This window comes from Battus philenor, unplaced genomic scaffold (assembly GCF_028537555.1).
Source record: "Battus philenor isolate CCGP_79_NKW_IND1 unplaced genomic scaffold, ilBatPhil1.0.hap1 SCAF_29, whole genome shotgun sequence".
In the NCBI taxonomy this organism is placed as follows: Eukaryota; Metazoa; Arthropoda; class Insecta; order Lepidoptera; family Papilionidae; genus Battus; species Battus philenor.
In genome coordinates this window covers 2,210,611-2,439,129 of record NW_027181692.1, presented here as the reverse complement: position 1 = coordinate 2,439,129, position 228,519 = coordinate 2,210,611, and the positions used below count along the sequence as shown (strand labels likewise).

At 35.1% G+C, this 228,519-nt stretch overlaps 12 protein-coding genes and 1 non-coding gene across 13 annotated transcripts; 6 read left to right on the top strand and 7 right to left on the bottom strand.

Annotated features, from left to right (window-relative positions):
* Positions 1–23,494: 23,494 nt before the first annotated feature.
* Positions 23,495–39,551, bottom strand: LOC137926436 (lysine-specific demethylase 4C-like). The gene is made up of 6 exons (XM_068770034.1): positions 36,599–39,551; positions 31,183–31,321; positions 27,602–27,726; positions 26,271–26,415; positions 25,488–25,592; positions 23,495–23,835 (listed from the first exon to the last, which is right to left on the bottom strand). The coding sequence occupies exons 1-6, from the start codon at positions 39,208–39,210 to the stop codon at positions 23,710–23,712; spliced, it is 3,252 nt and encodes a 1,083-aa protein (XP_068626135.1). The 5' UTR covers positions 39,211–39,551; the 3' UTR covers positions 23,495–23,709.
* Positions 39,552–41,739: 2,188 nt separating this feature from the next.
* Positions 41,740–90,054, top strand: Brr2 (U5 small nuclear ribonucleoprotein l(3)72Ab). The gene is made up of 41 exons (XM_068769728.1): positions 41,740–41,888; positions 46,017–46,180; positions 47,582–47,780; positions 48,804–49,043; positions 50,611–50,724; positions 51,351–51,482; positions 52,810–52,927; positions 53,298–53,428; positions 54,719–54,908; positions 56,227–56,360; positions 56,715–56,912; positions 57,118–57,262; positions 58,574–58,710; positions 59,965–60,071; positions 60,633–60,750; positions 61,040–61,137; positions 62,160–62,322; positions 62,603–62,780; positions 63,536–63,697; positions 65,512–65,647; positions 66,168–66,399; positions 68,132–68,309; positions 69,905–70,011; positions 71,235–71,459; positions 72,783–72,964; positions 73,793–73,973; positions 74,548–74,757; positions 75,654–75,754; positions 76,754–76,884; positions 77,918–78,057; positions 79,297–79,533; positions 80,135–80,316; positions 81,646–81,817; positions 82,214–82,374; positions 83,154–83,305; positions 84,409–84,541; positions 85,644–85,803; positions 87,008–87,184; positions 88,171–88,305; positions 89,106–89,213; positions 89,686–90,054. Exons 1-41 carry the CDS (start codon positions 41,844–41,846, stop codon positions 89,926–89,928), a joined length of 6,456 nt encoding a protein of 2,151 aa, XP_068625829.1. The 5' UTR covers positions 41,740–41,843; the 3' UTR covers positions 89,929–90,054.
* A 10,253-nt stretch (positions 90,055–100,307) lies between these two features.
* Positions 100,308–114,801, bottom strand: LOC137926171 (trypsin-1-like). Its single transcript, XM_068769732.1, has 10 exons — positions 114,720–114,801; positions 113,858–113,955; positions 112,327–112,418; positions 111,461–111,537; positions 110,089–110,237; positions 109,512–109,624; positions 108,557–108,703; positions 106,402–106,528; positions 100,910–101,041; positions 100,308–100,508 (listed from the first exon to the last, which is right to left on the bottom strand). The coding sequence occupies exons 1-10, from the start codon at positions 114,787–114,789 to the stop codon at positions 100,341–100,343; spliced, it is 1,173 nt and encodes a 390-aa protein (XP_068625833.1). The 5' UTR covers positions 114,790–114,801; the 3' UTR covers positions 100,308–100,340.
* A 5,093-nt stretch (positions 114,802–119,894) lies between these two features.
* On the bottom strand, positions 119,895–127,886 carry Fer2LCH (Ferritin 2 light chain homologue). The gene is made up of 5 exons (XM_068769722.1): positions 127,668–127,886; positions 123,518–123,636; positions 122,090–122,323; positions 121,093–121,277; positions 119,895–120,346 (listed from the first exon to the last, which is right to left on the bottom strand). The coding sequence occupies exons 2-5, from the start codon at positions 123,630–123,632 to the stop codon at positions 120,182–120,184; spliced, it is 699 nt and encodes a 232-aa protein (XP_068625823.1). The 5' UTR covers positions 123,633–123,636; positions 127,668–127,886; the 3' UTR covers positions 119,895–120,181.
* Positions 127,887–128,225: 339 nt separating this feature from the next.
* Positions 128,226–139,567, top strand: Fer1HCH (Ferritin 1 heavy chain homologue). The gene is made up of 5 exons (XM_068769723.1): positions 128,226–128,754; positions 137,889–138,031; positions 138,148–138,282; positions 138,533–138,667; positions 138,976–139,567. The coding sequence occupies exons 1-5, from the start codon at positions 128,688–128,690 to the stop codon at positions 139,129–139,131; spliced, it is 636 nt and encodes a 211-aa protein (XP_068625824.1). The 5' UTR covers positions 128,226–128,687; the 3' UTR covers positions 139,132–139,567.
* A 3,582-nt stretch (positions 139,568–143,149) lies between these two features.
* Positions 143,150–143,221, top strand: TRNAP-CGG (transfer RNA proline (anticodon CGG)). The gene has a single exon. It is a non-coding gene; the product is annotated as a tRNA-Pro (tRNA).
* A 7,702-nt stretch (positions 143,222–150,923) lies between these two features.
* LOC137926434 (zinc finger protein 11-like) lies at positions 150,924–167,130 on the bottom strand. The gene is made up of 11 exons (XM_068770033.1): positions 166,864–167,130; positions 166,122–166,257; positions 165,209–165,274; positions 162,606–162,695; positions 162,060–162,125; positions 160,438–161,652; positions 158,378–158,550; positions 155,775–155,910; positions 154,171–154,260; positions 153,741–153,803; positions 150,924–152,663 (listed from the first exon to the last, which is right to left on the bottom strand). The coding sequence occupies exons 1-11, from the start codon at positions 167,026–167,028 to the stop codon at positions 151,435–151,437; spliced, it is 3,429 nt and encodes a 1,142-aa protein (XP_068626134.1). The 5' UTR covers positions 167,029–167,130; the 3' UTR covers positions 150,924–151,434.
* A 5,140-nt stretch (positions 167,131–172,270) lies between these two features.
* LOC137926433 (zinc finger protein 557-like) lies at positions 172,271–182,778 on the bottom strand. Its single transcript, XM_068770032.1, has 7 exons — positions 182,569–182,778; positions 180,906–181,041; positions 179,401–179,466; positions 178,333–178,395; positions 176,968–177,054; positions 173,991–174,053; positions 172,271–173,308 (listed from the first exon to the last, which is right to left on the bottom strand). Exons 1-7 carry the CDS (start codon positions 182,731–182,733, stop codon positions 172,365–172,367), a joined length of 1,524 nt encoding a protein of 507 aa, XP_068626133.1. The 5' UTR covers positions 182,734–182,778; the 3' UTR covers positions 172,271–172,364.
* A 3,575-nt stretch (positions 182,779–186,353) lies between these two features.
* On the bottom strand, positions 186,354–195,753 carry LOC137926157 (zinc finger protein 480-like). The gene is made up of 5 exons (XM_068769711.1): positions 195,485–195,753; positions 193,452–193,593; positions 192,013–192,150; positions 189,133–189,354; positions 186,354–188,337 (listed from the first exon to the last, which is right to left on the bottom strand). The coding sequence occupies exons 1-5, from the start codon at positions 195,638–195,640 to the stop codon at positions 187,220–187,222; spliced, it is 1,776 nt and encodes a 591-aa protein (XP_068625812.1). The 5' UTR covers positions 195,641–195,753; the 3' UTR covers positions 186,354–187,219.
* A 1,487-nt stretch (positions 195,754–197,240) lies between these two features.
* LOC137926161 (uncharacterized) lies at positions 197,241–198,549 on the top strand. Its single transcript, XM_068769720.1, has one exon. The coding sequence runs from the start codon at positions 197,401–197,403 to the stop codon at positions 198,301–198,303; it is 903 nt and encodes a 300-aa protein (XP_068625821.1). The 5' UTR covers positions 197,241–197,400; the 3' UTR covers positions 198,304–198,549.
* A 2,426-nt stretch (positions 198,550–200,975) lies between these two features.
* Positions 200,976–217,462, top strand: LOC137926432 (zinc finger protein 11-like). Its single transcript, XM_068770031.1, has 10 exons — positions 200,976–201,172; positions 201,893–202,028; positions 204,576–204,716; positions 205,991–206,227; positions 207,191–208,218; positions 213,296–213,443; positions 214,106–214,249; positions 214,331–214,495; positions 215,503–215,793; positions 216,606–217,462. Exons 1-10 carry the CDS (start codon positions 201,020–201,022, stop codon positions 217,460–217,462), a joined length of 3,300 nt encoding a protein of 1,099 aa, XP_068626132.1. The 5' UTR covers positions 200,976–201,019.
* Positions 217,463–220,368: 2,906 nt separating this feature from the next.
* LOC137926166 (uncharacterized) lies at positions 220,369–222,744 on the bottom strand. Its single transcript, XM_068769726.1, has 2 exons — positions 222,408–222,744; positions 220,369–220,641 (listed from the first exon to the last, which is right to left on the bottom strand). The coding sequence occupies exons 1-2, from the start codon at positions 222,725–222,727 to the stop codon at positions 220,434–220,436; spliced, it is 528 nt and encodes a 175-aa protein (XP_068625827.1). The 5' UTR covers positions 222,728–222,744; the 3' UTR covers positions 220,369–220,433.
* A 319-nt stretch (positions 222,745–223,063) lies between these two features.
* On the top strand, positions 223,064–227,481 carry LOC137926431 (zinc finger protein 559-like). Its single transcript, XM_068770030.1, has 5 exons — positions 223,064–223,243; positions 224,073–224,211; positions 224,287–224,367; positions 225,290–225,550; positions 226,499–227,481. Exons 1-5 carry the CDS (start codon positions 223,085–223,087, stop codon positions 227,479–227,481), a joined length of 1,623 nt encoding a protein of 540 aa, XP_068626131.1. The 5' UTR covers positions 223,064–223,084.
* The last annotated feature ends 1,038 nt before the right edge of the window (positions 227,482–228,519 follow it).

Genomic DNA, 228,519 nt, shown 5'->3' with positions numbered 1-228,519 from the left:
TAACTGTTAACTTTGCCGTCGTAACAAGAAAGTTTTGTTCATATTCCAACAAGCTATTTTATAAGTAGGTATAGCTTACAGTATGGTATTAGCTACGGCCTTTCTTATGACGGCAGAATAACACTCATTGTTTTTATGACTGTAGCACATCTCTGTTACGTAACTAAGCGGCGAGCCACGATAATTCTTGTTTCGTCTTGTGTTTTAAGTTTTATGGACAGCGAAAAGTCTTGAATTTCTGTTTCGTTGTCTAGACCTCGTTTCAGGGAGCGCCGCGGCGCCCGTGTGTATTGCACACCCTGCACTATAGGTTAAGCCCTGTTTAAACAATGAGAATGAAAGAAAATGTGAAGGAAGGAAGAAGATAGAATGCCAAATATTGTGACGTAAAATGAAAAATAAATAGTACTATACTGAAAATCTAAGAAATTAAAGTCTGTGTCCCAAAAAATGATAGAAGGAAGGAGTAAAAAAATGTGTTCTCTAGACCTGAGTTCCGCAAACTTTTTTGTGTCGTAGACCCCTTGCCATTTTTTCCGTGTTGGGTAGACCCCCTACTTACCTGATATTGATTTCCTGTAAATTTCTAACTGTAGTGAAGTTTAGTGTATGTTTAAAATGTATTACGACCGCAAAGTGAATACCAACATCCTACAACTTAAACAATTTTATAAGCATATATAATATTTTTTTTTACTTCATAGGTACTTTTATAAATAATGTAAATGTTTTAAAATTATAAGATAGTATGATGTAAGTAAATGGGTACTATCAGTGTATGTGTTGAGATCCACTATCGTGGACCCCGATTTTCATTTTATGGAACCCCAAATTTTTTTTCGCTGAAGTAGACCCCTTGCAGGTTGTCATAGACCCCTAGGGGTCGATATAGACCACTTTGGGAATCACTGCTCTAGACACAAATGTGTTTCATACCTTACACTGATGCTTGTGTTAATAAAGAATTAGCCCGCTCCAAAAACAACTCGGATGAGTTATTTCTATTTTTAGTGACATATTTTACAATATCTTTAATATTGTTACAAAGCACGAGTTACAGAACCCTCTAAACAATAAACACAGAACCCTCGGATCAAGAAGTGCCGTAAACACGCGTGACTTTGAAGTTATTTATAGAGTTTTGTGTATGGTTCTCGGAAATTTTAACCGAGTGCTATCTCGAACTTACTACAACCTTCTCCGTAGTATAAATAGGTGTACTCCCCATGACGACAGTTCAGTGTTGTTTTTCGAGTTATAAGATTAATATCTACGATTAGTGATACAAAGTGGCATTTTGCGTGTTATTTTGACAGTGATTTCTTGAGCGATTTGACAGCGAAGTTTAGACTAAGAGAAAGTACACTTTGTGTTAAAGTAGGGTGACCATCTGATTTGTGAATAACGGACTCCTTGTGAACCAGTGGTGTTTCATTTCGAGTCATAACCTACAGTACGTAACAATACTGTATCACAATTCCTTCAAGGTTTATTATTACTTACATAATCCTTCACACTATAATGCGAATTATACATATTTTCGTTTAATGAACTTGTTAAATTTAATACATTATAACTCAAAGACATTACATCTGAGTGTATTGTATTAATACCATATATAGTTGACCACAAAAGACATTTTATGAAGCGTAGAGAAAGGTATAAGAAAATTATATTTTTTTGTAATATATTTGATGTTATTGTCTACTTTGGATCAGTCGTAAGAACTAATTCCGGAAGTTCCCAAACTGATTGAAACTTGAATCAGATTGAATTCATAAGGTATGCTTCCACTTAAATCCACGGAGTTTCAAACTCGCCGTGATTTAAAAAGACCGTGGGCTTTTCAACATGATTTAACTACAAAATTTGAGCCTTTGTCGCCTTATCCTTTATACTTATATCCTTCATGTACATCCTTTTTAAATCCTTTGTTAATATTTAGAAAATCTGTATATAAAGTAAGAGCTGTTTATTTGCGGGGTAAATATCCATAAATATGCCGCGCATACAGAACCCGCGAATACGGAACGATAGTTAATATGGCATTATAGGCGATACGTTTCTAGGTGACAAAATAAAAAGCATAAAAAAATCAATTTAATTGAAGTTTTTGAATATTTTGATTAACTATCTCAAGGTTTAAACAATAGCTTGAAGAAATTCGTAATTTTCTCTTATTTGTTTTTAAAAGCTCCTTCAATTTTGCTTCTTAAAATTAAGACTGCGTTCCATAAACGGAACAATGTTCGTAAAGAAATCGGAAAGCTCATTTGCCGTTTTTAAACCTTCGCTAAGATTTTTCAAATAATATATTTATATATGTATACGTATACATGTACATGTGTGTATGTATCTATATATCTTTGTTCTTACAGCTGCTGCAGTCCGTTGATGAGGATATAAGCATAAGCGGAGAGCATAAGACACCATCACGACAGGTGAGGTTCACCATGAATAGTATAGTTGAGGAACTGTATTCTTTAAATGCTAATTTTATAACTTTTTTTTCGAATAACCTGTTATCCTTTTTTTTAAATATTTAACGGTTTTTTGAATCTAATTTCGAGGGAAAATTTATTTCAAAGCAGGACTCTTTGATAGGAACTCTTGGATAGGAAAAGAAGAATAAACAATGGCAGATTTGTGAGAAGGAAAAAAAGGTACTTTATTTGACTGCCGTAGATATGTCTCATGGTTTGATAAGTATGGGGTTAAGAAGGAAGGCATCTTATTCTTCACTGCTAAGGATTGTGATCAATTTTTAAAGTTCGCGAACAATGTAACATTTGTGCTGGTTTAGCCGATGCACGTTGATTCGGCTACTGTGATATCGATCGTGGATGGAATCATCGCAAGGTGTTTCGGTCTCGTGGCCCCTGTCCAACTCAACCGGTGATCAAAAGTTATCACCGTTTTTCTTAGATATGAGACTCGAAAATTCGCTTGTTCATATTATAGTGAAAGGGTGATGTCAAGACAGAAGGGTTATTAACCCTTATACCATTCTTAAGGACTCTATAATAATTAAAAATAAAAGCCTTATTTATGAATTTTAGTTATACAAAGACTCGTGTCCGCTTTCGAATTGTCCCACTGTGAGGCGTGGGCTCCACGTTAGGTAACACTGCTTTAGAAGGAGTCGACTAAAAGATAATTAATTAAAATGATTATTAGTTGTAAATAATGAGATTTTGATAGTGTAGTGATTAAATATTGTAGAAACTCTACTAGATGAACAGACGACATAGGCGAGGTCACGGGAACTATCTGTCATCGTGGGATTTACCGGCAGATACGATGAAGATGATCTGTTATTTGAATTGGAATATCTTGATGGTGATCATCTCGGTTTCCAGTCTCTCCGTGTCTGATTAATAAAGGTACCCCGTTAGTTGGACAACATCGTCAAGGTCCTGGGAAGCCTCTGCGGGTGATATAATGATGACGAGATTGAATTATTTGAGGAAACATCTAGACTGTTTGAATTTCGAATATCCTTGTAATGCACTTCTGCGTCATATGATAGAAGTAAACCTGCACAGGTCTCACCAAACCCAGTTCCGGTGTCAGCGTCACCACACACCAGAGCCTCGTTCGCGTCCCGTGCATCGCCTGAACCAAGGAACGGGGACATCTTCACCGCCAGACAAGATGAACAGGAGAAGCTCCTCAAGTGAGCTGATGATCGCTTTCAATACAGCAATATTGATATTTTGCGGCGTATATACGTAATCATTGTCCGCCGGTTTCCGGGGTTAATAAAATTGTATTTAGAAAAATAAACATATGCATATATTTAAAATGTAATAACTAAATGTTTATATTGAATTGGGTGCATGGAGGCAAACCAAAACCACCCATAGTAATCTACTTGAAGTTTATAATGAAAACTAATTTATATTTACAGATATAGCTAATTAAAAGGCACATTTTCGATATTGTATAGTTTATCTGTGACCATATTGTAAAAGATTATATATTCTACATACAAAAATTTACTTAACGTCAGTACATTGTGTTTTTAAATTTGGAATCTTTTTAATTTACATATAATATACTTGCCGTCTCTCTCCCACTTCCTCTAAAATATATACATGATAATGATGAAATCTAATTATCATTCAATGGAATGCTTAACAGAACTCTTATTGTCAATCTTTTTTTATTTATTTTTATATTTTACTCTACTCTGTTTCGCAAGGTATTATAGTTGTGTAAATGATGTAGGAAGAAATTCCACAACAACACATTTCTTAAAAAATTTAACAATACAGATTGTCGTACAGTACCCGGCGATTAATATTTCACTTCGACCTTTGGAAAGAGACGATCGGTTAATTTCGGCTTCGTAGAGCACCATCGTGATATGAGCGTTGTCTCTGTCGCACGAAATACAACGAAACGTCACATAGGTAGTGTGGGACAGAGATAGTGCTCTACGAAGCCGAATTTACCAGATAGTCTCTTTCCAAAGGTCGATGTGCAATATTCATCGCCGGGTACTGTATATATACTTTATCTGACATCATTGCCTAGGATTATATAAGTGATGTACTTTGAAAATATGCATTTTATTAAATAACATAGAATTTTGTTAAATCCGTTATTATATGACCTCTTACCTAAAAGATACATGCCTACCAGATTTTGTCTGTCTGAGATGGTCAATACATAGGTAAAAATTCCATAAATACGATAAAGAAAATGTGCCTTTTAATTAGTTATATCTGTTATATATATATATATATATATGTATGTATATATATATATACACATATATAAAATTTGACCTTTAAGATACACAGAAGGTAATTATTTTTAAACACAATAGTTATACACAGTATGATGCTCCCAACTGAGATGACAAGGAAATAAATTTTCAAAGTAAGTAAACCATTATTGCTAAATATATATAAATATATAATCAAATTTCATACTATACATAGTGTATAATAAATATCACCACAGATAACTTACGAAGTACATTAAAAGAAGTACATTCAGTCGTCCATTATTGTTGCTAGCAACACCATTGAATTTAAATGTTGCCACGTGTATAATTTATTGTTAATTGTGTACTTAAAAAGAGTTTCTTTGTCTCTGTCGCTCGTATGCGAAATGAAACATTTAGAAAGAGACGCACTGTTATTTAGGTCTAGTTTGCACTTAAAATAAGATACAGGCACGCTCCTATATCTACCTAAAAATTGCTAGAGAAAATTCATATGAAATTTTGTTTTACGTTTAATTGGTTAGTGCATTTTTTAATATTTTTACTAACAATTTGATTATATGTTTTAAGTATTACTTTTCAGTATTAAAACATCGCAAATAATAATGGATGTCACAAAAAAATATTACCCGCCAAATTAGGGTTTTCCCGCCAATTCTAATGTCAAAGTTATGTTGGAAAATGTGTTACGGTGCTTTTTATTGTTTCATTATATAATGCAATTAATTATTGTCATTAATAAGATATTTCAGCTTTCTTCAGTTTGTAAATGACATTTATGTGTTCTGGCCAGGGTTCGGCAAACATATCCGAAATATTGATTAAATATGCAATTTATTTTTAACTGGAATTAAAAATAATTTGTCCAAATTGTGTAAAGTACCCGGCGATAAATATTGCACATCGACCTTTGGAAAGAGACAATCGGCTAATTTCGGCTTCGTAGAGCGTTATCTCTGTCGCACGAAATACAACGACTGAGATAATGTCACATAGGTAGTGTGATGTATTCCAATGTTTGTAAAAGACGCCATTTATAAACTTTATCTTGAACGATGCTCTAAGGGTAAATACCCTTAAATTTAAAGCAATGGTCTATTTAAAACATTTAAAAAAATCATTTCTCTGGTGCCAGGAATAAATAGGCCATAGCTATATATATAAAACATGAAGGTAATTTATTTAAAATATTAATATATGCCATATTCAAACAGATTAAAATATCGTTGGAAAGAGGGACTTTTTACGTCTTGGGTACCGTTCAATCATATATATATATATATTCATTAATCTGAAGAATGTTCAAAAGATAACACTGAAATGTCCATTGGAAGCAAGGGTACTTTAAAATGACATGTCTCATGTGCATACAAAAAATACCTATATGTTATATATTAATTTGTTTAATGCGAACGAAATATTAAAAATAGAAAAAAATTTTAAAAAACGTGGTAATGCAAAAAAAAAACATTTTTTATATCGTGTGCCTCGGTTTGCCAACCCCTGGTCTATTTATAACACTTCTAGTCCCTATATATGGTTTTATTGTAAACACACTTGGTGATATGCAACGGCCTATAAAATTCAAATAAATTCTGATAGTTATATAAAAAAAACATACAACGACAATAATAATGGAGATATCCTCAAGTTGATAAATCCTTCCATGTTTTGGCTTCATTGTTAAATATTATATAATATATTAAACTAACATACAAGCTATATGTTTATGTACTTAACTTTAAACATGATTCAAATGTCAAACTTTACAAAGTAAGCGGTTATATACAAACATACGTATTGTTTGTGCTCTTGAGAGACATGTTCCATCTCATTTAATGAATTACAACTCCCCCCTTTATTCTCTTGCGTGGTTGGTGGAATTTCGAAAAATTCGTTATTAGCTGACCTTTTCTTGACGTAAGTATTGTTAGCAAATTTCAAGTCTCAAATCCATATGGTTCCAAAGATATCGTGATGAATCCGTTGATACGTAGAAATCACTCATAAACATGTTTTTTTCTTGGTGATGAAAGATGAAGCAAAGAAATGATCATCAATCATTACAGCCGATTAGATGCCTACTGCTTGTCTGTCTTAACAACAATTGCAAAAATAAACAAAGAGATTAACAAAAAAATTGAATGAAATTCGTAAAAACATAAATATACTTGACAGACAATTTATAAACCAGCATGGCGTCGTATTAGCCGGCTAAATATAAAAACAGCTGTCTACCTGATTACCCCGCTATAGTGTCGTGCTTTTTAATTTAGTCACGTAACATTCTCCATTGGTGTTTAATTTGTGGTCCTTGGATATTTAGGTTATATATAATACATCAAATTTGACATTTGAGTGTTGTTTACATTTAGTACATAAAACTGTGAAGTAAGTACACCATTTCATCAATTAAAATGGGTACTCGTGTGGATATTTTTTGTAAATAAACACCAATTAATAATACGCCCTTCAAAATGTTTTCTTTCATCATGCTATTAGCCGATAGAACCATCTCCAAGGCATAGTTCTTCACCAGAGATCGCAACGATGACCCATGATCTTGACTATCTCATGGGTCCACTTCTTGGAGGGTCTACCAATACCGCATCCACCAGTTTGTTATAATAATAATTTCGTTACCACCTCATATCTTTCATTACTTCCATGTGTAATAATTCACTGTAATACCCTACTATAACACGGTATATTAGTTCCGCGTTATATAAAAACTACCTTCTATAACGCCATTTCTATGACCCCCTACAAGTCGTGTACATTTTTCCAATTGTTTTACTATTTTAAGTTATCTATACTTAAATTTAAGTCTATTTTTATCGTCGTAACTACAGGTTTCTTTGCTACAGCTGGTGCTATTTTTAACCATTACATAGCTGATACAAAATATAGATTTTTTTTGTTGAAATAATTTTTCTTAATTGAAAAATTTAATTTAAAAAAAATTAATCTCCGTTTACTATGTGTAATGATGGTTCTTCAATAAAAACAGTGAATGGAAAATCATTTCAACTGTCAGACGTCACCTGCCTTGTATAGCCCCCCCCCCCCCCTATGATTTCAAAAAGACTATATCCAGTTTTTTTTTGTAATAAAGCATAATTTAACTCCATAAGAATAATATGTATACGTATACGAAATAGATTTTGAATTATGGATGGTTAAAAGTTTCACAAAACATTAATATACGTGGAAATTTCCGCGTTGTATGAAGACAAAAGGCATATATACGAAATACGTAAACCGTGTTATAGCAGTAATTAAAATAACAGCGGTTGGTTAATTGTAAAAAAATAATTTGTCATTTACTTTATCTGTCAAATTTCCCGCCATTATAACTGTAGAACAGATTATATATGGAACAAAAAATATCCGTGCGATGCACCTGGTTTCTCGCTTTGTATATCTGCAAAGTGATTGTGTCAAATTTTTAATGAATTGACATTGAGTCTATTATTAAATTGAACTCTTAACCCTGCTAGACGCTCGACTGGTTTTATCCGTTTTATTTTTAAAAAAATGTAAATATTTTGCCGCCATTTTTATTTTTTGCATTGAAATGAACAGTCGCCCGTCTATTAGGGTTAAGTAAAATATATGATATATTGTAATCATTGAAATATGTGTAACATTTAAAAAAAAACTTGTTTTTTTTTATTATCAACTTAGGATCATTTAGTGCTTGTGTACATGAAACGAATGATTTATATATAAGGCATTCTTCAACTACAAGCGTTCCAAATGCTTCCTTATTTGTGATATGCTTATGGTCGCTTTTACCATATCTTTAACTCAGTATTTAGATCAATTCAGTCCCAAGATATTATCACCTAAAACATCCCTCACATTATATTAGAATTTAAATAGCAATTTCTGTTATTCTAAACTTCACCAGTAAATTTATTATCTTTTTCAAAGAAGCTAAAGAGCTAAAGTATGTATCTGTCAATGTCAATAAATACCGCCAAAATGTCATATGTCAATTTGAATTGAAATTAAATTAATTTTTTTTTTGTAATTTTTGTTAACAAAAAAAAGTAAATGGGAACGTTTTTAAAATACGTCTGCATTGAAGGGAGACGGAGTTGTTTAGTGTAACAAGGGTTGAGACGGTGAGACGAGATGGTCTGAGGAAAAGTGACCATCACCGATACTTCGCTGATGATATTAGATCATCATCATATCCACCTAACAGGGGACAACTTCGCTACGTCCACCGGCTTGTGGTCGCAATTCGATATTTAAAAGACTGGCCATTTGAATAATAAATAATATATTTAATTCTAATTAAATTCGATTATAGTTAAATAATTAAGATGTTTGTATGTTTATCCGTAATCTTTATGAGGTTAGCTTTTGTTGACGTAATATTACCGAGTGAAAAACAAGCCCGGGAGGAATTTAGAGAATTGAAATTTCATTTGACATATTTTATGAATGGCGGTATATTTTATTATGTCATAATTACTGTTACATATGTCATATATATTTAATACCATAGATAAAATAAACATAACAATAATACTTTAAAAATATTTAACCACCACAAAGATATTGATATTTGATCTGATAATACTTTTTTAAACATGATGTCATACGTTTTAATGGTTACAATATGATCCTTACGTGAAATGAAGTGAGATGAAAGCCTTAATGAGAATAAGTCACTAAGTCTTATGCCTGACTGCGGACTTTCATAACACTGTATTACCAGCACTATATTCCTCACAGACACAATGGCAACACTGCAATTATTGAATCATACACAGGTCTTTTTTGTCATTTTTTTTAGAATATTCATCCATTCCTTTGCCTCGTGTTTTAAAAAAATCAAAGTATTACTTTTTATTTTTAAAAACAAAATGTCTAATTTGACTTACAAAAAATATTCCAAAATTTTTGAAGTGTACCAAAATTGATTTTTTTGTTCAGTTTATATGTAAATTATTATTTTTTTAATTTTCATTTCGGTTGTTCCCGTATATCATATTTATTCATAAAATATGCGCATGATGATCTTATCAATTTAAATCTATAGGCACTGTTTGACTAAGAATGTTTCTTTAAAAATATATTATTTAATTTATAAATAATCATTCCGAAGATTATGTAAAAAAACAACACATTTTATTTTGCATTGGTTAGTGAAATTCTATTCTTATTATTTAGTAATTTTTACAAGTTTTTGTTTTTATGAATTTAAATGTATTATCATTTTCAAAATGGCGGCTGAAGTACGCATCTGTCATTGTCAAACACTACCGATTAATATAATAACTAAATAATACAAGTATAATACAAGTTTCTCAATCTTGTTTATTTTCTTTAATCTCAAATTTTTATATATTGATTTAAAAGATCGTAATAACTTCACGTATTCACTGAAACACCTTAAAAAACTAGTTATAACCAAATAGGATGTCTTGTCATGAGTACAGTGTTGTGAGTGCGAAAAAAAGTCCGCCGTCAGGCATTTAGTGTAGATATATTGTGATACGTACTTAGATCTGATTGTTTGTTGTTTAAGGTATAATTAAAAGGATTTTATATGAGAAACGACGTATTGGAACTCGTGCGCATCGTGGCAGCGCCGCATGCAATCATATCTGACATCTGTCAGTTTGACAACAGATGTCATTATGACATTTCTGTATTTTTACAAAGACTGTCAACTGATGTCTAATTTTTTTCAATCATTTTGGAAACATGTATGTTAAAATATAACTAATTAATGTTTTCGTTCCGTTGCTACGATGTTCAAGAGTTCCGAATTGCCATGGTAACAATACAAAACCGTGAGTTGGATTATATGCATAATTATGTCAAATATATTAATTTATATAAAGACCCCATATTCGGTTCGTAATTGTCTAAAATATATATTTTTGCAATAATGCTAAACATGTTTAAAATATTTCTTAAATCTGTTAATTCTCGCTAAAATGTGGACTGATAGTTCGAACACCTTTGCCTCTTTTGTATTGTGACCATGGCACCACAGATTATATAGGGCTGCATTTAGTTTTAGCGCGAATTATATGTGTTTTTGTTTTTATTTATTATGGAATCGATGTAGAATTGTAAGTGTAATAATAATGTATTGTCTGTTTTATTTGATGATTATTAAATTATTGTGCGCTTGGCATATGGGTTGTTTCATTTTGTGCCCTTAATTACAGAATTTTAAAATGGTAAGTGGGATTTCTCTAGGAAAGTAACCGTCATGGCCAAGTCGACTGGCAATTGTGCGCAGGCGCGCAGAACTGTTGGTCGCTTATGCTAGTGCAGCGAAGAGCTTCCACCCTCAAAGTGGGCAGATAACCTCTAGGGTTATAGAAAGACGATAGGTTCAATCCGCTTCGGGTCCTAGTGGTAGGATGGGGGAGGTTTGTCCAGCTGTGGGTATCCTACGCCTGAAATAATCGCGGTACAAAAATTATTTGACAGATTATGACAATATATTTTGACATTAATGTAAAACAATATCGTCGTTTTAAATGTAACATTTATTCTCTATAAAACACTACAGATTACATTTTATTGCACATTTATTAAAATATTGCATGATTTTAATTAATTATAAATGTAATTACTTATAATATCTTACATTAAGGATATAAATGTATTCAATTAATTTTTTAATATTTCAAATAGCTTTAGATTAGACGTTTATGTTGCATCTTTTGTACACAGGTTGATTGTTTATAGATATTAAAGATTTACAGGGATGAATGTATATACCAGGGGTGGCCAAACTGCGGCTCTTTGAACGATTATTTTTGGCTCCGATTTACTGTCAAACTATTTTAATATTTAAATTTATATAACCCATGTCAGCTGCGAGGAAATCGAAACAAATTATTGGTGTGTATTCCACCATAAAATTAGTGAAATCAAAACACCGATCATAAGTAACTATCCGGCATCTTAAGTATTATTGGCAGTGCTGTCATATACGTGTGCCATTATATCTAACTTGCATACACATATTTTGTACTTTTGTTTAAATAATTTCAATAAACATAATTTTTGTAAAGAATAACATTCTTTTGCGTATTTTAATTGCGACTCGAAAAAAATTTCAAATTTCTTAAAATGGCTCGCACTCTCAAAGAGCTTGGTCACCCCTGATATACCTCACCAAAGTGATCACTCGGACATATGTTACAATAATTACATTTACTATTGGAATTGGAACGCGACAGTACAAAGACAGACAGACAGACAAGACATTCTGGCAATACAAAGTCACCACGGACACATAGCAAACAATAATTATTGTTTAATGTGCAGCAATCCGAGTTGTGAAAATACTATTTGTTACCATATTACCATCCCATTTTTGCATTCACAAATTTAAAACTTTTACGCATTTAACCAATATCCCTGTTAATAATAAACCTTAATGATTTTAAGGAATAAGCAAAAAGTTTTTAATGATATTTATTATGATGCAAATATTTACAGTGCAAATTAAAATTCTACAGACACATTTTACGCAAAGTTGATTTAAAATTTAAGCAAAAAACCTGTATATAAGAAATATTGCTGAAATATCTTTTCATAGAGCTCTATCAAGCTGTTAAAAATATGTTTATAATTCACTTAAACGATATACAGTATGTATATATACATAGTATGGATGTTATATATTATCTTTATAGTTATATAAGAGATAATCTAAGAGAAACGATAGCCTCTTTTTTAAAAAAAATTACTACGAATTTGTCGATTTAATATCAAAAGGTGGCAAGCTAGAAGTGTAACAGCGAAATTTCTATGTAACGCGCAGAAAGATGAATCTGGCCGGTAAGGTGGCCACCCTAAACTTAAGGTCATCAGCCCCGAGAACTGTACAAAACGATGGACCCCACTCATTGAATACATGAAATACTAAGACATATTAGATTCGTACAAGATATTAATGCCATCAAAAACCAAGTACCAAATATCTTTTGTCACTATTCTGATTATTATTTTTAATACTTGAATGAATAACTTAAATGCTTTACTTTTTACTTATATATACACTATATATTGTCTAAAGATTAAGTTTAAGATAATTTTAATTAACTTACTAATTACTTAAACTAATATAACATGGATTTTCGCGGAATTACTACGGAAATATATTGCGAGACATATAAACACACCAGGGGTGGCCAAACTGCGGATCATTAAACGAATATTTTTGGCTCCGATTGATTGTCGAATTGTTTCAATATTTAAATTTATATAACCCATGTCAGCTCTTGGGAAATCGAAACAAATTACTGTTGTGAATAAATATTATAATTATTCCACCATAAAATCCAAACACAGATCATAATTAACTAACCGGCGTCTTAAGTATTATCAGGAGTGCTGTCATATACGTGCGCAATTATACCTTCAATACACATGTTTAGTAGTTTTGTTTAAATAATTTCAATAAAGATGATTTTTGTAAAAAAAATATTCTTTTCCGTGTTTTAAATGCGTATTTAATTCCGGCTCACGAAAAATTTAAAAAAATGGTTCGCACCATCAAAGAGCTTGGCCACCCCCGTAATACACTATATTGTATTACACAAGAGTATTATATTATTAATCTGTGTAAATACGGGGTTTTTCGACGTGAGCTTTGTTTGCATCTGTATAAATATCATTGACATATGTTATAGTATGTACATAAAAATTAATGTAGATTAAAAACGTAATCTGTAGAATAAAACTAAAACGCTATATTTGAAGATTGACGTTCAGTATAAGATTTTATAACAAAACTACCAAGCGACGCGATAAAAGAAAATGAACACAGGCTCTGACAGAAGGCATTTTACTAAATATCAGAGTGTGGTCAAAATAACGTCGTTTAATAAAATAATTTAAGATTAAAAAATAATAATTTTAAGAAAACAAAGTTCTTGTTATAAAAACCTTTTCTTTCAAAAATACTTCTTAAAGATTTCTTACGTCTTAAAGTGTTTATCTTCTTAACAACATTAAATATCAAACACAAAACAAAGGTGCATAAAGATCTAAGATAACACATTCCTAAATAAAACCATTAGTTATTAATTAAAACGGCTAAAATTCAAATTTGCTTACAATCCAATAATTATTAAAGTGCAGATATTTGTAAGGTAACACAATCTTAGTCTTAAATTAAAACATTCTTCATTTTTAATCTATAGTCGGGCCAAATGACAGCTGTCATTTGACGAAAAATGGTGGCTTAACCCTTAATAGCCTAGAGTTTCAATTTTGATACCAATCTTTTAAACCGAATGTTCACATTACTATTAGTTTTTTTATAGGTTGGCTGTACGTATTTTACTGTTGTATAATATTCTTTCCAACGAAATTTAAAAAAAAATCTATTTTTCCCTTCATCTAGACCCTCCAGCAAACACAGTAATATTAAAAAAAATGACTTTCGTAAATCAGGCCACTAAGGGTTAAACGTCTTTAATTTTTAACTATTATTCTTTACTTTTTGCTTTACTAAAATCTTTATATATAAAATAGAGCAACAGTTCTAGCTTTACGACAACACGTTGTCGAAATGTAGTCGAACTACAATAACTGTTGTCTAACTGACAGCTGTCATTTGATGCAAGATGGCGGCAAAAATGTCTGGCATTCTTAATGTTTTTTTATATAACTGTATTGTATTTATTACAGTAATTTAATAAATATCCTAAAATACATAGGCGGAGAGTTCTCCATGGGTTGGCGTAGTTTTATCTCCAGTGCGGGTCGCAAGCGTGCGCGCTGGTGCCCGCCACGCCCGGGTCGCAGGCGCAGGGCCGCTCGGGCTCGTAGCAGCAGTAGGGCGAGGCCCGCGCGCCCGGGGACTCCGCCGCCGGGAGAGGCTGGCGCTACGGTGGCGTCATGCTGCCGCCGTACTCGGGGGACGCGCCGCGACCTGACCCAAACACTCCATTTATTTACTTACAAAAATAAATAGAGTGAACCTGTGTTTGTATCTATATATTATAAATTATAGTTACGTTGACCGCCATCAGGGAGGCAAAAGCTTTTTTCGTAAATCATTACCTTTCTTCCTCGTCACCATCAGGTAGGCCAATAGACTCTTACTGCAGGGCCCAGGCCTCCCACAATGATCGGTAGCGCTATCCGCATCCAGCGTATTCCAGCGACCACTATGCCGTCGGTCCACCAGTGGGAAACTCTTCCACGCCGCGTCAATTGGCTCCCGACCGTGGGTTGCGAGCATTTCTTCGAGCTTCATCTGTTAATTCTTCTGCGCTCTTCAATTCTAACTCGACCACACAGAGGAACTCTGGTGACTCTCTGGGTGACCTGGAGCTTCTTATAAGGCACCTCAAGCCACCACATCTCGGATTCCTATGTCAGACTTACACAATCTCTAGTTTTTTTATATACTCTTTTTTTTTTCTCTCTCAAATAAATGAGATGGAACTTAATCCATCTTGAGGAAGCAAAAACACTTCGTAAATAATTCACTGTTGTATTATTAATTTATTAAAGTTTGGATATAAGCTGGCATAATTATCGCCAGAGCTGTATACATATGTAATAGTCATACATATCTAATTTTGTACTTTGTAATATGCACGTAAAATAAATTGATTTATTGCTGTTGACGCGCCTATTTGAAATTAATGAACTTTTACTTTTAATTTTAATATAAAAACGAATACATTTTAACTTGGATAAATACAAATCCATGTGATAAAAAGTTATGAACACCGGATATTAAAGATTAACCTTTTTTTATTTAAACTCATTATTTATTTTTGTACAATTAGTTTTTTTTTTAATCGATAAACATGTTAATGCTTAACGGCCATATATTTCAGTAAAACAACAAGTAACGAACTTAGCATAAATTACAGATACAAGTGTTGCTGGAACTCATACAGCCACTTCTTCCTGCCCAACTCTTTCCTCCACTTCGAGAATGGGGGGAAAAACCCCTTCATATTTTTGTAACAGAGATACATACCTTCCTATTATCCCTCTCTCTGTCATCCTTCACAATTTCTAACATTCACTCTCACTCACTCTGTGTTCGGCACTAATCGGTGTAACATAACTCCTGAAGATGCCCCGTGGAGGTGTGAAACACGTGTTTAGTGATTTAACGGTGGCAGTTGTGTAATTCGCATTGTTTGCCGCATGCACATTTATCAGCGGGCTGGCGGGCGGTGCACTTTATTGCACGACTACCACTGCATGTGCGGAAGTGGCTAAATATTGGTCAGTTTCTTACTTAGGATGGATTTCCGCAAAATAACGCCTGATTCCATTAAATATTTCTAACATTATCACTGCCTTCATTTATACACCTTGCTTCTAAAGCGAAGTTTAGAGTAAGTGTAAAATAGATAGAGAAATGATCCAATGGTTGCTAGGTGTGAGGATCTGGACCAGCTCACCTCGGCCTCTGCCGCGGCCCCGGCCTCTGCCCCGCCCGCGGCCGCGTCACCTGCGCCCGTCGCCCAGCCCCACCAGGTCTGGCACACGCACCACGCAGCACCAGGCAACACCACGCAGTCACAAGAGAAAAAAGAAAACATATTTTAACACCCTACAACACGTGTGCTTCTAAAATTCCGATGAATTTAAAAAAAAACATAGAATTCATAATAAAATACCCAAACTTCTAACATATAATGCATATAAATAAATAATTCACAATATATACTATCATTGTGTAAACTTAAACCGTAAATATAGAAAGTTGTATTGTTTTCGAATACACAATACTGTTACAGAGCACGAGTTACAAAACCCTCTAAATAATAAACACGGAACCCGCGTAAGTTGCGTGACCTTTAAGTTATTTATAGATTTTTGTGTACAGTTCTCGGTAATTTTAACCGAGTACTATCGTGAACTTACTACAACTTCTTCCGTAATATAAATAGATGTACTCCCCTTGACGACAGTTCAGTGTTGTTTTTCGAGTTATAATAAGATTAAAATCTACGATCAGTGATACAAAGTGACTATTTGGTAAATTATTTAAACAGTAATTTCTTATGTGATTTGGAAGCGAAGTTTGGACTAAGCGAAAGTACGAGTATATTTTGTGTTATAGTAGGGTGACCATCTGATTTGTGAATAAAGGACTATTTATGAACAAACGGTGTTTCATTTCGAGTCAGCCACCCACAGTACGTAACAATACCATGTATTATGACCGTCTATCCGTTCCGCTGAGTTTCTTTTACTTTTTTTTCTCAAGCCTCAGGCACTTCAAGAAGAAATGTAATGCATCGTATTTTGTGTTAATAATTTATAAACATTGTGTGTGTGTATTTGTAGTGTGAAATAAGTGTTACTATTAGCTTAAATAAAATATAAATTTTAAATGAATCTTACCTATATTGGTGGCAGTCTTTTCCAGGTAGGCCAGAGGCCCTTGGAGGGCGGCGCCCGCGTACCCTCCGCGCCCTCCCGCCAGGAACATGCCCTGCGCCAGGCTGTTCTGCATCTGAAGACAAACATAAACCTATGGAGGTTGCTACTTATTAAAGGTTTAGTACGTATCGAAAAATTTTCTTATACATATGTATATATGTATAAATGTATATACATATATATGTATACGTGTATATATATATATACACTAGACGTCCTCTACCCACTTTCCGAACTTGATGACAAAAGTTTCAGAAAATTGAGGGGTCAATACCCTTGCGAGTGGAATTTCATAAAATCCGTTCTTAGGTTAGCTAAAGGCACGGCATCGGTAACGAGGAAATTTTCTCCAGACGCCGTATCGGCCGATCGTGTGCTTCGATATGTATCTAATACAAATTTTCACGGGGCACGGGAGATTCTTCGCGTACCTGTATAGGTTCAAACTGAAGGAGAGTCCCTCGTGCATCAGGTGATCAGGTGCACCCGGGCGTGGACCGTGGTGCACCTGATTACCTGATCATCCTGTATTTCGCGCGGTAAGAGCAGAATACTAGTCTGAGTTAACAGAGAGAATAGAGGACGAATACATCGAGAGAGGAGTTTTGCCAGACCTTTTTGGAATTTTTCAAAAAGCTTATAGACAAAACAATAAAAAGCAAATAACTTTTATGTATTTCCTAAGAAAAATAATAATACAAATCATATACAACGGCGATGAAATAGGTGTGATATAAGAAATGTTAACAATATAGATAGTAAGAAAATAAACAGGAATTAATAATAAATACTTAAAAATAAGGAATGTTAACGATAAACCAGTATACATGCGCAATCCTATTTAATTTATAAACAATAAGGAAAGAAACCAAATTGACTCAAATTTTTCAAATTCAAAATTTTGATTTGCAAAATCTTTGCTACAGACCAAGAAAGAAATCCACGATCATAAATTAATCTTTAATAATATTGTCCTACTTAGAAAGCAGACTTCTTCGATTCTTTTTTTCTTATCCAAGATGTTCTTTTTTTTTTCAATAAATTCTCCCTCGTAATTATAGTAAAGATAGTGTTATTTATTCAAAAAGAGAATATTGCCCAAAAATGTTTACATGTATGTAGTACTTAAATATATAAATATATTTAAGTACATGTGTTGTGCTTACAATGTATATATAATATACAGGATGATTAATACATGTAAAAGGGGTGAAAGTATAGATCATTCACTGTCAATTAATATATAGTACACTCTATTCAACTTGACGGTTTCAGAAATAATAAACAATGTAATGATAATACAGTAAGAAAAAGAGTTTTCAGAATTCGTATTACTACATATAACTACTATATAAAAGGTTGTCAAATATCTCCCTTCCGCCTTTTTATCTTTTGAATTTCGCGGCTATGTACAAAGCGCTACAGAGCTCGTATCTGGCAATACTATACATAATTTGAAAGGTCTTGACATAACCTAAAAAACGACGCTATGCATGATTAGTTTGGATATTGCGTTCAACAGTTATAGACGTGTAAACATGGAGTTCACTAACGCCGAAATTCGCGCTATTTTAAAGTTTTCCTTCGTTAAAGGCAAATCCGCTAGAGAAACGTTCCGTGAGATTAATGGTGTTTTGGGGGATGGTACTCTATCACTTCGAATCGCGGAGGAATGGTTACGACGATTCAGAGCCGGCGGAAGACCTGTGACGACAAATACCGATCAAATCATGGACTACATCGAGCTAGACCGGCATGTGGCATCTCGTGACATCGCCCAGGAGATGGGAGTTAGTCACCACACCATTTTAAACCATCTGCAGAAGGCTGGATACAAAAAAAAGCTTGATGTTTGGGTGCCGCATGATTTGACGCAAAAAAACCTTCTGGACTGAATCAACGCCTGCGATATGCTGCTGAAACGGAACGAACTCGACCCATTCATGAAGCGGATGGTGACTGGCGACGAAAAATGGATCACATACGACAATATCAAGCGAAAACGGTCGTGGTCGAAGGCCGGTGAATCGTCCCAAACAGTGGCCAAGCCGGGATTGACGGCCAGGAAGGTTTTGCTGTGTGTTTGGTGGGATTGGAAGGGAATCATCCACTATGACCTGCTCCCATATGGCCAGACGCTTAATTCTACCATCTACTGCGAACAACTGGACCGCTTGAAGCAGGCGATCGACCAGAAGCGTCCAGAATTGGTCAACAGGAAGGGTGTAGTGTTCCACCAGGACAACGCCAGACCACACACTTCGTTGATGACTCGTCAGAAGCTACGGGAGCTCGAATGGGAGGTTTTATCACATCCACCATATAGCCCGGACATAGCGCCAAGTGATTACCACCTGTTCCTGTCCATGGCGAACGCCCTTGGTGGTGTAAAGTTGAACTCAAAAGAGGTTTGTGAAAAGTGGCTGTCCGAGTTTTTCGCAAATAAGGAGGGGGGCTTCTACGAGGGAGGTATTATGAAGTTGCCGTCTAGATGGAAACAGATTATCGAACAAAAGGGCGCATATTTGAACTAAATCCGATCACTGTAACACTTTTTATAAAGCATTGAATAAAGAGCAAAAAAGCGGAAGGGAGATATTTGACAACCTGTTATAATGTTTGCCGCATGCTCATTTATCAGCGGGCTGGCGGGCGGTGCACTTTGTTGCACGACTACCACTGCATGTGCGGAAGTGGCTAAATATTGGTCCTTTTCTTACTTAGGATGGACTTCCGCAAAATAACGCCGGATTCCATTAAATATGTATTTAATTTATATGTATATATATATAAATTCGTACCTAATGTCAAATTTACATAGGGACTTTGATTTCTTTAACAATTTATTAAGATTTTTATTTCTTTATAAACTTTTATTTACGAACCTTCCTTACATCACCTTTCATTATTCACTATTACGTTACATTTCTTTTTAATATATCACTTGTTACTGTTTTGAAGTAGTAAGAATATATGGCGGCTATCACCATCTCCCATCAGGAGGATAATTCTGCCGCTCTCTTTTTTCCTTCACAGCTGTATCTCACACTCTTGTCTCTGCCTAAATACGGGCCTCATTATTCTATTGTTTAATTACTATTTATTTTTATTAAAATGGCTTCTCAACATAGACATGTTACAGTGCAACGAATTGAACCGTCATTAACACAAACCTGATTGATTCTGTTCAATTGATTGAATCATTCCTATTTATTTTTAAATGATCTGTTACATACTGATCAGTGCGGCTTTAATAGATTGCGAATCCCAAGTCATTTATTAAAAATTTTCCTTAAAATATTTTGTTTTCGAAAAAAAAACCCAATTATTTTTTTCATTATAGCTTTTGTGGTCTTTTTCGTAATATCTCCGTAAAAGGCCTTATTATATCATTTCACAGATAGAGTAGGTCTCTTTAAACATTGAATTATCAGCTGGTAAACAAATATTCAATGAAGCCTTCAAGATCACATAGACAGCATATTCGCTGTGAGATCGAATTGGTAAAGGGTTAGCGTCTTATTAAAAGACGTTTGTAACACTTTATCAATTTATTTAACACACGAACAAATTTTTATTAGCGCTTGAGTGCGAGCAAAAGGAACGTGCATTCGTCGTAGGACTCTGGGGCGCAATGTGCTCTGCGACCGAGTGAAAGCGGGCAATAGAACAAAGGCGCAAAAGAAACAAAAGAAACAAAAGTAACAAAAGGTCTGCGCCCGCGTCACCGGTGCGTGCATGTGCCCGCTGCACTAATTCGGCACACTAAGTTCGCCCGTCGGCTACGCTCGCCCACAAAATCTTACACCTATTATTCATTCAGACATCACATCAGTATATATACGACTCCCACATTGGAAATGGGTAGATCTGCAGAAGAACCAAGATCATCGATTCAATTCGAAGACTTGCTCGTCTTGCTCTCGAAGTGGCAGTGACTGACATCGCTCATGCAACTGACGGCAGTCAAGGTCAAAAGGCCACTCAAGAAAGTGCCAACCACGTGCCAGTAGATGTTGTGCAGGTAGACCCCAAAGTGGACTGACGATATAGTCAAAGTCGCAGCGCGAGGACAGGTTGGTACTCCTGACTTTATCACGTTCCGTGCCGCGGCAATTTTTGAAGATTTTCCATTGAGGCCGCGTGGGGCGTATACGACCCACAATTTAAAAATTAAAAAAAGTCGTTTAAGGCGTATGATTTACACTTTTTCAATATTGCAAAACAATAATTAGAGGAGTGAAGTCTTAAATTTAAATATGCATTACGTACGCGCATGCGTGATGTGAAGTTATCTATATTCGACCCAACAATTTCTATTTTAAGATTCCTTTGTGTTTCAATAAGAACTGCAAATGGCCTGAACGGAAAGTGCAGCGGGGTTCCAAATGACATATCTTTTGACACTTACCTATAAATCCTCATTCAAAACTTAATACCAATATAAAATACTCGAAAACAAATTCTTTTACTTACATTTATCAGCATAACACTAACACTCAAGCACACAATCTAGTAAAAAAACAAAAAACTGTGCGTTGAAAATAAATAAAACAACAGACTAAACTTAAAACATGTGTATTTCCTTGATAAATTGTGCTCCTAAAACAAAATTAAGTGTGCTGAACTACTAAAAAACAATGTTCACAGACTAAAATTAATTCATCTACGGAGTTTCCATAAACATTTTCTAATAAAAAAATATTTATTTTTTTATCTGTAAATACTCTATAATATAGTTAAAGTACAAAAATGAAATTTATTTAACAATATTTTACAAATTATATCTACATAGGTCGGTCGGAATATTCTATATTTTTATTTTACATTTTATATCACATTTCAATAAAGTACGTATATATATTTTATCTCTTTATTATGTATATATGCTTCTTAATATTATAATTAAAAACAATTCAGTCGATGCTAATATTTTTGCATTACAAAGATGTCCGACACGACTGTCAATGTCAATTTAAACGAGCTGTCAAAAAACGCGGGAAAAGAAGCGTCTAATGAAAAAAAGCTACAAATTAAAAAATTAACTGCTGATATAAAAACTATAAGCTAAGCTTAAATCTATACTATAAATAAAAAAAAATAATTTATTACTTCCCATCGATCGTCTAAACTGGAAATTAAAACACAAAAAAATATTTTTTTAATAAATCCTTTTGAAAAAACGATCCATTTTTTATTTATAATCTTCTTTTGTCCACTATTTCTTAATTCAAATTTAATAAAAAAATTCCTATAATTTTATTAAAAATGGAATGTTGTTGTATTTATTCGCGCGGGCAGAAATTATTGTAGACAATACGGTGACCACAATTTCAAATAATTCTAATCGGGACCATTTGTCGTAAAATATTATTTCGTTAATAATTATTAATTTAATCTATATTCATAACTTTTATTTAGTTATAATATAAAGACAATTATCACTAATTTTTGTTCAAAATAATAATTAAATGAAGGTCGTTGATTGTAAAGCACAAATTTAGCAAATCATAAACAAGGTTAATTTTTGAAGAATATTATCATCTTAAACATTACTTATTTTAATTTAAATTAAAATAAAACTAAAAATTAGATCAGAATAAATTTAAATTTTGGATGTACATCGTTGACAAAAAAGAAAAGTTATATAAAGATAGGGTGACCATAATATTAACAGGATGTTAAATATATAATATTTACATCAAAAATTTATATCCAAATATAAAGTCTAACAAAATTGGAAGATTCAGAGAAAGTATTTAAATTTAGAATGACGCTAGTAATGTAGCTAGGAACAATTTTGATTCGTTATTGGAAAGCAATCTCAATGATTTTTATTTTTTAGTACGTTTCTTTTGTAATTATTTTTAACTTGTTTATCATCATTTAAACTATAAAACATCGATTGGTAGACATAAGCCTCCTCCATAGATTTCTAATACGACTGCTTGAAAACAGTTTACATTCAGCGTCTCTTGGCGACTTGAATAAGGTCGTCTTGTCCACCTTGTGGGTAGACGTTCTACGCTGCGTTTGTGAGTGCCTGGTCTTTTACTCCAGAACCTTAAAGCCCCAGTGGCCAATCCACATGTATATACCTTTATTTTTTAATTGTCTTAGTATCACTGAGATGTATAGTATAATTTACATTTTTTAATATACGACATAGTTAAGGTTGAGGGAAGTCGCGGGCGATCCCTGACCGGAAGATACCGCGGTCCCCAGTTTTGCGCAGCGGGCGACCACCGGGGCGGGGGGGGGGGGGTATTAGTGGGTAGGAATCCCACATACCCCTGTCCTCCCCCCAGAGACAGGGCATCTTGAATACCGGTAGATTTCCCCCGCCGAAACAAAAAAAAAGGCGCGGGATATGATAGCGTAAGAGCGTTCTTCGTGGCAATTTTTGGGAGACACCTATGCCTTGTTGTTGGCGCGTATCGGCTGATATCAGGACTATATTGTTGTGGGAGCTGAAATAACTGTTGATGGAAAAAACGTGGCGAGAGAGTAGTTATAGACAGTCGATGGGAGGTAAGGCTTTGGCCCCGGGATGTCCGGGGTTACCGTCGCTGGGCGGCGGCGGGGTATGCAGGCGGGTGAGGGGGCCGCGGTACCTGCTGCTGCTGGAGCGCCTGCTGCTGCAGAGCCGCCTGCTGGGCCGCAGCGGCCGCTGCCATCTGCTGGGCCTGACCGAACAGAAAATCTATGTTGACATAATTCATCTAATCGTGAAATTCCATTGATAATAAATTACAGCTCCATTTTTAGTTTCCATTGACATCAAATATTTGACCTCCAGCGACAGGCATTCTAATAATCTCTGTGTGTTTATATAAGTAAATAAAAGTTTTATTTACACTATTTCAATCGTAATTTTTTCATATTTTTTCTCTACAAGGTGTGATTGATCATAGAACTTTTAAAAGTTTGTGAATATATACCTCATTTATTGTCAATTGGTTTCAGAAATAATTAACAACGTAATGATTATATAATAAGAAAAACAGTTTTTATAATTCGCATTACTGCATATTAAAATTATTTTTTGTTTACCATCTGCCTGTGGCATTTCAATTTCAAAAATAAACTAAAGTATCACCCGTAATGAGGACTCAATGGAGCGTGCGGTGGTGATAAGGCAAGCGATCTCCTAGAAATTCTACAACAAGGTAGACAAACTTTGTCAAAACTGTCACTAATAAGTAAGTAAATAAATACTCTCACTCCGCCAGAGAAGTAGCTGAATGGCGACGCATAAAGAACAGCAGGGGCACCAGAGACAAGAGTAGAAAAATGAGACGAAAGATTTCAAGTTGATTATACATGGTGGTTAGAAATAGGTGTGAAAAATTTGCTCACAAATGAGCCATACATTCACCCCTTTAACCATTTTCTTGATAATGTAACTGTAGAGATACATCAGAATTAAAAAAAATAGTGGCATCAATTTTGAACGCAAAGTAATCATCTGTATGTGAATGTTTAGGTAATTTCTTAATTTTCGAACGCTTGTTCAGTTTTTTCTGTTGGCATCCTCGGGTCTTAAAAGTCAAGCGGTATGGATATTAATGTAATATTAAAAAAAAATCTGCCAATATAAGGGTTAAAGCTTTTTACACCTGTAACCAATAATACTATATAAAACAGGGGTACGCAACCTTTTTTATCAACGGGCCAATTTAAATTTTAATTTTTTTGTCGGACCGATCATAAAGTAAAACTTAATAATAATTTACAAATCATTTTTATAAACATTAGAATAAGAAATATACACAAATTTAAATTCAAAAATAAAAATAATCAAAATAAGAACGGAAAAATAAACACACCTGAAAATTTTAAACGGAAATTTGGCAACGTTATTTTGATTGGATCGCATATACGTACGCAGCTTACTAATCGTGTTTTAGTTTTGATCGTTGCTCATTATTTACTAATTGTTTCGATTTAGCATTTACCGCCATTTTATTAGGGGGGACAGGAAAGTAATTTCGTTTTCTAAAGTTAAATTCACACGACTACATTTTTAACAAGTTTTTATTGCTATTCAACAATATATTCACCTTTGTTATCAACAACCTTTTGCCATCTAGAACACAAATGTTCAACGCTGGAACGATAACAAATCAATCTGTTTTTCTGTAAAATATATCGACAGAAACGACATTACTTTGCGGTCGCTCTAAAATTATAGTTAATTATATAACAATATATTGATGAGAGAAAGTCGACATAATAAATTTAATTTTAAAAATGCTTGACTGGTCACATAAACATGTTAATCGAACCGCGTGTTGCTCACCCCTGGAATAGAGGATATCAAATGGTTTCATCATACCTGCACACTCTGTTGCACGGCGCAGGTTTGCTGCATTGGTGATGCAGCTTGCTGCAGAGGTGCTTGGGAGGCTTGCTGCTGACATTTGTTGTACACGGTGTGACCCTATGCAGAATATTGATAGCAATAAGCAAAATTAAAATCGCTCTGAAATAATTCATCATTTTTTAAATCCGAGACATTTTCTTACCGAACTTCAAAATATGGAACAAACACATAAATTTAAATTCAATTTTTTTCTATCTTGTCAAACATCGATATATTACATGGTTCAATCTTTTTTTTTAAAGAAAAAGATTAAAAAAAAAACTTTCGGTCGCGGGAAGACGAATAAGATCCAAATCTAACAAGGAATGTAGACGAGAATTATGAAGAATGAAAGGAAAAAGATAAATAAAAAATATAAATACAGAAAAAAGTGTTCAACCCGACATTGTGGGGGTAGGGGGGGTATAAGAATTGTAGGAGTGGTCGTGGTACTGTAGCTTCTTGTTCTTCGGTTGTATCTTGTTCGTCGATTGCTTCTTGTTCGTCGGTTGCTTCTTGATCTTCAGTTGCTTCTTCCTGTCTTGACCGCACCTCCGCTAGCCCTTATAATGAGCGCGGAGACTCTCAACAGCGCGATGCAGATTTTCGTTGCGTCTACTGTGGCGCCATCTGTCATGTATCTGTTTCACTGCCGCCGCCGCGATGCGATTGACGGTCACGTGGGTAAGAGCTTGGTGTTTGATTGGCGCGCGATATGCACGCCACAGAATAAAGGTAATGAAAAATAAGTGAAACCTGCAGGTCAGCGAGAAGGCTATGCCACTGTGTGACTTTGTCGTAATGCCTCCTCAGCAACTCGTCCTTGCGTTGCAGCTCGCATTTCAAATCGTTGTTATCCTCTTTAACCAGGAGTTCAGGCTTCATTGCTGACAGTAAGAACCTGGCAACATATTTTTAAAAATTAAAATTTACACTTTTTAATTAATTTATCTTTAATCTCTCCACACACAGTAGAGACTTTTCAAAACTTACTCAGACACTATTCTCGATTCGAATCCAAAAGACTTAACCTCGTGACACTTTGCAAAAACCTTGATATACCAATGTTCAACATACCGGACGACCTCAAGAAATAATCTAGTGTACTTTGATGAACTTCTAATATATTAAAAATATAACGCAGAAATGAATACAGAATTTAGTAATAGTCAAAAATTATATCGCCGCTTTATCGAATAAAATGACAATTATTTTTTATTTTTATGTGGGGGGGGGGGGTTATGCCCCCACTATTGGGGGACCATTCGTACCCAAGCTGGCGGGGGGGGGGGTTGATCGACACTATTGGGGGCCTTTCGTACCCCAAGCTTATTTTTGGGATAGGGACTTTTATTTTCTTTTAATAATTTTTTACTTAATATTTTCATTTTCGCGCTTTCTTTCATGCATCTTAGATTCTACTGTACTTTATCTTTCTTTCCACTTTTCTTCTACCTTTCTCTTTTAATCACATATCTTTCATTCCTCACCACATTCTTCAATATCACATTTATTAGTCTTTTATTATTTTTTACACATTTTACTGGTACTGTAAATTAGAATTAATTAAAAATTTATATGTCATCATCCCTAATGCAAAATAAGTGCAATGCAATTTTTAAGGCAGAAACCATCGCGTTGACAACACGAGATCTTATTATCACCATCGTCTTCATCATAGAAAATCACCAAAAAGGGTTTGAATATACTGTCATGTGACCTAACCACGTATGACATTTGATATGGACAGAGTCATAATATATGTCATAGTCCACCAACAGGATGAAAAGACGACTTTGTTGTCCATCATTAGGGACCACTTTCTCCATCTCTCTGGTAGCAATTGAATCCCCCGTCGGAAAAACGACTCATCTTTCCATCCATGAATCCAGCCATTTTTCGGCTTGATTCATGGATTGACACTGTGGTAAACTCTATTCTACTATAATTTGAAGTTACATATTGCACTACTTTGGTGATTTGTTACCGTACGAAATTCCAGGCACAGAGCGCCGCAACGCCATCTTTCAAAAAACAGCGAGAACTTATTCAAGGTCCTAATACGAATATATAGTAACAAACATTACCTCTTTTGCAAGAAAAAGGCTTCCAGCTGTCGGGCGTGGTCTATGAACCTCTCCACTTCCACCTTTACTTCTTCTTTCTCCACGCACGGAGAAAACTCCTGCTTCGTGAGCACGTTCAGACATGCCTGCAGACAGAACTAGAATAAGTAACCCACTTCTTCTTCAGCCTTAACACATCCATCAGTAGGACGAATATGTATATATATGGGTATATATATATATATATATATATATATACATTAACACGTTGAACGCCACGGCGGACACCATGTGACCGACAGCATACTGTCCCCTGGGGCCACACCATCTAATCGAAAATCGTCAAAAAATCGCCAAGGTGTTTTTTTGCAAATATTGTCAGTAAAACCCTTAAAAATAATGGGCGACTTACGAAAACAGCGATTTACCCATTATTTTTCTGCGGGGCCGCGCGGGTCACATGCCTTGGTAAAAACAGTCGAAACACTGACCATTGGCTCCCTAGAGGCTTCTGAAGTGTTCGAGGGCATGCGGACACATGGTGCCCGACGCGGCCTCTTGGACCCAACATGATGGCAGTCACATGGTGTCCGTCGCGGCCCACTGAACTAAACATGGTTTTTAGTCTGGCGTTCAACATATACGCTAACATATATGCTATGTATATATATACATATACATATATATATATATATATATATATATATATATATATATATATATATACATAGCAGAATGATTTTGCAAACGTTAAGGACGCAGTCACCCATTATCTGTAAATTTGGTAATCGTATATAATTAATGAACAAAGCGTGAATTATTTAATATTGTACTCCAGGAAACGAACCCGCGACCTAAGATCAAAAGCCTTAGTACTTACCACTGGGCTACTGCACGTAAATCATTTGCGGTCTATTAACATATGGTTACACGTTATCAAAAATCAATTGACTCAGATATACTAATGTAATCATTATATAGTAAGGTAAGGCGTTTCCATAATTCAGATTACCATATATTAAAATTTATAGCCACGTACTGTGGGTTCTGACTCGAAATGAAACACCGCTGGTTCACAAGGAGTCCTTTATTCACAAATCAGATGGTCACCATACTTCAACACGTATACTTCCTTCAAGTCCAAACTGCTTCTAAATTGCTCAAGAAATCACTGTCCAAATAACTTGCCAAATAGTCACTTTGTATCATTGATGATCTTAATCTTATAACTCGAAAAACAACACTGAACTGTCAACATGGGGAGTACACCTAATTATACTAATAAGGTTCTAGTAAGTTCGAGATAGTACTCGGTTAGAATTTCCGAGAACCGTACACAAAAATCTCTAAATAACTTCAAGGTCACGCCTGTTTACGGCACTTCTTGATCCTAGGGTTCCGTTTTTATTATTTAGATCAGTGATTCCCAAAGTGGTCTATATAGACCCCTAGGGGTCTATGACAACCTGCAAGGGGTCTACGTCAGCAAAAAAAATTTGGGGGTCCATGAAATGAAAATGAGGGTCCACGATAGTAGATCTCAACATACACTGATAGTACCTATTTACTTACATCATACTATCTTATAATATCAAAACATTTACATTATTTATAAAAGTATCTATGAAGAAAAAAAGAAACAGACTGGACATCATTAGCCGTGGAGATTTAAGATTAACCCTTACAAAATTGACGCCAAATGTTGATAATTTATAATTAAAGCATCAGGTTCATCCTTCTCACTAAAAATATTGACTTATTACTTATGTTATTTTATTTATAGTTTATGTTTATTTAATGTTACGTATATTTTACATAATAAATACAAAATTTTATTTTGAGTTGTTTTAATTCAATTAATAAATGTATAAATTAACATGTGTTTTTACTTTAAGTTTATAACACTAAACTTCACTACAGTTAGAAATTTACAGGAAATCAATATCAGGTAAGTAGGGGGTCTACCCAACACGGAAATACATGGCAAGGGGTCTACAACACAAAAAAGTTTGGGGAACTCTGATTTAGATGGTTCTGTAACTCGTGCTATGTAAGAGTATTATGGCATACTATATATCATTGCAGTTTAAACTGCCGAAAGTAATTGACAATTCGCATTAAAAAAATAAAAAAATAATATGACATATTTCAGTGATCATTTCATACAGATTTTAGAAGATGTATTACGTCATCATCAGCGGCCTATCGAAAAGGGGAATTCCACAGAAATATAATTCTTTATATACATCGGGCTGAAGAGAACCCGCTACAATACTTCGACTTGTGAATGGCTGACGATTTTAATTGGTTGAATATTGTTTTCATAGTTTCATCTAATATATAAAATTCTCGTGTCACGGTGTTCGAACTTGAACTCCTCCGAAACGGCTTGACCGATTTTTACCACATTTTATATGCGTATTCAGTATGTCTGAGAATCGGCTACTATCTATTTTCCATACCCCTAAGTGATAAGGGTGGTCCACCCCTAAATTTTATTTTTAATTTTTTTTTAAATTTTTTTGGTTTTTATTTTATTATGATACAGCATACAAAAATACATACTAACCTAAATTTTCACCCCTTTACGATCAACCCTTATCTTACATTTGTTAATTAAAAACTTTAATTTTTTTTGCAAAACAATGTTTGCGGGATCAGCTAGTATCGTTATAAATATTGGCTAAACTTGAATGAATATACAACACCACAACACCTGATTTTAAGGGGCCGTCCGCTATCTAACCGCCAACAGCATGGGCGAACCTAGGTTGGATCCGGATCCATCCTTGGTTCGCCTGTGGTACACGCTGCCTTCCCAAGCCGCTTACACATCATCAACACTACACAGCTCTACTCGGGTAGAGCGGTTTACTACGTGCGAAAGTCATCACCCAACTGGTACGCCCGTCCAGCTTTGTTTGTTCTTCAGTTTTTAAGTTCACAGACCCTTCCGCCCCATGAACTCATCTCTGGTGGTGCTGTAAAAGCCCTCGGACTAACAGCAACAACACCAACCGAGAATAAATAAGAATAAGTACAGAAACGCATGCGTTCCGGTTTTGTTTTGTTTTTAACCCTTTCGATACTGCAGTACAATAGTGTGTCAGGACTAAAATTGAAATTATATTTAATTCTTACTTCAGGCGTGTGTATGTTCTTATTTATGCCAATTGGTAATAAATATATAATTTTCACTAAGATTTTTCTATAAGAAAATTTGAAATTCTATATGGGATTATATGCACCATTGGTCTAGTAGAAGTGTAAATTTCTGTCCCATAAGTCTTTAAAATGTAAGCTTTATTAAAATAGAACTGACACTTACCTCAAATTTAAATGAATTCACTACCAATTAATTGTTTTATTTATGAAATGTGAGCACGAGTACACTCCTTCGAACTTTTTATCGAACTAACGAATCCGACTGAGGTGCAAGTCGGAACTTGATTAGTTGTTCAATTAGTTGGGAGTGTAAAGACTAAATTGGGACCATTCAAACCAAACTGCTTATAAATTTGACGTAGCCGTCTCTCATCACAATTCAGTGGGACGTTATGTCCCAACAGTCCATATGTTTGATGGGACATATATATACCTACAGTATCGTAAGGGGTAAGTTCTTGGACCCTTCCACGTCGTGAACTCAACTCCGATGAAGCTGTAAAAGCCTTCAGGCTAACAGCATCGACATAATAAACACAATTCTTCACTTTAGAAGTCTTCACGTTATCTGGAATCCTATTGTAAAATCGAATATATTGTTATATTCGACAAAATTGAATTAAAATTAAAGGATTAATAAATTTGTTTTATTCTAAATTATTTCTTACTTCCAAAAGTGTTGCTATAAAAAATGTATAGCAAGGTCGCTTTCTTAAGTTATATTCACACGACTACATTTCTAACAAGTTTTTATTTCTAATAAACAATATATTTACTTTCGTTATCAACAGCCTTCTGCCGTCTAGTATACAAAATCAATGCCGGAGCGGTAGAAATCAATCGGTTTTTCTGTAAAATACGACAGATACGACATTACTTTCCAGTCTCCCTTATAGATTATATATTAAGTACACCAATTTTTTACTCCGGACTGTCAGTACTGTTTTAATGGCATTTGCAGATTCCGCAGGTTTTTTTTTTTGTGGTCCCTGTTTTTGTGGCATTTTGTTGACACCCTATGCGTGTGGGCAAGGACGTTACAATTTATGTAAATATTTTTTTTTTATGTAAATACCCTTTTATCCTTCACAAAATCTTACTTTTACTTACATATGTTTCACATGCATCACGTTTATTCCTTCGTCACATTCTGAGGTTATAATTGTTCATCACGGGTTTATAACAGTATTTTGACTTGTCTATTTACATTATTTATTAATTTTTATTTCTGCTGTACGCCATATTACATTTGCCCGACCTTTTTCTCTACTCTAAAGTTTTATTTCTGTTAACAGCAAGGGTTCTGGTATGAAATCTGGTATCAAACATTTTATTCGGCCCCATTAATTTTTCAATTTGACACCCCTGACACATAACATCGAACATTTTTCCATAAATAAATGTTATTAATAATCAAAGCGGTCAACCACCTTCAACTTGTAAAACGAATGAGAATGGAATACACCGGCCATTTTTAAATAATCTATACACATTATCACAAATTTAAATACACACCAACAACTGTTTGAGATCAGATATTTAAATAACAAAAATATCACATAAATTTCAATACTTACACATAACATTGTTCATTTTCATTTCAGCTTGTTTATTATTTCGAGCCACCATTTCTAACAATACATTGAATTAAAACAAAACGGTGTTGCCATCTACAATTTAAATTTACCAAAAATATTATTTAAAAAGAACACTATTTATTTATATAAAATAATTCAACTTAAACCATACAATGAAACATAATTTTATTAAATATAAAATTTAAATACACACCGACACAATTTTTATTATTTAAAAAAGGACAAAACTAAATATTTCACCCGCGCAATCCTGTTTATTTATCAGTTTCACACGTTTCATAGGATTTTTTCAATAATAAAAAAACATTTTTATAATAACAGGATTGCTTGATTCTTTGTAGTCGTAATTTCAGCCTACTACAAGGTCTCCATCAAAGATATTTATAGTTAGATATACCATAATCGCCTCGCTTGGGTACGAATCATACTCTGGATATTTATTTGTGAGCAGTGGCGATAATCCTATACAACTAACGTACCTAAGATATCCCGAGAATCGAACCCGCAATCAAAGGAGTAATATGTATCCCATTTGTCAGCAACAAACCTTCACACCTATTTTTAATATCTAAATAAGGTGATACACAGATTGATAAGAGGTACATTAATTTATTTTATCTGTTGGAATGCGACAGACCAATAACTTCTATCAGTGCAAAACCTGCAGGTACAGATAATAAACAATAATTCATTTTAATATGTAGTAATGAGAATTTTACTGTATTATTATAACGTTGTTTAGTTTCTGAAGCCATTGATTTTTGAATTCATTCACCCCTTTTAAGTTTTCACATCTACTTCCAATTACAGTGTACATACATCCATATGGACGACCTCAAATTATGACCTTATGAAATTACCCATAATTGTTTTTAGACGGTTATTCATCATCGTATAATAAAACTGACAGATCACCAAAACTTTAGGGAGTTTTAATTAAGCTTGCAACACTAAATCATTCATTTCATCGTCGGCCATCGTGTGATATTAAAAGAGATTTTATTTTTAATACTTTTTAATAAATATTCTTTTCAACAACATTGTATTAATCAATTCTATCAACATTTACTTATTATTTACTTAAATACAATTAATTTCGTCAAAATATAGGTACATGCGATGACAGTACTATTGCTTGAATTTAAGATCACTTAAAAATAATGAAATCTTATAAATTACATTTGTGATTTTTAATGAGTCTTATAAAACGTGTTTATTGCAATATTAAACCAATTATTAAATATTACACAAATATCGTAAACGTATTTTGTTTTTTTCTTAAATCATAAGGCAAGAGAAAGGCATATTGAATTACGCACATAATAATAAATAAAATGCAAATGAAAACTTATTTAATTTGAACTAGTCAATATCTATTCTAAAATATAATAATTTATATTTAAAATATTATTCACAATTTTCACACAACATCTATTATTAAAGGTAAAAAGTGTCTGACTTTTGGAAAATTTAATTAAGATGCTTTATTATAGAGTAAAAATCCCCAAAAGAGGTTAATATTGAATATTTTCCAGGGGTGTAGTTAAATGTAAAACTGAATGTTAAATAGGTCAAAAATAAATTTTAATTAACTCAAGTATACACTTGGAAAGTTTCAACGTACCGTACATGTGGTTTTTTTAACATATTCTTGAGTATTTTTAGGTAATTCTAACGAAAATTTTTTTTTTATATTAATATTTGTTAAACGTTGATGAAAAAATGATGTCAAGTTTGACTCAAACCAACGGCCATGTTTTTAACTTGGTTATTATTTTAAAGCAGAAGAAAATTGTTGTAATGATAGATATTTTAAGTGAAATTTCATTTTGGACAAGATTTTTGTTCAAAATAGGTTGTGTATTCTTGTTATAGATCGTTCAATATAATTTATATTTACATAGCAACGAATCTAAATTAAAATTAATAAAAGTCGGGCTAAAAAGATTCTAAAAATAATGAAAATAATGTAACCACTTTTTATAAAATTAAATCAGTCATTTTAATAAGTTACTTTTTGTTTACATTTAAATCACTCAACACGTTGAACTTAAGATAAAAATAATAAGTTGTAATATTTTTTAATAGTTATGTAATTAAAAAATACAGATAAAATACTTTATTTCTTCATCAAATAGTTTCCAAAGCAAGACATTTAAATCAACAAATTAATGACTTATTTCAATATGCATCAAAATATTTGATTTGTGGTCGAATAATCGGATGAATGACGTAAATTTTGACAAAATAATTACCCAGGGAATTTTTTTTTAAATTAACCTTTTCCTCGACACAGGTGTTTTCTACAAGCCAGCACATTAAATATGAGTAAAATTCATCCGAATATTCAATCTATGAGTAAAATACATGTCGCCCATTTTATTAGCGCCTCGAATAACCTTCTCCAGTGAAATTTAAACAATTTATGATGTAAACAGCTTATTATTTTATTGACTTTTAGGTTAGGAAAGTAATAGTTCAAAATATCTTAATCTCATAAAATAAGTAAACAATATATTATCGGGTAGATATCGTCGATATTTATTTTCGTACCATCGTTGTGCGAAATTTGCTCCTACGTCAACCAATTCAATAATATTAATTTTAAAATCCTTTATTTATTTAATGGCAATGACAATATCACCATTTCACTATTACGTCACATAAACTAAAAAGGATGCTTTTCACTAAATAAAAATAAAATTATTCAATCTAATACATTTTGGTTAAAATAAAAACTGCTCCACGGAAATATTATTAAAAAATTAGACTAAATAATAATTATGATTTGATATGTCAAACACTATAAAAAAAAACTTTTTTTTCAGTGTTTAAAATAGTACGGCATTGTGTACCGAAAAATGTAAAATCAATTTACAAATATAAATAATTTAAACGCCACACGAGTTTTAATTGCGAAAAAAAATGGTGCGAAATTAAAAAGGAATCCAACGTGATTGACTTTCGCTTTAAAATTGATTAGCGTGTTTTAGTAATTATAACTACATAATTTTAAGAACGATATTCTTTTAAGCATGATAAATTAGTGTAATAGAATTGTTTTTGTCCAAATTAAAATGTCAATAAAAAAAGATAATTTTGAGGTTAATATGGAATAAATTTAAATTAACAATTGTTGAGCTTTTTTATATATTTGTACCATGTTTTGGGAGCAGACTCTCTCATGGCATTTGCACACGCGTTCTCTGGTTCGAGGCGGCAGGGTGCAGAGGGCAGCCAGCCCTCGAGGTCTACTAGGGAAGTCTTGGCCATATACCACTATTTCACAGAATTGGAGGCCGCCGAGATCTTAAATCGCTTCGGCGGAAGCTCCTTGGAGTGATGACTAGGCCCAAAGTCTGACTCAAGTAATTTTGTACACAAGATATAAAGTTAAAACTCAAAAATATACTTTTTTTATTTCGTTTAATCTATAAGATACGTCACAACTGATATACACGAATCCAAAGATTTCAAAATAAAACCTTCCATATAATTTGTTAGAACTTCTATTATACTTAACACAATTAAATTACTTATTGAAATAATAAAAAAGCCCTTTTAAAGCCTTTGTTTAGACAACTTATATAAATTCTTTAGTCACTTTAAAAAATAATTTCTGTTTTTAAGGAATACTATAACATACTTCGTCAAGTCATTTACTTTTCAGGTAAGGAGAGAAAAGTTATAAATGAGCGACATGTATATTCAAGAAATAACTTATGTTATCAAGTCAGAAAACATAATTACCACAAAATTCTTATAATCCCCATTTATTATTAAAATAAAGAAACTATTCTAAATTTGAACTGTTTTATTTTTAAACGTGGCTGGAGTGTACCAGGTTTTCAAATTAAAATAATATATTTACAACTGCAAGTTAGAAATTTCTTTTAATGTCAATATATTAAATTTAGAGAATTATTATTTGGAAGAGGAATTATTATTTACAGCCCCCTCCATCTAAATAAATCCAGTCATTTTGATAACTTTAATGAATTTACTGACCTTTAAAATCAAATACAATTTGTATTAGAAATCTAATGCTAAAAAACACTACAAATGAATAGCTAAAATGGACAATAAAATATCTGTATGAGCTTAAACAAGAACTAAGCTTTTTTATCAGAATATCAAATTTTTGATTGCCAAACAGGCTACCGTGGAACATAGATTTCAACTTAACATTGTGTGCTCAAAATGTTACACAAATTATTAAAAAATACTGTAAAATTACTTATTTTTTTAAGAAAACCAATGTGTTTGGTATGGACCTCTATTAGGATCTACATTGGTATTGCCATACATTGGTTGCACATTTTGCAGAGGTGTGTGTTGAACAGGGTGATCAGTGTTGCATTGATGTCTCCGCTCAGGGACCCTCTCCATGGAAACATTGCACTCAGGTACTATAGGCACTGGCCTGGGCCCTGAATTTGTTCTAAAATCTAAGGGGGTTTCTATAAAAATGTTATCATTATATTGACATTTAGGAATAGGCCATTCTGTTTTCTCCAGTTTCGGTGGTACAGGTCTGAATGGTATGCTGGCTGGTTCTGTGTATTTGATTTTAGGAGATCTCTTTTTGGGTATGTGTGGTAGTGGTGTAATATCAGGTTTGGACTGTTTAGTGACCATGAATTTATGGAATTCTCCTTGGAAGGCACTGGGGTTTTTGTTGATAGGTGTCACAAGGGCTGGAACACGGTGGTTGGGATCAATTCGTAGACTAGGATAAAACTCTTGCTGTAGATGAGTTGATTTTGGTGGCGCCTGGTTTGACTTTAAGCTTGAAACTGATGTGTTAGTTGCAAGTTTTTCTAGTTTAACCTCAGTTTTAATTATTTTTGCATCAAAATCTAAACTATGTATTGCTGACTGACTAGGTACAAATGTCTCAGGTGGATTAGTGTATTCTACGACTACTTTCTTTTTGGGTGTACGAGGCTTTCTTGGTTTCTTCTCAGGTTTCTCCTCTGGTGAGACTTCCTTTTTCACTTTTGGCTCCAGTTTGGTTTCTTTCTTGGTCTTTTCTTTTTTTGGTTTTTCTTTCTCTTCTTTTTCTTCTTTGATGGATGATTTACGTTTTTTAGTTTCTTTCTTTTCATTTGATGGACTCTCGAGGATTGAGATATCCAATGTATTATTCAAAAGTGGATCAGAGTCAAGTATAGGTTTTTCTTCAACAATGGGAATTTCATCTGTTTCATGTGGTGGGGATTCCCAGTTTGAAATCAATGCTGCCATGTCTTCCAGTTGCTCTTCTGAAAATTTCTTAGTTTTAACTTTCCGTCTAGGCGGTTTATTCACTTGAGATCTCTTTTCATCATTTCTCTCTTTCGTTTCTTTTCTTGTGCTGTCTTTTCTTTTCTTCCTTGGTTTAGTTGGCTTTTTCACAGTTGGGTCTTCATAATCAGAATCTTTGTCAGAGTCCATATATCCTACATCAGGTAACTGAGCTTCCGATGGATCCATTTCATCTCCTTTTAGCCAAATATCTTCCAGAACATCAAGCTGTGTGTCATTAGGTGATAATGGCATCATTGGTCTTTTCATTGACGTCATCATATCAAGATCCCCTTCAGCCATGGTCATTTCATCATCATCCATAACATCATGTCCTAGAATTGAAACAGCAATAGCACCTTCTGAAATGCTCTTGCTTGCCATAGCACGTTTAAGGTGCAGGGGGTGTCTTTTCTTCTTCTTTTGACCTTCAACTTCTGCCTCTATAAATGACTCTGGGAGCTCTGTGTTGTTCTTATTGCAGAGTATATCTTGGCCAGAAGGGTGGGGTGCAGGCATCATCTTTTCTGGTTGTTCCGGATGACAGCCAATGTCCTCACCTTTGAGCCACAGCTCATAACGATCCGGTTGAAATCTCTTTACAAATGTGTCCATAGAAATTTTCACCATATCATTGCTGCAAGTGCACTGAAGTGCTCTTTTACCATATTCTACCCATCTGGGTGCAGCAAAATTTGTAGACTCTGCACAATTAAAGCCATGGTTGAAGCCAGCATGGTAACCATAGGGAAATGTAATCATAATTTCGCCAGCCTTTTGTGTCACCTTGTTGACTGGAACGGAATACTGTTTCAAGATTTGAGGAGATATTAATGTCATTTTATGACGGAGGAATGCCTGGCAAGTTTTAGCTGATGTGGGGAAAAATCCAGAGGCGATTCTCTCGAATCTCTTCCCGTGCTCCGGTGGGATGGCATACCATGTCTTCGGTTCTCCAAAATGCAAGTAATTAATAGAATACAAGTCCATATCTTCGGTGTGCCATGCGAAGGTCGTCTTCCACATGCCGAAGTAGAGGTATGCCGTGTTAACACCGTCTATTTCTATCCCGTAATCAGAATTGACGAAGTCAAGGATAGTACCGAGGTGGTTAATATTCCATTCCTTTACATCAGGATCCGTGATACTGCCATTTACATCAGCACCATATATAGGCGCTACGTATGTCACATTTTTCCAGTATTTCCTTTCCAAGTCGTCATAGTTTATATGCCGAGGGGTGCAGTACTTTGCGGAGTTAGCCATGACCGCAAACTGTTTCACAGTCATGGATTTCTTCTGTATATTAATTTGTTGAAACAAACCTTGTTTGCCGGTCACCACTTGGCAGATGGGTGATGGTATTGTGATGTTCAGCTCGTCCAAGTCGTAGCCCTTCTTCCTTGGAACCCATTCCGGAGGTGGTATTACTTTCGCGAGACCAGCTTTATGCGCTCCCTTAGATTCCATATATTGAACGTATTTATTAAAGTCTTTAAACTCTTCCCATGTGGGACGGAATACTTGAATAGAAACTCCGCTCCCGCACGCACTAGAAGTATCATCCCCGGCTTCGGACATTATTGTTTTTAATAACAAATTCACCTATAATCAACAATATTTCATCATGTGAAAATCACTACCGCAGACGATGTATCGGTGCTACATAGTATGAGACAATTCTATGCTGTTAAACATTAATGGCGTAATGTTTCTATACGTTAATTACATAAAACACACGCGGTATACGTATAATAATTAGTCGAAAACATTATCAGTAAAATGGCCGACATGAATGAGATGCGCTTGCAACAAAAATCTCTAGGCGCCGTCGAAGTCGCATAAGCGGAATTGGGTCACGTACTCACTTCATCCGAATCGTTTTAGTGTTTAACATTCGGGTTTAACTTATGAAGCTTCGACTGCACTACGGCAACACTGATCGCACGCTGTAAAATTTATGTTGGTACTGCTGTTTTGACAGCTGAGTGAATAAATAGTATTTATAAGGTTATGTTAAAATATTTTTCCTCGAGATTTTCAGCGCAAACTATGATGGCTATATAATTACCTGGAAGGATTCTTCGAACTCTTCAACTAAGTTACCGCTACCGTTGGACGGGGCCGCCATTATTTGTTACAATTATTCAATACACTTGTACCTCTCTGACACTTGTTATTCACAATGTCATTCTACTAGCAAAGATGCCGGCATGTAGATGTGTGAGTCTGCTGGCGGCAGCGTATGTACACATACGTCATTTACACACACATACATAATTATAACAGAGATACACATACCGATTTCCGTCTCATTTCAATAATCAATACTTCAGGGGTACCACTCATTCCTAAAATAGTTGAAGTTCGTATTTTTCGTAACCACATTTAGTTAAAAATAAGTTTTTTCTAAAAAAAAACACCCCGGCTTATGTCTAAAAAGTTCAATGTCTTTATTTCTTTTATTACAAAATGCAAGTAAAATATAAATTTATCTTCTTTAAAATTAAAACTTTATTGAATCTTAAAATTGCGTATTCTTTACCGAGACCCCGTTCAATGATACTAAATGCAACACGATTATTTTTTCAGTTTCTATCGGAAAATACTATATTACTTTTTAAGACAAGGTAAAGGCAGACAAGAATTGATAAAAAGGATAAGGTAAATTGTTCAATCAGAATAATGCGGAATCCTGTACTGATATTATCAAAAGTTTTAATAGCTCAAACAGGTTTGCGTGGTATTACCACACCCTCGATATTGTCTAGATTTAGCACTTTTGCACTATAATTTACATTATGAAGAACTAGAATAATATTTAATAGTTCTGAACAGAACTATTTTTCATTTTTATTAAGAACTAGGGTCCTTTTATTAATTTTAAAACCCGAGTATTTTGCGGACGGCAAAAAAATACTTATACTATATTAATTAAAAAATCAATAGAAATTAACCAATAACCAACTTAATGAGATTAAAATAAATAAACTTATATATTGGGCATTTTATACCAAATTTCTTTAATGGATAATTAAATAAATACGAAAATGATGTAATCCGTTATTTTTTTTTATATATAAAATGAGAGTATATTTAAACAAAAGTTTTGTAGACAAATACCAAGAGTATTTGTCTACAAAACTTTAAGCATCAACTTTTCGCAACTTTTCGCAGCAAATGCATTCTTCTTGTTAAAGCGCCGACAAGATTACATTATTAAAGTCGTCGTCAAACTAATCTCTGGTATGAATACCGGGGATTTTGACTAAATACTATTTCATATGAAAAGACTGCTATTTAAATAAAAAAAGGTGCATTGTGTTGCATTAAAGTGCGGGGATGTTGCTAGGAATAATGTTTTAAACATTTTTGTGCAACCTTTCACGTTTATACTTTTTGTACATAGCTAATACAGATTAGGCGATGATGATACGTAAAACAGTTTTTAGTTGAAATAACATTTGTTATTGTGTAACATCGTACTGATGTAATAATACTCACAGCTGATTCGGTGTGAATGAACTGAATTGTAAACCAACCCACGTGACTAATGTAAACCTTGAAATATAAAATCATTTGATGCTGACTCAATTTGCTTACAATATAATGCATGAAATCATTAATACATTCAATTATTGCACTGTGTAAATATTTGTTTGTATATTTGAGGTAAATATTTTTAATTCTGTATATTTTTTACCCGATATTCTCTTTATAAAATCCTACTTTGGTTATTGTATGATATCATTTGTAACTGTGACTTCAATTTATAAATTTATTTTTAATTAAAAGTTGAAAGAAATTTTGGCATTAAAAAATATTTTTGTTTTTAGTATTACTCAAAAAAATATTACTACTTAAATCACTTAAATTTTCGTTATGTTATTGCATCAACACAAAGCAGTTTTCTTAAAAAAATGAATTTAAAATAAGTTTTATGTAGAAGAAAATCACAACGTTTTTTTATAAAAATAAAATATTATTAAATTTAAACATTTTTTTTAAATTTTGTACTTTTGTTCATGTTTTTATTATTTATATAGTCTGCCTAAGTTTACCAAAATATTAAAAATGGCTTCAGCGGCGACAGTAACCTCACTTTATTGACGTTAGGTTTCCGCGTATTTTTGTTTTGCAGATAATTTATAAGAAAATCATAGTATAGAAAGTGAATAAACATTATATATAAGTGAATATTAAGTTAGAATATAATGGCGGACGCGGCTGCTAGACAGTTGCAATATGAATACAAAGCTGTAAGTATTTTCATATTATATTTCGTTTATTTCATCCTCTTGTGAAATTGCGTCTTCATTTTCATTTATTGGTTTCAAAGGAATAGTTCAAACTATAAAATGAATTAGACCATATTTAAGTTGTGTAAGCATCTTTAATTAGATTTTTTAATTGAGTTTTTAAACTATTCTAAGTAGATATTGGTGGTTATTTATGTATTTATTAATTGGCACTGTTAGGCACCCTCTGAACTAAACTATAAAATTATGCCTAGCTTTGGTATTATATCAGAGTCTGTGGCGTCCATCTAACTGTTTAACATTCTCCTAGGCTCCCTAAGAGCTGAATGGTCTTGAATTAGTAACAAACACTAAGTTGGGGAAAGTCTTTTCAAATCCGTATTAACTGGCAATAGTACGATGCTTTGTGCTAGAAAACGGCTGGAATTAATAGAAGCGGTGTTATTTTTCATCATGACAACAAACCAACCTTATTCACAACTCATCAATAATTGTTTGACTGGAAGGTGATAATGCATTTGCTATATAGCACTGGCTGTGCATTTTCAGAGTTCAATCTTTTGTGATCTCTTCAGAAATATCTAAGCAGTGTTGTGTTGCACTTCTTGCATTTTTTTTTAAATTGTTAGAATCAAAATTTATATGGTTGTTATATGTTAATAAACATTGTAAAAATTTGTGTCCAATTTTTTTTTAAAAAGTGCAATGGAATTTTCCCTCAACCTATCGAATGATATAATGGGCCCGGCCACAGTTACCAAGAGTTCCCTTAGTTAAAAAAATACATTTGTTGAGGATATAAAGATGATTTTCCAGAGTCCATCTAGGTATGACTAATGTCATATGTTAGTAAACTCAGGCGTGTGTTACCAATTTCGGACATTTAACTTATTGTGCTTAAGCTTTCGAAAAAAAAAACTAGTTGTTTACGTCTCAATAAGGTAGCTAAGGTTATAAGGTTTTTGGAATAGAGATCATGGACCTGCAAGACAACCTTGTTAAGTTTGTTGGCAGATGTTGGATGCTTGCTGCTTATAACTGGTTCTATTGGAAATCTACGGTGGAGACTTATGTCCAAAAGTTGATGTGCTTTGACTGAAATAACATTGACGTCCAGGAACAGTGTCATATTTAGGAATACCTTGTCTATAGAAATTATTGAGATTAACCATTTTGAAACGGCCACAAGTGAATGTGCACAGCTGCCTCTTACCTGCTGCGACACTGAGCCTGTCTTGCTCTATAACACACTTGTGATAACAGTGTTTTATATTGCAAGCTGATACAGATATGCATTATGTTCACCTAATCTAATATATAAAATTCTCGTGTCACGGTGTTCGAACTTGAACTCCTCTGAAACGGCTTGACTGATTTTTACCAAATTTAATATGCATATTCAGTAGGTCTGAGAATCGGCTACTATCTATTTTCTATACCCCTAAGTGATAAAGATTGTTCACACTTAAATTTTTTTTTTTTAACGAAATTTTTTGTTTTTATTTTTTTATGATACAGCATACAAGAATACATACAACCATAAATTTTCACCCCTCTAAGATCAACCCTTATTTTTTATTTGTAAATTAAAATATCAATTTTTTTTGCAAAACAACGTTTGCGGGATCAGCTAGTGTTATTATAATAAACAGTAACTGCAAAGACAGGTTAAAATTTCTTGGTTCAGGACAGGCTGTGTTTGATTTGGCCGCTATCATGCACCATATCATAGTAGTTAAAAGACGTGGTAGTTTGAATATCTTATTGTATTTGTGTATCTTAAATTAAGTGAAATTGGTTGAGGATAATATAGCTGCCAATGTTAGTTAAAAATTGTTATGAAATAGTGGCATTCAAATGAATCGATTGTATTTTATGCAATAGACAACAACATGATTGCAGATAATGTTAATATTAAATTGTTTAAAACTGGATAGATGATAGGAAATAGGGAGAAGTTAAAGAAATTTTTAATAGCTCCTATGTCTATTTCTCTAACATACATGAACCATTTAGCAGAGGTGGCCAACCAGCGGTTCATGAGCACATGCAGCTCTGTAAAGAATTATTTGTGGCTCTCGATTAATGTACTCTAGCTTTCTTTTAATTTTTGTCATTATATCTGGAAAAATATTGTGAAAATCAAACACTGGCCATTATTAACAAATCAGTGTCAGGAAGAATTACTGATAGTTGCTATCACTAATAACACTAAATTTTAAAAAACTATCATAAAAATTAAATTAATTAATTTGTTTAATATTTAAATTCAATAAACCTATTTTGTACTACTTGGAATGTTTTCAATTAATGTTAATTCTTTTATTTTGCACTACTTTTTTGTGTATATAGTTAAAACATATCTAATTGTAACATGAGAATTTTTTTTTCAAAAATGGCCTTTAACCGCTGTCAGCTCTGCCACTTCTGTCTCCTATAGCTTTACTTACTAACGCCTTAGGGTACATAGTCTTGCATTTGCATTGTCTTTGTAGAAGTAGGTGCTGTTAGCCCTAAGGCTTTTACAGCTTCATCTAAAATGAGTTCACGGAGCGGAATGATCTGTGAACTCAACTTACAAACTAGAAAAACAAAGCTGGTTGGGCACCTACCAGTTGCACAGTGACGTTCACACATAGCAGTCTCTATGCGAGTAGAGCTTTGAAGGGATGTGTTACTAATGTGTGCTTGGGGCTTAAGACCACAGTCTACAGAGTTAGGGTGTGAACAGTTTTTATGAACTTTATTATTTTTCATATTTTAAGAATTATCAAACATTAATTGACAACAAATTAATTGACAAAAAAATTTCATCTTTTAGAGATGGGAAAAATGTATCTCTAAAAAGAAAAGTGTGATTTATATGTGTTATTTTATGGTTTGCGGTCTTGGCATATATCACTCTTATATCTTTACAACTTTAGCTCAGTGCGGTTCAGAGAGAGAATAAGGCAGCTAAGACTAAATATATATCCTTTATATCTTTGGCTATTTTAGCTCAAACTTAGAACTCAGTAAGGCAGTAAAAACCTGTAAAATCTTCCTATTAAGCATTTTATGTCTTTGTCATGAAGCATAAAAAAGCTAAATGTAGTTTACATTTTTAATACAAACATGCAATAGCAATTTGTCTCTCTCTTTTACATGTAAATGGTTATGTGAGCCCATCTCTTCCCCTCTAACTCTGAACTAGCCATAACTCATCACACAAATAGACTCTTAATTACAAAGATATAGAGATACAATTGCAACACACGTGCTAGAGATTGATTATATCTTTTGCAAAGATATGTATCTTTCCTGTCTTTAGTTCGTAAGTTAGTAGTTTTAGTAGTTCGTACTTTTAAATCTTTAACACCTCACTGCCTTTAGTAAGTGTAAATTGGTGAAATCTATTCTTAGTAATTTTTAACATACCTATAAAAAATTCTGGCCAACTCTTATGTTTCTTAATGCTATTTACATTAAAATAAGATTTTCTATATGAATGTCATGTCAACAATTTGGACTCCACCACCTCACTGTCAGAATGTGCAACGCCTAAAGTAAATTTTACACATGTATAAGTAAAACCTTAAACTGCTTAAAACTACTGCTAAGATATTAAATGATATATTTTTTATTCTATAATATCATTGTAAGTGTTCCATGCTCTATTATTTTATATTGTGTTATTTAAAACTAATTTAATTTTGAATTATTTGTAGTTTCATTTATTATTATACAGAGTGATTGTTTATATATGTGAAAGCTTTTATGGGATGTATAGCTCATTTGCCATCAGTAAATGTCAAAAATTTAAATAATCTGATTTTCATACACTATGAAAATTGTTTTGAAAATTTAGATTAAATATTAAAATCAATTTTTGTTTACTATATGTCTCTGCAGATTTTTTAATGTTAGGTGTTATTGGCTTGTTTTATTCCAATATAAATATATCATATTTCAGAGCGATCACATAATACAGGATGATTGAAAATAATGTTGCAAATATTAAGCTTATTTCTCATTTGTAACATCTGTAAGCAATCATCCTGTGTAGAAAGCCCCTTACAATATGCAAGCCCCTTACAATACATATAAATTGTGCAGTGTTATATAAAACTCTTCTTTTCTTAATTTCAGAACTCAAATCTTGTGCTACAAGCTGACGTCAGGCTCATAGAGCGTCGTGGACGTGATGAGGCTACAGGAGAGGTTCTGTCCTTGTCAGGGAAGCTTGGAGGAACAAGGATGGGTGATCGTGCACAGAGGACGAAACCTGATAAGGCAGAAGAAAGAAAGGCTAAGTAAGTAACACTTCCATTCTTTTTATTTTTACCTTCTCTAATGTAAGCAGGCACAGTTGGTTTGTTAGTTTAGTTTCACTGTCTCAATTTGTAATCAGATCAAACCAGAAATGAGGAGATTCTCAGGAACTTGGCTAAAGTTCACCTTCATATTGAGGATTTGCTCATCTGAAATGGTAGTGGTCGAGGCATATCGCTCTTGTAACCAATGGTTGTCGAATGGTAACCATTTGCCAGTAGACATGGTGTGGGTATGCCCCCACAAGATGGACCGACGACATGACGACGACACAAGTTCACAGGAAGTCAAATGTGGGCAACGCAAACGCACCATGGTCATCTTTGCCTCGCAGTGGGTATCAATTGAATATGATGATAAAAGTGATATATCTAATTTTATTTTTTTATATATGCAGCTATTTTGAAATGGGTTAAAACTGTTTTGAGTTCAATGAGTTAAAATTTTCAACTGTCCAGAAACATTTTAGGTATTAAAATGATGATGTTAGTCCATTTTTTTAAAATGTTGTCCGTTTTATCTGTATTTGGGTGATCAAAGCGTTTTTATTCTGAATGGACCTATTTTTGGGACCTTTCGTTCAACCCCCATGCCTCCTCAATGACTTCATTTTTTTGTGTAATATCCTTGACAATCTTGTAAGATGTAATGAAGTGAGGCGATGTATGGAATGCAATGTATTGCTTTCCATACATCGCCTCACTTCCTTCGCCTTATCTCCAGTGTTCTTTTTTTATTTAAATTTACTCATTTGCAGGATCTTTTCATTGTGCTAAATAATTTTTTCACATTACTATTCTTCACAATTTCTTTCATTTAAGAGTTCTACAATTTTATGTATATTATTTTTGTCATTTGTTCAACAATTTTGAATTCTTATTTATTTTCTTACTATCTGTATCACAGGGTGACCAGAGTTAGGTGCATCTTTGACATTAAATTTCCCAAATTTGTGAATGCTTGCACTAACTTTGTGCTACTCTTACTAAGACTGCATAAGAGTCCATAAGCGTCAAAATTTTTTTGACAGCTTGCATTCCAAATTTATCTTTCTTTAATTTTAATTTAAGATGCATCAAATTACTTCAATAGTTTTAGTATTAACTCATATTAAAAAAAAAGTAATGAAAAGTGACTCAAAAAAACATTATACCAACTTATTTGCTATAATAATATTAGATTTGATGTATTTGAAAACTAGCACTGTAATGTAGTCTTTCATTTCGAGTTGCCACTATTTTAAGACCAACGGTCAGAAGCTACAGAGGAGGCCTGAAAAGCTAGGTCCAGTCGAGGATGTAGCCTTCCAAAGTATCATGTTGCAGGTGACATTATAATAATATTGTAATCAACTTTTTAATGGACTAATTTTCAATCACCAGACGTCAGAAACGTGATGAAGCTTCATACGAGCTGTCAAAGTCCAAGACGGCCAGGGCAGCATGGGCTGATGATACTCCAGGCGTATTATACCGACCGCGTGCTCAACACACTAGGCACGCATACGAGCTGATGCTGTCGTTCATGCAGAGCGCGCTCGGAGATCAGCCCCGGGATGTTCTTTGTGGAGCTTGTGATGAAGTGAGTAATATTTTTTTTGTATACTACCTGGTTAGTATGGACCTCTGTAAGGCAATCATTAACTTGATGATGAACCTATGTATAACTACTAGATTAGGATATCAATGATATTACCAGCTTGTAGGTTTTAGCAATGAATTTAGTAAAAGTAGTGGTTGCTTGCTTAGGATCAAAGTCATATAGAGAGCAATGGACAAAGCTATGCTTGGAGTTTCGTTGTGAGATTCAATCATAAACAAGGAGATCCACAACAGAACCAAGGTCACCGGGATAGGTATAAGAATTGCTCGTCTGTATTGCAGTGGGTAGGATTGTTGTTGTGGTCAAAAGGTGTTAGAGTAGTGACCACGAGGAAGATGCGGTCTGTGTAGATGCCCACTAGGTGGGCCGAGGACATGGGGTCGCGGGAAGTTGCTGATTGCGGGCAGCGCAAGACCAGTGATCGTGGTGATCTTCGAAGTTCTCTTCCTTGCACTGGGTGCGAAAATAAAAAGATTGGACGAGTGCAAACTTGGAAATATGACATACAAACGTCAGCATCAAAAGAGTTATTAATTTTTCAAATAATATATATATATATATATCGAGCGATATGATCTTGAGCGATATGATATGAGCTTGAGCGATATATATATATATATATATATATCGCTCAAGAAATCGCTGTTCAAATAACTTCAAATAGTCACTTTGTATCACTGATTGTAGATCTTAATCTTATAACTCATAAAACAACACTGAACTGTCGTCATGGGGAGTACACTTGTTAATACTACGGATAAGGTTCTAATAAGTTCAAGATAGTACTCGGATAGAATTTTCGAGAATCGTACACAAAAATTTATAAATAATTTCAAGGTCACCCATGTTCACGGCACTTCCAGGGTTCTGTATTTATTGTATAGAGGGTTCTGTAACTTGTGCTTTGCAACAATAATAAGAATAAGTTATTACAAGGAGTCACCACTAAATTCTCAGGGATTTTATATTCTTTCTAACATGTAACATTATACAATTTTTCAGGTGTTAGTCGTGCTGAAAAACGACAAGTTAAAAGACCCAGAGAAGAAGAAAGAGATTGAATTGTTACTTGGTAACATAGCCGATGAGAGATTTGCTTTGCTTGTTAACTTGGGAAAGAAGATTACAGATTTCAACATCAGTTCGGCTACAGAGGGAAATACAGAAATAGATGAAACTTACGGTATCAATGTTCAGTTTGAGGAGTCATCGGAGGAAGATGATGAAGATGCTTACGGAGAGGTATTTATCTCTTTAACTGTTATTTTCCGGTTTAACTGTTATTTTCAGTTTTATTATCAGGTGATGACTTGACTTTAGTGAAAGAGTAGACAAAATTCCAATAAACGAGCAACTTGTTCTATTACGAAATACAGATGTGTTTACATGAGTGCTTAATGTCAGTCTATTTAGATGCATTCTCTTGCTGTGGTCAATGGTTCCGATCTATTTGATAATTTAGATTCCAGGGTTGTTTACGCCGTGATAAATATATTTATAATTTTTATAATTATGAATACATTTACTTTTTCGCATTCATATTTCACACTCGAAATTTATTAAATAACTATATAGATGTCAGTTTGTCCTTTTCCATATATTCCTATCCTTTTCCTTCTTCTTCTTGAAGTGCCTCTCCAACTAGTGGAGGTTGGCTATCAGCTTCCTGCTCTCTTCCTTATTTTTGGTTCTGCGTAATAGCTCAGCAGCGCTGGCGATTCCGGTCCACTCTCTAATGTTACGAAGCCACCAACTTTCCAACCTTCCTTTTACCAGCGACCTTTCCCATCATGATAAGTTGAAGGAGATTGTATCGTTGGTGTCGAAGAACGTGTCCCAAGTAAGCGATTTTCCTACTCACGTTTAAAAACGCCGAGTGAACAAGCTGTGCTGTGAAGTGGCAATACTGACGCTTAAGTTAAAAACTGTGACAAAACTTTCTTCCGCCTACCATTATTGTTTCGACCTTGTTATTAACCGCATCCGCGCCGCGTGCGTGTTTACTGTGCAACAGACAATTAAAGCTACAACGAGGATCAAGATTCGCGCCGCTCTCAGGACTCTGAGGACCAGAATTAATACTCATATGGTCAGTTTCTCGGCCCTTGGATTCATATCTTACTACAGTAATACCCTGCTTTACGCGACCCCGTTATACGCGATTTCACTATAACGCTAATTGTAAATTTCGCGCTCAAATGCCTCGAATTACGCGAAAGAGTGCGTATAAATATAATGTAGTCATCAACTTCTCTATGGTGTCTTGACCATCTGTCAAACAATTAAAAACAGTGTTGGGTGTTATGAACGTATTTTATAAGAACGTAAACAAAACGTTACCCAAAAGGCAATAGATGTATTTTTCCGTAAAAAAAAATAAGAGTATGTATTGCATAAAGTGTTCCTAGAATTAAAGTGATTGATTAAAATGATTTGTATTTTTTTGTAATAATTTTTGACTATGTTTAATCATAAACCTCGTTATACGCGAATTTCAGTTTACGCGATTTTTTTTGGAACGTATCCCTCGCGTAAAGCGGGGTATTACTGTATTCTATTTCCTGTTGTCACAAACTGACACTGCATAATATTTCATACAGCGTAATTTGCACAACCACAATACAGTAAATACAGTCCACTTATACCGCGAAAGATATTTATTACCCCGCAATCGACCAAGGGTAGTTTATTGTAAAACTGTATGCACAGTTACCTACAAAATTACTACTTATTTTATGACTCAAAGTAAACAGACGGGTATAAGATTTCTCAATTACTCATAATACAAGCATATAACTTCTTTTTTTAGGTCCGAGATGAAGAGAAAGAAGATGGTGAAGGCTCCGAGAATGAGCAAGGGAAAGAAAGCAGTGCAGAAGATGACAGTGACACAGAAGGAAAGAAGAATGCAATACATGCTAATGTAAGTGTCTAACCAATTGTCTCTCACTTCAGGTTACATTGGAAAGCTCATAATATGTCATGGAGAGAGCTATGCCCGGGATCTCTTTACGAAATCGAATCTGACATAGCTCAGGTGATTTGCAAATTGCAAGTGATGGGCAGGTCACATACCCTGGTGAACATATGGCTGAGGACTTAAAGTTCTGGAATGGAGATCACAGAGACATATTTTAACATTCACAAGGTGGACAGCCTTGCTGAAGCATCATCTATCTGCTTCTATTGAAAATCCGTAGTAAAGCCTATATCCAGTCGTGGACATATAAATTTATATTTATAATAAAAAAATGTATAATTTAAAAAATAAAAAAGTTTTCTAACATATATCCAATACAAGAAAATTGTGCAGAAGCTTTCTAATCACATTGTATACTGTAACAAGTCGCTATGTTAGTAATTCGTCACAATTTTTTTCAGTTTAGTATGTTACATTTTATTGTAAATTGATGGGAGAAAGCAATAACATAAATTAAATTTTAAAAATGCTTACTGAGCCTCTAAATATGTTAGAAGTACCTCATGTTGCTCATTCCTGATACAGCCTATAACTTTTGAGATTGAGTTTAATATTAAAAATTTGTTTAGTTAAGTGAAGAACAAACACAGAAGCGTCGTGATGCTGCACTGCATCCAATGGATATCGACGCGTACTGGTTGCAGAGGCGCCTGTCCAGACATTTCCCAGACGCCATGCTGTCACAGGCAAAATCCAGCGAGGTGAGATGGTTCAAGCTGATATGTGAAGTAGTGTAACCATAGTTTCCCATCATGCTAAACCCAGTTATCTGGGGACAGTGACATCAAAATAGGGACAATCGGTACATTTTGATTTTTAATATATTAGGGGGACCAATGGCAGACGATGGCGCAAGATAGAGGAAAGTGGAAGTCTCTCGCTTCGGAGGCCAAGACCCACTTTGGGTCACTGAGCTAGCGGAGTAGTAGTAGGGGGACCAGAGAGTAATGTCGTTTCTGTTGACATATTTTACAAAAAAAACCGATTGATTTGTTACCACTCCACCATTGAAAATTTGTATACTAGATGGCAAAAGGTTGTTGATAACGAAGGTGAATATATTGTTGATTAGAAATAAAAACTTAAAAATGTAGTCATGTGAATTTAACTTAAGAAAGCGACATTACTTTCCGTTCCCCCTACGACTATACGACCACCACAAGTTAAGATCACACTATATAGAAAGAAAGAAAGAAGATTTATTGTTGGTTTAGCTTAAAATTAGAACTTGGCTACATACAGTACGGCTTGATCCGTAACAAAGTGATGATTTTCACAAAGGGACCCAGTTATTTGATTAATATATTTTTATGGCCGGTCCCTACTGCCGTTATTGATAAAACAAATGTAACAAATAGTTGGCAACATTACATTAAGAATATTAATATAATAATAAATATTAAACCAGCGATATGATAAACTTTTTAAATGATTCATGAAAATGTCCGTGATTCATAATGAAAAGCTAATTTCTTGGACCTCCTATGGAAGCTGTACATAGAATATATACACTAATCCAGGGGTGTCAAACCCAAAACCCAAAATGTAGCTTAATAAACAATGCTAAACTTTAGGCGAGCTCCAAAAAAACCTAAGTTTTATATAAAGAAATGCAAATTTCGACTAGTACACTGTAATAAATGTATATAAAAGAAAATTATTCTACACATCTTGATACTAGACTTATCTTCTCTTATACAAACTTTCCTATTCCAGAGAATGAGCCATAGGATATATCACTTGGTCGCATATGTCCCCTGCTCTTTATTACAGTTGAAGTTTTTTTAAGATAATTATAAAAATTGTTGTATTTTTATAAACACAATATCCAATGTATATCAACTTTTAAAGAAACTCTTTCTTTTCTTTCATTTTTATAATTATCTTTAAAAAACTTGAAGAAGAGGATATACAACAGAGTTAGGTTGTATTCAATATCCATTGGGGCTAAAACCTTCGATAATAAAAGAAAAATGAAAAATGGTTCTAAATTGACCTTTCATTAATAAATTCTATTTACCTATTTAGGTGCTGAAAGCATTGGCAGAAGCTGCTGATGACCGGGATCTGGAGAACAGGCTGGTATTGCTCCTGGGTTATGACTGCTTCGATTTCGTCAAACTTCTCAACAAATATAGATATACAAGTGAGTTCTATATTGTTTTTTATATGTCTAAATTATGTCAATGATTTCTTTATGAGATTGAATAAAACCAAAAAAATTAACAGAGATATCCCAGGAGATCGGCAAGTTGAAGTGGAAATGAGACCACATAGTATCCACCAGTGGCCACTAGGGTCTTTAGGTTCTGGTTCTGGACATCCACATGTTGGATGCAGACTCTATCCAACGGATTTTATTGAAAATCTGTGGGGAAGGTCTATGTTCAGCAGCGGATGATGAAAGTTAAGTAATGATGATGAAATATTTCAGATGAGATAGGAGGCATACTGAAGTAGCGTGCTAATTTTAAATTTACTAATTTAATTAATTATGAAATAATTATCTTTTTCAGTTTTATACTGCACGAAGTTGGCATCGTCCCAATCGGAGAGCGAAAGGGCCAGCATCAGGGAGGAAATGTCCAAGCAGCCTCACTTGCAGAAGATCCTGGCACAGCTGGACACTGGAAAGGGTGATGAGGAAGTAAAATAACTTTATGTTATAAATTAAGCAGAGTCGTTTTTCTTAAATTTTCTAGGATTTTTATTGAAATGTGCAATATTTATTGCACTGTGCATATGTCTCTACCATACAATAATTTTAATTATACCTATCGTTTCATCCGTTGAACCGTATTTGTGAATCGATCTAGACTATATTCGATTGTTGCTGCACACTGTTGGCCGTTTTGGCTTTAACAGTTTCTTCAGACTCAGGGCTCGCGGATCCGAAATTCGCGAGCTAATAAACTAAAAAAAAATTTACGTCTTTTGCATCGGCTGATGTATTGTATTGGCAAATTGTTATCTACTCGGTTTTCGGAGAATCGTGTGATTCTTTCCTCCGAAGACATTTTAACTGAATAGATATCAGATCTGCGAGAGGATCGGTTGGAGACGCCGGTCCGTGCTGCACGGACAGTGTCTCTATATGCAACTACCCGTGTCGTAAAATAGTGGGAGTTAATATACAACTAGCGCCATCTATTGGCGAGGAAGTTACATCATTTCGACATGTATAAAAAATATTCGCCAAATGTTTATTTTTAATCTTGAGAACGGGTTGGTTAATTTATTCACAAAAAAAAGACGTTTGATGTGGAGATGAAAATTGGAAACATTGTGAGAAAGCAGTATAATCGACATTTTTTAACTATTGTGTATCAAAACACCGGCAGGTCTTGGGTGAGACGCCGTGCCACTTCAAAACCGAGGAATCTACAAATGCCATACTACACGCCCTTAGCCTTTCTAAAATTCTTAGACCACCCTATGTAACATTCTTAATTATTTATTTTTAATTTGCATTTAATTTCTTTTTCGAATTGCCCCCCCTCTCCCAAAAGTCAAATTACCACTTGCGGGGCGTGGGCCTCACGTTGGGAAACATTGATTTGTTTAATGGAATCAGGCGTTAGCTCGCGGAAGTCCATCCTAAGTAAGAAAAGGACCAATATTTAGCCACTGCCGCACATGCAGTGGTACACAGAGTCTCTGTGTTTGGCACTAATCGGTGTAACATAACTCCTGAAGATGCCCCATGGAGGGGTGAAACACGTGTTGAGTAATTTGGTGGTGGCGGTTGTGTGATTCGCATTGTTTGTCGCATGCGCATTTATCAGCGGGCTGGCGGGCGGTGCATTTCATTGCACGACTACCACTGCATGTGCGGAAGTGGCTAAATATTGGTCCTTTTCTTACTTAACAATGATTTGGTTCATTGAAGACCTATGATACTAATGAGCTCCATTTGAAATATTTTTGTTACACGCAGATGGCGCAGCAGTCGGAGGTGCCTCGCAAACGTCAGAAGACTGAAGCAGAAGTTAATGAAGGTGCTGGTCAGGTGACAGGTGCTCGGAAGGTTCTAGCGCTGGAGGAGCTGGTGTTCGCAGCCGGTTCTCACTTCATGGCGAACAAGCGATGCCAGCTGCCACCTGGATCCTTCAGAAAACAGAGGAAAGGTCTGTGATACTCCTGTAGCAATTACCATTGCTTTTTGTTTGGGCGCTTCTAGGTTAGTTAATGTTAAATGATGTTAGATGTACACTCTTTCCAATCAAACCTATAGGAAATCTATAGGGTCCTTGCTAGGCTGTGGTCGACGCTCCTAAACCCAAGGTCCTAATAGCCATCTGTTCCATCTATTGATCCACTGCCATTTCAACTTGCTTATGTACTGAGCTATATCGGTTTCATTCATCAATGGATTTTGTCCTACCATGGGGTCTCATCGGGAAATCCTGAATTTAACCCGTTCCTTGGCTCATGAGAAACGTGCGATCATGTTTCTCCACCATAGGTTGTCACTATTGTATGACACATAGAACAAATACTTTTGTTTGGTATTGACGGATTTTGGATATTATGTTTCTCATAGTTAGGAACATCAAATTCATTATTAAAAAATTTTGGGATTTCGGAATACATATATATGTTCGATTGGTTGTTTGTTTAATTTCAGTTTTATTAGAGAGTCTTTTCGGTATCAACTGGTTTAAGAAACCAAGTGATATTTTGTCGGTATTGGCTTCAGTCTAATCCAGAGGTTGCTAAGCTTCTTGATAGCTCGAGCCATTGTTCGAAATTTCAAATTTTTCGCGAGCCGCAATTTAATACGCATTTACAGAACCCGACTATAAATAATGCACATCGACCTTTGGAAAGAGACAATCGACTAATTTCGGCTTCGTAGAGCGATATCTCTGTCGCACGAAATATAACGACTGACATAATGTCATATAGGCAGTATGGACAGAGATAGTGCTCTTCGAAGCCGAAATTAGTCGTTTGTTTCTTTCCAAAGGTCGATGTGCAATATTTATTGCCGGGTACTGTAAAACACGACATCGAAACTTGAGGATACCTTTTCTGACTAAAAATCAACCCAATTTTAATAGTTTTTTTTTTTCAATTGGTTTTGCTAATTTTAGAGTTAAGTTTCAATTACTTAGTGTGTAGTTTTTTAAAAAAAAAAGAATAATAAATTTATATAATTTTTACGTGTTATTTCTGGTTACAAAAAAGTTAAATATATTTCGATTTATTTATTGGTAGAGTTATATTATATTTGATTTTTTTTCTTTATTCAACTTTCTTTTTTAAAAGTTGTATTTTCTTAACCCATGGTTTACTATAGAAAATCTTAAATACAAACAAGTGACGTATTGGTTTTTACCCTAAATGGACAGAGAAAGAGGGAGATGTAATATTCTGTCAATTTTCTCCTAATCAATATTTTTAATAAGGTAATTATTAAATTGTATTATTTTTCATCATCAGGTTATGAAGAAGTCCACGTGCCGGCCTTAAAACCTAAACCGTTTGAAGAAGACGAAGTCCTGGTGTCTATAGAGAAGTTGCCAAAATACGTACAGCCTGCGTTTGAAGGCTTTAAGAATTTGAATAGGATTCAGGTGAGTTTTATGGTTGATTGGAGATATGTAATATGCTGACAATGATAATGTAATGTCTCTGAATTTATCATCATCAAGGCCCTCCCCCGTTTTGATTATCTTTTCCGTTCACCTAATGAGGGGCCTAACCATGCCGGGTGTACCATCTCGTGGTCCTGTCACTGCCCCAACAGTCATCAGATGTTTCACTGACACTTCAGACAGAATCCTTTAGATTACATTGGTGATCTTTGATCATCATATTTATTATTCCTGAAACTATAAATTTTTGTATAGGGTGTATGATACGTTGATTGGTAGCAAATGAGCCATAAAATCATCCTGTATAAGTGAATTAACCGGTTATTTTTTCAGAGTCGCATATCGAAGGCAGCGTTGGATTCAGACGAGAACCTGCTGGTGTGTGCTCCAACTGGTGCCGGAAAGACCAACGTAGCTCTCCTCTGTATCCTACGTGAGGTCGGCAAGCACGTGAACGACGACGGCACCGTAAACGTGAACGATTTCAAGATGATCTATGTTGCACCCATGCGATCTTTGGTGCAGGAAATGGTGAGTCACTACATCATTATATTTCCATAATTGATCATTATATCATCACAGATGATAAAGCAAACTTATTTGCCCAACTCTTCGCGAAAAATTCCCATTTAGATGCGGATGATGCGATACCTCTTAGCCTACAAGTCACTAGTTTTGATGCATAGTCATATTTTGAAATTGCAAGTGGTATAAAATAATTGTCTCCATTCATCAGGTCGGTAATTTCACGAAGCGTCTGTCCGCGTACAACATGAAGGTATCCGAGCTGACGGGAGACCATCAGCTCACCAGAGAACAGATCGACGCCACGCAGCTGATCGTCTGCACTCCTGAGAAGTGGGATATCATCACCAGAAAAGGTGGGAAACTTTATCATTCATTCGTTCTGTATGAAATAGTGTATTTGTTGGAAATTGATTATTGTAAGGTAGATGCATATAAAAATCATCGTGACTCTTGGTCATTTGAACATTCAAGAAATAGCGTGAGAAAATTCATTACTAGCACTATATTCGCAATTCGAAGTTACAGCGTTCTGAATTCAATTTCAAACTCAAAATATCTTTATTTAAGTAGACATTGACATACACTATTGAATCGTAGATTATTTTAACATTATAAGCAGTATGTTACTTCCAGATCGGAATGCTCATCTGCTAAGAGCTGGTCAGAAACTCAAGAATTGCTCTTTCTAAATAAAATTTAATGTTTGATGTATTCATTATAATACCAATCATGTAAGTGGGTAAACTAAATGAAGTTGCACACATGTTAATCAACAAAAAACTATGATAATGCTATTATAAGATTTATTTAATAATATAGTTTAAATTTTAGATTTAAAATATACAGTATATTATTATATGTCATAGTTCGTATAGTTAATATATCTGAGTTCTGTAGGTTCGGGCGCTGAACGACGGTGCTAGTACTTTCATATTAATAAAGAAGAATAGACAAAGGCACGACTTACACACACTTATATTACTTATATATTTGACTACACCGGTATACATACATAAGTGCGTGTGCGTGAATGTATATATATATATATATATATATATATATATATATATTTTCTCTCTCTTCGATTTCGTAACAGTTGTGTTTTTACGTGGGAGGGTAGTTAGCCCTCCGCACAACCCTGGGTAGACCCAGGTATCGCTGGATTGATCGCGTTGAGGCAGACTTGCGCGAATTGAATGTCAACCAATGGCAGACGATGGCGCAAGATAGAAGAAAGTGGAAGTCTCTCGCTTCGGAGGCCAAGACCCACTTTCACCCACCTCACTGAGCTAGCGGAGTAGTAGTAGTAATATATATATATTGCGTGTAGATATATATATAAGTAGCATGTATATTCTTTCAGCTGTCTTAATTCTGTACATGTCACTTAAAGAAAAACCACTACGTAAATATACAAACTAAGTACTAAGTAAATATACAAAATTGAACATGCTGTGAATCGAGTGTTTTCTGAAAATCGTCATCAATATATTTGGATTAATGGGAGTCAGTTTGATTTTCTTATTGATTTATATGAGGTAGCTCTTAAATTTTCTGTATATAATAATCCCCAGACTCATATACCCTTTTATATGACTAGACAAGTGCCATCTATCGTCACCATCTGTAGTCACAGCATTGTAATATATAATAACTTGTTTCAGGTGGCGAGCGTTCGTTTACTAACCTGGTCCGTCTGATCATAATCGACGAGGTTCACTTACTGCATGACGAGCGAGGGCCTGTGTTGGAGGCGCTGGTGGCAAGGACACTGCGCACCGTGGAGCATACGCAGGAGGAGGTGATCATCCACTATTCACTACTTGGAATTTAGCAGCTTCCATCGCCAATCCACCATCTTTTGTCTCTGTCTCTGTGGGAGGCACATGTGCTATAGTGAGCATGTATCACCTGTCATGATGATGGTGAAGAAAATTATCCCGATCTATCCAAAGGTTGCATATATGAAATAATAAATACATGTAACAATGTCTTGATAACAATGCATATAAACATATTAATCTAACAAAAAGCCTGTAGGTTCTTCGGCCTGATTTACCATTGGCTCCAAGTCATTAATAACAGATGATACTAAAGTATGGAAATATTTATATAATTAGTTGTCAACAGACTATGGAGATATCTTATTGACAACTAATTCTTATATATATACATCATAAATGTCAAAGTACAGTGACATTTGGCGCCATTTCTTAAAATTAAGGCGCGTTCACATTATGACATTCTTTTTGCGCAACCTATCATTGCACTTTGTTTAATAACTGCAACTTATCTAATAATTATTATTTCACATATAATACCTATATTTGCAATATTCTTTGGACAGCCTTAAATATACCTTGACGTTGGTCGCCATTTGGATGAATTTCTAAGTGTTGCCACATATTTTTCCAAAGTGCCTATAAGCACAATAAATTTATTTTGATAATAATTTTTGTATTTTATTATCTTCATCATTTAAAAATAGAGCCAAGTATATTGATGATTTGCGAAAACCTTAGGCAGGGGATTCGATTTAATTAGTTTTTATTGAATTATGTAACCTTGCACATACAGACGGATTTATTTGATCATGCATATACATTTAAAATGTGTACCTATGTGACGTCATCGTTGCTACAAACTTGGTAGTTTTAAGTGTTGCCAATTATAAAACACTTTTTTTAAAAAAACTACAAATCTTTACCTTATTTGTACTTCTTCCACGTGGTGGCGTTAAAATATGAGTACAATTAAAAGTAGAACTAGAACTTGTATTTCATGAATATGTACATATATAACTAAGATATCCATTGCTGAATATAGGTTTCCCCCATAGTTTCGATCTTAATAATGTTGTCTGTATATCTTGTGGGTGAATGTCCTTATCTGGGCTTTGTCGATCCGTGGTCTCCACTCCAGGACCTTAAGGTCCCAGCGGCTATATTCTCTGAGAGTTGTGTCTATCCACTGTCACTTCAACGTGTCAATTCTAATTCTATCTGATACAGAAAATCCGAGAATACACTAATGTTAAATATGATGTGTGTTTTAGGTTCGTCTCGTGGGTCTGTCTGCCACTCTGCCCAATTACACGGACGTGGCTGCATTCCTCCGCGTGCGACCGGAGAAGGGACTCTTCTACTTCGATAACTCTTTCAGGTGAGACACATTCTTATATAGAATATTCTAGAAGCTCTGCTTATTAAAATTTCAGTACATATTTAAGCTTTTTATTCACATATTTTTTAGGACATATCCTGTCAATTACATGGTTTTGTTTGATTGACAACGGTCTACATCTGAAATATCTTCATTATTAATGTTTTTATGGCCTCCGTTTTTCGGGGGCCCCTCACACGTTTATTTCAATGTCGGAAAGGGAATTCTATATTTTTGATAAATTTTTCATGTGTGCTTTATTTTCGCTCTCTTCCAGTCTTCACATAATCGTTCATTCACTCTTCTAACATATATCACATAATCAATCATTCTCATTCATTTTAAAGTTCCTTTTTTGCATCGCCTTTCATCCTCTCCTCAATTATCGCAGTCTATTCTTATTTTATTAGAGTTAAGTTATTTATTTATATTACAAATGTATATTTATCACAGTTTATAGTTTATTTCAATGTTTTTATTTACATTTTAATTTTATTACTTTATTCTGTTACTCATTATTAATGTCAAATATCGTTGAAATAAACTTGTTAAATCCACCAGACCGGTCGCCCTAGAACAGCAATACATCGGTGTGACGGAGAAGAAGGCGCTGAAGAGGTTCCAGGTGATGAACGATATTGTTTATGAGAAGACTATGGAGCATGCCGGCAGGAACCAGGTAATTCCTCGTTCAAACTACTAATCCAGGCATTAACATTGCTATGAGAACTAATAAATAGAAGAAAAAGCAGTAGAGTAATTGTATAGAATTCTTCAGTTCACAAACAAGTTTCCAGAAGATGGGCCACCATAATCCTACTTTTATTCTCTATTCTATTTCAATTCTTCTATTAAAACTATATGTACATATTAAATTTTATATTCAACTTTGGACACATAATTCTGCCACTAGACATCATGTATACATGTAAAACCACTTAAAACTAAGTGTAGATATATTCTTCCAGATCTTGGTGTTCGTGCACTCGCGCAAAGAGACCGGCAAGACAGCTCGCGCCATCCGCGACATGTGCTTGGAGAAGGACACCTTGGGACAGTTCCTCAGGTCAGTGCAATGTTGACAAGCTTAATGATGTTATTAAAAATAAATTGAAATTCAAAATGTCTTTATTCAAGTAGATATTTACAAGCAGTAATAAGCTACCATTCGCTACTACCTCGGAACTCTGATCTACGACCAACAGTAGGCTACGAACTAAACAGTTGCTATTTTTAAAAAAAATATAACACTAGATTTACGGATATTGATTAAATACCTATTTTTACTGAAGTGTATCAATTTGATTCGAGAAAAATGAAGGTTTTTGCAAAGAAAAAATTAAAAAAACAACATATTTTACAAATAATTATAATGGGTTTTGAAACACATTTTCTGCAGACACTGCAACTGCACTGTTCACACGTGATGTATGAATTGAATTGATGACAGAAGTAGTAATGTAGTGGAGTTGGGAAAACAAGTGGCAATGACTTTCACATAGAAATATTGTATGTTAGGAATTCCAAACGTGGAGAGAATCAAATCATATACTACTTGACTGTTGTATATGCTTGGTGGGACCATCAGATTTCATGTTGGCTCAAAACCATAAAAATAGGTATACCACATTCGATAATTTGAAATGAAGGAATGAACTTTTATATATATTTAATTACTTAAGCAAAAAAAGTAAATTAAAAAGTAATATTACAATTTATATATACATACACATATATATACATAAATATGTACATACATATGTGCGTGTATGTATGTGTATATATATATATATACATATAAATATATATATTAATGTTCCGAAATATATCTTAAACCTTCAGTTTTTACAATATGTATTATAACATATTTATTATAAGTATGTATGTTTATGTACATATGTATGTATGTTTTGTACACGTTAACTACCCATTATTTATACCTCTACTATTATCATACTATAGTTGTCTGTAAGAGATTGCCTCATGTGAGAGCGTCCATTGTACTTTTTGTTTATGAAACTATTTAAATGTATCCTAACGTGTGCAATAAAGAATATTAAATAAAGTATGGCCTGTTTACTTCACCAGGGAAGGTTCAGCGAGCGTGGAGGTACTGCGGACAGAGGCAGAACAAGTGAAGAATCCAGAGCTTCGTGAGCTTCTGCCGTACGGTTTCGCCATTCATCACGCCGGCATGAGCAGAGTGGACAGGACTCTAGTGGAAGACCTGTTCGCTGATCGCCATATACAGGTATCATCATCATTGTAATGCCTTCTTCGAGGAGACTTGTGCAGCCCGCACCGAGCGACTTCTTGCGACCTTGACTATGACGTTGGTCCACCTCGAGAACAGAAGTAACTAAAATAGCTCAGTGGCTAATACCACACTGCGATCTCCACCCTGCCTGCCAAGCGTGGCAGTTATGGTATATCCCCTTATAGTTTTTTTGGTTAAGGCTTTATTCTTACAGTAGCCTTTAGTTTTAAAGAATGTCATACATAAAAATAATTTAAATTAAATACATGCGTAGGTTCTGGTGTCGACGGCGACGTTGGCGTGGGGCGTGAACCTCCCAGCTCATACTGTGATCGTGAAGGGCACCCAAGTGTACTCGCCTGACAAGGGCAGGTGGAGCGAGCTGGGTGCGCTGGACGTGCTGCAGATGTTGGGCAGAGCCGGTCGTCCCCAGTACGACACTAAAGGAGAGGGTAAGTGCCTGTTTATATCTTAAGTGGTAATGGGCTGACCACATACTTCGCAGAACAGATGGAACTTTAAGGTTTTAGAGTAGAAACCAGGGACAGACAAGCTCAGAAAACGTCCACCTTCAAGGTAGACAGGTAATTTTTTTAAGGTTGTAAGACTGGATACAAGCCGCTTCCAACAGGTCATGTTGGTATTAAGGAGGAGGTAAATATCTAGTAGTGGATGTACTATGGCTTAAATGGTGATGATGTTGACATTTCCATCATCACCAGATTTAAGGAGGTACAGAGCAGATCGTGCATAACTTAGATCTCTTTAAAGTAACGAAGTTAACATAAGCCATTAGCTTAGATATATAATACGATTATTGGTTAAAGTGGGCTTGCCGTAAGTGTCAATGTTGGGCATGGTGCCCTATTCCTCATATATGTTTATTACTCGTCATACCTGGTGATTTACAAAATGATAGTATAGTTTTTTTTCTAATGATATAATGCTGATCTTCCAAGTTAAAAGGGGACAAGTGAAAAAGTCAGACTCCACATGCATTAATACGTGAATTAAAAATGTAGCAATAATGTTGATATTACAGCAGATGTCCCCTAGTGTCATAAGGTTCTGGAATAGATACCGCAGACCAGCAAACACAGTGTACGGCATTCTTCCCCTGGGATATATGACGTTGTTAAGGATGATACTGAGTTCCCCATGGGGGAAGCCTAGCCCATCGGGAGTTGTAATAAACTGTTGTGTTCAGGTATCCTTATCACGAACCACTCGGAACTGCAGTACTACCTATCGCTGCTGAACCAGCAGCTGCCGATCGAGTCGCAGCTGGTGAGCAAGTTGCCCGACATGCTCAACGCGGAGATAGTCCTCGGATCAGTGCAGAGTCTCCGTGACGCGGTCACGTGGCTGGGTGAGTTCATTCTCTTCTCTTACTTCTATGAACATGGTAGCAGTGATTCCGAAAATATCCCCATCCATCGCGAACCTGTTCGGTCTCTCCGTAGATAACAAGGCATTTTATTACGTTGTTTTTTGCATAAATTGGACAAAGTATTTAAAAATAGGATAATCAATATATGACAATAAGAGTTTTTAGATACTGATGGTGCTCAAAGAGGAGAATGGCGGCAACGTTCTTCTCCAAACATCACCTTTCCATTATCACTTTTATGTACGAGGGTCAAACTGAAAGTTCTTAGAAAATCAAAAACTAAGCATTCTAGCAAGTTATTAGTTTTATTATAACTTTTCAAAATAGCGTCCATTTACATCAATACATCGCTGCATTCGATGGAACCATTGAGAAAAGCACCTTGCCCACTCGGCCTTAGGGGTCTCTTCGACGGCGTTTTGAAACGCAGCCACTGCTTCTTCGGCGTCCATAAAATGTTTTCCTCGAAGTTTTTCTTTTATTTTCGGGAATAAATAAAAATCGCAGGGTGCGAGGTCGGGGCTATACGGCGGGTGACCCAGTAATTCCACGTCTGAGGTCGCCAAATAGTCGATCGTTTGCCTGGCGGTGTGCGACGAGGCATTGTCGTGATGAAGGAGGATCCTGCTGCGAGGTCGTTTCTCTCGAACTTTTTCCAAGACAAGTGGCAAACAGTTGTTAGTGTACCACTCTGCATTAACCGTTTTCTGATCCTCTAAGACAACTGTCGCGTAATGACCTGTCTTTCCGAAGAACGAGGCCACCATCTTTTTTCCAACACTTCGACCTCTCTTCACTTTAGTTGGCAACTCTTCGGAAGGAAACACCCACTGAGCAGACTGTCTTTTGGTTTCCGGATCATAACAGTAAATCCAGCTTTCGTCACCCGTTAGTATGTCGAACACAGCATTTGAGTCACCTCCGTTAAATTTTTGGATCATTTCTCGGCACCAATCAACACGGCGGAGTTTTTGAGCCTCGGTCAAATTATGCGGTATCCAGCGGGCACAAAGCTTCCTGACCGCTAAATGTTCATGGAGGATTTTGTGCACTTGACTCTTACCTATGCCTAGACTTGTCCGAATCTGCTGATAGGTCACTCTTTTGTCAGTCTCTATCATACGCCGCACAACACTGATATTGTCTTCAGTCGTCGCTGTAGAAGGCCGTCCCTCACGCAAATCATCGGTGAGATTAGTTCGACCACGTTTGAATTCATTAAACCAGTTGTAAACTGTGGCACGAGATGGGGCTTCATCGTGAAAAGCCAATCGAAGTCTATCATAACTTTCTTGTTGACTTATATGACATCGAAAGTCATAAAAAATCATTGCACGAAAATTTTCTCGGCTTAAAATTCTGACGTGCACAGACAATTTTCAATTTGCCGCCAAATCGTAAAACAAATGACAAATGAATGAAATGTATACTCAATATTATTGGTAAAGAGTTCTATTTTCAAAATTTAAACTTATTTTTTTAATATAATGCTTTTAAGTTGCCAGTTCTAAAAACTTTCAGTTTGGCCCTCGTAAAAGATACATTGTAAAATTCTACAATTAGTATGTAATATTGCTTAGTTGTTTATTTTTATGTTTTTCCACGTTTCTTCGTGTTTTCTATTTACTCTTGTAATCGGGGAATCTTTGAACTCCCCCCTTTCCCCCTAGCTGTTCTTTGTTTGAACGGAAAAGAAACAAAAAAAATCATGTAAAATAATCCAAAACAAAAGTACAGTCAGCACATAAATAGGCGTTGAGTATATAAAATGTTTTAATTTTCATCGTGATCAGGATACACGTACCTGTATGTCCGGATGCTCAGAGCGCCCTCGTTGTACGGCATCTCTCCGGACAAGCTGCAAGAAGACAATCTGCTGGAACTGCACCGCGCTGACCTCATCCATACAGCTGCATCACTTCTTGACAAGTTCGTATATGTGTTCTACGTTTGAAAATTCTTTTTTTTTTTTTGTTAATATGCATCTTTCATGTTCTGGTTGCTTAAAGTATCAATTGTTTTGAATTATATTTATATTATTTATATTTGCAAGTGTCATTGAAAAATTTTGATGGCAATCAAAAATAAATAAAATAAAAATTGCACAGGCATTTGCAACCTACCAATTAGCGTTTATGTAGTCACATAATATTCCCATGCTGAAATCTTTCAAAGAGCCATGACTTCCAGGGCCGGAGTAATCTTCTTCTTCCTTCCCTTTTCCCTTTATTTGGGATCGGGTCTCCTTATCAATTTGCGCCAGGCCACTCTATCCTGGGTTGTCTCTGCATCAAGTTGAAGGGTTTCCAGTTCCTTTCTGAGATTAGACCTCCACGTAGCTTTTGGACGCCCTCTCCCTCTTGGGAATTCTGGGAGGCTTAAGACAGTTTTACCACGTGGTCATCTGGTTTTCGTTGGGCCGGAGTAATAATTTAAATATTCTTTCCAGGGCCGGTTTAATAAAATACGAGCGCAAGTCCGGCCACTTCCAGCCGACGGAGCTGGGCCGGATCGCATCGCATTACTACTGCACCTACGAGACCATGCAGGCGTACAACCAGCTGCTGAAGCCGACCCTGGGTGAAATCGAGCTGTTCCGTGTGTTTTCGCTCTCCGCCGAATTCAAGCACATTGCGGTCAGGGACGAGGAGAAGCTGGAGCTACATAAGCTAATGGAACGGGTGAGTTGACAATAATAGGTGAACTCATTTCATCATCTCGTTTAACACACTACGGAATCATGACAAGCTCTTTCTGTACCATCCTATCTTTTACATCAATAGAGAATCCAGTTATTGACTTGACTTCACCAGACCATCTCTTCTTTCATTTATGAAGATGTCGGTATCGAACTTCCTTCAAGGAATTGATAAAAAGCTCTTTCATAACATCCCATGGTTGGCTTTTTTCAAAGCCTTAGTAATAGAATTCAGTTATTGATTGTACTTAATCAGACTAGGGAGTAAATGATCGTCCACGTGATGTTTTACCGTCTACGTTCTCTACAACCAATAGTTGGTGGAAAATTTTTGGTTGTCCGAAATATGATATAGATCGCTCGTTAATATCATGTTGAGGTATTTTCATGACATAGACATAGTAATGACCCTATGAAATATAACAAAATAATATTTATTTACCACTAGCGTCATCTAGTGTCTTAGTTGTGAACTAACGATGTATGTAAGAAAAGGACCAATATTTAGCCACGTCCGCACATGCAGTGGTAGTCGGGCTGGCGGGCGGTGCATTTCATTGCACGACTACCACTGCATGTGCGGAAGTGGCTAAATATTGGTCCTTTTCTTACTTAGGATGAACTTCCGCGAAGTAACGCCTGATCCCATTAAATAACGATGTATGTATAATCTGTAATAAAAGTACTTAGTTGATTGCAAACTGTCTATAGCGTTTTAATTAATTGTTTATAATTTTAATAAATCAATAAATCATGTAAAAATGCGGATAAAGCGGGATAAAGGAAGCGGAGAAGAAGGTAAATTAAAAAAACAACACTCAGTACGTTCACTACTGGGCATAGGTCTCCCCCTAGATTTACAATTAGACTGGTTGGAAACGGTCTTATCACACTAAATACCGTAAAAAATATATAAGACATACACCTGGGACTGCATGTTATGAAATAAACTTGTATGTTCTGAAATCATAATAACATTATTTGTGAAACAATTTTTGTGAAACTTTCAGAAATTGAACAATAAGATCATTCTAGTTATTATAGGAAAATAGTTTTTTTTTTATAAATATCGTAATTTATTTACCTTAAGAAATACATTTATTCGAAATTTTTAGTAATTGTAATTATCACTTTATGTATTATTAAAAAAATGTTTTATAATAATAACTAAAGAATTTTAATTAAAAATGGATTTCATCAAAATTTAGATTACTTTTTTTAAAGATTGTTTGTCTTTTAGTGCGACGAACGCGAGTCATATATATATATATATATATATATATATATATATATATATCTATATATATATACTTTATTATACACCACAATACCATACACACAATTTCACATACTTAACGATACAAAAAAAAAAAAAGAAAACTGAATACAAAAAAATGACAATTTCGGATGTATAGTATAAAACCACATTAAATTATAATAAATATATTATTTTTTATATTTTCATTTCTTTACTAAAGACATTGTGTAGAAAACACGGGTTATATATATAATATAATGTAACAGTTTGAACGCGAAACACCAAAAAACTCGTGAGCGATTATTAATTAATGTGTTGACAAGTCGATTGCCCATTACCACTTGGCATTACTATAAATTATATACGCATTATATTCTTTCTTTTAAGGATATCATTTTTTATTCTGTTAGAGAAATCCCGTATATATCCTATATATTATTATGTTGTTGGTTCACAGGTGCCAATCCCGATAAAGGAGAGTATAGAAGAGCCTTCAGCCAAGATCAACGTGCTGCTGCAGGCGTACATCTCGCAGCTGAAGCTTGAGGGATTCGCGCTGATGGCCGACATGGTGTACGTCACTCAGTCGGCTTGCAGACTCCTCAGGGCTATCTTCGAAATTGTGCTGCACAGAGGTATGTATCTTTTCAATATTGTGCACTAGGCACAGGTTGGTACAATGCGATTAAAATAAGAATAGGACGGGCTCTCGGCTAACTTCACTCATATAAGTACGGTCAGCATTAAATATATGAAATAAATAAATAATAATAATTGTTTTTGTTGATTGTTTAATTTGTTCTACAATGAGCAAAAGAGGTAGTGTTTTAAATCGGCGAGCTCGAGAGATTATCAGCAATGTTGATAAGTACTTCGAGGAAGAGAAAAAACGTGCCATTATGTTGTTGGACCAGTTAAAACAAGTAAGAATTGTACCAGGGCCAGATGGCAATATTCATATATCGCGTGATGTATTTGCAAGTTTCATTAAACATTTGGAAACTGCTTCGAAGGTAACCGAGCGAGTGACTTTAGCCACTGGTATTATTTTTTAACATTGCTTTATTTGCACACTATACCAAGTTCCCGTTGTGACGTCACAACATGGCGCTAGGCCGGTCCTATTCTTATTTTAATCGCATTGTACAGTAAAACCTAATCGAAATTAGTTTTTAAAAAAGGTTTTATTTATTTTTTACTGTTAAACACGTAATATACTAAAGAAGCATACTTTAGAAATCGTTTTACGTGAATGTAACTAGGACATCAATGCATGTGATAGATAGACTGGTAACATGGAACTGTTTTATCATATTTTCGTTTGCCTCGAGAGAGACCATCTCTTATACCATATGAATTTTTTTTTAATCATTTTCTTGATAATGTATCTGTAGAGATACATCAGAATTAAAAAAAATGTGGCATCAATTTTGAACGCAAAGTAATCATTTGTATGTGAATGTTTAGGTAATTTCTTAATTTTCGAACGCTTGTTCAGTTTTTTCTGTTGGCATCCTTGGGTCTTAAAAGTCAAGTGGTATGAATAATATTGTAATGATAAAAAAAATCTGCCAAGTTAAGGGTTAACATTTATTGTCTATGGTGTTTAAATAAGTGTACGCAAATACCTTTAATTTTAGTATAAAACTAAGAAAAGTAAGGTCTAAGATATCTTGTGGAACATTGTTAAATATGGATATGCTCAGACCGATTAAGGATTTGTTAACTTTTTAAAGTCCAAATACAGGTGTTACAAGTCTATTTTTTTATATATATCCCACAAACGTTGTTTTGCACAAAAAAATTGATATTTTAATTTACAAATAAAAAATAAGGGTTGATCGTAGACGGGTGAAAATTTATGGTTGTATGTATTCTTGTACGCTGTATCATAAAAAAATAAAAACAAAAAATTTCGTTAAAAAAATAAAAAAAAAATTTTAAGTGTGAACAACCTTTATCACTTAGGGGTATAGAAAATAGATAGTAGCCGATTCTCAGACCTACTGAATACGCATATTAAATTTGGTTAAAATCAGTCAAGCCGTTTCAGAGGAGTTCAAGTTCGAACACCGTGACACGAGAATTTTATATATTAGATATCATGTGTCTGTCACCATTTTTAATTATAGATTTGACTTTAATAATATCGAAATGATATAATTGGTAATTATCATAGTGTGCTAGAGTGCTAGATGAAATGATGTTTCACTATGCAATATATTGACAGGATGGGCGCAGTTGGTGGACAAGACGCTCGCGCTCTGCAAGATGGTGGACCGTCGTATGTGGCAGTCAATGTCGCCGCTCAGGCAGTTCAGGAAAATGCCGGAAGAGGTAAATATATGCAAAAAAATAATTCATAAATTATGTATCTTAATGGCCCCAACTCGATAACACGATAGATAAGTTCCTTGGAAAAGCTTTTTAAAAAATCGTTTAAAAATATCTTTTGAAAATCGTGTAAAAAAAAATGAAATAAATAAATATATACTGTGCAATGAAAATTAAATCTACAAGTACAAAAGATATAAAAGTACATATTAAAATCTACAGAAATAAAATTGAGAGTGTTTGTTTGTAATATTTACCAGTTTTTACTACATGCAAATGAATGTATACAGTACATATACCAAAAATTACATTTGCTTACATTTTTGTCTGTCTGTTTATTCCAGAAACTCGATAGTTACTCTTTTAACATGAATTTTATAATTTGTGTTATATATTATATATTTGTCAGGTAAAAAGCTTGGAACCTTATCCAAGGCATGTTTAAATCCTTTATTATCTGTACAAATAAATAAAATTGGAGTATCAATGTGTTTGTATATACATACATAAAATGTACATACCAAAATAACATTGTTTTAAATTTTTATCTGTCTGTTTGTTCCGGCTAATCTTCGAAATGGCTAGATCGATTTTGACGGGACTTATACTGGCAAGTAGCTGATGTAATAAAGAGTAACTATGGCTACTTCTATGTTAGAAAAATTATTGATTGAAAAAAAAGTCAATTTTTATTTCTATGCTGATGAAGTCACGTGCACAGCTAGTTTAATATAAAAATAAAGCCGGAGGTAGACCAGTGTTTCCTCAACCTTTTTTGTACCATGCTTCACTTATCCTTTCTAAAATTCTTACAACCTCCTATGTAACATACTAAATTTTATTATTATAGCGAGGAGTTTAAACTCGTGTCGAGTCCATTTAGGTGTTTAATGGAATCAGGCGTTACCTTGCGGAAGTCCATCCTAAGTAAGAAAAGGACCAATATTTAGCCACTTCCGCACATGCAGTGGGGCGGTATAACTCCTGAAGATGCCCCGTGGAGGGGTGAAACAAGTGTTGAGTAATTTGGCGGTGGCGGTTGTGTAATTCGCATTGTTTGCCGCATACGCATTTATCAGCGGGCTGGCGGGCGGTGCACTTTGCTGCACGACTAACACTGCATGTGCGGAAATGGCTAAATATTGGTCCTTATTATATGACACATAATACCTTCATGAATAAGTTTTTTTTTGCTTAGTATGAATTTAAGAATATCTTTCTTACAGGTGATCAAGAAGCTAGAGAAGAAGAATTTCCCGTGGGAGAAGTTGTATGAGCTGGGACCGAATGAGATAGGCGAGCTGGTCCGAGCTCCGAAGCTGGGCAAGATGATCCACAAGTACGTCCACCAGTTTCCAAGGCTGGAGCTGGCTACGCACATCCAGCCCATCACCAGGTCAACCCTCAGAGTCGAGCTCACCATCACGCCTGATTTTCAATGGGACGAGAAGGTTTGTTTTAGACATTGATATTTTTTATATATTACTAGCTGATCCCGCAAACGTTGCTTTGCAAAAAAAAAATAAAGTTTTTAATTAACAAATAAAAAATAAGGGTTTGATCGTAGAGGGGTGAAAATTTAGGGTTGTATGTATATTTGTATGCTGTATCATAAAAAAATAAAAACAAAAAATTTGTATAAAAAATAGAATAAAAAATTTAGGGGTGAACCACCCTTATCACTTAGGAGTATGAAAAATAGATAGTAGCCGATTCTCAGACCTACTGAATACGCATGTAAAATTTGGTAAAAATCGGTCAAGCCGTTTCGAAGGAGTTCAAGTTCGAACACCGTAACACGAGAATTTTATATATTAGATTATTTATATCTATGTTTATCTAGAAATATTGAACTGCTTAAACTGTTTATTTACTATTCAAGAGGTATTGGCCAAGTTCCTCCTATTATTGGTTGAATCTAGATTTTAAAATGTTCACTACACATGCACAGGCCAAAGGGTTTTTATATTGAATGTATCAAGTTACAGAAATTTCATTCATTTTTAGTAATTTACCAAACAACAAACAGCATACACCGAAACCTCTTGAATGTTTTTATCTCAACCCTAATTCTTTTGACTTAAGTTCTGACTTATTGTGTTAAATGCATAGCATTCTGGTAACAATAAATATTTAAATACATAAAAGTTATTCCTTTTTTATTTATTTTTTTTACCAAGTGGATATTGTAATTTGTTTGTCATTCAAATGCGCGGATTAAGGGCGAAAAGCAATTGTGTGAGTTACATTTTACGTTTTGATTAAAATTTGCAATTAAAAAAATTGCAATCAAAAATAATTCTATCATATATAAACAATATAATTGCAATGTTAAAAAATATTTGAGTATGGTATCATCAATATCTGCCATATTAAATTCAAAATATCTTCATACAAATAGGCATTTACTCGTATTATTAAATCATCGATTATTTTAACATTAGAAGAACAATTTCCGGCGATAAATATTGCACATCGACCTTTGGAAAGAGACAATCGGCTAATTTCGGCTTCGTAGAGCTTTATCTCTGTCGCACACTACATATGTGACGTTTTGTCAGTCGTGCGACAGGCAGTGCTCTACGAAGCCGAAATGAGCCGATTATTTCTTTCCAAAGGTCGATGTACAATATTTATCGCCGGGTAGTGTAGTGCGCTATTACCTGCTCAGCTGCTCTGGTGAAAAAAGCTGGTCAGAAACTGCTACATAACAATTAATCTTTTAATTGAAACATGCGAATTGTTATCACAAAAACAAAATGTTTTATCTCCAGATCCACGGGCAGTCGGAGGCGTTCTGGGTGCTGGTTGAAGACGTGGACTCGGAGGTGGTACTGCACCACGAGTATTTCCTGCTGAAGCAGAAATACTGCCGCGACGAGCAACATGTGAAGCTCTTCGTGCCGGTGTTCGAGCCTCTCCCGCCGCAATACTTCCTCAGGGTCGTCTCCGACAGGTGAGAGGGAGTTGAGGGGAGAGTGAGATAGAAGTTCATTTTTACTCCCATCAGCATTGCGGTCATGTTTTCCTCTATTATATTCATACCAGGCGTCCCGCACTGCTTTTTGTGTGAATGATGTCAAAAAAATATTCTGAACAAATTTAATATATACTGGGTGATTATTAATAGGTTACAAAACTTTTATTATGTCGAAGCTATTCATACATAGCTCCTGAATGCTGTATGCAAAACTTATGGGAACCCGTAGATGTAATTATTTATAAATAACAAAACATGCACAGGGTGATTTTTTATAATTATATTGATAGTATTTACACGCATTTTTAATCACCTTGTATAAAGTGATCACACACACAATATGTTACATAATTTTTCCTATTTAAATGTGATAAGCTCAACTTCTGGCAGAACAAAATATGCAAGGAGGAATAGTAAACAAGAATTAATTTTAATACACAGTTATAAGAAATATGATGTTTTTTCTCGCAATGTTATCATAACAATTTTTATTATTTCTGACAGCAAATGAGCTATGTCTTCACATATTGTTAAGATTTAACACCTATATCCTATCACCCTTTACAAGAGCTATGGTTTAAAAACTATTATTTCCTTTTAATTAACGCCCCCTCTCGCAAGGGATGCCCCCTCATTTGGTAAAATCCGTTCTTAGCTTAACTTTACTTGGTAAAAAGGATATTTGTAACGGAGCTTCAAGCCCCTGATCCTCATGGTTCCAGAGATATCCTGATGAGTCACTGCATACGTGGAAATCTCTTAAATAATTTAGTTCGTTACAATTTCTGTTTCAAACGTTTCCAGGTGGATAGCAGCCGAAACACAGCTGCCGGTGTCGTTCCGCCATTTAATCCTGCCCGAGAAGAACCTTCCGCCAACGGAACTCCTCGACTTGCAGCCTCTACCCGTGTCGGCCCTACGGAACCCTAAATACGAAGCCCTGTACAACGAGACCTTCCCGCAGTTCAATCCAGTTCAGACGCAGGTTAGTATAGCTCTACCAAAGTGGAATGGATCTAGTTTTTGTGATATAATATTGCCAGGGTTGTAGCTGAAAGTGTGGTGAGACAATGAAGTGGAGGGGGAGGGGTGGTAAGAGATCTGAAATTTCTATCCCAATATTTGGACCCCTATTTGGTAATTCGACATTTTTTATTATTTTATTTATTTTTTCACATTGTTTTATTTGTATACTGTTCTTTCGTTCTATCCAATCTTTCATTCATCGTCTCTCGTTCTACAGTTCATCTAGTTTTCGTTCTTTTTCATGCTTAATTTTCTTTTTCTGTATTGCTTCTCTACCTTTACCTTGTTCCAAATATCACAGATACAAATATATTATCATTTATATTTATATCATTTTTAACTTATTGTGTTACTATACTATTTTATATATTTCTGCCACGGGTTAAAACATTTTATCAATTATAATATTTTTTACGGACAGCCATTGTGGTGACCGAAAGGATCTCGAGTGGCAACCACTTGCCGGTAGATGGCGTCATCTTGTCGACTTTCGAAAAAGCCCAAGCTTTATTGTGTAATGATCATGTGTGCAGGTGTTCAACGCCGTGTACAACTCGGACGATAACGTGTTCGTGGGCGCTCCGTCTGGATCCGGGAAGTCTGTGGTGGCAGAGCTGGCACTGCTGCGACTGCTGAGCAGCAACGCGGCTGGTCGAGCTGTATACCTGCTGCCGAAGGACGCGTTGGCAGACATCGTGTTCGCAGACTGGTACCACAAGTTCGGCACCAAGTTCAATCTTAAGGTGAGAGCGTGTGATGGGGCTGGGTAGAATTGTGTTTTGGTGTTGAAATAACTTGCTGTTGCATCTTGAAAAATAGACGCGGCGTGAGTAGGCTTCAGGGACCTTAGACTTTGTTTATCTATACTCGACAATAAGTTTTTAGCTTCCAAGTACGACGCGGTCATGTCGATGTAGACCAGCTGACTCTCGCCCGTTTCGCTTGACTCGCACTTTCGTACCAACACACGTACAGACACACACGCACACACGCATATATTTATATATATATGTATATATGCACATGTATATTCAGTGTTTAATAGGTATAAATCTGTGATTTGATCCCTAAATTTCAGAATATTAACTATAAAATTTCTGGTACATTGATATAAAGATTTACTCCATTAAGTCAGTCAGGATAAGCATCAATTTTAATTCCAAGATAAGTAATAGTCCATGAATGAATTACATTTGTTGAATTTGATTATTTATAGGTACAACAATTCGATTATCTATATCTAAAAGACGAAATTTTTTTGGGTCTGACATATTGAATTATACAAGATTTTTTTATTATTTGAATTACATAAGAAACAAATACAATATTATTAAAATCAGAATATTTGTTTCTTCAGTATCATTGATGTCCGAAGGATTATATATATATATATATATATATACACACGTAATTAATTTGTACATTATTGCATACAATTCATTTACTTACTGCGTAATGAATTTGAAATTACTCAAGCTATGTATAGAAGTGACCTTTTACTATTATGATTTAATTTATAACAAACCTTTTTAAAATTTACTTTGACATTCCTACGTTTTAAAAAGAAAACTTTATACATCATTTGTATAAAAAAGAATGCTAAGAATAAATAAATAATTTAAACAATATGTTGTTACAGGTTGTCCAGCTGACCGGGGAGACTGCCACTGACCATAAACTACTGAACAAGGGGCAGATTATCATAACCACTGCGGAGAAATGGGACGTGCTGTCCAGGAGGTAAGGCATATATATAACTTAGGCCTCTCCTGAAGATATCCGAGGATATATCTTATAATCGCCACACTTGGGAGGTATGTTGGCGATGCAGTGTGGTACAATGGCACGCAGAGAACACTGCTTCTTGTCCTTTGTAAATATATTTTAAGGCAATCCTATAAAATTAATACACAGAGTGAATTATTTAAGATTGTATTCCGGGAACCGAACTGATTGCAAGTAAAGATCACCTCAATGACCGATGATGAAGTTATACTACTTCCTGCAACCTCTACTATGTCATTAGTCCATCTAGAGAGAGAGAGAATTATCATTGTTCTAGTGAACCTAACTATCCGTGCTTTCGAATAGTTTGATGTTTCCCAACGTGGGACTTACACCCCACAGTGGGGCACGTGGGTTAAAAGGGGCAATTCAAAAATGAACTCTTCAAGAGTTTAACCCTTTCAATTTGATATAAAAATAATATATATATGTTATAAAGGGGAGTAAAAGGATTTTTACATTGGTCATGGTACGATAAAGACTGGGTAACACTAGTCCAAATTGTCTTAAAACCAAACCCAACATTAGTGACCAACGACCGAGGAAACCTTGTGGATTCAGAAAGTTTTAAACTGTACAGCCTCTATATGAACTTAAATGTAAGTTGACCGCTGGTTCTAATCATAACCTATCGGAGAAGAACCTGGTAAGAAACTCTGAAGGAGTTTTTTTTGTTCTTAATTGAATGTTTTCATGGCCAATTTCTCGAAGCCTCCATGTTGGCCTAGAATGTTTTGGAACAGGGACTTTAATTTCATTAGTTATCCAGTCTTGTTTTTCTTCTCATTTGCTTTCATTTACATACCTTTCATCCATCGCCACGTTTCTTTTAATATTACATATTGTATTCATTTTATTACATTTCATTATCTATATTTTTTTAAATTTTCATTAGATTTTTCTTTAAAAGCATCTATTTATAATTCAAATTTCATAACTTAATGTTGGGTGCAGGTGGAAGGTGAGGAAGAGCGTCCAGAACGTGTCGTTGTTGATCGTGGATGCTCTGCAGCTTCTTGGCGGTGAGGAGGGTCCGGTGCTGGAGGTGGTTTGCTCCAGGATGCGGTACATCTCATCACAGATTGGTATTTATATTTTTGAATCGCTTTTTATTGTTTTTTTTTTTTTCGAAACAAGCATTATACAAAAGTTGAGTTGAGATTTAATACAACATACATTAAAATATATATTTATATACTTACTACCCACTGTCAAGTTCGGAATGTTGATTTTATCGAGAAGTAAGAATAGAAATTCAATAGTGTTACTCTTTTACAATTTTTTATTACATTAGGAGGACCGGAAGGTAATGTCGTTTCTGTCCACATATTTTACAGAAAAGTCCTAGTCCTTCTCAATCTCTTTCATTCTCTCGTCTAATTTCTTATACAATATCTTTCGTTCCTTTTATACATCGCTTTACCCCCTTCCACTTTGATATAATCCATATTTGTATATAAAACATGAAGTAATTACAGGCAAAATTTGTTATATTGTCTGAGCGAGTAGGTACTTTAATATTGTCTGTGGGCAATATCACATTTAACCTATTTCTACTACTGTCCTTTCTTTGTTTAACACTCATTTTTTTAGACTAAGTTTATTATTTAATAATAATTATATTTGTCACTTAATACAGTGTGATTCATTATAAGTATAAAAGCTTTAAAGAATGAATGTGGAAAATATTTGTAAGCATAAAGCTATTTTCAATCAACCTGTATGAAGTAATCAATCTAAAATAAATTGCATTTATTCATTATTTCTATTAAAATGCTATAAGTCAATAACTTTAAGGAGTGTAGAATTTTAATAATTGTTTACAATCTGTATCTTTTATATCGGGACGAAAAGTTCTGGAAAGGCAACCACGAGTTGGTAAATGCTGGTATATCCCCACTAGGTGAACCAATGAGACAATAAGTCGCTGAATACGGGCAGGACAAGATCTGTCATTGTGGCAATCTGTGGAGAGAGACTTATGCCCAGCATTGGGCGTCTATAGGCTTATATAAATGAACGTATGAATGTTAGTCTTCCATATAAATAAATAATTATTACTCACTCTCGCGTTCTCTACTTCTCTTCTGTTCTCATATAATATTTACCATGTTACAGGGCGTCCAATCCGCATCGTGGCGCTGTCGCTGCCCCTGGCGGACGCTCGCGACGTGTCCCAGTGGTTGGGCTGCAATTCCAACGCTTCCTTCAACTTCCACCCCAGCGTGCGACCGCTACCCCTCGAGCTCCACATACAGGTATCAGAAATGTCGCAAAAGCAAAAGTGTATATATATATGTGGGAACGGAACGTAAGAGTAAAGGAAGTGAGCGATTGATTGATGAATGAATGAAGAGTAGGAATGAATGATGGCATTCTCGGGCTAGATGGCGATGGGCCGGTTTGCTTCAACTATGTAAGAGGTGAAAAATTAAAGTGTATAAAAAATATTTACATCTATTATTCGCCTGTGTGATTCACTCCCACATATATATATTTATAAACAGTATGTATATCACAAATAATACAGTATTTTTTAAAATATTGCACCTATTTAAATTAATCGTTTGTATTGGTCCTAATATTCACTAAATTCAGCTAAGCATATAACAATAATGATTTAAATTATATCAACTTAAATAAACCGGTCGTAATATATATAGTATGTAATAAATATATATATATGTATATATATAATGAGTGAGCTATAATTAAGTTCATTTTCAAAAATTATTAAAAAAATACCTGTTATAATTTGACGAATACATATACGTGTGTGAAAGAAACGAAGTGGGCGGGGCACAGAAATTTTCTTCAATTCAGACCACGAGCACCAGGTGGACTGATATGACATTGTCAAGTTCACCGTAAGAGCGGTAATAGTTGCAATTTTTGAGGGAGTGTTATGCCTTGTTGGGAACGTGTTTCAGCTGACGTGTTGATGAAAATCCTTGATTTTTTATATTTTGTAAGTCGCTGGTGAACTATAAATCATCACGAATAATTCAGCTAGTGTAGAGTTCCCAAAACTTTTTTGTATCGTAGACCCCTTGCCATGTTTTTCCGTGTTGGGTAGACCCCCTACTTATCTGATATTGATTTCCTGCAAATTTCTAACAGTAGTGAAGCTTAGTGTTAAAAACTTAAAGTAAAAACACATGTTAATTTATACATTTATTAATTGAATTTAAGTTAAAACTACTTAAAATAAAAATTTTGTATCTGTTATGTAAAATATACCTAACATATTAATAATTTTTACTTCATAGGTACTTTTATTAATAATATTAATAATGTAAATGTTTTGATATTATAAGATAGTATGATGTAAGTAAACAGGTACTATCAGTGTATATGTTGAGATCCAATATCGTGGAGCCCCATTTTCATTTCATGGACCTCCAAATTTTTTTTTCGCTGACGTAGACCCCTAGGGGTCGATAAGGACCACTTTGGGAATCACTGTGCTAATGTATAAATTGATATTGCGTTTCCAGGGCTTCAATATCTCTCACGCGGCGTCCAGGCTGGCGGCGATGACGAAGCCGATATACAACGCCATCTCGCGGTTCGCTGGGACACGACCGTGCGCGGTGTTCGTGCCGTCGCGCCGCCACGCGCGCCTCCTGGCTGCCGACCTGCTGGCGCTGGCTGCCGCGGCTGCGCGTCCAGCTCGCTTCCTGCGCGCGAGACACGACCTGGTCAAACCGTTCCTCGATCGCGTTAAGGATAAGGTATGTCATCATTATATTATCATTTTGTTATTGAAGCTATTCTCTGCTTAACATATTACTAAATTTTTTTATACCAATTCTCACTAACAAACATTTTTTTCAGAATTAAATAAGTAACTAGTCATAACATAATTTTGGAATTATATCAGTTTTTAATATTTTTTAGCGATCAGGTCAAATGAAATAAACCAGAGAATCGATACCCAGTATTTTTTTACTTCGAAAACTCAATTCGTAGCTGAAAGTCACTCGTAATGTAAATTTCTATAGTTCGATTTAATGTTCACATGTTTTTGTCGAGTTTTGGGAACATGGTAGGAATGCACCCACAGAGGGTTTTTTCACAACCAACTACATTTTAAAGGTCATTTATTAGAAAAGCCATCTGGTAACCTCTGGTATAAATGGACTACCAATGAATACAAATGGGCACTGAGAAACCAAAAGCATACAAAGCTTTATATAATTATATATATAAGTATTTGTATAAGTATATTATATATTTGTGTTGGTGATAGACAAATATTGAGTCTTATAGGTAGGTATAAACAACCAAGGGCGTCCACGATCAAACCTCTAGTTTAAAGGAATACGGTTGCAGATGCTGAAAGAGACGCTCTCTGCGGGTGTGGCGTATTTACACGAGGGTGTGGAGGCAGGAGACAGACGGCTGGTGCAGCAACTGCTGGAGTCGGGCGCTGTGCAGCTGTGTGTGGTTGCAGCAGAACTGGCGTGGGCCTTCGCTGCTCACGTTCACACCGTCATCGTGGCCGACACTCACGTGTGAGTGACACTCATTTATAACTGTCGGCAAGCTTTCGAATCTGAAAGTTTTTAAAGGATTTTGTTTTATTCTTATTTACAGTGTCAATTATCTTTTGATACCAGTCAAAAACTGGAACTAGTTCTTCGTCATTGCTTATCGACTCAAAGGTGGTGGAAAAGTTCCACAAATTTACGTACCTAGGGATTGTCGAAGACAACCTCGGAGCACGAACCCATATGTAAATCACGTAAATTGTCTAGGAGAACTAATCTCAGAATTTTCCGATCCAAAATCAAAACCGCGTGTGAGACGTGGAAGGTTACAAAGACATCAGAACTTGACTCTATGTCTTCTTTAACGGCCTCCGCTGAATTCTCGGTATTTACTGGTACGTGTAAATCACCAACTAAACACATCAATGGCCGAAAATGATGCTGGTTATGCCAAACGCTCCAAAGAGGGACTTCCCACCATATACCGTGACAAGCTCTAAACTTGAATTCCCAAGGAAAGAGAAAACGTGGTTTTACTAAGCAGTCTTCGTGGCGGGCGATAGTTGTAGAAGCGAAGCTAATAGTAAAGACATGGCCCGAATTAAACACGAGGCCCAAGACCTACCTCTGCTCCACCTGGCGTGCATAGGAACTGAAGTCAAGGTCAAAAATTCACAAATACTTTTGTACACAAGTATAATACTATCAAATATCTTTTAACACGTGTCAAATACTGCCAAATAGATTTAATATCGGTAAACGTGCACCCTTATACAGAATGTGTGACCTCCAAAATTCACATATTAGTGATATTGATATATTCTCGTGCTCTCTCGTATCTTTTAAAAGACTTTCGTTCGAAATTATTGAGTACACAAAATACAATTTAAACCATAATATAAATATATAAACAAACATAATATAAGTATATAAACCATAATCTTTGATCCCTGTTTAGTAATGTTTTTATTTGTTTTGTCATTGTTTGACTATAGATCATTAAATGTTCTTAGTGAGATAGTTATAAGAAAAAAATTGTAACTAATTTTATATTTCTAAGTTTCTAAGTTTGTACTTTCTTACAGCCTTTTGTTACTGTTTATCTCCAATAAAGTAAATAAATAAATAAATAAATAGTCAATTTAAACTCGCCAAATATCTTCTTACACAAGTCAAACACTGTCAAATATATTTTTAGACAATTTAAACATGCCAACCTTCATTGAATACTGATACAGTGTAGTACTTATTAGTACAGCCAAATATTTATTAACACAAGCCTTGTGCCAAACATCTAACGATCTGTGCAGACACTGCCAAATAACCTGAAATTCTTCCTAACACAATACGCAGGTACAACGGAAAGCTGCATTCATACGAGCAGTATCCCATCACGACGGTGCTGCAGATGCTGGGGCGAGCGTGCCGCCCCCTGGAGGACGACAGGGCTGTCGCTGTCCTCATGTGCGCAGCGCACCACAAGACGTTCTTCAGCAAGCTTCTCAACGACTGCCTGCCTCTAGAGGTATGTAGTGGCAACCCTAATAATTGCTTACTTCCAAGTGATGGCGTCACTATGATACATGTTGGTTATAGGTAAAAGAGTTTTAAAGGTATTTGGCAGCAAAAGGCTTAGTTTTTATACCCGACTCTTTAATTACAACATAGAGATAAGTTTCTTAGAAAAGCAAGCAAAAATATGCGTAAGAAAAATCGTATAGAATTAAAAAAAAATTCTTAAAATAAGTAATAATCGAATCTGTATTAAAGCTTATAAATGTAAAATAAAAGTAATTATATTGATTATAAATAAAAATTTAAATTTGGAATATAAATCAATTACGCAACTATTCATTGTTACTTGATAACAAGCGTGCACAATGCAAGAGATGCCCATCACTAAAGTGTTTCCCGTTTTCAGAGTCACCTGGACCATAGACTACACGACCACATGAACGCGGAGATAGTGACGAAGACCATAGAGAACAAACAGGATGCCGTTGACTACCTGACCTGGACTTTCCTCTACCGCCGGCTGACCCAGAACCCCAACTACTACAACTTGCAGGGTGTCACTCACAGGTAACAGATTGCTGTCTATAAGAATGACGCGGTAACCCTTAATAGCCTGATTAACGAAAGTGATTTTTTTTTAATATTACCGTGTTTGCTTGAGGGTCTAAATGCAGGGAAAAATAGATTTTTTTTTTTAATTTCGTTGGAAAGAATATTATACAAAAGTAAAATTCGTACAGTCAACCTATAAAAAAAACTAATAATAATGTGAACATTCGATTAAAAGATTGGTATCAAAATTGAAACTCTAGGCTATTAAGGATTAAGATAAAAGATAAAATTTATTTAATCAACATTGGATCTCTTACAGGACTCTTTTTAATCTATTTTATTTTTGACTTTCCTCTGCTTCGCAAGATGTTATAGTTGTAAAGAAGAAGCAGGAAGAAACTACAAAAACATCTTTTAAAAAAAATATATTTAACCATACCGATTTATTTCACGGGTTTGATTCCTGCAAAAGAGTCTTATATAATTCACGTTTTGTGATTTATTGCCACTGCTCACGAACAATTTCCAGAGGATTGACAGCAGCATCCCTTGTGTACAATAATACCACACTGCGATCGCCAACCCGCCTGCCAAGCGTGGCGATTATAGTATATCTTCTATGTCTTGCAGTGGGCGTTTGTTTTTTTTTATTTTTGTTTCTTGTATTCATAATGTGTCTCTCAATATTTTTATTGTAAAATTTTTAATTATGTAGCATTAATAGTGTTATTAATAGTTGGTGGGTGGATTCTTTAAACATGTATCCAGTGTGATGATGAACTTTACTCTTGCAGGCACCTGTCTGATCATCTCTCGGAACTGGTGGAGACCACACTGTCAGAGCTGGAGCAATCCAAGTGCATCGCCATTGAAGACGAGATGGACGTACGACCTCTCAACTTGGGCATGATAGCCTCGTACTATTATATCAACTACACAACGATAGGTTAGTTTTACATTATACATAATCTTTTGTAATGCTATAGAAATTTTAAATTATTTAAAAAACATACTAATCATAAAATAAAAGGGTGTTTGGCACTAATCGGTGTAACATAACTCCCGAAGATGCCCCGTGGAGAGGTGAAACACGAGTTGAGTAATTTGGCCGTGACGTTTATGTGATTCGCATTGTTTGCCGCATATGCATTTATCAGCGGGCTGGCGGGCGGTGCATTTAATTGCACGACTACCACTGCATGTGCGGAAGTGGCTAAATATTGGTCCTTTTCTTACTTATTTAATTTGGATTTTCAAAAAAATATACAGAAATTAAAAATAAGAATATGAAAACGATTACCAATATATGACATTGTGACAGCAATTAAAAAATCACTTGATTAAAAAAAATACAGCAATAATAATTTATCCAGAGTTCATATCAAAAATGAGGAGATTCGAAGAAAATTAACAATAGATGTCCCAGCTGATTGGTAGGCTGCAGTGATAGCGATCAAGCATCCTTTGGGAGGAGGCCTATGTCCAGCTGTGGGCGTCTTACAGCATGATCTTGATGATGAACTAATGATGATTGACTTAACAGATGGTAGTTGGGCCCTCAAGGTTTTGAAGACCACTGATCGACAAGTTGACCACAGTACGTCCATTCACAAGACGGATAGGAACTGTGGAATTGGACAGATTATTCCAGACTTATGCTGTTGTTGTATATAAAATTATCCGAAAACTGTTGAATTGGTGCTGTTGTACTGTTGTGATCACAACAGACAGAAATGTCATCGTCTGAACCGATTTATCGACTGCCCATGTTAAACTATAGCGCGTTTCGAACAACTGCTTGCGCCATCTATCAGTGACGTCTAAAATAATATATATATATGAGTATGTATATATATATATTTATACTAAAATTAATATATATACCAAACTTTGATATAAAGACCCAGCGACCTTCTATGAGTTATGTGGGCAGTCGACTTAGCTGGTCGTTGAAAGATAGATACAAACCGCTTTCAACCTATAGCTGTAATAGTGATAATAATAACGCCATGTATGTGTCATAATGTTTTCAAATGTGTTGTCTTTCAGAATTGTTCAGCCTGTCGTTGACCAGTAAGACCAAGATCCGGGGGCTGTTGGAGATAATCTCGTCGGCGGCGGAGTACTCGGACCTGTGCATCCGGCATCGCGAGGAGAACATCATCAAAGCGCTCGCGTCTAAGTAAGGGTTTTTTAAAAAATAACTTTGCGACTAAAAATATTATTTGATCCTTACGTAGTTCCAGTTCGTACTGTCTTCCGTATTTGTTGATTATTAGATAGAATGTACAATACATTAATTGACAGCAAATGAGCATTCACTCCTTTAAAACTTTTACACCCATAACCAATCATCCTGTATATATAGATAAACCAAAAACTAGAAACATAGCCTGCTATAGTCAATAAATTTTAAACGACATTATGATTAAAAACGTGTGTGTGTATGTAATTTAAATTCATAGATATATAAATATAAGTCTGTACTGTCGTCGTTTCTACCCATAGACGCCTTCTACAAGACATAGGCGTCTTCCAAAGATATCTATGGGCGATATACCATAATCGCCACACTAGGCAAGCGGTTTGGCGATTGCAGTGTGGTATTATGGTACGCAGGGGACGCTGCTGCCCATACTCTGGAAACTTCTTTGTGAACTGTGACCATCCTATGTAATTAATGCACAAATTGAACCCGCGACCTATGATCGCAAATCCTAGTCTAGTCCTCTAGGCGAAAAAGAAACTAGGAAAGAATTCCTCGCTTGTTGCAAGAAAATAGTTAAAAACGTTATACAAAAAAATAAAAATCCAAATATACAATAAGAAATGTGATAAAATAAAACTCAAATGTGATATATAATGTATTATAAAAAATAAGTAAAAATGTAAAATAAAAATGTAAAATGAAAAAATTTAAAAAGAAAAGAGGAAAGAATGATAGATGAACAGAGCAAAAGGGTAAGAAAGTAGAAATGTAGCATGAAAGATAGATAACAGACCGAAAGAGAAAGTAAAATATGAAAGAAGAGAAAGAAAATAAAATATCATGTGAAAAATTTAATTGCAAATAAAGTCCCTGTCCCACCATAAATAGGGGTACGAGAGGCCCCCAATAGCGGGGGTCTTTAAGAAAAAAAAATCCTAGTCCTCTACCGCTAAGCTACCATCTCTCAATAATGTATGTATGTATATATGCAACTTATTTTCTGATGTATGCGATAAACAATATTAAATTAAAAAATAAATGTATGTGAACTAAATTAATGTTTGTTTATATACAGGGTGCCCCATAAACCAGCTGCAGGTGGCGCTAGTGGAGCTGGTGGCGTTGTTCGATACAACGACCCCCATGTGAAGGCACACGTTCTGCTACAGGCGCATCTGTCGCGTATGCAGCTGCCAGCTGAGCTGCAAGCTGATACCGCCATCGTGCTCACCAAGGTAACATCAGCTCTAGCAATTACATATAAATATATATATATATACTTCATTTACTTCACACCACAATAATACTGTAGTTAATATAATAATAAATAATATTCTTTTCAATCCGCTCACTCTCACATTTCAAATGAAGGTTTAAATTTTTTTTTGAGAGGTCTTCGATATCATCAGAAAATCTGATTTTAAAAATGACAACCACACAGACCGTTCGACTGTGGAATGATTTACTGCTGAATATAAGACGTGCTAACTCTAATAACTATTTACTAGACCTATGATTATTTATCTGTTAATTCATTTCTTTTTGTTTCTTTATTCTTTCTGAGGCAAGTGCGATGCAAGTTAGTTTGAAGTTTTTATTTATTATTGTATTATGTTTATATGTATTACCTTGTTTCACCTATATACACTTTTTTTATACCTACATTCATTTGTAATTTTGTAATGTTCGTATGCATTTAACATTGCAACACCGAGTCAATTTGTATAAAAGAATGTTAATGTACACATTTGACATTTGGACATAGGCCTGCCCTATAGATTTATTTCTTCTATAAGAACTGTTTGGAAGCTACCCGCATCCAGTGTCTAAAGATGACCTTGACCAGATTACCTGTCCATCTTGACCTGACCTTCCTGTGTTTGTGCCAGTCCATGGTATCCACTCCAGTCCTTTAGCCCTGCCAGCTTGTTGATCCGATGAGGTAGTATTCTTTGATTAACCCCCCTTGTGCTTTAACGAGTCTGGCTCGTGATGAAATTTTTTCCACAAACATATAACCAGCCAGGCTCATGATGAAAATTTTTCCACAAACATATAACCAGCCAGGCCCGTGATGAAAATTTTTCCACAAACATATAACCAGCCCGGCTAGTGATGAAATTTTTTCCACAAACATATAACCAGCCAGGCTCGTGTTGAAATTTTTTCCACAAACATATAACCAGCCAGGCCCGTGATGTAAATTTTTCCACAAACATATAACGAGCCAGGCCCGTGATGAAAATTTTTCCACAAACATATAACCAGCCTGGCCCGAGATGAAAATTTTTTTATAAATTCTATTATATTTCGGCTCATATATCATATACCTTTCTCCGTGCATCAGTCTGATTTGTTTGAAACGCGTTACACTTGGGGACCCGAGTTTCGTCGAGCCAAATGATAAGATAAGAAGTTAAGCTTTATATTTCATTACAGGCGATACGATTGATCCAGGCGTGCGTGGACGTAGTGTCCAGCAGTGGGTGGCTCTCCCCCGGCGTTGCTGCCATGGAGCTGGCACAAATGGTGACCCAGGCCATGTGGGCTAAGGACTCGTATCTGCGCCAGCTGCCACACTTCACCAATGAGATGGTGCAGCGTTGCTCCGAGAAGGTATTTTTCAGTTCATTAATTACTATACATAGTAAGTGATAAGACCGTCTCTTGTACCTTTTTATGAATAGTTTCCTTTTTTTTTCTTGTTATTTTCCATTGTGTACAAAAAAGTGTAAATATTTTTATAATTTTATAGATGTAAAAGCCTTAAAGCCTTATGATATAGTCCATCAGCAAAAGGCTATCACACAAAGTGATAACTCTAGAAAACGTTACATTAATTCATATTTTCTTTCAACATATATACATGCTTGCATATGTATATAATAACTATGCTGAATAGAAATAGAAAGATATATGGACAAATTAGTGGATGTATAGTTCATTGGTCAACAAAAATGCTTTAAAGTTTTTATAAGCATTTCGAATCACCCTATATAAAGTGATCGTTCGGAAATATGTTAAATTAATATATTTCTTCTATTGGAGATGAAATGTGTAGAGACATAGTAAACAATAATTAATTTTAATACATAGTAATACGAATTTTAAAAACTATTTTTCTTTCTGTATCTTTATGATATTATTTCTGAAGGCATTATTTTTTAAATAAGCTATATGTTAACCTCCTTCAAACATTTTACACCTATAACCAATCAATGCAGGTGAATATATTTAATGCAGACCACTTTAAAACACATTTTTGTAAGCAAACAAAAGAGATGGACGATTATATAGATAGTCAATAATTGTAAAGATGTGTTTAAATGCGACAAATTGTTTTAATAGAGGTGTAAGTTACGTTTTTTTATAAATATCTCTCTTCCTGCTCCTTTCCCTTCTTAATCACTCTATCTATCTCTTTTTCTCATCTTAGAAATAGGATAGTATATGGAATATCGTTTTTAGCTTTTTTTTATGGATTTCGTTATTGGGTATCTCTGCTTCCATATCTGGTTTAGAATAGGGCTCTTTTTATCTGTACTAATTTTTATTTCGTCTCTAGCTTGTATTCAATATTTACTTATTCTTGGCTTCATCAGGGCGTGGAGACAGTGTTCGACGTAATGGAGCTGGAAGATAACGCGCGGGCGAAGCTGTTGCAGCTGTCGCCGGCGGAGATGGCAGACGTCGCGCGCTTCTGCAACCGTTACCCCAACGTCGAACTCACCTACGAGGTAACCCATGATCTTTGACCCTGGGAACCACAACTTGCTTGTCTTTGTGGGCAACTGTGTACCGTATTATAATACACTCCCGTGTAATGTCTTTAAATTTTCTTGTATATACATTTATTTTAAAGTGTAAAAGATTTTAAGTGATAATAAAGCTTGAGAATGGATTTCTCTTGTATTGTATTAAGGATAATGAGTATGTGGACATAAAAATAAAAGGAGGAGTTGTTGGCTCTTATAAGACCAGAGTTCATTTTGAACACTCGAATCTTCACGTGGAAATAGGAGATGGGTGCTTAGTCTGATTCAAGTTTCAATTCAATTGGGATCTTTCATATTTACATGAAATCATTTTATATTAAGTTGGTAACGCGCCATCTATCGAGAAAAACTAACGACGAACTCAATGGGAATTTGTAATTTTTTTTTGATCATTTAAAAATAGAACAATTTATAAAATATCTTTATCGTGAAGATACTTAGAAATAGAGTAATGTATCTTTTGACATGGCCTGTGTTTAATTAATTTAATGCATTGATCTGGGAATAGATAAAGCACTTAAAGAGCCTAATACTGAATACTGCTAGATTATTATATATATTTCTCAGATCAGGTCGATAGAGGACACTTTTCGTCTTAAATTGACTATATTGTACGATAGAGTCTTTAAAATTATTTTTTAATGACCTAAAATGAACCTTCAATACAAAGAAACATATTATTACTACATGAAGTGAAGGTTCCCAACAATCACCCACAATAAAATGGTTAAACCGATACTCATCAGCTCGTGTGTTTTCAGGTGAAGAACGAGCGTAAGCTGCGAGTGGGCAAGCCGATCGTGGTGGAGGTGTCGCTGGAGCGTGAGGACGAGATCGTTGGTCCGGTCATCGCACCTTTCTTCCCACAGGTGGGCTCACGACTCTTAAATTTTTTTCCTATCCAGTTTTTAATGTCGGCCCGCTTTTAATTTTTAATTAAACGTGAGTAATATAGGTATTGAAATTTCTGAAATTATTAAGTCAAAATCGATTTTCCAAGGGTCGATAAATTAGATTTAGTTTTGGGGGTTGACGACATTAAGAAACCATCATCATGACGGCCGATACACGCTCATTGCAAGGCATGGAACCTCCCAAAGATCACCACGTGTCCAGTGTGTTGCCGCGACCATGACCGTGTTTCGGTTTTTTTTTTTACTCTCTCTTATTTCTCACTTAATGGTGGTGGCCACTCGAGAACAAACAATTCTTCGAGCAACGTCAGTGACCTTAGTTTTTTATTTAAAATTCAGTTATTAGTTAGTATCGTAATTAGTACTGTTTTGTATATATAATCCTTTCGATCGCACCAAAATACTTGACATGGAGTTGCGATTGCAGAAACGCGAGGAAGGCTGGTGGGTGGTGGTGGGCGAGCCGAAGAGCAACAGCCTGCTGTCCATCAAGCGCGTGTCGCTGGGCCGCGCCGCGCGCCTTCGCCTCGACTTCGTCAGCGGAGCCCCCGGGCGCCACGCCTACACGCTCTACTTCATGTCGGACTCCTACCTCGGCGCCGACCAGGAGTACAAGTTCACCGTCGACGTGGATGACGCACCAGCTACTGACTCCAGTGATTCCGAGTAGATTCTCTCACCTACCCCTATGCCTCCCCGTCAATGTTACCCTTCAAGATCTTCGCCCCTCAAGACCTATCCATCTCTCAAAAACCTTGCCCCTTTTTAGAGATACGCGGAACTTAAAGGTATCATTCCCCTACGAGTTTCTTTCAAAATATTTTCAAAGAACGCGAAAATACTTCTCCTTAACCCCTATATCCCTTCCTACTTTCCTTCCCCAAGACCTGACCTTTCTGATACACCTATTCCTCTGTCAAAGACATTTCCAACACCCAAGGACCAATTTATCTTCCAAAGACCTTAATCATTTTCAGAGGATTGCTCCCTCACAGAGGTTTATCCCTCTTAAGATCTTATTTCTATGTCAAGAAAGAACCTTTCCTCTCACTAAAGATCTATCAACATTCCAATAACCAAAATTCCAATAAATAAAGGTAGTTATTGGAATGTTGATTCTTCCTCCCTAAGTACCCCACTCCCAAACCTCATGCTCCCAAATACTTCTCCATTAGATTTATAAAAGAGCGTCTACCAATTCTCTTAAAGGAAACGACCCCGCAAGCCAACTGTCGCAATGGATTTTTATAAATAAATAAATAGATGTAAGATGAATACAGGTGTTTTAATTTACCATATCCAACCAAAAACCCGATTTATTTTGGTTTGTAGCAATGAGTGATATTTTGATTTTTACATGGCCATTAGTTATTAAAGCATTAACATTATTTATTTAATTACCAAAAAAAAAATATTATAGATCAAACAGCAATACAATGAACTTCTTCATCTAATCTTTGTTTTTATTTGTCGTTGTTAATATTTAACTGCCCAAGTCTGAATTCTACACGAAAGTTATAAGGTTTATAAAAGAAACGTTAAGAACAAACATAACATAAAACTTTGGCGATCAAAAAATAATTATTTTGGAAAATGTCTCTGATCTTATAAACAATAAACCAGTCTCTTCAATAGAAATGACCACTAAAGCAATTTAAACAAACTTTGGATAGTACAGTACAATATATGTAAAGAATAGTTGTTTTAAAAACGAATAGAATAATTCATACAACTAACAGTAATTCATACAATGAAGGGAATAATTCATACAGCGATCAGAATAATTCATAGAACGTACAGAATATTTCATAGAACGTACTGAATAATTCATACAACGTTCAGAATAATTCATACAACTAACAGAATAATTCATACATCGTCAGAATAATTCATACAGCGAACAGAATAATTCATACAACGTACAAAATAATTGAAATAACGTACAGAATAATTCATACAATGAACGGAATAATTCATACAACTCACGGAATACAGTACAAACGTACAGAATAATTCGTACAATGAACGGAATATTTCAGGCAACTCACAGAATAACTCTTAAGTACTTTTATAAAAAGTAAAAATTTTAGTAAAAAGTACTTTTTTAAAAAGTATTGAAAACCACGAACCAATATACACATATGAAGCATTAATCACTTGCCTTCCCGTATTTGCAATTGCAAGAACAGAGTGGGCTAGAGTTAGGAGGAAACAAAGTGATGGCGTCGTCGCCTCCATAATGGGAGACAGAGTGTCGCCATTTGAATTGATACCGAAAAATTATAAAAGGGGCGATAAGTAAAAATGCTACGTAAGTTAGGTAAGAATAAGGATAATATATAAAAATTGTTAATTTGAATAAAGAAAATAAATGAATAACTTAAGTGTAGGAGTCCTGAATTAAATATCAAAATTGAAACAGTACTGTGATATACCAAAAGTTTGTGGCGAAGGAAGAGAGGCGAGATATGAAAAGAATGTAAATAAATGGTGAGAAAATGTGAGAAATTGAAGTAGAAGAGTACTAGAGATTGTGAAGAATGGAAGAGAAGAGTGATAATAAAACAAACTAAAAATATATACAAAAAAGTCCCTATCCTCAATATGATAGGGGTATCAAAGTCCCTAAAACAGTCACACAAGGTGGAACGACGTGCTCATTAAAGTTGTTCAATTAGTTCTATAGGAAATCTATGAAGGAGACATATTTACAATAGTTCTAAATTCAAAATATCTTTATTCTAGTAAACATTTACATGCGCATTTGTATCGTCGAATATTTTAACTTTATAAGTAATGAGCTGGCCTAAAAAAAACCGTGGGTATGGATGCAAGACGTGGAAGGTCACCAAAGATATCTCGCGTCGGCTCCAAGTCTTCGACGTCTTCTCGGTATATACTGGCCCTAAAAGTCTCCAACGTAGATCTCTGGAAACGCTGCGATGAAGCAGATCAAACGCCGCAAGTGGAACTGGATAGGCCACACGCTTCGAAGGGACCCTGAACACATACCGTGGCAAGCCCTAAAATGGAAATCCTCAAGGAATTTTTCTCCAACGTAGATCTCTGGAAACACTGCGGCAAGATGCCGATCGACCAGCAGATGAAACGCCGCAAATGGAATTGAATAGGCCACACGCTCCGAAGGGACTCTGATCACATACGCCCTAAAATGGAATCCTCAAAAAAAGCGAAGACGTGGCCGCCCAAAGCAAAGCTAGCGGACGATCAGTGCAGAAGTGAGGGCAGTTGGAATGACGTGGAGCGAAGTAAAGCGCGAGGCTCAAGACCGCTCGGGATGGCGACGTACTGTGGACGCCCTTTGCCCCATCTTGCGGACATAGGAATAAATGATAAGTTACCACCGGCTGCGAACGCTGACCTGCTAACAGGCAGCCAATAATTCAATAGTTGCTCTTTTTAAATCAAATTTAACAATGTTTGATATACAATATAACATCTACCTTGTAAATAAGTCAACAAAACAAGCTACATAATGGAGGTTGTGATTTACATAAGTATTTACATTTTTTTATTTTATTCGTTTATACAAGTAGACTGGTTACAAGTTGTAACGTTGCATACTAGCGGTTCAATATGTGTTAATTGAAATTTTAACAAAAAAATATGAATGCAGGAAATGTCTCATAATTTGTAATACAGTAAAAAATATTTGAACACTTGGTGGGGCACGATACATCTCAAGTGGCGTGGGATCGTGGAAGCGTGCTGTCGGCTCAGCGGACCTTTGTTTTATAACAAACATTCCAATGCGCCCGCGCGCCAGCCTCAGTAGTTTACATCCATTGCCCGGGAGAAGGACCCTGGCCTCGGTCACGTTCACTAGCTGGGTGACGTCTCACGCACCGACGCTCAATCTTTGTGTCGGTTGCGTTCACAAGCTATCTGACATCTCACGCGCCGGGGCTAATTCGAATTTACGTTATAAGTTCTTGTTTCGGTTCTTCAACTACATTCACGGAGCATCTTTAAATTCACGCCACAATCTTTATACTGCCTATTAGGGTGCAAGTTTCATTATTATAATAACTGTCGGTCATTGAGGTTGACTCTATTCGTACCTCGCACCGGCACGAACATATCCTGTCTATTGCAGGCGCTCTTCGTTTCAACCTGCTGCCGCTGACCAGTCCTGGGAGATCGCGCGACTGCTTACCACCATCATCAGGGGAGTACCGACCTGCGGTGTTAAATCAGACTAGGCCTTCTGCGCTACCCTTGTAATTGTAGATATTTTTTTCTTTTACTACAAAGTATATAAAGTTTTAAAGTGTTTAACGTATTACCTATTTGTCAGCAAAACGCTTTCAAGCTTTTTTAGCTATTGGCAATGAATCTATTCAAAATGATCACTAATTTATACATTTAAACAAAATAATTCAAATACTTAGTCTGGCCATAAATACTGTTACAATTAAAAATTAACAAAACATTATTTTTGAATTTGGAATCTGTCATTGTTATATGACAGTTCATTGCGTTCTCTCATTTACGCGCCAATATATTGTAAAATGTTTTGTGATATTAAAACGGAGTGAGGTGATAAAGAGAAAAAAAACAAATCGCTGTAGTTGCGTTACATAAAGTGGGTGTGATGCCAGATGCAATTTTCAAACCCTGGCTATTGGTAAGTACAATGAAAGCTTATCTGTTTGTGATAGAAAAATATCTGGTCGATAGCACCCAAAACCATGTTGTATATTGTAAAAAGTGATTTAAGATTCGCAGCCTATATGGAACGCACTGATCAATTAAAACAGAATAGAGGAATAAAATTAAAACAACTATTTAAGTGGTATGCAAAGTGAGACACATATCACAGATAAATTTTGTTAATATATGAGAATTTTTTCACTATTCACATCACCACTTTGGGAATCACTGATCTACACATTCACTCCCTTTAAAGCTTTTACGCCCATAATCGATCACCCTGTATAAATACCACACCAAAAACTGTTCGTCACCATCACAGATGCGACGACGCGTAAAACGTGTTATCACGCACGTTCGTGATATCGAAATTCGGGTTCAAATAAAAAATATATCATTATCCACTTATCGTTTATTGTCATATATTTATCTAATGATTGTTTATTTATTAAATTTTAATTTATTTATTTTTAAATGGCGGATGTGTAGTCAAGAATGTTTAATAATATTTTATGTATCATATGATGTTCTTTATTCTGTGATAGCCCAGCAATAAAGGACGTGATGATGTTCGATTTGCGGAATAAAATCTTAGATAATTTACACTTTGTGCATTAATTATATAGTATTGCCACTGCTCATAAATAAGTTTCTAGATGGACAGCAGCGTCCTCTGCGTATTGTGGTATTATGGTATACCACACTGTAATCGCCAACCTGCCTGTTAAACGTGGCGATTATGGTATATATCCCCATAGATATATTTATGGAGGCCATATACCCCCACTATAACGCATACTTGTATTGGCTGAAACGTCAATGATATTATTTCTATTGCTATACAAATCTCTATTTTTATAATTAATTTTCATATTAGCGTAAGTAATATATCTATATACACAGATAAAATACAAGTCTGCAATGGTTTTTCAAAGTAAAACTCGTTATTTATAAAAACATTTATTTTTAATTTTTTTTTTATTTATCAGGTTGTTTGTTTTAGAGATGAACGCTTCCAATGATCTGATATCTCATTCAATGATAAAAGTTCAATTCAGAGTGAATCTAGTTTTGGTCTTTTCAAACGGAACACACCTTCAGAAATCTTGCCAAGATGTTTTTGACATTCCAATCTTTGTTTATAGGCCTTGTAGGACTTTTCAATTACGTTTGGTTACATTCGGCATTACCGAATATTAGTGGACGTTAGTGGGGGATTGTGAGATAGAATTAGGGAGAAAAATCACCAGCGACACCATCACTTCCATTATGAAAGATGGTGGATCTTGTCGCATCTTCTTGCGATGTTATAAAAAGGTAATAAAAAAATAAGGAGATAATACAAGTAAGAAATAAAATAAGGTAAAATAATTGTGTACAAAAGCCATTATTTATTAAAGTATTAAATAATAGACGAAAATGTAAAATAAAAATGGAAAATAAAATTCTAAAATATGAAAATTGCAAGAAATGTGGCGAAGGATGGGAGGCGATGATAAACTTTATGTATTTGCAAGCCGTGATAGTAATAGATAGTGTGAAGGAAGAGAGAAAAAAGAATAGAAGAAATTGTGATGGATAAAAGATAAAGAATGCTAATAAAATAATTATGAAAAATATATTTTAAAAGAAAAATCCCTGTCATAGAATAAGATAGTCGCTACGAGAGGCCACGCAAACGGGGCCATAAAACAAATATTCTTGGATTTTTGTATTTCTTACGTACTATATATCGCTGACTATGGTTTTCTGGACTTTGTTCTGGAAGCGCTGGAGAATTTCAATTGCGTGGCTTACATAATCTCAGAGCTATCGTATGCCTAAACCGGCTTTTAATATATTTATAGATCAGTACGCTATTTTCCAATTTTAGAAGGTACTGCCTATCTACCAGCCAGTACATTATCTTTTATTTATCCAAATATAAAAATGATCACAACATCCAACTATAATAATTTGTAAAATACGTGCCCTTGGTTGTATTGCATTGTATTGTATTGTTTCGTGAGATGTTTGTGCTGTTAGCCTTAAGGCTTTTACGGCTTCTTCGGATAAGTGTTCACGGAGCGGAAGGGTCCGTGGACTGTACTGCCATTGCATTTTGCCATTGCCATTGGTAGTGACCCCTCCAGTACCTTCCACTGTCTTAAGTACGCAGGGGCATGTTGTCAATAAATTTATTAAAGTTTTTCTCTGAGTTCTTTCAATTATCATCGTCTTTTATCCTTCTCATTATCTTCTACACATCCTGCTTTCATTCGCCGCATTCTCTTCCATTCTTTTACATACTTTTATTTTCCATTCTTACATCACCTTCCTCACTTCGCCTTCACCTCCAGAGTACTATATTAACATTATTAGTTTACTATTTAATGGAATCAAGCGTTATTTTGCGAAATTCCACCCTAAGTAAGTGTTTTAACGGTGGTGGTTGTGTAATTTTCATTGTTTGCCGCATGCACTTTGTTGCACGACTACCACTGCATGTGCGGAAGTGGCTAAATATTGGTCCTTTTCTTAAATATATGTTTACGTTTTATTTTTATTCAATTACACACGTTTATTAAAATATTTTACATCTTATTTTTTAAATTTACATTTTTTTTCTTTTTCTTCTTGTGGGGCTGTTACGGGTTTTTCGATCACAGGGCTCCAGATAAAAATTAAATTTCTCTCACTACTTGTTCTGCCAGTTCCCATGCGATGCTTTGATGTTATATGGAGGGTTTGTGACTCGGACACACTGTTTCTTTGTACCTCCGAGTGGAGTTGGGAGGAGCTGTCTTCGTTCAGTAACTGTTGCAGTCGTTTTGGCTGCTTCTGTAGGTCTTTATGTTAAAGTTTCCTTCTATCTGGAAGACCTCTTGACCTTGACTCATTTCGGTAGACTCCCTGCTTTGACAGGCGACCCTTGATCCCTTTTAGTGTCTTTTTTATGGCCCCCGCTATTGGGAGCCTCTCGTACCCCCTATCTGGTGTGGGACAGGGACTTTTGTTTTCATTTATTTAATTTTTCACAATCTTCTTTTATTTTCGCTCTCTTCATTTATGCATCCTATGTTCTTTCATTTCCCTTTTAGTTTCGGTGTGGCGTGCAAGGATTTATTATTGTCATTGATAAACTGTTGCTATATCACCCGTCCAGTCACGTCGCTTTGACTTTGATTTATGGGAGAACCTGTGTAAAAAGGTTGGGTCAAAAATTCAATATAGTTTTATAAATAAGTTCTTGCAACCAAAGCTTCAAGAGCTCAATGAGTACATCTTCATGACTTTATTTCAGCACGGGGCTACGTTTCACATATCTAATGCCATCATGTACGTCGTAGGAGAAATGTTCCTAAGACAAATCGATGTCAAAGGAGTGACTTTGAATGGACTGCACGAAGTCTAGATTTGTCGCCTTCTGTTTTATTTTTATTGGACACATCTCAAGAGCAGAATCTTTTGTAACATAAAAATGACGGCAGTTCCAAAAGCGACGAGCTGATGATTTTAAAAATCTTTAGTGTCGTTTAAAAGTATGTTTTGAAGGCTGTGAAGAACACTGACGATATAATTTTTAACTGATTAATTACCTTCTCTCCTTTATTTAGCCACTTCCGCACATGCAGTGGTAGTCGTGCAATAAAATGCACCGCCCGCCAGCCCGCTGATAAATGCGCATGCGGCAAACAATGCAAATCACACAACCGCCACCACCAAATCACTCAACACGTGTTTCGCCCCTCCACGGGGCATCTTCAGGAGCTATGTTACACCGTATTAGTGCCAAACACCCGAGGTTTGGCCATTTCGGGCGCCTTTATTTCGGAATGCTAAACAGTTATTATCGACGCGTGACAGCTCAGGCCGAGGTCCCCTGGTGGAGGTCCTCGAGGTTAGTCACTCCAGAGCGTTCACCAAAGGCATCTAAGAACTTGACGGAAAAGAGGCTTCCCCGGAAGGTTGAGCTTCGCAACTTTAAGAGATGTTAAGCTAGGAGCACTCTACGCCCTGGCAGCAGAACATAAAAGAATGCCATTTAGGCAGCTGTAAGAGTCCATGAAAAAAATCGTCTATCACGTTCACTGCGGGCCCAATTTTGAAGAACTTTCAGCTGGTGCGGCTGAGGTCGAATCAGCCTCAAGCTGAACTTCCTAGTAGTGCGGTTGAGGCCTTTTCTGCCTCATGTTTCAATCATTTTTTTTTACAATATTGAGTCAATGCTTCGCAGACATAAAGAAAGCTATATTTGTCTTTGTCATACCTCATACGGTTGAGTGTAAACAGCGGCCGCGCTAGAGAGAAAACACGAGTTTTACGCGCCGCACCAGTGCAAAGTTTACCATGAGGCTGAATCGGCCTCAAGCCGCAGTGAACGTGCTATATATATTTAAGCACAACAATTTTTTTTTATGTGAACTTTATTATGTCTTTTTCGTATAAATAAAATAAATATGTTTGAAAATTCGTCTTGACAGATAAAAGAAGATATTTCTTACCGTATCGGTCACGTATTGCGACGCGTTGTGTATCATGTAGGCGTTATCTGTTCATACGTACTAGATCTCTGGCAATCTACACCAGAGTTGCCCAAACTTTTTTGTGTCTTAGACCCCTTGCCATGTTTTTCCGTGTTGGGTAGACCCCCTACTTACCTGATATTGATTTCCTGTAAATTTCTAACTGTAGTGAAGTTTAGTGTTAAAAACATAAAGTAAAAACACATGTTAATTTACCTATTTATTAATTGAATTTAAATAAAATTTTGTATCTGTTATGTAAAATATACGTAACATTAAATAAACACATTTTTTGCTTCATAGGTACTTTTATAAATAATGTAAATGTTTTGATATTATAAGATAGCATGATGTAAATAGGTATTATCAATGTATGTGTTGAGATCCGCTATCGTGGAACCCCATTTTTTGGACCATTTTCATGGACCCCCAAATTTTTTTTTCGTTGACGTCCATGACATCCTGCAAGGGGTCTACCCTTACAGGTTGTCATGGACCCCTAGGGGTCTATAGACCACTTTGGGAATCACTGATCTACACTAATAATAGAGAATAGAAACGTAATGCCTTAGAAATATGCTATTGCAGAGGTGGTCAATTTGCGGTTCGCAAACCATATGCGAGTTAAAAGGATTATTTGAGACTTGATAAATTCCGAGTACATTTCAAAATTATCTTTTTATCCTTACCTTTTTCCAGTAACATAATTTAATAACCTTTTAAAACAAATAATTTGACGCTTAAACTTCGTCTTAAAAAGATTAACAAATCCTTCTGAGTGTACATAAATATAATAAAGTTACACAAGATATCTTTCACCTTTCTTTTCTTAGTTTTAAATCTAAAATATTCAAAAAATGATTTAAAAGATTTTTGTTGATCGAAATGTGTTGAACTTGGTTTATTGACTCACATGATTGATATTATAATGTACACATGATATTGTGTTAAATTTCATTTAAAAAGAGTTTTTTCTTAGCAGAACAGCATTTCGAGCCAGTTGTAGTTTACTACTTATAATGTTAAAATAATCAACATAGGCACCCACTACAAGATATAGCCCCCAAAAATATCTATGGGGGACATACCAAAATCGCCACGATTGGTAGGCGTGTTGGCGGTGGTAGTGTGGTATTATGGTACGCAAAAAATGCTGCTGCCTATCCTCTGGAAACTCGTTTAGAGCAGAGGCAATCTCTACCACTAGATAGAATAAGAGGCTGAAGTCTTTGGTAATTAGTGATAATTTTTTAACTAGAAAATATGTTATGACACGAAATATGATATTTAAAACTGTTTCTCTCGTTATCTAATATATAAAATTCTCGTGTCACGGTGTTCGAACTCCTCCGAAACGGCTTGACCGATTTTCACCAAATTTTATATGCGTATTCAGTAAGTCGCAGAATCGGCTACTATCTATTTTCCATACCTAGTGGTAAGGGTAGTCCACCCCTAATTTTTTTTATTTTTTAGACAATGTTTTTAGTTTTTTTTCTATTATTATGATACAGCATACAAAAATGCATACAACCCTAAATTTTCACCCCTCTACGATTAACTCTTATTTTTTATTTGTTAATTAAAAACTTTAATTTTTTTTGCAAAACAACGTTTGCGGGATCAGCTAGTAACTTATAAGAGCTTTAATTGTTAAGTAACATTGATCATTTTAAAGCATTATTCAAGTAAATATGTGTAGCTTATATTATACCTTGCTCTAATTATATAAATAGATGTAAATTACTAAAAGATTGTATTAAAATGATTTAGTAATTAGAAAGAAACGAACAAATTTTTAATGTTATATATTTATTCATGTTTTCCAAGTTAAAACTTCTAGAAGAAATAATACATTGCAAAAACAGGACCCAGGAAACTGATGGTAAAGGGCTAGAACATTTCAAGGCCAAACAACGCTCTCTATCCAGGGCACGAAGGAAGACACCTTCGTATAGACTCCTGGTACGCCAACTGATCCACAATCCCTACCGAAGGAAGTTATCCCCAGGATTGTATACATGCATTTGATCTGCCTGTTCTTTATCTGCAACGGACCTCCGCTGTCGCCCTGTAAAAAAATACACCACCATTGTACCACACCTGTATACATGTCTCCTCTGTAGATTTTATGTCTCTCTGTAGATTTCTCAATAGGACCGGGTCGAATTGTCTTCCGACAACGTTAAATCAAAATTAAAACATTCTTTATTCGAATAAGCTATTATAGGTTCTTTCAAAAGGCCGAATGTCTACCTTAAGGTCGAATGTCTACTTTGTTTTCTACCTTAAGGTCACTTGTCTACCTTATTGTCTACCTTAAGGTCGCTTGTCTACCTTGATGTCACCTGTCTACCTTAAGGTCGCTTGCCTACATTGTGCTCTCCCAACTGTCTGCGTTTAGTTAAAGCGAAAAATAAGTATTGTTAAAAAAAACGCGATACAAATTAGAATTAATAATAAAAAAAGTACCTGACAAGTATCTTTGGACTGATCCTTTCCACCGTAGCATATCTGCGTCGTTGCGTCGATGCCACGCTCCAGATTGTGTTTAGCACGGTATACCGTTGCACACTCGCTGTCAGAAAACCTGCTGACTGTCACCTAGTAACACAGACGAAATACAGACACAAATTTGTGCAAATATTAAACCTATTAAATGATTGATGAATTAGAAATTGTGATAAAAGTGGTATAGTATTCTCACGATTGCATTTTAATTAATATATAATCAAAAACAAAATGTAAATAAACGTAAATGTTGATACTATAGCGGCAACAACGTCTTCGACAGCAGCGAAATGAAAAGGGGAATTCCCTAAATATGTAATATTTGTATATAAATATTAAAGTCGATACAAATTCGGGCGAAGCTCTTAGGAATAAAATCCACCGACCGATATGCAAACAGCGTTTCGAAGTCAGGACATGCGCCTCACGTCGAGTCCTATCGGTCTCGAAGCGCAGAATAATAATCACTCTTATACACATGACTCGGCGGCCGCGTCCGCCTAACCCGCGTTCAAGCGAGGGCGGCCCGGAGAGGCCCGTGTCTCTCCCGACCGCCGTGTAGTCCTCGCTTCGCACAACTTACACTACACCTCACTCACTACACTATACACCTACACGGATATACACCGTCTATGTGTATGCGTCTTCGTTGTAACTGGGGTACGATCACCCAGTGTAAATTTTTAGTCCGCCGACCTCCTGTTTTCGCGGACTAAATTTCGATGAAGCTGTAAAAGTCTGGATCGGCTAGCAGTAGAACTTCAAACACATCAAATGTAATACGCGCGACCCCGTATTAGAACAGCGTGGGTGATCCGAGGTAGGGTCAGTATTCTTCTTTAGATTGCCGAGTGGTCCTCGCTGCCTTCTAATCCTCACTCCACACGCACTATACCAGCATCAACACTGACATGATCAGGTAAACCTCGTCTTAGCTGCCTTAAATTCCTTCTGAGTGTCAAATGTAGGTTTTAAAACACGAACGCATAAATATCTAATGGATTCAGGCGTTAATTTGCAGAAGTCCATCCTTAGTAAGAAAAGGACCAATATATAGCTACTTCCGCCATGCAGCAGTAGTCGTGCACAACTACTACTGCATTGGCGGAAGTAGCTATATATTGGTCCTTTTCTTACGAATGCATAAGTTTCTAGTATAGTTCACGGACCCTTACGCTCCGTGAACTCATATCAGACGAAGCTGTAAAAGCCTTAGGGCTTGCTGCAATAACTTCATCTAAACAATAGAATAGAATAAATATACACTACACTACAACTCTTTTACTTTATTTTTCCGTTAAAAATAATATATTACTAGCAGTACGAGTTTAATCCAACTGCATATCACATATACAAGCACCCAGATACCAGGGTCAATCAAAAAGTTCTTAGAAGTGCATATATATGAAACCTTTTTGGATCAAGTTCGATATTCAAATTAAAGAGTGTCTATCACACTATATTTATGCAGACTGTCACTTGTTTTTGTCAGTTCGTTCGCATGTAATAAATTTTTTTGTGCAACGAGTTGCTAAAAAGTCAAAATTATGGATAAAAGTGAGTTACGTGCGGTGATAAAGTATCTCAGTTTGAAAAAAATGTCTACGAAGTAAATTTTTTTGGACATTCAGCAGACATTAGGGGGTGATGCTGTACCCTATTCTACGGTTGCATACTGGGTGGCTGAATTTAAAAGAGGTAGAAGAGGTATCAAGCTGTAAAGATGACCTGCGTTCTGGGCGGCCTTCAACCTCCGTTACAGAAGAAAATGTCAAAAAGGTTGAGAATCTGGTTTTGGAAGACAGAAGAATGACTATAAAACATATAGCTGAGATCCCAAAGATATCTTTTGGTAGCGTTCAATCCATTTTAATTGATTCACTGGGGCTCAAAAAAGTGTCTGCAAGATGGGTGCCACGAATGTTAACCGACGAAAACAAAAAGCGACGTTTGGAAATTTCCAAGCGTAATCTCGAAATGTTCCAGCGTGATTCGGATAATTTTTGCCGTCGTCTTGTCACCATGGATGAAACGTGGGTCCACCATTTTGATCCTGAAACTAAAAGACAAAGCATGTCTTGGAAACGACCATCCTCTCCATCCATTAAGAAATTTCGAGTTGCTCCTACCGCTGGCAAAGTTATGGCCTCTGTGTTCTGGGATAGTGAAGGAATCCTTTTTATTGATTACATGCCAAAAGGCCAGATGATTACTGGACCCTATTATGCAAATTTAATCCCGAAAGTGCGTGAAGCGATTAAAGAAAAACGTCGTGGAAAACTGTCGTTGGGCGTGATGTTCCTTCAAGATAACGCTCCTGCTCATCGATCGGAAGTTGCGCTCAACGCAATCCGCTGTGCTGGCTTCAATCTCCTTGACCACCCACCATATTCTCCGGACTTAGCCCCAAGTGATTTTCACTTATTTCCAAAATTAAAAGAGGAAATTCGTGGAACAAAATTTCACGATAATGACGCGGTTATAGCTGCCGTAGAGGACTTTTTCGAGAGTCAAGAAAATTTTTTTTTTTCACGAGGAATAAGGAAGTTAGAAACGCGTTATTCTAAATGCATTGCATTGGAGGGAGATTATGTAGAAAAATAAAATATTATTATTTAAATCTTTGCATTTTTTTATATTGATTCCAAGAATTTTTTGATTCACCCTCGTATGTCCTTTAACAAAAAAGTACAATATCTGTTAAATTTTAAAAAACAACGCGTTTTTCTGTCAATACAATATAAAGATTGGTTATAAATATAAAAGCTTGCACAGCTGGACCTTGTAGGAGTGGTCGTAGTACTGTAGCTTCTTGTTCTTCTGTAGCTTCTTGTTCTTCTGTAGCTTCTTGTTCTTCTGTAGCTTCTTGTTAATGTTGACCTATTTTTCAATTTTCTCGTATGAAGTTAGTGCTGTTAGCCTTGCGGCTCTTACAGCTTCATCGGTGGTGAGTTCACGGAACGGAGAGGTCCAGGAACTTATAAAATTTACAAAGTTCGAGTTTCGGAACTCGCATCAGTGCTCGGCGGAGAGAGGTCGAAGACGGAGGGAAGTGGCCGCGAGAATGGGGCAGCGGGGCAACCCAGCCAGCCCTCGAGGACACAAATTCAGCGCGACCCAGCTGGCCGGCAGAATTTACGACTAGCGCGCATGTCTGGTCAGTGTTGCTGAGGTGTACTGAATGAGGAGTTAAGTGTTGACGGCAGCGTGGTCAACTCGGCAATCTAAGGAAGGATACTGATCCTACCTCGGATCGCCCACGCTGTGCGCTGGCGGCGGCATTCGGTGGGGATTTCCACCGGTATGCCCCGAGCTACGACGCGGAGCATTCGTTCCTTAAGGAGAGTGAACGTGTGGAAAGAAAGACCCACAGTTCTTAGGTGCTTGGTTACTGCACGGAAGTCGTCCATCGTTGAGAGGTGGATGCGAATTCCCTGCGCAGTATTTTGCGCCTTCGGGCAGGATATGTTTTGGCTATCTAGAGCCAGGGGGAGAGTTTGATCCATGCGCCTTTATCCTGTAGGACGATAGGCGGGAGGAGTCTTGACTGCGTTTTGCGTCTCTGAATTATTTGTTGTTCGGGACGATAGGCTTCCCGAGGTTTTCTTCTTAGCTGGTGGCGATGGTGAATCATCCCCCGATGAGGCCGTATCTGTGTCTTTTAAGATGCGCTGAGTCCTCTTTCTTTTCCCTTTGACTAAGGTGAAGCCTTCCGTGGAGTTTTCATAGAGAGAGAGAGAGAGTCGGAACCCGTGCGAGAGCCACCGTCGCTAGGGACGAGGGTGGGGCACGGGGAGGAGGGGATGAACGCAGAGTTTGCATCCGTGTAAGGAGTGTGCTCATCCGGAGAGGCCGGTGAGTCCGTGTCGAATTTGTTGGCAGCGATGTGCGCTGCCCACAGGTCAGGATGAAGCTTCGCGAACTTTGTCAGCTACTGGTGTCAAACTTCCACCTCCGCTAGCACTTATAATGAGCGCGGAGACTCTCAACAGCACGATGCAAACTTTTGTTGCGTCTACTGTGGCGCCATCTGTCATTTATCCGTTTCATTGCCGCCGCCGCCGCGATGCGATCGACGGTCACGTGGGTAAGAGCTCGTTGCTAGGCAACGCGTGTTGTCGCGCGCGATATGCACGCCACAACCTGTTTTGAAAATTTCTTTAAGCACCTTGTCCGGTATTGGCCAGTCTTCTTTATCAAACTCGTATGTCCACCTTCTGAGCGGATGTCTTATGTTTATGTTATATATGACAATAACGAATTAGGTTTAAAAAATTTCTTCTCATAATACTTACACTGTAAGTTAAAATGCGACATGTTATAGTATAGTATCTATATTTAAAACAGGACGGATGGATTCTAAATAAACCAAAGTATACAGACATATTTTTAAATATTACAATACTATCACATTTCTTTAATATCATTTTCTTTAATCATACTTTGTTCTGATATTAATAACAATTTATTAGTTTATGTCTGTTTAAATTATAGCTATGATGTATTTTTGTAATATTTATATGAGAATAAATGAAAATAAAGCTATTAATTTTATTATAATACATGTATAATATGTGTAAAATCGCTTTAAGTTTAATATTTGAATTTTAGTACAAATTTGTGGTTGGTGTGCGATAATGGTAATTAATTAATGGTTTAATTCAGTGATTCCCAAAGTGGACTATATCGACCCCTAGGGGTCTATGACAACCAGCAAGGAGTCTACGTCAGCGAAAAAAAATTTGGGGGTCCATGAAATGAAAACGGGGGTCCACGATAATGGATCTCAACACATACACTGATAGTACCTATTTACTTACATCATACTATCTCATAATATCAAAACATTTACATTGTTATAATAGTACCTATGAAGTAAATAAAATATTATATATGTTTATAAAATTGTGTAAGTTGTAGGATGTTGGTATTCGCTTTGTGGTCGCAATACATTTTGAACTTGTAAAAACCTGAGAGTCGCAGTCTCAGAGCTTCGCTATCTTGCACTGACTTGTTCAATTCGTCACTCTATAAATACGAATGTGGGACAAATACGTTTATTCGTTTCCTGAATCTTGAAAAAGAAAGTGCTAAGAATTTTTTTTAAAAAACATAAACAGATAGTATATCACACAAATGTATATATTAACATGTGTTTTTACTTTAAGTTTTTAACACTAAACTTCACTACAGTTAGAAATTTACAGGAAATCAATATCAGGTAAGCAAGGGGTCTACTCAACACGGAAAAACATGGCAAGGGGTCTATGACACAAAAAAGTTTGGAGAACTCTGGTTTAATTGTTTTATTTTAAGTTCTTTGCGAAGAGCAACCACGAGGTGGTAAAGCCACGTGGGAAGCAACCCACTAGGTGGGGAGACGACATTGTTAATATCTTTGGGGGAAGCCTATGAAGAATGCAGATTAATAGCAGAGCTTTAATTATATGTACCTTTTGGAGTATATTGGAGGCTTCGCCCTTGTATTTGGTGGTGCCCCATCCTGTGGCAATGGCTTTGTCAGCGGCAGACGCGTCCACGGGCAAACATGCCGGAACCACCTCTGAACTTAACTTGATTCTGAAAATGTTTAAACATATCACACTTATTTTTGAGAAACAATGTACATTAAATATACCTAATGCTTAGTGATTATCGATTTAGTTGTTCTTGGATACTTAAAATTGTGCAAAGTTTGTTTTAACAAATCCTTAGGTATGTACGCATATTAAACCTTCGATTTCTTAGTTTCATATCTAAAATTAAAAGTATATTGTTATATAAAACGTAAAATACAATAATTTTTATTTTTTCGAAATGTGTGAAACTTACTTTGTTGTATCATTCACATGATTAATATTATAATGTATGCATTAAATAAAAATTGTTAAATTCAATTTAAAATAGCAACTTTGATGTATCTTGTCGTCTCCTTTCAAAAGATTAGCGTTTCGAAACGGTGGTAGGTTAATATTTGTAATATAAATGCCTGCTGAATAAAGATATTTTGAATTTGTAATTGTATAAATAAGAATCTAAAAGAAATGAAGACGAGTTTAGATTTATTGAAAAAAAAGGCCTGAAATTGGAATTCAAGACTTGATGCCTTGAATGCCAATTTTGGTAGTCTTGGACGCAGATATAAAATGCCCAGACAGATGCCACAATGCAAGGAATGTAAAAGGAATCGGGACGCATTAACACAATACCGCATGCGATATTCGAACAATAATAACGCGCCTGTGCGGAGGAGCCTTAAGGCATTTACCAAGACTAGGTTCGACCTATTGTGCAATCTTGTTTCGGAATGCTAAGAGGGTATCATAGTCTAGTGACAGTCCAAGGCGAGGTACCCTCATGAGGGCTCTTGATACTGGTGACTTTATGGAGCGTCAGTATGTAGGACCCCTAGGAAAGGCTTCTACGGAAGCCCTAGAGCTTTGCTACCTTAAAAGAGGTCTACGGCTAGGCGGCTAATCGAATCTGCAAATGCCATTTGGGCAGCAGTGAAATTTCAGTTCCAGAAAAATATGAACCATCTTATTATACATTAGTAAAGTAAGATTAATTTTACCAGGTACTTTGAGAAGGAACCGAAGAAACCAAGACATGAATGGAAAAGATAAAAAGAGAAATATTTTTATTAAAACATATACAGACATGCACGTTAATGTCTGTGAGAAAAAGGCTTGTAGATGCCACTTCCATATTTATCGGCCACTTTCATATTTGTCGGCTGCTTGCTAACCCGTGGTTTTAGATCGACGTCTATAAAGATGTCAAACATAAAACTATATAAAAGATTACATATAAGATTGAGTAATGAAAGAATTATAAAAAAGGAAACAATAACAATAGAAATATGGATTAAAATTAAAAATGGCGAACTAAATTGTGATATTTAATGGAATCAGGCGTTACCTCGCGGGAGTCCATCCTAAGTAAGAAAAGGACCAATATTTAGCCACTTCCGCACATGCAGTGGTAGTCGTGCAACAAAGTGCACCGCCCGCCAGCCCGCTGATAAATGACTGAAATTAGTGCCGAACACAGAGTCTACTCTGTTTGGCACTAATTGGTGCAACATAACTCCTGAAGATGCCAGATGCCAGGAAGTGGCTAAATATTGGTCCTTTTCTTAAATTGTGATACTAAAAGAATGCGGCGAAAAAAAAGAGGTGATGTGTGTAAGAATTGCGAATTAAAGAAAAGAGTATATAAGAGAATGTAAAGAATGAAACAAGACATAGTAAAAGAATTTGTGAAGGATGACAGAAGAGAACGCTAATAAAAAAAATACTGAAAAATTATTTGAAATAAGTCCGTGTCCTAGATTTAAGAAAGAAGAATGAGATGACCCTAAAAGGAAATACGCCTCGTATTTAAAAAAAAGGGTGTGGTATAGGAATTTTACATGATATTATTTTCCCGCATTTATAAAGAACTATGTAAATTTGACAAATATAAGCATTCCGTGATGATGTTCCACGTGGAACAGTATCACTGTTTACACAATATTATATGTAAACAGTCTAGTAGTCAAGTCTTTCGTAACAATAAGGATAGGGTACCTCTCTATAAGGACTCTATAAAGGAATATATTCTTACTCGGATTCAGTCTTCAGAAGCGCGATGTCGTTGTATTTAGCTGGTGATTGATAGCGAGGATGCTTGATGACTTCTCTGATCTTGTACATCTGTCCGCTGTTGATCTGAGTTTTGTCTAACACGCCCAATAGTGCATAACCAACAGTCCTGGAACACGAAGATCAATATTAATGAAATTATTTCATAAAATACGACATTCACAAAATTATCAAGAAACGATATGGAATGGTTCTATGGTTCTCTGAAACCGGACTCTGTGTTTGGCACTTATCGGCATAACTCCTGAAGATGCCCCGTGGAGGGGTGAAACACGTGTTGAGTAGTTTGGCGGTGGCGGTTGTGTGATTCGCATTGTTTGCCGCATGCGCATTTATCAGCGGACTGGCGGGCGGTGCATTTAATTGCACGACTACCACTGCATATGCGGAAGTGGCTAAATATTGGTCCTTTTTTTACTTAGGATGAACTTCCGCGAGGTAACGCCTGATTCCATTAAATAAATATGAAACCGCTCTACCCGAGTAGAGGTGTGTGTGTTAATGTGTAATGTGTGTGCGGCTTGGGACGGCAGCGTGGACCACAAGCGAGGCAAGGATGGATCCGGATCCAACCTTGGTTCGACCACGCTGTTCGCGATTATGAAGCGGGTGGCCCTAAGAACAGATGTTGTGGTGTGGTGAGTAGTGTTTTGTTCTATTATGAACGATGCAATGTTCATATGAATATATACACACTTGTGCATACAATATCTAAATTAATAAAAAAGTTGTTATTTTAAATTTGAGAACCAAAGAAATCGTTCATGTAATTGCGCCTTGACGCATATGGGCTAAAAATAAAAATGTCACCTTCTTATTCTGATTTACTGCGACCATTAGAAACAGAGAGTAGTTCTTGATTTTTCTACTGAAAAGATGGAAGAATGATCTGTTAACATCATTAATATAAACCTCACATGCGGTTGGAAGACGTGCAGTGTCCCGCCGTCAGGATGAACCACTCGCTGATGAGGCTACCACCACACAACCAGCTCGCCGACTGCGGTGACGAACCGTATCCCAGCAACACCTGAAAACCAACACCCAGCGCTGGTCTATCAATACTTAGTAAAACTTATAGTATTCATCGATAGCATATATAAAATATTATGTGATCGAGAGATATATAAATGTATATGGCAATAACTACTACTTTTTTGCATAATTATCATCATTTTAGGTAATAAACAGGGGCGGTTTAACCTATAGTGCAGGGTGTGCAATGCAAGCATAGTCGTGGAATCTATCGCGGTTCGCCGTTTAGTTTCGCAACAGAGATGAGTTGTTTCAGTCTATTTACAATTTACCATTCCGACACTAAATGGCAGCGACCACATCAGTAATGGTGTTCGAATTTAATTCGATGTTCAAATTTGAATTCCAACACGCCTCAATAATTTTATTAAAAAGTATTGTGTTTATACTGGCCAGCAATATCTTTAAAAGTTTTTCACCTATAATCAATAAACCATTTTTATTCTAGTCCAATATTACCATGTGGGGGAATTCCCATTTCTGTGCATCAGTGCCGCCCACGACGAGCTCTTGGTTGCTGTGGTGACAGCGGCGGGCGCGGACCTTCGCATCGGAGAAGTCGTCTTTGACGCAAGGATACACCAGCCTCTCCTGGTACTCAACACATTCTGATAACAAGAATTTTTTTTGAAAATTTTCGTCTTAAAAAATTTAAACTTCATTGGTCTGTGTATTTGTATGTATAATAAGTTCCACAACATATTTCAGAACTTCCTTTTATTAGTTTTAAATATAAATTTAAAAGCATACTAAAAGATGTTTATAAATAACTTGGTATATACAACCGTTAGGGTTGCCAATCAAAAGATTTTTAATGACATTATTTATACGCTAAAATTTAAAATCTTGTATATGATGAAACACACATGACAAATACAATAAATAAAAATAAACTTGCAACATCTAAATTTCGTCTTCAAAAAGTTAAGAAATCCTTCATGGTGTGGGTGTACGTATATATAATAAAGTTTCACATGATATATTAGAACTTCCGTTTTTAGTTATAAATCTTAAATTAAAAGTATGTTCTTAAATAAACCTTATTAAGTTTTTAGTTGATCGAAATGTGTGTAACTTGGTTTGTTGACTTATTTTTATGGTTCATATTATATAAAATACACATCAAACATTGTTAAATTTCATTTAAAGCCAGTGATAAATAATATAAAGATCCAGTGGTAGAATACTACTTATAATGTTAAGATAATCTATAACAGTGATTCCCAAAGTGGTCTATATCGACCCCTTAGGAGTCTATAACAACCTGCAAGGGGTCTACGTCAGCGAAAAAAAATTTGAGGGTCCATGAAATGAAAATTGGGGTCCACGATAGTGGATCTCAACACATACACTGATAGTACCTATTTACTTACATCATACTATCTTATTATATCAAAACATTTACATTATATATAAAAGTACCTATGAAGTATATATTTAATGTTATTTTATTTATAGTTTATTTTGTGTTTATTTAATGTTACGTATATTTTACATAACAGATACAACATTTTATTTTGAGTAGTTTTAATTTAAATTCAATTAATAAATGTTTAAATTAACGTGTGTTTTTACTTTAAGTTTTTAACACTAAACTTCACTACAGTTAGAAATTTACAGGAAATCAATATCAGATAAGTAGGGGGTCCACCCAACACGGAAAAACATGGCAAGGGGTACGACACAAAAAAGTTTGGGGAACTCTGATCTATAATTATAAAGTGCATGTAAATGCCTACTTGTCGGCGTGCGCTAAGTAAATATTATATTGCACATATGTTTTGTGAATCAAAACATAAAAAATCTGTATAAAACAATAATGCGCACTTACTGTCCCAGGCTTTGCGTCCAGTTTTGGACGCTGTGAGCTGTTGGGACACGGGCGGGCAGTTCTTCTGCGGGTCGTTCCTGAAACAGTTTTTTTTTAAACCACAGACCAAGAGAAAGAATTTTGACAGTTACTTGATTCTAATAACAAATATTTCCCTGCAAACTTTAAATTGCCAGATGTCATTGTCCTGTCGCATTCCAATAGAAACAATAATGTATTATTACTTATTTCACAATGATTATTTTATACAGATTGATTGGAAATAGGTGTAAAAACAAAAAAAAAGATTTTTGTTTATAAATGAGCTATATATTCACACATTTAAAACTTTTATACTTGTAACTAATCATCCTGTAGCGAAATAATCACATTTGTCAGAATGCTTTCGCTTATCTGTCAATCCATCGGTCTGCGCATGCGCAAAATGTAAGGTAAGGACGCGCGCGGCGTATGATTTGTAGGGGGTTGTCAAAACCGCGTTTCAAACAGAAAAATATTATGAAATATAATAATGGCGAACGGCGTCAAGTGACATATGTGTTGTTATTTGTGAATTTGTATTAGATCTTTAGTGCTGTGATGGAATATGTAATTAAATACTATCTTATATCGATTTTGAATCAATGTTTAATATTTATAAAACAATGGTGAAAGTTTTATGTAAAAATTATTTCATTCGCATGACAAATCATTTATTACGGCGTTGGTGTATCTGAAGTTGTAGGCGGATGACTTTTAAAATAAACTGTTTTTCATCCACGCGTTTTAATTTTTGTACTCCAACTCGCTAGGTGTTGTCTCTAACATTGCCTACCTAACCTGATAAACTCCACCACAACCCTATGCATAATGCTTTATTAAAATACCTGGCCGTGGGTCTAGTTGAACTTGCGGTGACGGGAGGATCCCAGGAGTTGATGCAGCATACTACTCTCTCCCCTCGTCTACCCGAGCATATCTGGTGACAATGGGTTTCTTAACAGTTTAATGTCAGGAGATAGACACCCCCTACAAGACATAGGCTTACCTACGAAGATCGATGACCTGTATTGCACTGCTCGTATTCAGCGAACATCATTGACTGTCATCTGGCCACCTAGTGGCAGTTACCAACTGGAGTCTACCGACCCGAAAATCTTTGCATTACTTCCTGTTGTGTCATGTCCATTGCTACTTCAGACGAAAGGTGGTTTAAGTTACGTAAGTGACTTTGATTTATTTTCGGATATTCTTATTTCAGATTCGATCGTACAGAGAAGCTCATTTATTGGAATAGGCTATAAGCTGCAAAGCAGTATTTCCCAATAAGAGACCCACATCCCACGTGGGGCAATAAGATTGTTGAGACGCAATTGAATACGCATTTTAAACACGTAAAACAATGTTTTTTTTTTTTTACAAAAATAATTTTTATTGAAATTATTTAAACTTAATACAAAATATATATTAAAATTAGATATAATAGCACACGTATATGACAGCTCTCCTAATAATACTTAAGATGCCGGTTAGTTAATTACGATCGGTGTTTGGATATCGCTAATTTTATGTTGGAATAACAGTAATTATTATTCCCACCAGTAATTTGTTCCGATTTCCAAGGATCTAACATAGTATTACATATTATAATATTTAATATTATTATAATAATATTACAATAATTCGACAATCAATCGGAGCTAAAAATAATCGTTCATAGAGTCGTATGTGACTCGCGAGCCGTTTGGCCACCCCTGATATATATATATATATATGATAAACTCTATGAGCGGTGGTAGCTCAGCGAAAGAGTGAGACTGAGATTTGTGATCGTAGATCGCCGGTTCAATTCACTGGATGCAGTATATTTCACATCTTATGGATTACCATAAGCAAGTTTCCAAAAGATTGATAGCAGAGACCTCTGCATACTATAATACTACACTGCGATCGCCAACTAGTCTACCAAGCGTGGCGATGACAGTAAATCCCCCTAATAGATACTTTGGGAAAAGCCTATGCTTTATAATAGGCGTCTATAGTCTGAGACGACAATTAAACAAAACCTAGTAAAAAGGTTCTATTGTAGTGTGAAAGATGTGTTAGTAAAGTTTGGAAATTTGTTTGTATTGTATTAGTTTCTCTATGAGTGTACAAAAGTTTTTTTTTTTTTTATAGAAGTGACCAAAAAAAATTCCGTGAATCTGTGCTCTTCTTGGATCATCACAAAATTGAAACCCACGTCATTATCGAGGGAGTTCAAACCGATTCAAGCTAGTAAGGCTTTTTTGTATTCTTCTCATAAAGTATAAAAGTGATCATTAGAAATGAAAAGCAATGGTGATTCAAATTGTAGAATATCATCATTGCGTACCATCAGGGTTATTCAGTTCAATTTTTATAACAAACAGTACACACCTGAGAATCAACACTGGCCCTGGCGTTGTTGATTGCAGATTGACATTTTCGTACTGGCGTACAGACGCCCTGTTGACCGTTTTGGAAACATCTGGAACCTAGAAATACAATCATCATCATGATTTCACAGATAGGACATAGGCTTCACGTGTAAATAATCAATTATAAATTTTTGCACACAAATAAAGGATTTTTAACGTGGTTTTCTTTAATATTAATTCTTAAATTTGTTACATCATTTTAAAAAGTTTATTCTTCTACTTCTTTTCAGCTGATAGATGTTCACGTCCCAGGTCCTCCCCATAGATCGCCCTAGCAATTTTCTGGAGGATATTTCAGTCCCAGCGGTCTTCACGAGCGATTTACCCTCCTCATTTCAGACGAACAATTCTTCGAGCTACGAGCTTATTGGTTTTTCTTTGGATCTCATCATTACTTATTCGAACTCTTAGAGAAACTCCCAGCATAGCCTCCATTGCTCTTTGGGTGACCTCGGGCATTTTTAAGACCAGGACTTTGATTCGCAACACGCATTGGTCAAAAACCTTCGTCTTATCCCTTAATAACCTAGAGTTTCAATTTTGATACCAATCCTTTAAACCGAATGTTCTCATTACTATTAGTTTTTTTTATAAGTTGGCTGTACGTATTTTACTGTTGTATAATATTCTTTCCAACGAAATCTATTTTAAAAAAAAACGAAATCTATTTTAAAAAAAAAAAATCTATTTTTCCCTTCATCTAGACCCTCAAGCAAACACAGTAATATTAAAAAAAATCACTTTCGTAAATCAGGCTACTAAGGGTTAAGACATTTCGGTATTTTGAACGCGATATCGTTTAATAAAGTTTATTTACTCACCTCTATTCTGTGCGTGTGTATTAATCACGAAAAATATCAAAATCAATATCACATAAAAAAAGTTATTCATTATCTAAGTTACATGAAAAAAGGATGGATATAACCTAAAATTATTAATTTTTCCCGCGTAAACTGGATGACGATTCAAAAAAGGTTTTATTAAATAATTATTTAAATAATATCACAAGACGAAGGCACGTCATAACACTCAATAAGGTTAATAAATGATTGACTATATTATCCTAATTATTGTTGCAATTAATGATAAAAATTTCCCAATATTTACGACGTTTTAATGATGATAATCATTATATTTTGAATCATATTTCTTAACAACATTCTCTATGTGTATAAAAATATTTATACACATAACAAAAACAGCATTGTACGGTTCATACGTACGTACAATAGAAATAAAAAATGAGCTTATACCTTTCACTTGTCTCTTACTCTTTTGTGGACAACAGTGTACAGTATTACAATACACTCCAGTGCAATGACTTTAAATAATCACGTATTAAATTTCCAATTCTGTCGCTCGAATTTTAGAGTGATAATTAAACATGAGAATACATTCTTTTATTATAAAATTAGGAATATTTTTTTCTTATGATCCCCGTAAAAGTGGAGCTCTCGTTCTCATGTCTCATTTTTGGGACAGGAATATTTTACAATTATTATTGTTATTTATTATTATTTAAAAATTATTGTTATTTAAATATTATTACTTAGATTACAATGATTCACAAATTTTACTATTTTCAATCTATCTCACGTTCTTTACAACGTCTATCTCTTTCTGCATTCTTTCATCTTTCTCATTTTTTATCATTTTCACGGCATTAATTTATATCACATTCACGCATCACCACCTATCCTTTGCCACACTTTTTGAAATTTAAATTATTATTTAATGGAATCAGGCGTTACCTTGCGGAAGTCCATCCTAAGTAAGAAAAGGACCAATATTTAGCCACTTCCGCACTTGCACTCTGTGTTTGACACTAATCGGTGTAGCATAACTCTTGAAGATGCCCCGTGGAGGGGTGAAACACGTGTTGAGTGATTTGACGGTGATGGTTGTGTAATTCGCATTGTTTGCCCCAAAGGCATTTATCAGCGGGCTGGCGGGCGGTGCACTTTGTTGCACGGCTACCACTGCATGTGCGGAAATGGCTAAATATTGGTCCTTTTCTTACTTACAAAATAATTATTTTTTGTACGTTTTATTTTTACTATTTGTGTTCACATCTTTTTTCTTTCAATATTTCATTTATTGATTCATCTTTTATGTGTCATAAAATCTTTAATTCTTTTAATTTTTTTCTAATAATTTTATTACTCAACTTACTTTCGTCGCCTACCCACCAAAATAATACAGGCTTACATTTTGTTCTGTTTACTTTATTTTTGTTTATTTATTTCTTTTACTTCATTCTTACATTTACATTTCTATATAATTTAATTTTAACTTTTCTATTTTCTTTACATTTATCACAAATTTAAATATTTATCTTGACTAGTCTAATACACTTTCGTTTTGCTTTCATGTTCTGTTCCTTCTAATAGTCTCTCTTAGAATCCTTCTGCAGTACTCTAGAAAGATCCCGCGACTTCTTCTTCTCCTCCTACTTCTTCGACTTCTTGCTGCAACCGAAACTAGTAATCCGTTCTTAGCGCCCCAAGTAAGTAAGGTATCGAGATAATCACTACAGGGAAGCTCAATCTGGTTCTAAATTCTATTAAAATGTGTAAATGATCTTACGTGCATAAAAAAGTCGCTTTGGATACTTAAACAAGATGGCGGCACGTGGATTACTCTGTTGAACGTGTGGACCAAAATGGGATACAAACAAAATTTCAAATCATTAACCAGAAAAGATTCATGCGTAGGTCAACAGGATGTTGATCCAGTACTGCTAATAATCATCCAGTTCCTTACATGGGCATCAATTCATTACTTTGACTCTGCCGCTACCCACAAATTTATTGTAGGTATCGCTACCTACAATACATTCAAACGCCGCACCGTTCTGAAACTGAGACACATACTCTTACAGACAACCATAGTATGGAAACTGTAGAAGTACTAATAATGGGTAGTTGACGTGTACAAAACATTCATATTTAGAAACACGAAAGTATGTATGTCTATGAATGTTTATGATTCATAGGTATACATACATAAAACTTTGTTCAATTCGACAGAATATTCAGGCCTATTCCAACTAGGCGTATTATAAATCTTTGGAGAATTTCTCCCCAAGTAGATTACGCTATGATAAGAATAATGTAATAAGAATATAAATGTTAATTTACGCGTATATTGTTAATATTACAACTACAAGTGAAAAATATTAAATCTAACAATTCAAGTGGCGACCAAAACTCGCCTCTTTTCTTCTGGCATTAGTTTTAAGTGTTGCCAATCGTAAAATAATGAGCGGAGTTCCGAAACGCCACAAAACTATGCGCGAAGCTGTACCAGCTATGGACGTCTTACTCTTGAAATGGTGATAATATGTTGGACCCTTACTAAATCCCTACAGTATTTCTTCGATGCCATATGTTACTGCCATGATCTTGATGACAACTCTCCTCTAGAAATTGTAACCGAAGACATTGTGGAATTCTTACTATGGCCGGTAAGTCTTAGAGGTAATAACAACACGAAGTCCGTAGTGTGTACATTCATTTTTTTTTCTTTTTCTCTGTGAATGTGTGTTTCTTTTATGTTAATGCTGTTAGCCCTAAGGCTTTTACAGCTTCATTGGTACTGAGTTCAGGGAGCGGAAGGGTCCGTGAATTAGATGTAAAAACTAAAGCTGGTGGGTCGCCTACCAGTTGCACGGGGACGCTCGCACGTTGTTAAGGCTCGCGGTAGAGCTTTGACGGGGTGTGTTGCTGGAGTGTACTTGCAGGTTAGGACGGCAGCGCGGACCACAGGCGAGCCGAAGACGGATCCGGATCCAACCACGGTCCGCCCACGCTGTTCGCGGTTAGGAAGCGGGAGGCTGCTCACTAAAAACTGGTGTTGTGGCGTGATGGGTGATATGTTGTTATGTAGAACGCGACGACCTGTGTAAAGTGTTGCAGGTGCAGTGGTTGCTGATGATGATGAATGGTTTACGCTTGCAGTGTTGCGAGTGTCTGCAGGGGGCGCGGTATGGCGAGTGTTCTGTGGGAACCCTCTGATGGGTCATATATTCATCCAAGCTTAGCCCATATTTATAAGAATTTGAAACTGTGAAAACAATGTCTAACCAATAAAATTCGTCAGCTAATCACAAGTCGAGATGTATTGTAGAGCGCCTTCTTTCGTGCTATATACATAAAGAATTATATTTCTGCGGAATTCCCCTTTCCGATAGGCCGATGACGATGGCGTAATAAATATCCTACAGCAATGTTGCCTTTAAGGGCATTTATAATTTTTGACTACTGAAACTGGCACGGCGATGATGGAGCATGAAATAAACCTCTGGTACTAGAATTTTTCATACGACCGTCTTACAAAATTCTCTACCATTTAGGCCTCAGTACAGACCATTTAAATAAATGTAGTTGAACATAAAAAAGATGTTTTATTTATTACTGGTTATAGACAAAACATCTATATTTTGTCTCGCCTGATGTCAATTGATGACAAGATCTAAAATGCTATATACTTGCTTAGAAGATACCTATTCACTCTTAACTTTTAAGACTCTGAAGTTGTAGCTAGTTCTAAATAATTAAAATTTCATAAAATGTGGCGAAGAACAGTAAGCGATGCATGAGTGTAATTGTAATGAATGCTGTGAAGATAGAAAAGGTGAAGTATGAAAGAAAGAAGAAAGAGAGAGGGTGAAAATGAAAAAAGTTTAATGAAAAAATCAAAGTAAAATTTATCCTTGTACCAAATATAAGATAGGGGAATGAGAGTTCACCAGTAACGGTAGCCATATTGTTCCTATCCTTAGCTGTTCACACTGTAAAATAAGTAGCAACACATGTAGTGAAAGTTGAAAAGATATGAAACACAATAAAATAAAAATTACTGAATTCAAATATCTTTATTCAAGTAGGCACTTTGAATCTTCGATTATTTTAACACTATAAGTAATAAGATATTTCCAGTTCGGAATGCTGATGTAGTAAAAGCCAGACAGAAATTCATCAGTTTCTCTTTCGAATAAAATTTAATAATGTTTGAAAAAAAAACCATGTAAATGAGTCAACAAACCAAGTTGTACATATGTTGATCAACTAAAAACTCGTGAATGCTATAATATATTCACTTAATAATTTAGACTCAAAATTAAGAAAAGTAAGATCTAAGATATCTTGTGAAACTTTGTGTACATCCAGAGAAAGGACTTGTTAACTTTTTAAAAACAAAATTTAGACATTTAATTTTTTTCTTGTATTTATCATGTCCTTTTTCATAGAAATATTTAAATTTTGTCGCAAAAACAATATGTCATGAAAAATGTATTGAGAAGCAGCCGTTAGATTACCAATTCCTTTTAAAACATCTTGTAGGGAATCTCAGGAAGTTTCGCTTCCAGATCGAATCAGAAATGAGATCCGCCAAAAAAGTAAAAGAAAAATAAAGTTATGAAAAAGCAAATATGAAGTTTTCCCCACTGAATGAAAATACTTTTTTTAGTTAAAATTCAACAATTTTATTGAAACATGAACAATTATTTTGAAACATAAACAGTTTTATTGAAACGTAAATAATTGTCAAAACATGAACAGTTTTGTCGAAACATGGCAACTCTTTTTTTCCCCTAGCAATTTTTTGTGATTTTACCTTTTATTCTAAGTTATGCATTCATATTACAAAAAACGTTACATAGTTGGCACCTAGTTGTACTTCATGGGATTTCCCTTAATGTATAAAACTAAATTTACTAGTGGAAAAAAATTTGGTTTTCTAATACGATTATTTCAAAAAGTCAAACGTTGCGGGGGGGCGGTGATGCCGTTGGAATCACAGGCCGTGCGGATTTTTCAATCACTAAATTATGGTAGTTCAGTAAGCATGGTGATGATTATGTAACTGTTCATCGAAAATTTTGTTCACATTTCACTCGATGAATAGGTGATGGACCAATGTATAATCTAAATGTTTGAGGTATCATAATTGATTATAATAAGCGGGTAATTTTAAAATAAAACTAAAATAAAATCGATTAATGTAATATTTTATTTGAAAATAACTGAAAAAAAAAACAAAAATATATGGTTCGCATCATATATTTTTTAATAACCTTACAATTAAAATACATCTTAGGATAAATTCAAACTAAAATTTGCGAAATCACATTTTTTTACAGCCTATGCATTTTGTACAACTATAATCAGTGTTGCAAGGAATAATTTTCTACTGAAATGGTAGGATTTTTTAACAATATGGTAGGTTTTGATTTAAATAGTGGAGGATTCTAAGTAATAGCTGAAATTGAGTAAATAATTTAGACGACCTTCTGGAGGTACTCGTCGAAGAGGTACAAAGCGAGGGAAAGGTCCTGGCCGTTGTTGGCAACAATGAACTTCTTGAGGTCCGAGGTGTGACCTGCCAGGTCTCTGATTGTGTCAGCTTGTTTCTCCACGAACTCCTCTTCCAGGTATTGGGCAATCTAGTGAACAAGTATACAAACATTAATATAATAAGCACCACTACTCATCAGTGGTTAACATTACATTTTAGTTTAGACCATGTGATATATAGAGTGTAACATGATATACAGGATGATGGCTTATATATGTAAAAGCTTTTAAAGTGAATGTACAGCTCTAAATGTCAATTATTGCACACCTTTACAAATAATTGATGACGTAATGATAACAGTAAGGAAAAATATTTTTAAAATGCCTATTACTACATATTAAAGTTAATTAACATATACTATCTGTCCTTGCAGATATTGTAGTCACATTTATTGTTCAAAAATATGTTAGTTTTCAAGAGTATTATATATATATATATATATATATATATATACATACATATATACATACATATATATATACATACATATATATATACATACATATATATATACATACATATATATATACATACATATATATACACACACATATATATATTTATATATATATATATACACACACACACATATATATAACAATGACAAGTTCTTCCACTTCTGGGGCGGTTGTCTCACTAACATTAATCAAAATCAAAAGTTAACAGAATAATCTATCTACATATGCTGATTGAAAAGAGGTGAGGTTTACATCACCCGGTAATAAAAATTGCACATCGATCTTTGGAAAGAGACAATCGTCTTATTTCGGCTTTGTAGAGCATTATCTCTATACTTTCCAAAAACTGTAAGCAGTTGTAAGGTAAGTCCTCTACCTCTGGGTCGTGCATGTGAGGGCTGTTCCTGGTGGCCTCACGGTGGATGTAGAAGGCCCTCTCAGCGAGCTCCTTCTGAGTGTCCAGGGCCTTAGCGAGAGACTCCAACTCGTGGAGCTCCACGGTGTAGTTCTTATCTCCCTTCTCCTCCTGGGTGCTGCGGCGAGCGAAGTCCATGGTGTCTCCTAAACAGAAACATTATGGATCATAGGTTCCCAAACATTTTATGGAGACTATTACAGCCATAGGGCTCTGAATTTTTGACCAAAGGTCCCTCTCATATATTGTCAATTGGCTATTTATGGTGTCAAATCTAAAGCCTTAGGGTTACAGTGACCATCATGTAATGCTGTTAATACCAGTATTCCGTAAGATCATTCATTTTACGTTACTTAATAATTCATTGAGAATAGAGGATCTCCATACTTTTAATGTTCTTTATTGCTAAAGCAAACACCTGTTATAAAATAATTGATTTATGTATAAATATAAATTTTATTTCACTCAATTTAAGACAATATCTGTTTTTTTTTTCAAAACTTACATTGTAATTATAAAATATGTTTGCAATAATTGACTATGCAGTATTGCATATGTTTTTTTGTCATAAAAAGCTTTCAAACTTTGTTCAAAAAGTTTTTTAATCAAATTTTATGTTAAAGTATGAAGTTTATTTTTTTTACAATAAATTACAATAGGTACACACTTACAATTTGCTGTATTTCTATTAAGAATGTCTATATGAAGAATAAGATAACAAAAACAATGTTTATGAAAGTACAACCAACATAAATAAAAATGTTTTAATTTTTAAAGTTTATATTTTGGTCTCCTATTCAAGATTTTAAATTAATTTTTTTACGCGTGTTAGCTGTACTATTAGACACAGACAGACTATAGATTTGTTACAGGACATTCTGTATATAATCTATGCATTCATGATTTACGTTTGAAAGCTGCGATGAACCCGTAAAATCTGTAGATAGATTGATCTTACCTCTCTTTGTAATATGCTTGATCAACTCGATGCTCTTCTCCCAGGCCTCGTCGGAGAGTTTACGGAACAGCTTGCTGAAGCCAGCTCGATTGGTCTGGTAGTTGTTGTAGTAGGAGGAAGATAGCAGGTATTCGTAAGAACGCTCCAGGTGGAGGTTGGCATAGGCCTGCATCTCCGTTGCCACGTTCCCATGGCGACCGTAATTGCCGTACACGGCGTTACATCTTGGCAGAGCTGGTGGGAGAAAGATACTCTTATAATTGGACAGCTTCCAAATACAAATTAGTGGCAACGACATCTGGTGGCTAACATTTGAATTTAAAAATCAGCACATACTATATAATCTATACACAAATAGAATTTTTAAACACTACAACTATACTAAAACTAGATGGCGTTACTGGTTTTATGAGTTTTTATTAAGATTTAATGTCTTCTTCATCTCTCTCTCACTTTGCGTTGTACGTTCAAAAAAAACACGACGCAAATTAAATTAAGATTTTCTGTAGCAAACCATGCAAAAGTCGAAATAAGCTTCGAGGGTTACGAAAATACTACTTTTTAAAAATAAAACTGAACAAAGAAAACATTAAAAAAAATCTGCCAATAAATTTGTTTGAATAAATATTTACCTTTTTTCTAACGAGAAATAAACACGTAAAAAATTATATGAATTTAAAATTCTCTTTTAAAAAACACAACACACTACGTAACTGAAACTAAACTCTAAAATTAACAAAACAATGTGAAAATAAGCCTTTATTACAATTGCGTCGATTTTTAGTTAGAAAGAGGATCCCCGAGTTTTGATGGCATAGCGCGATTAGAAGCAAATGTTGCCATCTTTTAGAATAAGAGAAAAGAGAGAAAGTTAAAAAAAAATAAAGGCTAGAGCTCAAAACAACGCACCTCGAAGATCACGACACAGTAAAAAAATTTGTACTAAAAGCAACGACGCAAATTCGTAAAAACGAAAAACGTAACAAAGCAAGGTATTGGTATAATTTAATGTCTAAACTACAATTTACATTGCAAAATATTTAAAAATTATAATTTTAAAGTCTTGTAATCATTAGTTAGCTGGGCTATAAATCCACATCAAAGCTTGTTTTTTGAAATATCATACATAAGTTAAAAAAAATCGAAAAAAATCTTAGTTAAAATTTTTTTAATCAACGAAAAATATTCATTACGTTTTTGTTCGTGGCAGTTTATTTCACAAGTTACATTTTTACCTTTTTCAAAACTTGATAGACTAATAAAAACAAAGCAATCTTGAAAACAAAAGATGAATAAATTGAAACAGTCTAATAGTTGAAGAGAATTCAAGAAATTTTAAATTAATTTATGGAACTGTTAAAAGAATTAAACACAGGTATTTTTCGAAAAATTAATTAAAGAACTTGCTTAATCTTATTAAATGCTTACCAAGGCTGTTGGAAGCTTGACCACAGTCCATGGAGACATCCTGGTAGCATGTATCTGCAGCCAGGGCTCCAGACACAGCTAAACAGCAAGCGATCGCAAACACAACTACCTTCATTGTGCTAGAAAAACGAAGACAGGATTAAAGCATTATAAAAAGTAACTATTTAACCCTTTATAGCCTAGAGTTTCAATTTTGATACCAATCTTTTAAACCGAATGTTCACATTACTATTAGTTTTTTATAGGTTTGCTGTACGCATTTTACTGCTGTATAATATACTTTCCAATGAAATAAAAAAAAATCTGTTTTTCCTTTCATCTAGACCCTCAAGCAAACACAGTAATATTAAAAAAAATCACTTTCGTATATCAGGCTATTAAGGGTTAAGCAATATTTGGGATTGATACGGGGCATCTATCTTTGTCAATTCACTGATATAAAACTCAACTTCAAAACATATATAACGAAAATTCTATGTATATATCATAATAACGTAATATATAAAACATATATAACGAAAATTCTATGTATATATGTTTACCACAGGCAGGCAGCCCCGACTAGATGGATCGAAGACATAGATAAAATAACAAAGTTGCTGAATGTGGGCAGTGGAAGTGTCATTGTGATCTTTGAGAAAGGCCTATGCCATGCAATGGGCTACTATGGGCTGATATAATAAATAATTCAATATCTCTTCAATAACACATGCGGTAGTAAGATGTAAAATTAAGAATACTTTAGCAGACAAATATTTGTTTTTGGTCTTTAATTATATCAATAATAAAACAAAATCTATGACTAACAGAATTATTTCAATTAATATTAAATTCTGTTATTCTCTTGATGCTCCAGTAATAAATAAAGTCAATAATCTATTTGAAATATAAGTCATGCAAATAACAGATACAATTAAATATTGTTTTGTTAACACATGATATAGTAATGTAATCTTTATGTATCTATACATACACAATGTTATTGATGGAAAAATTTGGAATTTACAAATGCTATTTGCCAACTGGCATTTATTGATTCACCATTTTTGAACGGCTGAAGGGTTCTCAAATTGCAAATAGGAAACGGTAGAAGCAGCATGGGTTTGACTCCCACTGGATAGATGGACTATATAGTCAAGGTTTGAGGAAGTCTCTGGATGTGAGAAGCATATCATGACGATCTTTGGGGAAGGCATATGGCTTGCAATGGTATTCTATCCACTGACTTATGATGTTTAAGGCAGCAGAGTTTAAAGTTGCTCATCCTAGATCTCTCTATACTTCTAAATACTATCTTCGAAGCTAACACCACAAGGATTTCTTAGGAGACTTGGGGCTGGTGGATATGTTTGACCAGATATCGCCAGAAGTTCTATGTGGACATATGACTTGGAGCTACAAAAACCTTAAATGGAACTTTGGCTTAGACTGTCACTCAAATGTAATTAAATATAAAATTAATATTAACAGAAAGTCTAAACTTGAACTTTATTTGTGCTTAACACAACTTAATTATCACGGTTTTGATATAAAATTTGAATATCTTGATCCAATAAAGTATATGATAAAAGTAAATCTATTACTTTCATGATAATAGATAAGAAAAGAAATTTGTTATCTGAAGGTTATATCATGACACAAAAGTATACTATACAGAGTGATCGTTAATAGGTGTAAAAGGTTTAATATAGTAGAAATACAGTAAAGTTTCAACAATAGGCAAATAACTTGTGGCAGTTCAAAGTCCACAGGGACAGAGTATAAACAATAATTAATTTTAATGAGAAGTAATTGAAATTTTGAAAATACCTTTTCTTACTTCATTACCAATACATTACTTATTATTTAAGAAACCATTGATTTCACTACAGATTGCACTATACATTAAATGACAGCAAATCATTTATAAATTTACCACCTTCAAGTATATACACCTATAACCAATCATATATCTAAACTCTAAATTCAGACCTCTTTTGTGAGCAACTGTGTATGCTTACATAATACACTACTGTGTTGTCTCTGAATTATAATGCATTTATAAAAAAATTAAACAAATATTTAAATCAAATTATATTGCCGAGACATGTATTTTATGAATTATAATAAAACTTGAAAATTAATTGAAAGCGAGATGAAAGAATAAAACTGTTGTGGGCTATTTTACAATTAAAATATGTTTACAATCCTGTATATATTTATCAACCATGTATTGGATTCTGGACAGTTAGGCCATAATATTTAGGGCCCATTAGAGTTTATTTTGGGTCATCTCAGATAATGGTACACAGAAAACCCTTGTTTTGCTTTAAGTTGTATGCCATTATCAGGGGTGGCTTAACCTATAGTGCAGGGTGTGCAATGGGCGCCGCCTTAGACAGTTAAGAGCATTGTCTTAGACCATCATGGTACAACAATGATATGAAAGAAGCGGCCAGCCAGCGCAGGCGCGGTTTTTTTTTTTTAAACATTTTGTTTCAACTCGAAATAAACCTTATTTCACATATTTCAGGTTTAGAAGCGACAACCAAAGTTATTAGTTTTAGCCGCGGGGGTGTCTGGTCTAGGGGTGCCAGGGTTTCATTGCACACAGGCACTACACGAGCTATAGCCGGTCTTTGGCCATTATAAGGAAACTCAATTTCATTCTAGTTAAGACGAATTGGGCCCTTCATGTTCATTCTTATAGCACACACAAGTAATTAAAGTGTGTGTGATCCAAAGGAGATAATGTTATGAAATAATTTTTAATATTTTAATTTATACTTTATTGTACACCAAAACTTTATATAAATAACTAAAAGGTAATGTAAAAAATAAAATAGATAATAAACAAAAAAAAATTAAACAATTTATATATTGGCACAAGAGGTGGTATTAATGCAAGGCAATCTCTACCAGACCAGTTTTGGATGGAGATGAGAGACATGTAGGATAGGGCAGTTTAGGATGTATGTAATAAAAGAATAAACATTAGAATATACTACACATGTACATACAAAAATGAACATATATTCAAAAATATACATATATTAATATACATATGTTATGTGGAAAAATATTACATAAATAAGAATAAATTGATTTTACATGAATAAAATAAAATGTAGAAATATATAGCATTTTATATTTATTTGAATGATATAATTCTAAGTAAAAAATAATGCTGCCAGTTTGTATTTGTAAATTTGTAGGTGAAGCCTTTGTCCAACTGTGGACAATGTACAACTAGAATGATGATGAAACTTTACATTTGTTTACCTGCTCACACAGTCAAACCTCAGGCATCAGCACCATGAAAATTATAGTTATTACAATATTTTCAGGTATTTTTATAAAAATTAATGTTGTCTACATCAGACTATGTATAATCAAAATACAGCCAATATATGTTTATACCCAGATAATATATATCTTGATAATCCTATTATTAGGTTTTATAAAGATAACACCATTTAAACCATAATTGATTGGTAAGATTATTGTCAATAATAACAATTAAAAATGATAAATCGATTATTTAACAAATCTGTATTTTATAATCAGATAATATCGAGGACTAATATGAATCAAAACAATAGATACGTTTTGAGTGACAGCCTAAAAAGAAGTACCCTCAGGGAAGCATTTGCGCTTCATGGAACGTCTTCCTATGCGGCTTTTTATCCTGGTATATTCTTTTACGGAATGTTTAACGGCCCCGTCCATGGCTCTAAAATTCTTAACGAAAAACTAAACGCCTCTAGCTTTGTAATATATAATGCTAACGAGCTAACATTTGACAAAATAAAAAAAAATAATGAATTATATTTTAAAATAATAATCATAGGACAGAAGAATAGTAATTGAATCTAAAAATAGCCCTCGTGTTACAAAATAATAAACAATAGACATAGACAAATGTAACTATAACAAATCAACCCTGCATCTGCCGTGTAAAAAATACTGTGTATATCTATTACATTAAAAATCAGATATAAAATTACCTAAATGTTCCAATGTGCACAGAATATTTTTAAATGTAGCTAATTAACTGTATCATCAAATCCGAAATTTTTTTTTTAAAAATGTAGACGTAACAGTCGAAAATTTTAGACGAAAGCAGATATTGAATTTACAACGACGTAATTAAAAATAATTCGTAACTCACCCAATGAATTTTCAACGAGAGAAATGTAACAAGGAAACGAGGTTCCGTCGAAAGTGAAGCCTTTACACACACTGGCGCAGAAGGCGACTTCCAACACAAGGCGTACGATTAAACTGATAAATCCCCCGAGCTGGGAACAAAACAAAATGTATTATTTATATCTATTTTCCGCGTAGTTGATGACTGACACTGTGCGCGATACCGAAGGTAAAGTAATCGCTATCGTCATGTGAAGTTAGCTGCATTGCTCTCTGTGATGCCAGTATTCGTTTAAAATTTCCCCAAGTCTGCGTAAAAACTATTATATTCATCATAATGTCTATATAAAATTTTACGCACTTTTTAGCGTATATTAGAAATTATATTATAGTATGAAATGTAAGATGGATTTTTTAAATATCAGTTAATTTAAATTAATAACGTGACGATAATTTTTCCTCAAAAGTGGAGAGAACAGTTATGCTGGTATCCCCAAATCTCTGCCCCCCTCTGCCCCTCCGCCAATGACCTACCGATGACGTCCGCTCATAACAAAAGATCAAGGTTTTGGGTTCCAAATGATTTCGTCATATTTCATCAAAATCGCTGGTTTTATCGATTTCTCGTGCTTCGATGGCACAAAATACTTATAAAGTCCTTATGTAAGCAACTAAATGTTTGTTCGAGGCTGCATTGTCGGCAAATAAGGTAGACGAGTAGAAAAATATTCCACTGGCTCGGAACACAAAACCTTGTTTTTACGTTCCCCGGTATTGCGTCTCGCTCGCGCGTCGTGTGTCATTTACTGCGAAGCGCTGAGTACCGCGGCATGCGCTCGTTATCGCTGTCTAGTCGAACATATTTTCTGGTATAATCTGAGCCTTACTCGCGAATAGCCCTTGTTTTCCATTTAGCGGTGTTAAGAGAAGTCGCCTTCTGCACCAGTGAGTGTAAAGGCTAGACTTTCACAAGAGGTCGTACCTTGCGGTGCTCTAATATTTTTTTCCTCGTCAAAATATCTGTGATTTTTATAGATTAACAATGAAGGCTGTAATTTTCGCCATCGCTGTACTACTGGCAGTATGCGCACAAGCTTCTGCAAAACAATGTAAGTGAATTCTATTTTTAAATTTTTATTTTTTTCCTACTGCGTATTTATTAGTAAATGTAATGGTGTTACAAAATCTATTTTATTTCCTTGCCTTTAGGTTGTTTTTCCATTGTCACGATCGTGTATACCCTTCATTTTTATTCTGAATAATTATTCCAATAAATTAATTACTTAATAATTATTGGGTATAAATTGTTACATAATGCAATACAAAGGCGACTCATTTATTATTAAAGCTTTGGTTGCATTGTATTAAACCATTGACATTTAGGTTATCTAAATCATTCAAAACATTGACATACAAACAAAAGACGATGAAATGTACGTTATGAAAATGGCTTACTACATTTATTCTACAATTATATTGCTTTAGTACAAATAAGATATTATAATAAATTATCTCTTAATTACAATGTACTTTTAGATAAAGTTTTTGTTTTTAATATACCCTCACAGTTTATAATTAAACTTTACATACTCGTCATACACATAGAAAGTTTAAGCTATAGAAATCTTTCTAATGGTCCGATAATATCAGGCCACCGAGCTTATGGCGCCCATTTCATGTACCTTTGAATCGGAACTTAACTCGTAATATGTAATAGTTCAAGCTGAAGTTATCGGTAGGGAGTCTGCACCTAACCAAGCTGGGATCTTATGATAGTATCAAGCCTTATGTTATAGAGAAATTGGCTAAGTGCCTTCATTACTCGGCAACATTACATCTGGTGCATTGCAGCATATGTTTTGTTAATGAGCTGGCTTCAGAAACTAAATGATTTAGTGTTCATTTTGCATCACAATCTGGAAAAATTTTAAATGCCAGTGTGCAAACAGTATTTAAAAATGACAAAAACATTAACTTATTACTTCAATGAGTGTGTTAGATTTGAAAACTTATGACTTAAATGATGATAAGTAAGCAGTCAAGTAGAGATTGTGGATTATATTTTTTATTACCCCAATACTTTCACATGCTAAGAACTGCTCTAATATATAAGTTATGGGTAGCACACAAAGGTTTTGTAGTGGTACTAGGCTTTGTGGTAAAGGCACCTTCCAATGGTTGTTTATGGTATACTGCTAGCTTCATCAATCAAATTATTACACTTTTTAATTATAATTCAGATGTAACAATAGTAATGTATGACTACTAGAGGTTGAGCATTTGGAAGCATCTTTTGAAAAGACAAACAATAGTCTGTTTGTGTGTAGATAGAGACTCCTATATATGTATATATATATACTTGTAACTTAAAGCCTGCATCTTTTCAAATTCTGATTATAACCTATTCTCTAGTGCCTAACATCTGTATTCAAACTGAATCTTAATTAATATTTCAATATTCACTTATCAATGCAACTAAAGCTGCCATTGCATACTGTGTTAATCTGATTATTTGATAAATAATAATTATTTACTTGATGAAACATAGGTAAACACAGTTCTAAATAATAAATCACAGAAATAGCATGCTATATTTGACTGCTATAGCATACAAAGCTATTTGTTACAAATAATTATAATATTAACTAAATATAAATTCATGTAAATGTCAAAGTAATTGAATGGTTTGTAAAAAAGAGTGGAAATAATGCAAATACAACAAAGTTAAAGATAATGGTGCACACATGGCTGATTTCATACAATCTATTTAATTTAGAAGTAACTGTACATTATTCCAAGTTAGTTCAAATTATTATAGCCAAGCAGTTATTATAAAAGGTATAGATCATTTATAGTTATGAAAATAAAATTATTTTTATCATATATCCATCAATCTTAAGATATGCTAAATATTTATATAATTCATCATCAAGTCAGCCACAAGATATCCACTTCTGAACATAGGCCTCTTCCATAGATAAACAGTGATGATCATTTTGATAGCAGCACTAATTGCTTATGTGAAGAATATAAAGGAAAATCATTGTTATAGTAACCGCTTTAATATGAATCATGTTATTTTCTTTATCGCCAGTAACATAGTTTATTATATACAGAATATATTTAAAACAAACATTGTTTAACTTATCTGGTAATTTATCTGTACTGTTTTCAAATTATGTCAGCCATGTGTTTGATTTATCATAGACTAATAATAAATAAGGAAATATGTTATTAATTACAGATAATTTATCATTTATTTGTCATATTAACATATTATGAATGCAATCAAATATTTTTAGATTTAATTTGAATGTTGTCAATCAGATAAATTTGACGCCATTTTGGTGAAATGACAAGAGGCATTGTCAGTTATATTTTTATTGACTGATGTTCAACCTAGGGTCATATATAACATACAGCTAAAAAAGATGGCTGATTTTCGTATTATTAATGAGGAAGTTTATAATTTAATTTTATATTTACTTCTTTTAAATATATGTTAGCATCTTCTACCTACCTAACTAAATTTGAAGTAATTTGATGCTGCTTTAGAAGCTGTTCCAGATATAGACTAATGTCAACTCTTGACAGGCCTAAATCCTTCAGAAGGTATAAAGCTAAATAAGCATAGAGCCTCTTGATTGTGGAAACCATCCCACAGTGACAATCCTTTATGAGGTTATAGAGATATTTTGCTGCATACATCTTACTCCTGCCTCACTACAAATTCACTATAAATTTATTACTTGAAGTTACATTTACTAAGTTATTGTACTTGTTGACCATAGTTCTAGTTTTTTTTTTTTTTTAATTTCTCAGTGTACAGTATTTTTTATTAATACTTCATGTTTCAATGTTTCTGAAATTTAAATTTTATTATTTTCTCATATGAAGTACATTAATTTTTAAAAAAATGTCATGTTGTTATGTTGATCTATCACTAGATGTATAAAATTTATCAACACTGGATAAGTATATACTTATTTTATCTAATATAAATACTGTTAAGAAATTATGATGATATCTTATTATATTGATGTGTATAATTTATGATACTATAAATTTAAACTGAAATGACATATTTAAATTATGTTTCTGTATCTATACAGACCGGTATTTCCCAACTGTTTTTCTGCTATGCTCCACCATAGCCTTTCTAAAATTCTTTTGCAAAATATAATTTTAAAACACTTATTTTAAATTAACAATGATAAACATTAATGTCACAAACCCATAATCTTAATAGAGAAAATGAGAAGTATATTCTTGAAATTTCTGTAATTTTTTCTTCTCACAACAACTTTTTACAAAGTATTAGTGTAGTTACGGCGTGACCGAGTGAAATAGGGATCCATTTTTGTTGCATTATATCATATATTACCTTTTATGTCAGGAAAATACCCTTGTTAGTTAACAATGATTTACCAGGAAAATCATAAAGGTTGAGATGTTAACGGCGGTGAATTCCCTTGATATACTGTTTCGAGGTTATCTTTATATAAAATGGTAAATCCCGAGTAAATATTTGAACATTAAAGATAAAAAAAATTACAACAGATTAAAAATAAGATCTTAAATAAATATTACACATATATTAGCTGTCCTTATAGATTGTACTGTCAAAGATACTAGCATTTTCTCATTCCGATAACTAAAACGACAAAAAGACGTCACAAAACATTATAGCGTGCTAATCAACACCCATCGCTTATAACTTAGGCGCATAGTAAGCAGATGGCGGACTGTTTTCAACGCCTATAGAATATATATATATATATATATATATATATATATATATATATATATATATATATATATATATATATATGTATGTATACCGTATTCCGTTCAGAACAATTAGTGTCTATTTATTATGAGTATAGTTTTTTTGCAACTTATGTTTTCATAACTTAAATTACTATAATTATTGTGTGCAAATATACATTATTATTACAACTGTCAAACGCGTGAAGTCTAAAGCGAACAGTCAACATTCAGTATTTATATTGATTAGAACCTTCTAGAAATAGAATTAGGCAACTTAGAAAAAAGATGAATGAAATCTTTAGTTTTTCTCGACGTAAAGCGTGACAAACAAAACAAACTCCCTTTGAGTTTGCTACTTATTTTTAATACAGGATATTTGGTTATGGATGTAAAATCTTTTAAGCGATGAATGTATATCTCATTTGATAACAAAAATTTTTAAACATTTTAGAGTACTCGACGATAAATATTACACATCGACCTTTGGAAAGATACAATCGGCTTCGTAGAGCATTATCTCTGTCCCGCACTACCTATGTGACGTTTTGTCAGTCGTGCGACAGAGATAACGCTCTACAAAGCCGAAATTAGTCGATTGTCTCTTTCTCTCTCTCGATATTTATCGCCGGGTACTGTACACCTATTTTCAATCAGCCTGTAGATAGATTTGTCTGTTAACTTTTTTTTTAATAATGTTAGGGAGGCACCGCCCCAGAAGTGGAAGAACTTGTCTTCAATAATCATTCCAAACAAAATAAATTGATACAATGCTTGTTTCGTCAAGTCTGGCTGCCTGATTTTTTTTAATTTTTTCTCATCTCTTTGTTCCTTTTCATAACTGCGCACCTTGAGTTATTTTTTGTCGAAACACTTAAATTGTACAGACAATAAATACACATATAACAGAATAGATTATATCGATTTCCGTAATTTTTTTACAATTGCAACACCAAACCGGTAGTAAAATACAAATTACATTTCAATACGCCAATGTTATGTTTTTAGGGTTTTTTTTTTTCGATAAAACTGTCATTACTTCCTTTATTAAAACTACTGAAGCTATTTCTCCGCATTTAGGGTTTTTAGGCGTAAAAACTTTAAATAGGTGAATGTTTAGCTCATTTATCGACATATATAGTTCCTATATTTATAGCAGTATATTCTTACATCTAATTCTATTTTAATTCAATAGACACATACTACAAGACATAGACTTCCCCTATAGATCACCACGATGAACGGTCACTGTTCGCATATCAGCGATTTCCCGCTTTCCTTAACAATGTCGTCGGCCCACCCAGGGGGCTTCGAGAACCTTCCGGCCGCAACTGTCTACGGTTGCACGACCGATGAGCCCGCGTACTACTACTTCTAATTAGCAGTTCTTTGAACTACATCTATGATTTTGGTTCTTCTACGGAACTCCGCATTTCTGATTCCATGGAAGCTTCTAGATAAGCTCTCATTATTTTTGGATGACGTTCTTATGAAGCTCGTCGAACAAATAAAAGATTTTAAAGTGTGAAAAATTCGTGCAATTAAATATGAAAGGTATGAAATAAAAGAACTAAATGAGAAATTGATGTACTTGCTTTATAGTTTTAAGTACTTTTAACTCTATTTTAAATGTAAATAAAATTTAAATATAAAAGTTTATATTTCACGGGGCAACTTTTTTAAGTGATCATTTAATAAGATACATCGTTCGTGAGACGCAGGTTCTATCTCTAAGTTCAGTGATGGAAACAAAAACAACAATCGCAGTTTGGTTCAGCTTTTAACAAGAAAACTGAACGAAATTCATAAAAAAACGTACGCGCCACCAACAACAATTCGTATTCTGTCATGGCGTCTGGTTGTCGTGCTATTATTAATTTTGTCACATAACATTCTCTGTTTATTTCTAAAATGTTTGTGGTACCTATCAATTTAGTTCCTTTATATATTAAGTTTGACATTTGAATCTTGTTTACATTTATTTAAATACATTTGAAGTATAACAAATTTCCATATGACATTAAACGTCAAAATATATATTTGTTATCTGTGCGCATTTGGAAATCCTTAGGAATGTATTATAACCTCAACTCTATTTCAAGTATTTATCACCATTTGATTATGATCTTCAATAACATGGAAACAAAGAATGGCCGGAGATAAATAGCTACGTGGACACTTTATCTTCCACTTCAGATGTCTCTCTCGATGATAAACAAATCTCCTGTCTTCAAATTGCGCAATTTCTTTTTTTATAATGTAAAGTGACAGGCAAGAGGGCGTTCACCCAATGTCAAATATGTCACAACACAAGGTTTATATTTTTAAATTTAAAATTTTACGTACCTTGAGTATATTCGTAACCTTTACGCAAGATTTATTTAATTATTTAAAAACTAACAGAATGTATACATCATAATAAATAAAAACAAATGATCATTTACAAGTTGTTATGTTATAGAATAATTAAAATTATTAATTTGTTATGTCGTCATCGTCTAAATCAGTGTCTCAACGTTTTTTGTTCCACGCTCTACCTTAGCAATTTTGGAAAAAATATCTTGCGCTTCGAAAGGGTTAAACTAACATCGAGTCTATTTTCGAACTGCCTTCTTAGCAATCAAATTGCCCTCCTATGGGGCGTGGGCTCCACGTTGGGCAAACACTGGTCTAAATTCAGCTACTTCGAAATGTGGAAGTGGAAGTTAAGATAATAGCTAACTCTAGTTAAATTTTAAATATCTTGAATATCTGTCATATTATAACTAAAAACAACATTACCGCTTTCATTTATCTTTAATATATAAGTTGGCTAATAGTATAATGTACTTTCTAGAAAGTTCTTGCAGATAATTGCGCAGTAACGAAAGCTTAAACTTTCCACAGAATATATTGACTATTAACTCTTCTCGATTTTGACAGTTCGCCTTGAACTGCGAACGTTTGACAGTTCACTCTAAACTTTTCGTGTTCACTAGTTCACGCAATGAAAATTTTTATTGTATTTATCGATCACAAAATTTTTAATCATCTATTCCACATTCGATCAATAATAAATCTAGTAATAATTCTGAAACATATTATATTAAGAAGACCGAAACAAGTGTTTAATGAACGCCACCTTGGTTTGTTACATTGTAATATGTTACACAAAATGGCTGCTATATTAAAATTAAAAATGATGATCCGTTAGTACGTGTGTATTGTATACAGGGTGATTTCTCACAAAAATACAACATAAATTTCTCATATATATTTTTTACATGTTCACTATTTTAATGAAATTAAATTTTAACAGGAAAACAATATAGTTGTTTACAAGCCCTTTCTTTTGTATCGCGGAAACCGGTTAGAAGTTTCTAGAATTACATATCATTGTCTCCTCACAATATACTATATAATAATTTGCTTTTTACTGTGTCACTTCAACTTGCCAATCTGCTGGGGATATAACTGTTACAGTCGTTCTCGTAGAGAAATATCGCGCTTATTCCTCACCATAGCTTACTGAGAATGTCAATTTCAATAAAGTAAACAATGACTGTTCATTGAAAACAAATTGACATGTCAAAATACAACTCCAAATTTGGTTTCCGAACGCACCCCTGCTTTATATTTATTATCGTACTACACGCATCTATTCGTTTATATTTAAACAAAAGTAATTTTGTACTACATAATTTGTTTTCTATTTCAACGAATAACACTTCTTGCTTTTTGTCATTGATTCCAAAATCTTTCAAATCATTTTTGTCTGACAATGACAGCAGCTTTTTTTAAAAAATTAATCAAACTTGTGGTACACAGAAGAGGCGTCCCGTTTTTATACTTATAAAATCGATTTCAAGACGGTCTTTTCTTGTCGATTTTAAATTTAATCGATGACCGAAATGAATAAACAAAAAGAAGAATAGCGGTGTACCTTCTAGTAACTTCAACATTTTTAAATTAAATTTCATACGTTTGACATCATTTTTCAATTAGTCAAGATTCAAAGCTGTGACATGACCATGATTACATTTGGGTGTATATTCAATATAAACAATATATGCACTTTTAAGTACAAATATACAAATAAACTGCAAACATGCAATTAAAATTTGTTATTGGATGACAATATAACAAAGGAGACAGATTAAAATAATCATGTTTACTCGACGTGCCAAAGGTCAATGTACAACGACACAAAATGGCGTCCACCAATGATCGTTGTTTTGTGTTTCAACTGCGCCAACTTTTATTAATTCATGATAGCGACAAACTAGTGAACAATGTAAAATAGAATATTAATTATTTCCTATTTTTTTATACATTAAATTCTTTTTAGTTTTGCGAAATGACGCAACAAAAACAACCGAGGAAATATTTTTTTTTTTGTTCACAACTGGCAAGTGTGGGCATAGATAAAATGTTTGGTTATTACTTCGTTATTTTATTAAAGTTATTAGTAACTGACAGATCTATCTGATAAGCTGACAAAAGGAAATATTTTCGATACATAACTGCTCCCAAATTACACCTAGGAGTGTGTAGGTTCCAAAAATATTATTTAGTAGTATTGTCATATACATATATGGGTGTCAAACAACAAAAAAAGGCTTTAAAATACCTGACAAGCCGTTTCTTTTCAAGGAATCTAAAAAGACTCCATATTTCTTCGTCCGTTTTCTTGGAACATAATAACGTCTTAAAAATTCCAACCTTTTTTTTAAGTTATATAATCTTCGGGCCTGTGAGATACTGGTTTTTGAACGTTTCTTTTTTCATAACCAGTTGTTTTTTTTAAATATTAGGGCCTCATACTGAGAAGAGAAATATTAGCTGATGAGGCACAGGAATTGAAGATATTCTTCATATTGGTGATTTGAATTAGGTGTAAAAAGTTTGAAGAGCTGGATGTATGGTTCATTTGCTGTCAATAAATGTAATGATGCTTTTTCAAAATTCGAATTACAAAATATTAAAATGAATTATTGTTTACTGTCTCTTATAAAATGGTACCACGAGAGGCAGATCTAATGCCAGATGGGCTGACGAGATCCTGGCTACGGCAGGTCACGGGTGGCTCCAAGTTGCCAAAGATAGAGTAAAATGGAAAGCTATGGAGGAGCGTTTTACCCTGAGGGTCTTCATACAAACTTAGTACAAAATTATCAAAAATATCATTTAATTTTCCTAATTTTAAGTCATGTGTATGGAATGAAATAAAACTTTATTATTATTATTATCTCTGCAGACTGTACTGCTAGAAGTTATAGCCTGTCACATTCAGAAATGTGTGTAAAAAAAAAGCTTTGGTTTTGCTGACAAATGTGCTATACATTCACCAATTTAAATCTTGTACACCTGTAATCACTCTGTATAGGTAGATATATTAAATAGAATAGGATGAACTTTTATAATTCATTTTGTTCATTTTAAAAAACACATCCAATTTAGAATGATGTTTTATGTATTGTATTTTTGTTCTTACCAGGCAACGTGAACCCTGTCAACATCCCCAAGGGTTGGATCACTATGCAGCAGAGCTGCAGATCCAGCATGCGTCGCCAGATCCAAATGGAGGTGGCCGCTTCGCTGCAGTACCTCGCCATGGGAGCCCACTTCTCCAGAGACGCTGTAAGTTTCTTAACATCTATAGATCTGACTGAATATATCTTCACTAAATATAAGTCTTAACAAATCTTTCAAGACACTAGATGATGATACTAAATTTATAACTATCATACATCTAGATCAATCGGCCCGGGTTTGCGAAGCTGTTCTTCGATTCCGGTTCTGAGGAGAGGGAGCATGCCATGAAGCTGATCGATTACCTGCTCATGAGGGGTGAACTGGAGAGTGACGTTACTTCTCTCATCCAGATCAGGGTAAGTGACTTCATCATTTTAACGTAAACTGGTAGATATGGGCTTCACCATAAACTTCCAATAGGACTGCTTGGAAGAGCTTACATCTAGCAAATTTCTCTTTATTCCTGTACCTGTAACACTCAGGCATTTACGAAATATGCGTCTACCCTACAATAATCAATTTTCAATACTTATGTGATATTACAACGCGGTTACAGCGGCGTATATAATTGAGGTAAGGAAGTTAATAAAATTGTTGTCCCCACAGCCACCAGAGCGCAAGTCCTGGGAGAGCGGAGTTGACGCCCTGGAGCACGCGCTGAAGATGGAGACCGAGGTTACCAAGAGCATCAGGTCTGTGATCATCGCTTGCGAGAGCGATCCCAAGTTCAACGACTACCACGTGAGTTTAATTTAATTATTTAAATAATTTTAAATTTCTCGGTATAAAATTTTATTACTTGGGGATATTATACATAATTATGATTGCAGAAGTGCTATATATTACACTAGTATTTGACAGGAAAATATTTTTTTTTCTTGTAAAATACTTTTAGACTCTTTACTGAAATGAAAACATGTTCTCTTCTGCTCCCTTTCATACACCTATATCTATCCTATTCTAATATCAAAATTGTATGAATTAATCTATTGTATTTCTTCATATCATTATCAATCATAATATTAATTAAAAAAAAACTCTAAATACAGCTTGTGGACTACCTGACTGGAGAGTTCCTGGAGGAACAGTACAAGGGCCAGAGGGACCTGGCAGGCAAGGCCTCCACTCTCAAGAAGATGCTCGACCGTCACTCCTCACTCGGAGAGTTCCTCTTCGACAAGAAGCTCCTCGGAATGGATATTTAAACTTACATTGTATATGTAGATTAAAAAAAAACAATTAAATATATCAGTACAAAATATTGTATGATTTGAACACAAATTGTCTGAATTATTATAAAATCCTTTTTTTCTAATTTTAAATATAAATTACCAACATGCCGTTACAAATAATATTTAGATCACCCTGTGTAGTGTTGTACAAAATCTAAATAGAATTTCGTAGTTTTAATATGTTTACTCCACTATTATGTGATTTAAAAATATATATAATTAATTATTATAATTGCCATTATTACCGTGTTAGCGTTTTGGCGCGCTTTTAGCTGTCAAACTGACAAACCATTGCTGTATTTATTTGTATCAATTTGTAGTTTTAAAGGTTACAAGATATGAGCCTAGTTATGGCAGAATTAGTTATGTTAATTTTTTTTTTCTTACAATAAATTCTAATTACCCATTTTGTTCGCAGTTTTATTTAACTTAATGAATCCTACAAGACAACATAGATATTTATTGTTCATGAACAATAATAAGCTTTTTAATTTAAAAAAAAAGTTGATCCAGATATAACCTATAACCAAACGTCAATTATTGACAGAACAATAAAAATGGCGGGGTTATAAATGAAACGGATTCAAACGTTACTAGCCCAAAAAGTAAAATTAAGAATAGCAAATGAATCTCTCTTCGTGATTGTAACCTGATTAACGAGTTGAAGTAGGAATGAGCTGATCGCAGCGAAAAACAGGAGTGGAAACCACGAAATGTCGAGGTTGACAGGACCTAAAGGTAGCCGAAAGACGTTGAATACAGGCCACTAATATAAATCTGTAGAAAGCCTATGTTCAACAGTGAAGATCCTACGGTTGAAATGATGAACTGTTAGCATTTGATGTTATAAATCTTGTATATCTCTTGTAAAGATATTAACCAAACAGTATTTCACACCTTGAATAATAAACACAGAGTTTTTGAAACCAATTGGCTACGTAACGCTTAATATCGAAACACTTAAATGTCAATTAAAAACAAATTATACATTTGAATTTGTTAATTGATATAATACAAAATCGAAATTGATTCAAGTAGATATTTTAATAGAACGTTATAGTTTATATTTGTAAACAAATTGTGTAAATGATTTAGGTTATAAATTCATTTCTTACCCTTTATTTTAATTATGTTTCATCTTTCCAAACGGTGTAATAAAATAAAAATTGTATGTGATTTATTTATTTACATAAGAACATTATTACTGTAACTTAAGTGATAGTTTTTTTGACTGGACTTTTATTTTGTTGCCGAAATCGCATTTGCATTCCCGTGGTTCGAGGTGGCAGGGCGCAGAAAGCCTAAGACCTCTTAACACTTTTCTGCCACTGATTCGTGGTCACCAGTCGAGAAACTTTTGGCCCAAACGGCCATTGCCGCGCCCTTAGCCACTTCAGAAGAGCTACGTCGATAATCTTGTTTCTTGTGCGGATCTCTTAATTTTCGAATCGATCTCGCAGCAAAACTCCGGGCATGTCCCTCTCCATAGCTCTCTGGGTGATCTTGAACCTTCTGACATGGCCTGACGTAAGTGACACCATGTCACGGATATATATTTGTACTTAGGGCACTACATCCTAATTATTTCACAGGAATGGGAGATTGCCGAACTCTTAGATCGCTTCGGCTGACGCACCACAAAGTGCCGAAACCACTCGAAAGCCGAGGCCAGACACGAGGGGATCTCGGCCTGGCTATATCTCGTCGATAATACCCCCTTAGCAATCCAAGACATGAGTGCCTAACCTCGGCTTGGTCAGTTACTATTGCCTAGCTGATATCACTACTGAAAGCATCGCAAAAACTCCAGCGCTCAACTAATAGTAGAAAGGGAGAGTACAGCGTGATGCGTTCTCTGATATTCTTTTTAGTTTGCCCCCGCTATTGGGCACTTCTCTTTCCTCCCCTATCTGATTGGGGATTTTTTTATATTCCTTATTTTTATTTCTATTCTCTTTCATTATCTATGTTGCTACTCCTTCATTCAACAATTCGATCTATTTTCTCTTCTATTCTAATTAACTTTCATCCACCCTCGATCACTCCAGTTAGGTATGTTTACAATTTGCAATATCTCAAATTTTTTATTTTAACACAGTTACAACGTTATTTTTATTTACATCTAGTTTGTTCCTTACTATATTTTACTTCTAATTTACATTTTATTCTTACAAGTTTAACTTACTTATTCCTATTTATAACATCTTTTATTACCTTTCTGCAGAAGTTGAGAAAGGTTTTTCTGCCTTCTTCCTTCCTCCTTCCTCTTTTATGAAGGAGAGGATAGTCGCCTCCTCGACGTTTTGTCCCTAGCTGGCACTCTGTACCGATCCGAAGCCCTCCGAATGCGGGACATTCGGCTACTACGTGGATCACGGTCTGGTCGACGCTCTGTTCACAAAAGCACGAAGGATCCTCCTTGTGCTTCAACCTATGAAGGTACTCAGAGAATTCTCCGTGCCCCGTGAAGAGCTGGACAAAGACTGCGTCCACCTTCATGCTGCGGAGCGCGTGATAGGCTGCGACGGCATCCAGGAAGATCTCTGAGGATATTTGGGTGTATCGAGACTTGCATGGTTGTTCTTTGAGCAATTGGAAATAGACATTACGTTGATACCAATACGCAAAGGGGACGATCCGGGTGAAGTGGTTTTGGTTAACTTTAGCGATCGAAGTGTAGTCGTACAGGTGTATAGAGATGTAACTTTAAAAATCAACAAACAAGCATTCCGTATGGAACAGTACGGTTTCTTTACACAACATTGTTTCACTTCATTCATGACAGGAAATCTTTTAGTTTAGGGTTTAACAGCCACAGAACGTCTACTGCTATAAGTTTCTCCCATATACGATAAGCTATACGCTTCCAACCAGTACTATTGGAAGTATTTGGAGGTGGCATCTGACCAGATGTGGATGTATTTTTTTAATTTTTTTTACATAGTTGTAATGGAATAGGCGTTTGTCTTCCATCTCACCTGATGGAAAGTGTAGATGAAGACGAAGGTGGTACACGCCCATCCAAAAGAAGCCTGTTCACTCTACTCTTAAAGGCTCCAGAGTTCAACTCATCGGGTACAATATACCCAGGCAGGTCGTTCCAAATCTTGGCGACTCTCACCAAAAACGACTTTTAGGTATGTCAGCAACGTATGGATGAAACTTTTGTCTGCGCCTGGTAGTCCGATAAATGGAGATGGCTCAATCAGTTCGAAAAGAGTCTTCGAGCACTCTCCAAAGTGTATCCTACAAAAAAACCGATAAACTGGCAACTCGACGACGATGCTCAAGGGTGTGTAGTCTGCTATTTGAGAAATAATTCTGGCTGAATCGATGATAAAAAAAAATATTTCAGACCCATGAGCGATATCATAAAATAATAGTAATTTAACACAGAAAAATCTATGATAGTCGAACAGTCACCCAACGTCGATACGGTATTGTCATCATCAACCTATCCGCTAGACTCATCACAATGGAGTCTTTACACGTGGAAGCTATTGTGATAAATAACGTGATAATTCTGTGAGTATCACCATACCAATATCTTTTAACACGTTCACTGCGGGCCCAATTTTGAAGAACTTTCAGCTGGTGCGGCTGAGGTCGAATCAGCCTCAAGCTGAACTTCCTAGTAGTGCGGTTGAGGCCTTTTCTGCCTCATGTTTCAATCATTTTTTTTACAATATGAGTCAATGCTTCGCAGACATAAAGAAAGCTATATTTTTCTTTGTCATACCTCATACGGTTGAGTGTAAACAGCCGCCGCACTAGAGAGAAAACACGAGTTTTACGCGCCGCACCAGTGTAAAGTTTACCATGAGGCTGAATCGACCTCAAGCCGCAGTGAACGTGTTAAGAAACATTGTAGAAGCGTTACCTATAAGGAAGAAGACGCCCCTTTCTTCGATACTCCGGAAGACCGTTTTAACACTGCGTTATTTGTGGACTTTCCACGATTGTGATATGATAATTTGGTTAATTTCTCATCGGCTCGTTGGTCTAGGGGTATGATTCTCGCTTCGGGTGCGAGAGGTCCCGGGTTCAAATCCCGGACGAGCCCATCCGAATTTTTATTTAAACCATTACTACTACGCAGAATGCTTATATTCTAAACACAAAGATTACCATCGAGATGCGCAAAAATAATTAAAAAAAAGTAATGGCCATTATTTCTAAATAAACTAAGATATAATCGATTTTCCCAGGAAACACAACATGCAAAAACTAATCGAGTATAGCTACTAGTTATGGTATTTTAATGGGTGGTACTAAATAAGGATTTTCTTTTGAAGGAACTTTTAAACGCCTGAAGTTTAATGCACTTGTATTGTAATATATGTTTTATTTTCATTAGAACTTTTTTTTTTAAATGGCCACCGCTATGGCGGCGCCTTGTACCCCTATCTATTGTTGGACAGGGACTTTGTTTTTTTTTAATAATTTTTTCATGTAATAATTTTATTTTCGCGCTCTTCTATCGTTCCTCCTATGATCTTTCATTCCTTTATTTTCTTTCTTTCTGCAATTCTTCTTCCTTTCCTTTCATATCCATTTTTCCTTTCATACCTTAACTATTACACACTTACATTCCATATCACATTTTTGATCTATTCTAGGTATACATTTTTATATGTATTATTTTATTTACTTGCCTATTTTTACACTTTTATTTAAAAATTCTTATTTTAGCTTAACTCTTGTTTCTTTTTATCACGTTTTCCGCAATCGTTTTGCACATTTTTACGTTGGCCTTACTTCTTCATCGTTGATTAGCGAGACCATTAACTCCTCGCAGATCTTCATGCCTGACCGGCATTCGGAGTCGACCCGGAGTCCTCCGAATGCGGGACAGTGGTCTACCAGGTGGACCACGGTCTGGTCCACATCCGGTTGACAGAAGCTCATTAGAAGTAAGAGTTGCACTACGTCATCGTCAGCGGCGCATTTATAAGAGCAATTCCGTTCTATTGTTTCTGAAGATGTTAATGCTGTTAGCCCTGAGGCTTTTATAGCTTCATCGGAACTGAGTTCACGGAGCGGAAGGAATATGCCATCAGGTCACGGGGTTGATTTGTTCTTAAGACCTTTTAAAGGGTCTGCGACCTCTTCAGAGGAGACGGGAGGGATTTCCGGTCCGCTCGGCGCGAGCGCCGATTTGATCCAGACCTCAATTTCGACCGTACACAGATGGATAGGGTCCACTGGCGAAGATAAGTCTGCGCATTGTTGCTCTAAGCTGTCGGCCAGGCATTCAACCTTGTAGACGTTCTCGAATGCCAAGGTGGAGTCGGATTCTCTAATGAGGGGGGGGGGGGCAGGTGATAGCTGTCGTTTGCTTTGAGATTTCGAGCCAGACGCCAGAAGTCGTCTTTTGTGGGCTCGAGGTCACTAAGCAGATCGTCCCATTTTTTGTTTCTGTGCTCCGCGAGCCGTTCTTTGACCAGCTTTTGAAGTTTGCGAAGGCGCAGTCTATTCTCCTCGGTGCGATACCCGTCCTGAAGTCTCATAGCAGCGTTTTTTTGTTTAATCAGGCGCCGAATAGAATCCAGGAGAGAGTCAACAAACTTGCGCTTGATGACTGTCTTCCGGGTACATTCTTCGGTGGCCGAGTGAACGTGTTTAGCAAGTGAGTTTATTGCCTGTAGGGTTTCCTCAGGCGAGTTGAGGTTGTCGGAAATACTAAAGATATGCTAGGAGTTCATGTCCTTGAGTCTCGACTCGAAGGCGTGTCAGTTAACACTAGTTTTGGTTGTAAGAACCTCTGTAGCGCTCTAGCGCAGTTGCATTAGGACGGGACGGTGGTCAGAGTCGAGTTCGTGAAGCGACTCAATACTATTAATTTGCAACGTGACGTTGCTAAATAGGGCTAGGTCAAAAGCTCTCTTCGATAGCTCTGATAAGGTGCTCGTGTTTGGCGAGTACCAAGAGCTTTGCGCCTGTCTTAGCGGCGCAAAATTTCGTGGCGAAGAAGGGGATGCAGGAGGATGGAGAGGAGCGCTGGAGTCGCTACCGCGGGCTGAGGGAAGACAGCTACCTGTGCGGGGTAGAGGGGTTTGGCCTACGTGGAGGTGGGAGAAGAGAGCGGGGTCTTGGCCTCGGGCCTCGACGGGAGCGGCCGGACGGCCCTGTGCGACGCGTGCGCCTCGGGGAGGGCCTACCGGCCGCCGCTTGGGCGCCTTAGCGCAACCCCGGTAGTTGACGGGGTGGCCAGCCGTTTGGCAGAGGACGCATGCTAGAGGGCCCTCTGTTTTTGGAGTTCTTGAATAATCCTGGATGCCATGGTTACCAAATCATTTGACGCACCTATGGCGTGCGTAGCAGTTGCGGGCAGTGTGCCCGTACAGCTGGCAGGATGATACTGCCCAATTAAGCCCTTTTTGTGAAGGGCTTCAAATAAAACTCCTAAGAGAGCGCAAATCTTCTTAATATTGAAGATCTACTTACCCTCCGGCGTGAGCTCGATGGCGAGTAGCTCCAGCGGAATTTCTTTCCGGGTGCAAGCGCTCGTCATACGCTTCGCTGATAAGGCAGGGATGTCTTGTAATTTTAGATCGGACATTATTTCGTCCGTTGAGATTTTGAGAGGGAGACTTCGAGCGACTACCCTTAATTGCCGCTCTTCCGGGAGGGTGCAGGTGTGGAACGAGAGTCCCACGGTGCGTAGGTGACGCGTGAGCGTTCGAAAATGACCCACCGTTGAAAGGAGGATTCTAATCCCCTGCGCGATATTCTGAGTTTTGGTGCAGGATATGCCGTGGCTATCGAGTCTCGAAATTTTGATCCATGTACTCTTGTCCTGGAGAATGATCGAGGGCGGCGGCTTATGCACCGCGGGGCCCTCTTGCGAGAGGGCGGGGGTTTTCGCGGGGAGCTTGAGGCCCCTCGTGGCTTTTTTGGCAAGTGTGGGGTACCCACCCTTATCACTTAGGGGTATGAAAATAGATAGTAGACGATTCTACCTACTGAATACGCATATTAAATTTGGTAAAAATCAGTCAAGCCGTTTCAGAAGAGTTCAAGTTCGAACACCGTGACACGAGAATATTAGAATATCCCGGGAATCCTCCACCGCTGGGCTGGCTGGGGTAAAAGTATAACTTTATCCATTTATCAGCAAAAATCTTTTACACCTATTTTCAATCATACTGTATAAAATGAAACTATGATATGTTCCATAATTTTTTTTTCTATAGTAATGTGACAATAACTTCTGTCAGTATAAAGTCTGCAAGGACAGATAATTAACAATAATTAATTTTAATATGTAGTAATATTCCTACTATATTGTCACGCACTTTGGGTTCTGACTCGAAATGAAACACCACTGGTTGACAAGGACACAAATCAGATGGTCACCCTACTTTAACACAAATTTCAATTTTGGACTAAGCGAAAGTGTCTACTTTAACACAAAGTACACTTTCGCTTAGTTCAAACTTCGCTTCCAAATCGCTCAAGAAATCAGTGTCCAAATAACTTACCATTTAGTCAATTTGTATCACTGATCGTAGATCTTAATCTTAAAACTTATGAAACAACACTGAACTGTCGTCATGGGGAGTACACTAATTTATATTATGGATAAGGTTCTAGTAAGTTAGAGATAGTACTCGGTTAGAATTTCCGAGAACCGTACACAAAAAATTATAAATAACTCGAATTCCTGCGTGTTTACGGGAATATGGCTATTATTCATTTAGCATAACGGTGAATTTCCTACACAGGTGAATTCCATTTTATTAGAACTATCTAGTTTTATGTAGAACTATTTTTTTGGTGCTTACTTTGATTCTAAGGTTCAGCGTTCATTGTTTAGAGAGAAGTTTCTGAAGTTAATAACAGATGAAACTTGTGCTTTGTAACAATATTTTGAAAATGATTATTCTTAATATATTAATGTTACGATATTTATTATATCTGAAACCATTGATTTTTGTATAGGGTGTCTCGTAAATTAATTAACAGCAAATGACCGATACATTCACCGCTTTGAATCTTTTACACTTGTGGGGCAACATGTCATAATCAGCGGTGCATCGAAAAGGGGAATTCCACAGAAATATAATTCTTTATGTCGATATAAATACAGGCAAAGCTCCTGAATAAACAAACTTCAAGACCTACCTGCTCTAGAAAGAATCCCACAAATCTATCACTTTCTATAGACATTGTTATATATTCTAATATTTTTACTTAAATACAAATAAAAGATTTATTTTACTCTTTCCTGCTAATATAACAACACATTCTCAGTTTGTTGTGGGCTGTTCTCAGACCAGAACGCGTTTGGAAGCATTATATCTTTAAATTTAAAAATGGCATATAGGTGGAGTTGAATCTGATTTTAGCTTTTATCAAATTGGGCTTCTTCCATTTTCTTCTCTCTGTTCTAAATTTAAAAACATTTCTTTAATTATAAATCGTCAATTTACAATAGGTGTGAAATGAAACAACTTTAGAGTAATATGTTTTGTAATAAATACTTAAAAACGTATTAAATAATATATATATGAATGTATATTACATTATAATTAAAGAAAATAACAAATAATAAATTTTGTACAACTGTAGAAATTCACCTTTGCATCTAAACTTACACAGATAAACATTTTACAATTCATACATTATATTTTCTATTCGCATCTTTCAGATCCATTTATAAACTGAATATAAAAATTGCAATGATTTCTCATTGAATTTTCTTGTGTAGTGAAAAACTGAATACATTCACTGAAAATGGTAAGAGTGAAAGGTCTACTTAAAATTCTAGAATGTCCATCCACGAGGTGGATTAACCTCATTCAGATTAAGATGTTGGATGAAGGCCACTCACAAATTCCGGGAGAACAAGCCCCCTAAGAGTCCAGCCCTAGTCGCAATCGAATCATATGCCACCGGGAGTGACCGGGCCGCCACCCAGCCATACATCAGTGCTACAAGAGGCGTCTTAGCCAGAGACGTCTCCTCAGTCCAAGAGATTGTTGCTTACTCGGCAGCGTATAACGTGTCACATATTGACACCGCACCGGCACTAAGAGGGCTGTTATAAAAAAAAAAAACTAAGTGAAAAAAAGACCCTGTCCCACCACAAGATAGGGATACGAGAGGCCCCCAATAGCGGGGGTCATTTAAAAACAAAAAAGAGGGCTGTTGTACTCATACCCGCGGTCAAGAGATGCTTGGAACTTCGATTCATATGACAGGCGATTTTTAAGACGTCAACAAAGACCTACCAGAACCATGGATCAGATAAGCATATACCAGACCCCGGAAGCTAACAGGTTAAAGGTTCGATTAGCAGCCATCACGCTACCGGCCTTCGTGGCACACCTAAAAAACTTGGACCCGGGCATGGCTGTTGAAAGTCTGTACTTTGGCGTTTGGCGTTTCACTGTCAGGAATGGACTGACTGGACAGCAGTTCCAATCAGCTCCGATATGATTGGGCAACTGGTGATGTTAGACGAGAACACCTACGCACAGGCTACGAACATCACCCTGCCAGGCATAGGGAAGATACCCGTGTATCGCGGTTCAAGAATCGCCCCATGAGAACGACAATTTAACACCTTTTGGCGGAATATTCAGAACAACCTGTATGCCCTCTTTACGAATGCGGCCTACCTAACTTCTTGCCAGAACATGGTTAGATGCCTTGTGTACATCGATGGCTTATCAGCTGGCCGTAACATTGGCTGCTGAGCTCTATTCCGTACTACCCGAATCTCCCATGCTCCACGCTGACAAGGAAAATCTTTATGCGGATGAATTTGCCGGGTGCTGGACCATCGGAGCCCATTCTTTTAACACCCGCCGCCCAAAACACACCTGTACTAACATCGATGACGGCACGGAAGAGGTGATTAAAACCCGCCTGAGGAGGCTGATTCATGGGTACGCGTTTGGTTCAACATCACCGATGCAACAACACGCGCTTAGCTATTTGACCGTAGCGGAACAAGAGATTCAGCAGAGTGGTCACTACGTTGGCAATGCTACTTACTGGCAACAGGCCACACCTGACAGAGTATTACCCCAGTATCAATGCAACACAGCAAACTCCACTTACCGTATACTGTTGGGATTTGGCATGATTGTCAAAGATGATTACACATATGGGTTCAAAAACCCAGGTGGACTTACAAATGTGGTGACCATGCAAGGAGTGGCGCTCACGCTGTCACTCGGCATTGCGCTAACAAAAAGCGATGTATCTCGTAGGGCGTGGTCCGGGCTTGGTGTTAACGAAGCGCCAGTGTCGCAGACTCCCATACGTGTTTGGGTCTCAAACATGACCCAGGGAATGGTCATCCCAACAAACACCGACGCGCACATGAATACAACTATTAACGGGAACTTTACTATCAATGGGGAGATAGAGCAGTACCACGGCCTAGCTACTTCTAGTAATTTGTGGGAGCAAAAAATACGCATGCCTTACCCTGCTTTCCTTCAGTGGGCCAACAAATTCTCCATTGATTTGGACGGGACACATATCGTCACCGAGGGAGTAATCACTGCCGACTTTGAAAAGCCACATCTTCTGGTGAAGCACAACAGTAGCCATTCTATTTCCTGACTGGCCACGACTCAGGACACATATGCGTATCTCCCCACCATATACCTAGATTACGCTCGTACAGTTCCATATATGCTGCATCTATCGGCAGAGGACTGGCAACTGCACACCGCTGGAGACGACCTGGTACATATGGTACCTTCGGGAATGATGTCGAACTTGATAACAACAATCCTCAAACATCATTACCGTCACGTGGCCACGCCTGGATGTGCTTTGATTGTAAACCGGAATGCCATGAGGGTGAAGAACATAACATGGACAGTCAGTGACCTCCAGTACCCAGATCCACCAAACGTTGCTTTTTTAAAGAAGCGCGACTCAGCCGCTTCTCAGGACCAGAGCGACCCAAAATATGGGGAGAAAGTCCTTCCGATACCTTCGATAACGGAGACGGAGTCGCGGGAGGAGCTGCGATCATAAATGTTGGGCAAGAGTCCCCAACAACACCAGGAGATCTGGAAGCGAGCATGCCCGTGAATAGATGGCTGGGCCATACCTGGGATTGCACTGGTGATACGTTGCCGCTCCAGAACACCTCCTTCAACGCAGTACCCTTGCCCGGGTTCCCCGAGGGCACATGGAATTCAAACAGAGGAGTAGGAAGAAGAAACCACAACAAGTGCTTGGGTGGGATGCTGTTTGACAGGGGAGCGTCTCTGTATACGCTGGAACTTGACGAGGAATTCTACAAGATCTTCACTGATATCGAGCTAGACTTTCTACAAAACGTTGAGAACTTAGACATGCTGGTACGCTTTTTGCTTTTGACGACGCCGTCAGCGCATAGACGTGCCTCGCGACGGCTCTCCGATGAATGGTGCTCCCCTACGATAAACGGGGCTTTCGGAGTCGCGGGAGTTTAGGGTGGGGGCCCTAAACTCCCACTAGCTTCAGCGATTCTGAGGCGGACGATGGTACGACGTGGTCTCGAACCATCGTGATAGCATCACGAGGGTTTCGGGGGTAGCGTATCCACGCATACCCCGGGACGGGTTATCGAAAAATAGCACGGCGCGAGGGAAGACCGCGTGGCGATCCCTGACCGGGAGATACCGCGGTCAACCGTTTAGCGCGATCACCGGGGAGGGTTTTAGTAGGTAGGAATCCCACATTCCCCTGTCCTCACCCCAGAGGCAGGGCATCTTGAATACCGGAAGATTACCCCCACCGAAACCAAAAAAAAGGCCACTCACAAAAGCCTTATTGTAAATCTATGAGGAGGCTGATTTCCAGCTGTGATGCAAGCTGTTTGTCTTGCTGTCCTCACCAGATATAGAACTTTCATACCACTGCTCTAAATATGAACTGTCAAGCTGTGCTGCCATTTCTGGGCCTGGGTATCGCTCATAGATTTACAATAAGACCAGTTGGAAGAGGCCTGTGTCACGTACTTTATGACGACCTTCAGAAGATCATCTGTCCACCTGGATGGATGATCTATGCTGCGTTTTCCAATCCAAGGTTTCCATTCCAGAATCTTAAGGTGTCTTCAGCTATCTATTCTGCACATCAAGAAAATCTTCAAATTTATGTACTTTCATCGGTCAGATCCCATTCCTGATTCGATTGCGAGGACTGAGTTAGAAACGGATCCGTATTTAACTAAATCCTTAATGCGCATACGCTTATAATTCACTAGACGTTATTGCTATAGTTTGCACCAAGTCCCGATTTGATAGTTTAAATATGAGGTTAATCTCTTGGCGGAGGTTCTATGCGGCAAATGACCAGCGAACGACTAGCGCAAGTGGTCACCTCACCAGGTGGCTGAACCTGACGATCATCACCATCGAATTTCCTCTCATGGACTTTCAGGTGTCCTTTCAAAGTGCATTTCTGAGTGAACGCTCGACCACATACGGTGCAAACAAATCTCTTGTCATTGTTGTGGATCCTCATATGCTCCCGCAGCGTTTTCAGTCTCTGGTAGGACTTCTGGCAGATATGGCAAGCGTGTATCCTCTCGCCATCATGCTTTATCATGTGCATCTTCAGCGCGTTCTTCGTATAGAACGCCAGGTCGCATTTATCACATTTGTGGTTCCTCTCGTTCAGGTGATCTCGTCTGACGTGGCTTGAAAGATGTCCAGGTGTAATATAGCTTTGCGGGCAAGCTTTACACTTGTACCTCTTCAGCTCTTCATTGTGAACTTCAGCAAGATGCTTCTGTCTGGTGTAAAAAGAAGACAACGATATGTTGCATCTCTTACATGCATACCGTTGCCGGAATTTGTGAAATTTAGACTCGTGGTTTTGTCGCCTTGTGACCCTATCGAAGACTGCGTCGCAGTACCGGCAGGGGAAATCCCCGAATTCGTGAGTTCTCATATGAGCACGGAGTCTTGCTTGGGATGCGAAGCTTTTCCCACAATTCTCGCAAATGTGGTTCGGGTAGTGGATGTTCATGTGGGTGTTTAAGTTGACGAAATTGAGAAATCTCTTCTTGCATACAGGACAGTCCAGCTGATCCTTTTCCAGTTTGAACGGCAGCTTGTTCCAGCGGCTGGAGTTCGCCCTGATGCAGGTCTCGACGTGCTGGCTCAACTCGCTGTAGTCGGACAAATCGGTTTTGCAGAGCTTGCATCGAAGTTTGTTCGACGACTTGTAAAACCTTTGTCTTTTGGAAGAACTAATCTTTTTGAAGGCTATATGTATATTTGATATGCTGTGGTCTGATATGTGTGATTTAATGTCGTCCAGGTTCGTGGACTTGATGGGACAGATGACGCAGGAGTATGTTCTGTCTTTGTTTATTTTGAAAGGGAAGAGTCCTGCTTTTATCATCTTCTCCGTGTCCGTGGTGTCCGTACTCTTTTTCACGGAGAAGGAGACTTTTCTTTTGGCGCTGGATAAGGTTTTCCTTCTTGACTTCTTCGGATGGTAATCGTCTGACTCTTCTTCCTTTATTAACATGTCGACATCTGAAATGGATTCGAATGAAAAATGTATTCTTATATGCAGGGGTGGCTTATGCAGGTCAGATTGGTAAAGATAGCGTCTCCCTGCCAAGTGGACCGACGGCATAGTCAAAGTTGCAGGAGGACACTGGATGTAAGCAGCATAAAACCGTTCATCATGGCGAGTTTTTGGGAAGGCCTAAGCCTTGCAGTGGATGTCTTTGGCTAAAATGATGATGAAACAAGGATTTGGAAAGTCCAGACCTGGAGCAGTTGTAAGTCGGTTCTTTATACATTCTCAAGGTCAGAAGGCAGGTCATCCAGACCACTTCCAAACGTTCTTATTGTAAATCTACAATTTAGGTCTAATCTAGCAGTGAACAATACTCAACTACGGGTGAAATGATTATGATGATGTTAAAACATTTAAGTCTTTCCTGCGACCATGGGTCGTCGTTTTAGCCTGTAGACCAATTATAAGGCCTATGTCTCCCCCAAAGGCATCTATGGGGGGATTTACCCACCCTTGGCGGGGCGGTTAGATATAAAGACAAAATACGTTTATTCAACACTTTACTATTAATTTATTTAATCTATTTTATTTTTGACTTTCCTCTGCTTCGCAAGGTGTTATAGTCGTTGAGAAGAAGCAGGAAGAAACTGCACAACTTTTAATAAATTTCAAAATAGATTTACATATATACACTTTATCAGATATAGCCTGAATGAAATCAAAATAATCATACGACTTTGTCAAGGATTATCATTTAAATATGAGTTTAAAATGAGTTTTGAATTTTGTTAATGATAGTTGAGAAGAAGAAGAAGAAAGAAGAATTCAGAAATGTTTAGCGGCATTTTATTAAAAAATTTATTCCGTTTATTACAAATGAATTAGATACTCTTTGCAGACGATACTGCTGCTCATCCTCTGGAAACTTGTCTGTGAGTAGTAGCAATCCTGTATAAGATTATGTTCCAGGAAACGAAGACTCATTTCTCTACCGCTGATCAATGTGTGCTCAAAACACTGACCATGGGTTTAGGCTGCAAATTACTAAAAACCTCAAGAACATGGAAACAAATTGTGAAACATCATACCTGTCACCTGTACCAGATCCTGAATCTCTTGTTTGACTCCATAAACCGCGTCATCGGTAGATCCTGAGAAGAAAATATATACCCAGTTCCAAAATTACAAAATTTCGGGATATAACTCAACGAATTGGAAATTGTAATTGGTAGGGAGCAGATCATATAGCAAACAGAAATGATGATCGTTGGGACCTTGAGTTTCTGGCGACCACGAAAGACGTCCACTGACATAGCGCTTGATTTAGGCAACCTCCAAAATATAGTTAATAGTCCTATAAGAAATTTATGGGAGAACCTATGTCCAGTAAGAAGGTGTTCTATGGTGGAAAGGATGATGAAGAAAAGGATGAGAATGATGGATGATCATTACATCATATACATCAAGGTGCAGATATAAAGATGTCATTTTGTAAAATTAATGACCACAGTCACTTACCAACTTGATTATTGTCAGAGTCGTCATCACAACCTGCTGCAATCAGATCTTCTATCGCCAATTCTTCTTTTACATTTTTCACCGCTTGTTCTGTAACAGAATATGTTAATAGATTATGAAGTAGGAAGGAGAGGAAGTAGAAATAAAAAAGTATATTATGTAAGTATAAATAATTTTAATGTTATCTTTTTATGTTACTACAGTTGGAACAAAAATATTGTTCCAAAGTCGCGGAAAGCGTTACACTGATGCCATAAACTAAATGTGTCAACCGCGACTTAGACCACTAGTTGGTCACAAATGTATTTTTAACCGACATCACTCCTTTGTATGTTTCACCAGACGGCATGTACCAGTGCCACATGTTTAAAAATTCCACTAGTCAATGAGTACCATTGGTGAATTACACTACTTTACATATATATACTTTAAATTTTATTCTAGAATTTGTTTCGAAATTAGAATTACACCAATACCTCATTTTGCGCCGTAGTTACGTTCCAAAAAAACACGACGAAAATTGAAACGCCGCAAAGTGAATTAAGATTTTTTATAGCAAATCCATGTAAAGATCGAAGATAGGTTCCAGGGTCACGAAAATACTACTTTTTTAAAAAGAAAATTGAATAAAGTAAACATTTAAAAAACAAAAATAATATAACTCTGCCAATAAATAAATTGGAATAATATTTACCTTTTTTGTAACCAGAAAAAACACGTAAAAATTTATATAAATTTATTATTCTCTTCAAAAAAAAGCTCAACACACTACGTAATTGAAACTGAACTCTTAAAATTAGCAAAACAAAGTGAAAATAAAACTATATTAAAATTGCGTTGATTTTTAGTTAGAAAGGGATTCCCCGAGTTTTGGCGCTATCAGAAACAAGTGTTACCATCTTTTAGAAAAAGAAAATTTAAAAAAAAACTTAGACTCGAACCCAAAACAACGCAACCTCGAAAATCTAACGACGCACAGTGAAAATTAGTACTAATTAAGCAGCGACGCAACTTCGAAAAAAACGCAAAACGAAACGACGCAAAGCGAGGTATTGGTGTACAAGCATATCACCTCTATCATCATGGACCTTCTAAAAAGATCGCCGTGTATTGCAATACACGTATCTAACGATTCCCCAGGACCTTCACTATCGCCAGTTCACCTAGTTGGGGAGCCTATCTACACCGCGTCTACCAGTCCACGTTCGACCCTCGAAGACCTTTTGCTGCCGTCGGCTGTACGAGCAATATGACCCACCCACTTCGATTTCAGAAGAACAATTCTTCCAGCTAAATCAGTGAACTTGGTTCATCATCAAGCATAGACTCTCCATTGCTCTCTGAGTGACCCTGAGCCTTCTTATAAGGCCCAACACCAACAATCAAGTTTCAGGTCTATAAATCATCACCAGCATCACATTCCCGTCAAGATATTCGACTTCAGACATTGCGGTATTTTGGATGAAAAGCTACCTTAGAGCTTCTGGAATGCTGTCAATTCAATTTAGATTTGATGAGTGATTTCCTTCTAGAAGTTGGACTTACCCAGTTTGTTTGTTCCTGATAATATTAATATTACTTTACTGTTCTATTAACTAACTCACTCTGCAGTTTCACCGTTTCCTCCAAGGTCTTCAAAGATGCCTTTGCCTTCTCCTTAAAGTTCAGGCAATGCTCCAGCTCATTGATGCAAGCAAAGCATATTAGCCTCTTCGTGTCCTCCAGGTCCACTGTAAGTACCTGTTAGTGAACATCCGGATTAACACAAACTAAAATACCATTCATGTAAATAATTATTACAATATTTGCTTTAAATATCAGTTTCTTTATCAATTACGTAATTCTCACTATCCATTTAGATAGTTTATGTGTTCAACTGTCAGGTTAGATGAATGTTGTTGAATGTATTAATTATTTACTAAAAAAACAGAGTTTATTAAAAGTCATCAAGCCTTCACTTGTACAATATATATATATATATATATATATATATATATATACACAGCTATAAACGCCCGCAAATGTTGTTTTGCAAAAAAAATATTTTTAATTTTCAATTTAAAAATAAGGGTTGATCGTAGAGGTGTGAAAATTTAGGGTTATATGTATTTTTGTACGTTGTATCATAAAAAAATAAAAGCAAAAAATTTCGTCAAAAAAATTAAAAAAAAATTTTAAGGGTGAACAACCCTTATCACTTAGGGGTATGAAAAATAGATAGTAGCCGATTCTCAGACATACTAAATACGCATATGAAATTTGGTAAAAATCGATCAATCCGTTTCAGAGGAGTTCAAGTTCGAGCACTGTGACACGAGAATTTTATATATTAGATATATATATGAGATTTTCACCTAACACCTTCATCATGATATCTCTAAAACCATAAGGCTTAGAGACTTGAAATTTGATAGCAATAATCCTTTCACAGAGGAGAGATAAGCTAAGAATAGACTTGTATGATGTAAGGACATGCATTAAGTTTGCAAACCATTAAAGGATTTCTTAAAAATATACAGATAAATGTCTTTCTATATACCAGCAGTGGCCAAGCTCTGATAGTGCAAGCCAATTTACGAAATTTGAATTTTTTTACGAGCCGCAATTGAATACGCATTTGAAACATGAATGAATGTTTTATTTTAAATCATTTTCTTGAAATTATTTTAAAAAAATACAAAATATGTGTATTGAAGTTAGATATAAAAGCACACATATATGACAGCACTCCTAATAATACTTAAGATGCCGGTTAGTTAATTATGATCAGTATTTGGATTTTGCTAATTTTATGGTGGAATAATAATAATTATTCACACCAGTATTTTGTTTTGATTTCCCAGCAGCTGACATGGGTTACATAAATTTAAATATTATGAAATAATTCAGCAACCAATTGGAGCCAAAAATAATCGTGCAAAGAGCCCCATGTGCCTTCCAAGCCGCCCCTGGTATATACTAGTCTTTTACAATGTTTGATAAAGTTTATTTTCAGCCTGAATTTATACTGTTTCCTTATTAGCATTAATAGATACTGTGGGCCTGAAAGAGTAAATTGTGGAAGGCTCTTAGCTTTAAACTTATTTTTATATCTTGCCATGAGGACTCTCTAAGGAACTGCACTTGAGTTACTATGTATCCAGCATTAAGACGTACCATAAATAAAGGGATATAATATTTTTAACATCTTGATATTGAAAGTAACTATGAATGTCAAAAAAACTAGCCCGCGTTCAAGCGAGACCGATCTGGAGAGGCCCATGTCGCTGCCAGCCCCAGAGTTGTCCTCGCTTTGCATAACTTACACTACACCTCATTCACTACACTATACAGATATATACACTATATAGGATAAGATCACCCAGCGTAATTTTTTAGTCTGCGGACCTCCTGTTTTTGCAGACTCAATTTTGTTGTAGATGTACAAAGTTTATATCGGCTAGCACCATAACTTCAAACACATCAAATGCATGTCTACACAATTTGTTAAGGCACATGTGTGTTATTTGCAATAAAGTGCAAAAGATTCATCATTTATTATTGAATTAATAAAGATTTTTGGGAGTATATATGAGCATATGTGAGTAATAAAGCTTGGGAATGAATTACCCTAGTCCCTGGATTAAGAATATTTGTGCAATTCGTTACAAAAAAAAAAGTTTGTTGTAGTTAAGTTAGTTGTAGTTGTAGTGTCTTCTTGATTCTACATGTTTGGAACCCTCATAGCCTTATATTTCATTAAAGGGTTCATTCAAGATTACATCTAATTAATCTAAACTGGCGTTCTTCCCATCAGAATATTATAAATAAATAATCAACAATGTCACACAACCAACAGTTGTTTTAGCATGTTAAAAAAATTGAAATTTTTGACAATTTTTTCAATATTTTTCGTAACCTTTCTGAACATAGTTAATATCATATATACAACAGTAATAGCTCATGTTTATCACTGGTGGCAATTAGTCAAAAAATTAATTATGAGCAATTTATGCTATCAGAACATTTCATAAAACTCAAAGTAATAATTGCAGAGATTGAATTCCAAAACAAAAATGTTCTCAAATAAATTCATAAAGGAATACTATATATATTTCAGGCAATTTTATAATCTGATAAGCAATCGCCTACTTATAATTGCATGTTTTGTTGCCTGTTCTTGTTTTACTTGTTAATAATAGTTTAGTATTACTGTAATGTAACTTACATCGATGGAGAAACATTTGGATAGCATTTCGATATAGGTTTCTGTGCCCTCGCCGTGTTCCGACTCGATAAGCATACTTTTAACAACTCCTTCGTGTAAACACAGGTTACAAATGCCAAGCAATGGCAGAGATTGTACCATTATTCCTGTGTCATCGGCATCCATATTATCGGCTAATTTAAATTATTATATCCTAGACATTCCAGTTATTGCATATCAAATAAAAACATGAAACTGTAAATGTATAAAAATAAAAACATCGCCCTTTTGGGACATTACTCCGGGAACTGTCACTGTCATTATAATGGAAATAGAGATGTGATCGGTAGAAGAATTTAATCATTCGTATAAATATAATCGAAAATTTTATTAATTCGAATTTTGTATAAAAAGTAAATAAAGACAGAAATCGAATTCTGTAAGAAAAGCAACCGAATATATAATAAGCAATAAATATTAATTTAATATAAATATAAAGGATTTCAGAGAGTCACTAACTCGTCACGATATCTTTGGGATCATAAGGCTGAGGAACTTGAAATTTAATAAAAAGTTCTTTTAAGTCGAGTAAAGGACGACTTAGAACGAATATCATGATATTTATTAAAACAATAATATATAATTTAATTAAAACAAAATTACTATTTTCAAACTATGGCTTTAATAAATATAAAACTAGCCAGCATATTTTTTGCGCATATTAAAACTGACTAAGAATGGATTTTTAATATTTTCCCCACAAAAGTCTGTACGGGTCATGTAAAGCTGGTGGAACACAAGTCTATGTATACAAAAAAAATCCTGTTTCTTTTGTTCACCACATAACTTGAGAACGAATTCACTGATTTTATTCAATTCTTTTTTAAGTTTAAAGTGCGGATGTGCATTTGCAATGATAATTAATAAACCAATATGAATCTATGATTAAAGCGCGAATGCAACCCTCGTAGCTCCAAGTTAATGATTTTAAAATCTCAAATTAAAGAAGACTCCATTCCTGGAAAGTTCATTCATATTCCAATTTTTATCAAATTGTGATTTTCTAGCATTCTTTTCACAGCATACACAAGACCACTTCAACAAGCCTGTAGGAGAATGATATGAATAAATAAGCAAAAGCAATTTAAATTGGCATCTGAATTTTTCAGAAAATAATTTTATTTGGATATATTTCACAGGATTTATATGCTAAATAAATAAAAATAAGTAACAATAATGTTAATTTAGCGGCAGATAACTTTTTTTAATAATATGTATATACATTACACAATTTGGGCCAAAGGGCTTGAATGTTAATTTTTTTTTGCAAACACCTAAATTGGTGCATTATTATATTTGTTTCACTTAATATTTCACGTTAATCAGTACTATCTAAATTACAATTGTAATTAAATGTAAAACTCTTCTGTAAATTGCACTTTTCTGTCATTGATTACACATTCCTATATGTGGCCTATAGATTTACAACTACCGTCATCTTATAATCAATAACCCTGGATTTTGGTTTAGTCATCCATTCTCCTTAATTCAATAATTTTCTAATATACATTAACTATGTTTAATTCAGGTTTTTTATAAAGATTTTCTAATATACTGCTACCGCAAGCGCTGTACCGCGCCTTGAGTAAGCGGCGAGACAGGGGGAGTATTGGTTGTTTCTCTGTCAGTCCGCTTTTAAAACTGGCGGATCTTGGTCGTTTTTCCTCGCCCCTCGCGTCACCACGCTTTCCTAAGGCGCGGTACAGTGGTTGTGGTAGTACTATTTTGGGAGTAGATGTGAAGACTGGATTGGGAGCAGTGAAACCGTTCTTAACGCTTACAAATATAATATATACATCGATACTTCGCACATGCTCTTATAATACCAAACATAATTGTTATTTTTTGTACCGTCAGCTGTTGGGGCCGAAAGGTTCTCCAGCGGTGATCAAGGTCACGTGATGATCAAGAAGTCACAGGAGGCAGCGCAAGACCGGTGATCGTGGCGATCTTCTCAGACATGATGATGTACCAAGGTTAAAATTAAATGTAGCTAAAAGTCAACATATGTTAATTCCTTGAAAGCGGTTCAATGCAAATAAACAACGAACCGCCGGCGCTGGTCACCATCGCATCGCTCAGCGGCTGGACCTGTTTCTCTTCAACATCCAGCTTCTTCTCGTGCACATTCAAATGCTTTATCAAAGTGCACTTCTGTGTGAACGCACGCCCGCACACTGTACAGACAAATCTCTTGTCGTTATTGTGGATTTTCATGTGCTCCCGTAGCGTTTTCAACCGCTGGTACGACTTCTGGCAGATGTCACACGTGTGTATCCTTTCTCCGTCGTGTTTTATCATGTGCATCCTTAGTGAGTCCTTCGTGTAGAACGCCAGGTCGCATTTATCACACTTGTGGTTCTTCACGTTCAGGTGGACTCTTCGGACGTGTCCTGATAAGTGTCCAGGGGTGATGTAACTCCGCGGACACTCATTACACTTGTATCTCTTCAACTCCTCGTTGTGCACTTCAGCGAGATGCTTCTGTCTAGCGTAAAAGGAGAGTTGAGTAATATTGCATCTCTTACACGAGTAACGGAGGCCGGATTTGTGATCTTTGGACTCGTGGTTTTCTCGTCTTGAGACTTTATCGAACACCGCCGCGCAGTATCTGCAGGGGAATTCCCCGAGTTCGTGACTTCTCATATGTCCGCGTAGTCTCGCTTGAGAAGCGAAACTCTTACCACAATCCTTGCAATCGTGATTAGGGTAGTGGATGTTCATGTGGTTGTTTAAGTTGACGAAGTTGAGGAATCTCTTCTTGCATACAGGACAGTCCAGCTGATCCTTTTCCAGCTTGAACGGCAGCTTGTTCCGATTGGGCGAGTTGAGTCTGATGCAGGTCTCGACGTGCTGTCTCAACTCGCTGTAGTCGGATAAGTCAGATTTGCAGAGCTTGCACCGGAGTTTGTTTGACGTCTTTAAGAACCATTGTAGTTTTGATGAATTGATCTTCTTGAAGGCTACATGTATGTTTGATACGCTGTGGTCCGTCACGTGAGATTTTACGTCGTCCAGGTTTGAAGACTTCATGCGACACATGACACAGTGGTATGTTCCGTCTTTGTAGATTTTGAACGGGAAGAGTCCCGCTTCCAACATCTTCTGCGTCTCACTTGTGCCATTGCTTTTTTTGACGGAGTTAACTTCTTTTTTGGACTCCGACAAGGCTTTCCTTCTTGACTTCTTCGGAACGTAATCGTCGGAATCTTCTTCGTTTATTACCAGCTCATTATCTGCAATCAATTAAATTTTATGAAATTGTTATTGTTATATGGTACCTTACATTCGGTCTCTCTCTGGCTCTCATTCATGGGATGTAATTAGAGAGGAGAGGCTACATAGCGCGCAGAACAGTTTGCCGCGGATGCCTTAAGATTCTGGAGACTACAGACCAGCCAGCAGACAACCGACCTTGTTAATGTCATCAGAAACCTCTGAATGATTATGGGGGGAGTCCTCTATCCAGCAGTAGGCACCCTGTGGCTGAAATAACGATGAAGAAGCTGGTCTGACATTCAGAGATATTAAAAATTAAGGAACAAAAGAGGTGCATCACCTCTTGTCTAAATGGTGATGTATTGAATCATATATTGCCACATTACAGTAAGGTTTGTAAAAAAGAAATTCAAATCCAACGTACCTGTATCATCCTGATCTAGATCCTGAACTTCCTGTTTAATTAAATAATCTCCATTGTCTATAGATCCTAAAAAATGAATATTCAGGTTGATTAATTAATGATGGGTTGAATGTACAGCTCAACGTGTGAAAAAAGCTATAAAAATAATCATTATGTAATTCGAATTTTAAAAATGCTTTTGTTAACAATAAAAATTCTTGATTGCAGATATTAATGCACAGATTCCACAAATTGAATACAGGGTGATTGGCAACAGGTACCGACCGTTGGGGCCTTAAGGTTATGGAGAGGAAAGATCACTCTCCAGTAAGTTTAAGATGTCCAACCACAAATAACCTTATTACAATAAGAGAGAAAAGAGAAGATATTGGATGCAGACAGCTTACAACTGGTCCTATTGGAAATCTATAGGAAAAGGTCTATGTCAAGCAACGGATGTCTTATGACTGAAGTAATGATGATAGGGGTTCAAAAAAGGTGATGTAAATAGATCATCTTATCACTCAACGGTGATACAAGTTAGTTGTGATGACTGCATTCACTCACCCATATGATTATTTTCAGAGTCATCATCGCAATTGCCAGGGGTCTGATCTTCGATCGCCAACTCTTCTTTTACATCCATTACTGTTGGGTCTGTATTAGGATTTATTATTTATACTATAGAACTGAAGTGGAAATAAAACTCAAGGTTTATTATATAAAGTAGGTGGACTAAGACAAGAGTGACCAAGTGACACTACTCCTTTTTGCAAGACTTTTTTTCGTGTTCTCAAATTTGTTCCTTTTCCTCATTTAGGTCGCTCCTCAGCAGGAGATATTATCCTTCACCATCTATCACTAACTATTTCTATGTCATGGCCTTTCATTTAGAGTCATTTAGAGTTGCTAATGGTTGCTAATACAGTAGCTAATTCCTTCAGGTGATTTTCCAGTCTCTATATATTTTTATTTTCTACTTTAAACTCCACTTTAACAGTTCTTCCATTCTTAGTCCAGAGTCCTCACAATATACTTATGATAATATCTTATACTTTTACAATAAATTAACTAATTAGCAATGTCCATAGTGTATTTGTCATTGAGAAAAACTTTCTGTACCAAAGTTTCCAAATGAAACAAATCTCTAATTCATTTGTAATAAACAGAATCATATTTTTTGAAAAGAATTCCACAAAACATTATTGGACAACCATTTACTAAATTCAAAACGCATTTTAAAAGTTATTTGTTGGAAAAGGCCCATTATTCAATAAACAAATATTTAAATGACAAAAATCCTTGTCAGCAATGTCACTTAATAATTTTGATTTCATTTAGGCTATATCTGATAGTGTATATGTATAGATCTGTATTGCTAAACTTTATTAAAAAATGTGTTGTTGTGGTGTTTCTTCTTGCTTCTTCTCTATAACTATAACACCTTGTAAAGCAGAGTTAAAAATAAAATATTTAGATAAAAAAAAGATAAGTTAATGATTAATAAGAATTCTGTTAAAAGTTTCAATGTTGAATGAATGAATTTTATCTTAATTTTTAGTTCTTATGTTTAGTGCTTTGGGGAACTCTATATGGGGCAATAAAACATGGTATGTTTGATGTAGGTCTAAAGATACTATTTTGCAGCCGTCCAAGACTTAATCACACAATTTTACTAATAGCTAACACATTTCTTTATAATATGTTATTATAATTATTTTAATTAATATAATATATTACAGGAGGTAGGTAAGCCCCCTTTGTATACCGAGTACATAATCATGGTCGCAGGAAGTCAATGCTGGCAGTGTAAGGGCTGTCATTGTACCGATCGTATGGGAAAAATTATGCATTGTGTGAGTGTACCTTTAGTTGTATTAAGTAACAAGCAGCCTAGATTTTAAAATCTAATATATAAAATTCTCGTGTCACGGTGTTCGAACTTGAACTCCTCTGAAACGGCTTGACTGATTTTTACCAAATTTAATATGCGTATTCAGTAGGTCTGAGAATCGGCTACTATCTATTTTCTATACCCCTAAGTGATAAAAGTTGTTCACACTTAAAAAAAATTTTTTATTTTTTTAACGAAATTTTTTGTTTTTATTTTTTTATGATACAGCATACAAGAATACATACAACCATAAATTTTCACCCCTCTACGATCAACCCTTATTTTTTATTTGGAAATTAATATAACAATTTTTTTTTTGCAAAACAACGTTTGCGGGATCAGCTAGTAGTAATTTATTATAATTTAGTTTTATAATATAATTTACTTGGTTCATGGTTTCCAATCCAGAAACTTAAGTCTCCAGCAATATTTCTGCAAGATGTGAACTTCCTTGCCACTTTGACTTGCCAATCCTCTGGGCTATGTTATTTACTTATGTTCCACTCATAATTTGTAATTTGATTTTGTGGGAATATCCCGCATATAGTCCTCAATAGCCTGCTGAGTGACTATACTTGCCAATGACACCTAGACTGGGCTAGACAGCAGAAACTATGGAACATCTCCCATATCTCATATCGCCATAAAATGGAATTCATTCTTATGACACAGAATTTACTTTATTGTAAACAAACTTAGTTTTGTTTACACACCAACTGAATTTCATTGTTTTAAAAAGTCATACAAACAATATAACTAATATTTAACTTAATAAGAGTCAAGTTAAGGACTCTGAATCTAAGCTAGTAGTCTAGCGAGCAGCAATTTCAAAGGAGCCTAACAGCTTTTAGTCATAACTGCCTATCCGATGTCCCTCTCATTATCCAATTGATTTTCTTGAGGAGAACATTGGACTTTTACACACACAGCATACTTGCCAAAAAGTCTAAGGATTAAACATAATCTCTGGCTTATCTTGCGCATTAATCTGCAATGAGTCATCTGCCTTTTTATAATTCACGATTTGTATCATTATTGTAATTAGTTGCAAAAAGGTAGCAGTGGATGGTTTGCCACCATTTTCTATGTGTATTGCCTGTAATTTTTCTTTATACACCAGCTACTACAACAGCTTCTATTACTATTACCTTAACACTTCAGTTTAATCAAAGAAACACCATTGTTGTAGATAAACAAGTATTAAGAAAATAAATTAATTATACACAATAGTGGATTGCTTTCTTATTTTCTTTGTATAAAGAACTTAAAATCATACCAGTCACATCCTGTACTGGATCCTGAATCTCCTGCTTAATTACGACAACTGCATCGTCTGTAGGCCCTGAAATGAAAATATACAGGGTGATTGGTTTTATGTAAAAGCTTTAAAGGGGAATGTATAGCCCAAAATCAAAACATATATGATTTTTGAAAAAATAAAATAATGATAATATTGGAAGAAAGAGTGTTTTCGAAATTTATATTACTATGTATTCAAATAAATCATTGGCTACTATCTGCACCTGACTTGGAACTTCCAGAAGTTATTGGCCCGTCACATTCATATAAAAAAAATAATTATAACATATTTCAGAGTAAACACTGTGTAAAGGATGGTTGGAAATAGGTGCAAAAACTTTAAAGGTTTTTGCTGCTAATATTTAATTCTCTACAGCTTTAACACCTATCATCCTGTATATTCAGTTTATAGTGCCAATTACTGTCACAAACCCTTCCAATTTGATTTCTGGGCTTCAAGGTTTATTAACCAAATTATTTTGATTTTAAAAATCTAGAGAATGCCTCTATTGTTTTATAAATTAAACTTTACCCACAATTTTGAAATTGCTTTACAATAAAGTTTGTTCTATCGAATTCAAAACATTGTTGTTTTTCAAGTAGACATTTATATCCACTTTTAACATTATAAGTAGTTATGTACAGAAGAATTAGCGGGCCAAAAATTAAATTTAACAATGATAGATGCATACATTATAATATCAACTATGTAAATGAGCAAATTTACCAAGTTCCACAAATTCAATCTCAACTTAATACCATATAGTTTTATTTAATAAAATATTTATTTTAAATTTAAAATTAAGAAAAACATTTTCAAAGATAATTCATGCATATCATCACCTACGGATTTATGTCTAGTATACTAAAACACCTACTAATACACTCACTTTGCAACTTCACCATATCCTCAAGGGTTTTTAATGATGATTTCACCTTCTCTTTGAAGCTAAGGCAATGTTCCAGCTCATTTATGCAAGAAAAGCATATTAGTCTTTTTGTGTCTTCCAGGTCCATCATCAGTACCTGGTGGTGTTTATATCCAAATTAAAACACACTAAAATTCCATTTGACTGAATAATGATGAGCTATTGAATCACTGGAAGTCCATAGATTTGGGCAACGCAAGATCAGTCATCAATCTTCAGGGAAGGCCTTGGCCTTGCAGTGGACATCTATCAGCTGAGATGATGATGAAATAACGTCTAAAAATATTTGTAACTTTATGTGGAGTCAGCATGTTCAGCATTGTAAACACAGGAATATCTATTAAGGAAATATATGTTTTTTAATTATTATAATTTTTATAATATTACATAGTCTGTGACACTACATATTGAAGGAAAATTATATCAGTATTGTAGCATAAGCCTATATTCAGAGATAAACAGGCCATAAACCTCAATGCATTGATTTTAAGAGAATAAAATTCACAATATCTTATAAATATGTATGGTAATAACTGCAAAACTTTCGTCAAATATATTATTAAAGCTCTACTATATGCACTTCAGCCGATTTTATAATCCGATAAGCGATCGCCTTTACAACATAACTACTAGAAGTGTTCCACGATATGCTCTTGTTTTGATTATTGTTAAAAACTTTTATTTCTATTATAATGAAACTTACATCGATGGAGAAACATTTGGATAGCATTTCGATATATGTTTCGGCTTCTCCGTCGTGTTCCGTCTCAATAAGCATACTTTTCACAACGCCATCGTGTAAACACAGGTTGCAAATGCCCAACAATGGCATAGATTGAACCATTATTCCGCTGTTATCTACATCCATATTACTGGCTTATTAATTTATTATTTCCAAGACATTAGAGTAACTGCTTATCAAATAAAAACAAGAAATTGTTACTGCATAAAAACAATAAAAACATCGTCCTTTGTGACATTACCATACGAACTGTCAATGTCATTAAAAACTAAAGAGAGATGTGTCAGCTGAAGAAACAATTTATTCTAATACATTTAAATTATATACTTTTGATCGTATTTCTGATAGAAATTTACAAAATAAATTTTAGGATTCGTTTGAAAGAAGGTGTGGCTGTTATCAATAATTTTAAATCTGAAAAACTGCTTCATGTTGTATAATAGTAGAAATTTTCTTTACAAAATGGGATAACTATTTATTTGTTTTAACCGTTTCAACTTTCTTTTATATACTCAATAATTTAATATTTTATGGATCTGTTTATCTTAAGTTTCAATAATTTTTCACGTCATTTTTTTATTAACATAGTCATTTTTCATACTTTTCCTTTTTTGCTGTTCTTCCTTTCTTCTTCTTCGTCCTTCACATATAAAATGATTATAGATGATTCTATTTCTTATATATACTTTCCATCATTCGTCTCATTTTATACAATGCTGCATTTCCTTTTAATTTCATATATATCCTTTTTTACATTTTCATTATTGTTGATACAATTTTAAACATTTTTATTTATGGCTAAACGTTAAATTCTATTTTCTTATTTGTATAAAACTTGTATTATCACATTTTTTGTTAACTGTATCTTCTTACTTGACTTTATAGTTTTGAGTTTTATTTATAATAAATGCCTCTTTCCGACGTTATTGTAGGAAGATGCAGTAGCAATTCTTTCTAATCAGGAAGGCGATGTTGCCGCTTTTTGTTACCCTTTCTCATTCCCAGCAATCAGGTGCACCGCGATTTGGTCCACCGCTGGGGTCACAGATGCACGAAGGACTTTCCCTGAGTTTAATCCTATATAGATACTCCGAATCAGCCGTACCCGGTGCACATTTGAGCTAGACAAGTGTCCAACTCCATTTTACAGAGCGCCTAATTAGTTGACTCGGCGTCAGGGAAGAACTTCTGCGTTATTCACGTCGTTTCACATTACACATATCTTCCCCTCAGTAAGCGTGTCCAGCCTTGGCTTGACTGATGAAACTGAGCATATAAATCTTTTTATAGGTATCAAAGCTCAGAGGTTCCCTTGACAAATTCCGCCGGGCTCCTTCTTTCATGTTACCAAAGAACACACAAAGACCAAATGTCTAATACAACTAAACATCTTCCCTGTAATTATAAAATTAACATCCGCATCTTTGTACGGTGTTGTTTGTCTCATAAAATTCGTTTTTTTTTACACAAGCACTCTCTACAAGGAAAACGGATAGATATATCTATCGGTCACACCTTTTTTCCAGTTATTCCTTTATTTATAACGCTTGATGTGTCTAAAGTTACTTAGTTCAAATAACGAGAATGTTTACAGCAGTAACGTAGTTATTTTTAAATCCTTAAGAAAATCTGGCTTGTCAATGAAGAAGTCTACATAAAATTTACTACACAAAAATGAATCCTTGTTTCTTTTGGTTATGTCAAAATTTGAGAACCACCGATTTCATTCAATTTATTTTTATAAGTTTCCTAATGTACATTGGAAAGTTCTTTCCAAAAATAGAAAATTGTGCGGAAATAAGAATTTTTTTGCGAAATTTAAATTTAAAATGACTATTCCCATTTGTTCGCTATTAATTTCGCAAATTTGACAATTTGCTATGAAATTCGCGCGTTTAATAGTTTGGCAGTTTACGCGTTTTTGTTTATCAAAATTGTTAATAGCTGCATTAGTTAGTATATATCGATAATAAAATTTATTTATTATAAATTGAACACTTTATAATAAATAAATTTTATTACTGTGAAATATATTAAATTACTGACAAATAACTCGTAGTAACACGAAGTATGGCACAACGGCTAGTAATAAATAAAACACAATTTTATTTGAAAATATTTATCGTTTTTACTAACTAAATAAATAAACATAATTGATCAACAAGTAGGTCAACTGCAAATAGTTCATATATTTGTGTCAATCGTAAGCTGCGGAATATACCTAGTTTAGCCATAAATTCTGTTACTGGCTGTTTACATACATTAAAAAAAAAACATTAAATTGAATTTCGAACATTAGCTTCTACGATACAAAATAGACTTCTTTCCCGCCATCATTGCATGTTTTTCATTTAGAAATTATTTTTAATGAAAATGAAGCGGGGGACTAAAGAGAATAGGATTGCAGTAACTGCACTGTACGACGTAGGTAAGGAGGCAGCCGACATTTTTAATACATTGAAAAAGCTAGGGATTAGCCGAATGTTTGTGTATCGTACCATCTTAGAGTACACTGAAACCATGTCTGTTAATATCCGTGAGAGATCCGGCCGACCGCGGTCTATTCGCACAAACCAGACCGTTAATACAGTCAACGCCAGAATTCATTGAAATCCCATAAGGAAGCAGGAAAGAAGAAGAAATGAAAATCTATATATATCTTCTAAAGAAATGAAAATCCCACCGAGGACACTTTCTCGTATTATCAAACAAGACTTACTACTTTTTACAATCGAGGAGCAGTATAACAAATGAAATGATCGAATGTATGCACCCAGCTCTAAATAAGCTTCCGAGGTAGTGGCCAAAGTTCAGAGAGGCCATCGTCCAGCATACGACATGGTTTGGTGGGGTGTTTCCTACCAAGGTGTTACAAAATTCAATTTTTGCCAAAAAGGAGTGAAAACTTCAGCCAAACTGTATCAAGATACCGTGTTAGAAGCGATAGTTAATCCTCTCAAAAAAACCTTATTCAAAAACAAAGTGTGGACATTCCAACAGGATTCAGCCCCGGGTCATAAGGCGCGCACTACCCAAATTTGGCTCGAGCAAAATGTTCCAGACTTCATAAAGGCTGATGATTGGCCTTTGGCTAGTCCGGACTTAACCATTATGACTAAAAATTGTGGTCTGTGCTAGAGGATGTTGCCTTTGGCCGCTCAAGAAATCTTTGAAGGCAGCATTGACCAAGTTTCCAATGGAAACCGTTCGTAAATCCATCGACCCATGGCCCGACCGTTTAAAAACGTGCGTTTAAAGCTAAGGGCAGACAATTTCAGTTACTTGTTTAGTATCATATCATATCATAGTATATTATAACATATCTTTTTCACTCTGCATAATCACATATAAAACTTAAAACAATTTTTTTTAGAAATTATGGGATATTTTCTTTGTAACAGAACTTGTGGCTAGATTAGGTATATACATCTATAATTTAATAAAAAAAGAGTAGTTTGACATAAGTAAATGTCATATTTAAATAATAATACAAGCCCTAGAGGGCAGTGTTGTTTGCTAAATCGTAACTTTTTAGCCTGAATAGACGATTATTCAATTTATAAAAATTAAAGATGTAGTCGTTATATACACATTATTTATGTTCACAGAGAGGTTACAAAAATTTTAAATTTTGATTCTAAAAATACAAAATTGTTTTTTTTACCTTATTTTTAAAATTCGAAATAGATCTGTAATACCAAATACCGTTTGATATATTTTTGTTTAGTGTTTGCTATACTGTTATTTTAGTTAAATTTGTGTTATGTTCACGTTTTTGTTTTTTTAAACGATTAACGATTTGCTTTATATTAGTCTATTGTAAAAAAAAACACCCCAATGTCATGTCATTCAGACTTTAGAAGTAGAGAGCTTTAGGTTTTCTATGTGAATTGAAACTCTTGTATGACTTTTCCATACTTAATGCTGTATTGCCAGTTATTTTCTTTCGTCTACGGATATCTTTATTTGTGAAATCGACTAAGAAATCCATAGTATAACTCTCACCATGACTTGTCAAGCGATTGTAAACTTGATCCAATAAGGTTTTTCAATGCCTTAACTCAGGTAACACACATTAGTCGTAAACCCTTGTCTTAATGAACTGATTTGATACAGTAACATTTATTATGGAAATAGATTGCAATTCTGAATATTCTCTATAAAATAAATGGAGGAAATAAAAATATTTTTTATTTGCATTATACACAACCCTTCAACTTGATGCAGGGACAACCCAGGATAGAGTGGCCTGGCGCAAATTGATAAGGAGACCCGACCCCAAATAAAGGGAAAGAAGAAGAAGAGAAGAAGAGAGATTTGCATTATACACATAATATACATCCACAACGCAATTTAAAATTTTAATGTTTTAAATAAATACAATTTTAGGATAACTTACGATAAATAATGCTTGATTTCATTAAAGTTAATTTCCATATATGCACATCACTATTTTAGTATTGCAATAAACTGTCAAAACGAAATATCAATTTTGTCTGAGATTAAAAAACAGGCCTTAGTTTATTTACGGTCTTGAATGACCTGTAAGAGTATTGCAGTTAATTATTAATTCATAATAATTGTTACCTAATTATATACTCTGAAAATTACACCATTTTTATTATTAAAATTTAACTAAATGTGCCCTTCCTTAAAATTTGATATTGTAGTTGTTTTTCTATAATGGTGCTATAAATTATAAACTTTAAAATCCCGTGCATAAACAATGTGAAATGATTTGTTATAGCTGTAAAAGCTGTAAAGGGAATGTATAGTTCATTAGTCTTTAAAAATCTTTAGTTTTTACACCTGTTTGCAATCAACTTGTATAAAGTGATCAATCTGAAATATGTTAAATTAATTTATTTATTACATTGGAATGCGGTTGGTTAATAGCTTCTGGTAGTACAGAGTCTGCAGTAACAGATGATAAACAATAATTAATTTTAATATGTAGTAATATGAATATTGAAATCACTTTATATTACTATATTATTATTACATTATTTATTACTTCTGAAACACCACTATTAAAGTTTTTTTTACACTTATACCCCAATCACCCTGTATATAAGAGATTTCCACCTATGTAATGATCTGTCATGTTATCTCTGGAACCATAATGCTTGTAGAGTTGAATAATCCTTTTACCAAGTAGAGGTCAGGTAAGTTTACACGCTCGCGTTCATTATATTGGCGAAGCAGACAGAGGACCTAGGATTGTTGTGTGGCGTGGTGACCATGATCAGGTAAACGCGGCGTGGGTAAGCCCTCCAACAGGTGGTTGGAAGTCGCTGGATACAGGCAACGCAAAACCTCTCATCGTGGCGATATTTGGAGAAGTCCTATGCCTTGAATTGGACGTCCATCGGCTGACATGATGACGATAAACCCTCAGTTTTTATTGCAGCTCATGTTTCTTGAAAGAATTCCTGGTAATGGACCATTTGTTCGACTAATACTTATGAGTAGAAAAATAACAGCGAGCTTCCGGAGTTGGTGACTGTATCGGTTGTGGTGGCAATCGCATCGACTGGTGGCTGCGCAGGCTGTTCCTCGCATTCATACCTCCTTTCATGTACTTTCAGGTGGCTTATTAATGTTTTCTTCTGTATGAAAGCACGCCCACACACTGTGCAGACGAACCTTTTGTCGTTGTTGTGGATCCTCATATGCTCTCGCAGCGTGTTCAGACGCTGGTAGGACTTCTGGCAGATGTCACATGTGTGTATCCTCTCGCCATCATGCTTTATCATGTGTGCCTTCAGGGAATTCTTCGTGTAGAACGCCAGGTCACATTTATCACACTTGTGGTTCCTCTCATTGAGGTGATCTCGTCGGACATGACTGGAAAGGTGTCCCGGTGTGATGTAGCTCTGCGGACACTCATTACACTTGTACCTCTTCAATTCCTCATTGTGCACTTCTGCTAAATGCTTCTGTCTAGCGTAGAAAGATGACAGTGGTATGTTGCACCTCTTGCATGAGTAACGAAGTCCAGATTTGTGTTCTTTGGACACGTGGTTTTCCCGCTTCTTGGCCTTGTCGAAGACAGCGTCGCAGTACCTACAGGGAAAATCCCCGACTTCGTGAGTCCTCATGTGACCACGAAGTCTACCTGGAGAAGCGAAGCTCTTACCACAGTCCTTGCAATTGTGGTTAGGGTAGTGAATATTCATGTGGCTGTTTAAGTTGACGAAGTTGGGAAATTTCTTCTTGCATATTGCACAGTCCAGTTGATCCTTTTCCAGTTTGAACGGCAGAATATTTCTCCTTTCCTTCACGGTGGTGTCGGCGTTTTTTTTGACGGAGTTGGCGTCTCTTTTGGCACTTGATGGGGTTTTTTTTCTGGACTTCTTCGGGTGGTACTCATCCGAATCTTGTTCGTTTATTACCGCGTCGTTAGCTGAAATGGATTTGAATTTGTAAAATACGTAATGGTAAAGCAGGATCGGTACAGGTGGCATAGGATGGTCTATCCATAAGGTAGATAATCGACCTCGGTTAATATTGTGGCAATCGTGTTACTCTACGTTATCTAGAGGAGTTGCCGTGAAAAAGGTCGGGTGCAAAGCGCAGAGCCGCGTGCGCAGTGTGCGAAAGTGGCTAAATATTGGTCCTTTTCTTACTTAGGATGGACTTCCGCAAAATAACGCCTGATTCCATTAAATATACTCGTCTATGACTGTCACCGCTCGTGCTTTTACCGTATTAATGAAACGTGGACTTCCATGTCTCTAGATGAGGGTATCGTCATCATCATAATTTCAAACGTAAGACGTCCACCGCTTGTTGATGGGTGTACTTCGCTGCGCTTGTCAACACATGGCCTCCGCTCCAAAAACTGGCCCAGCAGCCAAGATAGCTCTATATTCTTCAACCTATGTAGCCTGACCACTATTAATTCAACTTGCCAATCAACAAGGCCATGTCGTTCACTTCCATTCGTCTTCGGACCTCTTTATTCCTGATTGGATCTCGCCAAAAACGACATAGCATACGACAGAGCATAGCCTTCTCCATGGTTCGCTGGACGACTGTGACGCTATACAAACAGACAAAATGTTTAAAAGAATTTAAAAACATACCTGTCACTTTCTGTACCGGAACCTCGACTGGTTTTACTTCAAAAACCGCGTCGACTGTTGTTCCTGAAAATAAAATATGGATACTCAGTGATAATGGAATTTCTGGACTGACTAAACGTAACATGTATTCTCAAGGAGGCAAGAACGTGTGCCCTTGTTTGATACTGAACTAAATTTTTCTTTTCATAATCCTCAGGAACCGGTTGTTAGGTTAATGACATGCAACATTCATCATCATCATATTTTAGCCGTAAGACTTCCACAGCTGGACTTAAGCCTCCCCCACAGATTCCCAATAAAACCGGTAGACAACGAGGTGCATTCAGAGTCATCCGAAGACCTAATTAAAGTCATCAATCCATCTCGTGGACACGTCTACCAGTCCGTAGAATTCACTTCAGAATCTAATGGCTCCAGCAGCCACCTATTTTACGCGCTATCTGGCCTTCCACGACTTTTTTAACTTGCGAATACGCTGGGTTATTTCATTCGTCTACATCTAATTTCTAATTGGATCTTGTATAGGTATTTCGGAACTGAGCTTTTCAAAGAGAACCAAAGTGAAGGACTGCGTTACAGTTTCAAAAGTCGTCACACACATTGGTCATATTTAATGGAATCTGGCGTTACCTTGCGGAAGTCCATCCTAAGTAAGAAAAGGACCAATATTTAGCCACTTCCGCACATGCAATGGTAGTCGTGCAACAAGGTGCACCGCCCGCCAGCCCGCTGATTAATGCGTATGCGGCATACAATGCGAATGACACAACCGCCACCGCCAAATTACTCAACACGTGTTTCACCCCTCCACGGGGCATCTTCAGGAGTTATGTTACACCGATTAGTGACAAACACAGAGGGAGCTCAGTCCTTTGCCGCTTGTTGCATTGGTCACACCGTCTCAACCCCTTGCCGTGCCTTAACGAGTCAAACTCGTGATAAAAATTTTGGACCAAACATGAATATGATGAGCCAGGCATGTGAATACATAAAAAAAATCAATAATACAATAGTATTGGACTACAAGAGTGGTAATAGAAACGCAAATATTACACGTGAACTACCCTTTATAAGTACTTTTATATTTTCCTTACTATGGTTGTCTGTAAGAGATTGCCTTGTGTGATAAGACCGCCCATTGTACTTTTATGTATATTATTGTAAAACTTATTAAATGTATCTTATCGTATACAATAAAGAATATTAAATAAAAAATAAATATTTCCGAAAAAAGGTGTCTATTACAGAGGCATTAACATCTTGACTCGTATTGTGATTTCTCGCGTGTCAGTCTGATCTGTTTACCACGCGTTGACGTGTAACACTTTGGCCTGGGTTTTGTAGAAACATTTAGCCAAGGGGTAAAGGTACTGACAGATATTGGACCAGAAGATGTTTCGCTGTTTCTTTAAGGTTGCCTAGCAGAATTGGAATCATTGATTGAACTCTCTCGAAATTCCACTCTGACTTTGCACCATGTATTTCCATCATTTGTTAAGGAATAGAAACTTCGCGAAAATATTGTCTACTAAAATTAATGTTTTGAAGGTTAAATACATCATCATATTCTTAAAAACATTTACAACTGTCATTCAACTTTTCACCTTTAAATTAATTGTTTATTATGTTTTATTATTAGTAGATATGTAACCACCGACATAATTTATGTCCAATCATATATAATACTAGCTGATCCCGCAAACGTTGTTTTACAAAAAAATATAGTTTTTATTTAACAAATAAAAAATAAGGGTTTATCGGAGAGGGGTGAAAATTTAGGGTTGTATATTTTTTTGTATGCTGTATCATAAAAAATATAAATAATTTAAAAACTTTTAAGTTAAACGGTTTTTTGATACCCATATTGTGGTGGTTGTGGAAAAATGTGTACCTAGTCCGCCATATTGGAACGGCGGCCATCTTAGATTTATAATGTTATTGATTTTATTATATTGTATTGTCATCTAAATTAAATGTGTGTACCAAATTTTAGATCAATCTGACAACGGGAAGGTGCTTAAATTTCAATTTCTAATTTTGATCCAAATAAATAAACAAATAAATTCCGTACGGGTCGAACTAAATAAAACCGTTTAAAAAACAAAAAAATTTGTCTAAAAAATAAAAAAATAAATTATGGGTGGACCACCCTTAACATTTAGGGAGACGAAAAATGGATGTTGTCCGATTCTCCGCCCTGGCCGATATGCGCGCTAAGATTCACGAAAATTGGTCGAACCGTTTCGGAGTTCAATCACATTCACCGTGACACGAGAATTTTATATATTAGATGTACAAATAAAATATTATATACTTCTAATCACTGTAAGAACTTCATAGGAAAGCTCAGGGTCACAGAGCAATGGAGAGGGTTATGCTCGAAGTTTCGCTGGGAAGTCGAATCAGAGATGAGACGATTGGCAGCGAAACTGAAGTAGCAGTTGGAGGGGTACTTCCCTCACGCAACCGATTGCCGTTGTTGTCGAAAGGTTCTTGAGTATCGACCACAAGGTAGACGCGGCGTGGTTAAGCCTTTGATGTTCCGAGGACATAGTCAAGGTAGCTGGAAGTCGCTGGGTGCAGGCAACCCAGGACAGGTCATCGTGACGATCTTTGGGGGTGACCTATGACTTGCAATGGAAGTCCATCGACTGAAGAAGATGTATCTCCATAAAACTAGATTTGTATAACAACTCTGCTTCTTCCGTACATATTTGCATTAGAATACAATTAAAATCACCAATGTAATTTTCGTTTAAACACATTCAATTATAACATGATAGATGTCTTCAACTACATTCCATATTAGTCCGGATATGTCACTTTTTGCATGATAAATCCAAAAATATTTAATGGAATGTAACCAGAGGTACCTTATGGCGGTAATCAAATAATTTCTACTGATCCAATTCTTCAACTTATCACACGAAACGGTGTGATCAATTAGAAACCAATTGTGATGACTTCAGTCACTTACCCACATGATTATCATCTGATTTATTCTCGCATTGAGTTGGTGTGTGTTCTATCGTCAATTCTTCTTTTACATTCACCGCCGATTGTTCTGTAACAGGTCTTGAAAATTAAACTAGAGAGAAAAAATTGAAAGTAAAGAAGAAGAAAAGAAAGAAGAAGAAAGCTTGCTGGCAGATCACGTAGTTTAAAAATTTACATCTTGAAATTTGCCTTAAGGTATTACAAAAACTCTTTTGAATATGACGGTTTGTCAAGTTAAAGGTATCTTTATAATTAATGTTTCTGATATTTAATGGATCGGGCGTTAACCTTGCGGAAGTCCATCCTAAGTAAGAAAAGGACCAACATTTAGCCACTTCCGCACATGCAGTAGTAGTCGTGCAACAAAGTGCACCGCCCGTCAGCCCGCTGATAAATGCGTATGCGGCAAGCAATGCGAATCACACAACTGCCTTCGCCAAATCACTCGACACGTGTTGCACCCCTCTACGGGGCATCCTCAGGAGTTATGTTACATCGATTAGTGCCAAACACAGAGTCACTAATGTTTCTGATGTTTTTTTTTCTCTGCTCTCTAAATGGCATTTGCATGTTTAAGATGGCAGAGAGATATCTTTCCGATCTTGGGATATATATTACTTTTTTATATCTTTTACTCATTTAGTTTAGTACGGTTTAGAGAGAGAATAAGGCAGCTAAGACTAAAATATATCCTTTATATCTTCGGCTCTTTAATCTCAGATTTAGAAATAAGGCGGAATAAAACGTGTGAAATATTCCTATTACGCATTTTATGTCATAAAGCACAGAAAAGCTAAACGCCCGCACTTGATGTTGTCGTTCTGAAGATCCGTAATTTACATTTTTAATACAAACATGCAATATCTATCCCTCTCTCCCTTTTACGTGTAAATTACTATATAAGCCCATCTCTCTCTAACTCTGAATGAGCCGTAACTCGTTACGAAAATTGAGTCTAAATTATAAAGATATAGAGATACAATTGCAACGAAGCCGAAATTATCCGATTGTCTCTTTCTAAAGGTCGATGTGCAATATTTATCGCCGGGTACTGTAATGTACTGTCATGTAATGTACGGTGACTATTCACCCCACTTCCATCATCGACATCTTTTCTTACACGTTCATACATGCACACTCTCATATATCTCTCTTTAAATTTCATCAAAAACCGGTTTTTATTTACCATGTCATGTTCACAAACAAACAATACTTCAAGACATGAATCTCCACCATTCATTTTTCAATAAAAACTGTTGAAAGCTTGTTGGACGCATCGTCTTCCGACGAAATTAACAGGTTCCTCTGTCCACCAAAAAGAAATTTGAATAAAAAAATTTCATACCTGTCACATCATGCACTGGATCCTGAACTTCTTCTTTAAAAACAGTCGCGTCATCTGTAGACCCTGAAAGAGAAGTATATTTCTAGTTCGTGGACCTGGTGCCGACCATCTAGCATCATTTCCCTCTTTCAAGGTGGAATGGTCGAGTTATTGGATTAATAAAATGTTACATTTACGCATCTGGATGTTCCTTCTCAAAATCCAAGTAAGCTGGTATCCAAGTGGCAGTTTCAGAATCAAGAAGTCACGTGACGAACAGGAGCTGGTTTGATGTGCTTCACGGCATTGTAAAAATTGAAGGTAACGGCATAGTGCCAACTTATTCCGCCTTTTCAAAAATTGGACTCAGGTGCATCCCAAAGTCTATACGAAAACTTTTATCACACGTATCATGGAGCTTTGTACCAGTTCTGTATGACCTATAGCCTTAATGGCACGCGGTCAAGCATCCACTAACCCGGCTTGGTGAGGAACACCAGGTCGGCTGGTAAATTTCTTGAAGAGTATTGTGCTTTCAGGTACTGTGCTTTCAGGCAAGCTAGGCAGTCCAGAATGATTAGAGTAAGATTGGTACGAGTTAAAGGCATGAACAAATGGATCAACTTTGAAAAAAGCTGATAGCTTCCAGAAAGACACTTGGAAAAGTTTGATGATGAAAGCTTTGGATATTCCATCAATGGTCCTTAGCATTGAGTCAGCTAATCTTTCCATGGATGATGGTATAAACCTTTACTATAAGATCACAGATAATGTTCAGAAAGCTTCCATTGCTAGATTAAAAAAAATATCAAATAATGTTTATTTGTTAAGTATCACTACACTGTTAAGGACTTCATCTAAAATAGCACAGCTTGGGTAATGGTTTTAGCGTGTTACATATATATATATATATATATAGCTCCGGTGTTAGTTTCGCTAGTTCTTCTCAGGCAGTAGACTTAAGTTAACATCGACAAGAGATGCAATAGAATCTATGCTTCAGTTATTAAAAGCTTATATCGTTTACCAGGAGAACTATCTGCTAATCCTGACATATTTCAATATAAAAAAGTACTTGAAATGTCATACATGTCACTTCCTGTCCTGGATCCTGAATCTCCTGCTTTATTACAACAACCGTGTCTTTTGTAGGCCCTGAAAGAAATTTTTAAGTCGTGAATTTTTAACGCCAGTTTTAAAATACGAGAAATTACTGGACGTGCAGGGTATGGTGCCCAGGGCTGACAACCCTCAACCCAAAGGATTCATCCCTACATTGACGTTCATCTTCACCGACCAGACTCCTCTCCCTACCTAACCAAATATTTAATTATCTTACTTAAAACTATCTTTAAAAACTCATTCCAGAAAAGCACAGATGTTCACTTTTAACAGTTAAAAATCTATATCCAGTATTTTAAGTTAATGCCATTAGAAATGTAAAAAAATATATTTTAATTCTGCAATGGCCTGATTAAAGTTATAACTACATGCATCTTTAACTGTTCATAGGTGGACACTAAGATATCTAAATCAGGTAACTTGGGCTCCACTATAGGCTAACATGACCAAAGCATGTGGAATGTGAGAAATATACCTTTAATATGTCCAGGTACTGAGTAGAAATAACACACTGTTTATAGACAATAAGTTAAAATGTTACTGAAGCCAGTATAAAAGTATGGTATATTGCTCGGGGAGTGGCCAGCAACTTCAACATCACCATTATTCACCACATGTATAACGTTAAAGTATGTATAATGTCCATTGGTACTTAACAAATTCTTTATTCCACAAACACCGGATGGAAACGATCAAAATAGAGATCAGAGCGTTCGCTATATTCTCCATACTAGTTGTCCATGCTGTTAGAACGATAAAAAATATGAACAATGAGAGAGGGAAGAAGGAGAGAAATTGCGAAGGATGAGAGAGAGAGAGAGAGAAAATAAGGAGATTCATATCCCTATCCCAAAAATAAGATGGGAGAACAAGAGGCCCCAATAACAGAGTCCATAACAAAAAGTTGGCCACCCGAATTCATAAATGAACACCTGGAGAAGCATAACACCCTGATGCTCTATGAACAGATGAAGATCTGTTTGAAAAAGGAGTGACTTCACTAAAGGCAACCCCTTACATGCTACCGGAGTCATTCACTTATAGCCAGTTAACAAATCACAAATTAGTGCAGACAGAATCTAGCTTTCCATAGCAAACATCAGCACATTTATGTAACAAGCTTCCAGTAGCATTGGTAGGATCATTCTCAAATTTGGTAAGTGTCTGATCAGAGATGGTAAATACCCATGCTTTGCAAGGCTTCCTTCAATTTGGAGATCAACCCTAAGTGCCACATTTGCCCACTCTCCCTATAATGGGATGGGGCTGGTACCCATACAGTAAATCCATTACATGCTAAAAAGTTACATCTCTTTAAAAGCAGAAATAACTAGAAAATAATGTTTAAAGATTAAAATTCAACTCGTACTAAATATATAAACTATTTCCTTTTTTACAAAATCAGTCAGTAAGAACACCCATATATTTTATGAGTTTAAATGTAATTCTGCTAGAGTAAATAATGGACTCACTCGGCATTTTCACCATATCTTCCAAGCTCTTCAATGACGCTTCCACCTTCTCCTTGAAGCTAATGCAATGCTCCAGCTCATTAATGCAAGCAAAGCAAATAACTCTTTTTGTGTCCTCCAAGTTAGTTTTAAGTACCTGTTGGTGGTAATAACAAACTTTATCATCATTAACATGTGAACCCATACACACCCCTTGCAACATGCAGGCCACCCCCGAAGAGCTTCATGGTGACCAGTGTTTTACTCCCAGCATCCAGCCACTCAAGAATGCGGGCGCCCAAGAAACAATTACCGTTTAGGTTCATAATGTATTTAAAAATCATTTTGCTACTCAAATAACACTATCATAGAACCATCTCCCAGTTTCAATATTACTTATGGTTAAGGAATGGTCCATTTATGCTAATTTATTTGACATTAACTTAGATTAATTTATTTATGAAGAGGGATTAGAATTAGAAAATGGCTCAAAAATAGCAGGTCAATTTTATAAACCATTCATAACATGTATGGAACATGGCAATTTTTTTTGAAGTTTTTTCATTCGGGTCATGTGGTGTATACATGACCTACACTTTAAAAATTAAAGTAGTTTTATAGTATTAGTAGTAAAATACTTGCAGTATTGAGAAAGTTATAATAGCTATAATTTGCCAGAAAAATTTTTAAACTTTAATATGCATTACCTATATGCATAAGTAATGTGAAGTTATCTATATCTGACTCTACAGTTCATTTGTTTAAGAATCCTTTGTTTTTCTATGAGAACTGCAAATGGCGTGAACGGAAAGTGCAGCAGGGGTCATATATGCCCCACATGGTATGGAATGTGTTAATATTATGTTAATGTTGATTGATTTTTGAGATTTCGATTTCCAAAATAATATTATTTATGTTAAATAATTGGTATATCATTTTAAACAATTTTTATTTAATTTAATTTACATATCTCTAATTCTTGATATGGGAAGTCTATAGGGACTGTGGGTAGTGCAAGATCAGTCATTACAGATCTCTAATGGAGGCCCAAGCCTTACACAGGGTGTCTATAGGCTAATATGATGATGTTTTATAACTCTTATTTTCCGATATTTTGTAGTTATTATTATATATTGTATTTGCATTAATAGTAGATAGATGATTTGAAATTTTAATTTACTTCACATTTTACTATTTATATAGTCAGATTTATGTATCGTCCTACAACAATGATGATCAGTCTTTTTAAAAAAAAAAACACTTATTGTAAATGTCAGAAAAGAAGTACATAGATTTATTTGTACCTAAAAGAAAAAGTAAAATAGGTCACCTTATCATTCAAGACAATTTTTTTTGGACAACCAATGTATAAAAGTAGGTATTAGTAGCGGGTTATCGACATGTACATACAAACATACACATATTTACGTATAAAGACATATATTTTTATATACTAATAATAAATAGACCTTGTTATATTTCGTGTATGTTTACTTTCAATGGTAAGACTGAATAAATAAATAAAATAAAATGAAAATTTAGCTGTTATATGCAGTTTAGCTGATTATAAGATAATAATTTTGTAAGCCAACGTCTTGGTACTATGATTGGAGGATATATTATTAATCAGATTCTTGTTATGGTTGTTAATAATATAGTTTATTATTAATGTAACTTAACTTACATCGATGGAGAAGCATTTGGACAACATTTCGAGATAAGATTCTGCGTCTCCACTGTGTTCTGTCTTTATGAGCATACTTTTCACGACGCCTTGATGTAAACATAGGTTGCAAATACCTAACAACGGTAGAGATTGTACCATTATTCCTGTATTATCGGCATCCATATTGTTATCAGATTTAACTTATTATTGTAAATAATTTAACTTATACTAAATTATTGCTGTCCGAATAAAAACAATATATTGTAAATATATAAAAATAATATAAACATAGCTCGAGTCAAAACCCCGCGAACTGTCACTGTCATTAATATTTTTTTACAAATGTAGACAGTTGGAAATTTTCTAATATCTAAAAATATCCTATTTTTTATTTACGCATCTCTAATAGAATTAAATATAATTAACATTTCACAGGATTTTTGTTTTAAATTTAATAAATAATTTATTTATGAATTTATTATAAAAAATTTAAAACAAATTAATATATTCTTAATAACAGACGGCTAATAAAGTGTGTTCAATTAAAGAGATATTTATAGCGTTCACGCAAGAACGCTATTAGTATATTATTGAATAAATCTTTTCATAGCATTTAAGTTTTTGGTTGATCGAAATGTGTGGAACTTAGTTTGTTTAATCCTTTAAATAATTAATACTATTATGTACAATATCCGGCGATAAACATTGCACTTGGACCTTTGGAAAGAGACAATCGGATAATTTCGGCTTCGTAGAGCGTTACCTTTGTCGCAAGAAACACAAAAACAGGACCGATTGTCTCTTTCCATAGATCGATGTGCAATATTTATTGCTGGGTATTTACACATGAAATTAAAATTAATGATTGTTCAATTTCATTTAAAAGAACAACTGTTGAGTTTCTGGTCGGCTTTACTCAACAGAGATTCAGAGCCTGTGGTAGCTTATTGTTTATTGTGTTAAAATAATCGACAATTTAAAGCGTATGTAAATGTCTACATGAATAAAGATATTTTGAATTTTTTTTCCGAACCACTACAGACAATAGTTTGTTTTAAATCATTCTTGCGCATTCGAATTCGAACTAGGATTTTAATTCGACGCCATCAGTTACATTACCATCGTCATAGCATTTTAGCTAACTTTGAGCAAATACATACATGAGTGGTAGTTCACAACCACCTGCTAAATCTTAACATATGTATTAAATTGATAATCGGATTAGGGCGCGTTAGAGACAGTCGTAGCTAGGTATCTTAATATTTTATCCAATTGACCAAGAATAATTGTATAAGTAATTGGTAAAGTGCAATAGGATTATAGTTTATGCCGCGTGACTGTGGGATCCCTTCATACTACTCCTGCAGGTGTAGAATTAGCTATGTAACCTGGTCAAGTACAAGTATTCTTTTATTAATTTAAGCTCCTCGCTAGGTGGACCGGCATGGGTAATGTCACGGGATGGCGCTGGAGGTGGACAGCGCAGGGCCGGTCATCGTGGCGATATTTGGGGGAGGCTTATACCCTGAAGGGGCGTCCATCAGCTGAAAAAGGAGAAAAACCTTACTCCTCATGAGCAGTGGTACCCCAGAGGTAGAGATAATTCACGCTTTGTTTATTAAATGTAGACGATTGCCACTGCTCACAAACAAGTTTTCAGAGGATTGACAGCAGCGTCCTCTGCGTGTTATAAATACCACATTGCGATCGCCAAACCACCTGACAAGCGTGGCCATCATAGATTAGTAGTAGTATTAGTTCATCATCGAAAAGACACCCTTTCTCTAATTATCTTAACCTAAAAAGGACGATAGGTAAACGTGTTTTCATCCCAGAAGTGATGAAAAAAATGTATGTACAGGGTTCATGGAGGTTTCATAATAAAATAAATAAAACAAAAGCAATCAATAATCTCATTTTTTATTTCATTACAAACTTAATAAATTAAAATCGTAGATCATTTAAAATTAAACACATGCATATTCCCGTAAAGAATGAAATAAACTCAAATATACACATACGTAATTCATTATTAAAATACATCTCTATAGTACATGTGATTCCGTATATCTTAGTCACATTATCATAGTTATAACGGGGGTTCCCATAGTAGTCGAAGCCGGGTTAAACTGTAGGTCAACATACACGACTCTTTTTTAGTTCTACTCACAAAACGATTTTGTGGGTAGAACTAAAAATCAATACATTAATTGACAGAAGTTCCTAGTTTAAACTTTCAAGTAGTTGCCATTTTGTTGTAAAAATTACTGATATTTTTTGTACGTAGCAATATTGTTGTACTAAAACTTTTATTTTGAGAAAATTATATCAAATTCACTAAACCGAGCACAGTTCCGAAATTGGTATGAATTTTGTAATTTGCTATGCAGGTCTGAGGCTATATAATTCTATGAATTTTTGTTTTACTAGGTCCACTGTTGGTATGATACTTGTTTCGTGCGACAGAGTTAACATTTTACGAAGTCGAAATAAGTCGATTGTCTCTTTCCAAAACTCGATGTGCAATATTAGTCGCCGGGTACTGTTAAAAAAATCATATTATAGTGTAAAAGATTTTTTAATGATAATAAAGCCTAGGAATGAATTACTCTATTATTGTATTAAGGATATTATAAAATTGATCACAAAAAAACTGTCTGGATTTGTTAAGAGATCCGGTTGTTCCAGACCCTTGTAGCTTTTAGTTTCATAAAACCATTATCCTGGACACCAATCTGATTCTTTTTTTGTATCAAATAGGGCTTTCCTAGCATTCTTGTCTTATTAATATGAATATTCGGATACATAAATTTGTATGCAACTGACAGAATTCTATACCTACCTACCCATTTACTGTAATAAGATAAACACAAGTTACAATAGTAGGCGATAAATATAGTACATTCAATTCATATTATCGCACGACTAACAAAACGTCATATGGGTAATGTGGGACAGAGATAGCGCTCTACAAAATAATCCGATTGTCTCTTTCCAAAAGTTGATATCCAATATTTATCGCCGGTAATGTATCATAGCTTCTCTGATATTTGCTTTATGGAATTAGTGGGTCTTTGAGGAAGATAATTTCAACATCCTAGTTTTTGAATGTCATCAAGTTTTGTGAATGAAGATAAATAATAAAAGTAAATAAAATTATTTGTGATGTATATTGTTTATAAAGTGATTTTAAGTAGCTTACTAAATGTAAGATGAAAATATGAAACCTATGGAGAATGATTGGCCATAGGTGTAAAATCTTAAAAGGCATGTATCTAAACATCTATAGTTTCAGAAATAATAAATAATGATAACATATTAAAAATGTGTTATATTAAAATCAATTATTGTTTACTTTATATTGGCAGAAGTTATTGGCTTATTGCATTCCAATAGTCTCAAAGTGATCACTTTATATATGATGATTGTAAATAGGTGTAAAAACTTTTAAAATTTTCCGCTGCCATATGATCTACACTAATTTTTTATTTATTTACACTTTTTGTACACCATAGATAATAACTAAAATAAAAAAAACAATACATATAGAGGTACAAGAGGCGGTCTTATCGCTGGAGGAGATCTCTACCAGACAACCTTTGTATGGAGATGAGAGACATGAGTGAGACATGACAGTTAGGGTGTAATTATATATTCAAACCTGAAACTTTAACATTTAAAACCAATAACCCTGTATAAATATTAATACCTACAGATTGGTGCGCCCCCCCCCCCCCCTAGAGTCTAAATAATTTGAAAATTCAGAACAGAATGTAGTTAATATATAATATTTTTTGGTTCAAAATAATAAAAAAAAATCAAAAAAATTATTTTCAACTTTGGTGCCCCCCTGCTTGTGGTGCCTGGTGCGGCCGCCCCGCTCGCCACCCCCTAGCTACGCCACTGGAGCAACCCTTTTATCTACATTCGTGACTTTGGTTTTTCATCACTTAGTTTTAATCAGTTAAAATGGGTTTTCTTTTAAAATTGGACCAATGCAATTTGATTTCATTGTGTAGTTCATAAAAAAAATTTACTCACGATATAGAAACAAAAAAAAAATGGAAAAGTAAGAACAATACAAAATACATACAATTCATTTACTTTTTTGTATTGCAATAGTTTTGTAGGAGTAACATAACGTCATCATCAGTGGCGCATCGAAAAAGGGAAATTCCACAGAAATATAATTGTTCATTTAACTCTATATAAATATGGGCGAAGCTCAAATGAATATACACACTTCTACTTTGGACTTCATGTTGTTACTACCTCAAGACCTAACAGCCCTAAGAAGAATCCATTGTGGGATTCATTCCTGGTTTCAAAAAAGTGTTTCGTCTTGTTAAGGTTGTTGGAAGGTGCTGGTTGTGTTGCTTCTAGCTGGTTCTTTTTGAAACATATCAGGGAGACAAATATCCAGCAGTGAACATCCTATGATTATGTTGATGACAATGATGATATCGGTATTTAACGGGCCTATCAAGCGATTTCAACGTTAATAGAACACTTGTATAAGTTAGACATAAGTTTTTCACTCATTAACTGTCTCAAACATTCTATATTTATCCGCACAATCACAATTACACTAATCTAACGATAACTAGATTCACTTGGCTATATATAATATTTGTGATGAAGTCTATACACTGTTGTGTGTGTTGTGATGTTAAAAATAACATCCTTCTATATCACATTCCGGATGATGACTCTTTATGTGAGATTTTAAACTTGCATTTTGTATGAACGCTTGTCCGCATATATGACAACTGTATCTTCTTTCGTTTGTATGGGTACGTATGTGATACTGCAGTGATTTCAGTCTTGGGTAACTCTTCTCGCAGTGTCCACATCGGAAATTCCTTTCGCCTGTGTGTGTAGCCAAGTGCTCTTTCAGCCGGGACGGGAGATAGAATCTCTGATCACAATATTCACATTGATGTTTGAGAACCTTTTGATGGTTTCTTCTCTGGTGTTCTGTCAATGTCTTTTGTCTATTGTACACTTTATCACATAAATTACAAGGGTATGTTCGCTTCTGTCCGTGAGCCTCGGTTAGATGTTTATTCTTCAGCGCATACGACATGAAACATTCATCACACCTCGGACAGCGTATAATTGCCTTCTTTTTATGCACTATATCCACATGCATGTCTTTATAGTGGTTAGATTTGAAAACTTTACCGCACACTTCACATGTGTGTCTTTCATCGTCTTTATGTCGTTTCAAATGGGCATCCAATCGAGGTTTCTCTAAGAAACACACTCCGCATATATCACATGTGTAGTTGCTGAAGTGTTCCACCATATGTGTGTTCAGTGTGTTGAAATCTTCGAAGACATCACTGCACATTACACAGACTAGATCGTTCCATGTTAACTTGTATAATAACATTTTATCGGGAGCTTCAAAATAAATCTTCTTTCCATGAACTTGGTCAATGTGTTGTTTAAAAGTTCCTAAATCGTCTATTTTTGCTGGACAGAGTTTACAGTCTATTCTTGTGATGTCGATTTTTGGCATTTTCTTATAACCCATTAAAAGCTGGAATGGCTTTGTGTCATGGGAGACAGTATGCTCTCGCAAGTCTTCTGGCTTCGGATAGTAGTCTTTACAGTAGAAGCAGTAATAATTGTTTCTTCTGTTTTTAAATGGACAGACATATGAGTATTGGATTATTGTGAAAAGATTCTCCTCAGACATGCAGTCCAGGTCACGGTTATATGTGTTTTTCTTTTCCACTGGAGGTTTTATACTTCTCGGCGTCTGCTGTTTTGTACTTGTACCTGAAAATGTAAATACAATTACAAGGGTTTAAATAACAAAAAAATGTTATTTGTAAGCATTGTTTCATTATTACCTACATGATAAAGTTTTATAACATATTTATAAAAACATTTTCCTTTTAGAGAAAAGATTTTATACAAAAACTCTATCTTCTATCTGAATATTATTAAATATTTAATGGATTCAGGCGTTACATTGCGGAAGTCCATCCTAAATAAGAAAGGACCAATATTTAGCCACTTCCGCACATGCAGTGGTTGTCGTGCATGAAAGTGCACCGCCCGCCAGCCCGCTCGTAAATGCCCATGCGACAGACAATGCCAACTACACAACCGCCACCGTAAATTCACTCAACACGTGTTTCACCCCTCCACGGGGCATCTTCAGGAGTTGTTACACAGATTAGTGCTAATCACTCGGTGTTTAGCACTAATCTGTGTAACAAACTTAGTGGCGGTGCACGTTCATGCACGACAACTACTGCATGTGCGGAAGTGGCTAAATATTGGTCCTTTCTTATTTATTATTAAATATATCTTATTATAGCATTCAATGTATATACAGGTGTACTCTTATGAGGATACTATCATTATAACCAGAGATAATCTTACATGATTCAATCAGACGGGCAAACACAGTAATGTCACCAACAAGGACAGAAGACCTTGTTAAGGTTAAAAAAGACTGGATACAGGCTGTGTCAAATCAGTTCTGTTGGAAATCTATATCTTATGTCTAGTTGTGTAAGTGACATGGCAAAACAAACATGAATATTTAATTATATGAACACTTACTCGCTTTCTGCTTATTCTTTGTGGCCTTCTGACTCTTTTTCTTCTGTGCTCTGTTCGACTTTTCAGACTTTTTTTTCCGAGTTCCGTTCTTCGTCTTTCTTATTATCGGTTTGTCCGAATCAGACGATGATAGAGAATAATCGCTGTCATTATCCATTGGATCTCCCTCAAACGGTGACTCTAGAGATTCCTTTTCCTCTTCTTCTTTCTTGGGTTTTACATCTGCAATTGTTTAATTATCAATGAACAAGAGTTACAAATAAATTTATGCACTACATATAAATAAATAAATAAAATAAAATCTATTTGCTAGCAACATGGTTACAGGATGTCGTAGTTATTATATGTTAATAACTATGTCAAAACAGAACAGCATTCTTCACCACAAGTATTTGGTATACAAATTTATACAAAATTAAACTACCTAAGTCACTAAAGAAAACACCTAAAAAGTACAGTACTCGGCGATAAATATTGCACATCGACCTTTAAAAAGAGACAATCGGTTATTTTGGCTTCGTAGAGCGTTATCTCTGTCACACGAAATACAATGACTGACAAAACGTCACATAGGTAGTGTTTGACAGAGATAGTGCTCTATGAAGCCGAAATTAGCCAACTGTCTCTGTCCAAAGGTGGATGTGCAATATTTATCGCGGGATACTGTAATATAATATTTATACATTTAATAACTAATAAAACAAAACAGATTAAAATAATTACAACTATAATAAATCTTTTTGGAATCAACTTTTAATTACATGCAATAAATTCATTGCTATTACAAAAAGTATTTGAGGGGCAATTCTTACATGATTTACAGTACCCGGCGATAAATATTGCACATCGACCTTTGGAAAGAGACAATCTCGCCAATGTTTATTACATACACCTGTAATTTTCGTAAATAATTCGTAATAACATTATACATAAATAATGTGAACTTGTTTTTTTTTTAGTTTTATTATACCCCAACCTAAAGCCTCCACTTATAGAAAAATTTGTGTATTTTATACAAAGAATAAAAATAATTATCAAAAGAAGCAAATGATACTTGTTGTAACAGCTCCTAATAGATACCGGACTGTTTGTATTTCGTGCGACGGAGATAACACTCTACGAAGCCGAAATTAACCGATTGTCTCTTTCCAAAAGTTGATGTGAAATATTTATCGCTGGGTACTGTAGGTAATATGACCTTGATTTTTATTGCCATTTAACTGCATTTTCTTTTATACAGATTTAAGATCATGCACCCTTAACACGTTCACTGCGGCTTGAGGTCGATTCAGCCTCATGGTAAACTTTGCACTGGTGCGGCGTGTAAAACTCGTGTTTTCTCTCTACTGCGGCGGCTGTTTACACTCAACCGTATGAGAAATGACAAAAACAAATATAGCTTTCTTTATGTCTGCGAAGCATTGACTCAATATTGTAAAAAAAATATTGATGAACATGAGGCAGAAAAGGCCTCAACCGCACTACTAGAAGTTCAGCTGGAGGCTGATTCGACCTCAGCCGCACCAGCTGAAAGTTCTTCAAAATTGGGCCCGCAGTGAACGTGTTAAGTTCCATCAGCTCTGATGAAGCTGTAAAACCCCACGGGCTAACAGCATCAACTTCAACCGACAATAAGTTATGCAGAGTGGTTGATATCGTCGATAGTTGTAATTTTATAGGATTTTGCGATAAAAATCTTTTGTTATCACTTGTTAAAAAAAAACTTATAGGGATGTTTTTGAACAAATATAGAGAAGCGGGAGTTAGTAATTTAAGTCTTTTAAAAAGAGGCCTGCATAGGTCAATAGGGTCCGAGTCACAAATAGCCCTGACACACTTCTGTGAAACGAAAACCCTATTCATATCAGCCGAATTTCTCTTACAGAAGTAACCAAATCTTAGTGCAGAACTAACATAACCATGACATGCTACTAAGACAATTTTTTTTTAATTTTCTTAAAGCATATACGAACTTATTTACTCTAATATTTTTTTTTACATGGACCGGACTACGAGGAATGCTCCATCTCATTCGTCGCTTGACGAATGAAATAGGAGGTACATGGAAGGTACGACGGCGTCGACAACACAAAATTTTTTCCTGGACGCCATCTCAGACTACCGCGAGCTTCGCAGTGTCGAGGTGAACGCGGTCTTGGTCCAGCTCTTCACGGGGCACGGGGGGTTCTCTAAATACCTTCACCGGTTCAAGCTCAAGGAGAACCCCTCGTGCTTCTGTGAACCGGGCGTGGACCAGACCGTGGTTCACCTTGTGGCCAACTGTGCTGCCTTCGGAGGACTATGAGTCGGCTCCAAATGCCGGTTAAGCACTAAGATCTGCGAGAACGCTATAGCCTCGCCAATCGAGAATGATGAGATGCGACCAGAGTTTCTTAGGCTATGTACAAAAATTGTGATAAGCGTAATAAAAAGAAATAAGTCAATAATCTAAGAAAAATTAAATTAATTAAAATGAGTGTAAGCAGAATAATATGTATATAAATAAAAAAAAATGTAAAAAAACTGAGAAACGAGGTGATGGATGAAAGGCATCGGATAAAAGGGAAAATGGAATAAAAGGGCAAGACAGATGAAATGTTAGAATGTGAGGGAAGAATGATAGATCTTAAGATGCATGGAAGAAGAGCGCAAAAATAAAAATATAAGTGATGTAATTATTAAAAAGAAATAAAAGTCTTTAGCTTATAAATAACTTAGCGGTATGAGAGGCCTCCAATAGTGGGGGCCATTAGAAAAATATATTTTTACATGAGCTTTTCAATTATTATATATTAATATCTTTATCAAGTTGTTTAGCCAAAAGTATTAGAATATTGTAAATATAGATTAAATTAAATAAATCTTTTGATTAATTTTTACCTTCTGTACCATCAACAGAGTAATCACCACCGATGCTGTCATTCAGATCGCCATCATCGACAGAATTGTGATCACTGACATCATCCTTTGGTTCAGCTTTTAATTCAATACCATCTATTTCCATTTCTTTCTTGGTCTCTGTAACAAGAACACTTATATATGTAGAAATAAATTAAGAAAAGATATTTAATTAATAAATACAACCGTTTTATAGTATCGAAGGTATTAAAATTACGAAGTAAATTATAGAGAACACTACCTGATACTGATTTTATTCATAAGAGAAGGTATACAACAACCCTCTATTTTCACCACTTTTTTAAATCTCATTTGTAGTACAAAAATATTTTTTAATTCTACATGCATTAAAATTTAACGGAATTTTAAATTTTGTGTATTTGTATATAAAGAATTTTATAAGTAATCACACAAACCAAGAAAAAAATATCTATTAACATGCATTATTATTTCGAAAAATCAACATAGGCCAATAAACGAAATTCTTCAAACCATAATAGATATGACTAACACAAAACAGTTGTGTTAGACAAATCTTTTGATGTTATCATTTTTGTTCCGTTCTATAATAAACATTTGGAGAAATTCTTCTTCAAATTCTTTGGAGGAACCTAATAACAACCTTGTAACACTAAAGTGGATAAAAGATCATAGCGTCTCCAAAGGCATAATGGTGCAGAAGAGCTGGCCTGGAGAGGCTCTAGCGTGGTCGTTTACGGCCCGAAGCCCTTCATCGCACTACCAATGGGTTAAGCCAGATCTTTCGTATCAGAGAGTACTGGGAGTCAACACAGTGAGCAATGGACAAGCCATGAGGAGTGTCTACATGCAAAATAGTCAATGCCGATCATAAGCTGATGGCTCTTCAGCACCCTTCTTCGGCTGTAGTGCCCTCAACTGAGCTTCATGGCAGGGATCTTAACCAGTCATGGTCTTTTAATGAAACAAGGACAGTACTCTGTACAGGGTGTACCTGGAAGACACCGAGACTGCTGCCCACGGACTACTTCAACATACGGGAGTAGCATCCTACAGGGCTACACTTCTCGTATCACCGAGATCGCAGGAGAGATCAAGGGTCTGCTGGAATTTCTCGAGGAGTTGGCTTGGCTTGAATAAAGCTAACCCCGACACAAAATAAGTGAAGTGCCGCTTGCTTGCAGAAACCAGCCCACAGAGACAAAATAGTTTTAGTGAAAACACCTTACATGATTTTTAAAAGTTGTTGAACATATCCTCAAGTTTATCATATGTCACATATATTTTTTATATTAGTAATATACATAGTTACAATAGGTGGGGTATGTTTCTGATGAACCTTGTACAAGGCTCACGGGTGACCTTATAACTTAAATGGTTCAAGGAGCGAATTCTCACTGGTAACATGTAAAAATTAAAAAATAAAATAAAAAAGCTCTCACCATCTTTATCCTCCAACTTAGAGTTCAGGAACAGCTCTTCGCATTGGAGAACCTGTTGCCGGAAAGCGCAGGCATCTCTTAACCGCACCACACATGTTGCACATACTCCGGTATCTTTCATATCTTCATCTATATGTGACAGCTGGAAGCATTAATATACAATATTAGTACTCTATATTGGCAAGAACTCTTTGATTTAATTTTATGGTATCATATCCGTGTCACTTTCAACCCTAGTATGGTTAGTCTATCTTATTTTTACCTGGCGTATGCTGTTAGGAAGGTTGTATTTAAAGATTATGCAGGTGAGGTGTAGAACACAGAAGGTCCTTACACTGAAACCTCTTTTAAGGTAGTAAAACTGAAGAGTTTTCTGGTGAGCCTTGGCTTTGGCTGCTACATACTACAATTACTTATACATATACACTATGACGTGAACATATGTAAAACTATACTGTATAAATACAATGGACCTTCCCGTAACTTAATGAAATATAATATATATATACTATAATAACCCTTCATGAATATCAATATATTTTATCTATGCGATCTCATATGTGTAAGCGGATGACTGAATAGGCATCAAATGATTTGCCGACACAGTAATTAATTCCTATTACCTGGGCAAAAAACAATATCTACATTATAATTTCATTCAGTATACAACAACATCAGAGATTATTCCTGGTGTGGTCAATATACATCTTTTGCTGATGGAGTTGGTTTTCCAAGGGTATATAAAAACAAACTTCCAAAGTATACAAGTTGTGTTATGAGTTACCATCTGGTTTTATTTAAAAATTGCTCAATTAGAAGATACCTTTAAAAAAATTAACTTAATTTTTAACCTTAAATAAAAATAATCAAAACTATGGTGCTGCGAAGTTACCAAGGTGTTTTACCTAATCCTGAAGATACGATCACATAATATGTATCAATACACTTGTAAGCTGTCTATATTGGTATAAACTGCTTCCATTATATAAATTCTGAGCACTGTGGGTGCCAAATCTAGACGTATTTGCAGTAATCCCAAGTCGCCTTCCATACCCTCGGCTTTGGCTATCACATTATTTAATTCACATGATCAGAATGCTGCCCAGCTCATATGGTTTAGGATTCAATTACAGAACTAATGAGATATCTATAGCTATATCTATCGCTAGAGTTGATAGCTATAGAAAGTCTATTGCATTTGCCTTCCCCATAGGTTTTCTAATAAGACCTGTTGGAAGCAGCCTGCATCTAGTCTCCTTATGACCATAACAAAGTTGTCTGTCCACTTTTTGTAAAGACATCCTAAGCTTAGCTTGCAAGTCTTTAAGATTCCGGCAATGTGTTCACTATATGTCCTAACCACAACCAGCTATTGTGATTAGTATAATACAATCTGATTTTGTTATTTCAACCAAGCTAGAGACCTAGATGGGAAATTAAATTATTTATTTCACTGTATAGGGCAAATAAAACAACACTTATCATTGTATGTTTGTCTCTTCACTTTGTACAAGTTGTCCCGTAAATCAGGTCAAGGTAATAAATTCATTTATTTATATTACTGTATCAACAAATCATTAAAGTTGTGCTTCAAATTTAGTTTTTAATTTTCGATTACTTTCCCTAGCATCCCATTTCAGCTTCATCTAAATTCTTGGGACATCTGTATATAATTGTACATACATCTCCTCCAATAATTTTTATTTCTACTGTTATAATTTCGTGCTACATACAAATTCCGATTTTATTGACTTTTATTACAACTAAGAAAATATATAATAAATTGTTTGATCTTTTATGTAAAGAGGACATAGAACTAATAAATACTTTCAAATCATATTCTCTCACTTTCAAAAACATTATTAAGAAATTAGTTGTTTCTTTAAAGAGAAAGATGGGAATAAAGTTATTAAATAATTTATAAAAAACTTTTAAATAAACAATTGTTTTAGAAGCAATACTCCACAGGAGGTATGTACTTCACTGACGTAATTAATATGGTATAAATTAAATTATCCATACAGAAAACTCACCACAATTCCAAAGCAATCCATAACCATCTCTGCATAAACTTCTTTCTTCTCCATCCAAGTGTATTCAGCAGAAAGCAATCTACATTTTTTTATTGCCCTACAGCATCTACATAGAGCTGGATCTATCAAAGGGCCATTGTTTTTCACCGTTGTCATTATGAATTAAATATATTATACTATGTTTCATACAGAAACAGGCCGTTTTATCAATTTAACAACAAATAACAACCATTGTTAGGAAAAACAATTACGATACGAACACAACACGATCATCGAACTATCAGTGAGACTAGTGACGTGACAGGTCCCTCATCTTATACAACTCGATAATTAAGTACAGTCAAATGTATCGATTCTACAGCACAAATCAGTGCTATGATATTAGCGAATTTAGTTTAATATATGTTGTAGAATGTATCACTTTACTTATACGCTTTCCATATAAAAGTATGATCAATCATATAAGCTTGAGAGTTTTACGAAGATTTTTTCCTTATAAATACCCCAAGGATTCAGATTTACTCTCATTCATAGCGCTCGCAAGTGTTTTAGAACGTCTATTTTGAGTATGTATATTTTACATTTCAGTGTGTTTATTAACACACAAAATTTAACAAATGCAAAATATCAAATTTAACAAGGGGCTTTAAATTGTCAACTATAAGAAAATGGTACACAAGAGTAAACAATCATAAAATCTTAAGACATTTTCTAAAAATGATTAAACATAAAAGAATTGTTGTCGTAATGGCCAACAATACGGAGAATGCACGCTACACGTTCAACCATTACTTTCTCAATATTTACTACATTTTAAAATATCTAAATATTCATGTATCTGCGTGAATTAATAGTGTCTATCAAAATATTGTCATTTGACATTTTAATAGTTAAATTTGAATTAATGTGAATAGAGGGAACACTTGCACGGATTCGTTACTGTTATCATTCGTGTAGTATGCGATAAATCAAAGAAACTGGATATCTATTATTAGCAAACATTTCAACTTAATCTTTTTTAAAAAAAAAAAAAAACATGTTTTGATTAACTTATTGACAGTCAGATATTGATTACTACTACAATCATTATAATTGTAGTTAGTTTTTATGCAAGTATTTTATGTTTTTATTTTATTTAATTTGTAATACTAAGCACGCTAAATATACATGAGGTTTTGTGTAAAATATGCATTGAAAATATGATTTCCGTCCTAGCGGATTAACAGATTTAGCGGACCCCAATTTCCGCAATTCGGCATCTCTATTGGTGCGATAAAAATATGAAGATTCATAATTCTTTGTTCAATAGACTTGATTATTTGACAGCTCAGAATTGTATTTAAAATAATATGTAAGAATTGTATTGTGTTACATATCTACAAAATTTTCAATGAATTTTTTGGTAAATAAAATATTTTTCTATTATAATACAATAGACACTATTCTTAAATTTTAATAAATTGTCTGTTTAGCCGTTCAGCTATGGTCCTATTTTAAGTTAATAGGTAACAACTCGAATTGAATCGATCAAAAAAACGAGTACATCACTAGAATGCATAGTAAATCCTACATATGTATATCTAATTCTGTTATTTTACCTCTGTCGGCGTCCTTATTTTTATTCCTATAAAGATCATACGGATAGAAAATTAAAGGTAATGTAACCAGGGGCGAGCTATATTCAACAAACCAAACAAAATGTCAGATTAGTCGATATCGCTTGCCCGGTGCCGTAGCAGGTTTTTTGTTGTGTTTATAGTGTAATGTAGCCAAACGGTGTTGGAGTAGTAAACAATTTAGTGAATTACAATTGCAGAAATATCATTCTGCATTTTTTTAGTTATTCTCTGCGATTTTTTGAACGAATATAAGACAAGTTTCTGTTTTATTTTTCGACTGAATTAACGTGTTTTACAATGCCGAATTGTACTAAATGCGATGTAGCTATCAAATCAGAAGATTTGTCGGCTCTACTATGCTGCAAGTGTTCGGCATATTGGCATGTATTGTGCGCTGGTCTGCGGTCCACTCCTCGAGATAAGCACAACTGGCGTTGCGACCTCTGCAGAATCACCCAATACAAAAAACAATCAAAAGGTGCTTCAAATTCCCGTATCGACACTGAAGGCATCGTGAGCAACATTAAAGACCTTCGCAAGGAGATTGACTCATTAAAAAAGGACATGTCCAAGGAGGGCTCAAATTCAAAATTAAATCTCGAAGAAAGGATTGATATCATCGAGGCGAAGTTGTTAGACTTGGAAAGTGTAGGAGACCTGGTGAGCGGATTATATTTGAGAGTTGCAGTTCTTGAAGAGCGCAACCACTATATGGAGCAGTTCGAGAGGGTCAAAAATTTGGAATTTCACGGCCTAACCGAGCATGACAATGAACAACTCCTGGAGATAGTTCTACGCATAGCTACTTTGCTAGAAGTCGCTGTAACAGCGACAGACATCAAGTGGGTGGGCCGTATAGGCCCTAACAATCAGAGAAGCTGCTCGAATCCACGCCCGGTTTTAATTATATTCAACGATCAGGCCGTGAAGAATTCGCTTATGCGAACCATGAGAAAAAATCGCGGCGTGAAGATGGCAACACTTGGTTACGCGGATGACAATAAGAGGGTATTCGTCAGAGAGAACCTGACGCCAACTTACCGCGATATCTTCCAGAAGGCCCGCCAGCTTCCGAATTTCGAATTCGCCTGGACTTATAATTGCCGCGTATATATACGCAAAGATAGAGATTCTGAGGCAATACACATTAAAACGAAAAGGCAGTTAAATACAATATTCTACCATTACAGCCTCGACTAAAACCTTATCGGTTTTTATTCAATCATTATTTAAAAATTACCCGCCAATCATAACCGGTTTTTATTTACGGTATTTTTTACCGCCTTAATGATCTCATTTAATTATTTTTATGGATAATTAATTATTCATGTGATTCCACAATGTGATATTTAAATGATTTAGTATTCTATATTTAATGTTTAAAACACGGGGGTCTTCTAAAAATGCAATGCAAACTTTTTTAGTTTGACCCTAACTCTTCCGCCTAAAAATAGAATTTCGGGGATTTCCGAGATTCATGTCTATGTTAAACTAAAGAATAGGTTTGCTTTTATAAGCCGATTAATTATTATATTTTTTTTGCGTCCATCTTGTGCTTTCTCATCACTTGTGTTCTATTATAAATATATACATATTTTTTAATTCATGATCCAAGTCTTTGTGCAATTCTCTGATATCCGCCAGTTTAAGAATAAAAAAAAGAATTATGAATATATTTTTTAAGTTAGATGTCAAAAATTGACGTTATGCTATAATCGATATCAGCAATATTAATGAAATAATTTCATATGTTATATATGTGGTAGTATTACACAATAATGGCTTTATATGTATCTTACTGAGTCAATTTATATTACTTCAAAAGTAATAAATATACCTGTAAGTTAATACGTTTTTGAAAAAATAAATTACTTTTCGTGTAGTGTTGTAAACCCTCAATATTTTAGACAAATTATAACGTCTGGTGCATACTTGCGGTTTGATAATTGACTTTTTATACATCTTTTAAAAAAAAAACAAGTCATTACTAAGTCAAATGTATCCGATTGTCGAAAAATAACTATAAATAAACAGGTATCGATAATTCATTCGAGTTAAACAATATATTCTGAAAACTGTTAATTTGGAAATGATAAAACTGCATTAAGTACAACGTCCATTCGTGCCTAATGCCTAACGCCGATTAAGTAATTTAATATTATTTAATTACACTATTAACATCTTAATATTATTAACAAGCTCAAGACTGATAACAGGGTGCAACTAAAAACTTAAATTGGAATTAACGTACACACAATTTTTAAAATATACAAATACCTTCTTATATATCTTGGGAAATAATGACATTTGTCATTGTAACAGATGACGGTTAGAAACTAGCCATAATTGCTATAAACATTTCCGTCTCCGTTTTCATAGATCTTCATATTGTATCAAAAAGGGCACAAGAATTTGGACGTGTTCATTTTAGATATGAACGCATAAAATTTGTGAAAAAATTTTTTAGATTCTCATATTTAAGGTAATTATATTTTTGAGAATAATTAACGCGATCGATGTGTAGTTAAGATAATATTTGTATGGTGTATGTGTGTGTATCTATTTATATTTATGTATAATAAATGTGTAATTGGTAGTTCCTTAAAAGGACAAATTGTAATTTCTTAGAAACTAGCACTCGGAATATTTGTATTAATAAAAGTCGTAGAGGAATATAATTGTTTCATTTTTCGAATGGATTTGGGAAACCATTTTAATTCTTATAGCCGTTATTTTGAAATTGATTAGGAAGTTATACAAAATACGGTTGATCTCTTGCGAATATGCCATGTCCACGGCATGTTTTGTCAACCGTACAGCTATCATGCCGTGCGATTAAGAAAGGGTGCAATCTTGTACATGACACGGCAAAGCTACCGTTAGAATACAGCCAAGCTACAGGCCTGCTCTGCTAACCATGAATTTTTTGGACGAAAAATATTATCCTTGCATACTAAGTTACCTGCCATTTTTCTCAACAAGCTCTCACACTGATGTATTAAACACTGATAACCGTGCAGGCATACGGAGAATTAACCGTCAATTATCAACTTTGCCAAAAAACCAAATTTTAAGTACACCTACCAACGCTAGAAGCCTATTTCAGAAATGAGCTGGCTTTTGACAGGCTTGATCTCTTAAGAGATTTTAAACAGATTTCGCTGTCTAAACACTTTGTTCTGCCATTAGTTATTAATCAGTCAAAGCCAAGTAAAAAAAAAATTAAAGTTCTTTCAGAGCGATCGCTTTATTTATTTATTTATTATCTTAAGAATAAACAAGGAATTATTACAAGATTTCAATGTGACGAAGAGACAGTTTATGGTAGGTACAGAAAAAGTATTTATTGTTTAATAAAAATACTGATTTTACTAACTTCATTGCTATTTTTATTTTTCTCTCCATAATTAACATGGAAAACATCACACACTATTTTACATTTTACGTAATTTTATTGAATTTTATAATACATCCAATGAAAAATAATACATTTATTATTTTGATATCAGTTATTGGAATTGAGAATGCTTTTTTCGCTAAATATATCAATGAGACGCGAATAAAGTGTAATACAAATTATGGAAAGAATTTCGCAAAATCGAGATTTTTAAATCGACACGAGGCTGGTCTTTTTGGTCTTATTTGTCTTTTTTGTCTTGTTTATGTACAGATTGCCTTAAAAATTGCCAGGGTGAGTTCGTAGAGTTAATTTATTAATAAAGAAACTTGAAGTTATTTCAAATTTATTTATTTTATCGATTGCAATCATTTCACTAATTATCGTTTGTTGAAAACTTTTAATCGATTTACATCGTTTTCACCACACTATGAACAGTGAATCAAACATGGCGCATGGAGCTGCATGAAAATTGTATAGCAATAAAAACATTGTCCATTTTTAGTAAAATAAATAATTATGAATTCGTCCAACGGTGAAACTGTGTTTTTTGTGGGAAGATGTAAATGTTGTCTCAACGAGGGTGAATTAAAGAATTTATGGACGCCCGAGATATTCGAGGGAGAAATTGAAATTTATGGTCAAATGCTGTCTGAATGTTTTGCGTTATCAGTAAGAAAATGTTTTTCTTATTAAATTTTTATTCTAATTAATTTCCAAATATTTTTTCTTTTCCGTTACATGATTATGTTTATTGACAATTAGAATTATTTTGACCTATTTCAATATTATTTTAATAATTAATTAAAATCTTGGCTATGTAACATTCGAAAATAAATATAAAATTTCGATTTTCTTGCACTATATCCAGAATCCTGTTTCATGTTTTCATTGCTAGTTCTTTCACAAAATTTAATATACTTTAACTTCTGCTTTTGAACTTTGTTTATTACTACTATGATAGTATTTTGTCAGGGAAATTGGCCGGTGGTTGTGACCAAGCGATAATGGGTCAGGCACTTTTCATAGTGTAATGATGTATGGCTAAGATGTAACTACTAGCATTGTTTTTGAAGTGACACCACAAACCTGTGGCCCTGTAAAGAAACTAATGGAACAAATGAATATGGCAAAGCCCTCAGTAATTCTAAATATATGTATAAACTTGATATATTTTAGTAAGGAGATTTCAATGGCACAAAAATTAAAATAAACTTAGTACGTTTATCAAGAGTTACAAATACCCTGTTAAAAAGCCGAATATGTCTTATGAGTCAAAAGTTGCCCCCCCCCCCCCTGTACTGGTACCATGATGGTCACACAGGATACCACAGGCCTCCTTAAATAGTAAGTCATTTCTAAGACAATTAAAAAAATGTTTGTGTATTTTAGTTTCAGCAACCTGAAGAGCACCTACAGTATATGGAGATGATCTGCAACTCTTGCATCCTGAGGTTGCGTGATGCACTGGCATTCAAAAGGGAAGTGCTGGTGAGTGACGAGGTGCTGCGTGAGCATCAGGAAGAACGTAAGGCTCTTTGGGTTTGCATGTGCGGGCTAATTTAGTTTTGTGAAATGTATTTATTATTTCACTTAATAGTTACTACTGCCTGGCTTCAAACACTCGTAGTTATGAAATTAAACAATGAAATAACTATTCATGCTTTAAAATAGGATTGAGCCTATGAATAGTAAAGAATTTGAAATATTCTAAATTTAAATATGTATTTAGTACAAAAATTACTGCAAGGTTGTACCAAACATTGATTCTATCAAGCAGAACCCAGCAAATTGTTTGTTATGTGAAAATCAGCATGACACTAATCCCAAGCATGTTTATATATCAGAAGTGAGCAACCTTTTTAAATAATGAGCCAATTTTTTTTTGGCATGTCACACAAAGTAACAAAGCAATAAACATAATAAAAAAGTAGAGAATTCTCATATAAATCTTGATGCAAAATGTGAAATAACATGAAATATATAATGAAACATTTGGCACTCTGTTATTTATACAAGCTGTTTAATATAAATTGGAATTGATGGGGGGTAGCTATACATAGGCAGCATTCTAATTTTGCATCCATCAGTCTTGATCAATAGTCATTTTTGATTGCTTCCATGTAGCATGTATTTGTGTAGTATGTACCACCATTTTATTATAGATAATTTTATATAAATATATTTATAGAAGATAAAATAAATTAAATTTGAGTAATACTTGACCTGGCCACATAAACATGTTTAAAGGGCCAGATGTTGTCCATCCCTGTCCTATATATACATTTAATAAGATATATGCATATTTAATAAGATATATAATATTTTGATAATTATATTATTTATATAAATTGTAATTGCTTCAATAATTTTACTATGAGCATGTAAACTAACTTTAAATGCTTATATTGTAGTTATTTTTAAAAAAATATATCATAAACTTTGAATTTATAATAATAATTATTTAAAACAAGTTTTATTTAAAAGCGATTAACATTTTATTAACAAAATGTATCAGTGTAAAGTGTTTTGCACTGTAACTGTACTGTGGGAATTTCATTATAATCCTGTTTAATAAATTTGAATTTTATATTTGGTATCATTTAGCGGTCTTTGAACAACTATTTTTAGCTACAATCGATTAACATTTTATTTGAATATTTAAATTTATATAACCTATATCAGCTTCTGGGGAATCGAAACGAATTACTGGTGTGAATAATTATTACTATTATTCCACTATAAAATTAGCGAAATCCAAACAATGATCGTAATGAACTAACCGGCATCTTAAGTATTATTGGGAGTGTTGACATATACATGGGCCGTTATATCACTACACGTATTTTGTACTTTTGTATAATTAATTTCAATAAATTAGTTTAGTAAAAAAAAATCTTTCGCGTGTTTTAAATGCGTATTCAGTTGCGGCTCGCAAAAAATTAGAAATTTCTAAAAACTATCAAAAAAGCTTGGACACCCCTGATACAGTACTAATATAACAATTTTTTGTAGGGATTTTTTTACATTGACTAACGTATTGGTAATAGTAAATTGAAACAATGACCATTTAGAAGTAGTTTTTTTTAATACGCGCTTTATAAGCCCATTTCTGAGTAAGTATCAAAAAAATTTTGAAATGCAGACCAAGGGACCTGCAAGTGAAGAGTAGAACGTACACACATTATGAAGAAACTGAATTCGGGTTGTTTCCAACTAATTTTTTCGGAATTTTATGGGAGAAGCCTCTGTCTAGCCATAGAAAACCTATTCAAATGATATATGCAAGACCAATATTAATAACAGCTTTAATATTTAAAATTTTACACAGATTATTAATTAATTAAATCTGCAGATAACATCTTACAATTAGGCAAAATGACTAAAAAAAATACAATTCATAAGATGAGTTCCGTGGTCACTAAATGATCAGATTAATGGTCCACCCATGACAAAATCTGTGACAAAGTGCTGTTTCTCTCGCTTATAAGAGCCTTCAAACCTTTAGATATAAAAAACATGTAGTAATAAATAATCAGTGATGGAACATAATGAAGAATCTTTCAATGAATTATATGCAGATGCTTTATCTGTTTGTCCATGTGATTATGACTGTGAAAATGATACTGCATCAGATGAAAGCAACTCTGATATTAAGCCATCAAAATATCAAAAGAGAATATAGCATCAGATAGTGACGACGATTTGAAGGAAGAGTGGAAAGAACATGATGTTACACCAAACTTACAGAATTATTTAAATATTCCTGATGCAACTATTGAACTTGGTGACGCTCTGACCATATCATTAGGGTGACGGGTTTATTTAGTGATGGTGGTGTTTTTGATTTAATCGTTACACAGACTAATTTGTACCATCCTCAAATGTGTTACATAAAATTTATGCAAAAACTGTACCCGACACGAGATTCGAGATAAATTTTCAGTAAAATTGCCGCTCAATGATGTGTTAAATGGCTCTAAAAACATAAACAGTTAATTAGTATAAATTTGCACTATAGATAATACATTTAAGAATGCCTTAGTTAGATATTGACTATATGTATTTATTTCAGTAATGGTCTACACAGCAATTAAAGTCGAACAAGTAACAGAAGATGAGATGGAATTGGAGAAGGACTTTGAGGAAGTTGAATATTTAGAGATTAATGAAGTCCCCATTAAAGAGGAGATCGTTTCAGATCATTTAGTAAATGGTAAGATGAACAAATTTTGAATTAATATATAGTGGAATGTACATATATTGACGTCTAGTTGAATTAAATACCTGTTCCATTGATAACTTTCATGACCTAGTCAAAGAATAGGCTTGTAGATATAATTTTTTACATTTTGCAGTAGAGATGTTTTGTAGCTTAAAACATTTATCTATTAAAGTAAAAATTCTTGATTCATAGGGTATATGTTTCAAAAATATGGTAGCTAATACATAAGCTAATATAACATACAGAAACTGTGAATATGGAATGGTAATTTATATGCAATTATTGCGGATGCGTTCCTAGGTGACAAAATGCAAAAAAAATCAATTTAATTGATACTTTAAACAATGGTTTGAAGAATTCTGTAATTTTCTCTTTCTTGGCAGTTTTAAAAGCTCCTTTAATTCAAACTGACATGCAGCTTGCATTAGCAATTTGCCTCTTAAACATTAGGCTTCGTTTTACAGACGAGGCAATGTTCATAAAGAAATTGCAAAGCTCAATTGCCATTCTTAAACCTTCACAGAGATTTTTCAAATTATATATCACATTTCCAGTGTTTGTTGAAGCCTCTTCTTCAATAGGCTGTGAATTTAACATTTTAACTTAACTTTGTTTATTAGTCCACTTGATGGCATTTCCAAAGGATATTGTGTTGGACTTCTATTGGAATCCTTTTCTTATTATGTATGTACATATTGTATCCGCAAGTAAATGAATTGGGTCACATTTTTTTAATCCGCGAACAGTGAAAACAAAAATAAGGTGCTTTTATTGTATGTAAAATAGAATTTTACTATTACCGCTAATTGTAATGTTAAACTGATAAATATTTTTTATAAAATTTTTGTGTTGTACATTTTTTATGGTGGTTTACTTTTAGTAAAGTCTTTATATGGGAGACGAACGTCCGTGTTTATTTTCACATGACTAATAGAAGATTTGTTCATCATCATATCAGCCATTAGACCGACCACTGCAAGGTCAAGTCCCTAGAGATGAACCTAGCCCGCTGCCACTTCAGACAATGTTAAAAATAATACCATATGCTACTCTAAATGTACAATATGTCATAGTGTTTCCTGTTCCAAACAAAATATATAATTTTTTATTGTATGTCTATAATATTACATTCCGTAAAACTACATTTGTTTACTAGTGGATCATTAGCATATATATAAGAAGAATAAAAAAAAGGTTTGGTTCTGTGATTTACTTTCTACTTGATTTTTGTACAAATCTAAATTCATATTAAACTGTCATTTCAGATGCATCGCAGAGTTCAGAAGAACAGTTTTCTGAAAAACCGAAGAAGAAATGGCCGAAGAAGTTACCAAAAAGGGATAGGAATAAAACATACAAGCAGTATACTGTGAAGCAACTAAAGATGGCCATTGACGCTGTGGTTTCTAATAATATGTCACGTAAACATGCATCGGAAATGTTTGGTGTGCCTCGGAAGACTTTATCAGCTAAACTTCAAAGTAGTATAATTAATAAAGAGGGTAAGTGATTTAATAATCTAATGCTGTAGTCTATACAGGGTGATTTGATATAGATGTAAAAGCTTTCAACAAGTGAATGTATAGTTCATTTGTCTGCACTTACCTTTGAAATTAATCCCAATTACTTGTTATAAAGTGATTACTCTGAAATCATAGTCATCGCTTCAGATAGTGGGTATCCCACTGCAAGATATAGGCCTCCACCAAAGATATCTATGTATGATATGCAGCGGACGCTGCTGCCCATCCTCTCTCTCATAATTAATGCACTAAGTGTGAATTATATAAAATTGTATCCTGGGAAAGTTTCAATCCTCTACTGCTAGGCTATCACAGCTCCATCGTAGCAGTTGACATACATAAGCAAAATAGACTAAAATATATAGAGATGGGTGTGTCACATAATCCAAGACAAATTTAACAAATAGTCTATAACTGTCGGATTGGTACCCTTGACAAAGAAAGCATTATCCTTAAGCAATGCAGTTAGGTAATTTCTACATACCTCCAAGAGGGGTGGGGATGTGATGTAAATAAACTAAAGCCACCTGAAGGATAACGATTGCCTATCTGCCTGCCAAGCATGGCTAATATGGTTTATCCCCCATAGATATACAAAAGGGAGGTCCATGTATAGATGTAATTTTCCTAAATAATTAAATACATAAACATAATGTGAACATGTTTTTTTATTTTATTTTACCCCAACCTAAACCTAATTAAACCTATTAAGTGCGACAGAGATAACGCTCTATGGAACCGAAATTAGCCGATTCTCTTTCCAAAGGTCGATGCTATACTTATCGCCGGGTATTGCACTTTTATATATCACACTAGCTTCGGTCGTATGTTAGTTATAAATATAAATTTTTATTCATTTATAGGGAATTCCACAGCAATATTTTGTATGTAAAAAATTCTATGAGTTAAATATCACTGCTGATTATATTATTTCTCTTACAGAAATTGACGATGAAGCCACCAAATTATATGAGCAAGAGAAACATTATAAATTAGTAGAAGAAATTAAAACAATTCTTACATATACAAATGCTATACCTTACAAAACGAAAACATCCAGATATTATTGCGCATATTGTTCTACAGACGGAATGCATTTTGAAGACCCCGATGACTTAAGAACTCACACAAGGACAGTTCATGCAGAAGAGAGAACTTCAAGCATAGACCAAATAATGAAACCGCAGTGGTTGAATGAAGTTCTTAAAATGGATATACACAGCCTCCATTGCACAGTCTGCTGTACAATACTCCTAACATGGAACGACATGTTCAGACACCTGGAGAATGAACACAAGGTATACTTAGACGAGGCATACAATAGAGTAATACCATACACTCTAACAAGACAATTAAGCTGTGCTTTATGTGGAGATTCCTTTCCAAACTACCACAATCTCGACGGACATATGAATGCCCATTATAGTAGTTACATTTGTTACGAGTGCGGAGACACATTCTTAGCTGCAAGCCGACTCAACAAACATGTTGAGGTACACAACAGCGGACAATACCCATGTAAAGCCTGCAACAAAGTTTTCAAACTCAAAAAATACATGAAGAAACACTATGATCTCGTCCACAGTCACGAACAGAAGATCAAATGTCTATACTGTCCGGAGAAGTTCTTCGGCGCATTCCAAAGACACCAACATGTCATGGAGATGCATAAAGAACGTGTGAAAATCAGTGCATGCGAGATCTGTGGAAAAACTTTCGACTGGCAGCCATACTACACCGCTCATATGAGGAGGATACATGGAGCAGAGAAGAATTACAAGTGTAAGGAATGTGGTAAAACATTCCTCATGAAGTATGAACTGAAGAATCACCAAGTGAAACATGAGACGGAGAGGAATTATATATGTGATGTGTGTAGTGAGAGATTTAAGAGTAAGCCGGGGTTAATGCGACACTCCAGGGTGCACCATGGGCAGCCTAAAAGTGTTATCAAAGTTAAAAATATGATGGTTGAAGCTTAAAGTGACGGTTTTCATGATATTGTGTATGCATGGCCTTAATATGGTCTAGGGTTTTGTGATATGCGTGGTAAAGGAAGAAAAAAGTAAATTATTTCTTTTTCTGGTGGTTTTTAATAAGAATATTTCACAGTGATTTGTACAAATTATTGTTTGCGATTCCTGAATAAATAGCTTCAAGATAGTTGTTACAAGCGGCTAACAGTAAATGTACTGTGGTCACCGATTTATTAAATTTTTGAGATAATTTTAAAAGGAATATTTTAACTTAATTGCAATTAATATATAGTGTCTTATAAATAAAATTAAAAGCATAATTGAGTGAAATTATTTAATAAATCAAAATCACATACATTTTTTTCAACATGTTTAAAATTAGCCCATGATATAGGCCAGGACAATAGAAAGATAAAATGGCAGTGGGCAGTCCACTGTGGTTTTAGGGTTCTGGAATGAAGATCCAACCACAGAGTGAAAAGACAGGCTTGCTAAGATCTTCGGAAGACCCTGGAGTCTATTAGAGAGATCTATGTCCAGGAGTTTTACTGATGATGATGATGAAGCTAGTTAAAGGGTGTAGGAATTATTATGAGAATATAGTCCCACAGAGTGATATTATCTTTGAGAATCAAACCATAGTGGTGCGATTCGTTTATTTTAAAAATTTACGCAATGGTAACATGAAAGAGCATCACAGGGTGTAAATTTATTTATAAAATGGCATTAGTTTTTAAAATATATGACAATGATTGTTTTTAATTAATTTCCTAGTGTTACCTCTAAGTATTGTCACACGATTTCTTGACCTTTAATTTGTGGGACACTATAATTAAATAATTTCTCTAATCTTTCTAAAAGATTAGACATGGCCTTAATGCGAATAATTTTAATAGTTTTCGTAACTTAAAGAATTCTACCTCGAAACAGGATATAGCGAATGGAAATAATAATTGAAAAGCAATTTGTATTGTAAAATAAATTATGTGAGTTTATATGAGTTTTATTTATGATTGTTATCGTTACAGCTGTAATGTCCACTGCTGGGTATAGGTTGCCATGGATTTATACACACCGTCATGTAAAGAAAATTGGTGTTACAATTACTCTTGTGATTTATTTATAACACAAGCAAGCCTTGGAAATTCCTAATATGAAGTATTAGAAAACAAATATGAATAAAATCGGTAGTCATTATCAAATAATGGCGCGACCAGGAAATATTGGAAATGGCCTTTTAATATCATCCAGCATCTTCGGACAACTTCACCACGGCTTTTCGTGCGCCCATCTTGTGGGTGGACTTTCTTCGCTACACTAGCCGATCCGTGATCTTTTGGCTTTGTTTAGTAATGCGGGGGTATTTTTCAGATACTGAAAAAAAAAACTGGGGTACCATCGGGTTCTTAGGTATGTTATTTTGGAAAAAATGGGTCTCTTGCCCAAAATAATTTGGGAATACCAGAAATGTTGTAACGTTGCATGTCTGCGTCCGATATATCTTACAGCGACAATAAATATTGCATAAAATAAATAATATTGCATTTGGAAAGAAAATCGGCTAAATTCGGCTTCCTTTTTAAATTAAATATATTTTTCCTTCTGTTGCCGTTCGCTGTTTCTTTTACCTTACTACCCACAGCTATGACCGGTACAATGTAAACTATGAAATATTTTCCTATAATATTAAAGTTCACTACAAATTATTAATTTTAGATAACGAGTAACAAATGCATTAATCCTTGTAACAGAACGTTTATAACGCGTTTTCATATAACGAGTTTCTTTAGTACATATATTCATCATTGTTTCAGCCGTAGATGTCATCATGTTCGCAGTTGAGAACTCGTAAGAAAGTAGGTTTTACTGAAATTCAGCTTAAACCTAACTTAGGCTGAGTTCTTTCGATTTTATCAAAGATTTTTGCATCGTTGAATTTCCCCATCTCCTTTCTTCCACCGGACAACAAGATGCGCAGATTCAAAATATCCATACACGATTGAAAATCTAAATTATGATACAACCTACCGGCATCGTTATTTGCATATAACTAAAACTAGGTCTTTAAGTCTTGTGTAAATAGATATGTCCAGGCAAGCCTAAAACATCGTCAGACCTCGCCATCGCTTAATATCAAGTCAGACGTGTAAAATGCATTTCCTGTAGTCGATAAGATAAACATATTTATTTCTAACTATTATTGGATTAACATTTAAAAATATAATGCTAATACTTTCATATTTCGCAGTAACTAATATTTTTGATAGGTATTTTCAACTTTCATCGATTTTAATTACAAACCTATCTTTAAAAAACTAAGTATTATAGTTTTTTTTCCATTTTGTAAAATTTGCGGCATTCTATACAATGTTGTTAAATTAATATAGGTTCTTATTTAACAATATTAATTAATAAAATATATAATTAAATAAAAATATCGATATTGTTCGATTTATGACTTTACTTTCAAGAACCACAGATATGTCTACATGACATATCACAATAACATATGCGATTTACAAATGTAAACAATACGCAAAGGCAATTAATTCAGTGAAAATGGAAAATAATTATGGCGTGTGTAGATTTTGTTTAGAGAAAGGACAGCATCAGGATATATATACGGAATACTTTTGGCACGGTGTTAGAGAAGTGTTTGTCGACATGATCATGGATTGTTTTAATATTTACGTAAGTAAACTGGTTGTTATTTAAATCAATTGCATATGGAGACACCGTTCAAGGAAGAGATACTTATTCATTGCATTAATGATCATTGGGTGATTTTATGGAATATAATATATGTAGAAGTTGCCTGGAGAGGAACATATTCTCAGGCTGTGATATCTTCTATGAAGTCATTTCTTTTAAAATTTTGCAATGGAGCCTTCCTGAACATTAGCTGAAATCTTTTTGTAATAAAATTAACTAATACATTGAAGCTGAGACTTAATAGTACAAACACGAACCTGTATTTCCTTTGGCTATGCCATCACTTGGAAAGGACTATCAATCTCATTTATGTTTCAAGTTTCCAAATACACATAGAATGTTATTGCAGACAAAATTTACGACTTCCAAAGTGAGTTTTGAACTGTCTATTCAAAATAAATTTTTTCACTAAATTAATTACGAATAGCTAAGACAAATTCTGTTTGGTTAGCAAGAAATAAATAGATATACAACAAATAGATTAAATCATTGAAACCACATTTTATTTTAAATGCTGCTTCAATAATTATTAAGACTACCCTTTCCTTTACAGGATGATTGGTAATGTGTGTAAAACCTTTAATAGGGTATAGCTCATTTGTCAGCAAATAACTGTGAAGTTTTTACACCTATTTCCAATCATCCTATATACAGTGATCACTAAGAAATATGTTTAATTCATTTATATTTTAAATTTGAATACTGTAGGCTGATAAGTTCTGGCAGTATGAAGTCTGCAAGGGCAGTTTAAACAATTATTATTTTAATATGTAGGAATCTGTGTTTGAAAATTCCTTTTGTTTCTATATTATTATCACATTATTTATTATTTTTTAAGCTGTGTACCATACATTAATTGATGGCAGATAAATGTAAAAACACTCTTTTTAATTATTTACACCAATGACCAATCACCCTGGATATTCTAAGGAATAATTTACAATGTTTCAGTTATCAACAAATACAGGGTTGAGTTCATTGGTGTGTGTATCATGTGTCCACCGTCTACGGAATGCGAACAACTTCCGTCTAATGGTTGTGAACTCTGAGGAACGACTACTCAATGCCATCACCGAGAAAGACACTATCTTCATAAATGGTAACGATCCAGTATGTATATATAGATAGTTTTATACAATTTTTTTTACATAGTTGTAATGGAATAGGCTTTTGTCTTCCATCTCACCTGATGGAAAGTGTAGGTAAAGATGAAGGTGGTACACACCCATCCAAAAGAAATCTGTTCACTCTACTCTTAAAGACTCCAGAGTTAATTTATTAGGAAAAATAGACTAGGCAGTTGATTCCAAATCTTGGTGACTCTTGCCAAAAATGAGCTGTCAAACCGTTTAGTCCGACTTTTGGGTCAACAATATATGGGTGAAACTTTTACCTGCGTCTAGAAGTCCGATAAAGTAATGGAGATGGCTAAATCAAATGTTTTTACTAAGAAAGGGATTAATATATAGCTACTTCCGCTATGCAGCTGTAGTCGTGCAATGAAGTGCACCGCCGGCCAGCCCATTGATGAATGCGCAACAAGCAATGGGAAACAAGTAGTTAAACTGCAAGAAAAAGTAGCTATATATTAGTCCCTTTCTTAGTCAGGATGGACTTCCGCGAGGTAACGTCTGATTCTATTAGACATTTCTTTTACTTCTATTGATTATTCTTTAAAAATTTGATAGATAATCAATGACACCATTCCTTAGTAATTTTTTCAGATGAGGATTATTAGTTCAAACTGATCGGTGTTTAGATTTTAAGAATTTTAAGTGGAGTAAATTGATACCGTTAAGAATGTTGCTTTGAATATAGAAATATTATTGAGAGCCACAAACATTCCTTCAAAGAGCCGCAGATTGGCCACCTATGGTCTATAATATGTAGATGCAGTGTGAAAATATATCATCATTTGAGCTGTGGGATATTCATTGCTGGACAAAGGTTTTCCCAACAAATTTCAGTGTTTTTCAACTTCTTAAAATCATTCATTCATTCCTCTGTGGTCCTTTTCATTCTCTTTCATTCCTTACCATACCTTGTTACCTTTCACATAACGCCTCTCTTCCTTTGTCCGTCTACAGAATACTGTTGCAATTTAAAATTTGATTTTTAATCTTCATTTTACATTCTTTTAAGTTTTGTTTCATATCAATTATTTTTATTTTCTATTATTTATTGCGGTTTTACAATTTGTTTTACAATATTTACTTTTATTCTGTTGATTTAGGTCTTATAAATTTTTTTGCAGTTAAAATTATTTTCCTATAGTACTCCATAAAGGTGATGTTGCTTTCCTTTATACTTTCCTGCTACCGAAACTGGCAATTTTGGTTTCGCGCCAAATATGGGACAGCCGATTACTTTGTGCATCAGCGTCTGGTCCAAGCCTGGGTCCCAGATGCACGAGATACTCTCATGTGATAAAACCTATGAAGGTACTCCGAAAATCTCCTGTCGCCCGAGAACACCTAGACCAGAACCGTCCAGCTCAAACCTTGCAAGTGCACTTGCTGGTCTCTGGTCTTCACTCCTAGACCTTAACGGCCACTTACTCTGTTGTGAAGATATATAGGCAAGGTCAAACACCTTTAAAACAAGATTCTGAATGTAAATTAAACAGACTTGTTCCTTTTTTAGGTTCTTTATAATACAAATATGATAAAACGGTTGAAAAATAACTTTGATGAAGAAAAAAGATATAAATAACAAACTAGCTATAATACACAAATTATTGAAACGTATTTTAGTAGAATTTTTGTTTTACATCGATTATATATAGCAGGAGTGGCCAACCTGCGGCTCTTTGAACGATTATTTTGGGCTCCGATGGATTGTGGAATTATTTATTTATTTAAATTTATATTATTTATGTCAGCTTCAGGGAAATTGAAACAAATTACTGGTGTGAATATTTATTATTATTCACCATAAAATTAGCGAAATCCAAACACCGATCGTAATTAACTAACCGGCATCTTAAGTATTATTAGGAGAACTGTCATACGTGTGCCATTATATCTAATCAATATGATTTTTGTAAAAAAAACATTCTTTTACGTGTTTTAAATGCTTATTCATTTGCGGCTTGCAAAAAATTCCAATTTTTGGAAAATAGTTCGCTCTATCAAGCTTAGTCACCCCTGATATATCGTTTTATTTTTAGTGCCTGTTAACAACCATTCCTTGGAAGCGGTGGACGTCATCAAAACTGAAAATGATGTTGATGTGAAGGAAGAAGATAAAGATTTGACCGTGTCTATGGATTGCGATTCGGATTATATTCCTGATAACTTTGACGATGTTTATGGTAAGATTTATAACAAATAAATCATCATATCAGCCCATAGCACATATAATTTTTTAATACATTTATTATTATTAATTTTAGCTTCAGATGTTACAAAAGATGATCCAGCTGCATTTGATGAGGGAACTGGGTTAACAGAGGCAGCGCTCATTGCGAGGTTCCCAAGGGACCAGCTGAAACTACCGACGAGGGAATCGCTGCAGGCATCTTGTCCTGAATTCTTTCGGCACTTGGAATTGTTGAAAGGTATAATATTAATGTATAAATATAGTAAAATAAAATTTTTAGTATTGTCAAAAGATAGACATAAAAACTATAGTTTTTTTTATTCATTTTAAGTCTCTTGAAAACTTAGCCTTAACTTTATAAGCAATGTGCCATCAATCACTTGTAAGAATACCTTCAATTCAGTTTATTAAATTATAAGTGATGACATTGTTAAACTGTCCAGGTGTTCCGCTTGAGCGGGTTTAACTTGGACCAAAACCAAAAAACGCTCCGCTTGTCACTCGTACCATACACTTAGTAGTAGCCACACCAACCTGAACTAATTTACAGCATATGAGTTACATATTTACCCCTTTAAACCTTTTTACCTATAATCAATCACCCTGTATGTATAATAACGTATCTTTATTTGGTATTTACAGTTCATATCAATTTTTCCCTTCATGCCTTCTGATTTCACATTTTTATCGGGCCATAGCTAGAGATGTTGTAGATCAGTGTTTCCCAACGCGGGGCCCACGCACCACGGGGGGAAATTTGATCATTAAGGGGGATAGTCCAAAAATGGACTTAACTGAGTTACCGCTTGCGCTCCGGAGTTTAACTTTTTAACAAAAACTAATTAGTGTAATTGCGGTAAATCATTATATTTATAAACAAAATATTATATAGCAAAACCTACTTCAAAAATTTTTAAGAATTTGTTTTTGAAATTTTCATTGCATATTTTGAATAATTATTTACGGTGTTTCGTTAACAATTTCCTAGTGATTTTTTCCTTAATGTTTCTTAAGTAAAGAATTAAATTATTTAATATTAAAACATATAAGGGGGACATAAGAATTTTAGGAAAGCTATGTTGGGTTCATGGCACCTGAAAGATTGGGAAACACTGCTTTATGTGTTTAGATACAACTGTTATATGTTAAAGTCATATAAAGAATATCATTGTTGTATGATAGTCGTACACTTATGTCATATATTTTCAAGTGTTTTACAACTACCCACATATATCTTTGATGTAGGTAAAATTGTTCTACCAAGAATGATAGCCAAGCTGCTTAATCACGACGACACCGACCAAACCTTGGCGAAACGCAAAAAACTCTACATATCTGAAAAAATGGGACATATTGTGAACGCTTCTTTACTGTTGGAACATAGTAATGCAACACCGTTCAAGAATAGAAATCGTTCAGGTTTTCCATGCTTCTATTGTCGCAAGGTCTTCGAGAACTTGGAAAAGTTGCAGGAACATCAGGGGAAACTGCATAAGAAGAGCGAGATTAAAAAGATTCTTGCCACTTACGGTGCAGGTAGGTGAGAATTTTTAATAAATAGAAAATATGTATATGTCTTATTGCATTTAGCTGGAAAGATGGATTGCCACAATGAATCCCCCATGTGTTGGTCCCTGCAAGTCCTCATGCTTGTTTTATTTCAGCCCCCACCTCGTCGCACTTTCCTACTGCGCGGTACAGCGGTTTCGGTAGCACTATATGATAACGTATTATATTTTAATGAAATTGCAATGTTGTCTACTACTACTGCATATGAAACAAAAAGGCTAACAAAGTACGAAGATTTAATTAAGTTAAAAGATCCAATTATAGCTCGATTTGAAAATAGCGACCTGGACAGTTTTAACGTTTTTCCCTTCTCTTGTGATAAAGAATAAATAATTGATGAATATATATGATCCTAGGATAGAATGTGATAGGATAATAAAATGAATAGATGAATATAACATTTTTATTCAGAAAGTATAAGGAAACATCTGAAATTTTTTAAAGTTAAGATCGTTCAAATTCGTATACCTGAGATGGTTCCACTGTCCTTTTCTTATGCGATAATAAAATAGTGTGCATGTTGGGTAGTTTAACATTTGTGTTGGTCACGACACATGTTAGTGGGACCGGAAAGTAATGTCAATTTCTTAAGTTAAATTCACATAACTACTAATCAACAACATATTCACCTTCGTTATCAACAACCTAGTATAAAAATTTTTAATCAGTTTTTCTGTAAAATATATCGACAGAAACGACATTACTTTCCGGTCCTCCTAATAGCTTAGTAATTTAAAAATTAATTACATGGATGTAATTCAGTAAAACCAACCTTTCAGAATGCTTCGTGGTGTACGTTGATGTGACAAATTTGACCTGCACGATATGCGACGAGAGAGTGCCGAACATAAACGAACTTAGATCTCATTTGACCAAAGCACACAAGAAGAGATTCCACACAGAGTTCACAGATAGAGTCGTACCGTTCAAGTTATCGCAGACCAACATATATGAGTGTCAGGTGTGTGGATTCAACTTCGAGACCTTCGGCTCTATAGAGCGCCACATGAATGTCCACTACAGAAATTACGTTTGCGAGGAATGTGGTACGGGCTTCGTGACCAAGTACCGTTTGAGGGTACACGCAAAATCTCTCCATTCAGGCGGTACTTTCCCTTGTGATATCTGCAAAAAGGTATACTCGACGCTACAGAAGCAAAAGAACCACGTAGCGGCAGTACATATGAATGTTAAGAGATTTAAATGTCCCAAATGCTCGGAGAGGTTCTCAGAGTACTTCCGGAGACAGAAACATCTGGTGGATGTTCACGGAGTAGCACCACTGCGGTACAAATGCAATGTTTGTGACAAGTCCTTCGACAGGAGATACACTTTGTCAAGACATTTGAAAAGAGATCATTTGGAGGAGAGGGACTTCCAGTGCAATGTGTGTTCGTACACGTGCTTCACGAAAAACGAACTAAGAGTTCATATGGTAAAGCACAATGGTGAGAGGATATATGAGTGTTCTGTTTGCAAGAAATCCTACGCGAGGAAGAAAACTCTTAAAGAGCATATGCGGATACACAATAACGACAGGAGATTCGCCTGTGCAGTATGTGGACAGGCATTCGTGCAAAAGTGCAGTTTAAAAGGACATATTAAGACTCATCACATTGAGTACAGTTTGCAGTGATAGCAGAGTTCAACCCAATGTCCAAAGCTTATAAAACTGTTATAATTTATCAGATGACAGGAGTCTTAAATGGACATGTCTTAATAAACATCTGTTTACTGTAGGTGTAATGGATAGTCATTTATGCATGGTATCCTGTGCAGGGGTGAAATCCTACAGAGCACACGTACTTTGGTTCACCAAGTGTCGCCCCGTGATCGTCAGCAATATCAAGGGTCTTTTGGTATTTCTCGAGAAGTTCCGTTGGCTAGACTAGTGCCAACCAAATAAAATATAAGCACTAACAAAATAGATAAAGATTAGTATTAAATGACAAAAAGGAAAAAATAAGGAATGACAACCTAAATATGTAAATTAATTAAAAATGTAAATATCTAATAGATTCAGGCGTTACTTTGAGCAAGTCTATCCTAAGTAAGAAAAGGACTAATATATAGCTACTTCCGCTATGTAGCAGTAGTTGTGCAATATAGTGCACCGCTCGCCAGCCCGCTGATAAATGCGCATGCGGCAAACAATGCTAATTACACCACTACCACCGTTAATTCACTCAACTCGTGTTTCACCCCTCCACGGAGCATCCTCAGGAATAATGTTACACCGATTAGCGTAGTCGGTGTTTGGCACTGATTTGTGCACTTTATTGCACAACTACTGCTACATAGCGGAAGTCGCTATATATTAGTCCTTTTCTTACTAAAAATCTAAATACAAGGATGTGGGGAAGAATAAGAAGAGACGAAAGAAAGAAACATGCTGCAAAATAAAGAGTGATAGAATTTGTAATGTAAAGTAGTAGAGAAAGCGAAAGACCACATAATGAAGAAACGACTAAATAAAATTAATTAAACCCAAATATTTATTTTCCCAATATAGTCCTTAACCTGAAACATGTTAGGAATGAATTGAGAGTTCCCCAAAAATAGGGGCCAATAAAAAAAACCTAATTCAAAATAAACATTCGCTTGGTTGCAGAAACTAGCTCATTATGTCAAGATAGAACTGTTGAACAATTGAGTCATTTTGAAGATATTATGATGACAAGATGTTCACCTGTGAAGTGTGAAGTCAGGTTTTCATGCAGAAATTCAGTTTGAAATGGCAAATTATAGTGCATCACATAGGGTAGTTTGCAATAACTTCAAAACAAATTAGTTCTTGCCTGATAATTATGGTTTAAGTATAAGTCATCTATAAGGATGGCACTTGGCATAGCGAACAAGTAGATATAATATAATTTATTCCCCAGATAACAGAGTATTTTACAAAGGAAAATTTCGAAGTTCCGGCGCTTAGGCCAATTCCATGTTAGAGATAACAGAGCAAAAAATGTGATATCTCCAATAGATCTGTAATACCTGTTTACAAATTGGATGCGGGTAATTTAATATAGGTAACAAAATTCTAAATAAAATTTTTAAAAAACATATTTTCTTTCTTTCATTTATATATTTCATATAATCAAACAACAACAAGCCTTAGGATTTAAGTGTTATATCACATGACAGGATTTGATCCCATTGATTTTATAATTAAGTTATATCTACAAACAGTTAAAATTCAACATGTTAGGAAACACTTGCACTTAATTTCCTTAAAAATTATAGACTTAATTTTGATGAAAAACGCTATAGGACTACAAATTAAATTACTGTCACTGGCTATAAATATTGCACATCGACCTTTGGACAGAGACAATCGGTTAGTTTCGGCTTCGTAGAGCACGATCTCTGTCGCACACACTGTATTTCGTGCAATATTTATCACCGAGTATTGTAATATAGTTTACATTTTTTGATAGTATATATATCTTTGAAGGCTTCGAATATTAATCTTTGCATGTGGAAGATTTCACATTAATTAAAAATCCACACACCACATTAGAGTCATAATTGTTATCATTATTTCAGCGGTAGAAAGTCCACAGCTGGTCTTGGGTTTTAATAGACTTTCCAATAGAAATTGTTACCAGACAACCTTATCATGGTTGTCGGTTCTTGTGAGTGGACAATGATTAGAATTCTTTAATGATATACTCAATTTTGTTGTTGCAAATATTGACATTCCCTCTCTATATTACCTAAGTTTTTTTGATTAATTTAACAAAAATATCGCCTTATGTGCTATAGGAGTCCAGTAAAGTATATAAGGTCAGCCATTTTTAAAATCCATGGATATTACCTGCAACATTTCTGGATAGATGAGATTTCTGAGAATTTTTCAAATATTTTAAACATGCGATTTGATGTCAAGTTTCTGATACACACCAATGTTCATCTTCCATACAATGTTCAACACTAATTAATTCATATTAAGAATGTAATGAATTGGCCTGGCCAAGTCCTAACCAATTGGTGAACAAAACCATTGAATTTTATAGAAAGCTTTCTAAGTCCAGGTCCATCTTTTTGGAGAGAACTTGGAAACATAACAGAAACACTAGTTAAACCATGAGGAATGTTATCAAGCTGCCACGTCTCCAAAACTCTGCTCTGGCTATCGAGACCTCAACTATGTTTAATGGCAGAGATCAAAACTGGTCATAGTCTTAACAAATATCTCTTTACACTAAGTTTTATGGGAAGTCCTCTATGCAGGGCATGCCTAGGAAAGACTGCTCCTCACATACTACTACTGGGTATGGGAGTTGCATACAACAGCTACATACTATGGTTCACAGGGAAGCCTCTCCGAATTCTTAGGTGTCATCAGTCTGTTAGGATTTCTTGAGGATTTGGCAAGATTAAAAGCCAACTCTGACTCAAAATATATGGAATGTCCAACGGCTATAAAAAGCAGCTTGTTAAGAAAGCTCTCTGGTCATTGTGAAATTCGACTTTCAAATTAGGAATGATTTGATTAGTTTCAGGGCTATGTCAGTAGAAAATGATCACTGCACTCTTAATTCAAATTAACCACAACAGTAATAAACATTTTGAAAATGTTACTTTAGTTCCAGCACATGACAACATTACTGCTTCCTTTCCAGAAGATCCATGTATGCACATTCCAATAAATCTTCATCTTTAACACCTAGATTCTTTTGCAACTCTTTAGCAATTGCCTGACCTTCTTCTAATGTTTGTTCTGGGTTCAGCACAACTTCTAACTCCATAAAATTTCCAAGCCCTTCCACTGTGTCTATATGGATCCTTGTCTGTCCAACTAGATACAGCTTTCTGGAACCAAGAGCATTTGTTAATACAACTAAAGTTTTGCAAAAAAAATATTGCTAGCTGTATCTTACTGGTACTTAAAGAATTGCTTAAAGTGCCACTTGGCACGACACTTCGCTCATGCAGCCTGCTGTCGGGGCAGCAAAGTTCTCGAGTGACTATCTCGACACTTACGGTCACACAAAGTCAGTGAAAGTGTGTAGAACAGAACCAGTTATGCTATTTTTAAGGGAGGCTTATCCAGTAGGTGTCCAGGCTGATGAGAATGGATTGATTGGATCAATAGAACTGATCATTTCTGAGTGGTGGTTTCTAGTCTAATTATAGTAACTAATATAGTCCAGTTGATTGACAAGCTGAAGTAGCAGCAGGGAGACCACATAGCACACAGAACTGATGGTCACTGGAAGTAGATATTAATAACCACATATTATGGACATGCATAAGAAAAAGTGTACAATCCCCAAGTATGCAGCAAAGTAAATTTATAGACAAGAATTTTTTGTATTTTAAAGAAGCTGTAAATATGTATTTATTGTTAATTACTATCGCTTAATAAACAAATATAACTAAAGACTACACAATTATTGTTTTCAAATATTAGGGGGACTAGAAAATAATGTCGCTTTTCTTAATTTGAATTCACAAAACCACATTTTTAAACAAGCTTTTATTTTTAATCATTAATATATTCACCTTCATTATTAGCAACCTTTTGTCATCTTGTATACAAATTTTCAATGCCAGAGTGGTAAAAATCAATAGATTTTTCTGTAAAATATGTTGATAGAAATGACATTAGTTTCCAGTCCTCCTAATACTATGATGTAGTCAATGAAATAACTAGGAATAAATGCATAGCAAATTTATATGCTGTAAAAGTATGAGCGATAGATGACATCTCTCTGGTTCTTAAAAGCAAACAACTATGCATTGGATGGAAACATCCCAAAACCTGTTATGTTTTTGTTTGCCTAATAACAGTACATTATCAGCCTGTACACAATAACTATTTATTATTTATGGCTGACCAAACAAACTACACTTGCCATGACAATTATGAATTACCCACCACCATTACACAAAGACAACAATCTACACCATCATTAATGTTCTCAAAATATTGGTTGTTTTATCTTTGCTTTAATCTGTAAAAGTGAGTTTTGAGCAGTAAAATGGATACACAGGATTTATTATAACCAATATTTTATGATGACAGTAAAAACCCTCATTTGTACTTACATTAAATACTTTTTTAACCTTTCGACAAACACATTCAACTATCTCTGCTAGTGTTTTTCCATATCTAACTGAACCCGTAAATTTCTTGCTACTGTTGCACTGCCTTATTAACTTATTTTTTGCATAAGTGAACCAATCATTTATTAATTTACTCCACTTGTGAGGGTATGATAGTCTTTTGATTGTGTATCCAAATTCAAATTCAAACATGGCTACTCCCTTAGATTTCCAATAGGACCAGCAGGAACTGACCAAATTCATCATTAAGAGCCAGAGAACATCCTTTGTTTAGCATAGGGTTCCTCCATAGTAGTAGCCAAATTAACCAATAAATTTTAGTTATTGAGAAAGGCATAAATTAAATATTATTGACTCAGTATTCAAAATAGGAAACTAAAATCGAAACTACCTTTTGTTTCCATAAATATTAAAGTTATAAAAGAGTTCCACCTTGAATTTAAAACTGGGGTTTTACTAAATAGACGAATGTCGTAAAGGTAATAAAAAACTTAATGAGATAGACTTACCGCTCCTTCACAACACGACCCCTTAAGCCAACACATTTCTGCAACATTTCGTCGAGCAATTTTGCCTTATCTTTTTCATTTACAGAGAATTCTAACAACTCATAGTTACACAATTTAGGACCTCCCTCATCATCACGACTGTATCTCACCAGGACAGCCGAAGAATCCGGGAAGAACCTCATTTTTAAACGTCCATCGGTAACTTTGTAAAATACGTCGTTCTGATTTATAATCGTACAAGGACCGCCACTCAATTCCTCTGCTATTCTACATATCCTCTCCACATCGTGTACCTTGCCTTTGATTTCAACGTTACGCATTTTAAATTTTATATTTATAATAAGTTATAAGCAGATGTACATTAAGTTTTGACTTTTAATAATGGCGCTAAAATGTACATCACAGATAATTAATTCCTAGTTACTACAGAAAACCAATTTTGTAAAAACTTATGTGAATATATAACTTTAATTATCGTTCGAGTTGTTTATTAAACATAACAGATACTATATGATTGTGTAATAAAACTAAATAATTATTTATATTCATTAACTAAAGTATGTACCTAGCGAAGTAAAACATCGACATTTGAGCGACTTTGAGTGTTGAATTTTATTTAAACATGCCTATAACTGTCAAATGGCAAAAATCATAATATTGACGAAAAAATTCAATAAATGGACGCGGAATATGAAAAAGTTTGGATTTCCCAGCCAGATGTATGTCGGTGTTGTTTATCTGCCAGCGGCAGCAGTAACTTGACTGTAGCATACATATCAGATGCAGGCATTAAAGAGGTTTATCATGAGATGTTACAGGAATGTTTTGGTATTTCTGTAAGTTAAAAGAAATATATCAAAGATATTATACATTCATTTTTAGCATTACTAGGTAACGCTATATTTTAGTTTTCTACTGTAGTTTATCAAAATAAAATTGATTATCCGCATGTTACTGATACAGTCAACATATTCATTTATTAAAGCATATATTTATGCCTTTTAAAATTTAATTCAAGGGAATCAAAAACAAAAAATCATAGTATCTGCAGTATTTGGCCAGCTATATGCCAATATAAAATATAATAAGCTATATGCCAATTCCTACAAAGAGTTTGCAACATGGTACATGATGGTTTACATCTAGTATAAATGTGACATGTGCACTTTTCAGGTTTACTTGATAAGCTTGCAGTCGCTTATATAGCCATGGAGAGGGGTATGCTCTTATGGTATTTCTCTACAACTCTGAATGTGTTATAAGGAGATGTATAAATGATTGTAACTTTAACTTACTAATCAGTTTTAAATTCAGTGTTGTAGAGAATTACCAAAGATAGCCCTCTCTGTGGCACTTTGTGGGACTGAGCTAGCCAATGAGTCTCAAAATGAGAGATCATACTTCAGTGCCCTCAAACTTCATGGGTGATATACATAGATCGTAGACTTTCATCCTTGACCTCCAGAGACTCATCTTAGATCTTCATTCTAAGGTACTGAGAGGTATTATATATGAAGATGGTTTATGGTTTCACAAACACTCAACAGTCAAGTAGATTTGATGATTTACTGTTTTTTCAAAGTTGTACTTTATATGTTTCTACAAGTGTTCATAAAATATACATTGTTTAATAACAATAACAAAATCATAGCATGAATTCTCAAGATGTCGCAGTTACAAGAATGGGGCCGCAGTCAGCTGGTGTGTACTCAATGTGTTGCCCAGCTAAGACTCTCCTGTGCTTTCAAGAAACAAGTGTTGCAATCTGAAAAATATTTCAATCTCTATTATTGTCAACAAACAGGTATTGTAAACTAGAATTAAAATTGTATTTGTAAAAATTTCCTATAATTGATGTGATATAAATTAAAAATTCCAGATGTCCCAGCCATAGAAAAATCGGAAAAGGAAGATGAAATTAGGAATAAAAACATTTTTTTAAATGTTGTAACAAATGATGGTAAGTATTAAAAAAAAAGTGAATAAATGGATTCTATATATCCTGTGATATTCTCTCTGTTGCTACAAGTGCTATCATTTGCTTTTATAATTATTTTTCACTTACATGTTTTAGGAATAGAGAACTTTAGGAGAATTGTTTTATTTTCGTGTGAAGTATGCGTATATCTAGTAGTGAAACATGGATCGCTATTATAGAATGCTTCTTTGGCAAAGTTCTTCTTCTTAATCGCTTCCTCATGATGTACTTGGCCACAACCGTTACTGAGGATAAGCATACAAGATGCTCTAACAGGCGGCACAAAAGTAATATTATAATGTGAATATGTCTTGATTTTTTTCACATTTTTATTGCATTTTTCAATCGCAGTGCATGTAATGCCGGATATAGATCTCTCCCAATTGTTTCATTAAGAAAATGGGAAGCATTTTGCAAAGACCTTCTTCTTCTTCAGCTGATAAAGGACCAGTCTTGCGCTGACCGCTTCTAGGGACTTCGCGCGATCTTAACTATGCCGTCAGTCTGCTTAGTGGGTGTCTACCTACGTTGCGTCTTCCGCCTCGTGGCCGCCACTCGAGAACCTTTCGGCCCCAACAGCTATATTTTCCAGGAGCGATGTGCTCCGCCCATTGCCACTTCAGATGAGCAATTCTTATACCTACATTGGTGCTCTCAGTTTTAACAGGGTAATATGGCACTATGCTGTCCATGCCAATCAATGTTTTCCACTTGAGAACCCTAAGGTCCTTCCGGCCAACCAATCCGCTGCCTTATGTACTTTCGTTCATCTACGGATCACCTCACTCCAGATTCTATGTAGAAATCACGACAACAGATGGCGTCCATGGCTCACATGCATTTTTAACGCTAATGTACTGAAGGTATTTTCAATTAAAATTAGACTTATTGTAAATTTCCACAGATGCGGCTTCGATAAACAATGAGACTAGTTTTCTTAAGTCCAACAATAAAAAAGTACGCGTTCGGAAGAAAAGAAGAAAATACTCCGAAAGAAACAGTCAGACAAGTGAGAAAGAGACAGATTATAATTCGGATACACCCATTGCACAATTGGCTAGAGTCACTTCACACAATATAGACGATCAGATATCACTTCAAAGTAAATTAAGGGATATAGTGCTATTAAATAATTGCAAAGAAATTATACAAACGGATAACAAAGGTATAAAATTATTGGGAAGACTTCTGTTTGATTTTAACTGAAAAGATGATTTGATGGATCTGTGATTCTAGGGATATCTTACAATCTCTTGTGAAATCGAGGACCCCTTTCGGTGACCCTGACACCAGGTCACTCCACAAAGTACCTTAGAAATCTATAAATGTTCCATGGCCATCTTATTCAGAGAAATGTTGCATCATCATGTTTTAGCTCCACATCTACCGCTGGACATGGTCTCTCATGTAGATTTCCAATAAGACCTGAATCAAAAGTCTTCAATGATCTTAATGAGGTATTTTATCCACCTTACCGGTAAACATCCTTGCCAGTTTGTCCTTTACATCCTTACTATTGTACACAGGTTGATTACATATAGTTGTAGGGGGGTTCAATGTCAACCTAATTTGTGACCAAAAAGCTTTAGAGCTTTTAAACCTATTTACAATCACTCTGTTAGTGATCACTCTGAAATAAGTTACATTTTTTTATTAGAATGCGACAGGACTATAATTTAACCCTTAAATGCATGAATTTTATTTATACTTTTATAAATATTGCATAAAAGTACACTAAAAAGCAGGGAAAAAAAAAGAAAAAATATATTTTTTATACTTATTTATTTAAAAAAAAAACCATACATCTGCAACAGATACACAACAATATGCATTTACTTTTAAATTTTACGTTTAAATGATCGCAGTTTGTCAACATTATGCATTTAAGGGTTAAAGCAGTACAAAATCTGTAAGGATATATAAAACTCCATTATTAACATATTAAAATTTATTTTAGTAAAGAATAATTAATTTTAATATGTAGGAATGTAAGTTTTCTCATTACATTGTTAAATACTTTTGAACCCTCGATTTTTGGATAAGGAACTGTGCATTTAAATCTTAAACACCAATAACCAAACACCCTGTCTAAATTATTGATTTATATTTTTAGCACAAAAACCGATGCAAAGAAAAACTCATGTAAAACAAATATCGGAGAGGAAAAGAGTCAAGTTGACATGTGGAACTGTCTTGAGAGATACCACAGCTTGCCCATTCAGACACCACAAGAGTTGGTTCCAATGTTTCTTCTGCTTAAAAGACTTTATGGAGATCAATCCGCTCAGAGAGCACACGTTAAGCGCGCACTCTGATATAGATGCTGAATTAAAAAAGATCAAGTCCTACCCTCGATCTTTGCAAATAGACATTTCTAATCTGCAATGTCGGAAATGTTGTTTGACATTGACAGACGTCAAAGAGATGTGCCGTCATTTTGACAGCGTTCACGATAAAGCGATTTATAACGAGTGTATAGCTGATTATAAAGTTGATTGTAGTCCGTTCACGTGTCATATTTGTAAGCAAGAGTTTCACGTGTTTAGAACACTGACCACACATCTTAACGAGCATTATGCGAACTGCATCTGCGACGTATGTGGCAAGTCATTCCTTAACACCCGACGTCTGGAAGTCCACAAAAGAACGCACGAAAGGGGCGACTACCCTTGCGAAAAATGCGGGAAAGTCCTGAAAACTAAGACATCTAAAGCGAATCATATGGAAAGCGTTCATTCGAATCGCATTATAAAATGTCAGATATGCACGAAACCAATGAAACATTACAACGATAGAATCAAACACATGTCCGAAGCGCACGGGATTACTCATAAGTTCGCGTGCCATATCTGCGGACGCGAGTACAAAATAAAACACTACCTGGCAACACATATAAGACAAACGCACGGACACAAAAATAAAAAGTGCACGGAATGTGATATGGCGTTTATTACTAATCATGGATTGAAGAAACATATGCTAAAACATACGGGCGAAAAGCCGTTCACATGTGGCATTTGTTGTAAGTCCTATGCAAGGAACTATACACTAAGAGAGCATATGAGGATACATGACATTGATAAACGTTCAACATAAATTAAATGACATTATTAAAATCGATATCTATTTAATTCCCTCCAATTTTTTTTAAAAATCGAATCATAGAACGCCCATTCCTGGATATAGATACATTAGATTTCCAATAGAACTGGTTAGAAGCTGCCTGTCTCCAGTATCTACCAAAATATCTACTAGGTCATCTGACCACATCATGGTTAGATGTCCTATGCTGTGCTTGCTGGTCTGTGGTCTCCACACCAGAATCTTAAGACTGTCATCTTTTCTGTGGTCTGCCAACTGTTATATTGTTTCTATGCCGTAAGTCATCACCGGTAACTAGGGGCGGCTCTAGCTCGTGTAGCGACCGTGTGCAATAAAACCATTGCGCCATCTAGACCTGACCCCCCTCCGCGACTATATCTATTAACTTTGCCGTCGTAACAAGAAAGTTTTTTCATATTCCAACAAGCTATTTTATAAGTAGGTACAGCTTACAGTATTAAACTTTAAAAACGTGAAATAAGGTTTATTTCGAGCTGAAACAAAATGTTCGAAAAAGAAGCCGCCCATAGGGCGCTCTCGTTTCATAACTGCCGCCACCGTGCTGGCTGGCCGCTTCTGTCACATCATTATTGTGCCCTGATAGTCCAAGATGATGCTCTTAGCTGTCTCAGGGAGCGGCGCCCGTGTGCATTACACACCCTGCACTATAGGTTAAGCCGCCCTTATCGGTAACACATATTTTAGTGTCACATTTGTATTATCGCCGCTGAGGTTTTCATTTACTGTTTCAACAGCACTTCTGTGTGCAAATGAAAGTAACAGAGAGGTCATCTAAGACTAAGAAAAGTTAAACATGCGTTTACACGCGGCACTTTTAAAAAAATAATCTTACATGTAGGACATTTGTACATTTTATGCATTTTTGTCATGGTTTTCTTAATTGACGGAAAATACCGTTTCTATCTCTTAAAAAAAAAAGTTATCAATGCAATACTCAGTGAGTTGTGTGGTGGTAGCCCAGCGGTAGAGGACTGGGACTTAGTGTAGGAAGTGGGTTCGATTACCGAGATA

What these genes read in the sequence shown, in the direction of transcription:
- Fer1HCH (XM_068769723.1), top strand. Translation starts at nt 128,688, where the DNA reads ATGAAGGCTGTAATTTTCGCCATCGCTGTACTACTGGCAGTATGCGCA. An exon ending in CCCACTTCTCCAGAGACGCT is followed by an intron (nt 138,032 to 138,147) that starts GTAAGTTTCTTA and finishes TCATACATCTAG; the next exon opens with ATCAATCGGCCCGGGTTTGC. An exon ending in CTTCTCTCATCCAGATCAGG is followed by an intron (nt 138,283 to 138,532) that starts GTAAGTGACTTC and finishes TTGTCCCCACAG; the next exon opens with CCACCAGAGCGCAAGTCCTG.
- LOC137926433 (XM_068770032.1), bottom strand. Translation starts at nt 182,733, where the DNA reads ATGGATGCCGATAATACAGGAATAATGGTACAATCTCTACCGTTGTTA. An exon ending in TCCAGTGCATGATGTGACAG is followed by an intron (nt 177,055 to 178,332) that starts GTATGAAATTTT and finishes GACCTGTTACAG; the next exon opens with AACAATCGGCGGTGAATGTA. An exon ending in TCCGGTACAGAAAGTGACAG is followed by an intron (nt 173,309 to 173,990) that starts GTATGTTTTTAA and finishes AATCCATTTCAG; the next exon opens with CTAACGACGCGGTAATAAAC.
- LOC137926166 (XM_068769726.1), bottom strand. Translation starts at nt 222,727, where the DNA reads ATGCGTAACGTTGAAATCAAAGGCAAGGTACACGATGTGGAGAGGATA. An exon ending in GGTCGTGTTGTGAAGGAGCG is followed by an intron (nt 220,642 to 222,407) that starts GTAAGTCTATCT and finishes TCTTGGTTCCAG; the next exon opens with AAAGCTGTATCTAGTTGGAC.
- LOC137926431 (XM_068770030.1), top strand. Translation starts at nt 223,085, where the DNA reads ATGGACGCGGAATATGAAAAAGTTTGGATTTCCCAGCCAGATGTATGT. An exon ending in AGGAATGTTTTGGTATTTCT is followed by an intron (nt 223,244 to 224,072) that starts GTAAGTTAAAAG and finishes TGAATTCTCAAG; the next exon opens with ATGTCGCAGTTACAAGAATG. An exon ending in TATACAAACGGATAACAAAG is followed by an intron (nt 225,551 to 226,498) that starts GTATAAAATTAT and finishes TTATATTTTTAG; the next exon opens with CACAAAAACCGATGCAAAGA.
- LOC137926436 (XM_068770034.1), bottom strand. Translation starts at nt 39,210, where the DNA reads ATGTCCGAAGCCGGGGATGATACTTCTAGTGCGTGCGGGAGCGGAGTT. An exon ending in GGTCCATACCAAACACATTG is followed by an intron (nt 31,322 to 36,598) that starts GTTTTCTTAAAA and finishes ATTTTACAATAG; the next exon opens with GATTCCAGATAACGTGAAGA. An exon ending in GCCTTCTCGCTGACCTGCAG is followed by an intron (nt 25,593 to 26,270) that starts GTTTCACTTATT and finishes TATTCTGCATAG; the next exon opens with GGTCACACCGTGTACAACAA.
- Brr2 (XM_068769728.1), top strand. Translation starts at nt 41,844, where the DNA reads ATGGCGGACGCGGCTGCTAGACAGTTGCAATATGAATACAAAGCT. An exon ending in AGCATGCCGGCAGGAACCAG is followed by an intron (nt 60,751 to 61,039) that starts GTAATTCCTCGT and finishes ATATTCTTCCAG; the next exon opens with ATCTTGGTGTTCGTGCACTC. An exon ending in TCGCTGATCGCCATATACAG is followed by an intron (nt 62,323 to 62,602) that starts GTATCATCATCA and finishes ATACATGCGTAG; the next exon opens with GTTCTGGTGTCGACGGCGAC.
- LOC137926161 (XM_068769720.1), top strand. Translation starts at nt 197,401, where the DNA reads ATGCCGAATTGTACTAAATGCGATGTAGCTATCAAATCAGAAGATTTG.
- Fer2LCH (XM_068769722.1), bottom strand. Translation starts at nt 123,632, where the DNA reads ATGAAGGTAGTTGTGTTTGCGATCGCTTGCTGTTTAGCTGTGTCTGGA. An exon ending in TCAAGCTTCCAACAGCCTTG is followed by an intron (nt 122,324 to 123,517) that starts GTAAGCATTTAA and finishes TTCTCCCACCAG; the next exon opens with CTCTGCCAAGATGTAACGCC. An exon ending in CTCACATGCACGACCCAGAG is followed by an intron (nt 120,347 to 121,092) that starts GTAGAGGACTTA and finishes CTTGTTCACTAG; the next exon opens with ATTGCCCAATACCTGGAAGA.
- LOC137926171 (XM_068769732.1), bottom strand. Translation starts at nt 114,789, where the DNA reads ATGAATAACTTTTTTTATGTGATATTGATTTTGATATTTTTCGTGATT. An exon ending in TACACACGCACAGAATAGAG is followed by an intron (nt 113,956 to 114,719) that starts GTGAGTAAATAA and finishes TTGTATTTCTAG; the next exon opens with GTTCCAGATGTTTCCAAAAC. An exon ending in AGTCCAAAGATACTTGTCAG is followed by an intron (nt 100,509 to 100,909) that starts GTACTTTTTTTA and finishes ATTTTTTTACAG; the next exon opens with GGCGACAGCGGAGGTCCGTT.
- LOC137926434 (XM_068770033.1), bottom strand. Translation starts at nt 167,028, where the DNA reads ATGGATGTAGATAACAGCGGAATAATGGTTCAATCTATGCCATTGTTG. An exon ending in CCAAATGTTTCTCCATCGAT is followed by an intron (nt 155,911 to 158,377) that starts GTAAGTTACATT and finishes GTTCACTAACAG; the next exon opens with GTACTTACAGTGGACCTGGA. An exon ending in GGAAACGGTGAAACTGCAGA is followed by an intron (nt 154,261 to 155,774) that starts GTGAGTTAGTTA and finishes ATTCTGTTACAG; the next exon opens with AACAAGCGGTGAAAAATGTA.
- LOC137926157 (XM_068769711.1), bottom strand. Translation starts at nt 195,640, where the DNA reads ATGACAACGGTGAAAAACAATGGCCCTTTGATAGATCCAGCTCTATGT. An exon ending in TAAGTTGGAGGATAAAGATG is followed by an intron (nt 192,151 to 193,451) that starts GTGAGAGCTTTT and finishes TTCTTGTTACAG; the next exon opens with AGACCAAGAAAGAAATGGAA. An exon ending in CTCTGTTGATGGTACAGAAG is followed by an intron (nt 189,355 to 192,012) that starts GTAAAAATTAAT and finishes AAACAATTGCAG; the next exon opens with ATGTAAAACCCAAGAAAGAA.
- LOC137926432 (XM_068770031.1), top strand. Translation starts at nt 201,020, where the DNA reads ATGAATTCGTCCAACGGTGAAACTGTGTTTTTTGTGGGAAGATGTAAA. An exon ending in GCGTGAGCATCAGGAAGAAC is followed by an intron (nt 202,029 to 204,575) that starts GTAAGGCTCTTT and finishes TATTTATTTCAG; the next exon opens with TAATGGTCTACACAGCAATT. An exon ending in TCTTGCCACTTACGGTGCAG is followed by an intron (nt 215,794 to 216,605) that starts GTAGGTGAGAAT and finishes CCAACCTTTCAG; the next exon opens with AATGCTTCGTGGTGTACGTT.